The sequence below is a fragment of the Homalodisca vitripennis genome, chromosome 7, assembly GCF_021130785.1.
Source record: "Homalodisca vitripennis isolate AUS2020 chromosome 7, UT_GWSS_2.1, whole genome shotgun sequence".
In the NCBI taxonomy this organism is placed as follows: domain Eukaryota; kingdom Metazoa; phylum Arthropoda; class Insecta; order Hemiptera; family Cicadellidae; genus Homalodisca; species Homalodisca vitripennis.
This window is the reverse complement of record NC_060213.1, coordinates 107042995-107331352: the sequence shown is the minus strand read 5'-3', so window position 1 is coordinate 107331352 and position 288358 is coordinate 107042995. Positions and strand designations below refer to the sequence as shown.

Genomic DNA, 288358 nt, shown 5'->3' with positions numbered 1-288358 from the left:
TGGTCAAACCGGGAAATTCCCGGGGGGGGGGGGTTAATAGTACCGGGTGTTAATGACACACTTGGGCCTATTGTAGAGGGTGTTTTTTCTGTGAATATAATAAAAATTCACTCTATCCCTATCTACTATTGACGCTTAACTAACGCTCAGCCAATTTCTAATGTGGGATTGTAATCACTCGTTAAACTAGCAAAGCAAGTGCAATCTTTTCCTGTTGGTTATGCGGCAAAAGGTACCTGCGTGGAAAATTTCAAGTTTCTAGCACTTCTAGAAGTAGGTTAAAATTTGTATACATATATCAGTCAGTCAGTCAGTTTCACATGCGACTGTATAGTATATTAGATGCCACAATGAGCCTGTCTTTTCGAAAAAATTAAAGTCATATCACTCAAAATCTGTTATAAACAGTATTTTGGACTTAAACTTGTACGAGGTTAGTAACTAATTTCCTAATCTTCTCCTTACACCCAAAGTAGATTACAATCCACGGAGGTAGATTCTTTTGGCCAAAGTAGGTTTCCGAGATCTATATATACATGATCTTGAATGGGGCGACAAAGAAAACTCAACGTACAACGGAAATATGATTCCTTCGATCCGGAAGTGTTCCAAAATTCGCAAAACCCCATGTATACTAGTTATTTACAGGTTATATAATTTTGAAAAACGTTATGGCAGCTAAAGTGGTCCACGCAGATTAGTGGTTTTGTTGACTCTACATTTTATACACATATTTCAATTTGAGAGTAGATTTGTTATTATACGTACTGCATTCATTGTTAACACATGAACATAATTTTAACCATGCAGTAAAAGTTTTAAGTTGCTTTTACAATTTTGCTTTTCTACACAAGGAACATTTTATCGAAGCGTAGTATCAGGATTTCCTAGAAATAATTGAGATTCGTGTCAATATGCTTATCTGTAAAATACGTGAAACCCATACTCATCAAGCCTTATCTAAAACAATTGACAAAGCATTAGCTGAGTGGTCGCATTAAGGTATAAGATGGAAATAATGCAGAAATCTATTTCGGATAACACGGCAGAGATTTCAATGTGTCTCTAATATATACTGACACTAACTACTTCACTTTATAGTAGAGTATCGTTGGCGTTTGCAAATATATTATTAATTGGAGACTTTCAAATTTTAATTCTTTGGTATATGAGGTGACGTCTGAAGCTAAACCTTTTTTTTTTGTATTCCATTACAATGAAATATAATTATTCTGGGAGTATATTATTCAAATTCAAACGTACACTCGTAATCAGTAAATGCAGTTCATTAAATTTACTTAATCTAGCACTGAATAAACTTATGAGACTTTTTATTTCACCATCTGCAAAAAGCAAATCACGTCATATCACGAGATATCATCTCGAAAACAATGTGACCTACAGGCTTGTGGATGAAGCTTTATATCAGATCACGTCATATCAGATAATGATGAATCTTATTATCGTAAAACCCATACAACTTTGCAGTGGATATTTCTTTAGAGTAAGCTACACTTGTTAAACGTTCAACTTGATTGGCTGAGGTTTAGCAAAGCTAATAACAAACTATACTGCGCTGAAAAAAATGTCATTTCTCCTTGTAAGTCTGTCTGTATATCTATATACAGATATCATCTCGAAAACAAAGTGACCTACAGGCTTGTGGATGAAGCTTCATATCAGATCACGTCATATCAGATAATGATGAATCTTATTATCGTAAAACCCATACAACTTTGCAGTGGATATTTCTTTAGAGTAAGCTACACTTGTTAAAAGTTCAACTTGATTGGCTGAGGTTTAGCAAAGCCAATAACAAACTATACTGCGCTGAAAAAAATGTCATTTCTCCTTGTATGTCTGTCTGTGTATCTATATAGTACAGATATCATCTCGAAAACAAAGTGACCTACAGGCTTGTGGATGAAGCTTTATATCAGATCACGTCATATCAGATAATGATGAATCTTATTATCGTAAAACCCATACAACTTTGCAGTGGATATTTCTTTAGAGTAAGCTACACTTGTTAAAAGTTCAACTTGATTGGCTGAGGTTTAGCAAAGCCAATAAAAACTATACTGCGCTGGAAAAAATGTCATTTCTCCTTGTAAGTCTGTCTGTATATCTATATACAGATATCATCTCGAAAACAAAGTGACCTACAGGCTTGTGGATGAAGCTTCATATCAGATTACTTCATATCAGATAATGATGAATCTTATTTATCGTAAAACCCATACAACTTTGCAGTGGATATTTCTTTAGAGTAAGCTACACTTGTTAAAAGTTCAACTTGATTGGCTGAGGTTTAGCAAAGCCAATAACAAACTATACTGCGCTGGAAAAAATGTCATTTCTCCTTGTAAGTCTGTCTGTATATCTATATACAGATATCATCTCGAAAACAAAGTGACCTACAGGCTTGTGGATGAAGCTTCATATCAGATTACTTCATATCAGATAATGATGAATCTTTTTATCGTAAAACCCATACAACTTTGCAGTGGATATTTCTTTAGAGTAAGCTACACTTGTTAAAAGTTCAACTTGATTGGCTGAGGTTTAGCAAAGCCAATAACAAACTATACTGCGCTGGAAAAAATGTCATTTCTCCTTGTATGTCTGTCTGTATATCTATATACAGATATCATCTCGAAAACAAAGTGACCTACAGGCTTGTGGATGAAGCTTTATATCAGATTACTTCATATCAGATAATGATGAATCTTTTTATCGTAAAACCCATACAACTTTGCAGTGGATATTTCTTTAGAGTAAGCTACACTTGTTAAAAGTTCAACTTGATTGGCTGAGGTTTAGCAAAGCCATTCACAAACTATACTGCGCTGGAAAAAACGTCATTTCTCCTTGTATGTCTGTCTGTGTATCTATATACAGATATCATCTCGAAAACAAAGTGACCTACAGGCTTGTGGATGAAGCTTCATACGAGCTTCATGTGAATGAAGCTTCATATGAGCTTCATGTGGATGAGCTTCATTTGTATATGAGTAACACTAAGCTCGATTATGGCATTTGGCTGAGGGTTAGCGAACATTTTTACAAAGGTCTTATAAATTTGTAAGCAAACCCATACATCCATATGATATTCAAACATGTAGCCTAAATATCCCAACACATACGTCATTTAAAAATTACTTGGTTTTTAGACTTTTATTGTTTAAATCTAACATGAAACCCAATTTAATGAACAAAAACTTGTATACATTATCTGAAAAGATATGTTTAGAAAGGTTTCATAAGTAGGCTTTAAATGTTTCATGAAACTTACTTTCCACAAGAATAAGTTCTGTGGTGCTTAGATTTGAAACCTTGTATGAAATCCTAGCGATATCGGTTACAAGTGGTGTGACGTGATTCTATCTTGCCATGGCTAATGTATATTTCAATATATTTTAAAGTTAGGGCGGTAAACAAGATTAAAAATAATTACAAACTCATGCAATAGGTAAAAAGTATAGAACTGAAACAAAGTATGTCAATCTGTATGCATGTTTTATATTATTCTGTAATGTATGAATATCTTATGTTGATCTGGTTTTTTTTTCATAAAAAATTATTTATTTCTTTATGGCAAAAATAAAGATATCTCTACATAATAAACACCGACTTGTTGTAACTATATGATACTACGTGATTTTAACTACTTCAGTATTCTTTAACATATGCCTGTAGTTATTGCATTTGTTGCACCCTGTCACCAGCACGGCCCAGACTTAGCCAGTTTCTCCATGTTTACTACACTTGAGAGAGATATACGGATGACATATTTGTTTAAAGTACGGATTTTCCTACCTAATTAACCTATTTCCACCTTTTTTGTTCTCTTAGGACAAGTAGCTTAGAAAATTGCAACTAGCCCTATAAGAACCTTTGCTTTGCTTCCGGAGTGACAGGATATTTTGGATGGGTAAGGTTGGTAGTTGGCCGCCTCCTGTCGATCTTCAGGTTACAGGTAGCTTAAGTCATATCCCCTCGGGAGAAGAAGCCAGCTCTGAACCAACCTCTCCAGTCAAAGCAGTAGGAGGTGGCACACCCTTATCTAGGCTGGCAAGCACCTTTGACTCTTAGGGAACAAACCCCACCAACTCCAACAGTCATCTCCCGCAGTAGACTAGACCTATCGAATTACTCTTGCGCCCCGGAATATTTGCGGTTATTGATATGCCGCTCCTGGATATCGCTAAGGTTGTCCAGATTTCAGTGACACATCGGTACCCAGTGTGGGTTTAACTGTGAGGTATACACCAGCCAGAAGTGAACCCTCCTGGGGGTATTTTCACCAATTATCACTGCTGCAGTGATTTTGAATTTATAATCACTGCCCAGTGCCCAGTGCCCATCACCCCTGTAATCTCGTAATACTCAGCAAAGGAAATTTCAGCATTTCTTAAAAATTATTGTTTCTCAAACTTCTCTCTCATCACAATGAACACCTAACAAACTTATAGACCTGTGTAATTCTGCATGAAGTCTATTTCTATATAGGCAGCACTGAGTTCGATCATGGGACAATATCACTCCATGGGATATGGCTAATTGTTGTTATTAATTATTTTATATTTTCATTTGTCTAGTGATTAATAGTCTTGCGTTGTTTACCTGCCAATTATACAGGAACTTTTGTTGCCTGGGCACTGCTATGAACCTTTAATGAGAAAAAGTGTCAATTTATGATGTGACAAGATATATTAAGAAATATTTAACTGTAGACTACTGTAAAATTACTTTTTTACATAGGCAAAAGTGAAGCCTATCTTTCAGTAGGTTGTCACATTTCTCTTATGCCTGACAGAGGAGCGTAAATGTGTCTTTTCTGTCCGAAGAACGTCTCGATAATGTAATCTATGTCATTCTATGTGCTGATGGAATTGAAAGTTTTGCATGCCACCTCAGCGAAAGTGAGGCAAAATCCCAACCTTGTATATACTACACTAGGATTCTGATATTCTAATTGCCAATGGCGCAGTGTAGCGGGTATGGCGGTTATCGCAAGATAACCAGATCAAGCAACGTCGAGCGTGGCCGCTGCTTGGACAGGTGACCGCTGAGCGATCCTGTCCTTGCAAGCGGCCCGCCTGCCCGGCCATTGGTGGTGGTTCGGAAGTCACCTTTAAGCCGTTGGTCCCCAGGTTAAGTGTTAGAGAGGGCTTCTTAGCCCTAACTTCGCCTGGTAAAATATGACATTCTTTACTTTCTTCTTTTACAACACTCACCACCTGGAGGTGACACAAAAACTACCATATCCACCCCAAATTGAAAAAGGGATTTCAAGGGTCATGTAGAATATTGTAGAAGAGCATCCTCACTATGACTGGTGAAGTATAAACGGTGGAACATACAAAATGCTTTGGTAAAAATTATCAATGATTTTAAAATGCACTATGAATGTGCATACATCTCTAAGCCGCGATAAACCAATCTTTATATCTTATCTGTAATAAGAATATGAGTTAGGAATATTATTTTGAAATTCTCAGTATATTTGTAATTCTTTTTTATATACTTGTATGTACATATATTCATTATACTAGCGTGGGTTACCAAAAGGCCACTCTGTACGCTTGGAGTGAATGTGAGCCAAATTTGCCCGAGCAATCTTAGACACCTCTAAGTAGAACAATTAAAAAAATATACTAGACACTGCCCTACAATTATTTGTTCATGTTTAGTCCTTCTTCAACCCTCAAGCCGGTCTGCTACTATGACCACTCATTTCTCCTTTAAAACAGTTCATGTAAACCCCCTTTTTTTAATATTCATTATAATTGATATAAAAAAGTCACAATGATGGCCCCCGTAAAGCAGTTAGTGTAAGTTGAGGATATCCAGCCCAAGGATATGTACGGGCTTCCAGAGCTGTACAGATAGGTTCTGGAAATGGTAATGCTTCTAGACATCTTTAGGGAACCCTTGCACAATACAGTATCTATTCCTTGTTGTGTTTAAAAACCTGTGGTATCCCAAAATAAATGTATTTTACATACGATCCTTTTAAGTAACTACTTTTCTTTTACAACTTGCATAATCCTCATTTTGATGTTCCTTCTGGGACAAGTGTTTTGTTTACTTAAAATTCATGCAATATGAAATACAAGGGCCGGGTTTTTTCCAACCTCTGATCTCTTGACCAGACACGTGACAAGTTCGCGGTGTGCCAAGTAGTTGACTGCGCATCTTCTTACAACATTTGTCACTGCCGAGTTCAAGCTGTTAGTTTGCGCTGAGTTGCAGTCGCATGAACGTAGCCGCCTGTATTGATTCTGCCACCAAATGTGAATTGAGAAGTGTTATTCCTTCCTGCAAGCAGAAGGGAAGAGCAAAACAGAAATACATCTGAGAATGTGCAGTGTTTACGAAGAAAACATCATGAGTGATGGTGCTGTACGTGAATGGTGTAGAAAGTTTATAGATAGCGGAACTGACGTGCACGATGAAGGAGGTCAAGGACCCAAGTCTGCAATAACAGACGACCTTGTTGAACAAATTGACAAAGTGCTTAGAGAAAAGCGTAGATCAAAATAAGTGCTTTGCCTTTGGAATTTTTAAAAGTGTCTTATCTTTACTATCTCATTACACAAAATTTAGTCAAGAAAAAGATTTTTGTTTGCTGAGTGCCAAAGATTTTGACTGACTTCGCCGATAGCTTCAGCTTTTACATGCCTTGAACTTGATATTCGGCCGTCTTTGAACTTTTGACGCGATTCACCAACACCACGATGCTTTCTCCGTAAACACGACATATACTCCGATGGATTTATTGCATAAAACATATAATGCATAGCATTGAAATCGTCAACAGTTGTTGTCAGTAAATGTATAAAAAATAATTATAAAAAGAAAATTAATTCAGAACCAAACCTTAAAATTGGTTTTCTCTTCCTCGTATTGGTCACACTTGACACCAGAACCAATGTTTTGTGCCAAATTAGTTATTCATTAATTCATTTTCCCAACGGATATCCGCAAACTCGTCAACTGAGTAATAATGCTTGGCACACCAACATGAGGTCTTTTATGACCTAAAGGAGAACATGGATCACCCGAAGACATAGAGGCAGGAATCCTAGATCCCTGGCGGCATATTTACACAACTCTCGAGGTTTCGGTTTTGAGATGATTCGAACAGCTCATTTTTATAGCCTCTCAAGATTTGTATTTAACACACTTATTATTTAGCATATGTAGCAGCTGCCCAAAGTTTTATCCCGTAAGCCGTATGTGGGCAAATCATTCTAAAGTATGCAATTCTCAAGACTTGCAGAAACAAGATTTTGCCAAGTTACGTAAGGCATAGATGCCTGAAGTGCCTTTAGAACAAACACTGTGTATATGGTCGTTCCAGGTCAAACCGCGATCTAGGTATATCCTCAGGAACTTTGTGGAATCTTCATCCTCCTGGAGGACTTCATCCACCATGAAAGTAGGAGAATTTCGTTGTTAGCGAAGAAAGGTATAAATAACATTAGACTATTAGTTTTAAAACTGATCTCAGAAATATATTAAATGCATGAATATGAGATCAATAAATTATTTTACTTAAAAGACTTCTTTTGAGAAAGATTTGACGCATAGAGTATTAACAATCGCGTACTGAACCACCTTTCTCCATCTTGGATTAATGAGTTCAACTTATTTACGTCTATAACAAAAAGTATTGGACCCAAAATCGATCTATGCGGGACTCCGTCATTTTGACTGTAACTGACGCGACTTGCGATATTGAACACACTACTCTCTATCTCTGAGATAAGACGAGATCCATGCGTGTGGCAGACATCAAATCCCACATGCCTCTAACTGATGCAGGAGTGCCTCATGCACCATACTGTAAATATTGTTGTTGAGATCTATAAATGACAGCTTTGGAGAGATTTATAAATATGCTAACCACATGTTCTCTTGTTTCAAAACCATCAACTGTTTCAAAAAGGTTTTGACCACATCAATTTTTGATTAAATTTACCTAAATCAAAATTGACTAGAGCACAGTACTTCAAATCGTTCCGAGAAACCTTCAACTCTTTTTGAGACCGCTTTTCAAAAAGCTTACTGATGATCGGTAGTATGGAAATGGGACGATAGTTGCCGACTTTAGCAAGGAATTGTCCATTTTGAAGAATGGCGTTATTTCGGAAGTTTTCAAAAGTGGTTTAAAATTCCTATGATCAAAGGAGAGATTGATTAGACGCGTGATGGGAGACAATATATATCTGGAGCACCTTTGGAGTAACCAGACATCCCATCGATGTCACAATAATTTTGGATTCAGTTTCTGAACAATGCGTTCCACAACAAATTTCAGAGCCATGGTTCCGACGGTTCTCTTAAATTCATAATTTGGTTGTGATGTTCTTTAAATGATGGATTGACAATGCAACAGACGAAAATTAATTGATGAACGCATTAGAAATTTCTAGTGGGCCTTTTGTTAATTTGTCTCCAGTTCTGGTCTTTGGAAATTGGCTCTTATTTTTTCTGTACATTCTTTTATAATTTCGAGAAAGGTATTTAAATTGTTCACTGTTCATCCGCACAAAAGAGATCGGTAGTTGAATAAAAGCACTCGTACAGTTATATCTTGTTTATACATAATTACCAGCAGAGCCGGCAGCTCAGCAAAAATACCGCGTGAACTATACGACCTTGAACTGCGCAATTCCAACGCAGGAACATTAACGTCCGCGCTACCTAGAAATTATGACCAGTCGCGCCATACCTGTAACTTCCAATGAAGATGTGTTGACCATCGTGAAGGACGTCGGCAGGGCACTGGACTTAACTATATCTGACACTATGATGGACGCGTGCCATAGACTTGGTGCCAAGCAGAGTGGAAACAACTCGCCAGGGATTATTGTGAAGTTCGTTCGTCGACTGGACAAGTTGGATAAGCTAGACATAAAAAAATTATAAACCTGATAACTTTGACATATGTTGTTATAAGAGATTTTTAAAATTATATAATTCAAGCAATTCCATGTTTTTAGCTCCAGTAGTGGTAGATGATTTAGTATCTGTTATAAGAGATTTGAAAAATAACTCGCCTGGAATTAGTAACATTAGCTCATCTCTAATTAAATTGATGTATCCAAAAATAGTGAATGTCTTACCGTACTTAATTAAGTTTTGAAAAGGGCATGTTTCCGGATATTTTTAAAACCGCTGTGGTAATTCCTTTGCATAAGCGTGGACCGAATAATGATTGCTACAATTTCAGACCGATATCTTTACTCTCATTGTTTGCAAAGATTTTTGAAAAAATATGAAAAAAAGATTAGTTAAATTTCTTGAGCAAACACATTTCTTTAGTAAAAACCAGTTCGGTTTCAGAGAGGGCTTGAGTACTGAAACTGCGTTAAAAAACTTTATGGATGTCGTACTTGAAGCGATAAATTCAGGATGCAATGTTAGTGGATTATTTTTGGACATAAAGAAAGCTTTCGACACTGTAGATCATGACATTCTTTTAAATAAATTATATTGTTGCGGTATCAGAGGAAACGTTATTTCCTGGTTTTTAGTTAGTTATAATAGGAGACAATGTGTAAAAATTAGCAATACTTTCAGTGACTTTGGTATAATAAAAAGTGGAGTACCCCAAGGGTCAGTATTAGGTGCAATATTGTTTATAGTATATATCAATGATCTCTGTAATTCAAATTTATATGGTAAAATAACATCATTTGCTGACGACACTGCATTAACTTACATAAAAGATGACTGGAATGATATAGAAGAAGCAATGAGTATAGATTTAAAAGCCCTTCAATGGTGGTTCTCAAAGAACAATATGTTATTAAGTCCGGAAAAAACAAAGTACTTAAATTTTAGCCTGGAAAAAGATCCACAAAAATTTTACCAATCAAATTTTATACAATTGTGTGAGTTGTTTGTGTACAAACAAAGAGTGTCCTGAGTGTGCAATTTTGTCTCAGCCTGACAATTTGAAATACCTGGGAATCTTGCTGGTTAGGGCCGATTTCATATTGGTTTTTAAAATGTTTTGTCGAAAAGTTTTTAGAGATTTTGAGCTCCACAGGTATCCCACTACATGAATTGCAACCACTTTTTGGTTTTATATAGGATTTCTGGACGATTATATATGCTTAATTGAACAAAGATCGTTTTTCAAATGTTTCAAATTTCTCACTTTAAGCTTTGTACAAAAGAAAACTTCTGCCACTCAAAAAAAATATATATATACTTTTGGTTGTATTATACTTTCTATTTCTAAACGTAATAAAAAGAAAACCAAAGTAAATTAAATTAAATCAGCTGGGTTTTGCTGGGGTGTCTGCGTGCAATATTTGTATAATCTATAAACATAATAACAAAAGAAAACATAAACATGTAGAATAAAAGAAACTTCACAATCACAAAAATCTTCGTGCGGATGTATTCAATGTCCGTAGACCTAAATTGGTTCATAGTTCTGTATTTTTGTGCTAGACTTTGGGCATCGTAAGACAAAAACAGGTTCAGACAGTAAATCAGCACGTAAAGCAGAATGAAGAATAGTGTCAACAGCAGTGTCAGCCAAAGTATCCAATCCATTGAAACTATAAATGTGTAGTAATACGTCAAGACTGTTCTTCCTATACGTAATAACATGATCAAACGGGCAATTGCTAGACAAAATAACAGTGTATATGATATTTTTAACTCCATTAAGTAATATGTGAAGTAATCAAAATCAAAATAAGTATTGACAACGCCTTCCTTCTCAAACTCTTCTATATAATTTTTTAGAGTATTATAGTATAAAGTGTATGTTATTAAACTAACCAAACCCACGCCAACGATTAATAACTTCATCCTATTTCCAATGCCGGAAATGTATTCAATAAGACCTTCTTGATTGATTTCGTATAGACAATTATAAAGGTGATAGCAGATGTAAAGAACAACTAAAACGATCCAAACATTGAATTTCCAATAGTGTTCCACAGTGAGAACCATCGCTCTGAGAAGGATGTTGCCACTTTCGACGTTTTCAACAATAAGCGTGATTTGACTGATTACGTCCAAGTTGATGTTGTACAGAGTCAACTCTACAAAGACAACACGGGTCAACTTGTCTTGCCATTTGTGTTCTCTCAGCTCCACGATGACCGCGTCTGCATCACTCCTTGCCGGTCCCAGGGTCACAGAATACCCTCCTCGCTCGTACAATTTACCGGATTCACGGTATAACCTGAACAAGAGAAATTGAGAATTGTAGTCATCTTCTGTAAAAATCCAAGGTGAATTCTTTCTCTCCGATTCAGACCAAGGCGCAAGCTTCCAACCGATCTCGTAAGTAGCGGTGTCTCGATACTTTTCTGTCAATCCGGGAATGCACTTGTCGTGTTCGTCGCCAATGAGTGTACAGTCTATGGGTATTTCGCGGAATTGCCTCAATTGTGGAAGACCTAGAACTTTGTTGCTGAGATCTGCTGTCCAGTACGATTGGTCCATTTCGTGACCTCCTCTAGTATCGTTCGTAGTTCCCTCTTTTACAATTTCAAAGTCGTTATACCATCTGTTATTGTACAAAGCGGATTCCAATGAATATTCCAAATAGCTCTCCACCTCGTTGTCACTGGTTATTTTATAGAAGTCGACAGCTCCTATGTAAGGAAGATGTGAAAATGTGAGTAATTTCACTTGACTGTTGATGTCGTAGTAAGAGACCCATAGTCGAGAGATGACTATACGTATTGCCAAAACAAAACAAGCCGTGGTTATAAAGTCCAGTAGATTGAACCAATGACCCTTGTAAAACACCTTGACACTTTCTTCATAAACATTGTTAGCCTCGTGTCGTAAGAAGGAGGGATGTACATGGCTTGTTGTCTTTTGGTTATTAGGTCTATCAAGTATATTTTATCTCTTGGAATACGTACACGACGTGCTTTTTTGTAGTCGACAGTGTGAGTATCCAAGTCGTACAATCTCTGGGAAGCCGATGCCAGTACAATGGCAGCTAAGGTTGTTTTAATGGGATCGAATATAAATGCTTCCCTTACTGAAGAGGCCAGAAATGTAGACATCCACTCTTGTCCACAACGATTAACTTTAATCCATAAAGAATAATAGCAAGATGTAAGGCATAAATTTATAAGTCTCCAAGTGATAGCAAACCAATTCCACTTTAACTTTAACTGCATTACGGGCGGAGAAAGTTGAACAGGGAATAGTGTCTGTGTTCTCAGTTTCCTTACAACTAATTTATAAATCTTTTGATACGCAGGAAGTTTTCCAATTTCTTGCTAAGCAAGTGTGAATACATCACTTGGTCTGGAAGGAGAATCTTGAATTTATATGGACTATTGACTAGAACTGCTAGTTTAGACTGGTGCCTCGACCCGAAAAGTGAATCACCTAGAGGGGTTGTTCAAATACGTCGCCTAATGAAAAAAGCCATCCTGATTATACGTCATCTCCTACGTCAGTGTTTCCGAACCTCAGGTACGCGTACGATAATGTCACGGACTGGTTGGGGTTCTTCAAAATAAAGTAATGGCATATGCTATGCTCATAAGTTAGGCCTACAAGGATTTTGTAAGTACTGACGCAGGCATAGGTAGCAGGATACAAGAACAGGAGCAAGTTTTCTACTTTACCCTGTCACTCGTCCACGTCAAAATCATGTCAATGCCCTTCTCATCACCAGTCACTGTCATCGCTGCACCGCTATTGTCTTGATTTATCTACTTTTGCCAAACGTGTCAGTGCCTGTTGGTAGCTATCAGTCGAGCTTCCCTGGGACAAACTTTCTACTGTGTGACGGTGTCCTTTGTTGGTCTGAGCGTGTGTCAATACTGAAGCGACTACTGCTGGTCGGTTATTGTACGTATATGGCGTGTTCTTTACCTACTGAACTCAACAGCAAATGGTAGTACTGTAATGGTCAAAGAGTGTTTGTTTGAGCGAGTTCTACAGTACACAAATATAGTGCATTCTGGGTAAGTGTTTGAAAACTGCATCAGTAAAAAACAAGCACCATGCACCAAGTAAGGTACATAACAATTCCTAGATCATCCTTAGGTATGAGAGCTGTTTATACTCCCGTGAGTAACAATTATTATATAGTGTCAGGTAAAATTAAAATGTTAAGGCAATTCTTACATAATTGGTTACCACTTTGTTAAGTGCGTTAAAACTCACACAATTCTTGAGGATTTGATAACTCCTTATAATAAAAAGATATTGTACAGTGTATGTTTGGTAAAGACTGTTAGTTAAATAAGCAACATCCCATTATCGTGCAATACCGCTTCACGACGAATCACACCATACTGAAGAAAGGGCAATTCAACAATTAAACGAAACAATAATCAGTAACACTAGGTTTCGTGAACGATGGCAAATGTCCGGAAAAATCCTGTTTCCTTCACAATCCTTCCGTCGTCAAAAATAAACTTCAAACGAAGAATTAAAAGAAAGCCCACTTATCCAGGATAAGACATATTCAATGTAATTTATGGTTGCTTTTTTTGAAAAAGATACAGATTTAGCCAAATTGTGTGACAAATGTACAGATGGAGGAAACCATGTCTGGCTGGTACGTCGGCCTTCGTGGGTTGGTAAGAAGTTGCTCCCTATACAGCATCGACCTTTCTTCTTCCACAGGCAGAGCCTAGCATCCAGAAGCTCATTAAAACAAAATGGTAGCTGTAGAAGCAAACTCAACAAACTATAGATTATTTAAAGTCCGTTGTGGTGGGTAATATACACCCCACACTACCTTTACACTCGAAAGTGTCACACACTCGTTACTTAATGGAAAAGTCATGTTTTTTAAGAAAACCCTTTTCACCTGGCTTCAAAGTGTGACAGTGACCGGTTTTAAAAGCTTACTAACGTGGAGGAAATGTTTCAAAAATAAATTAACTCAACTAGGAACATCAGAACAGCTCAATTACCATATTTGAAGTTGCAAATAAAATTGAGTCCATCTTATAAAAAACTGATTGATGGAAATTTTGTATTGAAAAATACAAACTGAGATTTTTGAAACACTGCATAGTTTCATAATAGTAAATAATACGATCTTATCTGATGAGGTTATCATGAAATAGATTCACACTTAACAAACCTTAAGGAGTCTTTCGAGAATTATTTTAAACCAGTGGATGAAGAAAACTCGATTGCAGATCCTGTCAGTGAAGAACACGTATAGACTGCTGCACTGTCCATTTTAAAAAAGGAAAGACTTAGTGAAATTTCGATAGATTCTACGTTAGAATCGAATTTCAAGTTAGTTTTATTTTATAAAAACTGAAGAAGATGATGCGAAAATAAAAACCAGAAAGATATGACAGTTAATGTAAAGTAACAATTAACGATTATTTTTGTTACAGTTCCAATAGATTATAAAAGGACGAGTAAAATTCGATTGAATGGTGAATTTTCAGAAAGTCAAAATGTTATGTTTAATTTTCTGTGTTGGCAGTGTATTAAAGAAAAAGGAATTTCTGGAAAACGTATTTATTCTATATTATAATTATTTACAGAAATATATTCAATCCTAAGTTTGTTATAGCTAGTGTTCAACATAAAGAAAAGATAATCAAGAACAATTCAATAGTTTGAATGCAATAAATATTGCAATACAATTGAATGGTTCTTATTATTCAGATGAATTACAAAATTTAAACATTTCCTAGGTCTTTTTACAGTTATGTATCAAATGTATCAAGACTTAAAGAAAGTTTACAGAAAAATTGGAAATGTATTACAATCCTCAAGAATTTATGGAAAATAAACCAATTTATGTTATTGATATAACGAAACTGATTACAAATATTTCTGTTTCAATGAATCAAATAATTTAATATGGATTTTCAAACAATTAACAATTTTAAACTATTTTTGCCTATCTATCTTGTTTCAGAGAAACTGTTAGCATTAATTCTTGTAATTAAGAATGATATTAAAGAAATTCAATCCAATTTTTATAATATTTTATAAGCTGTTTATTTAAAGTGTTTAAATAATTAAATAATTTTTTAAAAATTATAAAGCAATTCATGTTTAATTTTTTTAGTATCTAAAAATATGGATGATACTAAGAAAAATAAATATAAAATCAGTTACTGGAAGTTATGATTAAAGAAAATTCTTTAATATTTATTAACGCTAAATATCAATTTTCAAAATTCTATATAGTTCACGAAATGTGAGCTTTGGGAAAAGGTATGATTAGGATATATTAAAAAACTGTTATTTCCATAAAATTTTAAATACAACACGCTTTGTTTTTGAAGTTCAATTTTTCAATAAAATGTTTTATTTTTCTATGAATATTAAGGAATAGGGGATGATTTCACTCTCATACATAAGTTAAGTATTTGTATACATATAGATGTGTATGAATTTCTTTTCAAAATTGGTTAAGTAGTTTTTGAGTTTCGAATTTTGAAGAAAATACTGATAAACGTCACATTTTACGACAATAGGAGGGAAATCAGTAATTTGATTTTAAAATGGTAGCACTGCTTGTAATACGCGTAACTGTGTAGAGTAAAAAACCTTTGGCTTTCTCGACAGATAATATTTTGAAGAAAATTGCATATTTTGTAATAGTTGTTCGTTTGTAAAAACATGCAAAAAGAAGAAATGAGCATAAAAAAGCAAGAAAATTGTGTTAAAAGTGAAATTAAGCTGTGTTTAATAAGTGAAATGAATTTTTCAAAGGGAGAAAGAATGAGAAGTACATGTTAACAGTAAATAACATATTTATAAGTTTTCTGGAACATTTCTCCACTCTATATTATTTGCAATATACATTTATAAATAATTATCATCAAATATTCTTCATGTTCTTACAAAAAGATTATTATTACGTTTTCCCCCCATACAAAACATCAACTTGGTCACTTCAAAAATAATAATTAAAAATAATGAATTAGCAAAGCTTCTTTTAGGGTTTGAATGACACGTATAACAGTTCAGCGGCGGCAAGGAACTAGCCGTGTGGTGTCTGTTGAGGTGATGAAAATGTCCAAACTGTTTTTAATAAAAGATTTAAAGAACATATAAAAGATTTGAAAACAAATAACTTATCTACAATAAAATCAAATTTCGCTGAACATTCCATAGAAACTGACCAAAGCTACACAAATGTTGAAAATAACTTGGAAATTTGGATATCGAAAGGTAATGAAAAAAATAAATACGAAAGAAGAATTACCTATCTAAATTATAACAAAGATCCTTACAAAGTCTTAAATAGCAATCTAGAAAATTACACAAACCCAATCTTTGAAAAAATTAAAGTATTAATACAGAATATTAAACCAAATTACAACTGTGTCATATAAATTTTAACATCTGCTTTAAAGCCGCGTTTACATTGGAAACAAAACATGTTTATAAAAATTGTTTCTGGAACTTTGTTTATATTTTGCTACTATCATGAAATATTTTGCACACAATGTTCCTAAACATTTTAGGACAGCCACTCTTGAAGATGTCGTCTGACGAGGAGGATGTTATTCTTCTAGCTGCCGCTACATGTGTTTTGTTATGTGACAGAGAACCCAGGAGGTTCTAGGTAAGGCCTTCACTTGCGTCACGAGGTGTTTATAGTGGAAGTGACCTATTGAAAGACCTTTTGTCGAATGACAAGTGAAGATTTTGAGTTTCTCATGACTAGTATTGGCCACAAAATAGGAAGGAAAAACAGTAATTTTAGGAAACCAATACCCGTCCAAGGAAGACTTACTATTACCTTGAGGTTTTTGGCTACACGCGATTCCTATGCTAGTTTGCAGTACTTATTTAAAGTTTCTAAAAGTACAATTTCAATAATAGTTCCTGAAATGTGTGACGCTTTAATAGAGTGCTTGAAAGAAAACATTAAGGTAAGTGCTGGATAAATTAAGCTTGACAAATCAATTTGAGTTTAGTTTAATTTTTATTAATGATCCATTAGAACAGGTTAATCGATAAGCTAAGGAAAGTTATAAAACACAGGTTCTTCTTCATGATTTTCATTTTGATGTAGCATTACATCAAGAGAGTTGGAATTGTCCTCGTTTGAGACAGATTTTGTAGTGCAACCACTTTGTTGGCCTGTTCTCTTTTAGTTTGTAACTGTCGTAGCACTGATGCTACGTGTTCTCCATATATGTCAAACTGATCCTTAATAGGCTTAGGCTTATTCAAATTGATGTAACAACAAAGTAGGCATTTCCCGCCATTTTAGTTTTACTCATTTTCTTTGCGCTGCTTACTGGCATCGCAGAAGCTGGCTTTTGCAAAACTCTTTTCTGTACTACTGCAACGGATTTTTCCTTGGGAGTACCTTCTGTTGTTTTTGTGGTAGATGCTATATCGTTATCAAGGCCGTAATTTGAAATATTGGTATTTTCTTCTCCTCCTTCCTGAAAAGAAACCCATCACTCAGACATGTATATTATAATAGGGTCTACGTGTTGTAAATACATAGAAACATGTATAATTAATAATGTTCAATTTTCAGATGCCGAAAACTAAAGAAGAATGGCGAGCTACAGCCAATGAGTGGAATTACCAATGGGAGTTACCGCACTGCTTGGGTAGTATGGATGGGAAGCATGTGACCATCCAGGCTCCCGTGAGTAGTGGAAGTGAATATTACAACCACAAACGATTTTTTAGTATTGTGTTTATGGCAAACTACAATTTTATATATGTAAAGACTCGTACAAGATGTCAAGGGCGTTTGTCAGATGGTGGTTTGTTCGCTGCAACTGAATTGGCTGCAAGACTTGAGGAAAAATGTTTGGATTTACCAGAAAGTATAGTATTACCAAATCGAGAAGATTTCAACTGGCCAGTGCCTTACATGTTTTTAGCAGAAGACGCCTTTCCGTTGAAGCTAAATATAATGAAAAGATTCGCCGGTACATTCACCAATACGCCGGTACAAGAGAGAGAATTTTTAATGGGCGCCACTCCAGGGGAAGGCGTGTTGTGGAAAACTTATTTGGTATTTTATCAGTTGTTTTTCGAGTACTGCGTAAGCCAATGCTATTGCAACCCGTAACAGCAGAAAAGGTAGTTACGGCCTGCGCCCATCTACACAACTTTCTGAGAAGAAATGCATGCACCACGTCGAGGTAGTCTCCTCCCGGGACTTTTGACTCAGAGGATGAAGTAAGTGGTGAACTTCCTGGGGAGTGGAGACTCTTAGGATCTCGTACCGACACGTTGTTGAAATTGAAAAGAGTACCGAGGAAACCTTGTGAAATAGCAAGGTCAGTACGCAATGAACTCAGTTTCCTTTTTGTAACTAAAGAGGGTAGTGTTCTTTGGCAGCACAAATAGTAAAGACAGAAAAATGAGGATCTAGACAAATATTTAAATATTTGTACCCTATTAAGATTGGCCCCAAGTTTGTACGAGTGAATACTGAAAGGGTCGTGCAACAACGGTAGTACTATTGTAAATAGAAATTAACATTGACTCAGGTTGACCTGTATATATGTAGTAATATATTGCACGCGCACACCCCGAGTGCGCGTGCAAAAAAAAAACACACAACAAGTAATTAAAAGGTAACAGTATGAGCTTAAAATGGTAACAATTTAAAGTAATGCTAATATTCAGTCAATTTTAGTAATGTTAATATTTTAAAGTAATTTTAAGTAATAAGTAATGTTAAAATTAACAGTAGGCCTATTAGCTCAACGTTTAGCAATAAATGAAAAGCTTAATATATGTATGTTTAGTGACCTTGTGTGTGTTTTATTAAAATAATGTTACACCAAATATTGTGTATTTAAAAAAGTTACCTGTACATGTTCCTCTTTTAGAGTGTCTAATCTGACAAGCCGCATTCTTGAGAACGGACTGGAACATTTTTGTCTTTTAAAAACAATAACAGTTTGTGGCAAACGCACCAGTTCCAGACTTTGGCTACTTATCCTCTCTATTGAATTGGAAAATTAAATTTTTAATTTTCTTTTCGACAGCCTCCTGACTGGTGTCGAGCGTGTTTGCTATCTCCAGCCAAGCGTCGCTTCCGGTTTCTATTTTTATAGTGTTCGTACGAAGGATCCCACAGTTCCCTTTCTCTCTATACATATCAATAAGTAAAGTCACTTGCTCCCTGTTCCACTCCATAGCACTAGAATAATATTACTGGACTACAGAACTCACAACAACACTGTACACCGTACTGGGCAGACTGCAAAACAAACTGACAAATTGTTCTACCAACAGAACACATAAAAAATTAATTATTGTTAGACCTGATGATTTATGTTTCTCAACAATGTTCTTATATCTAAACGTCTTGTGTTTCCGAAATATTCCACAATGTTTATAAACACCCTTTGATCTTACCGCTTTCTACGGGAAACAAGAAAAATGTGGAGAAACACCGAATTTCTGTTCCGAAACATTGTTTATAAACATTGTTCCAAGCAGTTATCTTCGATTTGAGGAACATTGTTCCGAAACACTGTTTATAAACATGTTTTGTTTCCGGTGTAAACGCGGCTTAATGTTCACACTGATCATAGTTCAACACCAAAACACGAATCTAGAAATAAAATAACTTTTAAAACGGTTCTAGTTGACTATTCATTATTCTAATAGGTGAATATTATATCAATATCCATAATTAAAAAGTTCAAAAGATAAATAAAATGATGAGCGGATCCATCGTAGGTTTTGTTGTGTGAAAAAATATATACTTACTAGAATTTCCCGGCGGCTCCCCACGCAATTTCCTGTTGAGAATCAGAATACTATATTCACGTATTCTTCACGTATTCTATATATATTATTTTTCTATCACATTCTACGCAATCCTGAGATAATCGATAGTCATTCCTTCGTGAGCCTCTAGAACGCAACATGAAGGTATGTACCATATTTCCTAATTCTATCTTTCGTCGTTTGTGGTAGGACGTTAATAAGATATTCAGGACACTACCTATAGCTATATATATATTTAACTAATTTGGTTATAAAAAATCAAATTCCGTTTGTTTAAATTCATTTTTTTTCTAAGATATTTACAGTATTGTTGTTGAGCTTACCTTGTACCCCGATTAAGAAAATGTATACCAACGAAAACCAACTTCGATCATAAAGCGTCTTCTTTAGGATTTTTTTATTTACTTTCGGTGTAATCAGGTTCAATTACCTTATGTGCAAACATACATAGCTTTTTACACTAAGGTAGTTTTTATAACAGCGTTTAAATATTACTCTCAGTGTATTAGATCATTGGTGCATTCTAAATTAAAATTCGATAACATCGTCGTTGCAATCTGCATTACGCAACTGATCAAGCACTTTAAGATAGTGTAATATTTTCTCAAATTTAAATGTAAGCAAATGTTTCTGCCTCTTTGACGAAATTCAGCTATAAGTATTAACAGCTGTTAAGTATCAGTTCCTTTTATATTACGTGTCTTAGCGCAGTCTGCCGGATCCAATGTAAAAAATTCAAAAATCAGTAACTACTAAAAATTAAAATGTAATTAAAAACATTTTCCAGTGGACCAAATTGTGAATCTAAACCATTCTCAAATCCCTTTCAACACACACACACACACACACACACAAAATTTCGTCAAATTTGGTCCATTCGTCTAATAGGAGTTCAGTCACATACACACGAAAACAAGAAATATTTATATATAATTCAAATAGGTCTAACAGTTTTCGACATCAGCGCTTAGAAACACATCTCGCGATTCATGTTTATTTATAAAATACACCTACTTTATAATAAGACACATTTATTAATGTCCCGCTTTAATTATTATTAAATAATAAGTTAGTTCCAGAATAAACACTGTAACAGAAAATACTCATCTATACTTTAGGTACCTCAATAATTGTCATTCTTCTTCTAAACTTATTAAAAAGAAAACCAAAGAAAATAAACTTATCAGCAGGATTTTGCTTGTATAAGCGTGCAATCTTTGTATAATTCATAAACAGAATAACAAAAGAAAACATAAACATGTAGAATAACACAAACTTCACAATCACGAATATCTTAGTACGGATGTATTCAAGGTCTATAGATCTAAATTGATTCATAGTTCTGTATTTTTGTGCTAGACCTTGGGCATCGTAAATCAAAAACAGGTTTAAGCAATAAATCAGTACATAAAGTAAAATGAAGAATAGTGTCAACAGCAGTGTCAGCCAAAATATCCAATTCATTGAAACTATAAATGTGTAGTAGTACGTTAATACCGTTCTTCCTAAACGTAATAACATGATCAAACGGGCAATTGCTAGACAAAATAACAGTGTAAATGATATTTTTAACTCCATTAAGTAATATGTGAAGTGATCAAAATCAAAATAAGTATTGACAATTCCTCCCTTCTCAAACTCTTCCAAATAATTTTTTAGATTATTATAGTATAAAATGTATGTTATTAAACTAACCAAACCCACGCCAACGATTAATAACTTCATGCTATTTCCAATGCCGGAAATGTATTCAATAAGACCTTCTTGATTGATTTCATCCAGGCAATTATAAAGGTGATAGAAGATGTAAAGAAAAACTAAAACGATCCAAACATTGAATTTCCAATAGTGTTCCACAGTGAGAACCATCGCTCTGAGAAGGATGTTGCCAGTTTCGACGTGTTCGACAATAAGCGTGATTTGACTGATTACGTCCAAGTTGGTGTTGTACAGAGTCAACTCTACAACGACAACACGGGTCAACTTGTCTTGCCAAAGGCGCAAGCTTCCAACCGACCTCGTAAGTAGCGGTGTCTCGATACTTTTCTGTCAAGCCGGGAATGCACTTGTCGTGTTCGTCGCCAATGGGTAATACGCGGAATTGCCTCAATTGTGGAATACCCAGAACTTTGATGCTGAGATATGCTGTCCAGTACGATTGGTCCATTTCGTGACCTCCTCTAGTATCGTTCGTAGTTCCCTCTTTTACAATTTACGAGTATGTAAAATATTGACTAGTCACACTAGTAGTAGACGGGCGGCGCGATCCATAACGAGAACCACCTCTCAAGTAAAGTAAACTGTCATGTCTTCTGTGTATATACTCATTGCTCCTTCTAAAACAGGCTAACAGTATGTTAGAAACAATGATAATTACTAAAGCTGATAGCAGAATAGCGTAACACTCTCTTGTTCCAAGTGTGTATTGAAATTCATCTGTATTCAACAATCTGTCTTCAGGCAAATAGTACAAAAGGGTACATAACATGACAGAAAAAATACAACACCAAAGCACAGTCAATCTTTGGACTCTGCTTATTGGGTTTCTCGGGTGCCTCAATAAGACTGCTAAAAATATATGTCCTTCTCTTAATCCGAGGAAACAGTTATCGGCTAATATTTGTCTCGTACCTAATAGTTCTTCTTCATTTGTGGGATTGTACATTGCTTCTGGGTAATACTTCAGACTAAGAGCCATTCACTGTGCGACTATAAAAATTGTTTCAATCCCAACTTTTAAATCAAAAACGTGTATCTTGTCACAATACCACTCAGGGCTAGATCCGTGGTTGTCGTGCCATATGTGAATGCTGTCAAGAAGTCCCAGTGGTTCAGCGCAATACAGCAGGAACCAATCATCGCTATTCCTTCTTAATACTTTAATGTTTTCTTTTGTTAATATATGGATATGACTACTTCCTAATGTTCCAATAAGTTTCAGCCCCACGTGAGCGGTAGTGCCCGCATTGAGTCGAGAACTCGTGTATACCGCCAACAGGTAAGGATAACGGTTCCCTGGCATATTGTCATCCAACACGATGACAGTTGTAAATTTCTTGTCTGTTCGGTCCAGATACCCTAGTAGAACACCAAGCAATAAATACAGCAAGATCAAAAATATGATTGTACAGAGAACAAGTGGATTGTTTTGAACGGTAAGAAACAAGTCAATGTCAGCGAAGTGTAATTGCCTTAAGAGGTGGCAATTATAACGCCACCTGTTATAATTGATATGTGTTCACATTGACAGTGGATTCCGTCATCTTCACTGTGAGCTTTGGCGGTACAACCGTAAGAGTTCCACTGATTCTTTCTCCAAAACTTGCAAACTACAGAAGTAACTTGAAACGAGTACGTGATGCTTTGATTGACGTCAACTTCGAGGCCTGGAAGTACTCTCATGAGGAAAATTTTGTAATCATCATCATCATCATCTAGATAATACTTAGGGGATTGTTGAGATATATTTACAGCATATTGCATCATCATTTTATAATCAGGCCTGAAATTTAAATTTAATGAGAACTCGTAAAGTATCACTTGCAGTAGGTAAAGTGAAAGAGAAAGTTGTATGGCTCCTAGGAGCACAATCTATTCTATGGATTTTTATACTTAAATCAAGCTCCATTTCACTGACATTGGAGTGTGGCTGAACTGTCGTGTCATTAAATGTTATTATATTAGAAGTGTTTATTAGTTTCGCATAAATGTTAATTGGCCATGGCAATTCTGATATAAGGTAATAATATCCTTTAGTTTCGCCATGATATAGAGATACTGAAACTAGATTTGATGGTATGTCGGAGGTACACCACCAGAATATGTTTCTACTTATTTCAACCACCTGAAGTCCTATATTGGTGTTTGCTACGTCTCCTTTGGTTGTTGGTGCCAGTTGTCTATGTACTTTTTTCGTATAAATTATTTGAAATATTAAATAGAATATTTACATATTTTTGTAATTGCACATTCATAGGATAATCATCGTCATTTTTAATAACCCACAAAATAAATGCATTATTCACGGACGAAACCTTGGTCGGCGATTGTCCCTGAACTTGTAAGTAGCTCAATCCCTCACTGTTGAATTGTATTACGTTCTCGGTGAGTACAGAAATTCGTTTCAACTGATTTAGGATTATTAACTTATAGTCATCCGTTGGTTTATTTTGAAAATTCGGATCCCTACACATCAAGATAACATCTAGACATGTTAACATATATGAAGACAATTGTCTCCCGTCTTTGGGAGACATCCACAATGAAGATTCCCTTTTTAATAAATTTGTCTTGAAAATAAATGCTTGATGTTTCAGAAAAGCTAAGACATCCACCATCATGTCTAGGTCGACTGATAGTTGGATGGGTTTGTTAAGAGTCATTAACACGTTGTACAAGGTTGAAATAGACAATTTTACAAGGGGAAGAGTATCAATATGAATCTGAGTTATATAATGAAGCGGTTTCCTAATAACTAAACTTTTAGGCGAATCAGGCAGTAAAATATCCGGGATAACTGATATTATCTGCAAAGCACTTTGAATGTTCCCCGATACAATTTCTTCCTCTATATACAAATACCTTTCCTCCAAAAGTGTATCATTAATATTCCAATCTGATAGTTTTACAGCAATTGTTTTGCTGACTGCTAGACCATGATAGTTTAATATGTAAACAAACACATTTCCTCTTGATAACATAACATTCTCCAACTCTCCGTCGTACGAAGTTCCTAACATTCTACCACTAAACATGACATCCTTAGCAGCAGCTTCATCTGAGTTTTTATCATAAAACTCATATATGAATGTTGATAGTGAATCGTATGTGCAGTTAATATGGAACTCTGTTTTTCCTTTAACACCAGAATCTGGAACTACAGAACAAGAACCTTGATAATCATTATTTTCAGTTTCGATTACATATGTATTAAATGAATTTCTTAAGTAACTTGTCCTTATTTCATACGTAACTGTGTATTTAGTTCCAGGTGTTAAACTGTCTTCTTTGACGATGAGCATGGTATGCGGAAGTCCGTCCTCTGCGATAGCATCTACTGGTTGCTCGGGTCCTCCGAGTTTATTAAATAACCACACAAACACATTTTCTTGGTTTGTAAAACCTTCAGTCTAACTTTTAATAACATTACATTATTTGTTAAAACCTTTTCTCTGCAGTTTTTAAAACAAGAAAATATTATACCGTAGGGATCATCTGTATCATTTTTTACATTTATCTTTACCTGTGCAAGTTTAGGAGTGGTGACTTCTGAACAGTCCTTGCAATTGAGATACATATCCGCGTGGACTTCCAAAGTGAACAAATATATCGCCCCATAATTCAAACGGATCGCAGGGATGTAGTATTCGTCAAAAGGTTTCATTCGTTTAGGAAGACAAAATCCATCTCTCTGTGTTTTTGTTATTAAATTCTCACACCTCCATACAATATACACATGACTTTGGTCCCATGGAGGCATATTGGGATCGTGTGATCTACGAGCGATCAATTTTATACCGCGCTTTCTCCGAATTGTTCTTTCACTACCTCCGTCAATGACAGCAACTAACGGTGAACCTTTTAAGTTAAAGTAACATCTGTCAACACTTCTTAATAACTGGTTTGAAATGACATAACTTGTATCAACAGTAACTCTGTACTTCCCCAATTCACGATAAACGGTTTAAAATTTAACGATTTCATGCCAGTGAAGGATTCAGGAACTATGAAATTACCTTTTCTGTCCACATCGTTATCGACGATGTCACCGCGTATTTTTTGAATATACCAAGATATCGTAGCATATTTTGCACAATCTGGTTTCTTGACAGAAGAAGATATATAGGATCCATCCTCTAAAAATTCTAGGTTACTGTCAATCATAATGTTTGCTGTACTGTAATATGTTACTGGGTTTTCTGCACTTCGACCACAGTTTTTCAGATCAATTACCGGGACACATTGTGTAATCTGTTTTCCATACGGTACAAAAACGGTGAAGTTGTTTTGATAAAAAAAATGTAATTTACAGTGCCAACTGTACTTTTGAATTTGCCTATATACCCCAATACATTTTTCCTAAATATAAATACGTCTGTATTTGTGTGAACTTTGTACGGAAAATAAATTGGAAGGTCGTATACAATGTAAGAGAACCAATCAGATATCTGCCACACCTGTTCTACTCTATGACACCATTGATCTTCAGTCTCTAATGTTACATAATGGCTTGCTGGAACACGAATATGGGTGTCCCTTGTATTCGTTTGAAGCGTTATGAAACTAAAAGCATTTACGGGACTTTCTCTAAGGAATTTGTAATAAACTGAGAAAACTACATCTCTTTCATCACCGTCGTATTTCTTATCACAAGTTACGTCATGATAAGGCGAATTACACGAACAAGCTGGGACCCACGCCACTACTGATGAACACTTGCCGCGGCCACTGCAGTTGTTTTTGCAACTTTTATTTAATTTGCATTTTCTCTTTGAGTAATACCTGAAAGGAAACAAATCATGGCAGGTACCTCCTCCTGTACCCGAAGTTCTTTCCTCTGCACATATGGCACAAGTTGTATCACAAGGACCGTCTCCAGGACAGTCTTCTATTACACCATTTGATCTTTTTACAGCATAAAGTAACAAGATTATTACAAATAGTAAACAGGAATTGAATTTTTCTTCAAACATAAACATTGCAAACTTGTTTAGGTAATAATTGATCAGTCTGATGAAACATACTTGATATCAGTTTTTGATACTTTATATCAACCTACACGCAAATATTTACAATCATATTGTTACGTTATTGATTTTCCTTCACACAGCTGTTTAAATGAGAAAGCAGGATGACGTATATTACTATTCAACTGCCGATAATGCTGACGATAAATTTTGCAATATGTATCCACTAAACGAATAGAAGTTAAATTATTTATTGTCAGACGTGTCTGAAGTTTCGTAAAACTTTATGTGGAACGTTAGTGTCTTGCCGTTTTTAATTCACGATGGAATGGAGTATACTAGGGACTGTGAGTATTCTACTCCCCGTGCAGCATCTGCCATGAGATCAAATATTCAGTTGAACTCGATGATCTGGGAGCGTCTGCACTGTCGGATAAATCCGAGCTTCGTCCACCACCACACACACACTCATGCATAAAACCATTATACCCTTAGGAGTCAGCGTGATCATGATGTTCAATACTTCAGTATTATACAAGACCAAAGGAGACCTCCAGGCCCACTTCCTACACAGTGAGTTCCTAGTTAAAACTATACGAATCAAAACCCTCGAGCTCATTCAAAGATACAAATTTATCCGACATAGTTACATTAATACACTGAAGTCTTCCGGTAGTCTCGCTTCGTGTCTAAGGTATCACCCATCGCCCTTATAGTTTGCTGTGGGTGATTAAGTCAAGCGGATTGTGGAGCGACTGTAACGGTGTTCGGACAAAGAGCCCAAATCGTAAAGCTTTAAAAATATTTGGGCTCTAAATCCGACCCACCGAATTTTATTTACCCACCCTGCGTGAACTAAAATCGCCCAGTGTCTTTTTGTAAGCGTTGTACCTATATAAATTTCAGCTTCTAAAATCGTTCAATATACGCTGAAATGACTATGCATTATGTTTTAAATTGAATACTGATATTTTAAGCAATGGAAAGTTCCAGTAAAAAAGCTGCTCAGTCAGTTGTTTAACCTAAATTTATCAAGTCAGTAAACTTAGCCGCACGGCATATATCTATCTAAACATATGAATCCTTCCACTAGCTATATCAGAATTTGCAATACAGCTACCGGCGTGGCGGCGAATTTAACATGGAACGTGCCGCGTGTCAAGTTACTGCTAAATAAACCAGAATAAGAATATTTATTTTCTCTTACACACCAAAATACATTTTTTCAAACAATCGTATGAAAAATAAGGTATTAACGTGTATACACAGATAATTATTATTTACAGAAGATACAATAAAAAATACTCAGTACCATGAGCGACTATCGTAAAGTCAAACAGTATTGCCTGTTTCACGTAGCATACATTACATTAATATAACATAATTAAAAGTCACTTTATAACTGTCAGAGTTATAAAGTGTCAGAGTTGTTATCAGGCCGCCGAGCTGGAAGGTACTATAGATAAGCCGCTCCGCTAGTGTACCTTGCCCGCCCTGCCTGCCTTGCCAGTTCGCTCGTGTTGTGAGTTTCAGTGCTTGGCAGTAATTTAATATTTCCTTGTGTGTTCTGCAAACACTTTTCATTACATATATATATTTTTTCCTAGTAGTGTTACATATATTGTTGTGTGTTAACCATCACAATGGTTTGTTATAAGTGCAAGCAAAGTATCTCTACTCCGACTGAGATAGTCAAGTGTGTTCAATGTTGCGCAGAATTCCACCCCGCATGTTGCCGAGTGCGTACTGTTGCTAAGTTGAGTGCTATGATTGCGAGTGGGACTGCGTGGCGATGCGAAATATGTTCTAAGGACTCTGGCTCTGGAGGTTCCAAATCTGAGCAAGAAGAGGTCACTGTTATGGAGCTACTGAGGAGCATCCAGCACCAAATGACCGTGTGAGTAACAAGGACAACTCAGCTAGCTTCACAGCTCTGCAACTTTCTATGACTACGTTGCAGACTTCCTTGGACGGAGTTCGAGCTAAATTAGTTGCCGTAGAAGAAGAGAATGTTAAGATAAAAGAAGAGTGGTCATTAAGCTGATGGGAGCCAACGAGAAGTTATCAAGACGAGTGTCGGGGATGCAGTGGGAGGTCATGGAGATGGAGCAACATGCGAAGCTCCAGAACCTCGAGATCCGGGGCATTCCTGTCAGCCGGAGAAGATGTCTACATGGTGCTGAGGGAGGTTTGCTCGGGCTCTCAAGGTTGAGGTATGAACAACGAGACATCTCATCGCACATCGTCTGCCACAGCCCGAGAAACAAGAAGTTCCCGCCAACCATCATCGTTCAATTCGTCAATAGAACTACGAAAGCTGAGTGGCTGGCTGCTGTGAAGACAAATAGGTTACAGACGACCGACGTGTTGGCAAACATTCGCCCCGGCGCCTGTGTTCATCAACGAACATCTCACCAAACACAAACAGGGAGCTTCTGAGACAGGCAAAGAGTCTGGTGCGAAGTGGAAGTCTTGCCTACGCCTGGGTTAAGGAGGGAAAGGTGTTTGTGAGGAAGACTCAAGACTCCTACGCCATCAGGGATCTTCTGGTCGCTGGATGAGATCGACGTCAGGATGCCGCCGATGAGTGAGATGACGAACATGCCTGTGGTTGCCGTCCCGTGGACAATTTACCATAGTGAGGGATGCGCCACCTCCAGAACAGTTGTGCTCCTCTAAAAGTATGTAGCAAGTATGGTACTGCAATGCCTTATTATTTAATTATATTATATTTACTTTAAAACACTTACGTTTCATTTAGTATTTTCATAAATTTTAAGTACTTAATTTAAAACCGAATTTCTTAGATAGTTTTAAATAAATAATCGTTGATATTAAATTAACAAAAACTTTTACAAGTTTTAATGAATTTTTCTAAATATAATGATTAATCAAAGTTATGTAAAAGTTAAAACAGTAATATTTATGTAAACAGTTTTAAAAGGTGTTTTGTTTTGCATTTTATGTAGGCTTTATATGATGGCTTAACGTACATCCAATTTTAATATTTATCTACTTGTATAATAAATCTTATATGAATTAATAAGAGATTTTGAAAGTTATTATAGGTTTTAAACTATGCTAATTAATTAAATAAAAAATATACGTTAAGTAATAATATTTATTTAATTAAGTTTTTAAAGGTCTTTCCTTGTTTTGTATTTTACATAAAACCTATGTTGGTGATCTACTTTGATATTTACCGATTTGGATATAATTTTTTATATTATTTAAATAATAACTTTACAAGTTATCATGAGTTTAAAAAAAAAAAAAAAATTTTACTGATTAATTAATTATAGCAAAATAGGGCCCTATTAGTTAAGATAGGATGTTGATAGTTTTGTATCAAGTTTATAAAATGGTTTTGTTTTGTATTTTATGCATATTAGTGCTCAAATCGATATTTTATTTTTTATTTCTTTCTAACACTTATTGTGTGTCTCTCTTGAGTATGTAACTAATAATTATTGCATTAAATTGGATATTTTTGAACTCCTATTATTCGGAATTGTTTTATAAACATAGGCTTAATGAGAAGGAATGGTTGAACGTTGCGTGTGTGAATTTTGAATGTTTAAGTTATATATGCACTTATGGTAAAAATTGCATTAAACTTAAATAACCAAGAAGTGTTTATAATATAAATTTAAAAAGTATTATTTTAGGGGTTCTTAATTTCTTTATTTACATACTGAAGGCTATATAAGGATTTTATCTTTAACTATGTTTATGTTGTTTGGTAACGCTATTTTTTATGTATTTAGGATTTTTCAAAAACATTGGCTAGTTTTATTTGCATTACAATGTAGTGCGATACGGTTATGTAGGATATAAATAGGATTTCAATGACAGGTAGGGCAGGCGGAGCGAATGAGGCACGTGTGTATTATAAGATGAGTGATTCGTTAAATGTTTTAATGAGTTTAGGAATGTGGAATGTCTGGAGTGTGAGAGTGTAAGTGTGATTGATAGTATTTTTTCAAATAAGTTTTGTTTTGGTAATTTTTTAAAAATGTTTCATTTAAATATAAGGAGCTATAACAAAAAATTTCGAAGATTTGTTGGTAGTTTTAAGTACAATCAAAACTGAGTTTGATATTATAGTTTTAACAGAAACGTGGTTATGTTCAGAGGATCGTGATTTGGTAGAGCTTCAGGGGTTTGATACTTTTTGTAATAAAAATAAAAGGAATCAGAATGACGGGGTTATCTGCTATGTTAGTTCTAAGTTAAATGTATCTATGTCAGAAGTTGGTTTGCATAGTGCTACTAGTTTGTGTTTAGACATGTCGCTTGGTAGAGAGAAGTTTTCTGTGCTTGCTGTCTATCGCAGTCCTTCTACAGATAGGGACCTTGAACTCTTTATCAGTGACCTTGAACAATACTATGAAGGCCGGTCAAGGGACTGTGTGCACTGGTTGATAGGAGATATCAACTGTTGTATTTTGGAAGATAACAGAACACTTGTATCAGAGCACTATTTAGACGTTCTGTTATGGGGCTGGGTTTACTCCTTGTATAACAAAAGCAACTCGGGTCACGCCACAGACAAATACATGTATAGATCATATTTTTTGTTAATTTAAAAGTAACCGACAATGTTTCTTCACTGGTTGTTGACACCGGGGTAACTGATCACTATGCTACAGCTGTGGAATGGAAGGTTTCGGTTGGTAAAAATAAATCTAAAAATAATTTTTAAAAATATAAAATTTATTAATAAATTTGAAGTAAAACATCTCCTTTTAAAACAAAACTGGGAAACTGTTCTCAATTCAACTAATGCAAATGACATGCTCTTCTACGTTCGTCAAAAAAATCAAAAATATAATAGGACTCTGCCACTCAAGTTAAAAAGTACAGTAATAAGCTTGTTAAAAATTAAGCCGTGGATAACTCTGGGCTTGATTAAGTCAATTAGGCACAGAGATAAAATTAGTAAAAACAATTAAGAAGCAACCTTTCAACGGAAAATCTGATCAACTATTACAAAAATTATAGAAATCTATTGAGTAATTTGTTAAAAATTTCAAAAGATAATTACTATAAAAATAAAATAAATGAATCAGTAGGCAATCCAAAAAAAACTTTGGGAACATATAGGGGAATTTGTAGGCAAAAAAGTAAAAAATGGGGAATTTCCAATTGAACATTTTTCTAGTCATGCTAATAGTAGTGGGGAGGGGTTTTAGCAGTGGAAGTTGCAAACAAATTAAATAATTATTTTGTTAAAGTAGGAGAAGAGTTAGCCAATAAGATCCCGACGGTAGGACTGTGTAGTTGATGATGAGAGGTATCAGGTACAAACAGAGTTCCAGCTAGAGCCTGTCACTGAGGAACAGTTGGCAAATTGTGTAAGGGAGTTGCGGGGAGGTTCAGCACCTGGTATAGATGAAATAGCTGCAGACATGATTAAAACTAAACTTTGAATGTATTAAAAAAGCTTTGTTGGAAGTAGTCAACTCTAGTTTACTAGAAGGTGTTTTTCCTGACTGTTTTAAATTTGCTAAAGTAATCCCTCTTTTTAAAGGAGGTTTGAAGGGGAATTGCTGTCAATATAGGCCTATATCATTGCTAAGTGTTGTGTCAAAGGTCATCGAAAAATGTGTAAGGAAACAACTTTCTAAATATTTGTTCAAAAATAAAATTATATCTGAAAACCAATTTGGCTTCAGAGCGTGATCTGACCGTCAATGACGTATTTCTCAGACTGACCCATAAGCTGCATGATAATCTTAACATAAACAAGCGCTCTCTAATGGTATTTATTGATTTAGCTAAGGCTTTTGATTCTTTAGACAGGGACATTTTAATTAAAAAAACTAGAGTTTGTTGGTATTAAAGGTAAGAGCCTAAGTTGGTTTTAAAAGCTATCTTTCTAACAGACAGCAGGTGGTATCTATAAAACGGGGCAGAAAGTGATCTAAAGAATATTGATTTCGGAGTTATTCAAGGAAGTACCTTAGGACCTCTTTTGTTTTTAATTTATATAAATAATTTAAGCAAAGGTTGAACTAGATAACTGTAGTATTTACTTATATGCTGATGATACTGCGCTAGTTTTTGAAGGGAATAATTGGGATGAAACTTACCTAAATGCAGAGAGAGGACTCCGTGTTGTTAAAACAGTGGTTTGACCAAAAACCGTCTGACGGTTAATGTATCAAAAAAACTAAAACACATGGCTGTTTCACTTCGGGCTATCAGTGACCCAGTGGATATGGTTTTAACATTACATACATGTGTTCAGGGCACTGGAGTTCCATGTAGATGCAAGCCCTTAGAAGAGGTGAGGGAATATAAATATTTAGGGGTTATTTTTGACAATAGGCTAAGTTGGAGGAGACATGTTCAATATATTAATAGCAGGTTGCGCAAGTGTGTATTTTTATGTTTTCTAACTTATCTCGTATTCTAAATTTTTCCCAAATTAAAACTGTTTATTATGCTTACGTTCAATCAATTATACAATACGGAATAATTTCTTGGGGAGGGGCCTTTCTTTCAAAAATTCAACCAATTCAAAATAACTCAAAAATCTATAATTAAAGCCGCGTTAAAGAAACCAATCCGATATCCTTCAGATTTGTTGTTACTCTGAGTTTTAAAGTGCTTGATGTCAGACAACTTTATGTAAAACAACTAATGTTATTACGCTTTTTTTAAAAACAAATTTTAGTTTTTAGAATCAGCAAACCATAGGTATTCTACACGTTTTCAAAGTAGTATAGGTATATACACACCAAAAAATCTACAAAACAATCAACACAACAAACTCATATTATATAGCTCACGTACTCTTCCAAAAATATTCCTGATGAGCTAAGAAATACTGAAAATATTAGTTTTCAACTGTATAAAAAACAAAGTATGCAAATGGTTAGTAGAAACAGGAAGGGAAAATATACTAGTGCCATAACTACGTCTGTATACAATTTTTAACAATAGCTGAGTCGTTTTCCTTTTCTTTAAAAGACCTTGAATGTTTAAACAAGTTTTGATTGATTTAACTAACAAAACACCGTTAAAAAAAGAAAATTGTTGGTTTGTGTGGATATGCGTGAGTGTGCTAGCATGTGTGGGGTTTTATACAAAGGATAAATAAAAAAAGGAAGGAATTTAGTTAGTATTGCACGAGTGGTGTGTGTGTGTGTGTGTGTGTGTGTGTGTGTGTGTGTGTGTGTGTGTGTGTGTGTGTGTGTGTGTGTGTGGTGTGTGTGTGTGTGTGTGTGTGTGTGTGCGTGTGTGTGTGTGTGTGTGTGTACGTGCGTGTGTATTTGAATGAGTGTTTTGCAAGGGGGAGGGGTATTAGGAGAATAAATGAAGTGTGTGAGTCAATCCAATATTGCTTAGAGTATGTACAATTAGTCTATATTGATCAATTTCAATATTTCTTTTTCCTTGATTGTATTAAATACTATATTCGGTTGAGACACACTCTATATCTATAGTAATGAATTATTAATTTTAATTTATTTTGTATTCAATTTCAGTAACTTTTGTTTATTTGTATTTTATATATACTATTGTTTTATTGATTTCAACTCAGCCCTCACACACAGGCTTAGCCCATGTGAGGGCTCTCTCTCTCTTCACATAACTTAGAAAATATTTGTGTTATTATTTTAAGTTCATTTATTTTACATATTCACAAAATGTAATTAGTGATGTTTTGAGAGAAATAAAGCTATTCTATTCTAAACTAACGACGAGAAGTTTTAGACTCTCAAAAGGATAAGTTAGGAGTTGCATAACATTTAACATTTATGATTAGGTAACAGAAACTGGCCACACGCTCATATAAAAAAACGACCTATTAAAAATGTAAACAAACCATTGCATAAAGTAATGAAATGAAAATTATTATCACTCAACATCAATATAGCATTTGAATAAATTATATAAAACTAAAACTAAACAAAATGGGCTGTTCTTAAAAAAGAAAAAGCAAAGATCTAATTTGTGCTTAAATGTTCACAAGAGTTTGAATATTTTTAAAGATAACACGATTTTTTAAATGTGTACTACTTGAATTATTTATTATATCAGGAATGTTGTTATAATATAATCTAGATGCAACAATATTGCAGATATTAATAAAAATCCACATTGATTGGCCCAGATTTCTAAGTGTGTTTATATAGATTAAAGTCCTGCAGAGAATTTCCACTTTAATTGTGAAAAATTCTCAATACTTTGTAAATTATGTGTGTTAAATGTTTCATTGTCCTGATGAAAATTTGTTTCATGTCCACAAGGGACCGTCTTGGGTCAAGCGCTCGAGGCATATCGGTTACCCGACATCTCTAAATCCTGACCACCATCACCATCGACCCTTGACGCTGGCAGTGTATGCTGTTTGTTTATTTTACTTGCTCGTGATCATTTTAGCGTGTATTCAGTTTGTAGATACTAACTCGTGATTATCTGTAACATAAAACTGATATTTTCACAGGGAGATGACGTCGTGGTAGAGGCGGTTATGACCTTGGATGACCTCAATCAAGAGATCGGGGTTAAACCACCCCCAACTCCAACATAATTGAGACCACCACATATGGGGGAGAGGACGTGTTCTCCTTCCCACCACGGCCGTGGTATGCCGTAAGCCCGAAATGCAGAGGAGCAGTAGCCGTTGCAGGTTCCAGTGGTTCGACCAGGCCGACTCTTACTTAATTCATAATTTCGAACGAGATAACGACGTTCCACCATGTTGTTTCTCATTTGGACGCACGTATTGCTGTAGAAATCTAAGATATTACAACAAATCCTCCAGCACAAAATTCACACACGTTTTTGCGTTCAAAATTTATTACACCGGTAAAACCGGTGAAATTTATCACCGGTGTTGCATCTGAAGAACAACATGCGCTATTCTCACATCGCAATTGGCATTTATACTCAAAAAACTTGCTGAAAGGTTTCGACTTCTTGAAAGTCCAGTTCCTACACGAAAAGCTGAATTTGCGGATCGGGTTTGCCGGTATAATTCACTGTATTTGCGTATGACTGGTTTTCATCTAAACACCCCATCTCATTGAAATGGGTCTTGAAGAGCGGACGATTCCTACTTCCAGCCACTGCTCAACACTACTCCGATAGGAAAGTTTCTGGGCCTCCAGATCGCAGAGCAGTGTTACCTGGGTAGCTCACGTGAGAAGACTTTCAAACACCTTAAATAGAGCCCCACTATGCTATTCTCACATTATCAAAACTCGTAGACCTGGACGACTAATTTTGATGGTTTATCATACCTATGTAAATTGTCATCTTCTCTATGGTATTATATTTTGGAGATCTTCACACCATAGTCAGACCATTTTTTAAAATTCAAAAAATAATAATTCGTGTAATTGTTAATCCCATAAATAGATTGTCATGCTAACCTCCTTTTCAAAATTAAACATACTTCCGCTCACATGCATATATATCTATCAAACACTATCATTTGTAAAGCAGAACCCTCTCAGTTTCCCCCAAAGCTGTTACACTCAATCATCCTACCTTATAAGACATAGAAATAATATGATCCTTCCACTTCATAACACATGTTATTACGAAAAGACACCTGGCTGCATGGGAAGAAAACTGTATAATAAACTCCCAATATTCCTTAAAAACGAACCATCAATAACAATCTTCAGAAAGAGGCTCCGTGAGCTCCTCAGGGATGGCATGAAGACTCAGTAGACCAATTTCTTCTATGACGCTGGTGGTGCTTTCCGGTACATCAAATTCCATACCTGGTATGTAAAATTTTGGAAAATACGTACAAGTTGTTGAGTTTAATGTTAAATTAATTATTATTTTTATTTTGTATCACTAATAATAATATAATTTTAATAAATTTATTAGTTTTAATATAAACTTAAAGTAAATAATATTATATGTATTGTTAATAAATAAATAATATATTATGTATTGTAACTGATATGATGTTCCTATGATTGGTTATGATTTTCTTGCTCATTATCAACTTTATCCGATTGTTGTACAAAATCCATTATAGATGGAACCACTGACCTTCGTGCTTCAGGATTAGGTTTATGCTTTGCCTCTTGTTCTCGGCTTTCGAACTGCTTTTAAATATGACATCAAAGTTACTGCAGCTGAGCTTGCTTATGGAGAAATTTTACATATACCTAGTTAACTCTTTTTCTCGAATCTCAATAATCACAATCTTTATGATTTCAGGCAGCTTTACGAGAGTTCAAGTTTCCTTTACGACTTTCTCCAGCATCAAGACAATGTCAAACTGCGGTTTTTATCTTAAAAGAACAGGCAAATTGAAGTCACATTTTTTTAGTGAAGGACCAATGTTAAAAGCGTTGCAACTACAATAAACTGGACCTCACAAAATTCTTGATCGAGATTACAAAACTGTAACTCTCAAAATTTGTAACAAGCCTACCCAAGTGTCTATCGATTGTGTGAAGCCAGCTTTCATTCTGCAACAAGTACCTGTATCTGTTCCTGGCGCCCCGCATGTACCCACTGCTACACCTTTATCTATATCTACTTCGCCGTTCCGGTTTCATGGATGTTTTGAACCAATAGCCAACGTTACTGTCCAGGGGGTAGCGTGGCAAGGACAATAGTGCCACATGGTTCGGTGCCTAGGAATAACCACCATATGTTATTGATTATTATTATTATTAAGACAGTTGTTTGTTTACTTTGGTAATATTTAAGAACAGTCGATTATTGCACTCAATATAAACACACATTTTATTTATTTTAATAGGGATCAACCCAAGCTTTTCCTATAACTCTACTTTGGAATCCCTTTGAGGATTCACTTTATCTGGTAATTGGCTGCTTTTTTGTCCAGAAAATGACTTTAATCGCTGTGGAGTTAATAAGCATCCTGCTTCAGACGTCCTCCTCAGGGTCGGGTTGGAGGAGCTTGTCAACTCAATGGAGTTTAGAGTACTCGCCTTCAAGGAGGTGATCACCGAGTACAAGAGGAGTGTTGCGCGCGCAGGTAGAGATCCCGACCATCGTCAGCGAACGTTTCATCCCATAAATATTTAAACCAGCTCACACAAACGAATACAGTTTACAGTATTGACGAATTTTACGAAACGTTTTTGAAATAGCACAAATTAGAAATAAAACGTGATGTTCTGAGACTTTTTCTCTCTCTCTTTGTGTTCCCATTACTAGTAAGGCTCAGCATAATATTAGTATGTTGAATAAAGGTGTGCTTAAAAAGAAGAACTATATATATTCTAACTATATATTCTACTACTAGACTCTACACAGTACACTGCTGAATCCCACACCCTCTTAAACATTATTGCAGTTAACGATCTTAATGATATCGTTCACGAAGGACAACTTAAAATTCATTCAGTTTCAAAACACGATCTTATTTTCTGTGTGCTTTCCTATAAAAAACCTAAGTGTACTGAAAATTTATATATATATATATATATATATATATATTATATATATATATATATAAGGAATTTAGGTATTTGGATGACGATTTCTTTCCTAGAAGATGTACTTCAAACACGGTGGCACTGTTGCAACTCAGACGACCATTAATGAAATGGGCAGACGAGTATTAAGTTCACTGATTCTGTAACATTTCAACAAACCTGTTTTTAATTGATAAAAGGGGAGGGTATAAAATGTGCCCAGTGCATTGGTTCACTCAAGATATTTTTAGTTTGATGGCTCAACGAGACGCAGTCTATCTGACTGGCGATGCGGTGGCCATGGATCGGTATGCCGACTCCGAAACAGTTACTCATAGTTATAGGTGGAGATACGTCAAACCGTTATTCGTCAACAGGAAACAGAATTCATCAGTCATGTGGCGTAATGTGAAAAAGTTGGACTTTGCCAAGCAGCCCTCACCAGTCCCAGACAAAGTTATCTTGAGTGTTTTAAATGTTTATTTTCTCTTATTTCTCGACCAAAAAATAATGTTCCTCTGCAAAATTATATCCATTAACTGCAAAGTCTAGCCCCCACAGAGCATGCATATTCTCTGTTCTGAAATGTTTCTGTTTGATTTTTAAGATTAATGTTTGGTACATTATATATATTTCATTCATTTTGCTGACGTCTCCCAACAAGTTGAAGGATGATTTATAATGATTTTATGGATGAGTTAACGGAATTTTAGACATTATTTACATTTAAAGTCTGAATGACTCCGAACTCCGAAAGTGCTCTAGGAGTGGCAGTAAACTGTCTATTTATATATAATAGATAGTTGTGGTTGATATCAGTCGTTTTCACCTGCTACAACGCACAACACAGTATAGATGAGATATCCCGTACTCCCAAAAGACAGCCACTTGTTCGATACACTCTCTATATGTACACTTACGCAATTACTTTACGCTACACATCTAATACGATCACAGTGAGTTATCAGTGAAGTGTGCCTCCCCCCCCCCCAAAAAAAAATCAACGAGATCGAGAACCCCTTTGCAATCCCTGATTCACATTAAAGGAAACCGGCAGAGGGAGCGACACGATGCCACACGACAGCTCACGTAATGTCATTAACAGCTAGAGGGATCGGTCGAATATGTTGCCTTATACAAAGAGCAGTCCCATTGCACATCATCGTCTACGACTGTGAAGACAGCCCAATGAGTGTTACTGATAAAACACACAAATATAAATCAAATCATTGTAACAAATCAATTATATTTTATACTACAAAGAAACAGTGTTTGTAAATAGTATATATCGGCGCCCTTAAGCTCATGTAGGAGTTAAACAAAACAAACTCAAACACACTTAAAGCCACTTTACAATACTTTAAGAAAGGACGAGCGCAGTGCCCAGGATATTCAGCAAGCATAGAACCAGTACTATGATAAACCTTGACTGTAGATCCAGCAAGGGTACCACCAGGACTGTGGTAAACCTTGACTGCAGATCCAGCAAGGGTACCACCAGGACTGTGGTAAACCTTGACTGCAGATCCAGCAAGGGTACCACCAGGACTGTGGTAAACCTTGACTGCAGATCCAGCTAGGGTACCACCAGGACTGTGGTAAACCTTGACTGCAGATCCAGCTAGGGTACCACCAGGACTGTAGTAAACCTTGACTGCAGATCCAGCAAGGGTACCACCAGGACTGTGGTAAACCTTGACTGCAGATCCAGCAAGGGTACCACCAGGACTGTGGTAAACCTTGACTGCAGATCCAGCAAGGGTACCACCAGGACTGTGGTAAACCTTGACTGCAGATCCAGCAAGGGTACCACCAGGACTGTGGTAAACCTTGACTGCAGATCCAGCAAGGGTACCACCAGGACTGTGGTAAACCTTGACTGCAGATCCAGCAAGGGTACCACCAGGACTGTGGTAAACCTTGACTGCAGATCCAGCAAGGGTACCACCAGGACTGTGGTAAACCTTGACTGCAGATCCAGCAAGGGTACCACCAGGACTGTGGTAAACCTTGACTGCAGATCCAGCAAGGGTACCACCAGGACTGTGGTAAACCTTGACTGCAGATCCAGCAAGGGTACCACCAGGACTGTGGTAAACCTTGACTGCAGATCCAGCAAGGGTACCACCAGGACTGTGGTAAACCTTGACTGCAGATCCAGCAAGGGTACCACCAGGACTGTGGTAAACCTTGACTGCAGATCCAGCAAGGGTACCACCAGGACTGTGGTAAACCTTGACTGCAGATCCAGCAAGGGTACCACCAGGACTGTGGTAAACCTTGACTGCAGATCCAGCAAGGGTACCACCAGGACTGTGGTAAACCTTGACTGCAGATCCAGCAAGGGTACCACCAGGACTGTGGTAAACCTTGACTGCAGATCCAGCAAGGGTACCACCAGGACTGTGGTAAACCTTGACTGCAGATCCAGCAAGGGTACCACCAGGACTGTGGTAAACCTTGACTGCAGATCCAGCAAGGGTACCACCAGGACTGTGGTAAACCTTGACTGCAGATCCAGCAAGGGTACCACCAGGACTGTGGTAAACCTTGACTGCAGATCCAGCAAGGGTACCACCAGGACTGTGGTAAACCTTGACTGCAGATCCAGCAAGGGTACCACCAGGACTGTGGTAAACCTTGACTGCAGATCCAGCAAGGGTACCACCAGGACTGTGGTAAACCTTGACTGCAGATCCAGCAAGGGTACCACCAGGACTGTGGTAAACCTTGACTGCAGATCCAGCAAGGGTACCACCAGGACTGTGGTAAACCTTGACTGCAGATCCAGCAAGGGTACCACCAGGACTGTGGTAAACCTTGACTGCAGATCCAGCAAGGGTACCACCAGGACTGTGGTAAACCTTGACTGCAGATCCAGCAAGGGTACCACCAGGACTGTGGTAAACCTTGACTGCAGATCCAGCAAGGGTACCACCAGGACTGTGGTAAACCTTGACTGCAGATCCAGCAAGGGTACCACCAGGACTGTGGTAAACCTTGACTGCAGATCCAGCAAGGGTACCACCAGGACTGTGGTAAACCTTGACTGCAGATCCAGCAAGGGTACCACCAGGACTGTGGTAAACCTTGACTGCAGATCCAGCAAGGGTACCACCAGGACTGTGGTAAACCTTGACTGCAGATCCAGCAAGGGTACCACCAGGACTGTGGTAAACCTTGACTGCAGATCCAGCAAGGGTACCACCAGGACTGTGGTAAACCTTGACTGCAGATCCAGCAAGGGTACCACCAGGACTGTGGTAAACCTTGACTGCAGATCCAGCAAGGGTACCACCAGTACTATGATAAACCTTGACTGCAGATCCAGCAAGGGTACCACCAGGACTGTGGTAAACCTTGACTGCAGATCCAGCAAGGGTACCACCAGGACTGTGGTAAACCTTGACTGCAGATCCAGCAAGGGTACCACCAGGACTGTGGTAAACCTTGACTGCAGATCCAGCAAGGGTACCACCAGGACTGTGGTAAACCTTGACTGCAGATCCAGCAAGGGTACCACCAGGACTGTGGTAAACCTTGACTGCAGATCCAGCAAGGGTACCACCAGGACTGTGGTAAACCTTGACTGCAGATCCAGCAAGGGTACCACCAGGACTGTGGTAAACCTTGACTGCAGATCCAGCAAGGGTACCACCAGGACTGTGATAAACCTTGACTGCAGATCCAGCAAGGGTACCACCAGGACTGTGGTAAACCTTGACTGCAGATCCAGCAAGGGTACCACCAGGACTGTGGTAAACCTTGACTGCAGATCCAGCAAGGGTACCACCAGGACTGTGGTAAACCTTGACTGCAGATCCAGCAAGGGTACCACCAGGACTGTGGTAAACCTTGACTGCAGATCCAGCAAGGGTACCACCAGGACTGTGGTAAACCTTGACTGCAGATCCAGCAAGGGTACCACCAGGACTGTGGTAAACCTTGACTGCAGATCCAGCAAGGGTACCACCAGGACTGTGGTAAACCTTGACTGCAGATCCAGCAAGGGTACCACCAGGACTGTGGTAAACCTTGACTGCAGATCCAGCAAGGGTACCACCAGGACTGTGGTAAACCTTGACTGCAGATCCAGCAAGGGTACCACCAGGACTGTGGTAAACCTTGACTGCAGATCCAGCAAGGGTACCACCAGGACTGTGGTAAACCTTGACTGCAGATCCAGCAAGGGTACCACCAGGACTGTGGTAAACCTTGACTGCAGATCCAGCAAGGGTACCACCAGGACTGTGGTAAACCTTGACTGCAGATCCAGCAAGGGTACCACCAGGACTGTGGTAAACCTTGACTGCAGATCCAGCAAGCAGCAAGGGTACCACCAGGACTGTGGTAAACCTTGACTGCTGCAGATCCAGCAAGGGTACCACCAGGACTGTGGTAAACCTTGACTGCAGATCCAGCAAGGGTACCACCAGGACTGTGATAAACCTTGACTGCAGATCCAGCAAGGGTACCACCAGGACTGTGGTAAACCTTGACTGCAGATCCAGCAAGGGTACCACCAGGACTGTGGTAAACCTTGACTGCAGATCCAGCAAGGGTACCACCAGGACTGTGGTAAACCTTGACTGCAGATCCAGCAAGGGTACCACCAGGACTGTGGTAAACCTTGACTGCAGATCCAGCAAGGGTACCACCAGGACTGTGGTAAACCTTGACTGCAGATCCAGCAAGGGTACCACCAGGACTGTGGTAAACCTTGACTGCAGATCCAGCAAGGGTACCACCAGGACTGTGGTAAACCTTGACTGCAGATCCAGCAAGGGTACCACCAGGACTGTGGTAAACCTTGACTGCAGATCCAGCAAGGGTACCACCAGGACTGTGGTAAACCTTGACTGCAGATCCAGCAAGGGTACCACCAGGACTGTGGTAAACCTTGACTGCAGATCCAGCAAGGGTACCACCAGGACTGTGGTAAACCTTGACTGCAGATCCAGCAAGGGTACCACCAGGACTGTGGTAAACCTTGACTGCAGATCCAGCAAGGGTACCACCAGGACTGTGGTAAACCTTGACTGCAGATCCAGCAAGGGTACCACCAGGACTGTGGTAAACCTTGACTGCAGATCCAGCAAGGGTACCACCAGGACTGTGGTAAACCTTGACTGCAGATCCAGCAAGGGTACCACCAGGACTGTGGTAAACCTTGACTGCAGATCCAGCAAGGGTACCACCAGGACTGTGGTAAACCTTGACTGCAGATCCAGCAAGGGTACCACCAGGACTGTGGTAAACCTTGACTGCAGATCCAGCAAGGGTACCACCAGGACTGTGGTAAACCTTGACTGCAGATCCAGCAAGGGTACCACCAGGACTGTGGTAAACCTTGACTGCAGATCCAGCAAGGGTACCACCAGGACTGTGGTAAACCTTGACTGCAGATCCAGCAAGGGTACCACCAGGACTGTGGTAAACCTTGACTGCAGATCCAGCAAGGGTACCACCAGGACTGTGGTAAACCTTGACTGCAGATCCAGCAAGGGTACCACCAGGACTGTGGTAAACCTTGACTGCAGATCCAGCAAGGGTACCACCAGGACTGTGGTAAACCTTGACTGCAGATCCAGCAAGGGTACCACCAGGACTGTGGTAAACCTTGACTGCAGATCCAGCAAGGGTACCACCAGGACTGTGGTAAACCTTGACTGCAGATCCAGCAAGGGTACCACCAGTACTATGATAAACCTTGACTGCAGATCCAGCAAGGGTACCACCAGGACTGTGGTAAACCTTGACTGCAGATCCAGCAAGGGTACCACCAGGACTGTGGTAAACCTTGACTGCAGATCCAGCAAGGGTACCACCAGGACTGTGGTAAACCTTGACTGCAGATCCAGCAAGGGTACCACCAGGACTGTGGTAAACCTTGACTGCAGATCCAGCAAGGGTACCACCAGGACTGTGGTAAACCTTGACTGCAGATCCAGCAAGGGTACCACCAGGACTGTGGTAAACCTTGACTGCAGATCCAGCAAGGGTACCACCAGGACTGTGGTAAACCTTGACTGCAGATCCAGCAAGGGTACCACCAGGACTGTGGTAAACCTTGACTGCAGATCCAGCAAGGGTACCACCAGGACTGTGGTAAACCTTGACTGCAGATCCAGCAAGGGTACCACCAGGACTGTGGTAAACCTTGACTGCAGATCCAGCAAGGGTACCACCAGGACTGTGGTAAACCTTGACTGCAGATCCAGCAAGGGTACCACCAGGACTGTGGTAAACCTTGACTGCAGATCCAGCAAGGGTACCACCAGGACTGTGGTAAACCTTGACTGCAGATCCAGCAAGGGTACCACCAGGACTGTGGTAAACCTTGACTGCAGATCCAGCAAGGGTACCACCAGGACTGTGGTAAACCTTGACTGCAGATCCAGCAAGGGTACCACCAGGACTGTGGTAAACCTTGACTGCAGATATCCAGCAAGGGTACCACCAGGACTGTGGTAAACCTTGACTGCAGATCCAGCAAGGGTACCACCAGGACTGTGGTAAACCTTGACTGCAGATCCAGCAAGGGTACCACCAGGACTGTGGTAAACCTTGACTGCAGATCCAGCAAGGGTACCACCAGGACTGTGGTAAACCTTGACTGCAGATCCAGCAAGGGTACCACCAGGACTGTGGTAAACCTTGACTGCAGATCCAGCAAGGGTACCACCAGGACTGTGGTAAACCTTGACTGCAGATCCAGCAAGGGTACCACCAGGACTGTGGTAAACCTTGACTGCAGATCCAGCAAGGGTACCACCAGGACTGTGGTAAACCTTGACTGCAGATCCAGCAAGGGTACCACCAGGACTGTGGTAAACCTTGACTGCAGATCCAGCAAGGGTACCACCAGGACTGTGGTAAACCTTGACTGCAGATCCAGCAAGGGTACCACCAGGACTGTGGTAAACCTTGACTGCAGATCCAGCAAGGGTACCACCAGGACTGTGGTAAACCTTGACTGCAGATCCAGCAAGGGTACCACCAGGACTGTGGTAAACCTTGACTGCAGATCCAGCAAGGGTACCACCAGGACTGTGGTAAACCTTGACTGCAGATCCAGCAAGGGTACCACCAGGACTGTGGTAAACCTTGACTGCAGATCCAGCAAGGGTACCACCAGGACTGTGGTAAACCTTGACTGCAGATCCAGCAAGGGTACCACCAGTACTATGATAAACCTTGACTGCAGATCCAGCAAGGGTACCACCAGGACTGTGGTAAACCTTGACTGCAGATCCAGCAAGGGTACCACCAGGACTGTGGTAAACCTTGACTGCAGATCCAGCAAGGGTACCACCAGGACTGTGGTAAACCTTGACTGCAGATCCAGCAAGGGTACCACCAGGACTGTGGTAAACCTTGACTGCAGATCCAGCAAGGGTACCACCAGGACTGTGGTAAACCTTGACTGCAGATCCAGCAAGGGTACCACCAGGACTGTGGTAAACCTTGACTGCAGATCCAGCAAGGGTACCACCAGGACTGTGGTAAACCTTGACTGCAGATCCAGCAAGGGTACCACCAGGACTGTGGTAAACCTTGACTGCAGATCCAGCAAGGGTACCACCAGGACTGTGGTAAACCTTGACTGCAGATCCAGCAAGGGTACCACCAGGACTGTGGTAAACCTTGACTGCAGATCCAGCAAGGGTACCACCAGGACTGTGGTAAACCTTGACTGCAGATCCAGCAAGGGTACCACCAGGACTGTGGTAAACCTTGACTGCAGATCCAGCAAGGGTACCACCAGGACTGTGGTAAACCTTGACTGCAGATCCAGCAAGGGTACCACCAGGACTGTGGTAAACCTTGACTGCAGATCCAGCAAGGGTACCACCAGTACTATGATAAACCTTGACTGCAGATCCAGCAAGGGTACCACCAGGACTGTGGTAAACCTTGACTGCAGATCCAGCAAGGGTACCACCAGGACTGTGGTAAACCTTGACTGCAGTCCAGCAAGGGTACCACCAGTACTATGATAAACCTTGACTGCAGATCCAGCAAGGGTACCACCAGGACTGTGGTAAACCTTGACTGCAGATCCAGCAAGGGTACCATCAGGACTGTGGTAAACCTTGACTGCAGATCCAGCAAGGGTACCACCGGGACTAAGGTAAACCTTGACTGCAGATCCAGCAAGGGTACCACCAGGACTGTGGTAAACCTTGACTGCAGATCCAGCAAGGGTACCACCAGGACTGTGGTAAACCTTGACTGCAGTCCAGCAAGGGTACCACCAGTACTATGATAAACCTTGACTGCAGATCCAGCAAGGGTACCACCAGGACTGTGGTAAACCTTGACTGCAGATCCAGCAAGGGTACCACCAGGACTGTGGTAAACCTTGACTGCAGATCCAGCAAGGGTACCACCAGGACTGTGGTAAACCTTGACTGCAGATCCAGCAAGGGTACCACCAGTACTATGATAAACCTTGACTGCAGTCCAGCAAGGGTACCACCAGTACTATGATAAACCTTGACTGCAAATCCAGCAAGGGTACCACCAGGACTGTGGTAAACCTTGACTGCAGATCCAGCAAGGGTACCACCAGGACTGTGGTAAACCTTGACTGCAGATCCAGCAAGGGTACCACCAGGACTGTGGTAAACCTTGACTGCAGATCCAGCAAGGGTACCACCAGTACTATGATAAACCTTGACTGCAGTCCAGCAAGGGTACCACCAGTATTATGATAAACCTTGACTGCAAATCCAGCAAGGGTACCACCAGGACTGTGGTAAACGTTGACTGCAGATCCAGCAAGGGTACCATCAGGACTGTGGTAAACCTTGACTGCAGATCCAGCAAGGGTACCACCAGGACTGTGGTAAACCTTGACTGCAGATCCAGCAAGGGTACCACCAGTACTATGATAAACCTTGACTGCAGATCCAGCAAGGGTACCACCAGGACTGAGGTAAACCTTGACTGTAGATCCAGCAAGGGTACCACCAGGACTGTGGTAAACCTTGAATGCAGGTACAAGCATGAGTACCACCAGGAATATGTAAACCTGACTGCAGGTCCAACAAGGGTACCACCACTACTATGGTAAACCTGACTGCAGCTCCAGTAAGGGTACCACCAGGACTATGATAAACCTTGACTGCAGGTCCAGAAAGGGTACCACCAGGACTATGGTATACCTGTTCAAGGAGAATGTTTACGAGTCGGAAATTTGACGAGCGTAGTGTTCAGGACTGCAGACGCATGGTGGCCATTTTTATAAAGAAAAGGTATCTCTTTACATTAAGAGGTATACGTCACTATGAGGATTTGGTCTGTGCAATCGTAGGTCTTGTTACCTGAGAGGGATACCTTTAATCTTGAGGATCATTAGCTCTGGAATGAAGTAGAGTTCGATATTTTTGAGCCATGTGACACGAGAGGTGTTGGAAATTTCATTGAAGGAGAATGTGAGTGCCTAGACATGAAGTGTAACAGTTATTAGCCTTGACTATGCACCATGCTTCCTGAACACCAAAAAGGTGTGCTCACCGTGACCTAGTTGCTTAAGGTAAATGCAGGACATGCTACAAAGGACTTATTGTAATATAAAATACCAAAAAGGTAAGTAAATGTCTAATAAAGTAAGTAAGTAAAGGTTAGTAGGCTAATAAATTGTAAGAATTATTTTCAACTTGATTATGGTAATTAAAAACAGCAAAAAGTATTCCTCAGTAGCTTGCGTGAAAATACGATGGAACTGTTACAATTAAACATAATATAGTAGTTAATTAGCCTTGTAATAAGCTATAAGAGTCCAATTAAAATATTGATATCTTACGTAATTAGGTGGGCTTTATATAATGTTTTAGAATAAAAGAGTGTAAACTTTTGTTATACTGAATGATACAAATTATAAAAGGAAGTACAACTTAAATATATACTTTGTAAATTTCATGCGGTCTGATTAGACAGAGTTAATTGTGAATACTATTAAGAGAAATAAAACGTGTACAAAGTCATTGTACTAAACCTTTACACGCAGCAGTAATTTTAAACAATACAATGTATCTAGTAGTAAGTAAAATCAGCTGTATAAAGTAACAATATCCCCTAGGATAGGCAGGATATTATAAAATTAATAAGCACATTTCTTGGTTAGTATTTATGAGCAATTATAACAAAATGTATCAAAGCCACTTTCGTATTTATATTATTATTAGGATGAATAAATATTCAATTCGTTTCCTTTGGAAACGCCACCGAAAAGAGACACTGATAAAACTTAACAAGCATTAAGTATTTAGTGCCGAATGGAATAAAATACAAAATTATTAACAATTACTACCTTATAATCAGGCCCGGATTAACACTTGTTGTGCCCTATGCCACACTTTTAATTACGCCCCCTTTAAGTCAACTTCTATCGCGCCCCTCCCTATAGATCACTGAGAACCACGCTAAAAATAAAACCTCGTCTTCTCCTTTGAGCTTTAAAACGTATATTGCTGATAATATTTTACATTGGGAGAAAAAAAATAGTTACTAATTATTCTTGAATACTAAGTTATTATTAACCCTCACTGCACCAACTTTCGGCCTTCAGATGCCATAGGAATGTTACAGTAATGTACTACTACTACTGGCAGTGAAAGCGTTAAAAAATACGCGAGACGCGAAGGTTATAATAACGATACAATACACTGTAAAGCATATTGTATTATTCACAGTAAATAATGTTTTACATGATAATAATTACACTTTACAATAATACAAAGACAATTACAAACTCAAACCACGTTGTGTGGAGTTTTTAAATTTCTTCTTCCGTGCTTTGGCCCACGCAAATAAGTCAACAGTTTTGATTGAAGTCAACACTTTTTGTAACATCGGCACCGATGTACAGGAAAGCAGAGAATTAAGTAGCGTCTGTTGCGTCGTTGATCTGTGCTTTAATGACTGCAGATCATTCTTCTTGTAAAACCCTCACTGCGTCATATCCAGCAGACCACTTTGTCGTAGAAAGGCTTTTTGTTATTAATTTAGTGTCTTTGTACTTATCTAATATTGTCCATCTATAAGTTGAGCTACAAACATAGTTATGTAACTCATGAAGGAGGTTAACCACTTCAGTCAGGAATCTACTGCGTGAGTAAGTATAAATAATGGGCTGCACAAAGGACATATGATGGAAGAGGACTGACTTTCAAGCATTCTTGCTTGTAGACCAGAATAAATCTCAGACATGTTTGAAGCGTTGTAAGATTGCCGACGGAACTTTAATATGTATAATCCAACATTTTACATAGCCTCGGTTACGCCTGTAAACATATCAAAAGCCTTGTCCAACTGGCAAGAGCCTAAGGACTCTCTCGACTGGCTCTCCACTTTGGTGAGCATAGCTTACTACGAATGACACCTGATTCACTTGCGAAATGTCCGGAGTAGAATTCAAACAGCGGAAAAGTATTGAGAGCTAGCCTAATTTAAATAATTGTAGGTTAGTACTTTTTTTCCAAGTAAGTCAATGAATACATCGAACACAGTAGTTTAAAGGTGTTTCTCTCCCAGGATTTCCATATTTACTAATATGGTCCGCCACAAAGGGTCAAACCTAGCAAAACCTTCAAACATCATCATGTAGTGCCCATTTGAATTGGAAGCAAATACTTACTCTGACTCCCAAAACGACAACCCACGAGAAGCGAAAGCCTTTACCATAACTACCACTCTTTGCAGTATCATTTTCCAGTAACTAATTTCTTGATCAATAGTTACAAGGGGGAAGAGGGTTCATCGGTATAATACTTATATAATAATTAATACTTGCACAGATTAATCATCTGTTTTAGGTTTGTCCTCTCGTAGTGATAAAAACTTTTCAAAATTCCACTGCTCTTTTTGACCTTATCATATTTAATTTTAGCTCTCCTCCTAAATCCCAGACGGAGGCTTTTTTAATGCAATAATGATAATATTATCATCTTACCTCAAATTCATTCAGGTAGCCCAATACACCTCATTTGATCAGCAATATCCAAATAAATCATCAACGTGCTAGCAGGAAATTTCAACGATTCACCGACGCAAACAATAACAGTGAGACTTCAAGGTAAAAACTATCTGCGACCTTAGGAGAGCTGACAGATAGACTAATCGTTTGTGTATCCGGCGAGTCATTGCCTAACGCCTGCCGCAAACCAGCTACCCCCCCCCCCCCAAAAGGATGGCTAAAATGTGCCCCGGGGTGGGGAGGGGGCGAGTCAATAATTCTTCCATACTACAACCGACACTATCTCTTATGGTAAAATTACCTACGACCGCAATGAGGTCCACACATCATTATAGAATGTAAAATCTTAGCCTATCTTACCAACTGAGATATGTAATTCTAAAATATGAAACGACGTTTTCTTGGATTACAGTTTTCCTTGCTTGATACACTTAGAATTGGAGCGTAAGAAAAAATTATAAAAAGTTAAATAGGCGTCGGCTAACCACATCTTTATATTGGCGTCTTACAGTCTCTGTATCTACTCCATTATTTGTCAGTAAAATATTTATTATTTCAATTCTAGTAATGTCAATTACTTAGTAATGTTTGGGCCAACTGGAAGTAGAATTGAATTAACCACACCTATACATGTAATACGAGTTACATTTTGTAATAAAAGTTTATGTACGCTATTGTACACTCTATATACGGACAGCGGACATAGTTTATTTTATTATATGGTAGATATGCTTTATTATCTCCAATTCAACCAATAAATACAACATGTTTAATCTCTCAGTCAAATTATTATTGAAAAATAAGCTAATAACAGGGTTAAGCAGAATAACTTAAAAAGGAACACTGCGCTATTGTTTAGGTACTCTATTATCGGTCCAGCCGTTCTCCATATCAGCGCTTAGCAACATATCTAACGGTGCATGTTATAATATCCATGTATAATAAGACACATTTATTAATGTCCCACTTTAATTATTATTAAATAATGAGCTAGTACCAGAATAAATTCTGTAACAAAATTGCTCATCTATTGTTTAGGTTCTTCTATAATTGTCTTCTTTCTTCTAAACTTATTGAAGAGAAATCCAAAGAATATAAACTTGTCAGCGGGGTTTTGCTTGTATGTTCGTGCAATCTTTGTATAATCCATAAACAGAATAACAAAAGAAAATGTAAACATGTAGAATAACACAAACTTCAGGATTATAAAAATCTTCGTGCGGATATATTCAAGGTCAGTAGTTCTAAATAGGTTCATCGTTCTGTATTCTTGTGCTAGACCTTGGGCATCGTAAATCAAAAACAGGTTTAAGCAATAAATCAGTACATAAAGTAAAATGAAGAATAAAGTCAACACCAGTGTCAGCCAAAATATCCAATTCATTGAAACTATAAATGTGTAGTAGTACGTTAATACCGTTCTTCCTAAACGTAATAACATGATCAAACGGGCAATTGCTAGACAAAATAACAGTGTAAATGATATTTTTAACTCCATTAAGTAATATGTGAAGTGATCAAAATCAAAATAAGTATTGATAACGCCTTCTTTCTCGAACTCTTCCAAATAATTTTTTAGATTATAATAGTATAAAATGTATGTTATTAAAGTAACTAAGCCCATGCCAACGATTAATAACTTAATGATATTTCCAATGCCGGAAATGTATTCAATAAGACCTTCTTGATTGATTTCATATAGACAATTATAAAAGTGGTAGCAGATGTAAAGGACAACTAAAACGATCCAAACATTGAATTTCCAATAGTGTTCCACAGTGAGAACCATCGCCCTGAGAAGGATGTTGCCAGTTTCGACGTGTTCGACAATAAGCGTGATTTGACTGATTACGTCTAAGTTGATGTTGTACAGAGTCAACTCTACAACGACAACACGGGTCAGCTTGTCTTGCCATTTGTGTTCTCTCAGCTCCACGATGACCGCGTCTGCATCACTCCTTGCCGGTCCCAGGGTCACAGAATACCCTCCTCGCTCGTACAATTTACCGGATTCACCATATAGCCTGAACAAGAGGAATTGAGAATTGTAGTCATCTTCTGTAAAAATCCAAGGTGAATTCTTTCTCTCCGATTCAGACCAAGACGCAAGCTTCCAACCGACCTCGTAAGTAGCGGTGTCTCGATACTTTTCTGTCAATCCGGGAATGCACTTGTCGTGTCCGTCGCCAATGAGTGTACAGTCTATGGGTATTACGCGGAATTGCCTCAATTGTGGAAGACCCAGAACTTTGTTGCTGAGATCTGCTGTCCAGTACGATCGGTCCATTTCGTGACCTCCTCTACTATCGTTCGTAGTTCCCTCTTTTACAATTTCAAAGTCGTTGTACCATCTGTTATTGTACAACGCGGATTCCAATGAATATTCCAAATAGTTCTCCATCTCGTTGACACTGGTTATTTTAAAGAAGTCGACAGCTCCCATGAAAGGAAGATGAGATAATGTGAGTAACTTCTGCACTTGACTGTTGATGTCATAGTAAGACACCCATAACCGAGATATGACTAAACTTATTGCCAAAACAAAACAAGCCGTGGTTATAAAGTCCAGTAGATTGCACCAATTGTGTCTTGACACTTTCTTCATAAACATTGTTAGCCTCATTTCGTAAGAAAGTGGAGTGTACATGGGTTGTTGTCTTTTGGTTATTAGGTCTATCAGGTACTTTTCATCGTTTGGAATACGTACACGACGTGCTTTTTTGTAGTCGACCGTGTGGGTATCCAAGTCGTACAATCTCTGACAAGCCGATGCCAGTATAATGGCGACTAGGGCTATTTTGATAGGTCCGAATATAAATGCTTCCCCTAGTAACGAGGCCAGAAATGTAGACAGCCACTCTTTACTGTCCACCATGCCTAGCTTTGACCCATAAAGTATGCAGAAATAGCAAGATATAATAAATAAAATTATAGAAAGTCCCCAAGCGATAGCAAACCAATTCCACTTCAACTTTGTCTGTATTACGGGCGGAGAAAGTTGAACAGGGAGTAGTGGCTGTGTTCTCAGTTTCCTTACAACTAATTTATAAATCTTTTGATACGGAGGAAGTTTTCTACTTTCATCTAAGGTAAATCTAAGTACATCACTTCTCATAGATAGTGTAGATGGAGAATCTTGTATGTACGAGTGTGTAGAATATTGACTAGTCACACTAGATGTAGACGGGCGGCGCGATCCATAACGAGAACCACCTCTCAAGTAAAGCAAAGTGTCATGTCTTCTGTGTATATACTCATTGCTCCTTCTAAAACAGGCTAACAGTATGTTAGAAACTATGATAATTACTAAAGCTGATAGCAGAATAGCGTAACACTCTCTTGTTCCAAATGTATATTGAAATTCGTCTGTATTCAACAATCTGTCTTCAGGCAAATAGTACAAAAGGGTACATAACATGACAGAAAAAATACAACACCAAAGCACAGTCAATCTTTGGACTCTGCTTATTGGGTTTCTCGGGTGCCTCAATAAGACAGCTAAAAATATATGTCCTTCTCTTAATCCGAGGAAACAGTTATCGGCCAATATTTGTCTCTTACCTAATAGTTCTTCTTCATTTGTGGGATTGTACATTGCTTCTGGGTAATACTTCAGACTAAGAGCCATCCACTGTGCGACTATAAAAATTGTTTCAATCCCAACTTTTAAATCAAAAACGTGTATCTTGTCACAATACCACTCAGGGCTAGATCCGTGGTTGTCGTGCCAAATGTGAATGCTGTCAAGAAGTCCCAGTGGTTCAGCGCAGTACAGCAGGAACCAATCATCGCTATTCCTTCTTAATACTTTAATGTTTTCTTTTGTTAATATATGGATATGACTACTTCCTAATGTTCCAATAAGTTTCAGCCCCACGTGAGCGGTAGTGCCCGCATTGAGTCGAGAACTCGTGTATACCGCCAACAGGTAAGGATAACGGTTCCCTGGCATATTGTCATCCAACACGATGACAGTTGTAAATTTCTTGTCTCTTCGGTCCAGATACCATAGTAGAACACCAAGCAATAAATACAGTATGATCAAAAATATGATTATACAGAGAACAAGTGGATTGTTTTGAACGGTAAGAAACAAGTCAATGTCAGCGAAGTGGTCCACCTTAAGAGGTGGCACTGAGAACGCTGCAGCGAATGTTGATATGTGTTCACATTGACAGTGGATTCCGTCATCTTCACTGTGAGCTTTGGCGGTACAACCGTAAGAATTCCACTGATTCTTTCTCCAAAACTTGCAAACTACAGAACTAACTTGAAACGAGTACGTGATGCTTTGATTGACGTCAACTTCGAGGCCTGGAAGTACTCCCATGAGGAAAATTTTGTAATCGTCATCATCATTATCTAGATAATACTTAGGGGATTGTTGAGATATATTTACAGCATATTGCATCATCATTTTATAATCAGGCCTGAACTTTTTTTTGATAAGAACTCGTAAAGTATCACTTGCAGTAGGTAAAGTGAAAGTGAAAGTTGTATGGCTCCTAGGAGCACAATCTATTCTATGGATTTTTATACTTAAATCAAGCTCCAGTTCACTGACATTGGAGTGTGGCTGAACTGTCGTGTCATTAAAAGTTATTATATTAGAAGTGTTTATTAATTTCGCATAAATGTCAATTGGCCATGGCAATTCTGATATAAGGCAATAATATCCTTTAGTTTCGCCATGATATAGAGATACTGAAACTAAATTTGACCGTATGTCGGAGGTACACCACCAGAATATGTTCTTACTTATTTCAACCACCTGAAGTTTTATATTGGTGTTTGTTTCGTCTCCTTTGGTTGTTGGTGCCAGTTGTCTATGTAGTTTTTCGTATAAATTATTTGAAATATTGACTGGAATGTTTACATGTTTTTGTAATTGCACATGCAAAGGATAATCATCGTCATTTTTAATAACCCACAAAATAAATGAATTATTCACGGACGAAACCTTGGTCGGCGATTGTCCCTGAACGTGTAAGTAGCTCAATCCCTCACTGATGAATTGTATTACGTTCTCAGAGTGTACTGATATTCGTTTAAACTGATTTAGGATTAATAAATTGTAATCATCCGTTTGTTTATTTTGTAAATTCGGGTCCCTGCACATCAAGATAACATCTAGACATGTTAATATACATGAAGACAATTGTCTCGCGTCACTGGGAGACATCCATAATGAAGATTCCCTTCTCAATAAATTATTCTTGAAAATGAATGCTTGATGTTTCAGAAAAGCTACGACATCCACCATCATATCTAAATCGACCGTTAGTTGGATATCTTTGTTAAGATTCATTAACACATTATAGAGAGTCGAAATAGACAATTTTACAAGGGGAAGAGTTTCAATATGAACCTGAGTTATATAATGAAGCAGTTTCCTAAAAACGATATTTTTAGACGAATCAGGCAGTAAAATATCCGGGATAACTGATATCATCTGCAAAGCACTTGGAATGTTCCCCGATACAATTTCTTCCTCTATATACAAATACCTTTCCTCCAAAAGTGTATCATTAATATTCCAATCTGATAGTTTTACAGCAATTGTTTTGCTGACTGCTAGACCATGATAGTTTAATATGTAAACAAACACATTTCCTCTTGATAACATAACATTCTCCAACTCTCCGTCGTATGAAGTTCCTAACATTCTACCACTAAACATGACATCCTTAGCAGCAGCTTCATCTGAGTCTTTATCATAAAACTCATATATGAATGTTGATAGTGAATCGTGGGTGCAGTTAATATGGAACTCTGTTTTTCCGGATTCTGGAACTACGGAACAAGAACCATGATAATCATTTTTTTCAGTTTCGATTACATACGTATTAAAAAAATATTTTTTGTCATTTGCACTTATTTCATATTTAATTGTGTACTTGGTTCCAGGAGTTAAACTGTTTTCTTTGACGATGAGCATGGTATGCGGAAGTCCGTTCTCTGCGATCGCATCTACTGGTTGCTCGGGTTCTCCGAATTTATTATATAACCACACAAACACATTATCTTGTTTTGTAAAACCCTCGAGTCTAACTTTTAATAACATTACATTATTTGTTAAAACCTTTTCTCTGCAGTTTTTAATACATGAAAATATTATACCGTAGAGATCGTCCGTTTCATTTTTTACATTTATCTTTACCTGTGCAAGTTTAGGAGTGGTGACTTCTGAACAGTCCTTGCAATTGAGATACATATCCGCGTGGACTTCCAAAGTGAACAAATATATCGCCCCATAACTCAAACTGATCGCAGGGATGTAGTACTCATCGGAGGGTCTCATTCGCTTAGGAAGACAAAATTCATCTTTTTGTGTTTTTATAATTAAATTCTCGCACTTCCATACAATATACACGTGACTTTGGGACTCTGGATGCATATTGGGATCGTGTGATCTACGAGCGATCAGATTTATACCGTGCTGTTTCCGAATTGTTCTTTCACTACCTCCGTCAATGATAGCAACTAATGGTAAACCTTTTACGTCAAAGTAACATCTGCTGTCAGTAACTCGGTAATATATTGGTCTAATACCAAGACCGAAATTATATACAATTCTGTACTTCCCTAATTCAAGAGTAAACGGTTGAATATTGAGTGTTTTCTTAAAGGCGACGTCTATGGGAGGTATGAGTTCACCGTATTCGTCATAAAGGTTGTCGTCATAAAAGCCGGTGGGGAATTTTCTAATATACCACCAATTAGCACCATACTTTTCACATACTGAATTCGCCCAGACAGTATGAGTTACGTAGGACCCATCCATCACTTGGGTGACGTAATTTAAAATCACAATGTTTGTTGAACGATGATATGTTACTGGGTGTTCTGGACTTCCACCGCAGTTTTTCAGCCTAAATATTGGAGCACACAGTGTTCTATTATCGTGTTTATACGGTACAAAACCGGTGAATTGGTTTTGATAAAATTTGTAATCCCTCGTACGAACTGTAATTTTGAATTTTTCTATACGCCCCAATACATTATTCTCATATACAAATACATCCTTAGATTTGTAGTATGGTATGTAATGAAAGCGAAGTGGAATTGTATACTTAATGGAAGAGTTCTGTCCTATATGACGAATTCCGTATTCTGCTTTATAAAACCAGTAATCTCCAATCTCTGCTGTTACATAATGTTTTTCTCTAAGCGTAGGATGCAGGTTCCTTGTAAACGTCTCAACGGTAATATAACTGACACGATTCACGTTCATTTCTCCACGGAAAGTATATTGAACTGCGAATACTATATCTTTTTCATCGCCATCGTATCTCTTGTTACAAGTTACGTCATGGTAAGGTGATTTACACGAACAACTTGGAACAATCGCTTCATTGGATTCACAAGTGCCGCGACCACTGCAGTTGTCCTCGCACTTTTCATTTAATTTGCAATCTCTATTTGATACATACTTGAAAGGAAACATGTTATAGCAGATACCTCCTCTTGTATCCTTATTGCCTACACATACGGCACAAGTCAGATCACAAAAACCGTCTCCAAGACAGTATTCTTTTACACCATTTGATCCATTTATAGCATAAAGTAAGAAAATTATTAAAAATAGTAAACTCGAATTAAATGCCTTTTTAAACCTAATCATTTCAATCTTCTGAAGGCAATAACTTATCAAGATGATAAAACGTACTGTTTATTAGTTAAACGTTTTTGAAAGTAAACACTAACATACATGTAATTTACAATCGTATTGTTACGCTCATCAATTTGTTTCACACAGCTGTTTCGTTGAGAAGGCACTTTGGAGTGTTATTAATTCCCCCTAGATTTGGACGAGGTATGGAATTTTATTATTATTAGTATTATATAATCACAAAGAAGTGAAAGCACAACGGCGTATTATTTACCTGTCGACAATACTGACGATAACTTCTAATATTTGTTCTGTTGATGATGAAAATGTAACTATTATTTTATTATGATATGTGACGAAGATTTCTTCGAAGTTTTATGTACAACATTATGGTTTGTAAAGTTTTTAATTGAAGGCATGTAATTATTGAAATGGAGTAATCTGCTCTTTTAGTGACTGTGAGTATGCTACTCCCATGATCGCTATGAAGTGCAAAAATTCAGGTAAACTCGATGATCGCGTCCGGCACAGAAGGATCAATCCGAGGCAATCAATACACTACCACTTGAGGATATGCATTCAACCCGAGGCTTCGTCCACTACCACATGAATATATGCATTCAACCCAAAACTTCGTCCACTATCACATGGAGACATGCATTCAACCCGAGGCTTCGTCCACTATCACATGAAGATATGCATTCACCCCGAGGCTTCGTCCACTACCACATGAAGATATGCATTCAACCCGAGGCTTTGTTCGCTACCACATGAAGATATGCATTCAACCCGAGGCTTCGTCTACTACCACATGAAGATATGCATTCAACCCGAGGCTTCGTCTACTACCACATGAAGATATGCATTCAACCCGAGGCTTCGTCCACTACTACATGAAGATATGCATTCAACACGAGGCTTCGTCTACTACCACATGAAGATATGCATTCAACCCGAGGCTTCGTCTACTACCACATGAAGATGTGCATTCAACCCGAGGCTTCATCTACTACCACATGAAGATATGCATTCAACCCGAGGCTTCGTCTACTACCACATGAAGATATGCATTCAACCCGAGGCTTCGTCTACTACCATATGAAGATATGCATTCAACCCGAGGCTTCGTCTACTACCACATGAAGATATGCATTCAACCCGAGGCTTCGTCTACTACCACATGAAGATATGCATTCAACCCGAGGCTACGTCTACTACTACATGAAGATATGCATTCAACACGAGGCTTCGTCTACTACCACATGAAGATTGCATTCAACCCGAGGCTTAGTCTACTACCACATGAATATATGCATTCAACCCGAGGCTTCGTCTACTACCACATGAAGATATGCATTCAACCCGAGGCTTCATCTACTACCACATGAAGATATGCACTCAACCCGAGGCTTCGTCTACTACCACATGAATATATGCATTCACCCGAGGCTTCGTCTACTACCACATGAAGATAAGGATTCAACCCGAGGCTTCGTCCACTATCACATGAAGAAATGCATTCACCCGAGGCTTCGTCTACTACCACATGAACATTTGCATTCAACCCGAAGCTTCGTCCACTACCACATGAAGATATGCATTCAACCCGAGGCTTCGTCTACTACCACATGAACATATGCATTCAACCCGAGGATTCGTCCACTACCACATGAAGATATGCAATCAACCCGAGGCTTCGTCCACTAGCACAAGAAGATATGGATTCAACCCGAGGCTTCGTCTACTACCACATGAAGATATGCATTCATCCTTCCTCTCTACATTGATGACATTAAGAGTCAACGTGTTTAATACTTTAGTATTAGAAAACATGACCATAAGATACATCCAGTCCCGTTCTCTGAACAGTGAGTTCCTAGTTAAAACGGTACTTTCTGATTAAAAGGAGGCACGATTCTGATAAGAGCAATGCTGTTAGTGACCTTCGACTTGACATACTTTCACTGATTTGACTGTCCGAGCAGATAATTCCTATAAAGTGATAATTGTGTACGGATGATAAATATGTTCCCACTGCCCACCCAAAGTTGCTAAATTCTATTTATTATCGGTGGCCTCCGTTTATTCAGAAAGTACCGTTAGTACTATACTAGTAAAGAATTATATTCAGAACTTTCTAGTCAAAATTATAAAAATCAATACTTTTGAGTTCATCTAAAGATAAGAATGTATCGAATAAAAAGGTTCCTTTAATACAAAAGGGGATTCCCGGGCACAAAACTCAGTAAGTAGTAGCATACACTAGACATTTCTATACAGAGTGTTGGACATTAGTTTCAGCGAGCGCTGTATGGGGCGCTAGGTGTAACTGCTGAAATTTTAGTTCCCGCAACGAGTAAGTAATGGGAAAATTTAATACTAAAAGAATCGAATACGGTGTATTCAAAAGCACCCTTGTATTCGAATGTGTATATATTTATCTGCGTTGAGTATTTCTAACAGACAATTTGTCTTACTTTCTTCCCGTAATCGATTATTTCTTGGTTATTTGGAATTCCGCTGCCGGAATGGTGGGAAATTCTGTATTGAACCACAGCGAAATCCTCCTACCTTACACGTGGTATTAGATATGTTACCAATTACGCTAATCTACCGATTCCACCCCTACCAATAATAATGCGACTGAGGTTCCATTTCATTATTAAGGAAATTCTTCAACTTATTGAATGAAAAACTAGGTTGTGTACCTATCGAACACAAATTCACCCTTGGCTCATGGATAAAACTAAAAAACACCGTGGAAATGTCTTTGGTTTAAAATGCGGAAAAACAAATAAGTAGAATACAACATTTATAAATAGAAAGCAATAACTCCAAATTATTCCTGAAATCGTCAACCACTAGATTTAGAAAAATAGTGAACTGTAGTGGAATTTAACGCGCTCATGGGACTCATGCAATAATATTAATGCATACATCTGAAGTTGCTTCATAGAAATGTTAAATTTATTTAGGAAATTCGTGCTGCATTTCTCTTTGAAGCACAACTATTTCACATGAGCTTGCATGAGTACTTTGTGATTGTTTACCTTTTATCTTAAACTCAACAAGAATTGAAGGGACATACTTTCCTGTCTTGTCAAGGCAGTAAAAATAAAATATTTCCATTACCATTACCATTACTTTGTTACGACTTGCGATATTACTCCAAGATATATAACAGAACGATGAAGAACATTTATTATTATTAGTTATGATTAGTGGTTAGAAATCAAACTGACTTAGTTAACTGAATTTTACACTGAATATTCTAGGTTAACCATCATTAAGTTTAACTTATTAATTCACTACATAAAATCTAATGTTGTATTGTTGCAATTAATGTTGCATTTTCCGTACTAAACATTAGCCTGAATATACAAATGGATTCACTTTGGAAAACTATTTGAATTGCTCTAAGTATCAACCCGAATTCTTTGATATCTTTTGAGGAGTTGAGGATCCCATTGAACCAAGGAAAACTGGGTATTAGGTGAGAGATAGTGTTTGAAATAACATAAACAGCTATCTTGACAGTCTTTAAGTTACCCCCCCCCCCCTAAAGTTGTAGAATAGAAACTAATTTCATACCGGAAATTATTAATTTAGCAATTGGTTCTCCTAATTAAATACCTTTTTGTTTACAAACGCATAATACAACGGAGTTTTTTGAAGGTGAAATGGTGCATGCGAGTATTTCAGCCGATAATTAATAAATTTATAATAATTTATTGTAAATACGCAACCCAGCTAGCAGTGTTCTAAAGAAAAAAAGAGCCTCTCGTACATGAAAAACGTATACTTTTTATAACTCAATTAAAAAGCACAATATAAGGGTACAGGTGACGAATGAGTAGACAAAATATAAATTTTGGTATGTTGATTATTTAATGTCACAACAGTATTAAAACAGAAAAAAACCGATCAAAGTCTCTTAAAATTTAATGAATAAGCTTTATATCAAAGGAGAGAGAGTATAGCCCATGTTTAACCGAGAAAGAACGATCAAATAAACTCAGGGTCGGTTTATTCCTGAGCGTAATCTGGAGATGAGTTTGTGTTGAGTTGTTTTAGGTTCTATCCAATAGGTCAAGTGATTTACAAGTAGATTACAATGTGTCATCCAAGTTGGCCAAGAGGTTAAAACAACATAACAAGTGACTGATGCAAGTAAACGTATCAGAAATCAGTGTTTAGTTACAGGTGAGTCATGCAAAAGATTTGAATGATCCACAATGATTTCTGAAGCTATACAGAATGGCAATCAACTTCCCCATTAGGGGCCATTCATGCGTGGAGCGTGACAAAAACACGGCGCTAATCAACCAAAATATTTCCTCGTGAAGTACCTAATGACTGTACAAATTATAGAGACATTTATTATAGACGTCCGCAGTAGCGACGTAAAACCAATTAGCTTATTCTGAATTTCCTAAATGAACAAAATTATGAATGTTTACATGTAAGGTATTGAATTTGGTTTCCTTAACGCTCGAGCCAAATCTGGACGTTTAGTAATAGGTAATTAACTGTACTGAAGTTATTTACATCTGGTTTAATTACTTAACCTCTTCTTGGGCCAATAATTGTTATTTTTCAACACGTCTTTATGAGAACTTGAATTTGAAAAATAAAACCTTGTGTTTTCCTACAAAGAGACACATATACACGTTATATGCAGTTCAAAAGGAGGAGACGGCAATCGAAGATCTTAAGCAAAGCTGCTGCCACTGCTGTCTCTTAGAGTGAGTGGACTTACCATCTCTACATTATACGGTTACGTATAAGTAATCGGGAAAGTTACTTCTGAGGCCCAGTAGCCCATACATTTCATGAACAAGTACAGACTAAAGGAATAAATAGTAAAGTACACAAATAATAATTACAAATAACAAGGTGAGATTAAGTAAAGTTTTATTTCTTAAACAAAACTTTGTGTTATTAATACTGTATCTTTATTTAGTTGTATTATATATAATTTCGCAACCCCAGTACAAGTTACGGGTTAGTATTATTTTCTTCCGATGTTTTTGGAACTAAATTCTTGGCGTTTGTAATTCGCACGCGTAGTAATCTTTTTCTCTTGGACTTTTTAGCTGACCAATTAGTTGCTGAGGAAGACCTGGCGCGCGTTGTCCGCCAGTTTCAGTCTTACTTCGAATGTACATGCATAAATTAGTCCTGAAGTACTTCTTCGAGTACTTCCAGTAGGCCTATTAATTCAAATTCATGTCTTCTAGACTTACTTTTTGCTACTACCGCTGGGCATATGCCATCAGTATTAATACATAAAGGAATCACGTGCACCAATATTTGTATTTCTATATACTCTCCACATATGTTTTGAAATTCTTGACAGCTGATCCACATCAGCTGTGAAAAAAATCCATTCACGAACATCCAATGTCGCGTTACGCAATGTTTTTTATTTGCATGAATAACAACAGCTGCCATTGTGTGATGTGTATAAGTAAGGACAAATAGTATTATCTAACTTTTATTATTATACAGGGCAGCAGTAGCGAGATGGAACCAATCAGCTTATTCTGCAGTTTACTCAATGAACAAAATTGTGAATGTGTACATGTAAGGTATTGAATTTGGGTTCCATTGTGTGATGTGTATAAGTAAGGACAAATAGTATTATCTAACTTTTATTATACAGGGCAGCAGTAGCGAGATGGAACCAATCAGCTTATTCTGCAGTTTACTCAATGAACAAAATTGTGAATGTGTACATGTAAGGTATTGAATCTGGGTTCCGTTGTGTGATGCGTATAAGTAAGGACAAATAGTATTATCTAACTTTTATTATACAGGGCAGCAGTAGCGAGATGGAACCAATCAGTTTATTCTGCAGTTTACTCAATGAACAAAATTGTGAATGTGTACATGTAAGGTATTGAATCTGGGTTCCGTTGTGTGATGTGTATAAGTAAGGACAAATAGTATTATCTAACTTTTATTATACAGGGCAGCAGTAGCGAGATGGAACCAATCAGCTTATTCTGCAGTTTACTCAATGAACAAAATTGTGAATGTGTACATGTAAGGTATTGAATCTGGGTTCCGTTGTGTGATGTGTATAAGTAAGGACAAATAGTATTATCTAACTTTTATTATTATACAGGGCAGCAGTAGCGAGATGGAACCAATCAGCTTATTCTGCAGTTTACTCAATGAACAAAATTGTGAATGTGTACATGTAAGGTATTGAATCTGGGTTCCGTTGTGTGATGTGTATAAGTAAGGACAAATAGTATTATCTAACTTTTATTATACAGGGCAGCAGTAGCGAGATGGAACCAATCAGCTTATTCTGCAGTTTACTCAATGAACAAAATTGTGAATGTGTACATGTAAGGTATTGAATCTGGGTTCCGTTGTGTGATGTGTATAAGTAAGGACAAATAGTATTATCTAACTTTCATTATTATACAGGGCAGCAGTAGCGAGATGGAACCAATCAGCTTATTCTGCAGTTTACTCAATGAACAAAATTGTGAATGTGTACATGTAAGGTATTGAATCTGGGTTCCATTGTGTGATGTGTATAAGTAAGGACAAATAGTATTATCTAACTTTTATTATTATACAGGGCAGCAGTAGCGAGATGGAACCAATCAGCTTATTCTGCAGTTTACTCAATGAACAAAATTGTGAATGTGTACATGTAAGGTATTGAATCTGGGTTCCGTTGTGTGATGTGTATAAGTAAGGACAAATAGTATTATCTAACTTTTATTATTATACAGGGCAGCAGTAGCGAGATGGAACCAATCAGCTTATTCTGCAGTTTACTCAATGAACAAAATTGTGAAAGTGTACATGTAAGGTATTGAATCTGGGTTCCGTTGTGTGATGTGTATAAGTAAGGACAAATAGTATTATCTAACTTTTATTATTATACAGGGCAGCAGTAGCGAGATGGAACCAATCAGCTTATTCTGCAGTTTACTCAATGAACAAAATTGTGAATGTGTACATGTAAGGTATTGAATCTGGGTTCCGTTGTGTGATGTGTATAAGTAAGGACAAATAGTATTATCTAACTTTTATTATACAGGGCAGCAGTAGCGAGATGGAACCAATCAGTTTATTCTGCAGTTTACTCAATGAACAAAATTGTGAATGTGTACATGTAAGGTATTGAATCTGGGTTCCGTTGTGTGATGTGTATAAGTAAGGACAAATAGTATTATCTAACTTTTATTATTATACAGGGCAGCAGTAGCGAGATGGAACCAATCAGCTTATTCTGCAGTTTACTCAATGAACAAAATTGTGAAAGTGTACATATAAGGTATTGAATCTGGGTTCCATTGTGGGACGGCACATTTACAATAGCTGAAAGAACAAAAACGTAGGGTATTATTGTCTTCAACCATTCGCTACAAGCACAGTGAGACCGTGATTATAGCAAGTGGAATAACAAAGCAATACACTAGACACAAAATTCAATTTTTTTATGACAGAGTATCGTTGAAGGATGAATTAACCTTGCCTTAAAACAGCCCTCGATACAGCAGACGCTGGCTGAGAGGCTGAATCATCTGTTTATATTTTAGTTTTATAAAACACTAGCAGTTACCCGCTGCTCCTCGAGTGATTTCGTAGGCTTTGTACATGTATGGGCAATCCGGTCCGAGTGAATTATATTTCCAATGCCACGGTTTAGTTTATCTTGTTGCCACGATAAAGAAAATATTTCAAAGAATGTACTTTACTACACATTACTGACCAAGCACTGCATACTTAATATTTCCAATGCCAATGTTTAGTTTGTCTTGTTGCCACGATAAAGAAAATATTTCAAAGAATGTACTTTACTACACATTACTGACCAAGCACTGCATACTTAATATTTCCAATGCCAATGTTTAGTTTGTCTTGTTGCCACGATAAAGAAAATATTTCAAAGAATGTACTTTACTACATATTACTGACCAAGCACTGCATACTTAATATTTCCAATGCCAATGTTTAGTTTGTCTTGTTGCCACGATAAAGAAAATATTTCAAAGAATGTACTTTACTACACATTACTGACCAAGCACTGCATACTTAATATTTCCAATGCCAATGTTTAGTTTGTCTTGTTGCCACGATAAAGAAAATATTTCAAAGAATGTACTTTACTACATATTACTGACCAAGCACTGCATACTTAATATTTCCAATGCCAATGTTTAGTTTGTCTTGTTGCCACGATAAAGAAAATATTTCAAAGAATGTACTTTACTACACATTACTGACCAAGCACTGCATACTTAATATTTCCAATGCCAATGTTTAGTTTGTCTTGTTGCCACGATAAAGAAAATATTTCAAAGAATGTACTTTACTACACATTACTGACCAAGCACTGCATACTTAATATTTCCAATGCCAACGTTTAGTTTGTCTTGTTGCCACGATAAAGAACATATTTCAAAGAATGTACTTTACTACACATTACTAACCAAGCACTGCATACTTAATATTTCCAATGCCAATGTTTAGTTTGTCTTGTTGCCACGATAAAGAAAATATTTCAAAGAATGTACTTTACTACACATTACTGACCAAGCACTGCATACTTAATATTTCCAATGCCAACGTTTAGTTTGTCTTGTTGCCACGATAAAGAAAATATTTCAAAGAATGTACTTTACTACACATTCTGACCAAGCACTGCATACTTAATATTTCCTCAAATATACAGCTAATAGTATGTTTTTATTAAAACTTAATTTTCTTATCTGAACATTCTCATACTCTATGCTCAACAGTGGTTACAGATAATGTTTAAATAAGGAGTTTTGTTACTATAAAGCTTACTCCATGTTTTCAAGACTGTAAATGTTAACAAAATGAAAATATTGATTAAAGTAATTAAACATATAGCAGTGTCGTCATAAAACATAAAAACACATGCTTTTTGATAAAAATCATAATAAGTGTTTGCAGTATTGCATCTTCAGACACCAAGATTAGGGGTTTTGAAGGTCAAGGGAACGTAGTCCATTGGTATGTTTGAAATATGAATAAGCCTATATGCTAACTAGAGACCCTAAGTATATTCAAGTAAAATGTTATTACAATCGGTCTAGTAGTTTTTACGTGATCGAGTAACACACACCCACAGCAAAGGAGATAAATTAGAGTTTTATACAATACGATAGATGATCAGTAATATAATGCAGGTAGAAAAGTAGTAAAAGTTAATATCCTCCTTTTACTCCTGATTGAAATAATGGCTAATTTAAACCACTTAGTACATTGAAAACACTATTGCAACACCGCTTAAAAACCCAGCAAACAAAGCTGTGAATGTTTGCACACTAGATACTCGGAACTGCTGTCTGTCTTGAAATTGTGATGTGGCATGATTTCGCTAACGTAACAATAAGACTCGCCTTCGGCTCGCTGAGGGGCTACGCATGATGTACTCTTGCAAATTCGGGGATAAGAGAGATTTGGTGATTGGTAAAATTCGAACATGAGGTCATGCCAGGAAATTCCCTGGGGGGGGGGTTAATGTTACCAGGGGTTAGACATCAGGGGGTTATCTGGTCATACCAGGAACTTCCAAAGGGGGGTTTAAGAGATTTGGTGATTGGTAAAATTCGGACATGAGGTCGTGCCAGGAAATTCCCTGAGGGGGTTAACACATCAGAGGGTTTAATTTCCTCAGCTTAACTAACGCTCAGCCAATTTCTAATGTGGGATTGTATTCACTCGTTAACCTAGCAAAGGAAGTGCAATCTTTTCCTGTTGGTTATGCGGCAAAAGGCACCTGCGTGCAAAATTTCAAGTTTCTAGCACTTCTAGAAGTAGGTTAAAATTTGTATACATATATCAGTCAGTCAGTCAGTTACACATTCGACTGTATAGTATATTAGATGCCACAATGAGCCTGTCTTTTCGAAAAAATTAAAGTCATATCACTCAAAATCTGTTATAAACAGTATTTTGGACTTAAACTTGTACGAGGTTAGTAACTAATTTCCTAATCTTCTCCTTACACCCAAAGTAGATTACAATCCACGGAGGTAGATTCTTTTGGCCAAAGTAGGTTTCCGAGATCTATATATACATGATCTTGAATGGGGCGACAAAGAAAACTCAACGTACAACGGAAATATGATTCCTTCGATCCGGAAGTGATCCAAAATGCGCAAAACCCCATGTATACTAGTTATTTACAGGTTATATAATTTTGAAAAACGTTATGGCAGCTAAAGTGGTCCACGCAGAATAGTGATTTTGTTGACTCTACATTTTATACACATATTTCAATTTGAGAGTAGATTTGTTATTATACGTACTGCATTCATTGTTAACACATGAACATAATTTTAACCATGCAGTAAAAGTTTTAAGTTGCTTTTACAATTTTGCTTTTCTACACAAGGAACATTTTATCGAAGCGTTGTATCAGGATTTCCTAGAAATAATTGAGATTCGTGTCAATATGCTTATCTGTAAAATACGTGAAACCCATACTCATCAAGCCTTATCTAAAACAATTGACACTTTACTGGGCTTGAATTACCAACTTCCTTTAAGCATTAGCTGAGTGGTCGCATTAAGGTATAAGATGGAAATAATGCAGAAATCTATTTCGGATAACACGGCAGACATTTCAATGTGTCTCTAATATATACTGACACTAACTACTTCACTTTATAGTAGAGTATCGTTGGCGTTTGCAAATATATTATTAATTGGAGACTTTCAAATTTTAATTCTTTGGTATATGAGGTGACGTCTGAAGCTAAACCTTTTTTTTGTATTCCATTACAATGAAATATAATTATTCTGGGAGTATATTATTCAAATTCAAACGTACACTCGTAATCAGTAAATGCAGTTCATTAAATTTACTTAATAAAACACTGAATAAACATATGAAACTTTTTATTTCACCATCTGCAAAAAGCAAATCACTTCATATCACGAGATATCATCTCGAAAACAAAGTGACCTACAGGCTTGTGGATAAAGCTTCATATCAGATCACGTCATATCAGATAATGATGAATCTTATTATCGTAAAACCCATACAACTTTGCAGTGGATATACCTTTAGAGTAAGTTACACTTGTTAAAAGTTAAACTTGATTGGTTGAGGTTTAGCAAAGCCAATCACAAACAATACTGCGCTGGAAAAAATGTCATTTCTCCTTGTATGTCTGTCTGTGTATCTATATACAGATATCATCTCGAAAACAAAGTGACCTACAGGCTTGTGGATAAAGCTTCATATCAGATCACGTCATATCAGATAATGATGAATCTTATTATCGTAAAACCCATACAACTTTGCAGTGGATATATCTTTAGAGTAAGTTACACTTGTTAAAAGTTAAACTTGATTGGTTGAGGTTTAGCAAAGCCAATCACAAACAATACTGCGCTGAAAAAAATGTCATTTCTCCTTGTAAGTCTGTCTGTATATCTATATACAGATATCATCTCGAAAACAAAGTGGCCTACAGGCTTGTGGATAAAGCTTCATATCAGATCACGTCATATCAGATAATGATGAATCTTATTATCGTAAAACCCATACAACTTTGCAGTGGATATATCTTTAGAGTAAGTTACACTTGTTAAAAGTTAAACTTGATTGGTTGAGGTTTAGCAAAGCCAATCACAAACAATACTGCGCTGGAAAAAATGTCATTTCTCCTTGTATGTCTGTCTGTGTATCTATATACAGATATCATCTCGAAAACAAACTGACCTACAGGCTTGTGGATGAAGCCTCATTTGTATATGAGTAACACTAAGTTCGATTATGGCATTTGGCTGAGGGTTAGCGAACATTTTTACAAAGGTCTTATACATTTGTAAGCAAACCCATACATCCATATTATATTCAAACATGTAGCCTAAATATCCCAACACATACGTCATTTAAAAATTACTTGGTGTTTAGACTTTTATTGTTTAAATCTAACATGAAACCCAATTTAATGAACAAAAACTTGTATACATTATGTGAACAAAGGTTTCATACGTAGGCTTTAAATGTTTCATGAAACTTACTTTCCACAAGAATAAGTTCTGTGGTGCTTACATTTGAATCCTTGTATGAAATCCTAGCGATGTCGGTTACGACAAGTGGTGTAACGTGATTCTATCTTGCCATGGCTAATGTATATTTCAATATATTTTAAAGTCAGGGCGGTAAACAAGATTACAAATAATTACAAACTCATGCAATGGGTAAAAAGTATAGAACTGAAACAAAGTATGTCAATCTGTATTCATGTTTTATATTTCTGTAATGTATGAATATCTTATGTTGATCTGGATACTGTTTCATAAAAACTTATTTATTTCTTTATGGCAAAAATAAAAATATCTCTACATAATAAACACCGACTTGTTGTAACTATATGATACTAATGTGATTTTAACTACTTCAGTATTCTTTAACATATGCCTGTAGTTATTGAATTTGTTGGACCTTGTCACCAGCACGGTCCAGACTTAGCCAGTTCTCCATGTTTACTACACTTGAGAGAGATATACGGATGACATATTTGTTTAAAGTACGGATTTTCCTACCTAATTAACCTATTTCCACCTTTTTGGTCTCTTAGGACAAGAAGCTTAGAAAATTGCATCTAGCCCTATAAGGACCTTTGCTTTGCTTCCGGAGTGACAGGATATTTTGGATGGGTAAGGTTGGTAGTTGGCCGCCTCCTGTCGATCTTCTGGTTACTAAGCTTAAGTCATATCCCCTCGGGAGAAGAAGCCAGCTCTAAACCAACCTCTCCAGTCAAAGCAGGTAGGGGGTGGCACACCCTTATCTAGGCTGGCAAGTACCTTTGACTCTTAGGGTACAAACCCCACCAACTCCAACAGTCATCTCCCGCAGTAGACTAGACCTATCGAATTACCCTTGCGCCCCGGAATATTTGCGGTTATTGATATGCCGCTCCTGGATATCCCTAAGGTTGTCCAAATTTCAGTGACACATCAGTACCCAGTGGGGGTTTAACTGTGAGGTATACATCAGCCAGAAGTGAACCCTCCTGGGGGTATTTTCACCAATTATCACTGCTGCAGTGATTTTGAATTATAATCACTGCCCAGTGCCCATCACCCCTGTAATCTCGTAATACTCAGTAAAGGCAATTTCAGAATTTCTTAAAAATTATTGTTTCTCAAACTTCTCTCTCATCACAATGAACACCTAACAAACTTATAGACCTGTATAATTCTGCATGAAGTATATTTCTATATAGGCAGCACTGAGTTCGATCATGGGACAATATAACTCCATGGGATATGGCTAATTGTTGTTATTAAATATCTTTTCATTTGTCTAGTGATTAATAGTCTTGCGTTGTTTACCTGCCAATTATACAGGAACTTTTGTTGCCTGGGCGCTGCTATGAACCTTTAATGAGAAAAAGTGTGAATTTATGATGTGACAAGATATATTAAGAAATATTTAACTGTAGACTACTGTAAAATTACTTTTTTACATAGACAAAAGTGAAGCCTATCTTTCAGTAGGCTGTCACATTTCTCTTATGCCTGACAGAGGAGCGTAAATATGTCTTTTCTGTCCGAAGAACGTCTCGATAATGTAATCTATGTCATTCTATGTGCTGATGGACTTGAAAGTTTTGCATGCCACCTCAGCGAAAGTGAGGCAAAATCCCAACCTTGTATATACTACACTAAGATTCTGATATTCCAATTGTACAACACTCACCACCTGGAGTTGACTCAAAAACTACCATATCCACTCCAAATTGAAAAAGGGAATTCAAGGGTCATGTAGAATATTGTAGAAGAGCATCCTCACTATGGCTGGTGAAGTATAAACGGTGGAACATACAAAATGCTTTGGTAAAAATTATCAATGATTTTAAAATGCACTATGAATGTGCATACATCTCTAAGCCGGGATAAACCAATCTTTATATCTTATCTGTAATAAGAATATGAGTTAGGAATATTATTTTGAAATTCTCAGTATATTTGTAATTCTTTTTTATATACTTGTATGTACATATATTCATTATACTAGCGTGGGTTACCAAAAGGCCACTCTGTACGCTTGGAGTGAATGTGAGCCAAATTTGCCCGAGCAATCTTAGACACCTCTAAGTAGAACAATTAAAAAAATATACTAGACACTGCCCTACAAATTTGTTCATGTTTAGTCCCTCTTCAACCCTCAAGCCGGTCTGCTACTATGACCACTCATTTCTCCTTTAAAACAGTTCATGTAAACCCCCCTTTTTTAATATTCATTATAATTGATATAAAAAAAGTCACAATGATGGCCCCCGTAAAGCAGTTAGTATAAGTTGAGGATATCCAGCCCAAGGATATGTACGGGCTTCCAGAGCTGTACAGATAGGTTCTGGAAATGGTAATGCTTCTAGACATCTTTAGGGAACCCTTGCACAATACAGTATCTATTCCTTGTTGTGTTTAAAAACCTGTGGTATCCCAAAATAAATGTATTTTACATACGATCCTTTTAAGTAACTACTTTTCTTTTACAACTTGCATAATCCTCATTTTGATGTTCCTTCTGGGACAAGTGTTTTGTTTACTTAAAATTCATGCAATATGAAATACAAGGGCCGGGTTTTTTCCAACCTCTGATCTCTCGACCAGACACGTGACAAGTTCGCGGTGTGCCAAGTAGTTGACTGCGCATCTTCTTACAACATTTGTCACTGCCGAGTTCAAGCTGTTAGTTTGCGCTGAGTTGCAGTCGCATGAACGTAACCGCCTGTATTGATTCTGCCACCAAATGTGAATTGAGAAGTGTTATTCCTTCCTGCAAGCAGAAGGGAAGAGCAAAACAGAAATACATCTGAGAATGTGCAGTGTTTACGAAGAAAACATCATGAGTGATGGTGCTGTACGTGAATGGTGTAGAAAGTTTATAGATAGCGGAACTGACGTGCACGATGAAGGAGGTCAAGGACCCAAGTCTGCAATAACAGACGACCTTGTTGAACAAATTGACAAAGTGCTTAGAGAAAAGCGTAGATCAAAATAAGTGCTTTGCCTTTGGAATTTTTAAAAGTGTCTTATCTTTACTATCTCATTACACAAAATTTAGTCAAGAAAAAGATTTTTGTTTGCTGAGTGCCAAAGATTTTGACTGACTTCGCCGATAGCTTCAGCTTTTACATGCCTTGAACTTGATATTCGGCCGTCTTTGAACTTTTGACGCGATTCACCAACACCACGATGCTTTCTCCTTAAACACGACATATACTCCGATGGATTTATTGCATAAAACATATAATGCATAGCATTGAAATCGTCAACAGTTGTTGTCAGTAAATGTATAAAAAATAATTATAAAAAGAAAATTAATTCAGAACCAAACCTTAAAATTGGTTTTCTCTTCCTCGTATTGGTCACACTTGACACCAGAACCAATGTTTTGTGCCAAATTAGTTATTCATTAATTCATTTTCCCAACGGATATCCGCAAACTCGTCAACTGAGTAATAATGCTTGGCACACCAACATGAGGTCTTTTATGACCTAAAGGAGAACATGGATCACCCGAAGACATAGAGGCAGGAATCCTAGATCCCTGGCGGCATATTTACACAACTCTCGAGGTTTCGGTTTTGAGATGATTAGAACAGCTCATTTTTATAGCCTCTCAAGATTTGTATTTAACACACTTATTATTTAGCATATGTAGCAGCTGCCCAAAGTTTTATCCCGTAAGCCGTATGTGGGCAAATCATTCTAAAGTATGCAATTCTCAAGACTTGCAGAAACAAGATTTTGCCAAGTTACGTAAGGCATAGATGCCTGAAGTGCCTTTAGAACAAACACTGTGTATATGGTCGTTCCAGGTCAAACCGAGATCTAGGTATATCCTCAGGAACTTTGTGGAATCTTCATCCTCCTGGAGGACTTCATCCACCATGAAAGTAGGAGAATTTCGATGTTAGCGAAGAAAGGTATAAATAACATTAGACTATTAGTTTTAAAACTGATCTCAGAAATATATTAAATGCGTGAATTTGAGATAAATAAATGATTTTACTTAAAAGTCTTCTTTTGAGAAATATTTGATGCATAGAGTATTAGCAATCGCGTATTCAACCACCTCTCTCCATCTTGGATTAATGAGTTCAACTTATTTACGTCTATAAGAAAAAGTATTGGACCCAAAATCGATCTAAGGTCTATTCACACACATCAGTTGCGGCGCGTCACAGGTCAGTCTCATCAGTCACGTCACAGTCAAAAAATGTATTCTATAATGGATTTCCTGTTGCGCTATCTACACTCATCCGGCTCAGTTCCGGCGCGTCACAGGTCAGTCTCATCAGTCACGTCACAGTCAAAAAATGTATTCTATAATGGATTTCCTGTTGCGCTATCTACACTCATCCGGCTCAGTTCCGGCGCGTCACAGGTCAGTCTCATCAGTCACGTCACAGTCAAAAAAATGTATTCTATAATGGATTTCCTGTTGCGCTATCTACACTCATCCGGCTCAGTTCCGGCGCAGGTCCGTCAGTCGCTCTGCCGGCGTCCGTCAGTCATTTTCAGATTTCTTCCCACCGATATTTTTTGGATTGTTCGGACGCCTGACAGTCGCATGACGGATGTGTTTTCTATTAGGATTGCGTTTTTATATAAAGTTGTATTTCTGTGTTGAGTTTATATTTTAAAGACTGTTTTTATGATCATAACGATCATCAAATGGTCATCCTAAAATATTTAAAGAACTTAGTTTCATCGTCCATTAGTCCCTTAAATAACGTGATGAACTCTCCCTGACTTTCCCTCTTCTTCCATAAATCATGAACCCATATCCTTCGCTTTTTTCTCTTGTTTTCAATCTCTTCGTCATCTAAGGCTATCGCTATTGCAGCTAACTCTACTATAGTAAAATCAGCCATTGAGGTAATTATATATTATCCAATTTAATTCACTCATGATAAAATAAGCTTGACTGTAAGATCACTGTATAAAGTGACTGACGACTGACTGAAGCCAACTGACCGACAGTTGACTGACGAATTCCGGACGGAACTGTGACTGAACTGAGACTGAACTGTGACGGAACTGTGACTCAACTGATGTGTGTGAATAGACCTCTATGCGGGACTCCGTCATTTTTACTGTAACTGACGCGACTTGCGATATTGAACACACTGCTCTCTATCTCAGAGATAAGACAAGATCCATGCGTGTGGCAGACACCAAATCCCACATGCCTCTAACTGATGCAGGAGTGCCTCATACACCATACTGTAAATATTGTTGTTGAGATCTATAAATGACAGCTTTGGAGAGATTTATAAATATGCTAACCACATGTTCTCTTGTTTCAAAACCATCAACTGTTTCAAAAAGGTTTATGACCACATCAATTTTTGATTAAATTTACCTAAATCAAAATTGACTAGAGCACAGTACTTCAAATCGTTCCGAGAAACCTTCAACTCTTTTTGAGACCGCTTTTCAAAAAGCTTGCTGATGATTGGTAGTATGGAAATGGGATTGTAGTTGCCGACTTTAGCAAGAATTGTCCATTTTGAAGAATGGCGTTATTTCGGAAGTTTTCAAAAGTGGTTTAAAATTCCTATAATCAAAGGAGAGATTGATTAGACGCGTGATGGGAGACAATATATATCTGGAGCACCTTTGGAGTAACCAGACATCCCATCGATGTCACAATTTTCTGGATTCAGTTTCTGAACAATGCGGGCCACAACAAATTTCAGAGCCATGCTTCCGACGGTTCTCTTAAATTCATAATTTGGTTGTGATGTTCTTTAAATGATGGATTGACAATGCAACAGACGAAAATTAATTGATGAACGCATTAGAAATTTCTAGTGGGCCTTTTGTTAATTTGTCTCCAGTTCTGGTCTTTGGAAATTGGCTCTTATTTTTTCTGTACATTCTTTTATAATTTCGAGAAAGGTATTTAAATTGTTCACTGTTCATCCGCACAAAAGAGATCGGTAGTTGAATAAAAGCACTCGTACAGTTATATCTTGTTTATACATAATTACCAGCAGAGCCGGCAGCTCAGCAAAAATACCGCGTGAACTATACGACCTTGAACTGCGCAATTCTAACGCAGGAACAATAGCGTCCGCGCAACCTAGAAATTGTAACCAGGCGCGCCACATTTTGTATTATTATGTCCTATCCACTTCAGGTAAGTACAATACCAACGCATAGCCTCTATTTCATCACTTATTTACACCTTCTGAGCTTTATAAATATCCTCACAATGTTACCAATTAATATGTAATGTGCTAACTATAATATTGTCTTATTTACTACTATCTTGTCAAATAAATCCACAAAAGTCACTGTCCTTACAGTAGAGTGAATGCAATAGACTTCTCACATATTGCTTTCAATGTAATATTAACAAAATATTATTTTTCCACCTCCCACAAAGGATTCACTTACTCATCTTGAATGGTTTAGAAAGATCTATAAAGTAAAGGTTGTCAAAAATTCATGAATATGTATTATTGGGATTATCTAATAGAGTTCTTATCACCTGCCAAGTACGTATCGTAACAAATGGCCTATTCTTCTTTAACACAAGTACCTGTTGAAGTCGATTACAGCGTTGACTCAGGAAACTCTGAATCTTGGGTTTTATATGAAAGATATTGGTTAGATATCTCGACAGTACACTATTCATTGAGTGTTGGAATTTCCTGTGAAGTGGATATGAACATATATGACTGAAATGCAGTGAGAGAATCACTCAGTCAAGTACCAACATCTATCAACGTAAGTATGCATTTCTAAGGGGATAGGAAATTTTAAGTTGTGCCGCCCATTTTATACTTACCAAGTCCACCATTTTGAAGCCACTTCCATTCACATAGTACGTCTCTGATGAAGTAAATGGTTGAGCTCTTTTTCATAAGTTTAATATTGAATTAAAATGTTAAATATTATAACATAATAGTGTTTTAAATTTGCTTTGCACAATTTTTTCGTGTGAAACCACTGTACTTATAAAGAATGCCCAATAGAAAAATTTCACTAAAATAGTACACAAAATATAAAAAGTGCAATGAGTTTACTCAAATGATTTTATTTCAGTAGATATTCTGAACAATCTAACCATCGGTATACTTTCTAGTATATTATTTGAATGTATTAGTCGACCACAAAAAACTTTCGTGTGGCCAAATAATATTGAAAATCTAGTTAAAATGTCTAAGGCCATTAAGAAATATTTAAAAATGCAAAGCTTAACTAAATGGTTTCGTAAAATAATGTGGATTGAGTAAGAATTCTTCTTAGGCACATGTGTTTCTCCAGGTGATGTTCCGGAGTGTGTTGGTCATCTTTCTCGTGCCCCTCTGCCTGGCTATCCCCCTGGATACCTCGGGTGGTGAAGGCAAGATATGGGCTGTCTTAGTAGCTGGAGCTAAGGAGTACTATAACTACGCCATGCAGGTTAGTCTTTGTCATAGGATGTTAACATACGATCTTCTAGTGTTACGTAATGATAATTTGGGAAATCTTCTATTTGTTACCGAATTATTAAACCAATGTAAAAGAAGGAAAATGGATTTTTTTCGGATATTTGGACATCGTTCAGTGGCACACAAATCAGTAATACCTGTACACGTAATGGTCCTTCAATAACACAAATCCTCCCATCCTCAAAAAGAAGCTTCAAGCAAACAATGTAAAAGGTCATGTATGACGATGACTACATATAGGTTTTCAAAAATAATATATAGACAAAGATATAAAAGTTTTTTGAAACTCGGTTCAATGTAAGGGTTCTATATAACACTCTTAGGTGAAAGGAAATGAAAAACTTTTACGTATTATAAAAAGTATACACATAATAAATAGTATTTTATATAAATAATTTTATGTTATTACTAGGCTAAGTATACTCTGATAGGTGTGATATCCCTTTAATAATTAATTAGTTTAACAAATTTCAGTATAAGTTTTCGAGTTGTTGCCAAATTTAAACACCTGCAATGACATGATGGAAAGTTAATATTGTTTATATGTTTAAGATCTAACCTCCAAATCCCTTCTTCACTTTTGAAACAGCACTTATGTAATTAAAATCATATTTATGTAAGCAAATGATTGTTATAATTTTGTTATCGTCAATTAAATTATAGTTGTTATTTTAATGTGAAGCATAATCTTTCATTGTGTATGGATTGTTTCTAGGCAGATATTTGTCACGCTTACCAAATATTTCACCGTCATGGAATCCCAAACTCCAACATCATAGTCATGATGTATGATGACATAGCTTACAATCCAAAGTGAGTACTAATATCTAGTACTAGTTCATTAAAAATAATGTTTTCCCAGTCATATGTATGATGACATAGCTTACAATCCAAAGTGAGTACTAATATCTAGTACTAGTTCATTAAAAATAATGTTTTCCCAGTCATATGTATGATGACATAGCTTACAATCCAAAGTGAGTACTAATGTCTAGTACTAGTTCATTAAAAATAATGTTTTCCCAGTCATATGTATGATGACATAGCTTACAATCCAAAGTGAGTACTAATATCTAGTACTAGTTCATTAAAAATAATGTTTTCCCAGTCATATGTATGATGACATAGCTTACAATCCAAAGTGAGTACTAATATCTAGTACTAGTTCATTAAAAATAATGTTTTCCCAGTCATGATGTATGATGACATAGCTTACAATCCAAAGTGAGTACTAATATCTAGTACTAGTTCATTAAAAATAATGTTTTCCCAGTCATATGTATGATGACATAGCTTACAATCCAAAGTGAGTACTAATATCTAGTACTAGTTCATTAAAAATAATGTTTTCCCAGTCATATGTATGATGACATAGCTTACAATCCAAAGTGAGTACTAATGTCTAGTACTAGTTCATTAAAAATAATGTTTTCCCAGTCATGATGTATGATGACATAGCTTACAATCCAAAGTGAGTACTAATGTCTAGTACTAGTTCATTAAAAATAATGTTTTCCCAGTCATGATGTATGATGACATAGCTTACAATCCAAAGTGAGTACTAATATCTAGTACTAGTTCATTAAAAATAATGTTTTCCCAGTCATGATGTATGATGACATAGCTTACAACCCAGAGTGAGTACTAATGTCTAGTACTAGTTCATTAAAAATAATGTTTTCCCAGTCATATATATGATGACATAGCTTACAACCCAGAGTGAGTACTAATGTCTAGTACTAGTTCATTAAAAATAATGTTTTCCCAGTCATATGTATGATGACATAGCTTAAAACCCAGAGTGAGTACTAATGTCTAGTACTAGTTTATTAAAAATAATGTTTTCCCAGTCATATGTATTATGACATAGCTTACAATCCAAAGTGAGTACTAATATCTAGTACTAGTTCATTAAAAATAATGTTTTCCCAGTCATGATGTATGATGACATAGCTTACAATCCAAAGTGAGTACTAATATCTAGTACTAGTTCATTAAAAATAATATTTTCCCAGTCATGATGTATGATGACATAGCTTACAACCCAGAGTGAGTACTAATGTCTAGTACTAGTTCATTAAAAATAATGTTTTCCCAGTCATATATATGATGACATAGCTTACAACCCAGAGTGAGTACTAATGTCTAGTACTAGTTCATTAAAAATAATGTTTTCCCAGTCATATATATGATGACATAGCTTACAACCCAGAGTGAGTACTAATGTCTAGTACTAGTTCATTAAAAATAATGTTTTCCCAGTCATATATATGATGACATAGCTTACAACCCAGAGTGAGTACTAATGTCTAGTACTAGTTCATTAAAAAATAATGTTTTCCCAGTCATATGTATGATGACATAGCTTAAAACCCAGAGTGAGTACTAATGTCTAGTACTAGTTCATTAAAAATAATGTTTTCCCAGTCATATGTATTATGACATAGCTTACAATCCAAAGTGAGTACTAATGTCTAGTACTAGTTCATTAAAAATAATGTTTTCCCAGTCATATGTATTATGACATAGCTTACAACCCAGAGTGAGTACTAATGTCTAGTACTAGTTCATTAAAAATAATGTTTTCCCAGTCATATGTATTATGACATAGCTTACAACCCAGAGTGAGTACTAATGTCTAGTACTAGTTCATTAAAAATAATGTTTTCCCAGTCATATGTATTATATGACATAGCTTACAATCCAAAGTGAGTACTAATGTCTAGTACTAGTTCATTAAAAATAATGTTTTCCCAGTCATATGTATTATGACATAGCTTACAATCCAAAGTGAGTACTAATGTCTAGTACTAGTTCATTAAAAATAATGTTTTCCCAGTCATATGTATTATGACATAGCTTACAATCCAAAGTGAGTACTAATGTCTAGTACTAGTTCATTAAAAATAATGTTTTCCCAGTCATATGTATTATGACATAGCTTACAATCCAAAGTGAGTACTAATTTCTAGTACTAGTTCATTAAAAATAATGTTTTCCCAGTCATATGTATTATGACATAGCTTACAATCCAAAGTGAGTACTAATGTCTAGTACTAGTTCATTAAAAATAATGTTTTCCCAGTCATATGTATTATGACATAGCTTACAATCCAAAGTGAGTACTAATATCTAGTACTAGTTCATTAAAAATAATGTTTTCCCAGTCATATGTATTATGACATAGCTTACAATCCAAAGTGAATACTACTGTCTAGTACTAGTTCATTAAAAATAATGTTTTCCCAGTCATATGTATTATGACATAGCTTACAATCCAAAGTGAGTACTAATGTCTAGTACTAGTTCATTAAAAATAATGTTTTCCCAGTCATATGTATTATGACATAGCTTACAACCCAGAGTGAGTACTAATGTCTAGTACTAGTTCATTAAAAATAATGTTTTCCCAGTCATGATGTATGATGACATAGCTTACAATCCAAAGTGAGTACTAATATCTAGTACTAGTTTATTAAAAATAATGTTTTCCCCAGTCATATGTATTATGACATAGTTTTACAATCCAAAGTGAGTACTAATGTCTAGTACTAGTTCATTAAAAATAATGTTTTCCCAGTCATATGTATGATGACATAGCTTACAACCCAGAGTGAGTACTAATGTCTAGTACTAGTTCATTAAAAATAATGTTTTCCCAGTCATATGTATTATGACATAGCTTACAATCCAAAGTGAGTACTAATGTCTAGTACTAGTTCATTAAAAATAATGTTTTCCCAGTCATGATGTATGATGACATAGCTTACAACCCAGTGTGAGTACTAATGTCTAGTACTAGTTCATTAAAAATAATGTTTTCCCAGTCATGATGTATGATGACATAGCTTACAATCCAAAGTGAGTACTAATGTCTAGTACTAGTTCATTAAAAATAATGTTTTCCCAGTCATATGTATGATGACATAGCTTACAACCCAGAGTGAGTACTAATGTCTAGTACTAGTTCATTAAAAATAATGTTTTCCCAGTCATATGTATTATGACATAGCTTACAATCCAAAGTGAGTACTAATATCTAGTACTAGTTCATTAAAAATAATGTTTTCCCAGTCATGATGTATGATGACATAGCTTACAATCCAAAGTGAGTACTAATATCTAGTACTAGTTCATTAAAAATAATGTTTTCCCATTCATATGTATTATGACATAGCTTACAATCCAAAGTGAGTACTAATGTCTAGTACTAGTTCATTAAAAATAATGTTTTCCCAGTCATATGTATGATGACATAGCTTACAACCCAGAGTGAGTACTAATGTCTAGTACTAGTTCATTAAAAATAATGTTTTCCCAGTCATATGTATTATGACATAGCTTACAATCCAAAGTGAGTACTAATGTCTAGTACTAGTTCATTAAAAATAATGTTTTCCCAGTCATGATGTATGATGACATAGCTTACAATCCAAAGTGAGTACTAATGTCTAGTACTAGTTCATTAAAAATAATGTTTTCCCAGTCATATGTATGATGACATAGCTTACAACCCAGAGTGAGTACTAATGTCTAGTACTAGTTCATTAAAAATAATGTTTTCCCAGTCATATGTATTATGACATAGCTTACAATCCAAAGTGAATACTAATGTCTAGTACTAGTTCATTAAAAATAATGTTTTCCCAGTCATATGTATTATGACATAGCTTACAATCCAAAGTGAGTACTAATGTCTAGTACTAGTTCATTAAAAATAATGTTTTCCCAGTCATATGTATTATGACATAGCTTACAACCCAGAGTGAGTACTAATGTCTAGTACTAGTTCATTAAAAATAATGTTTTCCCAGTCATGATGTATGATGACATAGCTTACAATCCAAAGTGAGTACTAATATCTAGTACTAGTTTATTAAAAATAATGTTTTCCCAGTCATATGTATTATGACATAGCTTACAATCCAAAGTGAGTACTAATGTCTAGTACTAGTTCATTAAAAATAATGTTTTCCCAGTCATATGTATGATGACATAGCTTACAACCCAGAGTGAGTACTAATGTCTAGTACTAGTTCATTAAAAATAATGTTTTCCCAGTCATATGTATTATGACATAGCTTACAATCCAAAGTGAGTACTAATGTCTAGTACTAGTTCATTAAAAATAATGTTTTCCCAGTCATGATGTATGATGACATAGCTTACAACCCAGAGTGAGTACTAATGTCTAGTACTAGTTCATTAAAAATAATGTTTTCCCAGTCATGATGTATGATGACATAGCTTACAATCCAAAGTGAGTACTAATGTCTAGTACTAGTTCATTAAAAATAATGTTTTCCCAGTCATATGTATGATGACATAGCTTACAACCCAGAGTGAGTACTAATGTCTAGTACTAGTTCATTAAAAATAATGTTTTCCCAGTCATATGTATTATGACATAGCTTACAATCCAAAGTGAGTACTAATATCTAGTACTAGTTCATTAAAAATAATGTTTTCCCAGTCATGATGTATGATGACATAGCTTACAATCCAAAGTGAGTACTAATATCTAGTACTAGTTCATTAAAAATAATGTTTTCCCATTCATATGTATTATGACATAGCTTACAATCCAAAGTGAGTACTAATGTCTAGTACTAGTTCATTAAAAATAATGTTTTCCCAGTCATATGTATGATGACATAGCTTACAACCCAGAGTGAGTACTAATGTCTAGTACTAGTTCATTAAAAATAATGTTTTCCCAGTCATATGTATTATGACATAGCTTACAATCCAAAGTGAGTACTAATGTCTAGTACTAGTTCATTAAAAATAATGTTTTCCCAGTCATGATGTATGATGACATAGCTTACAATCCAAAGTGAGTACTAATGTCTAGTACTAGTTCATTAAAAATAATGTTTTCCCAGTCATATGTATGATGACATAGCTTACAACCCAGAGTGAGTACTAATGTCTAGTACTAGTTCATTAAAAATAATGTTTTCCCAGTCATATGTATTATGACATAGCTTACAATCCAAAGTGAGTACTAATGTCTAGTACTAGTTCATTAAAAATAATGTTTTCCCAGTCATGATGTATGATGACATAGCTTACAATCCAAAGTGAGTACTAATATCTAGTACTAGTTCATTAAAAATAATGTTTTCCCAGTCATGATGTATGATGACATAGCTTACAATCCAAAGTGAGTACTAATGTCTAGTACTAGTTCATTAAAAATAATGTTTTCCCAGTCATGATGTATGATGACATAGCTTACAATCCAAAGTGAGTACTAATGTCTAGTACTAGTTCATTAAAAATAATGTTTTTCCCAGTCATATGTATGATGACATAGCTTACAATCCAAAGTGAGTACTAATGTCTAGTACTAGTTCATTAAAAATAATGTTTTCCCAGTCATGATGTATGATGACATAGCTTACAATCCAAAGTGAGTACTAATGTCTAGTACTAGTTCATTAAAAATAATGTTTTCCCAGTCATGATGTATGATGACATAGCTTACAATCCAGAGTGAGTACTAATGTCTACTACTAGTTAATTAAAAATAATGTTTTCCCATTAGCTATTAGTATTTATTCATTATTTCTTTATTTGTACATGAATACAAAGTCAAAATTAGGGCCACGTGGCTCTTTCTTATATTTTACCTTAAAAACCAAAAAATACATCACTCCAGTAAAAGAAAGAAACCAACTTTTAAATCTGTCTATAATGTTTTTAATCATTTAAAAAATTAAAATAAAAACGTGAATTAATTTGATTTGTCTAATAACATATATTAAATTACACACAAAATATAATCTTGAAGCCATTCACCCAGTATTTCACTCAACCCGCTTACACCCATGTCCACGCCATCGGTCTCGGCAGCCGTGGTCATCCGATCTAAAAAGAGCTTTTCAAAACTGAATGGGACCGTGCCCGGCTTTCCAGTTCTTTAATACTATCTGGAAGGGAATTCTAAGCTCTTGATGCGGTAACAACGAAGGACTCTTTAAATATTGATATTCGATGACAGAGGATCCGCAGAATATTTTCCTGTGCGGGTATTTCTTGCGCTTCCATTGTTACACGTGAATTTGAAATCTTTGGCAAAATATTGTGGAAACCGCTTTTAAGAATGGAATATGACACATTCAAAATTTGAATGCTTCTCAAATCATTTAATTTTAATATTGATGCAAGAGAATAGTATGAGGTGATTCGGTTATATTTTCGTAAATTGAGCAAAATTCTGATGCAATAATCTTGGACAGTTTGGGACTTTGTTGCTTAAAACCACAGTCATATGATTAATTATGGAGTTTCCTTATTAAAATTATAGTAATACGAGTACATACCATAAGTAACACTTTAATATGGAACGTAAAAAAAGTTGCATTTTCATCAATAAGTGGATCGCGAAAAAGACTTTTTTTACAAGTACCTGCTACATGCTCATCGTAGTCGAGCAGGGAGTAATCATATCATAACGGGATTTTTCAACTAGCTAGTATGGCTGTTTATAATTATCACGAATTATAATAATTATGGTAGGCAAGACATTTTAAATTCATCTGACAAAGCACAACAACAATCTAGTTGACATATTCCTTACTGTTACAGCAGTATCTATTGTTCCATTGATCAGGGTTTTTAGAATCTTGTTTACTACTTAAAACTAAAACACAATGCAATCCAATCTAGACTTCAAGAGCCTTTCAGTACGTTATCCTTATCTTGTTGAAGTATAACGAATCTGTGCTCTGCCACAAGAGTACCTTCGTGATTACCAATCACATTGATTTAATGTTTAGAAGTAACCTCTCCCTACATGATTTATTTTTAATATTTTTACTCAATAGTGATAGTTACTATACTACATACGAAAAACAGCAGTTCATGAAAGTACACTTCACTGTACACGAAAAAACAAACTTTTCTACAGTTGTAGGGTAATTATGTTTTAAGAAACCAACAAGTGTACACATGGTTGTACACCGGACATCAGCTGTAGTTAGTGTCCCTCTCTGGTGGTTCTTGAACTTAGACCAGCTGTTTGTTTTTTGCCAGACGTCATTTGTAACAAAACTTTCTTCTGTTGAACAACCCAGTTTTCTCTGTACTTAAGTAAAACCACTTTAACAAGAACCGATATGATTGCATTAGAATAACTTCATAATACAATTTCGTTTTCTTAAAACCCTTTTCGTCTAGAAAGTTCACTAGAACCACTGTTCACCTCCCACCACCCACTGTTCACACACCCCACACCCCTGTGTGTGGGGTTCACTGTTTATACCTCCCATTTAAACATGCACTTGGTACAGCAGAAGCTGGGTAACAAACAATTATCCGCTAATATAAAAATATCTGGGTAAATAGGTTAACCGTAGTTCTAGTTACTGTGTCCTATGGCTTTTGGAGTGGAAGAAATTCCTTTCGTGTTAAAGATCGTTCCTAGCCTATAAACCTACCCGCTTTGACTGGAGAGGCTTACAAAGATCTGGTTTTTCCTTTTTCCAAGTTGGCAAGACTGACACAGTGTGCATTACCCTCCTCAAGGGATCTTCACATTAGACGGCTCTCACCCAACTTTGTTCTGAGTGAACAGGAACCTAATTTTTTTTCAACTACCTGATTAAAAACAGGGTAATCTTAAATATGTCTCCTATACGTAAGGCCGTCTATTTAGAGTATATCGAATGTTTGACCTAATATATTTTATCTGATTCGATTCTTTAAACCTATGAACAAAGTAATCAGCATTATCAAAACTGTAACATTTATCACCTACCAACCTCCACCTACGCAATGTGGGGGTACAACGGTTATCGCAAGATCAGCAATGTCGATTGTGGCTGCTGCTTGGATGGGTGACCGCTGAGCGATCCTGTCCTTGCAAGCAGCCCGCCTGCCCGGCCATTGGTAGTGTTTCGGTCATTTGACCCCAGGTTAAGTTTTAGAAAGGGCCTCTTAGCCCTAACTTCGCCTGGTAAAATAAGACATCTTTGCTTTACTTTACCTATGCAACTTTTTATATTCATGATCACTTAAGAGTAATCGAAATTGTATTAAACTGTTAAGAATAAACCGATGCCTTAAGAGTCCCCCCTCCCCCATTAACTTTCTTATGAATAGAGATATAGTGATTTACTTTAGGGGATGTTTTATATGACCAACTGGTTTACGTCAAATATGAAATGTTTGACTCCCCCGGTTACTGTGGGAGTGGACTGAATGTATCTCACATACTAACTGGTAAACAATAAGAGACGACATCGTAAAACCATCTATTGGTATTCCCAGTACGTCGAAATGGTCTTCAGTCAGACAAAATAAACTTAATAAATGCTATGTTAATCATGGTTGTTGATTCTTGTAATAGCTTGTTTTATGGTTGTGTGCCATAAGTTCTCAAAATAATTAGTGAGTGAATGTTTTATCAGTCTTACAATAACTTTAAATGTAACTTAAATTGTGGAAGTTTTATAAGAAATTCAAAAATAAATTGCCTACCAAATTTGATAAAGTAACATTAGAGAGCTCTAGTTTGCGCCATTCTTCTTCTTTTTATAATAGCTTTAAAATGAGGTGTCACTTGCTATAGGTTCGTTTTAAAAACTTTAACTTACACCCGTAATACCACCTTTGAGGGGGGAGTCAAAAATTTGTATACTTCAAAAAACTCCTCAGTTGGTCATATGTGAAAACATTCTCCAAAGTAAATCTCTTCATCTCTATTCATAAGAAAGTTAGTAGGGAGGGATGTGGGACTTTTAAAACACCCTGTATATATTTTCTGCGGTAATTCTAGATCGTTACTGAGGTGCTTCATCGGATCTTCTTAAGCAACTCAAAATAAACAAAAAATATATTTTTCCGTTGTTTTGGAAATTTAAAATTTCTTCTGCCTCATTCGGAAAAATTTACTTCGAGGCTACCATCTCTAAATGTCAAATTGAAGATGCATTATTAGTTTATAGGTATGACTCACACAACACTAACAATTTCAAACACTTAGAAAATCCATAATCTTGGAACCCTATTAGTCAAAAATGTGAGTAAGGTTACTGAGTAAGGTTAATCATGTAAATGTATTTTTAAAAACATAACTTGATTTAGTTACGATTAATTCGTATACCAACATAACATTCAATAGTCGGTTATTTAACAGATTGTTTAATTAATTAACTAATTGCTTTTTCCCTTGAAGTCAAGGAAATGAATTTGCAAAAGCGTATTACATAGTTATGGACCATGTTGGTGAAAAATGCTCTTGAATGTACAATTTACCATTTTAATGATCATTATTGATGATTGTTTTAGTAATCCCAGGCAAGGTGTTATCATCAACCAACCCAATGGTCCTAACCTGTACCCCGGAGTTATTAAAGATTATACCAAGGAAGAGGTAAGCAATAATTTTCCCACAAGGATAATCCTTGGAGATATCTCTTTATTTTTTTATATATATCATAATAAATACCAAGCATTTTGTATTTCTTGATATGTTACACGGAAAACGATTCTGGATTTTATATTAATTAATTTAAATCACAATTGGGAGTAACTATACAGTTGTATGTTGTCACAAATATAAAAATGAACATAAATTTAAAATACAATCCGGATCCTGTGAATGAAAGGACACATTAAAACACAAATTCAATACTCTTTAAATTACATTGCATCCAAAGGGGATCCCGTACCACTCAGTCTCACTCATATTAACTTAGGTGGTTTCCTCATAAACTACTTACACATAGAAGTTTTTTATGTTTTTTTTTTTCAAATCACATCGTCATCTATTATTCGACCATATTATAATTATTTTAAAATAATTTAATAGTTGACGTCTTAAAATTAAGAAACATTTCAGGAAGTAACGATCTGTTTTTTTTTTTGTTTTTTTTGTTTTTTTTGTTTTTTTTTTTTTAGGTAACACCCGAAAACTTCATCAACATTTTAACGGGCAACAAGAAAGCGATGGAAGGTAAAGGCTCTGGAAAAGTTCTTGAAAGGTAAGTGATATCATCTGGTAACATTATAATAATTCAAGACAATATAAGTGCAGCTTTAAATTCCTTTTAAATGTGAAATGTATTAATTCTAAATTTTCGAAACAGTGGACCGAACGACCACGTACTTGTGTACTTCTCAGATCATGGGTCTTCTGGGCTCATAGCGTTCCCAGAGTCCGTGTTGTACGCAGACCAGCTTATCAAGGCTCTCAAAACAATGCACAAGAAGAAAATGTACAAAAAGGTAAACTACAATATATGAAACTATCTGAGACACTGTATCTTCTATGTGTTTTATGTAAAAATCACATTATATTTATCATTTCAATATGTGAAAAAGTACAAATGTTGATCATAAAAATTAATGTATACATTTTCTCTTGAATGACTGCAGCAGAAAATGATGAAAAGATTCGTTTTTATTGTATTCGATAATTTGTAATGTGATTAAAATTTAAATTTGACCTTTAAGTACCGGTACTGTAAAACTGCAAAGATTTTAAAATGTACAAATCTACGGTAATACCATGTCACGATATTTTTCAGCTGGTGTTCTACTTGGATACTTGTGAGTCGGGGTCGATGTTTTCAAAAATTCTGCCCAAAAATATCAACAGTAAGTAGAGCCAAACTGTCGTTATCACTTAACAACTTATGAGTCTATTCTGCAGAGACTGCAATTGTTTCTTTTTCTGTTTACCGTCTCTCTCACTATCTGTGTCTTTATTTGAAAATAATATTAAAAAACTAATCATCAACTTTAACCAAAAATTAATACACTTTTGTGTTGACAGGATCCATGAATAAAAAAATTTGGAAGCAAAACCAGGTTATTTTGATAATTTATTTACGTTATTTAATTGTTAATGTTTATATTAATGAGAAGAAAGAAGTGACATGGAAGTTCCTGTCAAACTTGAAATAAGTCAATTCTTTATTATACGATTTTAACATTTAACATTTCATTTTATTTGTTGATAAATGTTCTCCAAAAATATTGTTTTCACTTACTTGTTAAATTAGCATTTCGTTCAAATATTTTAAACAGGCCTCTTTTTTAAACCTAATTATAAAATTCTACCAAAGTGATTGATTAAGCCTTTTACTCAAATTTGGTTGATTAGTTTTTAAAGTATGGTTTTAAAATAAAAATCACAGGTACAAAGACAGACTGTAAAGTGGAAAAGATAGATCATTGATTTGCTTCAGTTTACCTACAGTTTATGTAGTGAGTTTTGTTACGTTCCTTATATAGAATCAATGTAAAAAATAAAAAACAAAAATACAAGTTAAACCAGTTTAAAATGTTTTAACGTTAATGTAACCATTTATGAATGCAATATACATAATAAAGAAAAACTATATTAATTCTGCAATATTGTAGCCACAAGCTAATGAAATATGTGAAATTATAATTATTTTACAATTTTCAGTTTTTGCGACTACATCAGCCGACGCTACACATCTTGCCTACAACACGTACTGTGATGTCCCTGGCATGGACACCTGCCTAGCTGGAGAATACGGAGCTGCTTGGATGGAGGACATTGATCACGTTAGTTTATCACGCTCAAACTGATAGTATAGTTAAACCGGAATACCGGAAAACTCCACAATACTCAAACAATAACAATACTCAAAATGCAATAACACATAGAACATAAGTTGCTATAGTGTCAAATGTTAATAAAACAAAACTCACCATTATGTTTATTTTTTTGGCGAGGCCTTTCGAAACCAAAGGTTTCATCATCAGGCGACTCCACAAATAAATATTTAAAATTTACATTACATTATTTAAATTAAAATTAAATTTACATTATTTTTCTTACAATTAATATTAAAATAGCATATTGTGTAAATATGCAAATACAAACATTTTGGAAATATTTCAGCCAGTATGAAAAATTAGATATGACTACAGTATAATTTTTGAATAAATTGAGAAAAAATAAGACTGCAATTTTCAAGAGGGCCTTCTTCATTGTTTAATAGTTTTTTTCTTTATTTCTGTGTTTTAAGATGACAGAAAATTTTGTTTTATTAAAATTTAATAATATTTAAGGGGAGTGGGAAGGGTAATTTTTTTTTTTTAGATTTTCTATTTTTAATCAGTTTTGTAGAATTTAACTTCTTCTTTAAGTATCTGCTTTTAGAAATTAAATACGATAACTCTAAATATACTTTTTTAATTATAACAACATAGTATGTTTTAAGTTTTTTGCTTTATGGTAGCGCCAGAGTAGGCCTCACTTTGTATAGTACTACTTACACAAAACAGTTAGTGTGTTTTGATTTTGTTATGTTGGTAGTACCAGCCAGTACTGTCTACTGCTAACATCTGTTGTTTTTTCTGAATTGTTTGTTTCTATTACAACTGTTCTAGTCAACATAAACAAAATTAGTGTTTCTGAGTTTGTTTCGTTGTGAGTTCTATTCCTTGTGAGTTCAAGTCATTGTGTTATGTTTGTGTTTTTAACAATGCCTCGTTTAAAGTTTAAATGTATCTTATAAGAAGAAAAGTACTTTGAAAGGGAATAGGTACAACAAAATTGCAATCATTTGATTTAGTGGAATCACATACACCGTGTGTTGCCTCGGAGCCTAGGCCTAGCTCTATCACTACTCCTGAAAGGCCTCAGTATTTTCACAAAGACCAAGTTCTTCTTCAAAAAAACTGAACTTCTCTGTTTATGACAGGTTTGAGCCCAAAGGTAATGGTAACTGTATTTTTAATGTAGATAAACTAAGTGAGGTTATAAAAGGTTTTGTGCGATGTAAACATTGCGGTGGCTATGACTGTGTCGAATTGGGCTGTGTCACAGGAAGAACGACATGGACTGTCTGTAAATGTTGATATTGCATGTTCAAAATGTTCCACTGGAGTTCGTTTCAGGAACTCAGACCTCTGTGAAAACAATAAATATGACATAAACCTACGATTTATTTATGGCATGAGAACTATTGGCCGGGGTCTTAACGCAGGCAATATTCTTTGTTCACTTCTAGATCTACCATCTCCACCTCAAAAGTATTCTGTATACGCACAAAACACTAAATACAGCTGTAGAAACATGTGCTAAAGATAGTATGGCCCTAGCACGATAAGAAGCAAGTCACAGAAAATGGTGGTAATTCTGACTTGGCAGTAGCGTTGGATGGGTCGTGACAGGAGCGCGGCCACACATCTAAAAATGGAATTATGTCTGTTACTAATGTAGACACTACCAAAGTTCTTGACATGCATGTTATGTCTAAGTTTTGCCATACTTGCACTATGGCTGAAAATACTAAGCAAGTTCCTAAGGCTCATGTATGCACAAAAAATTTCCAAGGTTCAAGTGTTACAATGGAGGTTAGTGGTGCGGTAAAGCTGTTTTACGACTCTTTTGATCACGGGGTGTGCGATACGTAAAGTATTTAGGAGACGGTGATAGTAAGGGCTATCAGACAATTGTTTCTGAAACAGCCGTATGATAAATATGTAAAGATAGAAAAGCTTGAGTGTATCGGCCACATACAAAAACGAATGGGGACGAGACTTAGGCAGCTAAAAAAGGGATTATAAAGGCAAAATGTTGGATGACGGTAAAAAGATTTGGAGGTAAAAATAGCCTCACTGATCTAGATATTGACAAGTTGCAGACATATTATGGATTAGCCATTAGACGATCAGTGTCGGATAACACTGGAGTACAAGGCATGAGAAGGAATATATGGGCCATCTATTTCCATAAGCTGTCGACCGACAAAATTCCCCAAGATGGCCTATGCCCAAAGGGAGCTGATTCTTGGTGTGCCTATAATAAATAAAAAGAACTGAAACAGTCTTATAGCCATAATCACAGCATTCCTGAAGCTATCTTACTTGCCATGAAAAAAATGTTTACTTACTTGTCAAAATCCTGACCTTTTAAAAAAGTGCCTTCATGGCCAAACACAAAACAAGAATGAAAGTTTTAATAACATAGTTTGGTCAAAAAATTCCAAAAAAACACATTTGTTAGGTTAGATACTTTGAAGCTTGGTGCCAATGATGCAGTTTTAACCTTCAATGATGGTTATTCCAGTAAGTTGAGGGTGTTTGATAAATTAGGACTAAAAAATGTCTAAAAAGTCGGTCGACGCACTTCGCACCATGGACAGAATAAGATTGAAGAAAGCAGAAAGGCAACAGAATAAATGTCAAAAGCAGCTAGACAGGCCAGGAGAGCTAAGAGGAAGCTGCAAGAAGACAATGAAATGGATGCTGATGATCCAGATTATGGTGCAGGACTCTTCTAAGCAGAACTGTGAGTAGATTTTCTATAACGCTCGTTAACCGAAATTTGATTTTTTTTGTACAAAGGTACATTTTTCTCGGAACTATAAAAGATACAGAGTTGAAATTTTTTTATGCATGTACACCTACATAATAACAAGTAACAGCACTAGAATTATAACATTTAAAATTTGTAGTTGCTGAGAAAAAAAAATTATGTAATAAAAGTTAGTAAAAAATAGCATATTAAAAAAAAAATTTCAACAATTACAAAAGATATTAAAATAATTCTAGTAGTGTAGCTTTTAAAAATACATAGGGGTATACAGATATAAAATTCCAACTCAATATCTCTTATAGTTCCTGAGAAAAGAGTACCTAAAATTCATAAATTTAAACAATGGCGGGTATAGGGGCCTTCCCACTCCCCTTAAATTTTTTCCAATTGCTCTAAGTGTCTTCAATAAGTTACTATGTTTTTCTTTTACACGAATTCTTTACATAGTTAACTACTTGTGTAAACAACAGCAATACGTCGATAGGTTTACGAAAACAAACACAGCACATTCTTCGATGGTTTTCTGCAGCACTATTCCCTTCTGCATGCAGAAAACGAATAACACTTTTCAATTGAAATTTGATAGAAAATTCAATTGAGGCGTTCATGTTTATGCGACTGCAGCCAGCGCTCGGCAGTGATAAATGATGTAGCGGGGAGGATGCGCAATCGACTACTGCGCACCTGCCACGTGCTGACAGTCATGACGTAAGATCGGAGGTTAAAAAGAAACTGACCTCGTGCAATGGACTGCTGTCAAAAAACGATCCCCTAAAAGACATTGCACTTTCAAAACTTATTTGGGTGGTAAAGGCTTGTTTAATACCACCAAAAAACCCTAAATATAGTTGTCAATTGTCAATACTTTTTCACACTCGGTAGTGAAGTATAATTTTTAAGGATAAAATTACTGAATGGGAGAGATTTTGGAATGACTTGGATACATCATACAACAGACCCACTTATGTTTGGCCCTCCGAAAACCCATAAATTACTGAATAGTTTTTTTTTTACATATGCCTGTCATTAAAGATATTTTTACATTACAGGTGTAAGCTTCCATTATGTAAACATCTTGATAATTGTCACTTGTTTATACATTAAAATATGTAGGTATGTGTATGTCTAATATTATTTATTTGTAATATAATCTTTTTAATGAAACCTAAAGATTAATTGGCTGAACGTAAGCGAAGCCTATCCTCTTTTGACTGCCGGTGTGATTAAACGTGTCTTATATACGTGTTTTCCTGTCTCTATTTGTCCGCAAAGTATGTTGAGGTTTAAATGAACTATATAATTGAAATTGTTTATGTGACCTCAGCGAATCCTATTACTCCACGTGTGGTACGGCGTATTCATGCCTTGTATTATATTGGGTCGCAAAGTACTTAGAAATACTATAATGAACCGCTGGTAAAGAAACCTGCGCAGAAGCAAATATCTGGCCACCCACGCTCAGGAGGGGCCCCTCCTCCGGTGGTGGGGAGTGGTAAAGGCACCTCCTCGTGTATGTTTTATCAGCTGTTTGGATCGTGTGTCACACGCGCCATTTTGTTTACACGGCAGCTACCTACTTGCCTATTCTATAAGTATATTGTGTTTTTGTGTTTATTCATATACACGTGTAAAATATTAATTGATCAGACTAATGTAGTCATAGACGTATCCAGAGAGCTTGGGTTTTGGTGTGAGGTTAACCGCTAAGGGGCAGTGGCCAGGTCAGGCGATAGAACAAGCGGGCGAGTGCCGAGCAGTGGTGGGGATACTGGGGGAGGTTGTCATCACAGCGGTGGAGGGATATTTACCCCCACCCTGCGTGAACTAAAGTCGCCAAGTGTCTTTTTGTAAGCGGATTTTTACCATCGAAGAATGTACCGTGTTAGTTGTCTGTATAGAAAACTATGATAACTATTTCAGTATCGTTTGATATAAGCCATAATCGTAATTTCTGTTTTCTGTTTATTAACATCGTGGTTGACACCTGTAGGAAGATCACATCAAGAAGGGCCTGCGCACAGAGACACTGAAGAAGCAGTTTCAGAAAGTCTCCAACAGAATGAAGGAAAGTCGACCTTGCGAGTACGGCGAGCTGAGTCTGGGTGTCGATCACGTGACAGACTTCCTTGGTGGTGCCAAGGGTAGCGGTGACCTGGCAGAGGATACCCCTACAGTGCATTCTACGGTAAACTTGATATTGATAAAGTTGAGCAAACATATATGCGGAATAACAAAAAAGTAATTAGTATTATTATTAACAACACTGTATTATGTCATGCGCAGCCATAGCTATACACTCCGACTATAGAGTCAATTAAATTGAGCATAAATTATTCTAAATACATTATAATTACTCGCTAATATTATAATTGCTTACTTTTTGTAACGTACCTAGGTTTATTTTCAAAATATCGTTATGCTATTTTGTACAGGTATGAAAAATTTAACAGCTATAGTGTATGCGTACACTTCGTGCAGTGTACCGTCCAAAGGGAAATTGAGGGAGTTCCTGTAAACAGTTGCTTAAATCAACGTGTTAAACTAATACTAATATATGTTAATATTGCTAAGATTTTGTTTTTTATAGTTATTCTCTTCCAGGTTTCAATTTCGAAGCGCGACGTTCTTCTGGAGATGTTGAACCGGCAGGTTGATGCAGCTGTAAACAAAGAGGATAAAGAGAGGCTGGAAAAGAAACGATTACACTTGATCAATGTAAGTACTTTATATTGTTATTTTTAATCAGTGTATACGTGGAGGCTGTTGGGACTTTGGTGTTCTGAATATTATATATTTTTACCAAGTAAATTCCTAAATAATTAGGAAATCCATAATTTGTAAAATAACAGGTTAAGCATAACCTCCTAAATGGGACTTTTGCTTAAATTTTTACCAACATTTGAATGTCAACCGATATTTAGAAAATTATTTTATAGGTCTAAAATTAGTGATTTTATTATTTTTATTACTGGAATTATAAATTAACTAATGGAGATATTTTGTATTTTTCAGGGCAGAAAGGAAATTGACAACCTATTCAGTAAAATTCTGACCCAAGCTTCCAGATCTGTTGTTGACGACAAGAACGTCTTAGAGAACACTCACCAGCCTCTTAATCTGGAAATGATGCCTTGCTACAGAACTCTTGTGGACAACTTTAATCAAAACTGTGTGAACATCAATAAGGTAAGTATTCCTGTAGTCTTATCTCTCACACTTGCGCGGCCGATGGTGAAACAAAATTTGCTATTTAAGTTTATGATATTTTGAAGAATTTCTTGCAAAACTAAGTTGTTAATGAGTTATGCCCTTTCAAGAATTTAATTGTTTACCGTGAATTAAAGAGATAACGTAATGTGGTATATAATGATTAGATCATGTTGATACCATCTTATCAGACGTAACCTGCTTCATGTTGCATATGGATATTTCAAATCATGTGAATAAAATGCTTCTGCCAACCTATGTAATGACACTCCTCCCCAATTTTATCGCCTTGTAAACGGCAAGGATTTAAATTTACATTGAACTCTTATGAACCATTTTTTAGAAGTATAATTATTGACATGCGTGAAATTAATTTTTATTAATTGAGTCAATTAGCACAGGAATAGACAGCTGAATTTAATCTTAGTTAGACAAATTTGAGTAATGTACTGAACCGATTCACCTCTTTAGTAACCTTGTAAATTTCCTGGAAGAGATTTCCAGTGTTCGAGGAATATCCTGAGAAGGTTATGGTCATTGAAATTTACTGATATATTTTTGTTCTGCGCAGAACCTCTACACACTGTCACACCTGCACAAGTTGGCCAACCTGTGTGTCCTAGAGTACTCAACATCCGACATGATCCAAGTCTTCTCTAAGGAGTGTAAGGATCAACACAGAGCTCTGGTCAATATTAACTAGAGAAACTCTATTTTTTGTGGAATAAATTGTAATATAAAGAATTTTACACGATGAAGCTAAACTGTTGTCATTTCATAAAACGTTCCTTTTATCCTTACACATATTTTGTTTAATAACGAGTTCGCGCCAAAGCATTTCCAAAGCATTTAAACGATGTTGTTTTAAACGATGGGACCACATGGATCGCGCGCTGTACAATTTGCTTGAAATCGTCAATTTTTCTGGCTTAACAAAGGATTTTAACCCTAACCCTGCAAACTTTCTAAATTTGTGTGTCCACAATTGTGTTTTCAGGCCTTCACAGTAAAATAATAACATTAAATTAACAGTACCTGTTTATTGTTGCATTTTTGTAAATGCTCATTTATGAGTAAGTATCATTAGGATATTTTTCTTCTAGATATATTTTTTCATGTCAAAAATGGAAAGCTTATAAAGATTTTGTTTAAAAGTTATAATTTTGAACACTCAGAAGGAGAGAGAACAGATGTGTAAATAAAAAAAATAACAAAACTGTGTAGAATTGTATTCAAAAATAACATCATAATATTACGCTAAAGGAAGCTTAGCTAGTACCTTTTCCGCAGTGCAGCAATAACAATCTTACGCAGGTCAAGCACCTTTTTCACAGTTCTTGGTGCGAGAATGTGTTTTTCAAAGCACTTTTCTGTGCTTATATTTCTCATAAACTTTTACATGTAGTAGCGTTTTTAAAGCTACATTGGTTGAGTGATTTTGTATTAAAACTTCAATTAAATTAAATTTGTGGAAAGAAATATTGGGATTTAATTTTAATTAGATTGTGAGAAGTTAGGATAAAACGAATATGTAAATCCTTTGGCAAGTTAGTGCTGGTAATCTTAAATTATTAGAGGCGGTGCACTGCCTTGAAATTGATGAAACGGTGTCTGTGTACTGCAGTACGTCAGATCTGAGAGGCTTGTTTTCTTCTTAAGTTGGATACGGCCAATGAGAGAACTCCGCGGATGACCATCAGAGCGGTGGAAGGTGTGAAAGGAAATTAAAAACTTCCAGCTCATAATTTTTCGGCCTTCTATTGGTAATTTATCGTGAATTTATAGTTGATGACGTGCGCGCCGTGTTCTAAAATTTTTTTCCGCGAGGAATTTTGATGAGGTAAGCACCAAAAATTTATTGTACGTTATATTGAAATAGTCTTCCAATCTGATCTGATATTAAATTAATTTTGTTGTCTTTTTTTAAAAATTAAATAAATTATAGAAACTACAGAGCAATCTGCATAAATATTCTTGATGAACAATAAAGCACAATAGAAATCATACAAGATACATTTGGTTCAAATGCAAGAAAGTGAATTAAAATTGAGCTTTGTTAATAACTTTAAATTGAATTTGGAAATTTAGAAATTTAATTAAGATAATTTAGTTTAAATTGATTGAATTATTATTTTGAATTGACCTTTAATAATTGTTTGAGAGAACTTAGAATTGAAAAGAACTTTACAGTTAAATACAACTAGTGAAAGAGAAGTTTTATTTTTTATTTTTTTATTTTGAGTGAACTTAGATAGAAGTGAACATTTTTATTTTAAGTTAATTTTCCAAGTGGTATTTGATTTTTATTTGAAAACCTATAATATTTTATTCAGAAGAGAGCTTCTGATTTTTTAGTTTTGATATATTTGACCGATTTTTTTTCTTGCCAAAGGACCTTTATTTAGAAATATTAATAACCGGTTTGTCAATTTTGTGCTGAAAATAAGTTGATGAAATTCTGAAAAATTGAACTTTTTAATTTATCAGTTTAAAATAAATTTTTATTTATAGACAAACCAGATTATATTTTAATATTTAAAGATTTAGTAATAAATTTTACTGAATATTCACTCGGAGCTTACTAATCAAAAAATATATATATCGTCTTTGATGTCCTGATTGATAATTTAACCATAATACCTACAAACCAATCCTACAATCAAGTCGTTAAAAGAAGGATATCTTCATTGCGCCCAATTTCTAGCAATAACAATTAATGTTTTCTCAGATAAATACCAATAAGCTTTGATGATCAAAGGAAGAGTACTTTTAATGTAAATTATATGTATATATAAAAATACTTAGTGATATAGTACTCATTACATACATTTCACACTGATTTATCACCTTATAGAGAAGAGGCAGTCACGTAAAAGCTTGTATTTTGCATTACTAATATCGGTGAGGGTAGTGATGACCATCAAGCAGACACTAAACAATTCTAACTCGTCAGGTGACAAAATTAACCAAATAATAAATAATATTTGTCTGATAAAATATGAAAAACAGCTTTGTACAATGTCGAAATTAAATGAAGTTTTGTACTAAGAAATAATACCAAGTTATTAAAGTCCTGCTTTAATAACACACAATAATAAATTTGTGCGTAGAATAAAAATCCCTAAACCAATGTAAAAATAAAAGGTTTATTACATACTCTTCCTAGAGGAAGATTTAAAACAATTTTACATCTGAAGCAAGTATTTTCTTAGGGAGTGTAAAAAATCTATTTTGATCTTAATAGAAAACACATTGGTAAATTATTAAAAATACACACGAAATGAATAGTTATTAAAAGTATTATAATTATATTATTAAATTTTTAATAAATATTCAGGACAACCTCATTGAAAAGGAGCACAATGTAGAACGTTAAATCTTAGAACGAGTATTTTTTTCTTTATGATAAGTCAGTATAACACATTTCTAATATGAGAAAGCATCATATTATATTCTAATATGCGAAACTGAAGAAATACTCTTAGAAACCTTCGCACCACCAATCGATTATGACAAGACAGAGTAAAAATAATATTAGTACGAAACTGGGAAAAGACAAACTCCCACGTTTGACAGGTGGCTGTACTGTAGATAACTCATTGATAACACTTAACAGGCGCCATGTGTCCAATGCAACAAACTCTACTACATCCAGGACCTTTCTTGTGCTGAGGCACCACCAGGCGACACCGTTAAATATGGTGCAACGATATTATCAATTTTTCTTGAATTTTTTTCTTAATATACGACTTTTATAATGCTTTCACAGTGATTACCAACTTATACAACAACGCTAAAACTTTTAGAGTTAATCGGTTACAAAAGCTTTTTCTTTCGACACTCCAAATATTACTGTTTTGAAGTTTGTTTACTGATATATTATTGCTTACGATGGTACAGTGGACGAATAAGAATTATTCAATTACTTAAAATTTTAAGTATAGGAATAAGAAGTTTTTTTTAATTTTTATCAGTAAGCTTAACATTTTTATTTTGTGGTATGTGAAAATGTTAATGAAGTAATTTTTTGTCACAATAATAATAATAAAAATGGAACAAATTTACAGGAAAAATATTTTTTTTATTAATGATAATCCAAATACAGGGTGGTGCAGAGAAACGGGAAATTTTGAAATAATCATAATAAAACCAATGAATAGTAAAAACAACTTTTTAATGCTTAAAATGTGTTAGGCAAGAGTGGAAATTACATGAGAAATGTTGGAAAATAACAGTAAAGTTAAACTCACTTTTTAAAAATAACATCAGTTAAGTGCTGTCCATTTCGCATAACACATTCATTCAATCAATTTCGAAAACTGTTTTCTCTGGGATGTTGGAGACGTTTTTCTTCAATCTGAGTCTTGAGCTCAAGAAGTTTTCTTGGCCTAGTCTGGTACACAACGCTCTTTAGATATCCCCATACAAAGAAGTCGCATACTGAGAGGTCTGGAGACCGTGGGGGCCAAGTGACGTTAGCGTTCCTTGAAATTATGCGCTTCCCAAACAAACGCCTCAGTGCTGCCGTTGACAGATTGGTAGTGTGTGAGGTGGCTCCATCCTGTTGAAACCAGGTTTGCTGAATGTCAATATCTGAAAAGAATGAAGCCGTGGAGCAAAAAATATCTCCAGCATATGAATGTAATATTTAGATGTGACAGTTACAGTGGAACCATTACCATCCTCAAAGAAGTAAGGTCCAATTATCCTTCGACAAGACACTGCACATCATAAAGTAACTTTAAAGGTTGTGTAACGGACGTTGACGAAGTTCACAGGGATTTCTGCTGCGAGCCCAGTAACGCAAGTTTCTGCTTATTGACATGCCCATTTAAATGAAAGTGGGCCTCATCAGACATACAAAGATGTGCAAGGAAATTTGCGTCCTCGATAATTTTAGTCAGTAGCTGTATTGTAAGCGTAACTCACCGTCATTTGGTTTCAGAGCTTGAACAATCTGAAGCTTGTAAGGATGAAACGGAAACGGAAGGATTGAAAAGGATGCAGGTCGTGCAATATTCTTTGCACACTCCGACGCTCAAGTCACAATGATGAGGCGATTTTTCGTACAGAACGACGCGGACTCCTTTCCACTGCTACTCGCACTGCATCAACATTTTCTGGGGTTCGAACAGTCACTATACGCCCAGGAGGTTTTTTTTCTTTAATGCCGAACCAGTCTCTTCAAAATTCCGAACCCATGATGATATGGCATATGAAGAAGAACTCGACCGTGGGGAGGATATCATAATGGCGTTGGAACACTCGTTGTGCAGCTTTTACACTGTCGCCATTTTTTGTAATACGCTCTCACCGGCAACGGCATGCTTCGCACCGCTCCACTGCTCCATCTCAACTAAAGAACATTACTACTTGGCGTCATGACTTCCGTCCCCCACTCCTACGAGACTAACAGGTGTACCGACAACAACTTCAAAATTTCCCGTTTCTCTGCGCCACCCTATAATACAAACAGGAAAAGTTATAAACTGGGAAAACACCTCACAATGCGTAGTAGGACGACGTCACCCTCCGAGACAGTCAGAACCGACAATCACGAGTGTTAATTGAGAATATCCCATCCAGTGTATACTGTGACTACGTAATCTCCAATATAAGTCGGATCGACCACCACTACCACTGTTAAAAAGGAATATTCCGTCCATTGTATAGTGGAACTAACATAATCTACAACGTCAGTGGGGTTGACTCACCACCACAGTTAAGTAGGAATAATCCGTCACTGTGAACTGGGACTACGTCAACTCCAACGAAGTCGGATCGATCACAACTACTGTTAGGTTGGGAATTTCCGTCCACTGTATACTGAAACTACGTAATGTCAAAGGAAGTCGATCGACCGCCACCACCACCACCACCACTGTTAAGTAGGAATTATCCGTCCACTGTATAATGAGACTACGTAATCTACAACGTAAATCAGATCGACCACCACTGTTAAGTAGGAATATTCCGTCCACTGTATAGTGGACTACGTAATCTACAAGGTAAGTAGGATCGACCACTACCACCACTGTTAAGTAGGAATATCCTGTCCATTGTATAGTGGGACTACGTAATCTCCAACGTAAGGTGAAATCTACCACCACTAACTCTGTTAAGTAATAATATTCCGTCCACTGTGTAATGGGACTACGTAATCTCCAACGTAAGTTGAATCGACCACCACTAACTCTGTTAAGTAAGAATAATCCGTCCACTGTGTAGTGGGACTACGTAATCTCCAACAAAGTCGGGTCACTTTTATTTTTTTTAATTATAACAAATTGCGAGTTACGCCGCTGTAGCTTATTGCTGACTTATACAGTACAGTATGCCTGGCGCCCTCAGTAAACCTCGAAACACTGATTTCAATGCAGATAAAAACAGTCTCGTAATAAATGTATATTAAGATATGTACTTTTTGTACATTTCAACGTGGTTGGTGTGGTCTACTTGACTCTCATTGAGCGGTTGATCAGATGGACCAGGTGATCCTGGAGTCCTGTGATATGGATGGTGGAGGGAGAGCAAGAAGAAGAGGATTGAAGTGATGCGGACACTAGTGATCCGACTGTACAGTGAAGATACGATGTGAAGTTGACACTCACTATTTTGGTCGCAAAACAGAGTTTTCAAAAGTTAAAAATATTTAACAACGGACAAACGTGTTTTTGATCAGTGAAATAAAAAGTAAAATCTAGTCCAATGAAATACATTTAAAAAACCTAATTATTAATATTGCTAACCGAGAGTTTTCACTAAATCGTCTTACTCGAAACTAACTTGGAAAAATGTTTGCCATGTTAAATGTAACTGACTGTTATATTGTGTAAACACCGTGTTATGACAGCACGATCATATGTTTAATTAAATTAACCACCCTTTTCAATTTGTTTACATTTATAGTCTTGAAAGCATAATAGTAAACTTGAATATAACAACCTTCCATATTCAACCTTTCTGCAACCACTATTGAGCATAGAGTTAGAAAATATTCAGATAAGGAAATTTAAAGTTTTTTGTAGCTAGTTTGTAACCGTACTCTTTAGCGAATATGAATAGTATGCAATGCCTGATAAGTACTCTAATGCAGCTATTAAAGGCAAATTTGCTATCTAACATTTACTATAAATTTATATACTTTTATAAAACCCCATCCTTAGGTGTCTTTTGACAGAAGTAGACTTCTGAGACATGTGTATGTATGTAAATATATATATATATATATATATAATATATATATATATATATTATAAATACAAAATTGTTTACATATTTTCTTTATCATGGCAACAAGGTAATCAATTTAGCGATGCGATGCCAATTTACTGGTAACGGGCAACCACTCTGTGAAGTACATTCCTCCAATATTATACCTCTTCTCCGACTTCAATTTCAAATTAGTTCTCTAGTGTCCATATTTCAGTGGTACTCTGTTTGGACTTAGCAGACTGTCGAGATGTGCAGAGGTGTTTTTCATGTTCTTTTACTCACTGGATCATGTTTTGAATCAGAAAATCCGTCGTCTATAAATTGGCCTGAAGTTTTGCAGAACAATTTACAACGAGCACAGAGATCCACATTTAGGTGAATGTTTTAAATGGCCCCCTCCATGAACAAGTTTCCCTATCAAATGAGGATTTGTTAAATTTTCTGAATATGTTCTTTAAATTGGCCAAATTCACCATCTTTAATTTGATTGAAACCATTTTTAACAAAGTAGTCTAAGATAGAATTGTTGACAATCCAGTATGCTGGATCATTACTTGGCTTAAAATTGTATGTTCCGCCAGAACAGGCGTAGTAGGGGTGACATTTGGAGACATATTTCATTTCTACTTCGGATACAGGCACATCTTCCCTTTTCCTTGCTTACTACCCCCACCACTCTATTAATTGTGTCTTCGCCAACAACTGAAATATCTCTCTCAATCACCAAAATTTCCCACCCTGTGCCTATGTACCCATGCCTACCCCATGCCTAAATCCGGTCTTGTCTATAGTAGTAGTTGTGCATAAAAATAGTTTAGCCTTGGGGCTTCTTCCTCCCTTGTTAAAAAACCTAATTTTGACCTTATTTATCATTTATCATATAGAACATTCGTGTTAAATTTTGCCAGTCAACCAACCACAAGGTTTCTAGGTTAATTATTTATTAAATGGTTTTAACCCTAGGGTTCCACCCCTTGTCCCTCACAATTGTGCTGAAACACCAGTTGGGGTTATTATTTGTAACATAGTAATATCCATAAAGAAAAATTTTTGTCATAATTATCTCGTAAAGAATAATTTCAGTTTCTTCTCATTTAGAGGAATAAATATTTCAAAATAAAAAAGAGCACTTTGGTATATTTGGAAGAGTTTTTCTTAAAGGAGCCCTAAGAAATTAATTATTAGGAAGAACAGACTTTATTTTACTTGCTGTGCATATCACATGACATACAATTACATGATCGGTTCTTGTTTTCTGTGAACCCAAAATTAGAGGCGATATCGGTGAGAAAAAGGCCACTCTGTTCCTATAAACAATTTGTTATTATGCTATACAAGTAGGTAAATACATAAGTACTTATTATAAATATAGAAATTTAAGGCGCTCACGTGATCTGAACTTTTATTTATGTTTTTTTTTTAGCTCGGGGATGTTTTTCTTCCTTCGCCAGAAGTTTGAGGTGTTGCCGACTCGAGTACCAAAATCCGCACTGATGGCTATGGGAATTTCCTATTTATATTATCGGTATTTTTCCCGACCTCAGATCACGTCCCAGATCATCCAAGATCCTCCGAGATAGTACTCAAATTCAACCTCAGATCACGTTAGCGATTGTAAATAGTTATCGTTTTTCTTTGGTACTACTACTGTAGTATCATATTTATGATAACGTAATCTAAACCACTTATATCGCGTAATAGCAAATAAAAGTAGATAGTGACAGTAGGGCCTCCTCGCCGAAATTGTTGTAATTTTTTTTGATACAGAAAACTTGTAAGGCCGATCGAAATAATGACATGTAATTTTTACATCAAGTGAAATAAAGACTGTTCTTTCTAAATAATTTAGTTTTTAGGTCTCCAATGTGAGATACTCTTATCAAAAATAGTGGCTCTTCCCATATAATACCAAAGTCCCCATGTCTTAATTTCATGGGCAATTAATATAACTTCAAGGTGCCTTCTTAGCAAAACAGCTGAGCGAAACAAATTAACTATCTTAATAATACGATTGTAAATATTTACATGTAGGTTAGTGTTTACTCTCAAAAACTTTTAACTGGTAAAGAGTGTGTTTCATCACATTGATCAATTATTTCCGAAACAAATTTGAAATGATTTAAGTTTAAAGAGATATTTTATTCGTCTTTACTATTTTTTTCTGATAATTTTAATATTTTACGTTGTAAAGGGATTAAATGGTGTAATAAAAGACTGTCCTGGAGACGGTCCTTTGTGATTCAACTTGTGCCGTATGTTCTGATAGAGGAACGCCGGGTAGAGGTAACTGTCATGAACTGTTTCCTTTCGTGTATGTCCTCAAAAAGAAATGTTGTTTGCCAAATGGCGCAGGAATAGTCCCAGCTTGCACGTGCAATTTACCTTACCACGACGTAACTTGTAATAAGCGATACAACCGGCGATCAGAAAGACATAATTTCCACAGTTGATTATCAATTCCTTAGAGACAGCCCCGTGAAAGGTGTATTAAACATTTAAATCGTCTACAACTCATGGAAAAAGTAAATATGGACAGAAACATTATATATCACTGGAAGCTGACCATCGTTTGGTTTTATAAAGCAGAACAACAGCTGGAAAGACTAATGTGGTACTCTTACGCTATGTTCGACCCTTACAATTTATTTTCCGTACAAACCCTACACAAATACAGACGAATTTGTATATAAAAAACTGTATTGGGGTATCTGGCCAAATTCAAAATTACTGTCGGCACGAAAGAGTTCAATTTTACCAAAACCATTTCAACGTTTTTGTACCGTATGGAAAACAGAGAACCAACTGTGTTCCGTAATTGACCTGAAAAACTGTGGTAGAAGTGCAGACAACCCCAGTAACATATTACCGTAGAGCAAAACGTCGTGATTGACAGTAACCTAGAATTTTTTAGCGGATGGATCCTACAAATCTTCTTCTGTCGAACCTGATTGTGAAAAATACGCTAGGGTTTCTTGGTATATACCTAAAAATGAGCAGTGACATAATCGATAAAGATGTAGACGCTGAGGGCAATTTCATAGTTCCCGTATCCTTCACTGACATTAAATCATTACATTTTTAAACCTTTTTGGGAAGTACAGAATTACTGTTGATGTAAGTTATGTCATTTCAAACCAGATATTACGAAGTATTGACAGATGTTACTTTGACGTGAAAAGGTTTAGCATTAGTTACTGTCATTGGACGGAGGTAGTGAAAGAACAATTCGGAGAAAGCACGGTATAAATCTGATCGCTCATAGATCACACGATCCAATTTGCCTTCATGGGACCAAAGTCATGTTTATATTGTATGGAGTGTGAGAATTTATGATCAAAAACACAGAGAGATAGAATTTGTCTTCCTAAGCGAATGAAGCCGTCTTACGAGTACTACATTCCTGCAAACGGTTTTAATTATGGGCGATATATTTGTTCACTTTGGAAGTCCACGCGGATATGTATCTCAATTGCAAGGACTGTTTGGGAGTCACCACTCCTAAACTTGCACAGGTAAAAGATAAGTGTAAAAAATGAAACGGACGATCCCTACGGTATAATATTTTTTGTGTATTAAAAACTGCAGAGAAAAGGTTTTAACAAATAATGTAATGTTATTAAAAGTTAGACTCGAGGGTTTTTACAAAACAAGATAAGTCAAAGGAACCAACCAGTTTGGAGTACTTTACGTGCACACATACACAGCTTATTTATTCACACTTTGTTCATAAATGTGGCATTTATAATAAAGTGTAAACAGTATTTCCTATATATTAGATAGTTTAATTAGTCACAGGTGAAATCTGTAGTAAAAATTATATAGTAAATCTGCCTTTGCAATCTGCATAATACTACTATTCAAGAACTGTGCAGTTAGTCTTTTCTAAAATATAAGTGTAAACAAAATTTCTGTCTGTTTGTTAAGCCTCAGCTAAAGGTGTGTACTGTTAGTTAATTTGTGATTGTTTTTTTCATAAATATTATAATTATTATTTCAAATTCTAAAGTTTCCAGAAATCTTTTTCCGATTTTCTCTCCGTAAAAACCTTTATCGGACTCCAACAAACATCTTAAAAAAGAAATTAGCCGAATTGGTCAAGTCTTTTTTCGAGATCAGCGCTTGGAAACACATTTAACGATTAATTTTTATAAGATTAAAAAGATGAAAACAAACGAAAAGTGGTCAAACGCCCTGTTGAATTTTGATTGTAAAAAAAATGTTATTTTTAAATTTAAATATATCCCGATATTCTCCCGCTACGACTCTGTTTGAGAACCACTAAAATAGAAAACTTACAATTTACATCTTTCGATGCATTAAAACTGGTGTTAATACCCCAAAAAACTATATAAACACAAGGTAAAGAGTACGTCACCCCATGTTTTCACATAACATACTTCACTAATGCCGCATAATGCTTTTAATTTATATAGCTCATTATGTCGTCATATGTCCTATGGACTGATAGACATAAATTCATACAGTAAATTTGGGTCCATCCCCCTTCAGAGAAAAGAGAAATCGTAACAGCCTACTGAGAGATAGTCTTCAAAGACGCTCAGCCAAATTCCATGGTTGGACATGCACTGTCATACTTGTCCATTCTTGTGTATGTAGAAATAAAGTGTAATTTCAAATTTTAAAGGATCAAATCTTTCTCGAGATATCTTTCCACATGATGGATTCACATTTATTACTAGTAGGCCTACGATAGACTTTACAGAAGTGTTCAAATAATAACAGTTTGGGTGAACGCAAGAGTGCGTTGAAGTGAAACTCTGTTACCGATTTTTGTTATTACAGTCTATTATATTTTCGTTTTACTCTATGAATACAAATGCCACTTACTAAAATCTCAAATTATTGTACACAGTTATTTTGTAAATGTATTTATTCTGCTATTTTCTCGTTGCCATCATGGTATACGACCATTGTAAAAATAATTTCTAATGCTCAGCCAAAACTCGTGGAGTGACAGACACCATAATCGAACTCAGTGTTGCGAATTTCAAGGGTATAGATCAGTTAGTTTTTAAGACATCTTGCGGACAGATATACAGGCAAATAAAGAGAAATACATATTTTACAGCCCCTCGGGTGAGACTTCACTAACGCTGAGCCATCAAATCACGTTTTCAGTATACAGTAGTCTACAATATATAAATATACATGTGTCCAGGAGAGTTCACTTCTGGTTGGTTTATACTTTCGGTTCAACCCACACTGGGTACAGTAAAACATACCATTTAAATAAGGACAACTCTGTAAATGTCCAGGAGCAGCACATCATTAACCGTAAAAGTCCAGATATTGGAGTGCAAGGGTAGATCTATAGGTCTAGTCTACTGCGGTAGATGACTGTGTTAAATACAGTGATAAGCCGGACTAGACATAAGGGAGTGCTAGCTCTGCTCGCTTTGGCTCCGTTTACATACCTAGTCTGATACCTCCGTTTACATATCCCGAATATCCTGTCACTGCGTAAGCAAGCGTAAACATCCTGTTAGGACTAATTGTAATGAGAGGTTTCTCAGCTTTTTGTGAAGAAAAAAATTTGAATGTTAAATGAAATTTAAAATATGTATATAATTAAGGATAAAAAAATCAAGGAACACAAAGAGTTAAATCCAAATAATAAAATTAATAAATTTTATTATTTAACTACAAATATTTAAAGTTTCCTCAAACATCAACATTTTGGAATTTTGCATTTACATTTACTAGCAACAACTTCTATGAATTTGAAAACAGGAGTATAACTTTTGAAACTTATCTTGACAGGATAGAGAATCAGTGAACTTTAAAAGGGGTTTTTATTGCCCAGGGCGGTGTTGCTGCGGTAGTCTGGCGGTTTGTACCATCAAAACGAACAAGGCGCCGCGCCGGCCGCGGTAAATTAACAAGACCTTAAAAATTAAACGTTTGAAATAGCGCTTTACAACATTACAATCCCAGGATAATAACTTTAAGAGCTCCATTTAACGTGATCAAACGAGACTTTTTGAACCGCTCGGTCAAGAGTACAAGTTAAGATCGTAATTAAATAACAAACGTTTTAATACACGTGTAAAATTACGTACTAAAACAAAACATTTGAATCCATCTTGTATGAAAATCTGGTCTTAATTGGGAGATCTCAAGTTTCTGAGTTACACAATTTTAAAGTAATTTGGTTGGTAACTACAAAAAACTGTTACTGACATAACTGGAATTTGTTATTCGTAAATAATTTGTTTTTTATGTATAAATGCAGAAATTAACAGTCTAATTTTAAATTTATTCCCGAAATTGAAGTTCTGCTAGTTAATTTGTGATTAACGTCCAAACACGGGTATCTGTATTTTTGACCCGACAGTAAACTAACTGATTCGCGCGTAGACTAACTAAATGTGTAAACTTATGCGTAAACATTGCAACGACTCGACTTTCTATAATTTTGCCGCCCGCGCCCCTACAATTTGCCGCCCGGGGCAAACGACCCCCCGCCACTACCACTCCTTAGCTGCGGCTCTGAAAAGAGCTATCACCAAATTTACACCGGCCTTGCCCCAAGTGATCGAAGAGATGAGTCCGAAACTTGTGGATTGTCCAATACACGGTACTATGTGTCAAAGTAGCGCTGAAAAACCACCCTTGGAACACATTTATTACATACAACGTTCTTGCTAATTTTGTTTAAAATTAATCATCCAACCGCAAGGCATCTAGCTTTATTACTAAAATGCTTTAAATCCTATTGCTCCGCTGTTTGTCTCAAAAGTGTGCTGTAACACCAAGTTGGGGTTAAATTTATGACATAGTATAACGGTCAAGAAGTTTTCGTCCTAATTATCTCACAAATAATTGCTTCATTTTCTTCTCAATTAGAGGATAACTATTTTAAATGTATTTTGTTATTGTTATGAACTAATCAACTACGTTCCTGTTCAACGAAACAGCTGAGTGAAACAAATTCAAAATCGCAATAATATAATAATTGTAAGTATTTACGTTTAACGTTTAACCGGTAAAAAGAAAGTTTCATCACATTTTTCAATCATTACTTAACGAAGTTTGAAATGCTCAGGTTTAGAGAGACATTTAATTCGCATTCACTATTTATTCTGATAATTTTAATATTTTACGTTGTAAAGGGATTAAATGGTGTAATAAAAGACTGTCCTGGAGACGGTCTTTGTGATTCAACTTGTGCCGTATGTGCAGAAGGGGGAACTTCAAATTTCTGTGATGAACTGTTTCCTTTCATGTATGTCTCAAAAAGAAATTGCAAAATAAGTAATAAGTGCAAGGACGACTGCAGTGGCCAGGGCACCTGTACGCCGAGTACTTCGGGGTTAGTTCCATTTTGTATGTGCAATCTACCTTATCACGACGTAAGTTGTAATAAGAAATACGTCTACGGCAGTGAAATAGACGTAATTTCCACGGTTAAATATACTTTCCTTAGAGACAGCCCCGTGAATGGCATCAGTGTGGTGAGTATTGACTCGTCCACAAGGAACATCAAACACAAATTTGGACACAAACATTACGTATTACTGGAAGCTGACAGTGGATGGTATTATAAAGAGGAACAGCAGTTGAAAACGATGGTTTGGTACTCCCACGCTACATTCAAGATCCCGATTTATTTTCCGTTCAAACCTCACACAAAGACAGATGTATACATATACTCGTATAAGAACGCCGTATTGGGGTACCTGGCCAAATTCAAAATTACAGTTAGTACGAAAGGTTACAAGTTTTATGAAAACACCTTCAACATTTTTGTGCCGTATAGAACGGTGAGAACAAAGTGTGTTCCAGTGATTGACCTGACGAACTGTGGTAGAAGTGCAGACAACCCAGTGACATATTTCCGCAGAACAAACATCGTGATTGACAGTAACCTGGACTTTATAGCCGATGGATCCAACGTCTTAACTTATGAAAAGAAGCCTGATTGTGCAAAATACGCTAGGATTTCTTGGTATATTCGTAGAATACGCAAAAACATCGTCGATAACGATGTGGACGCTAAAGGGAATTTCATAGTTCGTGAATCCTTCACTGGCATGAAATCGTTAAATTTTAAACCGTTTAATCGTGAATTTGGGAAGTACAGAGTTACTGTTGATGTAAGTTATATCCCTTCAAGTCAGCTATTACGAAGTATTGCAAGATGTTACTTTGACGTAAGAGGTTTACCATTAGTCGCCATCATCGATGGAGGCAATCAAAGAACAGTTCGGAAACATCACGGTATAAAATTGATCGCTCGTAGATCACACGACCCCAATAATCCTCCATGGGACCAAAGTCATGTGTATATTGCATGGAGGTGTGATGATTTAATAATGCCAACACAAACAAATAAGTTTTGCTCTCGTAAGATAATGAGACCGTTCGATGAGCACTACATCCCTGCGTCTGCTTTGAATTATGGCGGGAAATATTTATTCACTTTGGAGGTCCGTACGAATTTCTACGACCAATGCAATGACTGTGCTGGAGTCACCAGATATACATTAGCGCATGTGACGGTAACTGTAAAAAATGAAACGGACGATCCCTACACTATAATATTTTCATGTATTAAAAACTGCGGAGAAAAGGTTTTGCCCAATAACGTTATTTTCTTAAAAGTCAGACTTGAAGGACTGACAAACCAAGAGAACGGTTTTGTGTGGTTATATAATAAATTCGGAGAAACCGAACGACCCGTGGGAGCTATCGCAGAAAAGGGTCTTCCGCATACGATGCTCATTATCAAGGAAGACACTTTGATTCCTGGAACCAAATACACAATTACATATGAAATAAGGACAAACAACTTCAGAAATTCATTTAATACGTATACAATCGATACTGAAAAACATGATTATCAAGGTTCTTGTTCTGTAGTTCCGGAATCTGGTGTAAAAGGAAAAACAGAGTTCCATATTAACTGCACATACGATTCACTATCAACATTCATATATGAGTTTTATGATAAAGACTCAGACGAAGCTGCTGCTAAGGATGTCATGTTTAGTGGTAGAATGTTAGGAACTTCATACGCGGGTAAGTTGGAGAATGTTCTGTTATCAAGAGGAAATGTGTTTGTTTACATCATAAACCAACATGGTCTAGAAGTCAGCAAAACTATTGCTGTCACACTTACTAATTGGAATATTAATGATACACTTTTGGAGGAAAGATATTTGTATATAGAAAATGAAATTGTATCTGAGGACATTACAAGTGCTTTGCAGATGATATCAGTTATCCCGGATATTTTACTGCCTGATTCGCCCAAAAGTTTAGTTTTTAGGAAACTGCTTCATTATATAACTCAGGTTCATATTGACACTCTACCCCTTGTAAAGTTGTCTATTTCAACCTTGTACAACGTGTTAATGACTCTTAACAAACCCATCCAACTATCAGTCGACCTAGACATGATGGTGAATGTCGTAGCTTTTCTGAAACATCAAGCATTTATTTTCAAGAAGAATCTATTGAGAAGGGAATCTTCATTGTGGATGTCTCCCAGTGACGCGAGACAGTTGTCTTCATGTATGTTAACATGTCTAGATGTTATCTTGATGTGCAGGGACCCGAATTTACAAAATAAACCGACGGATGATTACAACTTATTGGTCCTAAATCATTGGAAACGAATATCTGCACACTCCGAGAATGTAATACAATTCATCAGCGATGCAGTAAGCTACGTTCAAAGTCAGGGACAATTCCCGACCAAGGTCTCGTCAGTGAATAATTCGTTTGTTTTATGGGGAATTAAAAATGACGATGACTTTCCATTGCATACGTTATTACAAAAATATGTAAACATTCCAGTAAATGTTTCAAATGATTTATACGAAAGATTACACAGACACCTGGCACCAACAACTAAAGGAGACGTAACGAACACCAATTTAAGCATGCAGGTGGTTGAAATAAGTAAAAACGTATTTTGGTGGTGTACCTCCGACATTCGGTCAAATTTAGTTTCAATTTCCTTACATCATGGCGAAACTATGATATCGGTATTACCATGGCCAATTGACATTTATGTCAAATTCCACAATACTGCTAATATAATAACATTTAATGACACTACTGTTCAGCCACACTCCAATGTCAGTGAACTGGAGCTTGATTTAAGTATAAGAATCCATAGAATAGATTGTGCTCCTAGGAGCCATACAACTTTCACTTTCACTTTACCTACTGCAAGTGATACTTTACGAGTTCTTATCAAAACAAAGTTCAGGCCTGATTATAAAATGATGATGCAATATGCTGTAAATATATCTCAACAATCCCCTAAGTATTATCTAGATAATGATGATGACGATTACAAAATTTTCCTCATGGGAGTACTTCCAGGCCTCGAAGTTGACGTCAATCAAAGCATCACGTACTCGTTTCAAGTAAGTTCTGTAGTTTGCAAGTTTTGGAGAAAGAATCAGTGGAACTCTTACGGTTGTACCGCCAAAGCTCACAGTGAAGATGTCGGAATCCACTGCCAATGTGAACACATATCAACATTCGCTGCAGCGTTCTCAGTGCCACCTCTTAAGGTGGACCACTTCGCTGACATTGACTTGTTTCTTACCGTTCAAAACAATCCACTTGTTCTCTGTATAATCATATTTTTGATCGTACTGTATTTATTGCTTGGTGTTCTACTATGGTATCTGGACCGAAGAGACAAGAAATTTACAACTGTCATCGTGTTGGATGACAATATGCCAGGGAACCGTTATCCTTACCTGTTGGCGGTATACACGAGTTCTCGACTCAATGCGGGCACTACCGCTCACGTGGGGCTGAAACTTATTGGAACATTAGGAAGTAGTCATATCCATATACTAACAAAAGAAAACGCTAAGGTATTAAGAAGGAATAGTGATGATTGGTTCCTGCTGTACTGCGCTGAACCACTGGGACTTCTTGACAGCATTCACATTTGGCACGACAACCACGGATCTAGCCCTGAGTGGTATTGTGATAAGATACACGTTTTTGATTTAAAAGTTGGGATTGAAACAATTTTTATAGTCGCACAGTGGATGGCTCTTAGTCTGAAGTATTACCCAGAAGCAATGTACAATCCCACCTATGAAGAAGAACTATTAGGTAAGAGACAAATATTGGCCGATAACTTTTTTCTCGGATTAAGAGAAGGACATATATTTTTAGCTGTCTTATTGAGGCATCCGAGAAACCCAATAAGCAGAGTCCAAAGATTGACTGTGCTTTGGTGTTGTATTTTTTCTGTCATGGTATGTACCCTCTTGTTCTATTTCCCTGAAGACAGATTGTTGAATACAGACGAATTTCAATACACATTTGGAACAAGAGAGTGTTACGCTATTCTGCTATCAGCTTTAGTAATTATCATTGTTTCTAACATACTGTTAGCCTGTTTTAGAAGGAGCAATGAGTATATACACAGAAGACATGACAGTTTGCTTTACTTGAGAGGTGGTTCTCGTTATGGATCGCGCCGCTCGTCTACATCTAGTGTGACTAGTCAAGGTTCTACATACTCGTACATACAAGATTCTCCATCTAGACTATCTATGAGAAGTGATGTTTTCAGTCTTAACTTGGATGAAAGTAGAAAACTTCCTCCGTATCAAAAGATTTATAAGTTAGTTGTAAGGAAACTGAGAACACAGCCACTACTCCCTGTTCAACTTTCTCCGCCCGTAATACAGACAAAGTTGAAGTGGAATTGGTTTGCTATCGCTTGGGGACTTTCTATAACTTTATGTATTATATCTTGCTTTTTGTGTATACTTTATGGGTTAAAGCTAGGCATGGTGGACAGTAAAGAGTGGCTTTCTGTATTACTGGCCTCTTTACTAGGGGAAGCATTTATATTCGGACCTATCAAAATAGCCCTAGTCGCCATTGTACTGGCATCGGCTTCCCAGAGATTGTACGACTTGGATACTCACACGGTCGACTACAAAAAAGCACGTCGTGTACGTATTCCAAGAGATGAAAAATACCTGATAGACCTAATAACCAAAAGACAACAAGCCATGTACACCCCTCTTTCTTACGAAATGAGGCTAACAATGTTTATGAAGAAAGTGTCAAGACACAATTGGTTCAATCTACTGGACTTTATAACCACGACTTGTTTTGTTTTTGCAATAAGTTTAGTCATATCTCGGTTATGGGTCTCTTACTATGACATCAACAGTCAAGTGCAGAAGTTACTCACATTATCTCATCTTCCTTTCATGGGAGCTGTCGACTTCTTTAAAATAACCAGTGTCAACGAGATGGAGAACTATTTGGAATATTCATTGGAATCCGCTTTGTACAATAACAGGTGGTACAACGATTTTGAAATTGTAAAAGAGGGAACTACGAACGATACTAGAGGAGGTCACGAAATGGACCGATCGTACTGGACAGCAGATCTCAGCAACAAAGTTCTGGGTCTTCCACAATTGAGGCAATTCCGCGTAATACCCATAGACTGTACACTCATTGGCGACGGACACGACAAGTGCATTCCCGGATTGACAGAAAAGTATCGAGACACCGCTACTTACGAGGTCGGTTGGAAGCTTGCGCCTTGGTCTGAATCGGAGAGAAAGAATTCACCTTGGATTTTTACAGAAGATGACTACAATTCTCAATTCCTCTTGTTCAGGCTATACGGTGAATCCGGTAAATTGTACGAGCGAGGAGGGTATTCTGTGACCCTGGGACCGGCAAGGAGTGATGCAGACGCGGTCATCGTGGAGCTGAGAGAACACAAATGGCAAGACAAGTTGACCCGTGTTGTCTTTGTAGAGTTGACTCTGTACAACATCAACTTGGACGTAATCAGTCAAATCACGCTTATTGTCGAGCACGTCGAAACTGGCAACATCCTTCTCAGAGCGATGGTTCTCACTGTGGAACACTATTGGATATTCAATGTTTGGATCGTTTTAGTTTTTCTTTACATCTGCTATCACCTTTATAATTGTCTATACGAAATCAATCAAGAAGGTCTTATTGAATACATTTCCGGCATTGGAAATAGCATTAAGTTATTAATCGTTGGCATGGGTTTGGTTACTTTTATAACTTACATTTTATACTATTATAATCTAAAAAATTATTTGGAAGAGTTCGAGAAAGAAGGCGTTGTCAATACTTATTTTGATTTTGATCACTTCACATATTACTTAATGGAGTTAAAAATATCATTTACACTGTTATTTTGTCTAGCAATTGCCCGTTTGATCATGTTATTACGTTTAGGAAGAACGGTTTTAACGTACTACTACACATTTATAGTTTCAATGAATTGGATATTTTGGCTGACACTGCTGTTGACTTTATTCTTCATTTTACTTTATGTACTGATTTATTGCTTAAACCTGTTTTTGATTTACGATGCCCAAAGTCTAGCACAAGAATACAGAACGATGAACCTATTTAGAACTACTGACCTTGAATACATCCGCACGAAGATTTTTATAATTCTGAAGTTTATGTTATTCTACATGTTTATGTTTTCTTTTGTTATTTTGTTTATGGATTATACAAAGATTGCACGCTTATACAAACAAAACCCCGCTGACAAGTTTATATTCTTTGGATTTCTCTTCAATAAGTTTAGAAGAAGAAAGACAATAATTATAGAAGAGCCTAAAAAACTATAGTTGAGTATTCTTTTTAGTTACTAGTAACTAGTTAGTATTTACTTTGGAAATAATTTATTATGTAATAATATTTAAACTGTGAAATTAAACAATTATCTTATTACAGCATGTGTTTAATTTTTAATACAATTAATTACATCTTTTCAAGTTATAGAGTTTTAAATACAGTTAATTTTGACGCGAATGCAATTCTTTATAATATTTACTCTCAGTTCTTTAAGTGGTTCATTAAAAGTAATGACAAATCTTGGAAAAAACGGAGAAAACACTTATAACGTCTACTCCAGAACATTTTGGTAGTACATTTATTGAACTACCAAAATCGTCCTATTTATACCTGGATCACGATATGTTCTATACACTTTGGGTTTGTATAGTTGAGTGAGTTTTGACGATTGCTAATATGAAGGTCATACCAACCCCTATAATGCTCTCTGTGAATAAAGTAACGCACTCGTTACGTATGTAACCAGTGTGTTAAGCGCAACAGATGACAAAAAACCGCAAATTTATGCAAGTGGGAAAAAGTGGAGAGGACTTAGGTAGTTTTTAAGTTTAAAAGATGCACAATGTTCCACGAATTTGCATCTAAAGATCTGTAGCCTACACAGAAGTCATACTTCGATCCATATCTTGAGAGAGTACTGCAATGTTCGCGTTGTCGTCAGATTGACCCAGTCACTCAAACATAATTTCAAAGTCAGTACAGCTTTTAGAGATCTCCACATTGTAAGTCTTAAGAGTGCAAAGTTGCCCTTGAGTGAGGGAGACGCTTCAATCTTTAACACAAGTTTACTAATTTGAATACCTAAATCACACCTGGATTACGTTATTTAAGTCACGGTGGGGCCAAAGTTTAAGTTCACGAGGCATCATTCTTTAATATAGAAAACCACCACGAAGTAAAATGCAATTAAACAGTGATACACCAAAGTAGTAATAATTGACACACTATATGATGCAGGCCAGTATAACAATAATACAAAATTCCTTTAAACCTTGATTAGACCATTCATGAGCTTTAGATATCCAAAAAATACTAAACGGAGATATGCAGCAAGTTCTGAGGTATAAAATAAAAAGAGTAAATGGCTAATTAGTAGGCTAATGAAGAGTTCAAATGGTTTTCAACCTGAGTATGACCTAATTAGGTGAGCATCAAAACAACAAAGAGTTAATTAAGCCTTAGTAGTGGGCTTGAGCTGCAACAAGGGACAATTGTTACAATGAACAGACTATATTAGCCAATTGGCTACATGTAATGGCTACATAAGACTAGTTAAAGTATTAATATATCTGGCCTAATTAAGTAGGCTTTAATATTTTGGAGTACAAGAGAGTAAACTGTTGTTCTCTCGAATAATAAAATGTTTAAAATAAATATACGTAAAATAAACAATATATTTTTCTGTGTGTGGTCTGATTACATGGAATTGATTAAATTTAACTCGTATTAGAAGACGAAGAACACATGTAATGCCATGTACTACACGATAGATCATTGTAAACCATAGTAATATTTACAAACAATACAAGGTAGCAAAAAATAAGCTGTGTAGACTAGGGTAACTTAATACGTCCAAGAATAGATTGGCTGTTATAAACAACAAAACATAAACACAGTTTTTAATTAGTGTTTTTGAAGGAAGTCACTCTTTACTATAGAGCTAGAACACAGTTATATACTGACTTTAACGACTACTCCGATATTACAAGTATTTATAATCTATTTTATGAATAATTTAATTGAAGTGAAAAATGTTTTTGTTCTAGGCGGGAACGTATTTATCACTGATTTGTTTTCTTTTTGTTTAAATATGGAAAGAAGAAATGTCTAAATACGGGAATAATGACAGTCCCAATAAGGGAAATATGGCCCTTCCAGTGTCTATACCTTTTAAAATACTGCTGGGACCATCAGTAAACATCTGTCCAGATAGTACTTATACTCGTATGTATCAAATGTCATCGCGTTTTATCACCACTGCCTTCAACCAACTGTGTGGTCTGCAGCTGACAACTCTCGAGACAGTATCTAACAGAAAACAGATAAGAAATCAGAGATTTTTTTAAAGTTCTTCGTCATCAGTGCAAGGTGCACCAGTATATGCTGCTAAAAAAGACGTAGTTTGTCAAATTAAATTAAATATGTGGGTAATATGAGCTACTAGTGATGTGCACTTAACATTTGTGTTTTTCTTTATTACAACTTCATAGATGTTGTCAAGAACTTATTTGAGTAAGAACGTGATTGGTTGGAACTTGTATTCATAGTTGTATTTTCCCTCCTTCCACAACATGTAGCCTATTATCGCTAGCCAGGTATTGTATAAAGCCGTGTCCACACTATGCCGCGGCTGGCTTTTGGCAATGCCGCGTTGGCAAAGCCAACGCGGCAAACCTAGATTTTGGCTTGTCGTCTACACGTGAGTTGGCATTCAGTCGCAAAATGTCTGACGAGGAGGATGTACTAGTTGCTTTAGGGCGCGTTTGTAATTATCAATCACGAAAAATTGCGTAAACGACGGTTTTGGGTGCGTCCAAGCCTTCAAAAGTAGAAGAAAATACGGAACTAGTGAGTTGATGAAGGATTTGGTATTGGATGATGAAGACGAATTAAATCTCGAGTACAGATATGGATTTGGTTTCAAAAACTTTTTCGAATGAAAAGTAGTGACTTTGAAGATCTTCTAAATAAGATAGCTCGTAACATCCAGAAACGAGACACGTCCCTTCAGAAGTGCTATTCCTCCACATGAACGCCTTGCAGTTTACTCTGCGGTTTTTGGCAACGGAGACTCTTACCACTCGTTAAGTTACACATTCAAGATTTCAAAGCAAATAATATCAACCATCATCCCGACTGTTTGTGAAGCAATTGTCAGTGTATTACAGGATTACATCAAGGTAAGAAAAAATTGTATATTAGAAAAAACCTTTTATTTGGTAGACATGCGTCTCAAGTTCCGAACAAAACACTCTCCATTACAAATGAAACCCTTATTTACTTAGTTAAAATGAGTATTAAGGTAATTACAATAACAAAAATGAACAAAAGTATTAACTCAAATTTGAATTTTGAAGAGATGAGGTGTAAAATTCTCTTTTATTTAAATTTGTAAAATTATTATTACAGGTGCATCAATATATTGTCGATAGAGTCATTGTCCGTTATGGGTTGATAGCGAGGAGCTTATGACTGAATCTGGAGAGTTTGCCTGTGTGATTCCGTGAAAAGACAGCTGCTCACTACATGGGTTTGGATTGGGACAAGCTGGTGGCATCGGACAGAAATCGTTGTTGTACGTAGTTCGGTGTTTGGGTAGAATGGCTGTGAGTAACTTCCGCCGATTGGGTTGCCATAGTCGTACTTGCCCATTTTCTGCTTCAAACAGAATATTACTAATAAGGTGTTTTTGCAATTTTTCTGAGCATTTTGATGATGGGAGGTCTTTAATACGCAGTCCTCCTTGCTCTCCAAAAGATTTGAACTGATCCATACCTTTATGCCGACCTGGATACTTCTCATAATTGACAGAGCTTCTTCTGTAGCTGTAGTCTTTTTTTTCTTTTGTGGGCCTCCGCCTGGCCGATCAGAGACTGTTCCTTTGGCAAACTTACACGTTTTCGAGGCGTTTCTCCACTTGGTCCAGCAACTTTGGTCCTGGTTGACAGTTTGCGATTGGTTTGCAGTATCTCCATCTTTATTTGTATGCTCGTCCTAAAAAAAAGGAAAAGATTAATGATTGGATAATGAATATTGCTATATTGTTGTCATTTTGTTTCAGATGCCAAAAACAGAAAGCAGAGTGGAAAGTTATTTCAAAAGAGTTCAATGATAAGTGGAATTTCCCAAAACTGTGTGGGGGCCTTTGATGGGAAGGCATATTGAGTTGCAAGCACCTATCCATAGTGGCACAGAATATTTCAACTACAAGGGGTTTTTCAGTATAGTTCTATTTGCGGTGGTAGATGCGCACTACAACTTTTATCTACGCAAGTGTTGGTTGTCAAGGAAGAATATCAGACGGAGGTGTGTTTAGTCACACAACATTCAGAGATTGTCTGAGGAACAACACAATGCATCTTCCTCCTCCTACTTCTCTTCCTGGAAGAACAGATAAAACACCGTATGTTTTTGTGGCCGATGATGCTTTTCCTTTATCGAAGCACATCATGAAACCATATCCAGGTATTCAAAAAAAGGACTCTAAAGAAAGAGTGTTCAACTATCGGTTAAGTAGAGCACGTAGAGTTTCTGAGAATGCATTCGGCATAATATCCTCTGTGTACCGCATACTACAAAGACCTATGCTATTAAAACCAGAATGGGCTACGCTGGTGTGTTGGGCATACTTTATCTGCACAACTACTTGAGGAAAAGTAATTCCAAATCAGTGTACACAACCCCGTGGGAACATTCGACTCTGAGTGCTCAACTACAGGTGAGATCAATCCAGGACATTGGAGACAATCCCCTTCAAATCAAGCTTTGGTCAACATTCCTCGAACTTCAAGAAGAAGCACTGATGAGGCACAAGCCACTAGAAAAGAATTTTGCAGACTTCTTCGCTTCCCCGGCTGGAAAATTATCCTTTCAACAAGACAAATAATTAGCCCTAACTATGTAATATGTGTTTGATATGAACGTAAAATATAATTACTAATACTTACTGTGTCAATATATATTTACCTGCGTGATTGTGTCCGTCGTTTCGTTAGGTGTATTTTCGATCCTGGAGAAATAGCATGTTGTTATAGCAAAACCATTTACTCTTTGTACACATCAGAATTTCCCGCACCAGACTTACTTGAGTCTCTCTCCTTTTTATTTCACGTAAAAAAATGGCACACTAGGTTTTTAATTTTCTTTTCCACTACTGCTTTGTCAACACACCAAAAACATCTGCCTATTTCTTGAAGAGCATCTTGTTTCTTGTTTCTGTCTTTGTACCCTTTCAAGCGACAGTCCCACAGAACAGGTTTATCACGGTAGAGCTCAATAAGTTGACACACTTTATCGTTCGTCCACTCCATGACTGTACTCGGCACTGTCTCAGCCACAGCCCACAACTGAACCACGTGCATGCCGCGTGAAGCCAACGGTTGGCTCGTCCCCACTACCGTCTCTCACCGGCTTCCTTTGATGGAGACCGACACTAGAGCGATTTTCGTTGGCAAACCATTGCTCAGCGGCATATGCCAACGGCCACGTCCTACATTGCATTGGCTTTGCCAAACGCGGCATTGCCAAAAGCCAACCGCGGCATAGTGTGGACACGGCTTAATAGATCACGATTTATTGTTTTCCTTGCATATGAATTTCGTTTATTGAATAGTAGTTCAATAAATAAATCTGTATTTTTTTTCTAAATTTGAATTTTGTCAACACGAGTTGCCTACTTTGATAAGCATTATAGCTAGACATAGCCTATTGAATAGTAGTTCAATCTTTATTGCCTTTTTATAAATATGAAATTTGTCAATACGATTTGCCTATTTTAACATCGTCTATTATAGCCAAATGGGTAGTCTATTTTATATTAGTTACGTTTGTATTGTAATTCTCAAATTGTAATTTTGTCAACACGAGTTGCTTAGTTTAATAACATGTATTATAGCTAGACATAGCCTATTGAATAGTAGCTAAATCTTTATTGTTTTTCTTAAATTTGTATGTTTCTCAACACGAGTTTTTCTTAAATTAGAATTTTGTCAACACGCAGTGAGTAAAGGTTTTTCGCTTGTGCTTGATCAGACAACAACAGTATTATCATTATTGTTACTAATATCAATATTGTTGTTGTTATTATTACTATTATTGTTGTTGATATTATTATTATTACTATTATTAGTATTATTGTTGTTATTATTATTTGTAGTATGTTTTACTATATCAAACAGTAAAAAATATTACTTTATTCTTTCAATACATATTCTACATAACTCTGGTTATTTATTGCGATTTTTATATAAACTAGACCGACTTACGTAAAGCAGACTAACCAAATTTGCTTATTAGTAAAATTTACTCGGAACACAGAAACTTTAATATTTCACTTTTATTAAATATTTATTTGTATTAATTAAATAACGACCTTAAAATAATACGTAGTTTAATGTATCTTCTATATAATATATAGGCGTCCTGCATACTCACTATAAAAAGGACTTGTATTATTCCACATGACTTTTCGTTAAACCAGTTCACCTTGAGCCCATCAAATTTGGCGGGAAAAAGACTATAACGTGCTTTTGAAATTGAAAATGTAATTTTATTGTCATTCGATTATATGTAATGGACTGTTAGTTTTTTCACACATATTAAGCTAGAGTATCCAAACATTTTAAGCCGACAAAAGGGCTGTAAATTTGAGTTGCTTCAATCATAAAAATATATGTATTCTGAAAGAAAAGTAATTCACGTTGGCAAATTCCTGTCTCCAAATATCTCTTTGATTTTCTCTTAAGTTAAGTACTTTTTATAGTAAATATTTAAATCTCGTGTGAAAATAATAATTTGTGCCATTGCATTTGTTAAACTTATCACAAATGCTAATAAATAATACAACCTAAACGATTGCTGTAAGCTACATTTGTTTCAAAAGGGCATAGTTAATTTTATCTGGACACATTCACAGAACGAGTGGCGGCTTCGCAAGATGCAAAGAATGGAACGTCAAGGACCCCGGAGTCTCGGTCCAGGATTCATTTGCGTTGACGTATATACTGTGGTATCTGGGAAAGGAGGCGAGATCAGAGGTCGGAGTCCAATAAGACGCCGAGGAGACCGCAGGAGACTGTGGCGGTGCCGCGCAGTGGAGACGGGAACTGTGGAACTGGTCCGGTTCTCTTATTAGCTAATTTGTTTATCTAGTTGCGCCGCTGGGGGTCAGAGGTCGCTAGTGGAGTGTGAGCGGCGCGTGGAGGGACTGTGAGAACTGCGCCTGCGCGAAGTTCCCAGTGAAGGAGCGTGCCGGTCGTGCCCCGTCAAGGTCACACTGCAGTGCATATCAGCTGATTGACGTAACGGCTGGCGCGGCGCGTCATCACAGCTGTAGCTGACATAACCTCATCGTTATAATCAGCTGACAGGATAATAACGAGTCTATCCAAGTCTCGCATTGTTTTAGCGAAAAGTAAAAATGGCTTGGGAAAGCTAACTTGAGCTCGTTAATTCTTCATGTACGGTCATGAAATTGTCAAATACAACATTGAAAATTTTAAAGTAATCTAATATTAATTTTGAAACGATTTGAAAATTAAAATAGTCCCAAGATTAATTTCACATAATATTAATATATTTATTGTTACAATTTAATTGTACAAGTTTTACATACGAGTAGAATGAATCATAAATATATTGTGCTCAAAGAAACTGGTCAACTTTATCGAATTGTAAATATTTTATTAGCACACGTATAAAAGACTGTATGAATTTATAGTAACACATATAATCTTAATTATCCTTGTTATTAAATTTATTTCTAAAATTGAACATGCTTTCCGTTGCTGGCAGAAAAATCGTCACTTTGGTGATCTAACTCAGGCCACACTCGATGACGCATTTTAAGGACGCTGTAATTCTTAGTATCACTCTTTGAACGTTAATCACTTTAGATTTAGAACCCTGATCTTTTACAAATCCGCAGAAAAGTCACATAGTGTTAAGTCTGGGGACCATGGGGGCCTGGAGGTGGCACCGCTGCGCCCAATCTTCAGAGGGAGAAAACGTTATCAAGTATTGGCAAAGAAACTTGGCCAGAAGATGATTGTCCACTTGATTCAGCAGAATGTGTTACTGACTCAGTCATCTATTTGGCTTCAGTTGGCATAGCTGGTTTTGGAAGAAGGGTTTCATGAATCTCTCGTTCTTGACACACGCAGCTCCATGTTTACCATTCTCCGCTTCATATGGACGATTTCTTCGACTATTGACCACTTTACCTCTTTTCCACGAGTCATCTTCAAGTTTCTTCTTGTACCAAACCTCTTCACCAACAGTTATATTTCTTCTTTGAACCATATTCTTGTTTTATGTTTCTGTTAATCGGATCCTGTTTTTAGCCAAACTTTCTTGAACGTCTCCTGGATCCACAATTTCTTGATTTGCTCTGATGTTTTGCAATTACATCTTAACCAGCGATACATAATTCTTTGTGTTGGACTAAAGTTGGTTTTGTTGGGTGTGTTTCTTTGCGGGAGTAACGTCTTGTAACATCAAGTCAGTCTTTTCTTCTATTGCCTTCTTTGTCATGTTCTTTGCCAGTCATACAGACACTTCAGCCTTGCCATTGCTCTGCGGGTAGTGAGGACTGCTTGTGATATGTTCAAATTCCCAGTCTTGAGCAAATTGTTTGAACTTCCGCGCTGAATAGTTGGTTGCGCTATCTGTGAGCACTGTCACAGGGATTCCATAGCGGCTGAAGTTCCTTTTGCATGCCAAAATGGTTGTTTTTGATATGTGATCATTGAATTCGTCAATTTAATATAAATCCGAGTAGTGGTCAACTGATATCAGAAAGCGACGAAGTCTGTCATAGATCTTGATCTCAAACACATGCATGCTGATTCTTTCAAAAGAGTGAGTAGGCAGCATTTTCAGAGACACCTGAACTCTCCTAGGGGTTTGTTGATTTGGAGCGACTCCATTTATGATTTCAAGTTTAACTTTACCTTTGACTTTTCCATGCCTTTAAGCACATGCTTGTATTTATTCATGATTTGAGTTGTTGAAGATGGAAGGTTTTGTTGAACATTAATATGTTTCCAATATCCGATGAGGTTCAACAGTTCTCATGCTTCTGCTGACAAAAAAGGACAGCGGTCATGTTCCACCTCTTTGAACTCCAAATCATGAACCTTGTTGCGTTGTGTGCGAATACTGGGAGTAGTGTAAGTTCCTAGAACTCTTATTTGAGATCCACCAAATGCTCTAAGTACTGCTCTGGACTCACCAAGATTTAAAAAATTGACACCAACAATTCTCTGCAAAGCTTTGAGACCGACAATGTTACAAGATGCTCCTGTGTCCAGCTGAAACGGATGTCCATCACTCCACTATCTCTTCCGATGACTTTCAGAGTGGCAAATACTCCTTCGCCCTGGAGGTTTTCTATCTTCAGAACAGTTTGGTCGTCTTCCTCGACATCCAGAGACTTGCTTGATTTGTTTTGGACTTGTACAAACGACTTCAAATTGTAATTTTTTACTACAATTTCTGCATATTTATTCTCGAGCAGAATAATCTTTCAATGAATCATGCCGTCCTTCTCCACAACATAACAATTCATGTGAGCATTATTTAAAATCCTATTCTTTTGTTTGTGTTATTGTGTTTTGATCTCGGACTTGGCATGTATCTTATTGATTTCATTGTTCATATCTTACATTTTGCTGCTTCTGCAGATTTAAACAGCATCGCCCAAAGTAACATATTTTTTCAGCCAAAACTTTTCTCGCAGCTTTAGGTCCTTCATTGAACAAACGATTTTATCTAACATGCATCCTCCATCCTCCATTATCCTCCATTTGCATGAAGTCACACAGCTTCACCTAAGTCATGAGTCTCATGAAGTACTCTTGGTACGTCTCTTCCGTCTCCTGCCTGAATTAAACAAGTACGTCTCATACCGAATATTCAACTCTGGAGTTAGCTTCTGTTCCGGCACACGTAGCACCTCACTCATCATTGTCCTCATCGCCAATGATGCTCATTATTAAGCTATTTTAACAGAGTAGTCTTCTTCACAGACCTTGGTTGCTGAGGAATAGTTACTGAACATCTTCCTAAAGTCTTGAACGTTCTTCCTCATGTTGCTATCAATCTTCAGCTTACTGGATACTGGTACTTGTCTTACCACTTGGCTGCCAGCAGCGGAACCTAATGTGTTGTTGAAGGATAAACGTTCACCTTGGTCTGACGTGTTTCTAGGTCTTGACATCTGACTTATCTCTTGTCTCAAACGTACATTTTCTGCTTCAAACTCTTTTCTCAGACAGCATTCTCTTCTTCTACTGCTAAGATACGGTCATTGACAATCTTGTTGAGCAGAGCTTCCACATTAGCACCTTCACTAAGCTTGCAGTAGAACCTGATGTGTTGTTGAAGGACAAACTTGATCTGACAAGTTTCTAGGCCTTGATATCTGACTCGTCTCTTGTCTCAAGCGTACATTACCTTCTTCAACCTCTTTTCTCAGACATTCATTCTCTTCTTCTATTCCTAAGATATGGTAATTAACAATCTGGTTGAGCAGAGCTTCCAAATCAGCACTTCCTTCTCCTGACTCCTTTATGAAAAATCTTCACTAAGCCTATAATCAAACTTTTTTAACACCTGACACCATAATTGGTGTCCTACGCTGCTGTATCGACAGCGTACATTGCCGACTGGGGTGTTTGCGTACACTTTAGGGTCTAATGTTTTAGAAGTGTACCCTTTTAACAAAGGAAATGAGACAACCCTATGTACCCATAAAGACAGTTCACACCATAGGGGTGTCACGAGTGGAGTAGACAGACTAGTAGTAGGACTCATTCACTTTCTACAAACCACTAAAAATCACAAATGGTTATTTGTTTCATAGTACAAGTAAATTATTCTAATACTGCAGTTCTGTATTAAATTAAAGGAGACGTCAAACTTATCAGCTTTTAAAGAGGGTACTTTCTATGTCAATGGTATTAATATGTTCAAGGAAAGGCCGATCTTCTTTTAAGTTATATTCTGCCAAATCTCGTAGGCTACTAGCCTTATTACAAACAGAATAATATATTCTTAGAAAACGGAACATGGGTGGGAGTTGAAACAATACAAGATCTATGGAACTGATAAAAATTGCTAGGTTCGTAGACGGATTTTGAAGTGGCGCTATCTCACAAGATTCAAAATCTGTCGTCTTCGACCGCTCGACTATCGGAACTCCCAAATTGATCATAATACAACTTTTACGTGAAAGTCGGTCCAAAACTCACTTTCAAATTTTCTTTTACTCTTGTTATTCGTGGAACTCTCACGAATTTGCATTTCCCTATTTTACAATTAAAAAATAGTTAATTAAAACTTTAAATAAAGGCAAATCCATAACATAATTTACAATTTTTTTAGTAATTTATCTGAAATCAAGGCTTCACTGAATTTGTAATAAACTACTAAAGCAATTAAATATAATAAAATCAATGTAGGTACTACTAGATCACTATCGTTTTAGTGTCAGACAGTTTTTCTGAGTACTTGCAAAACCTGTTTTTGTAAGGTATGCGCGGATAATTAGTCCAATTTCATCATTTTGCCCAGCAATTGTTATAAAATGTAACAATTTATTGTGTTTTCTTAGGAATTAACAATTGATGTCTTGTATTTTGAATAACAATGCACACGTTTTAGTAACGAACAGATTTTTAACCAACTTGTACATTCTTTATATTTATAGACCTTAAAGGAGATACTTTTTTTGTTTGAATATGTATAACTAATAACGTAGTAAAATCATGAATAAAAATAAACAAAATTGACAAAGACAAAATTGATAATCGCAAAATACAATAAAATGTTAACAGTTTGCTCTGTTAGCTAAATCTGAAGAACAAAAAATCCGCCAAATAATACATTATGACAACGACCCATACAGGAACAACTTTTGTTACTCCTTATGTTGTCTAGATACAGTTATGCAAGGTTTGATCGCATTTAGTTGAAAACTATAATCACACTATAAGAAAAACTCTATGTGCACCCGAAGCACTCGCTGGTACGCTTGACGTAACCAAGGTGTGCACTACCATCACCCTTCTTTACTGTCAAAAAAGCCAAAAAATATTAAACAAGCATTCATAGGTTTGTAACCTAATTAGAGACCTACAATCTTTAATTCGGGGTTTGAATTACCCCAAAACAATTTGTACGGTTTGGCATATTTATATTAATTATCATTTTACAAAAAAGTAAACAAACAAAAAAATTTAACAAACATTAAACCCAAGATTGCAATATGTTTCAAAGTATATTTTGAAGGGTTGCCACCAGCTTCACACGGCTCTTATACACCGTTGGAAAACAAAATATAAACCCCAAAAATATTCAGGTCAGAATCCATCCTTTCATTCCTTCATGGGAAGAAAAGGAACCATTTAAATGGGGCCTTCAGGCGGCCAATTCTATTATCGATTTCCTGTCCGTTTCGAATTGGGGCCGTTTCGCCCGACCGCGAGCACAGGTAGTTCCCCAGTTCCCATCCCAGGAGTCCTGTCTCCCCCCCCCCCCCCCCGACATTATGTGGGAACGAAGAGAGCTGGCCGAGGACACCCTGGGCCTGAGGTCGGTCACACGCCCGAGATAGGTCTCGTCCTGGGGTCCTTTGCCCCTCTGATCTTGTCTCGTCTAGGACTAGTAAAAACTTGTTGGTTGAAAACTAGCTTTCAATAGACAGATAGGGTGAACCCCTTGCGTTTATACAATCGATGTTGGGTTTGGAAAATGTGTCTGTATGTTGAATGCTTAACAAAATAACTTCCCTGATTGTAGAACACGTTTAACTTTTTTATTACTTCATGTGAAATTACAGATTTTTAAAGTAAGGAATTTAGGCAAAACGAAACCATTTTTTTATTCATAAAAGTACGTTACGCCTTAAAACTACAACTCAAATGTATACTGTAAAAGTGTAACATTTATATTCAACCGTTGGTATTTGTGCCCGATTGCTAAATTGCCTAAATATCTTACTTTAAATGTATGTAATATGACGTCACGTGGTTAAAAATATGACATTATACTTTTTCTTTGTCCTGAGAATTCCTCTTAAAAGGCTATGAATTTAACGTAAATATATATTTTCCAAGACAAAATCGATTGCACCACATTAAAAGCACAAAATAAGATGTGACAACTCGATAAGCTATGTGATATTTTAAAGGTATCTTATTACATGAAAAAGTTTTTATAAAATGGTGCCCGTTGTAATATATGGAAAATCCGAAACAACAAACTAAAAGATATTTCGCTCAGATTTTGATTCCAATCGAATGAATGGTAAAGAAATTGTAATAAAATGTAGCAATCACACAGAATGTAGCAGTTTCCACCTTGCAAAAGACGTCTATAAAATGGAGGTTACATTTAAAACAATTTACTTCGATTAAACCCACAATTTTATAAAAGGGGGAAACAAAGACAAATTAATGTCATCACAATTTCTAAGAAAAGAAATAGTATAAGCAGTATTTTATTGTTCTTTCTATATAATAGGGAGAAGAATCAAATATAGGGTTAGTACATAGGGTAGTAGGCCTAGTATATACTACCCTATATACTAACGAAGCAGATTACAGTTTGCTCACTTTTTAGAGAACGGAAAATGTTATTCATTTTTAGATTTTAAGAGGTGAACATTTTGAAAGGGTGATGGTCAAATTTTAATCTTCAAGCAGTATATAACACACAATTCTTACACCGTTGAGATTTACATTTATTACTTTAGAAGCGAAAGAAGTAATTTTTGTGCACAAGGATTATGTGACAAAGGATTTGTGATAATTTTTACTTTAGTTTGTTTCTCAATTTTTTATACATGTGTACTTCTTTGACTTGTATAATATTTTCATACTTCTATAAATAATATAAAATAGTTTATTACAACATGAAATATTTGGAGAAGAGATACCGTTTAGTCTAAGGCTTCATAAAACTTGTGTATTTTGTAAACTTACCTCCCCGCTGAAAAAATGTTTGTCATACATGAATTTACATTTCCATAACAAATAAATTTCGGCGTATTTTTGTTTTTAATGGTTTATTTCTTTAGAGATTAGGTTATAATAATAATCCTTAGTACCGAAATAAAGGTATATTAAATATATTATATTTTTAAGGGCGTTCTCTCTATACCAAAGGCATTTTAATAAATAACAATAAACGTTTTTAAGGTTAAATGGACTAAACACATTACAAAGTTTTATTAACCCAAGGAATCGAACCAATGACCTCTGAGAAAGGAATGCAGCCTTATTTCTCTATGGTGAAGTTCGATTTTGGTACACAGCATTCGATTATTACTTTTTAATTTTCAAGGTTACTAAGGAATGGTAAGAAAATAAAGATGCAATTACTGCGATAATCATAGCATCCACGCGTCCTTTCATATGTTTTTAACAATCGCAATACATTTGTTGAATTACTAACGATAACACGATTACGTTTGTCTATTTTTATTATAAAAGTAAATAAATAAGTGATGATTTTACAAAATATTCTTACAGCAAAATAATATGAATAAGGTCTTGCATTTTACATGTACTGTGCATGTATAGGGAATCTCATACAAGCCCATAAATTATTAATATTTCAGTTCACACAATTCTTCCTATTTTTTAAGGAAATACCAAGCCTCCTTTATGTATTATTCTGGGCGTTTACATGGGCTACTGACCTGTGCGCGGGTCTTATCAAAAAGAATAAGGCGAGGGGCGATACAGTGCTAGGTCGATGGTAGCCTACTGATAAAAAGTGCAAAGGTCACAGACAGGATTTATACCTGCGCTATCTCTAACTCAGACCCATCGTCAGACGTCTTAGACCGCTCGACTATCGGTATTTCCACTTTTACGATTGAGCAGGTCGGTTTATTTTATTTATGACATGCTTCGCTCTTGCAGATAAATCTAAATCGACTATTTAAGTCAATTATGGTTATGTTAACAAGACAACCAATTTAGAGCATATAACGGGAAGTAGTAGGAGATCCATGTTACTCTAATTCCATTGACAGTATTCTCAAAGTAAAAAACTATAAAGAGTGTAAAATTATATCCTGATACGCCAGTAGATATTCCAAACGGATTGAGATATCGACACAATCTTCACCATATTTATTACAATACCTTTTTGGATTTTTTAAAAGATAAAAAAATTTCCGCCCTTTTTCAAGGAGAGGGGTACGGGTGGTAACTTTAAATTTTTAACGTCTCTACGGCGTTTGCTAGTAAATTTATGGGCAAATAACACAAAACATAATAATCTGTAGGGATACTTCCAATGTCTTACGCATTTCAACAGAGTGTGTGCGTGATATGTTTTAGTAACACTTTGAGGTACCCATCCTTTACGTACCGTAATACTAATGTTTCTGGTTTGCATAGTCTTGGTTCTTTGGTTCTTGTATGGTTTGATTTTGGTGTCTTTTTCTAGGTGGCATTACAATGTAAGGAAGAGGTTGTTTGGCCATAACTTTGGCTAGAACCTTCGTAGCGATGTTTTGTTCATGTCACTGTGTTTCTATTAAATAGACCTTTAAAATGACATGTCACAAGAGAGGGGTTGAAATTTGAAATTTAAAGTTACCCCCCCCCGTACCCCGCTTTGAAAAGGTAGGGACATTTTTTATAATTCAAAAAATCCAAACAAGTATTTTGATAAGTATGGTGAAGGTTGTACATCGATATCTCAATCCGTTTGGAATATATCCAGGCGAATCAGGACTTAATTTACACCCTATATATGCTTACGTATATAGGCTAAAGGTTATAAATGCGAAAGTTCGTGAAGTTTTTGAGTGTTTTAAACTTAAGCATACAAAAGCTGGTGGTATTTAGATATTAAAATAAAACAAAGGCATATTTTCATTCTAAAACATCACCAAAAAGTACTTTTAAAAGTAATTTAAAGATCATCATTTTTGTAAATAGTAAATATTTTTGTATAAGCAATATTTTTTACAGCTGACTCGAGTCACAGAACGCAACATGCCACACTGTGTTCCAATTTCTACTTTATATTTTGCATGAATCATCAGCTTTAAATGAAGTATGCTACAAATATTAATTACAAAAAGTATAATCCTTGTTCCGGGTGTATACCTTGCATCCATATAGTGACTGTGTGGCAAATAATTTTCTTCGGTAAAGTTAGTATATAATAAACTCGTTTGGAAAGTGGCTGATGCGGATTCGATTTCCGGCGGAGCAAGTACTTTTTCGAATCAATCCAAATTTAAATTAAATTAGAGTATTGCCAGTCATACGTATCAAATCAAACCGAAATTTAAAGTTATTGTAAATATGACTTTGATCCATGTGTGCCTAAAAATGAAAATGGACTTTAAGGTACTGGACTTACTGTCCATTAGTTCCTGGTGTTTTAGTAGCCTGTCATGCAATAATCGTGTTTGCAGAGTTTGTATTAAACTTTATTGAGCTGTAGCAATCATTATTCCCTGAATCTTAAAATACTCCATATATTTTGATAGATTCAGACTTCTGCTGGTACCATGACCTCAAAATAATCTTGCCGCCTAATTTCTTGGACCGCCTTAGTAGCTCGGTGGTTATTATCTCAGTTTATCACCCGAGAGACCCAGGTTCCAGAGCCGATTTTGATTCGACATTTTCACTCGCTTACAAATCATCATATGATTCTAGGCTGATTCAATATGAGAAACTGTTTGAAGCTAGACTCTTAGACATAAAACGCTTCGATGAATTCTCTTGTCCATTATTTAGAGGTGAATAGACGGAATTTGGAATTTAACACCTCTGTGATGGAAACTAAATGTAAAATTGCGGTATGATTCCCTAGAATCTTAAGGCCAATTACGGTAGTATAGTCGGTCAGTACAACAATAATCGTTTTTTGGTATAGCCACTATAGCCACGTAGCCTATTCACGTTCATTTAGAACTGTCAGTTCCAGCACCTCCTCAGTTTTGATTATCTGTTCCAACTCCTCAGTCAGACAGCCATTTTTATCCAATGCCTCAGTCAAACTGTCAGTTCAATCCAAGTCTTCAGTTCAGATGGTCAATTTCATTCAATTACTCAGTTCAGGTTGTCAGTTCAATCAAACTCTTTAGTTCAGACAGTCAGTTCCATCCAACTCTTCAGTTCAGACAGTCGGGTTTATCCAACTACTCAGTTCAGACAGTTAATTTCATCCAACTACTCAGTTTTGACTCAGTTCAACTGTTTAGTTTAGTCAATTTCCACCTTCAATATAGACTGTCAGTCACACTCTTAACCTTTCATATCCATGCAGTAGTTGGGTATACTATAGGCTCAAGTCTGCCTATGCTTCGTGCGTTCAAGTTCGTGCCCTAATTTAATTGCATCCAATTACTTAGTTTTTTTTTTTTAGTTTAGCAAATGCCAATATAACCCGTCACACTCTTAACCTTTCATATCCATGCGTAGTTGGGTATACTATAGGCTCAAGTCTGCCTATGCTTCGTGCGTTCAAGTTCGTGCCGTTATAACGTGAAACGTAATTTTGTAATGTCTTAATTAATATAAACTATTTTCATTCCAATTTTACATTATCACGAATAGTCGTCCGTTGGCATTAAGAATGAAAATAACATTTGTGTATTTGTATACGGTTAGATCAGATTCTTCATGATCAGGTCGGCTTTCGTGGATCATTTTACTAAGATCCGTCCGACCCTGTGTGCTTCTCGAGAATGGGCATTTTAGTTCAAGCCAAATCATTCGAACCAAAATCCGTGAAAGGTAGACACCATTGTGGGCATTACGGCAATGTGCTTAGACGATTGACTAATTCGTTTTAGATGTGCAATTATTCGGACAGATACCGGACACAATAATCAGAATCGATTAGGTTTTCTGGTCTCTGTTAAATTACAAAATAAGCGATTAGTTTATTTGAATGTTATCATTAGTTGGGTTTTTTCATTTGGTGGATATAAAAAACCCTAATTTATTGTCATTTTATTTTTTTTTTTTAAGGGAGCAAATGCCAATGTATTTTAACAACAATAAGTTTGGATAGAAAACGTTTTCGGACGGCGCGTCAAGTTGAGTATTATACTGTAGAATGTAGATAGCCTTTTTTGTCACAGCTCACTTAAGGGTCCCAATCTTCACACACCCCCTCCCGCTGAAAGTGAAGGTACTACGAGAACTGTACGTTACCCTGGGAACAAGGGCACAGGTGAACGAGCTAACAACCAGCATCCCCTCTCTCACCCCACCGTGAGAACTCCCCCTACCGTCCCCGCATAACTGTACTCTTGTGTAATAGCCGCGCTGGCCGCTCCCGGAAGTGGAGGCACCTAACCGGAAACCACCCCTCCCCTCCCCTCACCACCTGACTGCGTGTCGATACAGCTAGAGCTGATTGTGTTTGTAGATTAGCCAGCAACTGGTGTAGGGGAGTGTGACAATAGTGGGGGGAGGCCCCCCTCTTTACGCCCTCTGGGATCGCATTGCGACACATTTCGATTTCGTTTCGTAATTCCGGCAAGATGCGGAAGTCAAATTTATTAACAAAGACAAACTTTTTATCTCACTTTATTGGTAGGTTGGGCTTGTAATGAAACAGAAAGTGTAGACATTTTTGCTACTCGGACAAATTAGCGTCAATACTTCATTTTGATTTTCTCAAAAATACTATTTTACCAAGGTCACAAACTATTTAAGGCACATTATATTGTCTGTACTTAGATTGGGATTTTGCACCAATGCAAGATATGCTTCGAGAGATTTTGATAACGTTTCTCAAATCCCATGTGATAACCAGACCACGATCGAATTTTATAATAGAACCTCGTAGAACCTAGTTTGTATTATTTTTAAAAGAAGGATTCCATTTATATCCAACAAGGTAAAATGTAGGGGTCCGGCCATGTTGTAATTTCATGAAAAACATGTCACGATTTTGTACTTATTTAGAACTAATTTGTCCAGAAATAACACATTTATACCCAAGAGAGTGAAAGGCTATTAACTAATTCGTAGCTGTCACGTTAGCCACATGCAAGCCCAGTAATATGTTATTTTCGAGCCATGTTAGAATTTTATGAATTATTTTGTACTAGCTCGTACAGCAAAATCCTAATTTGTACCCAACACAATACAAAGTTCTCAACATAAACTTAATGGACTACCCAACGAGATGCCGGCCATGTTGAAATTTCATGAAATGATTACACCATGATTTGTTCATTTGTTCAAAGCACAGAACCTGTAGGCTACCCAACACTGTAAAAGGTCATCTACAAACCGGCTCAGCGACATGCAAGCATGGACATGCATGCATTGGACTTGCGAGCATAGGAATTATTTTTTAAAATAATATACTAAAAAGTAGTTTATTGATTCAAAAATATATAATACCTTAGGCCATTATACAGGGTGGCCCATAAGTCAGTTGTCACTTGCAATTTTTGAAGACAATCTTTGTGTAGAACAACGTAGAAGCCACTTTGATCACCTATTGTAGGTTAGATACTCTTTAAATTAATAATTACAAATAAATAATAATGATTACATTAATAATACAATACTTTGTACAAATAAAGTATTTGTACTTTTCTGGTAACTTTGTATTTTCATTTCTGACAACTGACTTATGGGCCACCCTGTATTATAAAATGAATGCCTAACACTTCCAAAACTGTTTTTGCCTACCAATATTTAATTAAAATATTGTACCAATTCAGCACCCTAGATATTGCATGTAGTATTTGTAATGTGTCATGCTGTGTCAGAATAATTATACGTAAACTTATTTTCACACTAAAATATTACCTATTTTAAAAAACGGAATGGCCACATGTTACACACAGCGTACATGCTAGTCCAACTAACTCATATTCAAATTCAAACCATTTTGGAATTTCATGAAAAATACACTTAGATTTGTACATTAGTGTCAGAAATTGTTTCCTTTAAAACCATTAACAAGTATGTTTCGGTTAGAAACATGCTAGCTTGGTCGTTTATACTAAGAAATTAATTGAAAAGGTACTAAAAAAACAATAATTTCACCTAACTGACAGAGCCTGTTAAGTTAAATATTCTTTGAGCTATCTTAGTTGTTATATTGTTTAGAAAATAGGTGCAATCAAACATAATAAATTAATTCTTGTATTTTGACAAATTTATGAACAACGTTAAATTAACTAGCAACTATCCACATTAACCTACATAAAACAACATGTATACACATTTTTTAGTTCTAGTTACAACTCAATTTCTTAATCATTTATTAGTCACTCGTGCTTATATTTCAAAAGTGAGTTCTTTCCATTAAAATTTCGAACTTATCATAATTAAAACAATTGTCTGTACCTTTAGCTATCAGTATTAAAAAGGTAGTTAAGATTGTTATGTAGACATGTTTTTACTTTATAACATGTTAATACTAGATGTAACATGTAAAATCTTTAGCCTCCTTGAAAAGTTGCCCACAGGAAGAGTACTTTTTGTTTTCCGGAAAACGGTTCTCGATGCTCTATTCTCAAGGTTGTAATGAATCACTGTACTGTATCACTTGTGCTTTCACTGTAAAGAAATCACTACTGCATATGAAAGAAAATGATAAATCAATCCGTAGTAGTAGTCATTTCTCTAGTGAACATCAACTCACGGTCGGTTAACAACGGCCTTAAACTGAATAGGTGAGTGCTCTGTCCTTCATCTTGCCCCACACAATCTCGAGCAGGCCCTTAGTCAGAGAAGGGTGGGAGTTTGACTCAGTGGGAAGAACTCTGACTCATTCAAGACTCACGGAGTTGTACTGGAAGTGAGCTTACCTTTCCGAATCATGTCACTCATACTATCCAGCGTGCCCTTGGAAGGCTGAGGGGTCTGTACAGATTTAGAAGTCTGCTGCCAGAATGTGCCGAGCTCCAGCTCACGCATTCGCTCGTTTTTTTAATGGTATCCTTCCTACGGAAACAGAATCTTTAAAGGAGATATGGGTCGAATCCAAAAATGACAAAACTGTGCAGTTCGATTAATTTTTAATGTGAGGCGCTTCGATCATGTGTCTTCCTTCGGAGATGCTGTCAGTTTGCCCACAATGGAAAATCTATGCAGGATCCTGACATGTGGAATGATCCACAAGGAGCTTGCGCAAGGGGAGCCTTAGTACTTGAACGAGAGGCTCCGTTTTCCAGGAAAAGGTCTCTCAATACAGTATCCGCCATGGTGACCTACTTCTCTTTCCCAAAGTCGATCATGGACGTGTAAGGAGAAACTTCTCCTACGTTACCCCTAAGTTGTATAAAGACCTTCTCCGAAACCTGAAAATTTGTACTGTACCTCTATTTAGGAATAAGTTTCAAACAATGACTGCACAGTACCTAATTTTTTTTCTAAAACTCGTTGTTAAATTTTTATTTAAGCTATAGGTTTTAACTTGTATGTAACTTATATTTGTCTGTGATTTAAATAGTGCAAGATGACGTGAGTTGTTCTAGAAAGCAGGTGTACTATGAAACGCTTGCAGTAAAAGGTATTTTTATTTATTTATATCATTTTAACTAATCAGTGGTTGGCATAACATTTTCTTAGGCCTGTTATACGTTTTTGTTCGTTATTTTATAATATAATGGAATACAATATAAACAATTCCTGAATTGCAACATAACGTAAACTCATTTTTAGTTTATTATTTAAAAATTCATTCATACATTGCCGTCTTTACGACGCTAGCACGTCGACTACGATTTTGCTGATAACCTTTGTAGATAGACCTCCCCCACCTGACGAAGAGCATAGATTGCAATTCTCGAAACATTGTGTTTATCTTATATAACATGTAACGACGGAAAATGTCCGAAATCAAGTTATCCTTTCAAACCTTCCATCGTCAATAACAAACTTTAAACACTGTGGTTTAGGAGGTAGGGGGGAGGCTTGATCCCCTTGGGCTCCAAAGACTTTGCCTCTGTTTCGTACAGACTAATAATTTTGATACTTGTATACAAATAATTGGTATGAAATGGTTACTAAATCGTGGTATAAATGTTTACATCTAATTCCAAAGTGGCCGGACTGACTCGGCCACTGTTTTGTCTATGGCCTAACTGGGTAATAATGGATTACCGGTACATAATAAAATACCGTAAGTAAAAAAAACATGTTTTTAATAGAGAATAAGGAATCGAGGTACTATCTTTGACTGTATTAGTTGGGTAATACAATCAAAATTGTATCTACAGTCCAGGTAAACTCATATGACGACCACTATTCTATTATAATATGTTACTTGGTACGTAATTATTTGTTCCACTCTGCAATTTTCGGGTAAAGGATATTTTGAGCAAACTCACGATGGTTGCAGCTTGTCATACTTACTACTGCTCAAGTTAATTAAGGCAGTGAATTTTGAAAAAGTGGCATGGAAGAATTCCCATATTCCTTGCCTAAAAATGTAACGGGCAAAATGTGTAGTTAATTATTGCCTAATTATTGGTAATTGCATAAATTTTACCAGGACGTTACTTCAGTTTTAACGGTGGATGTAAAAACTAACAGTCCATTGTTATAAGTATTGCGCAGATGTTCTTAATCAAATACTCAGGACATCATAAACCACTCACCATTATTACGACCATACGGGTATAATAATTATGTACCTGAAGAGGTCGCTACGGAAGGTGTCAAAGTGTAGCGCGGGAACAATAGGTTCCCTCCCCCACTACCGCGACCGCGCGGTGGAGCAGTGTGTAGGCATTTACAATGTGGGAAAATACGGGAGCTCGACTGAATGGATACCCTTCCCACCGAACCGATAACCCCACGGGTGCGAGAGAGAGAGGGATATAGTCGCGCGCGGTCGTGCGACAAGGACAGCACGCAGTGTTGAGCTGGAGGGGGGTGAGGAAGCGGAGAGGGGACCGTGGGAGAATTTTAGTTCCTGTGTTGGCATTTTTAAAGTTGAATTCACTTTCAGAAGCAGTTCCGCACCGTTCCGACCTCTACAAGTCTTGGAGGCAGTGGATTTTTACTTTCCTTCTTCTTTATCGCCGATCAGCTGTACACATAACCTCACTTTTTAACTGTGTAACTAGCGCCGGCTATGTGTTTGTTAGTGTTGTGTTTACGTTAGTGAAATGACTTCTCGTAAATAGTTATTTGTGGTTTTATCAGTGTTGTTTTGTAGACTTATTATTCTGCCATGCCTATCAGTGAAGATGAAATCGAATACGGATACGGTTCCCACAACCCCCCGATGCATTCTGGAGGCATGTCGAAAGCGGAACAAAGACGGGTAAATTGTATTTACTTACTGTATTCTTATACTCGATTTAGATACCATCACGATTCAATACCTTTTAATTATGATATTTTAATCTGTGCAGAAAATTTATTATATCTACAAAAAGTATATATAAATAAATATAATAAATGCTATTTTTATACCAGTGACTGAAATAAGTATAAAAAGTTATAAACCAAGCAGGCTACATTTTTTACTTGCGTAGCCAATTTTGATATAAACTCTTTATGAGTAATTTTTATTAAAAATTAGTTACTTTAATTAAGTCTACATTTCAAAGTTCAACCTAAGATTTATAAATTAATCATTATTGTACTTTTATATTACTAGTTTCATTCTTACAAGAAGCCTCTTTAATTTGATAATTATTGTGACTGGAATCCGATAAAGCAGTGCAAACTTGTTTACCAACCTAATTTTTTATAAGGGTTTGCATTATTTTCATAATAAAAAACTATTAGTTTATTTATTCTTCATTGTATATTTTCACGTTGAGTATATTTTATTTAACTGTAGTTTAGCAACTCGATACCTTCAACTCAAACTTTAATAGGATTACAGATTTAAAAACTATAATTTTTATTAGAAAAACGTTTACGAAAAACACTTCTTTTCACTACAAACTGCCTTCTCTCTCTTTCCAAACCAATTATTGGTAAATAAGCTTAGTTCTTATCGTATTAAATTCTGTTAGAGTGAGGAGCAATGCAAGTTTGAAAACATCCGCCCCCACCCCCCACCAAGAGTGTGCACATCAGCTGATTCGTTGTCATCACACTAATATTTTCAAAGTATTGCTTCTCTTGCATTATCTCCCTACCCCATTGCGCCTATGGTATCAGATAGGGGAAACTGTGAAAGCCAAAACCTTCAAATCTATTTCATTGAGCCGGTTTGTAGATTACTAATTCTAATCAGAATTATGTGTGTTAAAACTGACAGCTAGAGAACCGATTCTCTGTTCCACCACATTAAATGTGTAAGTATAACCAGTCTAAGAAATCAAGCCTTTCTTAGATATAAAAAGTTAAATACTATTTCGTATTCAATATTTTAATAATTCAAACAACGATCAATCAGTGTTTTAAATTTAACTAAATATTTATGCTGTCATTAAATGAACTATATTATAATTTAAAATTGAAAAGCTTAAATAACGATGGCTTGCTCTTAAGTCCAAAGCATATATAGTTTTAACATGGCTGATAGACAATAGGAATCATTGAGAATGGCTTTCAACCCTCCCCCTCCCCCCATTCATCTTAAGACGCAGCCTCGCCCGTCTTGGCACGCGCCACCCCCCTCCCTTCGATCTTACCCTCTCAATGGAGAGTGAAGTGTAAGTGATTGTTAATTGTGATGGAGGCATTCCTCCTTAGGTATTTGGAAATAATTTATTGTGCAGCATTGTATTCAATTGAAAGCAACCCCTCCCTCCATGGCTCCTTCTCTGTAGTTTTATGTTATGCTTGCGGACGGTTTTTGACTTGGTCTAATGAAAATGGCATTGTGACAATATAATGATTTATTTGTATGTATACGCAGTACTACACATTTACATGTAGCGCTTTTTATTTCAGTGGTATTTCCTACTCTTTTAGTTAATAGGTCATAATTTTATAATGGGTAAAAAGGAAATGTTTAAAAACCAAATAAGTTAATTAAATTTTAGCAACTTCGATTTTTTTCGTAACCCCTACAAAATGTGTAAAGCATATGGCTAAAACAGAATAGGAACATTTTTTAAATGTTTTCTTCGAAAGGAGTGCCTTTTTGGAGTAAACAATTTTATGACAGTCAGTAATGATAGTTTTGTAAACAGTCGGGTGATATTTTTGGTTGGAAATTTTTTTCTCGATTACCAGTATCTTATATTTTGGAGTATCCGCTTAGTTTAGATTATTATGCATGCACTTCACATTCAGTATGGCGGATCACACAGTAAATAGAAACCGAGGGTCTGATATTTTTATACTGCACTTAATATAATGTTATAACATGTTTTTAAGTGTTATTTTTTTAAATTATTTCCGGAGCTGTGTCCGTGTTTTCGGGAGACATAGGCTACCTTACCCAGCTCTTATTTCACAAATTTAATATTCAGGATGCATTATTGAATGGACCTTTGTAAAAGAAATCTCACCACTGTTGATACGGATAAATATTACTACCCACTCGGTTATTCATTTTATTGTTTAATTTAAACTTCTTAACAAATTTTGTTATCCTTTTTCCCGTTTGTATAATTTTTAGTTCGTAATCTCTGGGATTTATTGCTAGCGAATACCAAACAATTTCACACTGACTTTCTACTCCGCTGTCCCCTCTGTCCCCCTCCACGTATCCTACCCTTGTTCTGTACATATCGAAGTCTTGCTGTCCCTCTGAGAGATTGCATCCGTTCCAGAGCAACAAGCCCATCATGGAGAAGAGGCGCAGGGCTCGTATCAACCACTGCCTGGACGAGCTGAAGTCACTCATCTTGGACGCCATGAACAAGGACGTAAGTTGCTCACTGCTAAAGGAGAGGAAGGATCAGTCTGGTTCTGGAAATAATATTGTAATCTTTAGATTCGTACAAGTTTATAATTCCTGTATGTTACTGATCAAATATTACATTTCAATCTCTTCCATCGTAGTGTCCATAAGTCAGTCCGAGATCGTTTTTGCAAACACACATGATGGATTTTTAAAAACAATGAAAGAAATGCTTTAACATATGTAATAGTATAAGTCATTGAATCTTTTTTAAACATGTATTACGGAATTACGCATCTAGATAGTCTATTCTTAAAACATGTTTATTGTTCTGATCAATAGTATAAAAATTATTTTTCCTTTGCTCCATCCTGCACGCTCTTGGCGTAGCCAGCGAGGGGGTCCAAGGGGTCCGGACCCTCCCCTCCTAATTTTTTAAAATTACTATTTTAATAAACGATTATTATTAATTAAATAATTCACTATTACTGATATGTGCTGATGAAAGATCGTCCTCAACAAAGAAACGGGTCAAGAACGTTTTAAGGGACAAAATGGAGCCTTACTATCTGTCCACTACAGGAAAATATCAGTTGTCAGGATCCCCCTCCCAATATTTGCCTGAACACGTTCTTGCTCCACGTGTTGTTCCTTGATTCGTTATTTTATAATAATTACTAAGCAAGAGAGTTGTAGTTAATTGTGGAGGTTACATAAATGTGTGACAAGTATTACTCCTTGCTACTAAGGAGTATAAAATGAGGTCTAAATAAATAACTCCCTTTTCTCCATTTGAAATCAACGTGTCAATGAAGGAAATGGTTGAGGCGTCAATATTCAATCTGAAGGTAGGGATACTTTACATGAGGCCATTAGGAAAATCATTTTTCACTTTGTATTAACAAAACTGGAATGCATAACTCACTACAGGTGGCAAACGGAAATGGCAAACGTACCGGAATCTGCGATTAAAAAGGCAGAAAGCCACTGTGCCGAATTTCCTACTAAACAGTCGGTTAAATATTATGTCAAAAGTACGGAACTGGTAAAAGTATGAGAATCTAACAATTCCAATTAAAAAGCCACTGTGCCGAATTTCCAACTAAAAATACGGGAAGATACAATGGCAAAAGTACGGAACTGGTAAACGTACGAGAATCTGCCAATTCCAGATATAACAACCACCAAGCCACTGTATTGAATTTCCGACTAAAAGCCGGGAAGATATAATGTCAAAAGTACGGAACTTGTAAACGTACCAGAATCTGCCAGTTCTAATTGAAAAGTCATCAAGCCACTGTGTCGAATTTCCGACTAAAAAGGAAGATACACTGTAAAAGGTATGGAACTGGTAAACGTACCAGAATCTGCCAATTCCAGATTGAACAACCACCAAGCCACTGTATTGAATTTCCGACTAAAAGCCGGAAAGATATAATGTCAAAAGTACGGAACTTGTAAACGTACCAGAATCTGCCAGTTCTAATTGAAAAGTCAGCAAGCCACTGTGTCGAATTTCCGACTAAAAAGGAAGATACACTGTAAAAGGTATGGAACTGGTAAACGTACCAGAATCTGCCAGTTCTAATTGAAAAGTCAGCAAGCCACTGTGTCGAATTTCCGACTAAAAAGGAAGATACACTGTAAAAGGTATGGAACTGGTAAACAAACGTACGTGATTCTGCCAGTTCCAATTAAACATCCGGCAAATCGCTGTTTTAAAAGTCTGGCTAATGTCGGGAAGATACAACGTCAAAAGTACGGAACTGGTAAAAGTACCTACTAGAATCTACTAGTTCCAATACAAAAGCCGGCAAACCGCTGTTTTAAAAGTTCGGCAAATGTCCAAAAATGCCAGTACCTCAAGTGGAGGTTCTTCTGCACAAAATCTGTGAAGCCATCGATCAGCGGGTAGGAAAGGGACTTAATCCCACTTTCCCGAGGAGTGTCGGGCAGCAAAGAAAGGGAGGGCCACACATGGAGGATGTAGGAGAATGGGAGAAACAGACACGGGGCCAGGCGATCGTGGGAAGGCGGCGAAACTGGGCTTCTCGCCGTAGCCGCAGTGGCAGTTGTGTGTGAGAGAGAGAGACAGAGATACGGATACGGTCTGGTGCGAGTGAGAGGGGAGTAGGAGTCTGATAAAGGCGTGAGTGTAATGTGACAGAGAGGTCTTGGATAGATATTTTTGTCATTTGGAACCTCCTGTGCCCTATAAAATGGCAGTATCTTTCTTGTTTTTAAATTTCTCCTTGGATGGTCTTAATCCAAATTCATGGCAAAAGGAAGAGGTTTAATGTTATTTCATTTTATAAAAAAAAATGGTCTACTGAGTATTTGAAGTACATTAAACTTGTACATTCAATATTTCGGATTATCGACACTGCAACGCAATTCTCAATTTACGTGTCTTAACAGTTTAACTTTTAATTCTTTTGTGTGTAAAAAAATGTATTCAAAAATTATTAACGCTTTAGTAATAATTTGTTGTACAATTCAATAGCAAACTGTATACCCTTCTGAATACAACCATTTATTTATTCTATTAATAATCCACGCAATAAATAAACATCAAACACATTAGTTTTCATATAAACTAAAAACAATATTTTTTTAAGTTTAGTTATTTAAAGAACGACTCAGAAATTGGTTCTCGGGTTATCTCTGTATTTTTACAGTGCAGATAATCTGAATGCTTCGTTCGCCCACGTCCTAAAAACATGTAGCTTTATCTGTGGTTTTAATTGAGTGAGCACGAAATTCGAACGAAGTTAAAATGATCTTTCATGGAATATTCAGTCTTTAAAGATAAAATGGAATCCGATGTTTCAAATAAATTGAGCACCATTAAGATTCTTCTGGTAATCTTCTGTAGTAACCATCGAACAATGCACCAACGTACTAAAAATTATAGGTGTTCGGTCAAAAATTCTTTCGTGAAAAAGAAAAACTCCACTATTATGCTACCCAAACCATGGACGTAGCCAGTGAGGGGGTCCAATGGGTCCGGACCCCCCTCCAATTTTAAAAATTAATGTTTAGCAAACGATTAGTCTATTATTATTTAAATAAATAATTCAGTATTACTGACATGTACTGCTGAAAGATTGTTCTCTACATTGAAATGGGTCAAGAACTTTTTTTAATGAACAAAATGGGGAATGAACGGTTGACTGCACTTGCCTTAATTTGTGTCCACTACGAGAAAATATCAGCCGTCTTGACTCCCCTCCTCAAGTTTTTTCCTGGGTTCTTGACCGATATTAATAACGATCCCGAACTCCTCTGGACGTACAGGTACCAACAGTATGGCTACGTTTTATTTTACTGGAATAATACAAAGACGTTTTACTTCAAAATATTTAATCAAAACCTAGTAGAGGTCAGGACGTCGACGACCACGTTTATTAGGCTACGTCCACATTAGTGGCTCTTTGGGGAGGGGGTGAATCTGATTGAAGAGCACACTGACTGAAGAGAACACTACATCTCATTTATTTATATTTATATAAAATAAATAAATTAGATGTACTTAATTTAAAGCAAACCCTTTCACTGCTGTATTTCAAACAAGTTGGATTGTTTTTAAACATATTTATTCAATTTGTTGGGGGGAAGGGGAGTTTACCCCCTCATCCCCCTTCTTAGTTACGTCACTGGTCTATATGTCTACAGGGATGTTCGCCGTTTGATTCTCAGACCGTTGTCAATCTCCACGGTCTTCACTTTCCAGGAATCCCGCCACCCGAGACCCAGCTGGACGAACGGGCAGTCAGGTTAGGATATCGGAGACTCGTACACGGAATTTCACATAGGAATCACCTTTGACAGATCAGGAATAGGTTACATTTTTTCTGGAGTAGACTGGTAATTGCTGTGCTCCCCCACCCCACTCTTCGGTGACCCTCAGGTTAATGAGTTCTGGTTTGGGGTCGTGTGGATGACGACAGTGACCACCAGATTCAAACTAGTAACCCGTGACCTTCCCCCCCCCCTTCCCACGACATCTGTGGGAACCTAGCCGTTTGGTAGGGGCTGTAAAGAAATATACATTTGTTAGATTTTATAAACAATAACTGAGGAAATGCAAAGATACAACGTTTACCAAATGTAATGTCACTGTCCCAGGGACCACTGGCAGTAGGCTATTTTATATTGTTCTTCAATCTGTTTTATAAAAATACAAACAAATATTTTCGGCTACAAACGCTACAATTCATTGCCAAGCTACAAACAAATTAAAAATTGTATTATTAAGTTCAACAATTTTATTAAATGCTATAATTTCAGCACCAACCATTATTTTATTTTATTATGTTATCATACTAACTTTTCCCTGTTGAACATTTAAACGCCTTCAATAAATTGTAGACTATTACAGCCATACACGGCTGTAGTGCTCTTGTAGTCCAATATCTACAGGGTGTTGATCAAATGTTCTGCGTGAAATAAAACGTTTTGTCGAAGGTATATTTGATTTAATTTCAAACTATCTTAAAATTGAAAGTTGATAAACTTTTTAAGTTAATAATAAAAATTAAAGGCATCGAAATAAAAAGTGTTTTACAAATTTTTTTGTTATAAGCGCCAATAATACCTGGTTCTATTTGGGCTTGTTTATACCTAGAAAGGCATATCTATACAGTAAGGAGAGTGTGATATGCCATAGAGGGTAGACACCCTTTCTCCCAAGAATACTAAAAATAAAGAAATGTTTATATAACACTAATCCAATCTGTAACCACTCAAAATTCACACATCCAACATTTCAAACGTTTTGTTCTGTGAGACCTTGTTATACTGGGTGTCTCAGAACTCTTTACTAACCTTTTTAGATATTATTCCTTGAACAAAGATAAATAAAAATATATTCAAACTTTCACAAACTCAAGAATTATTTAAACAGCCACCGTTTTGTATTTCTGACTTACAACAGGCTTATTGTAATGAGTTGTAATTTGGTATACAGCTGTACAGCTGTCTAACCACGTCTAACCACGGAAGTATTATTTTATGTAATATGCAAGGCAAGGCATGATTGCCTTTTACACAGATTGATGTAATATTTTGTCTAATGTTTCGACTATGTTGCAGCCGGCCAGGCACTCTAAGCTGGAGAAGGCTGACATCCTGGAGATGACAGTGAAGCATCTGCAGACGATACAGCGACAACAGCTCACGCTAGCTGTCAGTGCGGATCCTACGGTGGTGCACAAGTTCCGCACAGGGTTTGCAGAATGCTCTGCAGAGGTGGGGCGCTACATCGGACGCATGGAAGGGGTGGAGCCGGGCGTGAAGCAGAGACTAGCCTCGCACCTGAACAACTGTGTCAACGGTCTTCATCAGATCAGCCAGTACCCACTGCCCAACCCCTCGCATCCTCAAGGCAACCCTGGAGAGGACGTCAATAACAACACAGCCTCCGCCAGACTCCAGATGTTGTCCGGACTCCAGCTGATCCCCAGTCGTCTCCCCACTGGAGAACTCGCCCTGCTCCTGCCCAACTCGCAACATCTTCCATTTTTTCCATCTGACAACCAAGTATCTACCACGACCGAATCTCCTAACGCCACGGTGACCAGCAACTCCATAGATCGCAGTCGTCACAGTGCTTTCACTGCCGTCGGAAAAGACAAGTTACCCTCGAAATCCCCACTGCCGAGCCCTACATCTACGACTGCTTCTAGTTTCGGAGAGGAGTCTTGTGATCGTCCCTACCCGAGCCCTACTCATCCTCCCGAAGTTACTTCGACTTCAGAGCATCCGAGAACCCCACTGGATTCTAATCTCATCGATAATCAGAAACTTCAAAAGACCACGGACCATCAAAATCTTTTACGCATCACACCTTCTTATTTTTCAAATTTAAGAGAGGATTCACAAAATCAAAATTTCCCCAGGTTTCCAACAGCAGCAATCAAAGCAATACAGACACCTTTGACTGTAATTACCTCTGACGAAATGTTGAAAGAACGGCCTCAAAGATTCCTTGATTCAAATCCACTGGAGAATACTTATAAAGATCCCCTTGACTTTTCTAAGAAGAAGGATTCATTTCCTGTTCCTTATTCTTCTTCGCTGAAAAGACCCCACCAAGAGATCACTTCTGATAAACTGCTGATAAAATCAACAGAATATCAACCACCTCTAAAAGTGCCGAAAGTGTTCTCGGATAATCATTACCAAACCAATAATGTTATAGAGAGAAGAAGTTTATTTGAAATACAAAATCAGAGTTCAAACTTGCAAGGAGAAAATCCTTTCCATATAGGTCCAAACCCACCGCTGCAAGAAAGAGTGCATACAACGGACAGTCATAACCAACCTTCAACTTCATCAACTGAAGTTTCCAGAGATATGTGGAGACCTTGGTGACCATTTCTTAACACACCATATTTCATATTGTTTTGTAAATATATTTTTGTAAATAGCGTTTACATAAAATTTTATTTATTTTATATTTTATTTGGTTCAAACTCTTCAACAACTCTGTCTTTGTGCCTTAATAATTTAGACATAACGTTTTTAAATATAATATTTTATAGAAATTTGTAACTCAATATTTTGTTCCTACAAATCCTGTTTAAAACTGTTGACTCCTGACTTCTGAAGAGTAATGTATCAAAGAGATGTTACTGACAATTTATAGGACTGAACAATAATCAGGTATATGTTACAATTCTGAAGTATATCTAGAAAAAGTAAACTGGAACGTGGTGGATAATTCTCAATATTAAAATGCTGTACATTATTTATAAAAAAAGTTAGATAAAATTTGGAGTGTGGTTGTAAAGCAATGCTATCATTAAAACAGTATTTCCTGTTAAATTTATTGAAATGTCAGTATTACTTCAGTTTACCTCTTCTTATTAATTTATTTAACATAAAAATAAAGGAAATTTAAATTGATAGAGCAGCTGTAGTCAAGAAATCTATTTGTTAAGGGACAAGAAACAAATTTTTTTCACAAATTAGAGACACATATGTTACAAGTGTTGAATATTGTGAGTGAATAATGTTTTGCTCTATCGCAGATTCCTAAATGAAAGTTAACAGTTTTCCCTCCCATCTTGACACATAAAATGCTCAAAGCCATGAATGTAACCCTTTCCTGATCGTTTCATCAAGTAACAGGTTACACTTATTATTTTATAGTTCAGTCAGAACTGGATAATCGTCACGCTCTTGGGTTCCATAACTAGGTACACTGTCAACTACAGGCAAATATCAGTTGTCTGGACCCCACCAAAATGTTTTTCCAGGCTACGTTCTTGATCAAAAGTGATCTTCATTAAGAAAATATATTAACTTTAATGTAGTTTTAAATCACTGTACTTAAGGTAACCTACTCAAACACTAGAATACCTCGCACACTTCCTGGTAGATCTGTGAACCTTTAATTACTGTACTCTAAAATATAAAAATGTGGAGTCGTGGAAGAACTGTGATTGGTCATTGAACTGGAACTGAGGCAAGAGAGTAAGAGAGACTAATTGTCTTGGTTACTTCCCCACACAGAGGTATAAACATGTGAAATATCCCCCAGATTTTTTTTTATCCTGAGGGAAAAAGACGGTTTGTCTCCGCACTTAGTCCTAAGAAGGACCTTTGCGTCTCCCTTACTTATATTTGTGTCCTCAGAATCTGAGACTTTTATAGAAGCCGATGATATTTGAGTGCTCCTGTTCTCTGATGTCCTTAGGGCTGAGGAAATATGCTCGCAGGAATCTTTTCCAAATTTTTTTATAAGGCAGGACATTTTAACTAAATACGCTCTGCTGATTCCTCCTCTTCTCCGTAGAGTCTACATTCGTCAGTCTGGCTAAGGCCCACACTTATAACATGTCTCCTTAGGGGGTCATGTCCTATCAACATCCCTAATATCAGTCTTATATTCTCCTTACTCTGATCTAGGAGAGCTTTAGCATAAGGAGAGATAAACATTTTAGATTGACTTAATCCTGAAACTCTACTCCAATTACTGTTTCTTACCCTCTTTTCCCAATCTTTTACAAAAGCCTTGCTGTTGGAGAAAGCCATCCCGCAACCTGGCTCAGGCCCCACCATTATAGACTCCATCTCCCCCAGATTATTTAAAATATGAAATGTTATTACATTTTTTATTTTTTTAGATTTGCCAATTGTCTATCATTAGTTTCAATTTTGATAGTTTGACGTTTGCTGTTCATTTTGAATGCACCATCTCCAATTTAAATAATAAGTGATTCTTCTCTCTAATAAATAATGATGCAATTTGTAAAATTTAATATAGAAACTGAAAATAAATAATTTGAAGTTAAACTGAATTTTTACTGTTTAATAATATACATAATCATAAAAATCACAAAACTAGATACACGAGTTAAGTAAAATTCTTTTTTTGCCATAATAACATATAAATAACCTTTGTTAGGTCCTGATTCTTTTGACATGTCTTACTGTTATTTTAGCATTTGATGCTATTACATAACTATTTTTGAATTGCCTCACTTTTAAGCCAGGTACAATATATTCTTATTCTTTTTATCCGACCGGTTTTAGCAAGATAACTATCTGTGTTTGTTTAATTTAATCCACTTAACAATTCCTTTATGGTTCAGTCTACTATAAGTCTATTATACTTGCAGTATTTAAATATTCAGTCAATCTTTTCCTCCCTCTGCGTGAAATATGGAATGATGTCTTCGTCCCCTCATCAAGATAAATCCTGAACTTGCCAGTCTCCTAGTCGTCTTTCATCCCGTTTTCCAGTTCTCTTCCTCTGTTTTCTATTTGGATTTCAGGAAATAATGAGATGTCTGTAGTCAATAGAAACAAACGCATAAACACAATTTTATTATAATGCTTTACCCTAAAGAATGTAGTGGGGATGTAATTTAAACTTATACAATGAAAAATGTCTTTTAACATTTTATGTGTGGCTGTACTGAAATGGCTAAGAGTTTTGAATAACTAACAGGAATATGAGTTTTAAATTACACCCTTTGTAAAACCTAATAATTTACTATAAAGAGCAAAATGGTTTATGTTTACTCTTATAGATTAAAACCCAAAATGACTGCTAATTCCTCAACTGGATCTTAAGTTTGCGATATGTTTCATTAAAAATAACAAAAGCTATATCCATTGAAGGTCATACAAAGGTTCTAGGTTTCTCCGCTGATAACAGGTCAATAAGGGTATCATTGTTTGCTGCAACCTCAGTCATCTCTACAATATGTTAAGTCACTGATTTATTGAGTGGTCGTATTGTATTTTACCTCTTAACACTAATATTTAAACTAACAATAGGTAGGTAGATTTATAGTTCTTTTAAAATATTATTATCAGTGCTGAACTTTCCCTTTATGGTAACTGAGTATAAGTTAATGTGTATCTCCAGACATGAGAATTTTAGTTTACATGGATGTCTTTGATGGAAAAAGTACAATTTGATAAAAATATAAAATAACCTGTTATAAAGTGAATGTAAGAAATTAATCTAAACTCAAAAGAAACAACACAGAATAGAAAGTTTGTTTTAAAACAAAGCTTGGATACAAAACCATCCATCCGTTAAATAAGTTAACAAATGTATTTATTTAGTGTCATCAAAGTCCTAAAATGTGTACAAAACATTACATCAGTGAAAATAACTTGTCCATAAATATGTCAAAACTTTGTTTATAATAAATCTTTCATATATACAGGGTGATTCCGATAATAGTGCGCATTTTTTCAGGGATTTTAAAGGATGTGAATACAAACATTTTTGTGCACTACACATGGGGTCGCAAATAATTTGTTTCCGTGAAAATTGATGACATGCCTCCTTGTAGGCATCACATAGTGTTCCCTTTCAGATTCGACCAAAAAAATGCAAACATGCCTTACAACGCACCCTTCCAAACTGCTTTCATAAACTGCTGTAGAATGTTATAATAAACTTTTAAAGTTCATACAAATAAAACTTTCATGAGCTTTGAAAATAAATGTGTTTTAACCATTGAATTTAGTAACATGATTGGCACAGCTTAGTTTATTTTTATGGTTCTTATAAAACTGTTACCAAGGACATAGCCAGGATTTTATGTTTGGGGCTGTTGAACAGTGATACAACCAGGACTTGGCTCTGGAGGGGACAACTGACAGAAAAATATTAAAAGAAAAAAGAAAAAACCTTTAGTTTTATTATTGCTTGGAAGTGGAATAGCAAGCTTATTACAATACAATTGATCAATGATATACCTGTAGTTATAGTTAAGATCGCTTCCAAGCTAACTACAAGAGAACCAGCTTCCTAGGCACGTTCGCCATTACATCTAGTAATTCTTCTGGTGAAACATTGACATTCCTGTAGTGAACAGACAAGAGTGCAAGATCAGGTAACCTTTTATTATGCGTCCTGTTTCTTAGATAGCTTTGAATTCTTTTCATTGCCGAAAATGATCGTTCAGCTGTGCACGTTCAAATTGATAACAAACTGAATGAGTACCTAATAAAGACAGGCTAGGCTTCTAAAAATTAATATTTTTTAAACAATAAGAGTTTGAGTCTTCCTTCAAGACAATTTAAAGATCCTTGATTTAAAGACGAACGAACAATAAAGGTAACACAAGTTAAAAAACATAACAAATGAAAAATTGATATTTGTGTAATAAATGGTACTAATAGTATCAGTGGGCGGTTAGGTTGGAAGGTTGGTAGTAAATAGGAATCAACTGAGCTTACATGGATGTGTTACCAAGATTTTAAGCAAATGGTGAGTGTGTGAGAAAAATGCCTTGTCACAGTTATCCAGACAATCAGAAATAGTTGGACATTTCTTCTATGTCATCAGCTCTTCTTTTTCTCACTTGTTGCACCATATTAGGTACTCTGGTTTTAATTCTGGTGCAACTGCAGCCCCTTCTTTGATATAAATAGTTGTTTTTTTTTTTTTTTTTTTTTTTTTTTAATTTCATCAACTTCATTCCTAGATTCATATCTTGAAATTATTATAACTTTTAGTTATTTAACATGTCATCCTGGCCATTGCTGAATCTGCTGTTGAGTTGAACAAATAAGTCATCCAGTGATGGGCCCAAAATAGTTCTTCTGAAATATTCCTCAACACTACCATAAGGATAGTTTTCTCTATGATTTTGCCTTCCAACTAGTCACTTTTAATTCAGCGTCTAAATAGAGTTTGAGTCTTAGAAACTGACTCAAACAACTTGTGAAACATCATCAATGTCATATCTCAATAGCTACAATGTCTCAACGACAGAAGCAACATATCTGTATACTGAGCTTAAATCAACATCTGCACTCTGTAAATACTTTGAAAGAGGCAAAGCCAGCCTCAGAAAACTGGAGGCTCCAGCCTCCGACTTTCCGTTTAGGTTTCACGTTGCGTACAGTCCGCGCCAACTGAACTCACTCACTCCGCAGATGAATAAACATTGTACCATATATAAATAAATGCACACGTGTAGTACAAGGCAGCAAAACTGAGGTTTATTAAGTAGATCTAGGTTAAAGAAGCCTCTGTTAGTCATTGTTAAAATCACAAACATAATTTGATGAGAATTTCGGAGGTGCTGGAGCAGTTTCAGCACCCCCCTCCCACGGCTACGTCCTAGCCTGTTAAGTACCATGAAGTCCAATATGCAATTTTACATTTCAGTAAATTTTAGTAAGGAATAGTATTATTTTTATTATCTGAGTGATCTGGAACTTTAGTCCAAAACAGATTACTTCAAACTAATTCGCTAATTCCCAAACCTAGTTTAGAACCCATGACCCTGTTAAGCTGAGATGCTACCACTTAAACATTATCATGAATTTAACATTCCTTAAAGATAAAAATTAAAAAAAATTAATCAGAACTTTAATCAATGCACATAATGTTTTTTCTGACAAACCATTCTTTTTTTAATAACCAGGATTTTGACATGTGTGCTTGGTACCAAATATCTGGCGAATACCAGTTTGAAGATTAAATATTACACTATCTAGATGTATTCTGAACAACATAACGTAAATTGTAATAAGTTCAAAATATTACTTTTATATATATACAGGGTAAACATTTTTATATATATACAGGGTGTCAATTAAGTCTGGAACCTCTTTTTTAATTTTTGAACCATAATAGAAAGAAATACCAAAGTTCACACGTGCTTACTGGTGATAGTAACGCATACATCTGCCCAATTACCGACTGTATAATCCCTTTGGGGGACGGTCCACAAGGAGTCAGACAAAATTCTTAAATAGCAGCATAAGTCAAGTTTGGTATCAAATTAAAGGTCTTAGTTAGCAGAGTACAATGCCGCAAACCGGACTTCAAAAGGTGGATTCATTCAGTAGTTATAGCTACTTGAATTTTAAAACAATTGAACAATGTAAATTATTAAGTATTACAAGTAAACACCAATTTTTAAGTACCTGTGATCAAAGTAAGTGTTCAAAATGTTCCCCTCCCACCATCTGACAATGTAGTAATCGAAGCCAGGAATCAATAATTATTACCAATAACACAACTACTGTTAGAATGTGAAAGTGGCAGATTGAGTCATACAAAGCATCCACAGAAACTTAACGTTTGGGCAGGTATTATAGGAAATCAAATTATGGGCCCATTATTGTTCAATGGTAATTTAAATGGTGACTCGTATCTAGCAATGCTCCAAAATGAGATAATTCCTGCACTACAAGCTGCTCTTGGTCGACAATTTCAAAGAATTTATTTCCAACAAGATGGCGCGCCACCACACTTTGCTCTCCTTGTTAGAAAATACTTGGATACAATATTCCTTCACAGATGGATTGGAAGACGTGGTGCAGTAGAGTGGCCTGCTCGTTCCCCTGATTTATCTCCGCTGGATTTATTTCTTTGGGGATACCTCAAAGATAAAGTTTATCATACTAAGCCTCGAGATTTGGCGCACCTAAGAAATCTCATAGTCCAAGAAGCTCAAGATATTCCTCGTGACTACCTTCAAAATGCAGTGGATGGCTTTTACAACTGCCTAGGACATTACCAGACGATGGTAGGGGAACATTTTGAACACTTACTTTGATCACAGGTACTTAAAAATTGGTGTTTACTTGTAATACTTAATAATTTACATTGTTCAATTGTTTTAAAATTCAAATAGCTATAACTACTGAATGAATCCACCTTTTTAAGTCCGGTTTGCGGCATTGTACTCTGCTAAGTAAGACCTTTAATTTGATACCAAACTTGACCTATGCTGCTATTTAAGAATTTTGTCTGACTCCTTGTGGACCGTCCCCCAAAGAGATTATCTGGTCGGTAATTGGGCAGATGTGTGCGTTACTATTACCAGTAAGCACGTCTGAACTTTGGTATTTCTTTCTATTGTGGTTCAAAAATTAAAAAAGAGGTTCCAGACTTAATTGACACCCTGTATATATATATATATATGTGTGTGTGTGTGTGTGTGTGTGTGTGTGTGTGTGTATAAATCCACTGACAGTATGCTTTGTTTAGTTTTCAAGAAATACTCTGACACCTTATCTATGCAATATCTAGCATCTATTCAACTAGTTCTTCTACAGAATCTCTTCTGGTGGATAGTCATGACCACCTCCTTGGCCATACTGTTGTACTTCTTCGTTGTTACCACTCTTGCAGGTAAGGGTCAAGCCTATTATAGTTGTTAGTGAAACTCCCTAAGTGCCGTGGTTCCAAGAAGCTTAATTAATGCACTGCTTTAAGCTTGACAAAAATTGAATTTTCTGCTAAGAAGCTCAATTTAAGTATACCAATTAATTAACAGTCTCTAAATCTAAATTAAGCATTGCTTTCATCATAACAATTATCACCTGTAGTAACCTTTGGTATGCTATAAGACTACCTTGAGTGTACTGATCCTCCCAATCTATAAGTTATAATATTTGTTTAGAGCTATAAGAATCCATGCCAAGAACCTCAATTTTATACATCGCTTAAGCAAGCTGTTTTCTAAACAAAACCAATAAACAGTCTTCTTACACTTAATTTACAGGCAAGTTGAAATTTATACTACTCATTTGGAACCATAGTCTTTAAATTTTAGTTTAAATTCAGTTGTTCAGAGATAATACAAGTACATATGATCAAATAATTCTACAAAATATTTTGCTTTTTTATTTTAGATATAACAATAACATCACGGAGTCAATGGGGAGCAACTCCTCCGAAAGTATCGCCAACTCATATCTCCGGACCAGTCCCTTGGGTGATCATCCACCACAGTGAGGGAAACACCAATTGCTCTGGGAAACCCTGCAAGGAGATTGTCCGCAACATTCAACACTACCACATGTATGAGAACTACTGGGCAGACATTGGATACAACTTCATGGTGGCACCTACAGGGGAGGTGTTCGAGGGCAGAGGGTGGGGAGTGGTAGGTGCTCACGCGCCCAGGTACAACAGCAAGAGTGTTGGCATCTGTCTCATCGGGAGCTTTCAGAGTGAGTTCAAGTGTACTTATGACGGTAGGCAGAGGGTAGAATGCGGTAGGGGACTCATGCACCCAGGTACAACAGCAAGAGTGTTGGCATCTGTCTCATCGGGAGCTTTCAGAGTGAGTTCAAGTGTACTTATGATGGTAGGCAGAGGGTAGAATGTGGTAAGGGGGCCTAATGAACCAAATAAAACAGTAAGAGTGTAGGCATCTGTCTCATCGGGAGCTTTCAGAGTGAGTTCAAGTATACTTATGACAGTAGGCAGAGGATGGGGAGTAGTAGGTGGTCACACACCAAGGTACAACAGCAAGAGTGTAGGCATCTGTCTCATCGGGAGTTTTCAGAGTGAGTTCAAGTATACTTATGATGGTAGGCAGAGGGTAGAATGTGGTAAGGGGGCCTAATGAACCAAATAAAACAGTAAGAGTGTTGGCATCTGTCTCATTGGGAGCTTTCAGAGTGAGTTCAAGTGTACTTATGATGGTAGGCAGAGGGTGGGGAGTAGTAGGTGGTCACACACCAAGGTACAACAGCAAGAGTGTAGGCATCTGTCTCATCGGGAGTTTTCAGAGTGAGTTCAAGTATACTTATGATGGTAGGCAGAGGGTAGAATGTGGTAAGGGGGCCTAATGAACCAAATAAAACAGTAAGAGTGTTGGCATCTGTCTCATTGGGAGCTTTCAGAGTGAGTTCAAGTGTACTTATGATGGTAGGCAGAGGGTAGAATGTGGTAAGGGGGCCTAATGAACCAAATAAAACAGTAAGAGTGTTGGCATCTGTCTCATTGGGAGCTTTCAGAGTGAGTTCAAGTGTACTTATGATGGTAGGCAGAGGGTAGAATGTGGTAAGGGGGCCTAATGAACCAAATAAAACAGTAAGAGTGTTGGCATCTGTCTCATTGGGAGCTTTCAGAGTGAGTTCAAGTGTACTTATGATGGTAGGCAGAGGGTGGAATGTGGTAGGGGCTCGTACACCCAATTACAACTACAATAATGTTGGTTTCTTCTCATTGTGAGTTATGAGTGTGATCCAAGTATATATGATTCCAATGGGAGCTATCAAATCTCTAGTATTCTTATGATGGGCTCAATTTTTGTACTAAAGACTGTGTCCTTTCTGTAAAATGGCCGGAGATCTGTGTTGTAATATATGCATAAAGAATTGAGATTGTTCCGATTGTACATTGGATTGTCAAAAATTAGTTTTTCACCTTACTATATTTTTCAACAGTCTCATAATATAGTAAAAGCACCTTATTACATGGGGAAAAGTCTATAACTTGTGGAACGTAGTCCTGCAGTTATAAATTTCTAGTAATTCCTTTAACTTTGGTTATTTACTAGGATTGATATTGAAACCCATACTTTGCATTGATTTCTCCTTTTTAATACATTAAAAATGAAGTCACTGAGTAGTGCATAAAATTTACATTTTTTAGCTGCTCCAAAGGTTAATTTTGCTTAGGTTGTAAGTAATTCTCACTTCTGACAGACACTTCGCCATTTTTTTATTAGGTTAAGATAGAGTTTGCGATGTTGCTCCCAAAATCTCCCATTTTTGGTTTGTGAACGAAGGTAGTAATTTTGCCCAAAAGTATTTCATAACATGACATAAATGTGTGCAAAGTTTAGTTGTTCTAGTGTGAGCCGTTACAATATTAACAGAGGGTTCCCAGATTTTTTGTCAACCCTTTATAAAAGTATTGAAATGAGACCTGCAGAATTATACAGATATTGTGTGGTGAAATAAAAATCACAGAATATTCCTGATTTTGATGATATTTCCTTAGGAAAATTGGAAGGAAAAATTAAGATCTGAATATAACCTCATTCTGGTAAATTTGTATTGTAGTAAAACATAAATTAAAATTTGTCTCAAATTGTATCCTCCTCAGTCAAAACTTGTTAAAAGATGGTGACTGTTGTAGACCAGTCTCCCACGGAAGCACAGCTGGCAGCAACGCAAGAACTCATTGCCTCAGGAGTGAATCAGGACAAGATCAGAACATTGTACAAACTGATTGGTCACCGGCAAGTGCGCGCTACTGACTGCCCCGGAGACAAGCTCTACAGCATCATAGAGCAGTGGCCGCACTATACTAGCAAAGTGGAGTGACCACAACAAAACAGATATTTACAATGTATAATATCAATGTTTGCACAAAATTAAATTTAAGTGTCAACTATATTTGTTTACTTTGGAAAAGATAAAAACTTTCCCTGTTTTACTTACAGAATCCTCATACATTTAATAAAAATATAGAGGTTTATATTTTAAATTGTAGAAGTATTTTTTTTAATACAACCTTATTAACTCTTTAAGAATGTGAGATTGTCTTACTATTTCTTGGTATATTTCACTGTCCATTGATTATTAAGACATATCAAATTCACCTTGCTGATAAGTAAATCGGAAGAGAAGATGTAAAGCGTATATGTTTTTATTTAAGGGAGATTTGGTCTCCTTTTTAGTCTTGTAAACCTTTCTTTTTTTGTTCTCTTAGGACAAGAAACTTAGTGAAATTGCACTTAGTCCTTAGAACTGCTTCCAGAATGACAGGATATTCAGGATGGGTAAGGTTAGGGAGTAGGGGGCCGCCTCCTATCGAGATCCATGAGGAAGAATAAGGGCACTAATCTCAAATTAGTCTCCCCAGAAGAAGGTCAGGCCAGCTCTGAACCAGCCTCTCCAGTCAAAGTAGGCAGGGGGGGCACACCCTTGTTGAGGCTAGCAAGAACCTCTGAGGTTAGGGAACAAACCCCACCAACTCAACAGTCATCTCCTGCAGAAGACTAGACCTATCGAATTGTCCTTGAACCCCAGAATCTTGACATTTGCGGTTAGTGATGTGCTGCTCTTGGACATCCATAAGGTTACCCAAATTTAAGTGACACATTGGTTTTTGCTGTGCCCACTGGTATCTTAACTATCCATGAATAACTGTAGAATACCATCATGCAAATAACAAACTATTAAATTAATATATCTATTACAATTTGATTTAGCTATTAGATAACAGTAGTCAATGTGAATGAACTAATAATTATTCACTTTATAATAATTTAAAGTGGTCAGCTTTTTTGTAAATGTTACAATTTTGGCTGAATTATTTCATAGTAATTATATCAATTTCTTATTATTAATTAACTATTTCGATATATAATTTTTTAACTTGGATTAAATAATTAATTATTTGTATTAATCAATTAATGATTCTTATAGTTTTTTTTTATAATGTGAGAGTCTCAACCCATGGATAATACAAGTGATTATGGAAAAATTGGTATTTAATTGGACAGAATTTAAATCAGAACAGGTTATTTAAAATTTTTTTTTGTATATGGGCACCAAAAGCCTATAAGGTTGCCAGGGTGTATTACCAGATTTATAGTTAAGGTCTGAAAGACATACGACATACGCATGCGAGTAAAGCATACGTATACACATTGTATACACAATATATACACACATATACACACTCACAAACGTAAAATAGACATAAACTGGGTATACAAAAACTGATGTCACTTACATTTTAACAAATTAATGGATGTTCAGGAGCTGCATAACTGTAACTGGAAATGATGAAAAAAGAAAAAAAAGGAATACTAAAGGAACTCTAGTTCACTGTGGAGGATTACAGTTGTTCTAGTGAGTCTTACTAGTACGTAAATGTTTCTACCAATAAAACGCGGACAACTAATTTTAATAAATATTTATGATTTCAAAGCATTTTAAAGGTAAGTGCAAAATCAGGTCAAAATTGGGTTTAGCAATTTAAATGAAAACTGCTCTTATTTTTTTATAAATGAACATAAGTAACGTATTTATTCACTTATTTTAGAAAATGCTGCACCTAAACTTTTAGTGCTCAAGGAAATTGTGGAAGTCATGTTCTTCTTTGCCATTTGAAGTAGGTTTGCTAGAGTCCTTTTTTGAGATTTAGCCTCAGAACTTGGTAAATTTACATTTAAATAATGGTTTTATTTTATGTGTGTCCCCTTAATAGGCAAACTATATTGAAAATAGAACAAATTTATATTGTTTTAATATTGTATATGAAGATTTTGTAGACAGAATTTTTACTAAAAAATAAACAAATGCTTAAGTTAATGTAGAAGTTAGTTTTTTCTAACATTTCTAAACCAAAATAGATGTAATAAAACTCAAAATGAAAAAAATAATGTTCATTTTTAATTCTTAAAAAAATAAATGTTTAATTATAATGAACAATTCATTCTTCAGTTTGACTACTCAATTACCTTACTACTTAATTGTTTCACTTTTATATTCAATGTCAATTTTACAGATTTTTTGGACTTCACAAAAAAAGGAAGTGGGTAACAAACAGAATGCCACTCTGAGCGCTAGATACTCTTTTCATGTGGTATTGGCTTTAATCTTCAAAATTGTTCATCTCAGATTTTATGGTCTATTATGAGAACTTGGCAAAGCTTGATACTCAGGAAGGGTTTAAAAATGTATTCGTAAAGCAGGCATCTAACATAGACACCCCACACAGACTGTCTCTGCAAAAAAATTAAGCACAACAATTTATGTACTCAGAAGAATCATGACCTAAGCATTATCATTAAGTATCATTAGTGACCTAAGCACTGCCAAAATAGCCTACCATTCTTTTTTAATCACACCTGTGGTATGGTCTTACATTAGTCTGCGGAAACTTACGTAAGACAAATGTGCAGCGAGTGCTCATTCAGCAGAAGAGAGCTGAAAGGATCCTTGAAGAGCTAACTCCTCAAGAATCCTGTAGGGAGCAATTCAAAGAACTCAACATCCGTATTGTGGTTGGACTTTTCATTCTGAAAGTTGTCACATACGCTCGTACAAAGACCTTACATCCATTGAAGGTATACATATAACACCCAACATGCAACACATTACTGTCTTCACATACGTCGACTAACCAAGGATGAGGAGAAACCAGGCTACATGGGAGCCAAACTCTGGAACCATCTTCCTGAAACAGTAAAGGGAACAGAGGACCAACACCTGTGAGTATGACTTCAGGAAAATCCTTTCTTCTCACTGGATGAATTTCTCTATGCTTGACTTTAAATTATGACTTCACTGTGTTCAATATAGTCATAATTTCTAATTCAAGAACTGAAGATTCTCACTGTGGTTAACCTTTACATCCTAGAAGCTGTGACCTACGTACACCTGAAATCACCCGATGAAGTGATGACTGGAGCACAGCAACATGACTACAACACTCGGCATGCTGCAAACTACCATCTTCCAGCTCACCGCCTAGCGTCCACGGAGAAGAAGCCAACGTATGTCGGAGCAAAGCTGTGGAACTGAACCCTCCCACTAGAACTGAAGAGGAGAGACCGACTGCAGTTTGGACACAAACTAAAACTCTGGCTTCAAGACCATCCATTTTACACAATGAATGAATTTTTAAACAGAACTTTCTAACCTGCTGTAACAAGGACGATTGTACTGTTCTCTAAGAATATGTTCAATAAAGAATAATAATAATAATAATAACCTACCTTATAGTTATTGACTTATGTAACTTGACTCTTACAAATCTTGAAGATACTGTAAAAAAAATTATTTTGATTTGGTTGTTAAACAATATGGGCAGGCAACCCATAAGCAATAAATTAGGAAGGTAGTAACAAATTAACATCTACCTCACCCCGTGTGCCATACTCAAAGGAATGATTTTCATTAAATTGGCACACAAAGCCTACCTTTGGGCATATGGCTGCACCCATAACAAATTAAAATTAATTTCGCTAATTTAAAACATTCTTGTTCCTAGAAACACTGATTTTCCATATTCCTGTAATCAAAGACAACTGATAAAAGTTGTGAAATCCAAACAACAGCAATCAGGTTTTAAAACAGTTTACAATTTGATAAACTGATAAGGAAGAGGTTGGCCCTGATAAGGCACTTTTACAGACTAAGGATCCACAGCAGATGTAAGGTAAGATATTTATACCTCCATTGAATTGTTTTGTCCACATAACAAATTTTATATCACACATCTTTCAGAAACAAGTATGATAAATAAAAGTGCCCCATTTAAAAGAATAATGTTATATATTGATGATAAATTAAAGTTTGTAGTTTTAAATCATTAAAATTAGATTTTATTTTGTATTGAAATATATTTATAATGGATTGATCAATTGTTAATAGACTAAAATTATAGGTACTATTCGCTAATCATTATGGATTCACTAGGAAGTTTACTAGATTAGCAATAAACAAATATCTGAATAAAATAAATTATGAGTTATTATCAATAATTTTATCTTTAAAGTTCTTTTTACTTCCAAAAAGCGTATAATGCAAACATCATATATTTTAAAATAATTAATGAAACAATTAAAGAACAGTAGGAACACCTCATAATTTACTGAAACCCTGTCTCTAAAGGTGGAAGATTCCAATTTGTTAATGTACAAAATTATTGAACTGAAACCAAATCTAAAAGAGCAGATAGGTATTAATAATTGTAGCATGTATCACGGTTCTGTACTGTGGCCTGTTATGTTCTTAATGTTATTAAATATTTGTTTTGGAAACAGTAATTCAATCATTCATTTTTATATGTAGATTACACAATTTTACTTTACAGACACAATAACTTGGATGATTTTGATATATTTAGCATTGTAAAAACTAATACTATGTCTAATAGTTTAACAATAATGTCTTGCCAATAAATGGTAATACCTATGTCAAAACCACCAAATTTCAAATAAATCTTCTGAAAGACAATTATACAATTAGTAATTAATGATTTAGGAAAACTCATTATTTTGAAGAAATCCTTGAATTTGATGATGAGTGTTTGTACAGCCATTGCAACCAAACTTTGTTTCTTAGTCTGGAAAAGGGTCGATAAGATCTACTTCTTTCTTCTTATCTATTGAAATAAGTATATATTTAAAATTAAATATGGTAATTAATTTGGAGATATGTAAGAAAACTGATAAAACTATCAATAGACAATAGACAATTATATCAATAAGCACACATCAAACCAATTTATGAAAAGTATTATCAAGAAACAAATAAACTACAATGCTTAATAGTTTAATAATTATTTTAAAGTTTGAAAAATCCCAACTGCACTTTTACACAATTTTCTGAAGAAAATGATTTTTATTTTTGCAGTCTTTAAAACTTTAGTACTTACAGTAATAAGTTGTATGGTTAAAATATATATCCAGCTTACAGCTTGGGCCAAATTATACTCAGCTTTCTTAGATTACTGGATTTTTGTTTACCGATAACTTCAGCAAAACGTTGTTTCATTTACATTATTTATACTATCTAATGAAATATAAAAAAATTATATCTTTAATTTCTGACAAACTAGACCATTTTGTCTAAATAACAAGGTATAAACTTTGATCAACCTTTTCAGCAGAGACTTATTTTTCAACTTTCAATAGGAAATTTGAGTACCTTCATTTGTGTTCAGTATAAAACATATAAGGACAAGATGAGCTAACGACAAAAATTATATATTTATTTCCCTTGCCAATCTAGTAGGTACAGCAGTTATAGTAAGATAATAGAGTAGAGCAACGATGAGAATGGCTGCTAAGCAGTGGCATAATTAAGAGAGGGATAGAAAGCCACCAAAAGCTTTGAAAATTAAAAAAAAACGCATGTATAAAAGCAATAAAATTTGTTTCAACTACGGCAGTGAAATGTTTTACTTTGAATTAGGCTTACTTAATTTATATAAATTTAGATTTATTCAAATTTATTCCATACCCTCCAGCGCAGTGTGCTTCAACAAGATTTAATCTCACTCCCACCCCCAAAAACCAAGTAATAGCCACACCACTGGTGCTAAGTGATATTATCCTTACAAATGCTCTTCCTTCACTGACTTAACTGGTCATTGGTGATGGTTCAGATACCGCTCCACTGTACCTGCAAAACATTTGTGGATATTTCTCTGAGTCAAGAGAAACTGTCTTTTTACTATGGAGGGGAGGGCTATATAATAATATAAAATATTTAATTTTCATAATTTCATTTTACATATTTCTAGTATTTATATTAGAAGAAAAACATATAACCTCTAATAAAGTTGCTACAAAAACGTTAACAGTTCCAGCTTAGAACCTTCCTCCAATATTTCAGTGCTAATACAGACTTACGAATGTTAAGAATATTTTACTGTGTCAGGGAGCACATGCATATTGTACATGAACAAAGTCATTCATGCACTAACAATATGGGTAAAATTTGCATGGAATTCATTTGCTTGGGCAATTTCATTCATGGACTTCTAACACCAATGAATTTTGGCAGATTGAAAATGAACACAATCACGAGGAGTCAGTGGGGAGCAAAGCCGCCGAAAACACCTCAGAAGAAGATTGTGGGTAGTGTTTCCTATGTCATCATTCACCACACAGGTGGAAGTCTCTGCTGTGCAGGAAAACCTTGCGCAGAGATTGTACGCAATATTCAACACCATCACATGAAGGACAAGGTAAAGAAGGAGATTGTAATTAATTAAGGATAGAGATTGTGTACACCATCACAGAGTAACACAATTGTGGACAATACAGATCACCACCACAGAATAAAAAAAGATTGTAAGTAATACACAACAGCACAACATGGTAAGGAGAGAGATTGTATGCAATATATAATGCACAATATACTCGTATAATAATAACTCACAAGGTAAGGCTCTCCTGAGATTTTATGCAATATAATTTACATTATTACCACAGGATAAGGAAATATTGTAGGTAATACACACTACCACCAGAAGGTAAGAAGATATTGTACATAATATATAATATTTATCACAAGGTAAGGCTCTCCTGAGATTTTATGCAATATAATTTACATTATTACCACAGGATAAGGAGATATTGTAGGTAATACACACTACCACCAGAAGGTAAGAAGATATTGTACGTGAAGGAAACAGGATTTTTTCGGACATTTGCCATCGTTAAGTGAAACAAGAAAACAGTAACACTACGTTTCTTTACCTGAAGAAGAGATCAGATTGCAGATCTCGAAACGTAGTGTTACTGTTTTCTTGTTTCACTTAACGATGGCAAATGTCCGAAAAAATCCTGTTTCCTTCACAATCCTTCCATCGTCAAAAATAACCTTCAAACAAAGAATATTGTACGTAATATATAATATTTATCACAAGGTAAGGCTCTCCTGAGATTTTATGCAATATAATTTACATTATTACCACAGGATAAGGAGATATTGTAGGTAATACACACTACCACCAGAAGGTAAGAAGATATTGTACGTAATATATAATATTTATCACAAGGTAAGGCTCTCCTGAGATTTTATGCAATATAATTTACATTATTACTACAGGATAAGGAGATATTTTAGGTAAAACACACTACCACCAGAAGGTAAGAAGATACTGTATGTAATATATAATAAGGTAAGGCTCTCCTGAGATTTTATGCAATATAAGTTAACATTACCACAGGATAAGGAGATATTTCACTAATACACATCACTACCACCCCCTCCTCCACAAGGTAAGGAGAGATTACATACAATATGAAATATCACCACAAGCTTAGAGGAGGTACACACAACATCAGTTAAAGAGGTAAGGAGAACAAATTGTATCATACAATACAACCCCATTATGTACTTGAGACGATAAGAGACTGAAAATAATATAACCACCAACAAAGAATAGGGAAATTAAGGGAAGAGAATATATAAAAACATTACATTCAACATTTTCAAGACTTATGCGTAAATTATGTTTAAACAAAAAAAGGAGATGAGTGATGATACATTATTAGTATTGCAGAGACGATGTAACATATCACTATACTCCTCTGAGAATTTGGTAGGCACTGTCTTGAAGTATTGCTGCAAGCAATCCTGAGAGATCGCTGTCTGGATCATTAAGCTTTTTGGTATACGAAAATTCTTGTGATGAATACATGTAGATGTAGCTGTCTTTTCCTACGCCAAGAAAATGGAGAAAACCTGTGCTTACATGTGTGCTAACATCAATGCCAGGGTAAGTGGACTAATTATACAGTGGACTACACAATGGCACACAACTGGAAAGAAATAATGATCATGTGAAGATGAAGATGGTATGTCCACAATGTTTATTCCACAATAAGCATTAATATTGTGCATTGTGTTAATCAGGAGATATTTCTACTGATTTCTATGTATGATGTGTTTGTTAATGACATCTTACACACAAACAAGATGTGCAACTAATTCTTCTTGAATGAGATGTTCTTTTAGAATTGATTGATGGAATTTGAGATGAGTTAAACATTTTGAGGCTCTACAATGATTAAATCATCTACTAGTCAGCATAAAATATTATTTTTGCTGTATTCTTAAATCAAATTAAACTAAGGTTTTAAAAATGGTGTTGTTTGTTAGATATTTTAACAGAGTTGGTCTTAATTTAATTTAAAACATTTGCAGGAGAAATGCGGCCAAGTTTGTTTTTGGAATTTATTTAAATAAGTAAATAGTTAGATCATATAAATTATCTAATATTTTTACTTTTGGAAATGTTGCATATGCAAGGGGTATGCAAAAACAAGTGTTCATACTTTATAAAAATTGTTTAAACCAATTTCTTCTTACTTTCTATATCGATAAAAACATTTCTGGTATATCTCAACATTGCACAACATCTGTTTTACCTATAACGTCAAACCAATCCAACACAAAATGCTTCATCCAAGACAATGTTATAGCTCTGGAAATAATTACAAGAATAAGTCAGGCAGACCCTATACATTGCTCCTTATGAGCATTGAACAACAGACAAGGAATCCAACATGCACAAGCTTTTGACTAGTCCAAGTCAGACAACTATTCTGTTGTGAAGTAAAGAACAACTGATTTTCAATGTTTGTTCTGAGTTTAGGAAGGAACAATATAACATAAAGTGTCAGTTATGTTCAGAGTAGAGAGTCTTAGGTTACTGCTGTATTCAACATCACGAACATTTTCCCCTTCTTTCAATACACATTGCCAACAACAAACAGCTTTCAACAATAAACCATCTGAACAGAGCACTTCATTGCCGTAAACATTACATGCTCATAATAATTTTTGCTGCGGTTTTACTTTTTCTGGAAAAAAACAAATAATACTTCTCAAATGGTGGAAACATGAAAAGAAGTCTCCATTATAACTGGCTTGCATCAGAAAGGTTGGCCATTTCAAGAGTATGGTACCATTATTGCCGATTCAGCACATCCTTACTAAAATATTTCCCTGTAGGACAAATCACTTGTACTGCTTGAATTTGGGGGAGGGAGAGGCAGAGAAAATTACCTTTTTGACACCTGTTGTAGAATTTCTTTCAAAATACAAACTAAAAAATGTTAGGATTCCTAGTAATCTGAAGGATTCCCTGCATTGTATACCCACAAACAACAAGAGGATTCTCTGCATAAAAATATGAACAGCATTGTTTTGTATCTGTAATAATTGTATTAAGAAAGATTGACTGTAAAATTGTATATAATTATTAAAAATTCCAAAGGCAGAAGCTTTCAAGACAAATCTTGAGTTTAATTATATAAGCATACATAGATAATACAATGTCAACTTCTTTGATTTGATATTTTAATTAATACATACGCAAAACAATATGGAAACTAAGTCTGATCCTCGAGGAACCCCTGTTTGCAACTATAAATATTTGGAAACTGTGTTAATTATCACATCAAGATGTGTTGTTTGTTAAATAAGATGTAATACAATCACAATGAATGCATTTAAAATATGAATTTTTACATAAGCTTATAATAAAGAGTTACAAAATTAATTAAACACATCATGATTTTGTTAATTTCTTAACAAAACTTTATCATATCTGTGCTGAACCTGTATTAAAGATAATTACTATCAATAATATAATGACTACTAAGTCAATGGTTACTCATTCATATGGTGTAAAACTCCAGAGGAAAATAAAGCTTGTTGCTCTACTTAATGGCCTGAATGATGGACTCATTCATCATGCTGTTGAACTAAAAACATAACATTCTGGAGATAGGTGACCGACTCTTTGACTTTAGAATAACTTAAAACTTCAGTTATATTTATTATTTTAACACCTTTATTCCAACTGTATTCTCGCACGCGCCGTACGTGGTGCATTGGGAATGATTACTGTAAACTGTGTTCTGTATTGTATTACAATGAATAAAGGATTTTTGAACTTGAACTTGAACCTTAAGGCCCGGCAACACTATGGTGGTGCCACCGACTTGCCTTATTTAATCTTCAAAATTGTTTACTTTTTAATCACTGACTAAGTGTTAAGGAAGGAGAGGCTAGACAAATTTCATTTCTGTCGGTCTGTCCGCACTCTGAATATAAGCATATGGAATTTGTATATGTGACTAATGTAGCTCAATACATACAACATTAACTTTTGCTGACATCGTGTGTAGCACAGAGTTAGAAGAAAAATGTGTAGATGTAATCCAACTTATTGAACAAAAATGTGAATGTATCAAGTGAAAAGATATCATCTATAAATACTACACTTTGTATGAAACTTCAATTCTACATTGAAAAGAATGAGTTCTATGACGTTGCATGTCCAACCATAGAATTTGGCTGTGTGCCACTCACTACGATGACACAATTTTTTGTCTGCTGGGCGATGTAAAAATTCCTTTCCTGTATAATTGTCTGTCTCTATCTATAGGACATCTCGAGAATAAAATGAGCTAAGATTTGAAATTGTGCAGGCAACCTCAATGAACCCTTTTATATGACAGTATGATGTCCTCGTACCTTATCTATCTACATTATAAGTTTGAAGGTAACTCGGACACAGGAGTAGCCTACAGGGATACCTACATTCTCAATCTAAATTTAATTTGATTTTTTACATATTTTAAGTACTTGCAGTACTGTTATTTAGCAGTCCTCTAAGAAAAGTATTTTTTAATTTTATTGTCTCAATGTTCATGCTAATCAATAGAACCTAATACGTAAACACTTAATTATTAAAGAAGACATTGTCATTACATGGTTGTGAAATGAAATATTTTCTTTCTTGTTACTGGTATAACTAAAACGATCAGGTTTTGAATTGAAGAATTGGTAAAGGCTTTTATATGTGAAAAATTTGTGGATTTTATTGTTCTTTGGAACAATTTGTTGCACACCTTTTTACTGGTTGCAGAACTATGATGACATTGGGTTCAACTGGCTGGTTGCACAGACTGGTCAGGTCTACGAGGGAAGGGGGTGGGGAGTGGCTGGTGCTGCTGCGGAGGACTTTAATGCCAAGGCTGTCAGCATTAGCCTCATTGGAGACTTCAATTGTGAGTTGCAGTGGTGTACATAGAAAATAATTTTGGGGGAGAGGTTGACACACTGGGTAGTTTAGGAAATTGTTTAGCTTTAAGACCTTGTAAATGTGTTGTAGCATAAAACAAACTATTGGGTGCAATTTTAATGTTTATCTTTCAAAAAGGGAAAAGGAGCTCAAGCCCCCTCCCTTTACCCTTATATACACCCCTGGTGAGTTGTCTCATTGTAATACAGAAAAATTATGTTTAATTTATTGTCTTCATGGTTGAAATGTTGACTGGGAAATTTAACTTTCTCAGAATTGGTTATATTAAAAATATTAAGTTCAACTAAACATTTTTCCATAAACTACCCGTTTGGAAACCCCTAGACTACGAGGAAAATATTTTAATAAATTTTACATTACATATATATTTTTAGCACAAATATTTGGCATTTTGTGTATTATTATGGCAGCATAAAAGCTTATGCATGTAAAAGCCAAATATCTCCTACAAATTTCAATGCATCACAATGGTTCATGTACAGGTATTATAAAACAACAACTTGAAACAAATGAATGCCATTTGAAAGAGGCACATTTTTCTTCATACGGTAATAAATATAAAAGAAGTGAATTTAGTAATAAATATAAAAGAAGTACCGTAAACAAGGGCTACTTTGGCCCTAGGGTTCTTCTTTGGCCCAAAAGCAAAATAAAACGAAACAAGTTTTTTTTGAGCGATTTGTGGCAGTATCTGAATTAGTTTCGGTTGGTTCCGTTAGGTGGTAGTATCAATCAAACTGCCTGATAGTTTAACTGATTCCCCAGTTTGTTGCTGGGCAGCAACACCACAAGTTGTGTGTCTCGTGTAAGCAAGTGAAATAACCTTCAAAACTTCTTCCTGCAGAAGACGCATTTCTTCAGGAACTACTAATGTAAGTATGTTTTTTAGAACACTTTTAAGTTAATAATGTTGTGCTGTAGTTAGACCTTCGTGAAACACAAAGTGACTTCCCATTTTCATGTATTTTTAAATCAGGTCTGGTAACCTACAAAGTACGACCTACTTTGGCCCAGCTTTTTTTTGGGCCAAAGTAGGTCGTACTGTTATAAACCTGTTTTTTAGCGGTAAAGTTCTATAAATAGCTTGAAAAATGGTTGGGTAGTGAATATATTTCTATTGCATGTGTTTGGTTTCAGCTTTTTCAAGATGCCCTACAACTACAAACGTCTCCCCAGGAGCCGAAAATATGCTGACTACAGCAAGGAACATCTTCAAACTTGTCTAGAAACCATCAGATCTGGTGAAATGACAGAGGCAAGCTGCAGAAAATTTCAGGATACCCAGAAGCATTATTAAAAACAAATTGAAGAACTCATTTTCAAGTTCCCCAGGCCATCCTAAAGTATTTTCTCAAGAAGAAGAATTAGCTTTTGCTAGTCATATCGCCAAAATGTGTTAATATGGTTTTCCACTGGATGAACTTGATTTGAGGTACGTCGTAAAGTCCTACCTAACTAGAAAATGAAAGACTGTACAATGTTTTTGTAACAATGTTTCGGGCCGTGACTGGGTTGTCATTTTTAAAGAGACACCCTCAGTCAAGTTTTCGTCTAACATCAAACGAAATCGAGGTCCTAACTACAAATGTTAAAGACCTAAAAGGAAGCAATGAAGACATGAAGGAACTTGCAGTAAAGGACAAATTTGTTGTTGTTCATTGGAATGGACTCCGATTCCCAGGGTTGGTGCTCTCTGTGGCGTAGGAGGAAGCGACAGAGGAGTGCATGGCGCCGACTAAGAAATTTTGGAAGTGGCCCCAAGAAAAGGATACGTTATTTTACAAATGGTGTGACATTTTAAAAGATATTCAGCCACCAAAGCTTGTAAAAAGAGGCCTTTTTAAGGTTGATTTCATTTAAACATAAGACATTCCTTTTTTGAAAGAAATTTAACTTTTTTAAACGGTTTTTTACATTTTTTACCCATTTATGTATTTTTAAATTGGTGTTAAATATTACTATTGTCATTAAATAACATGTGTTTTTAAATACCCAGGTCCTTCTTTGTCCCATGCCTTTATACCACTATTTTTCAATTGAAAAACTACCTTGGGCCAAAGTTACCCTACCCTTAGGGTAACATTGGCCCAAATCTTAAAAATAAATTAAAAATACAAAACAAATTTTTAGGTCAAAAAGTGTGCAGCATATAAAATATAACATGTTATAGTTGTATTAAAAGGTTACCAGGACTTAAATTAAGTAAAATATTATTTTCTTATAAGGTAAATCGTATGAAATTATTCAAAAGTGGGCCAAAGTAGCCCATGTTTACGGTACTGTAAAATTAATTTTTAAATAACAAAGTAAAAATATCCTCATACAATGTTACCATTAGAATAAATATTCTCTTAATTATTGATAGATTGTTTTTAAAGATTTATTTAACAAAGTTTCAGATTTTGGTAAAAAATTCTTGACTTAAGAGTATAATAATTTAACTCATATATACAAAACTTAACACGTCAGGTTCTCATACTGTTTGAAGAATGGTATTTCTTCGCACTTTTAGCTAACTAATAAAAACACTGGTGAGCATCAAAAGGATTATACAGTACTACCTATTCAGAGGAACTTTCTTAAGCATATATAACAATGTTTTATAATATCTCAAATCCTAATGAAAATATATTTTTCAGTTATCATCATTGCCTTTTTTGCAGAGATAATCGTTGGACGAAAGGGAAGTGAGCATGTAATTTCTTACTTGTTTACTTACCATACAGTGCTGCTCTCTGTTGCTTTTGCCGGAACTACAGCCATCAAATAATTAATTATGCTCTTGGCAAGTAATCAGACTAGTTCTGATTGGTAGGCGTGGTAGAGAGATTTTTAAAGTTTTTAACTCTATGTATTCAATAATTCAAAAGCACTGATATTAAAGATGGTATAAAACATGTTCTACCCTCCAATACAATCCCATTAATAACTGAATTATTAAATTCACATTAAGCCCATCAGTTAGTAAATTTAAAAAATAATTAGGTGCCTCACCATTTCTTACATAATTTGCTATTCATGATCCAGATGAGAGCCCACAAAAGGTGCAGTTAGAGGCAGTTCACCGCCTGGTCAGATCAGGAGTGGAGAATGGGAAGATCGACTCATCTTACAAACTTCTAGGTCACAACCAGGTGAAGTCTACGCCCACGGACTGTCCTGGTACCAAACTGAGGGAACTTATTAGAGAGTGGCCTCACTTCAGCCCCAAACCCTGATCACTACGAAGACAAATTGGGAATGGTTTACTTCGGATTGTATAAAACAAATATAAACTAGTTATTTTAACTAAGTAAATCCTATGTTGGTTATTTATTTTCCCGCTTTCTTTATAAGGGAAATGGATAGGGTAGATAATATTAAATAACGTGTGCAAGTGAACTTGTTATTGTATGTACAAGTAGAGCAGCTGGATATTACGATGGTGACTGTTACATTTCAACCATTCTTACCCTACTCTCCGTACCCAACATTGTTGCCAGTTTTACATGTATAAAAAATACTGATTTGTGCCAACATCTGAAACAATAAACAAACATTATTAGTTCTTATTGTATACAAACGATACGTACGTTATTATCTATACGTACATAATGATCTATACATACATTTTGGCAACGATATGGCAACACTGCCTCAAATGTCATCAGACTATCTTAGTGCAGGCTGGTCTAGGAATGATAATTACTTTCTTTTTTTACTGTAGTTTACTGTTTAAAAAAAGGTTGGCAAGTAAAACATAAGCAACTGGACCATAAAAACATTCCTCAGTTGTGGTTGCAAAATTGAAGAGGCCTAATATTGCATTTCAGATCTATGTGGATCTCCAGGTTTGGCTCTCTAGAACTGTCACCTATACCGAAAAATGAAAAGTAGTTTGCCTGAAAGAGATGTTCTAATGAAAGGGTTAAAATATCAAAATATTATTTTCCTTATTCTTGTATTTTACTCGTAGCTTTGTAAACATAACACCAACCACCAGACATGTTAATAAAAGTCAACTGAGCATAAGCCAAGTAAATGAAGACCAAATGCTTTTGCTGATAATTACGACTTTAGTCTCTTTATCTTGTTGCGTGTAATGGTGATGTTAAAGTGTAGGAAAATGAAAAAAATTAATGGCCTGGATAAATCAATGTCCAATATTTTCAACCCCTTTGATGCTCTCAGTGGAGGGTCCAGGAGAAGGGCCATGACCCCCTCCACGATTTTGAATAAGACATTTTTATAGAAAAACTAATCAACTCGTAATTGAACTATAAAAATTACTTAACTTAATGAACTAAACTTTCGATATGCATACATTTCTTTCTAAACATTTGTTATATACATACTTAAAATCTCCTGTTACACTAAAGATAACGGTAAATTAAAAACCAGGATGGTTCCTCCTGAAAATAGGTACTAGATACACCATTAGATGCTCTCCTACTTCGACTGTCTTTTAAACCAGTGTGGCTGATAATGAGTTATGTATTTTTAAGGGCAATTCCTCTATCGAATTCAAGAAACACTAGTTTAGGGGCTTATACAACGCAAATTAGCTGTCAGCACCTAAACTATTTGGGATAGCTTATACAGGGAAAAACTTTAGTAAATCTATGGCGAAATAGTATACCAAGCTGCCTAAATTTACTTTATAGAAATCTCAACCACCTTCACTACTAGCTCTTCTAATAAGGTAGCTGTGTAAACTTTTCAATAATTCAAAACTCTGTTATTTATAGACTTAAAGAAAAATAAATTGTTCTGAATGCATTTCTTAAACTTATTATAATTACCAATTTTGTTGTAACTGTAACAGTTTTCAAGATATCGATTACATGTCAATCCCATAAGAAATAAATTATTAATATTTCAGTTGTTACAAATCTACTACATCTTCCAACTGAACCGGAAGAAATATTTGAATGTTTCCTGTCCTTAGGAATCCTTCTGGGATACTGGAATACTAAACAAAAAAACCATCACCAAAATTAATGTTGAGAGGTGATATCAGTTCCACTTAAAAAGTTTTTTGAGAGTACCGATGGCAGAGCGGTCTAAGACGTCGGACTTTGGATCTGCATTAGGGATAACTCAGGTTCAAATCCTCCTAGACGTAGCACTTTCTATCAGTACCATTGACCTTTTACTGTATCAACTTTTCTCCTTATTGTTTCATAAGATATCCGCACAGATCAGTGGCCCATGAGGGCTGACAGAATAAGGCTTAGAAAGGGATTGGCCTCTCCTTAAAAAAGCAATACTTTACCTCTGGCTCTGGGCAGAAATATAGTGCACATTTGTCTCTCTGGTAGCAGCTCATTATGTTGTTTGTTGTACAATTTTAATTTTCAACCCTTTGGATCCTAGGTGACAATTTTTCTATAAATTTAATGTGATCCTTCATGCCATTTACATCAATATCTGGGCTTCATAATAATTATTGTCAAACATGTACTTTAATAAATTTGGCATTGTCCAAACAAAATAGGAACACTTCAATGGCAAGACATTATATGAATCTTTATTATGGTGCCAATTCGCTCACATCAGCTTCCAGGACATTTCTAGGTAAAATAAGTCAAATACTGAAATTTTTTCAACTGGTTTACTAAACAAAACAAAGTCCTCCCTAAAAGGAGATAGTTTAAAAGTAATAGTGACAAAATCGAGGAGTCTAATGTCTTAATATGTAAATTACAACACACAAACTATACATTTTATATACAATGGAAATTACAAACAGGAAAGATCAAAGTAAACAAAGATACAATGGGCTTTTTATTTAAAATGTTTTGTTAATAAATACATAGACCAGAACAAATTATAGCATTTAAAACTTACTTAAATAAAGTTCAAAAACAGTTACAAACACAAATCACAAAAAATAACATTTTGCCTTTTCCAATAAAACTAATTTCAAGAACAAAGATTTTAAAATTTTGCTGATAAATACTTGGTTAGAATGACTTTAACTCCCCTTCATAAGAACTATTTAAAATATTAGTACTAAATAAAATATATACATGCTTACATTTCAGTCTTTAAGACATACAGTATTAAAAATTTTAATCTTAAATCATTTTCACTTTTCAGAAATAAGTAGATAAAATGTAATAAAAAATATATAATTCTAAAAGTTATCTTTTATCGTTGATTCTAATTTACTGTTACAGAAAAATAATTAACAATAATAAATTAAGAAAGATTTGAAAATGAATTAATTTTTAATTTATCAATGCGTAAAAAACATTAAAGTAGCAAAGACATTTAAAATTTTGATTGACCATAATGCAATTTAATAAAAAAACTAGATGTGTTTATTTTTTTTGACAAAGTTCAATTAAACTACTAATATTGTATTTAATATTTTATTACACTATAAAACGATGTACCATTTTACAACCATCATCTAAGTTCTCCAGTTTGCACCGCATCAAAAAATTGCTTAACAATTAATATATTTAAACACGTTAGCCTTGCTGTGGAAATTCACCTTCAGACAACAGATGGTAAAACGGAGATGATAGTTCGACAATAGCTGTATAACCCTTAAAAACTAAGATAACATTTTATAAATCAATATTAAATTTCCACTTGAATTCATAAATGGCCAAATAATCAGATTCATAATCTAATATTTTGAATAATTTAGAATGGAAAAACTCACAATGTCTCTTAACACTATTTTCAATCCAATGTGTTCTTTTTGGATTATAAAAATGGATTTCACTCAAAATTGTTATTACTTCTATAGCACTAATGCTGACAGCATTAGTAGTACCATTAAATAAATTACAAGCTTACAGCATTACTGTTAAAGTTGTAAGCCATTTGATCAATGAAAATTCAAGTTTGAAATTAAAATTTCCATACATGCATAATCGGATAGCAGCTTGGTCAGAAATGTACGATATTAAATAAAAAGAGTACAAAAATATTTCATACACATAGCTAAAGATGGTAAATAGTTTAAGCCTCCATATTACATGAATGCTAATCAATGTAGAAATTAAATTTGAATTACAATATTAAATTAGTATTGAATAAATGAAGTTTTGACCTATAATTAATTAGTTTTTAATTATAATGACCTGTGGAGGGAGCCAGTGAGGGGATCCAAGGGGTCCGCCCCCCCTCCTAAATTTTCAATTACTTTTTTAGTAAACGATTATTATTTAAATCATTCAGTATTATTGACATGTACTACTGAAAGATCGTTCTCAAGAAAGAAACAGGCCAAAACCTTTTTAAGGAACAAAATGCGGCCTTACTCTCTGTCCACTTCAGGAAAACATCAGTCATCTGGATACCCCCAAAAGTTTTTCCTGGTTACGTTATTGTGTGGAGCAATCCACAATTAGTGTCAGTTATGCTGATTCCTCTTAGATTCTAATTTAATAGTGAAACATTTGTCAAACACCTCTGAAATGCTTAGGTGACAACGATCCGCAAAGATCGGTAATTGAGTTCCCAATGCATACATTCATGGCAGAAATTCCAGTTATACTAGTACTGCAAGCCCTGTCTCCTTAAGGAGTCTTCAAAATACTTGGATGAGGTCAAGACTTACGACTTGGATAGAAATTAAGGCCAGCCTAAAATGTTGCCTCTACATATAACATATTTTTTGCCCATCCTTACAGAATCTGCACATACCATTCACTAAAAACAAGCGTTTTCAAGTGTTCAATGAGTTTGCAACGCACTACAGAAGCCTGTCAAAGCACTGAGTTAGATGTGAATTTGATAAGATTCTCAGCTTCTCTGTGGACAATATCTCCATAATTTCTTGACTTGTCTTTGCCCCTACTCGTTTTTCCAAAGATATTTCCTTGCCTTTGGCTGTCTTCTCTTTTCTGGAGCTTCCCTCTAAAGAATGCGGTAATTTGCCCTAATCCTAGTTCAGCTCCTATTAGACATGTGGAACCCTCCTTTCTGTCTAGTTGACCGGCTTCTCGTTTCCTTCAAGTCCTGGCACCCAGAGGAGGGGAAGTATATTTTTCCATCCCACACCATACCAGAGCTGATGGATTGTTGCTTGACTGTCATACAAAAGAGAAATCTCCCGTGTTCTATAATTTCTTAAATAATTTGATTCTACTGTAATACTTGGTTTATGGCCCAATATTGTATGCTCTTGGTCATTGACCCATATTTATCCCACCTGTCGTAATAGTACAATATGAGTTCTATGTCCATATTTTCTTGCTACTCAATCCCAAATGATAATTTTTCTCAAAATTGTACTTATTTGTCATCTTGTAGCAATTGAGCTTCTCCAACCATACTTCCAATTTACAATGGTCATTGCAAGATAACCAGATCAAGCAACGTCGAGCGTAGCTGCTGCTTGGATGGATGACCGCTGAGCGATCCTGACCTTGCAAACAACCCGCCTGCCCAGCCATTGATGGTGTTTCGGAAGTCACATTTAAGCTGTTGGTCCCCAGGATAAGTGTTAGAGAGGGCTTCTTAGCCCTAAATTCGCCTGGTAAAATATGTCATTTTTACTTTACTTTACTTTACTTTTACCCTCCATTTGCCTTTCTGACAAATGTTTCTCCAGCAACCTTTTTCGCCATTACTGGTAGAGGTAAGAGGTCTACACAACCTCCATGTCTCCTGTCAGACAGAATCGCATTGCTTCTGTAATGGATACGCATGCTTATCTTTGCTAAAAAAATGGTTAAGACTAAAAAAATTTTATCAAAAGAGAATGTAAAAAAATGTACCCAGAGAGGGCCAATTGCACGCCCTAGAAGAAAACAATACTAAATGGTTATAAAGCAACGATACAAAACAAAATTTGACAGGGTGACAGCAAATGTTTGGTTGTTAACAACACTAAATTGTGTAAAATTAAGAAGTATCTAGAGCTACCTAGCACCTACCTTTACCGTGGCCTGTACCTATAGAATGTGTCACTCATATGAGGACTATCCAGAAAGTAGATAACGTTTTGATATAAAAAAAACTAAGTACAAGAAAAAATTATATTATATACATTTGAAACACTAAAAATACTATTTTTTAAAACAGTCACCATACAAATTTAGTCACTTATCATATCGGTGAACTAGTTTTGAAATACTAGCGTTATGACTTCAACCAGGTAGTCACACCCTTCCATAGTTCCACATCATCATCAAAGCACTGCGTTGCAAACCAGGTCTCCATTGCTGGAAACAGGTGGTGGTAGCTGGGTACAATATCTGGACTGTAAGGCGGATATGGAGTACCTCGGTGATGTGGAAAAGCAAAATTTATTGTAACTTCTGTGTAACAATTTTGTGTAATAAACTTCTTGAAATTTGAGTAATCTCAACCTTCAGTAATCACATTGTTCTCATAAATTTCAGAGCTGGCAATAAATCCCAATTGATTTATTGCGCTTAGCCAACAAAAACCGTATTATCGACCGCACTTCAATACTGCAAGGAATTTTCAATTGTGCCACACATTCTAAACTGCTATTGTAAAACAACAAGGAGCAACATCAAGCCCTCACTAGCACAGCTGGATAGCCACTGGAAGAAATATAGTCCTGACATCAAAATGGACTGTGATCGCACCTAATGGCTACAGAGCAAAACATAATCTACTTTCTGGATAGCCGTCGTACGTTTTGTATGTAGTGTAAAATTTTGAATTTTCTTTTCTTGATAAATATAATAAACCAAAGACTTGCAATGAAAAATACTCGCACTCAGAAACTTATCTCTTCAGTGGAATAAATCTCATTATTAAAATAAAGTGCCTTTGGTATAATAGTTTGAATTCTTAGTGTTTTTGGTACTGTGGCTGGCAGAATCTGTGGAACTACTTGTACACAGATTACTTTAAGCAATGAGGTTTATCTGAAACTAATAGCAATTTGGTATAATTTAAGTCATTGAGAACACGTATATACTATATTAATTGAGGTTATAAAACTCTGTTTGATTGTTTATTATACAATACAAAGACAATAAACTATATGTAACACTCAACAACCTACTTAGAGCATACAGTCGTTGTCAGAGTTTTATGAAACAAAACTTAAAATCACCACTAACAGTTCATTCTTTCCCAAGTTTGACACCTCCCATTTTAACATCTTATATACATTTGAGGTTGGAGGTGGTACAAAATAAAATCGAACAATGATCTTTTCACTACTTGTACCCAAGATAGCCTGAAGGAGTACTACTGTAGATAGTGGCTTGTTTAATTAAGTACTCACAGGGAAACTTTTTTTCATTGAAAAGTTACTTATTGCTCTGTTGCTAACCAGTAAAATTATAAATACTACAAAGAAGTACCAATTTTAAAGTACAACAAGAATAATCACACAGTTTTCATGCTCGTCAACCAGCTGTTATTGGTCACATCGTCTGTAATACAAGTTACAATACATGCAAAAACAATTTCAAGTCTAACATTCATTCACTACAGTACATAATGTACTTATTCAGTCATTGTTTTATAAAACTGTTTTACATCTTTAACAACACTCAATAAAAAATAAATTTAATGGGTCTCATTCCAACAAAGTTGCAAATCATAAAACATTTCTCAAAGCTGCAACGAGACTGATATTTGCAACACTGTAAGTTTGAATGTTCAGTTGTCGACTATTTTGAAACTGCCGTGGTTTAGAAACAAAACAACTTTCGTGTTTGTCTTTTTAGCCAAAATAATCTTCCTACATCATACATGAGGCATAAAAGTGCCTACGGATCACATTGAAAACCTAACCTCAAAATTGCTTGATTTTGACGTTTTACTATAAGTAAATACACCAGCTCTAAATAAAGCAGTAATCCTATTAATTGAACTTCTGTAAACCACGGCTCTTTATCGTTTCAATCAAAATCAACTACTTTTCCATTCAGGTGATGTCTAATGCTGAAGTGTTTAGAAATGCTTAACACTAGTTTTTAGGTAATAATGCTCAAGGTCAATATGATGCTAATATGATATGATTCTAAATAAAGGAGGGAAGGAAGGGGACAGCAACACAGAGGGAACAGGAGCCAAACGACAATCATCCTTAGTTAACTCTCATCAGGACATTGCATCTGTTATATCATTCTACACTGATAGGACAATAGTACCTAGCATTACTAAAATTTTGATAAAAGCTCGTATTATATCCTGTTTTGATATTTCAATCTCTGATACAACAATTCACAATGTCGATCTTCGAGAAATTATCAATCCAGTAGTCAAAATGCTCCAATCAGTCTTGAGCATATCCGATACCATTGTTGCCATTTATTTCAGTACTGTTGCACTGTTATATTGTTGGTGCAATAAGTCTCTTAAATCAACACATTTATTTTACTTTACAATATTCATTATTATGAATTTTGTAACGTTGTTGGAGAAACCCATTCCTTCATTATATGGACATATTACAAACTTATTGCACTAAACGAACATTGATTCCTTATCAGGACAGTTCCAACTGAATCCACACTTTCTATAAATAATAAATTTTCCTTGGTACATCTAATAAGAACTATTTGTTATTTTTATACATCACAGAGCATTCTCTATCGTTAAAAGGCAAAAAGCCAGTTCACCAACTGTCAACAGTTAGTTCACTAAAACGTACTAGACACTGCATGGCAGGCTTAAGTGTCGACACACTAACTGTCTATCTGTCTGGCATCATTGTTAACAACCCATCACTAATCCTAGATTAAATTACACTTGTACACCGTGACCTGAACTGTACACACATAACACAAACTAAACCTCATAATGAACACTTTGTAAATTTGTTTTAATACAATACAACAAAAACCTATTTGCATCACTTAACAATACATTTCTTCAACTGGATATTTGAATTGGCTGTAATTCTTGGATTGGATGATGAAACATATCGACTATATTGAACATTCAGTAATAAAATAATAGTTTTGTTGTAACATTTGAATCTGATTATGAATGAGCACAAGCAATACGTAAATTGATCAATATTTTAAACAAACAACAAAATACAGATTCTTAATTTTAACTGAGGATTTATTTTATAATAAAGTCCAATTTTATTTATTCAGAACCCTTTGCCCAGTGTTACGCTGAATTACTAACCCGTTTCTTATTATTTAACCAGACAAACGGATTGTGGACAAGCCAACAATAATTCTATTACGTTTTGTGTTGTTTTGCCATTAGATAGTGTTCATGAGCATTTCCACCTACAGCAGAAATGCTGTGTAAACATCTAATTATAATACTGTTACTTTTACTATCAACTGTCAACAAAAACTTATTTTTGTTTTAAAAAACCATGCTTAACAAAAAAATTAATAAAAAATATAAAAGATATTTTGTTGGGACAGTAAAAATATATACAACTAATAGGCAAGTTGTTAATACAGATCAATAATTTTCTTTTGACAGTGTAAAGTGAAAAAAATCAATACCCAGTCTCGTACGTTGGTGAAAATTACGTTTGTAACAGGTTTGCAGGATCGCACAGCTTAGAAACGTTTCTGATATGTCTCTCGGAAGAAACTGAATCCTTACTTTTTATTACTGCTTATTTCAGTAGAGTAAAATAAATCCTTTTAATGTTAACCATAATTACATTTTCGTCTATCCAGATTACAAGCCATCCAAATCGTCCGAATAAACAAAGTTATAACTTATACATGAGTATTATATTATCTGAAATCTTATTCATATGCATAAAACGAAACACAACAAATTATGTTGTGACTCACATCTTGTTACGGTACAAAATTCAGACAAAATTATACACATAATTCACAATATAAAATCAATAAAATAAAGCAGTCATGAAATTATGGCGAGCGATAAACTAAATAAAATCACATGTAATTGCCTTTCACTCTTGACAAATTGTTCAATAATAAAAATGGTACAAATGAATACAAAAGTTATATACAAGTAGGGACGAGACGCAAAGCAGCTGCTACCGTTGCAGTGTGAACCCTTTCGTTCCGTCAGGGCCACGCGGGTGTCGCAGAATGGTTTCATTGTCTTGAGGTTTAAGAATGTCTATTTTTGGCATTTTCTTAATGGTCACAGTCCTGGAAAAGTTTAAATTAATTTTAAACAGATATGTAGTACATGATTTTTCAGAAAAAATAGAATCTTGTAAGAATATGGATTTGTTTGGGCTTGCAAAAAACTAAGCATTACCCACACCTACAGCCATCCTCCTCAGTAAACTAGAGCTATGGATCTACTGATTTACCCTAATATTACACATAACTTTTTGTCGTACCTAGTTTACGCTCTACAGGCAGGTATAAACAGTAATCAAAACTCTCCTAGGGTTCTGATTTCACATACAGTTATTTATTTTGGGAACCAATAGATTAAATCAACACTGTTATGTCAGTTCATGTACAGGCTCACAACATGATCTGATCTCTAATCCTAAAAGGGCTACGCTTACAGAAAGTTTTAACAAATTCCAACCTTTGTAGAAACAATACATTACTCACTTTTCTTCTACTGCTATCGCTAACTCCTCCTCAGGACTTCGTGCCTCTCCCAGGATTCGTAACCGAGCCTCTGCATATTCCAGCTCTCTCTAAAGATAAAAACAGATTTCTAAACATTAAAATATCTTATTTGTAACAAATATTGCTAAAACTAAGTATCTTAATAAGAAAAATATTATATCGAACAATATTTGGCATTTTTACCAATTATAAAAAAACTTGTATCAGACGGAAAAAGGGACCAACATTTTACAATGTTAACATTGCTGCAGTTCTAAGGTTAGATAAATTGGCCAAAAGCACAACTAAAATAATTATTTTAAGTATTATTTAAAAGTAATATAATTTTGATATTTTATAAAAACTCAATTGATCTTACATTGAGTAACAGAAAATAAAACTGTAAAAAACCCTCTAAATGCAGTACGTAGCATTAGATGTATTTTCAACGGCATCACAATAAACCATTGTATCATCAAAGATAAGAACATTATTTATTACCATCTGTTCAATGTTTGAAATAATGTACATAAAAGGGTTACCTCAATATCAAACTCATTCACAGATAAACATTAGAGTAAACATAAAAATAGATTTACCAGTACTAACAATCTATCTTATCTGCAAGATAACACACCTGTCAGTTCATCTTTTTCAAAATCTAAATTCTAATAAATGATAATGAAATTGTTTGGAAACATAAAAAAATAAATCTAAATATGGACATTTCTGTTACTAATTTTTAAATAAAAACGTCAACTATATATTATCATATTGATTATGTAATAAAAATGTTGATGTGACTCAATATCATAATAAACTAAACATTACTCCTGAGTCAGAGCATAAGCCACTGTATCTTTAAATTAATTATATACAACTAGAAATGAACCATGAAAACAACAAACACACTAACTACAATCTTAAACATTGAAAACAACAATGGCTATTTTATTCCTACTTATGATAAGAGATTAATTTCAATAACATATAGAATAATACTAAGGCAGGGTGCACACTGAAGAAACCTGTTTCAGGAAACCGTTTTCATGAAATTGGTTTCAAGAAAACCATTTAATTTAAATATGAACACAGCAGAAACGGGTTTCCATCAGTTTCATGATGGATTCGGATGATGATGATGATGATGTGGTTATTTTATGTTGGTGGCTAAAGAAAAAGAAAAGAAGAAAGTATTGGGTTCACCCGTTGATCAGGGATTGTCAACACAGTACTTACATTGTAGCTCGTCACTTGTGCAGTGATCCTGTCAAATGTAAGGATTTTTTTAGAATGTCGAAGCCACTTTTTGATCGTTTGGTGGAATTAGTTAGTCCTTTAATAACGAGGAAAGACACCAACTGGAGGTTAGCTTTGAGTGTTGAGGAAAAATTAACAATTACAGTGAGCTGCAATTACCCAAGAGCTGCTTTGACAGATGAACAAAGAATTTGCAATTTACGGTTGACTTTAGGTCGCAAGACAGTAGAGTGTGCTTTTGGAATGCTAAGGTCAAAGTTCCGTATATTTGATGGCCCTATTGGTTGTTCTGAGAAAGTGGTCAAGCCTATACTTGCAAGTGCGTGTGTTTTGCACAATTACATCCGGAAATTAGAAGGTGTTGCATATAAACCTTCTTTGCCAAAATTTAAGGGCAGTGATGAAAATGTATGTCATCGTATTGTTGACAAAAATTTGAAAACAGCAAAGGATATCAGGAATTATCTTGAAACTTATTTCTTGATTCCAGGGATAACAATTCCGCCACAATGGGAGTTGACACATGAAAACAGGGATTAGGTGCAGGCCATATTGTTGTTGTATTGAAGTATGTACAAAGGCATGAGATGTGTCATTAAAAACGTTACATAATTTTAATGAATATAAGTATCAATGGTATTGGTACCGAAAATCGAAAAAATAAGTATCAACACTATGGTATTACTTTTATACTGTGGAAAGCACTTTTAATACTTTATTTAAGTCATACATGGTAGTAAAATCACTTGAAACATGAAACTAAAGCCATTATGAAATCTGTTTTTTGGGTTGCATGTAAACCAGTTTCAAGAAATCAATGAAACTACTGTTTCATGAAACGCAGTGTGCACAGCCCTGCGTTAATCTAACCTATCTGTTGCAAGCAACTAAAGTTTCTCGTTTCATGAAACCGATTTCCTGAAACAGGTTTCTTCAGTGTGCATCCTGCCTAAGGAGTCAAGTACCTGGTACAAATATTTATTTTATGTTAGAAAAATCTAATTCGAGAATTCAAATTCACATAATTATTAATATTTTGAATTATTAGGAGTACACTCATTCTGCCTGTAATAGGCTTCACGAGGTCAAGAGAATTGTCATTGGTGTTTATTTCAGGTTTTACAAGAGTAAGACCACTTCTATCTGATTCGAATGAATTTTTTTATGCCATACTTGAGTTTGCTTTGTTCGCCTTATAAAGAAAATATATAGTCATATATCCGACTAAGAAGTCTACTTCAGTCAAATAGCACCTACTTTCAGCCCTAATAATCTACCTCCAGTATAATTAATTAATTGTACTATTCAACAATATTCCATACCAACACTGTGCAGTAAGTTAATTATGGATAACACTCAAATTATGTTTATCAGTTAAAACCAAAACATGCTGTGCTGTTACTTTTATTATCTTTCCCATAGAGCCAAACAATGTCATATTTGCGTCTATCCAATTCCATAGTTTCCACATTGTTTAAACATGTTGGCCATGGGACAAAAATTTTATTTATGTTTGAATAAGCCTTTGAATGTACACATATAAGGATGCTACACTCAATATAAGTAAGAACTCAATCCTATATTGAAACAACAGAAATGGAATTTCAGCACTTTAAAATTACCTAGAGTGATAATAACAAATATATTAACTCTTTATAAATATTATATTTAAAAAATATTAATCTGTTGTTTCCAGCTCATATTTATTTATTCTTAGTTATGTTTACCGCGATTTTTTTAACAAAACCAAAGAGTAGCTATTTGATCAACTTATTATTTACATGAAATCGTTCATAGAAAATCGGATAACCTATTTTGTTTGCAAGTTTATTCAGATAATACCGCAGTTGACCTGACGGCCTCTATAGAGTTAAGTGTATCTTATAGGTACGATAATAATAGAGCATATCCGGATAATTTACCTGCTGTAAGGTTTTGACAGGTACTTTGGGTATCCGGCTTGAATCTCCATTGACCATGTTTTCCCCACCGTTGGATGGCCTCTTCAGGATCTTGACAGTTGGTTCTGAAGAGTTGTACCTGGTCCGGCCTTCCTCTTCTTGGAATATCACAACTGGTTTGTTCTCTGAGCATCTATAAATAACAAATTTTAAACTGTGGAAGTGCCAAGACGCAATATCATGCTTGATGTAACCCTATTTAATACCATCTACACTTAAAAATCTACAAAAAAGTAATAAACACCTCACTTATTTTTAGTATAGATAGACATGAAATATATTACAATTTGTCTATAAACACTTATTACAACTCTAAAGTAATGAACAAAATTTGATTATACCAATCTTAACATTACCTTCTGTATTAGCTTAAAACTTTTTAGAGTTTTTTTTTACTTTTGTATACATCTTGATACACTATAGTCAGTGTATTTACAATAAAAAGGAAAAGAAGTAATTTTTCATCTCTTGGTGAAAAAACACACCAATCACAAATCCAAACACAAATCTTCGAGGGATATCATGCCAATCTACGCTTGAATAAGACGTATTTTTTATCAGATGTTTAACTTTAATGATAAGTTTGCAATGGAAAATACATGATTACATTATATAACAGTACCGCATGTTTGATTTAATCTTTGTCTAAGATTCCATTCTCCCTAACAAAAATGTTCACTTTTCTAAATCATATATATGAATGCCTGTCAACGGTAGAAGTACCCTGGATATAGGCTGTAATGAAATTCTTAAGCTTAATACTTGTAATGTACATCAACCAGTTGGTTGATTGTCAAAATATTTTAACACTACATATTTTTATGTTATTCAAGAACTGTTAAATTAAATGGAAGAGGGTTCTAAATGAATACACAACACTGTATTTTGTGACTTTTGAACATTTCTAACTGAAATTATAAGTGATAATTTTTTTAAATTATATTTTAGTTCAGGATCTTAGAGAGTATAAATACACAAAGTTTCAACCAAGTCTGAAATGGTCTGATTGAGTGTCTTGTTTGTTTGACAAAGAAAGACCCATTTACAATTAACAGAAGCTTTAAAGACATGAACACAATAAACAACTTAACCTTAACAATTTATCAATACTATTTTATCAAGTGGGAAACAAAAAGCTTGACCATCAGGAGTTATCCAAATAATTATCGCTTACTTCTACTTACCTAGTACTATTTTCTTGATTGGAAGCTATCGTTGCTTGCATCTGGGCAATCTGTTCATCCAAAACCTAGAGGTAAAACTAGTATTAATATTTCTAATATTATTAAAAGTTCCAAATTTTATCAAACTTAATTTACTTCATAGTAAATGTGACCAGCTTCCAGTACGTATTTTATATTGATAAAATTTTTAACCCGTATCAGCCCAGATAATAAAATGAGAAATGAACACTGCATGAGGACTGAATATATATCTATGTTCATATTGCTACACTAGAATTGTTACAGGTTAATTCAGTTTTTCTACTGTAATCTGAATTCCAATTCACTATTTGTTTCTTCCATATATATTAATAATCTAAGACTCAAAAATGCACGGTAATAACAAAAAACCTTAATTATTTATGTACCGTAGTTTTAAAAATAATAAGTCTATATAAATTGTTTTTAATTTATGTTGTACATTAGTGGTGTGTCATCTTATAAATTACTGTACAATAATGGTGAATGATACAAAATTGTGTATTCTTCAGTATTTCTTCTTCACGTATTTTTCTACAGAGTAGAAAGGTTCCTAAAGCAACCAAAGACATTCAATGCTTCAGCTCGTGTGACAGGAGAAGAACATCTGGATTATCCAGGTTGCATACTTGCTCGAGTCTGTACTGGTGTACATGCAGCTTCCACAAGAGACTCAAGTTACAATGCGTGTATTTTGAGTTCCTCTGAATTATAACATCTGGTTGAACGATACTTTGTTCTACATTTGTTTCAACAAAGTTTTTGAGAACAAATACTCTTTAGTCATGGTAAAAGTTCCTCCTGTATTAATTAAAAATGGGTTTTTAGTTTTTTGTGAGTTTTATAACAGTGTCATCTAAATGTACATAACTCTTTGGCATCATCTTGGAGAGACATTGGCTGAGGGGTCCATCTGACTTTAGATCTGAGTTAGAGAAAGCGCAAGTTCAAATCCTGTCTGTGACCTTAGGACTTTTAAGAATATCATACACTTTATGCTGTATTGGCTCTCTTCTATTGCTTGTTGGAGATCTTCGTACAAGAAGATGCCAGTGAGGACGGGCAGAATGAAGCTTAAAAGGAAATAAAAATAAAAAAGAGGTACCTAGTAAGCGCAAGAGTATTTTCATCTGGACTGTTCCAGCAATGATATAGCAGCAGGAAAAAACAAGTTCCCTGTTTAAATTTGGGTTATCCGAAAAATATTCAGCCCCTATTATTTCTGATACTGAGGTTTAACTGTACAAAACTACTTTAAGGTCAAATTACATATATTTTAACCCTTTCAGGGCCAGGACCAAATATGAGATGTTGCAAAATTTTTTCACATATCATATCCCCTTGTGACTAGTCAAAAGTGCCAGGCTAAAATTGGCGATTTTGCAGTCTCTTAGATTAAAATTTATAACTTTTCATAAACATTAGAGAATGACCTAAAAGTTGCACCAAATTACTCGTATAGATATATACTATCAACAAAAAAAATATATAGATGTAGTTTTAAGTAATTTAAAATTTAAAAAAATAATGTTTTAATGGATTACATTAAAAAAATTATTTTTTTATTTTTTTTTGTAAATAACTAAAAAAGGAAAAATAATTTTACTGTAGGAAGCTATATGTTATTATATTGTACATTTATAAAGGAACAACCATACAAAATTTTGTGTTATTTCTCTCATAAATAAATTTTTTATGACACATTTTGTATAAATACGCATAATTGTACTTCGCAACAAGTGATAAAGCAACTGACTCTTACACTGCAAGAAACTTTTGAATGAATGAATATTAATTTATTTCCTCTCTCATAGTTACAAAGATCTCAACATACATGCAAAAACAGGAAATGATCTCCACATGGGCATAGCCTGTGTGTGGAGATCGAGACGCGATCAGCAGCATGAATATGTACTCATCAACATAAAAAGTAATGTAAATCTTCGTATGGAAAAACAACGTAATGACAACATGAAATGCATCTTTTGTATATGCTCGTAATATAAGAAAAAACAAATACTTCATAGCTACAACAAAGCAAGTGTTTGACAATAAGATTACAACCAGATAACAACCGCAGAAATGATAATATGATAATGGATGATTCATAAATGATAACAAGAATATAAACTGAATTTATCCAAAATACGAGATATCGGTTAATTAGGAGGCTTGGAACCTCTCACACACTTAACACTCACGCCACACATAACCATCATAATCTCTCTCTCTCTCTCTCTCTCTCTCTCTCTCTCTCTCTCTCTCCTCTCTCTCTCTCTCTCTCTCACTCTCTCTCCCTCCCCCCTCTCTATCCCCCCCTGCTCCCCTTTACTTTTATCTCCCCCTTCCTGTCCCTATATTTACCACGATCAAAAGACACTCTATCAACACTCAATCCTACACAGTTACAACACCAACCCACTGTCAATGCTAGCGATGAATGAACATAGGTTCAACAATTATGCTAATGTGCATACAAAGATGTTATAAAATATTCTAACTCAACTTTATCTATGTTTAGTAGCCATGAGGTTACTTTCTTTTTTTATAAGTGACGGATTTGTAAACACTTGGTAACTTAAGACAATCTGGTAATTTAGGAAAAATTATATTTGCAATGTAGTGTGAATTTGTGCAATTGATGGACTTCTCTAATTTTGGGGCAATAATCCCAGAGGACACTGCCAATCTGGTCGAGGTAGCTATGGCTTACTTGATTAAAAATATTACTGTGGTTTTTGAACATGTACATTATAATATTTCTAATATATAAATGTCTAACGTTAAAAACCTTAAATTCATCAAATAACAAATCTGAAGGATAAAGACGATTTTTTTTCAAGGCAGCTTTAATAATTGCTTTTTGGACGATTTCTAATGGTACACAGCGAGCTCTTAAATGTCCCACCCCAAGCAATAATTCCGTACTGCAGAGTAGACTGTACGAATGCGTAATAAACCATTTTTAGTAAATCAAATGTTAATATATTACAAAGTTTTTTTAAAAATAAAAATGTGTTTCCTCAACTTACTTCTTATATATTGGATGTGAGCTGTCCATTTCAACCGATTATCAAAAAATACTCCTAAATACTTGTACTCAGATACACGCTCTACACATTCACATGACATACAGCCAGCCACTCCGCCACAAGTGTGAAGCCTCAGGTGTAAATTGTCCGGATCATGACCCGTCCGAAGTGCCACTGCCATGCACTTTGTTTTTTTGACGTTTGATAGTGAGTCCATTTTGGTCAAACCAGCGCTTTACAGTGTTTAGACCACGCTCAGCCGCCCCATACACCTCTGGCCAGCTGGACCCTCGAAACACAGAGCTGTGTCATCCGCGTTTAAAAATATTTTACCATTTGCCATATTTATTTTACTAAATTGTTCATATATATCAAGAATAAATGTAGGACCTAAAGTACTTCCTTGAATTACACTGTACTGTATGGTCTTCCTCGAACTCAGCTCCCCCTGAATTGTGACCACCTGACTTCTGTCTCGGAAGTAGTCTTTAAACCAGTTCAAGGTTGTATCGTGAGCCCCCAAGAAATTTAGTTTCTTAATTAATAAGTTCTGATTAATTGTGTCAAACGCTTTAGCCAAATCAATAAATACCAATAGAGCCTTCCTGTTTTTGCCCACAGCATCATGTAACTCTTTAGTCAACAAATATAAAGCATCATTCAAATTCCTATCGCTCCTAAATCCAAATTGGTTTTGATAAATTATATTGTTGATTTTTAAATAATTCACAAGTTGGTTCTTAACACATTTCTCTAAGATTTTTTGCTAGTACACTAGATAAAGTAATAAGGTCTATAGCTTACACACTGTGTTTCGGACCCCCCTTAAAAATTGGAATAAACTTTACTCACTTTGAAAACATTCGGATAAATCCCTTTTAAAATACTACAGTTAAAAATATGTAACAGTGGTTTTATTAGTTCGGTAATATTGTCTTTGACGATCCTAGCGGGAATCCCGTCAATCCCCGGAGCGGAAGCCCCCCCCTGAGTTCGGTGACACTCCGAAAAATATCATCCTGAGTGAGGGGAACCAGCCCTGAGGGCCGAATCAACTGCGAAGTCACCATCATCAATAACAAGCTCAGTCACTGGAGGGACAGCACTGGCTAGCCCTGCCCCAACACCGACATAATAATCATTGAAAGTGTCTGCAACCTTAATCACGTCACTTTTATCAGGCTCCCTATTCCCTTCCAAAAATGGGTCAATTTTGAAAGCTTCTTTTCGTTTAGTATTACCGGTAATCTCGCTAATACTTTTCCATAGGAATTTCGCGTTATTCTTGTTCACGTTAATATTATTACGAAAAATAGTCTTCTTTCGCCGTTTTAATAAGATTACTAAGTACATTCCGGATAGGATTTAAACTGAGCAATAAGAATAGGATTGAAAGGTTGTTTTTTTAATTGTTTGCTAATCTTATCTCTGTGTCTGATCGACTTAACCAATCCTCTAGTCATCCACGGTTTTATTTTCATTTCTTTCGCGGGAATGTGTTTATCTTCTGTAGAGAGTTTTTCAATATTGTCTGTATCTGATGAACAAATAGCTCGCTAGAAGTGTTGACGTCGTCTGTTTCAACTACAGACTCCCAATTAGTTACGGAAATGAGATGTGCTACTTTTTTGAAATCTATAAAAATGTTGTGATATGTTTTACTAAGTTTAGAATTGGTAATATTGTTATTAATTGCAGCAACTGTAAAATAATGATCCGTCATTTCTGCTTTAATTACACCGCATCTTACATCTTTCGTGGTACGTGAGTCGACAAAAATATGATCAATGCAGCTACTTGTATTTGTGGTGACACGAGTGGGTAAGTAAGTTAATACCACAGACATAGCCCGCGCCGTAGAGCACATCCAGGTAACGTTGCGACGTTGGGTTATGTGTATCCGGCAGAGAATACAGCAGTTCACGTCACCTATCAGCCAGTGTGTCCCTGTCCCGCGGCCTGCTATCACAATACGACTCCAGATTTATCAATAAACAGTTCAAGGTCAAGATCAGGTGATGGGCTGCGGTACACAGCCAGAATACTGTGCCAGCCACTACCAGTTACTAACGTCTATTTTAATGCTAGTTGCCCCGTGTAAACTTACTTCCTCACTACTCACATTCAGATTTTCCCTTACATACACAATCACTCCATCATTCTGATTCCTACGCTTTTTGTTAACTAAAATATCGTACCCATGCATTCGCTCAAACACGCTACTTTCATCCATCCAAGTCTCCGTTTAGAACTATAATATCGAATTTCTGGTTATAACTACTTAAAATTAACATGAGCTCATCAATATGCTTGTTGTAACTACGAATATTACAATGAAATATTGTCATTAAGTTATCAGAGGCACTGTAAACATCATCATTCTTAAAAAAACAAAAGGAATTTATTCCCTCAAATAATTCGGTATTAATCGCAAAAAAGCCAATTTCTGTCGATAAGATTTGGATTCATTAAAAAAGTATATACCCATGGCCGACCCACGCAAAAAAAAAACACACATACAATGCTTAGAGTAATACTTAATACTAAAAGTCCGTTCACTTATATTATAGATGTTAAACGTGATAGTTACAGTACAACCATATGGAAAACTGGATTTAATAATACACTAAGTATGTGCCTTATATTCATTTAACTTATTTTATAATTTAGGTTTCTGAAAATGTAAAAATTACAGATACATTATTGTTATTTCACTGAAGCTTTAAAATTGTATTTACAATGAAATGTATTTGTGTCAAAATTGTGGTCAATTAAAACAAATACTATTAGCAATAAGTACCGGTTTTGATTAATTAAAAAATAAACTATTAACTTATCATTGGAGTAAATTGATTAGACTATGGATAAATGTACAAGATAATCAAGACAAAAAAAACGTGATACCTAGAACCATAAAGCACTTTTAAGAGTAATGAAATGAAACAGATGTATCCTGTACTTAAACTAAAACCACATACAGAACAATGCACAGATAGTACATAAACAATTTATAATTGAAACCAAAAAACTTTTCAATATATTTTATTGTACAAAATAACTAAAAAAGAGATTATTTTGAAACTATTGGCTATCTTTAAAAGCACAATTGTTATAGCCAATAGTAACTAATACATATATAAGTAAAGAATAGTATTAACATGTAATGAAAACTTAAAATAAAAATTGTTTAAGTTAAAATAGTTATACTGCAATGACACATTAAAAAAAATATCTTTCGTGGGCATAAACGAAACCCTTACATACCACACTATCATTTAATAATACGTATGATATCAGCGTATTACTTAGTGAATAATAAACATCCTAATTATATCTTGTACAGTAGTAAAATCTAAATTTGGGTCCATACACATTTATGATTACATGTTTATGTAATTATATTTTAGAAAAATATATTGGCAAACATTATGTTATTCTTCTGTTAGATCAATACACAACTCTTTATTATCTCTAGCAAAAATTGAATACTAAAACAACAAGGTGTCGATACCAACAACATATGCAACTACAGAAAAACCCGCCAATTTGGATTTATGAAATTTGATATAAAAATTGAATAATATGGTGAATACTTACATGGTTAACTACATTTAATAGACATAGACATAGCAACTAAACAGACTAATTTTACAGTTAATAAAAAACAATATTGTTCTTTAAAACGTAATTGTATGACGGAAAAAACTGTATGGTCGATTTATATTGGCCAGATACAATACTAAGTTGTAGGTGACATACTACTTGGTAGGATGAACAGCAGTCTCCCCTAATTCTCACTGCGAGTGCAGTCTATGTCCTGACTGACGTCTCCCATTATCCTGTCCACGTCCCGAGGGCACCACACTCTAGTAGAAGCGGCATTTTCACACTTCCGCACCAGTGATCCTGCCATCCCTGGACCACGCAGCGAGCAGCCTCCCATCCTTGACCGCTGACTTGACGTATCCGAGGAGCTTGCGGTTGTTTGGCGTCAAGTGTTCATTTATATAGACAGGTGCGGGGCTTAGTGACGAAGCCAGGTCCGTGGTCTGCAACCTCCTCTTCTTAGCAGCAAAAAGCCATTGGTTCCTCATCGAGCGAGACAAGAACTGCACTATAATATTTGGTGAGAAGCGGCGATCTTTCGGCGGGTGACAGGCGATGTGCGATAGAAATGCCATCCCTTAAAAAGTCAACTCCAATGGCCCTGGCAATTGACGCCAATATACTATACACATCCTCATTTGTAGTGACAGGAATTCCTCGAATTTCTAAATTGTGGCTCCGGGAATACTGTTTCAAATCCTCCAAACTATTGTTCAAATCGCTGATTTGGCTCTCCAAACACAAATTATTTTCTTTCAGTTGAAGTGCACTCACATTTCAATATATTATTTTCCTGCTCCAAAGTAACCAGTCTAGCCTTGACGTCACCAAGAGAGCTCTCAATGCTCTCCATAGTTTTCTTGAGATCCGCGAAATTTTCACTGTTGGCCTTGCTATTCCTACCCATTTCCAACTGAATATTTTTAAGTAGTTCGACGATAGACAGGTCCTCCGTGTCGGAACGGCTGCTGACAGACACCGCATCGCTAGCGCACGCATCACATCGCCACACAGTCTTGGCTGCGATTAATCTCGCTAATTTTGCCGCGGTTCTGATGCGACAACAACCAGCGTGGGTATTCTAGTTTACATTCTGAACACTTAGCCACTTCGTCTGCACAAGAAAAGTCCTTAAAATAACTATTCACATTATGGATGTACCGGTAAACAGATGATTGTAGGATCCATAAGCAGTTTCAATACAGTTAAAAACACTATTTACCAAGAAATATTTACACAATTTTATTTGAAATTTATTTACACTTTTTCTATTTACAAATATGCTACTTACAACACTACTAATATTTACAACCACAAAATAAAATAATGAAGAAGAATCCAGCATACAATAGTACGATTGCACTAAAGCATAAAGAATTAACAACAATAGATCGAGTCACCTGATAATGCCACGTGACAATTACGAAATAAAAATCCATAGACCTCCAAAATAAAAATTATATTCATATTAACTATCTACAAATATACCAGGTAATAAAAAAACATAAAACTTTAATCATTTGACGTTGTATTTATTTAAGAAAACGACGAATATCAAGGCGTATGTCACCGACAGCAATATATTGCCGCCTGGCACTTTTCAGACACGATCTGGCCCGGAAAGGGTTAATGAAATTTTGAAAATAGCTTGCACTAGTGGAGAAAATCCTTATGTCATTTTATAAAAAATAACCATCAATTGCAGGGTTAGGCTAATTCTTTACACTTGAAGAGTTTTCAGCATGAGGTATCAGGGCTGCAGTACTGCACAGTAAGTGGCCACCACCACAATCAACTCAGGGAAAGAAATTATTGATTAGTAATGCCTAAACTATCAAACACAAAAACATTCGTATTATAGTTATTTACAACTGATTATTGCCACCTCTTTTTAACGTATTAAATAGCAATATTGTTACAAATTAATTGTAAAATCATTTGAATGATATTTTTGTGATGGCCGCAAATACAATGACGATTTTCATGTATTATTTGTGATACAAGCTGTCGGACAAGTTTATCCTTCAGAAAAAGTTACACTGTTTGTTACATTTTAAAAACACACAGTCTAGATAGTTTTTAATTCATCATTAAATTATTACTTTTTTAGATCTAAAAACAGCTCAATTATACTGTAATTTTAAATACCTATAACATAATTTGATTTGACTTTTTCCATTTCAGTATTCATGAATATCGATGATAAGATTGTGGTGGTGGCTGCTTTATAAAACTACTTATAAAAAAGGTTGTAATTAAATTTATTTAATTCAATGTTAGTGACATTTGCTGTAAAAATACTAAAATTTTTGGTTACACTGCCTCCAGCATTCTCGGATAGCACTTGGGTATCATAGATATAATGTCCTTGAATCAAAATTATTGTAATTTATCTTCGGAATTTTTAAACAAATTAAAAGTTTTTGTGAAGTAAAAGATTAACATGAAGCTAATAATTAATAACAAAATAAATATCGAAAATTTGTTACATAAAAAATTGTCTAAAGACTCAGAACAAATGCCTGTCAAGAAATGGAATAAAATGTAAATTTTTTGGCCAATTTAATCTAATCCTCTATTTTTATTTTACAATTATTGGGTTATTTTACCAAGTAGTGTGAGTTGCCTAAAACATAGTACAACACTCAATACTTTCCAATAGTGAATGCCCTTGAAAGTAATGTCAAGTTTTGAAATTATCTAGCCTACATGCACAACCTAATTAACTACTTCACAGAACCTATCATTGCGCACCAAATTTAAATTGCTTAAAACGAGGACTTCACAAAAAAATGTCTCGTAAACTTTTCCTTCACTCAATCAATCAATATCATTTAAATCTTTTGAATACTTGGGTGTAATAAAAACGTACCCCTGTATCAGCCATCTCTTCCCAGCTTCCAAAATAATCAGAATCTTCACTTGCAGCCATATTGACACAATTCACTACTACCAACACCTGTAGCTGCAGACTAAAACTACAACCCTTTGTCATAGAGGAAATAAAAATCAAAACGATAATTTTGATAATATTTACAAATCTCCTAGTTTAATTTTAATGGCATTTTTATCATAGATAAAATAATTAGTACATAATTATACACCAGTAAAAGAAAATGTATAAGGAGCAGTAAAAATTCACATGAATGAGCTCACCCCACTAGAAAAACATTAACAGAATTAATTGTATGACAAAGATTCGTAAGACAAGAAAAACTCATACCGAAACATGTTATTTACAACATTTAATCGACAAGATGTTGAGTACTGTATAGTGTAATAGTTTAATGAATGATGTCACCTTGAATCATTGGTATTTTTCGGAATTTGGAGTTTTCTCTCAACGAAAAGTTTTTAGATTCACACTTTTGATTATTACACGTAAATTTTCATATTGTAAACCAGTCAACTATTTGATCTGTCACGTTGAAGAATGTCAATAATTGCAGTTTATATGTCGCTGTGTTAAGAGATCAGTGTAGTATCGTCAACAAATAAAGAGGCAGAGGATTGAGTAGAGACTGGGAAAACATTCATAAAATTAATATGCCCTTACATTGACTCCTGAGTCATGCCGGCTTGTATTTCAAGAATAATAAATTGGGTGGAATTTATTTTCACTAAAAATGTGTGATTATAAAAAAAAAGAAAATAAAATAAAAAAGGGATATGATAACTTACATATTTTAATATTATATATACAAGATCACGCCCAGAGGACTTTTTAATTATAGTTTATGGAATATATTTTTTATCTCGGATTATGGGGTAGGAAAAGAAAAGCTCTACAGAATAAATAACGCTATTTAGTAAATTATTTTCATCGACTTTATTAGCTACAGAGTGTGAATTGGAAAAATTTATTTTCATAATAGTAAGCAAACTGTACTTTACATTGTTCTGGAACACACAAATGACATGAAAATTTCTAGACCTTGTTGACGTAATGGGATAGTCAAAGATGTTTTTAGGATAATTTTGGTTAGTTGAACTAGAACTACCTTCTGGGTGGATATTCCTGAGACATTATTGATAATAATTAATTTTTTAATCAAGTTCAAGATTTACTCTATAACCAGTTTACCACAGCCTTCATGGCGTAAATTTTTCTTTAGTTACATTTAAACTCCTTTCTGAGGGAAGACTGAAAATGAAAGGAGATTTTCTCGTCCTTTTAATTATTACTTTTCTAACGGCACTGTGAATTAATTAATTTTATGGATTGATCAACACATTTTGAATGTCCTGAGAAAATTTAAAGACTTAGGTAAAATAATACTGTCAATTTCAAAATGAAACACTTCCCAGACAAATTTTCCATTACTTCAATTACTTCATTATAAGGCACTATGGCATTTGGTTTAATCGTGAATGTCACAATTGCAGTAAAACAATCTGGAGTTAGTACACACTAGGTTTGTTTCATTATTATTTCGTTAAAAAACAATGTCTAAAATGTCAGATTGTTGGTTTCTTAATCGCGGGTTGGTTCATCAAGACCAGATATATTTCTGGTTTTTCGCATAAAATGTTATGTAGTAAATTGCCTTTTTGATCCCTTATGGAATCTCACCAAAAATGTTTATGTAGTGGTAAGGAATCTAATATTAAAGAAACAGAAAATTAATTAGTAAAACTCGTTTTTTAAGTTGCTAAAGACCAAGAAGGAGTAGCACATAGTATTTATTATTCGTTTTAACTAATATCCTAACTTCTTATATTGTATGCAGAGCTATTTGATCTTGTCCGTATATTGAACAGTCCTTCATTTTGGAATTAACGTTAATTACGGTAGAAAGTTAGTTTTAGTATTAAATGCTTGATCGAAATTATGTCTAATAAACTATTAAAAAGTTGTTAATTGTTAATACTTTCTCATATACAAGATTGTATATACAGCACCGAGGGTAATGACAGTGCTATACGTTTTCGCATATATAGCATAAGCAATGAAAAACATTATAGTGATCAGATTTGACTTTACTATATAATTGTTGTAAAATATATAATTACATTAAGATATTCCTAAAACTAATACAAGATTAATATGTTCAGAAATTATTGCAAAAGATCATCATAGCAGCTTTTTATTTGGAATTGAAGTATCACGGTTCTCAGCAATTTGAGCCTTCCTTTAACATGTTTATAATGCGGATTGCGTTAACTAACGTACCGTGGTCGCGGCACAAGATGCGACATAGTTAAAAACAATAGCGACTCCACTGCATTGGTTATTGCCGGAGAAAGTTGTCTCGTTTACCGTCTCTTATTCGTCATGTCTCGTTTTAGGATCCAACATAGTTGGTGGGTATGTGACGTTCATTGGGGGACACGTACTACAACCTACATTGGAAGCAACAAATTTTCATAACAAATTCATGACAACGAAATGGTAACTATCAGAAAGAAGAGATAGCAGCTGAAATTTTGGACAAAACCTGTGATGCAATAAAACACTCACATGGGCCAATTAATAGCTTATTACTCTTGTGAGCGGAAAAAATATAAAATGTCATTAACAGATTTTTGTTCATTTTCTGTCTACTTACAAATATTTGTAAATAGAGTTATTCTATAAATTTATATTGCGTTGATACTAGTTAGATGTTGTGTGAACTAACTTATCTACCTCATTGAAAACAGCCCCCATCGAGCGGAAAACACTATTTAATGTATCAGAAATTACGTCACTGATTTTAACCAACATTGTTGCATGGGCTTTTTTAGCAATATTGACGTAATTTTTTATGAATAATCAATAAAAATATGTCCGAATTTTAGGTACGCAACCTTAAGCATTATCGGCACTCATCGTGTTAAGGTTACATCCAAAGCTCAAATGAGTCTGAAAACCAGCTGCTATAAAAACATCTATTTCAGTAAAATAAAACTTGAAATCATCAAACTTTTCTTACTTAAAACAAATGAAACTCATTTATAAAATTGATAGCGAAGTAACATTTTTATGTCAAGCATGAAATACTAAGTATTGAAATTCAATTAATGTATTATTTTTCTACATTCACTGATGACGCAAACTACGATTATGATTACAAAGTTGTGCAAGAACCTTACTGACTAAAAGATTGCACAGTTTATCAACGCTCAGATGTTGTATCAGGATGTAGTCTATGACTTCAATCAAAGATCCTGTCAATGAATCGCAGAAATTAAATTTTTGCAGCACAGCCGCCATTCCTGGTAGAGGTGAGCTAAATTGCTAAATTAGTACGTACGTGTAACCGTTACTTCTGATATCGTTACTTTACGATACTGAGTACAAATAGGTATGTACTAGTTTAGTTCCTTGTAGAAGAACCATACCAATATGGCCGAATTTGCTTCAAACCCCATATACGCTGTTTTGTCCTGTGAACACTCCATCTCAATCTCTCCTTCCTGAGGTACCAGACCCCCATAATTAATTGTAATTAAAACATTGAAAGTTTCATTCTTCTCGCTCATGAGTGGTAAACATCCTTCTTATATTCGGAAGGTCTCATATTTGGAAGGACATTCTATCCACATTTAAACGTCGAAAAACATAATAAATCATACGATTTTCTGAAAACATAAAACCACGTGTTCTTTATAAGTTGTCTACTGTATCAATCAACAGTTTTTCAATCTGAATCACTGACAGATTTACCAATATACCCGATTTACCACTTAGACTACAGAATGCAGGCTCAAAGGGCTGTGAACTTGGAGGTATTTTTATTGTCATTATCGTGTTTCGCTTTAGGATCCAACATAGTTGGTGGGGATATGACGTCCATTGGGGGACGCGTACTACAATCTTCGTTGACAACAGCAAAAACTTTATATTCAATAATAATGTTTGTCATTATTCGGTTGTTACAAAAATTCAAGTATTTTCTTTTTAAAGTGCTTAAAATTCAAAAAAATGTACCTATTTTACAAAAATTTTTGTAATATTTAGGTAGAACTTTTCAGAAAACTCACCAATAATTTTTTTTGGGGAAACTTTCAATGTTTTGAGGTTTATGGGTCCCAAAAGTTAAATCCGCCACTGATCAGTGCGATAGTTGAAAAATTTAAGTTTACCCAGAATACTATTATACTAGTTTATATACTAGTATACTATCACTGCTAATCATTTTAGACTTTTAGTGGTGAAAATAAGAAAGTAACGGAAAGCATAAAATAACACTAGGGCAACCAAAGTAGTGATGGGAGAATCGAATACTTTAAAGAATCGAATACAGTGAATTCGAATTCACCCCTGTATTCGAACACTTTTGCTCAGCTGAGCGTTTCTAACAGACAGGTCTAGACCTGTCTTACTTCTTTCCCGCAATCTATTGTTCCTGGGTTATTTCACTTGTTTGTCACGAATTCACCACTGTATTCGAATACTTTGGCTTTTGGTGCCTCGTATGGTATAAACAAGTCATACCCATGATATACGAACTTCAGAAGAAATATCTTTGTTTACCTGCTACTTCAGTTCCGTCTGAAAGACTATTTTCCACGCAGGTCTTGTCACTAATTACTGTAGAAATAGACTGAAGCCAGAAAACCTCAATAATATTTTGTTTTTAAACAACAATATAAAATAAATATTCATATTTGTCTTTATTGCTTAGAACTGTAACTCTTAAATAATGTGTATTTTTAAATTGAATAATTATACAATTAATTATACATTTTTTCAAGTATTAAAATTTGTAATTATTTTTTCAAATTATGAATCTCCCCTAAATTATTCTTTTCCAAGTCTCCATATATGTATTCATTTTAAACCTCATATGAATACGAATACAGCTCTTGGATATTTTATTTGAATACTATTTGTCAGAATAAACGAATACTCCAGGTTTGAATTCAATTCTTCCAGATAAATTTTATTCATTTGAAAAGTATTCGAATCCATCTTGATGTATTCGAATATGTGAATACTCTGGCTGTATTCGAATACTATTCGATTCTGTATTCGATTCTCCCATCACTAAACCAAAGTGAAACATACCACATCTTGGGCGGCTTGGTATATCCCGAAGCCTGTCAAAGCAAGAGCCGACAATGAGAGAAAAAAGTAAGATTGCTGACGATCGACCAACTCAACTGACAAAAAGTAGACAATACAGAAACAGAATACAATACATTACGGCTCATGACGCTTTTGTAAACGTAGACCGTGAACACATAACCTGTAAACTAACTTTTTAATAGTTTTTATTTCCAAAAGACCTTTTATTCTAGGATGAAATTTGCCGCTGTTAATTGTTTATAATGCAATTCATTTAGAAAAGTAAAATACTGTGTTGTACTATTATAGTTCCATATAGCTCTGATCTGCATCTTACCAAACCCTAGGCTGTGTAGGTATAATTATTGTCAAGTAAAGTATGGTTTACTTTTAATCAGTGAAGGTAAGCAGTGACCAGTCTTTTTTAGTTCATATCAAACATATTCTTATAACACTATATGTATTTTTTGTACTAGAATTTCTGGTAAGTGGATATTTCAATATAACTTGGGGATTTATACAAGAGAACAGATGGTAATGATAGGACTATTGGCTACTTTTTACAGCCAATTAATAACTAGTCGACTACATTCAAACACTGACTAGGTGAAAACTAGTTTTTCTTGTCTTGACTTAAAAAGAAGACTTCTGTTGCCAATGATAATTCTAATTGTCAGTCGTAATTGGTGTTATAAGATTTGGCACTACCTTTACCTGATAGATAAAAAAAAACCCTCCCCCTTGTGAGAAATTAAAAGAATGTACTTTCAGATATTTATTACTTGCAAAAAAGTACGTATGTTTGCTAGCAAATTCAATCCTTCCTAAACGACTTTTTCAATATCCGAATAAGTGGTAAATAATAGAAGGAATAGACTTATCACAAAAAATGTAATAAAATATTGTTTTTACATTCTAATACGAAATAAAAATAATTCAGAACAATGATGTAGCCTACTGTAAGCTGAAAACAAAGGAATTGTGTAATATTGACAAATACAAGTATCGTGTTTCAAGCTGAGTATTTTCATTCAAACACCCAATTTATACCTTTATTATGAGGGTTATAATCATTGGTAGGTAGAAAAACTAACGACTGCATTTATACTGGAATTAAACTGGTCGATAAGATTCCCGTCTACTGGTGTGATATCTGAAGGTTTTTATTACTAGCAAATAAACAAATTTACATCTTTACTTTAATTTATAAATAACTAGTCAATGTTTCACATATAAACTCTAGCAAAATTCTACAGTACATTGAAAACGCAATGTAACTCATATTACGGTAATTCAAAGCAATATATGGGTCAACCTCGATTTTTCTCATATTACAATATAATGTTCCAATAGTCAATTAGAAAAGGAAATGACTAGAATTTCTTGCCGGAAAGCAGTTATAGGGAGCAGGCAACCGCCAGACGGTCATATATTGCTTAGAATTACCTATTAGTGATCAGGGGCACTGACGTGATCTGGGCTTCAAATTTGGAACTACTCGAGTTAATTTTTTTTCTAAAAGAGCAAGCAGCGCGAAGCGCTGCGTAGCTGGTAGGCATCGTGCGTGATCTAGGTATATACTGAATTAATTTCAGTCCGCGCGGCGTTATCAGTCACTGGCGGCCGGTTCTAATCAGTTGCTATCGTGATGTGCAGCCGTTCGGATGTTAATCCTTTTTTGTGTAATTCGTACGAGTTTACGTTAGCGTCATTTATAGTTTGTTCTGAGGATAGTGTAACTTTAAGAAATTTTTTGTACGACCACGGAGTTTTACCACGTAATAAAACATGTCCGAGTTGCAGGGGTCAAATGACCTTAAGTAAATGAAACGGATCACGTGTTTCGATGTTGGAACAGGATAGAAAAGACTGATCGTAACCGGAAGAAAGTGAAAGTCCAGTGCAAAAAGTATGTGTCTCAGTATAAATTAACTTTTTTGAAAACCATAATCTCATAACGCAAACAGTGTGCCGATTTGTGGCTTATTGGGTGTTATTAAAACCACCACGACAAGACCTGTTAAGACATGAACTCGACCTGTCTCATGTTGCTGTAGTAGGTTGGAGTAGCTATCTCAGAGAAGTTTGTGTGATTATTCTAGTTGAAAAATCAGAACCTATTGGAGGGGTGGGCAAAACAGTAGAGATTGATGAGGCAAAAATCGGTAAACGTAAATATAATCGCGGCCGTATTATTGAAGGGAATTGGGTTTTTGCTGGTATTGAGCGTGAAACAAAACGTTGTTTTTTTCGTTCCTGTACCAACACGCGGCCAAGAAACTTTGTTACCTATAATACAAAAGTATGTGTTGCCGGGAACAACAGTAATCAGTGATTGTTGGAAAAGCTATAATTGTTTACAATATAACAATTACCAACATCTTACTGTTAACCACAGTTACAATTTCATTGATCCCGATACCGGTGCACACACCCAAACCATAGAACGTTTGTGGCGGGAAATTAGAGGCAATATCCCAAGGTACGGCAACAGAAAACATCATCTTGTTAGACATTTAGCTGAGTTTATGTTTAAAAGAACATATTCAGATTATAAAACTAGAGTACACAACATCTTTCGGGCAATTTCACATGTCTACAACGGTGTCACAGCGTACGGTGACCGCTGTGAACAACAACTCATTGAACCAGACTCCAACTACGACGTTGACGACTATTAAGGTTAGTTGTTGGTTTTTGGTTGGTTTTACCTTGCTTTCCGGCATGTAATTATGTGTTTAAAATTGTTTTACATACATTACCTACATTATATTGTAATATGTAATAACAATTTATCAGTAATTTTTAATAAAAAAAAAGGATCACGCACGATGCCTGCCCGCTGCGCAGCGCTTCGCGCTGCTTGCTCTTTTAGAGAAAAATTAACTCGAGTAGTTCCAAATTTGAAGCCCAGATCACGTCAGTGCCCCTGATCACTAATAGGTAATTCTAAGCAATATATGATTGTCTGGCGGTTGCCTGCTCCCTATAACTGCTTTCCGGCAAGAAATTCTAATTGACTATTGGAACATTATATTGTAATATGAGAAAAATCGAGGTTGACCCATATATTGCTTAGAATTACCCATATTACTAACAATTAGTGGTTCAACTACGACTGGTCGACCACTTTGGGCACTACTCGAATAAACAGGCAGTCGACTAGTCGTTTAGCCCAACACTAACAGATAGATGTAATTGTTTTATTTAACCATTTAAAAATATTTGTTATTTGGTACATGTTTACTTAGCCACTTCACAATAATTGTGTTTTTTATTCAAAATAGGAAATGGTTTATAATAAAATTGAAAAATTAACAGACAAACAAATTTTAGAAAGACCAACATTTTTTTTATAAAGTAAGAGGCCAACAGTAATGCCTCCGACCACAGTGTGGGCTACAGCAGTACCTTAGGTGCTAACTCGTGCTGATGGTGATGAACGGAAAACATACCTCATGTAGAGTACAATAAGCAGATCCAGTTATATATAGTGATATTGACAAACAATATTAGGTAATTCTGAGCAATTACTAGGTCAACCCCAAACTTTTTTATATTTTATTATGGTCATAAGGATGTTCTCAGAAAGCAAGAAACATATAATTCAAGCTCCCGCAAGGCCGTCCTACAGGTTGCCAAGCAATAAGAAGGTTCAAAGTCCACGCGATAACAATGGCTTGCGGGAGTTCAACGGAAAGCCAGTTGTGACAGTACTGTTATGGCTAGTGGTTCCTCCGATAATCCTTTTGTATGTGACGGGTGTGAGAACACGTTACTTAGTTTCACGGTTTCAAGTGAGAATCAGGAAAAGTTAAAACGTTTTTTGTACGAACACAGCGTTTTGCAACGCACCAAAGTTTGCCCTCTAGAATTTGATATTTTACTGATAGGTACTATCTCGAGGGATGTTTTTCTTTTGTTAACATCAGCGCGGGGCACCAAAGCCCGCGCTGATGGCCGGAGTAACTCGTCTCAACTCGATAACAGCTAATTAATTTGTAGCTAAAAATTTAAGAAAAATATTGTTCATTTGGATCAAAATTCTGCTCATTTCAGTATTATTTTTCATTTACGTTAACTTTCCAGGGCCTAAATTATGTTTTTTTAATTTCACTTACATCTCTAGATTATCGTAGTAAAATATGAAAAAGTTTGGGGTTGACCAAGTAATTGCTCAGAATTACCCAATATTATTTTAGTTATCAGCAGGGTAATGGCAGGAATATCCAATCATAATTTCAACTTTATTAACGTATTCTGCTCATCCTGAAAAAAATATAAATGGTTTTAGGGGATAGAAATCACAAATAACTTTGTTTTTTAATAATTGAAATGTAAATTTGTGGTTATATTTAGTTACTGTTCTTCTTGTTATCTTTGATATTTTCAGCGTTATCCACTCCCAATAGGTTGTCTTAGTGTTCTGTGTGGTCAGATCAGTATAGTTATATACCATCTACCGGTCCGTGCAGCCTCTTCAACAATGGCGTCTACTTGTTTTACACAATCACGGTGGCGCGTAAACTCTAATACAGCCAATTAGTTTTGAAAGTTTTTTATGTGTTTTATTGTGGATTACGTAAGCAGTTAAAATATTTAAAAATTAATTTATTACTTTTTAATTGGTCATCATATTTTTCCAGAGTGACAGTATAAGTTTGTTGTGTAACAGGGTGTTATCAAGAAAATCTTTTTTTATGTGATCGGTAGTTACCACGTGGTATGTAAATACTTATTACCTAGATACAAAGTTATGGTTACATTAGTTTTAATTATTTACTATACTTATGTTTGTTCTTTACACTATTTATTGGTTTGTTGAAAGTTTGATTCAATCTGTACGCATTATTTTAAAATTTATTTTTATCCATACCGGAAACGAGATTTGGGTTATTAACCTACTGATTTTTTACTGATAGGTACTACCTTGAGAGATTTTTTCATATGTTGACATCAGCACAGGTAAAAAATAAAATTCTAAATGGTCTGATCATGAACGCCCCCGGCCATCACTGCTTTATAGGAAACTCAATTTGAAAAAATACAAATATTGTAAACCATAACTTCAAAATATCTTGCAAGAAAAGTAGTTCCACTTTGAATGTTCTAAAATTTATTATTTGTAATTTTTATACCATAAAACCTTATATTGTTTTATTCAGAAGGACGATACCAATTACCTTTGTTAATTATAGCCATTGATATAACCAACTGATAAGAATTTTAACAGTAACTAACTTATATCATTGATCAAGGACTTATTGAAAGCACTTACGTAAATCATTGGTACCCAGGAGAAAATGCATAAATAGTTAAGCAAATTTTTATTTTCTATTCTAATAGTTTCTTATGTTATCATTTCACTATTATGTATGAGTTTTCCCTATTCACCGTTCTAATGGTTTGTTTGATCGTTAGTTCTTTTATTATTATAAGATATTACATATTATATTAAATTAATTATTTCGATTTCAAACATCTTTTTTATTTTGACTCAATACGATGATATCAATTGATAGTCTCATATTCGATGTACGGATATTATGTATCGATGATATATGAACATTATGTTTAGATAATTATACTAATGGATATAAAAAACCGGATCCACTTACTCTACTCTACCCCATCCCTCAAGATAGTACCGTTTAGTAAAATTAAAATGTCACACGACCGATCACGTGCTTCAGAGCTAAAAATATGACACCATTAAATCTAACTAATACACCAGTAAGGTTCACTTTTGGATAGTTTATACCTTCCAGTTGAACCTGCATTTGAGTACAGCAAAAACCTATGTGTCACTTAAATTTGGGAAACCTTATGGATGTCCAGGAGTGGCACATCTCTAATCGCAAATGTCGAGATATTGGAGTGTTAGGATAGATAAATAGGTCTACTGCAGGAGATGACGGCTCGAGTTTGGGGGGCTCCCTAAGTATTACGGGCTGTTGCTAACCTAGACACAATGGAGTGCCACCTTTGACTGGAGAAGCTGGTACAGAACTGGCTTCCCCTTCTTCCACGGAAACAAGACTGAAATTAATGCCCAAAATCCTTCATCATGGATCTTGACAGGAGGCGGCTTCTCTCCTCAACCTTACCCATCCAGAATATGCTGTCACTCTGGAAGTAGCCCAAAATGTCCTTTTGTGACTACGTGCAATTTCTCAGCTTCTTGTCCTAAGAAAAAAAGTCAAACCGAAAAAGCAACATCAGGATGCCCAAAGAAGTTGCACAATAGCTAACAGGACCAAAGTAACAATAGAAAAACAATGAATAATCTTCACCATTGAAGTAGAAACAATGAATAAACTTCTCCATGGAGGTAAAAACGATGACTAAATAAACTATTCCATGGAGGTATAAACTGTTGCCAAAATGACGAAAATTAGGTAGTCTGCTCAAATTTTCATGTGAATGTTGACAACCCAGTTATCCCTTCCTCTCCTATGTCCATTCCTTCTTAGTTTGTTATCCTCCCTTACACAGAAATTCTGATTCCTCCATTACAATCAGGTTTAAACTATTCTCAAATGCGTTAATAATTTTTCTTGCAGTACATGGTTGCGACCACCAAAAACTTCTTTGTAGAAATAAAAATAAGTATAAATTTATAAAAAATTATAATAAAGTAATTTAAAATTGTTTTAGGTAATGTCATTAAAATTCCGAATCCCCAACTTCAGCTCTAAAATGTAGCCGGGGTTAATCATTGGTTTGAGTCAGTAAAGATGACAAAAAACCTCATGAACAAAAATACCTTACAATGTTAATGACCAATTTTAAAGACAGATTTTTACATTGAGAGAAACCTCACAATAAACTACCAAAAAATATTATAGCAATTGTACAAGTACAAAATTGTAAAAAATCCAAAATAACGTGGAATTTCTAACTGACCATCTCATTTTTTAACTTGTTTTTCCGAAACGGTAATGGTTTGAAAAGAAATTAGAAATATTATCTAAATCTATTACGAGATATTCTTGTGATATAACTAGCTGATCCACTCACGTTTTGCTGTGGTTTGGTAATTAAACAACTAATGTAATCAATTGCGACTGATATGTTGTCTTTCTTGGTCTCGTTCTCTATATGTATTTACATGCAGTTACCAGCAGCTTCACCTGCGACTTTATAGGCTTTGCAAGTGTATAAGCGTTTCTGGTTCAAATGAATTATATTTTCGTCCCCAATGTTGAGTTTGACCTGTTGCCACAATCAAGAAAATCTGTCAAAAAGTGTATATTTATCGCCATTTTAATTTACTCTAGTCTTTGTGTTTTTTGTTCTATAGTTCAGTTTTACTTTTTTTCTCAGTCAAGAAACGTGTACACACACACACACACACACACACACACACACACACACAGGATAGAGAAATCTACTTCCGTCAAAAGACAACTAAGAAGGATTTTATAACACTAAGTATCTAAAGGTTGTATAGTAATTTTGTCTTTATGTCAACATTTCAATACCAACAAAGCACAGCATACTTGAAATTTTCTAAAATGTACAATTAATAGTATATTTTTACTAATATTTTTAATTTTCTTATTGTGATATATTCTTACTTTATTCTAAACAGCAATTGTAAGAAAGGTTAATACAAGAAGTGAAGTTACTGCTTACTCTATGCTTTCATGACTACAGATGTTACAATCAAATTGAAAATTCTGGTCAAATTAATGAACCCATTGCGATCACAGATGAGGCCGGGCCTAACGGCACGATGACAAGCTCAGGTCGCAAAAGCGGTCTGCTTTTAAGTTTTCCTTCAAATAGCTCTATTAATGTCTGATAGATTGGGTGATCGTCTTCACTTGTCAACTAAGAGTGTTTAACAACGGTCTACGTCAGAGTTTTCAAAAATATCCTACAGATTGCAGTTGTATGACGAAGTTGAAAAAACATTATGAGTTTACTCTCTGCTTTTTAGCACTTGTGATTGGTTGTTTTCCTCAGCTGTTATTATAATAGTAACTAGTAATGAGCTCCTCACGCAGCAGCAAAATGGGGTGATCGCAACCGGCGGAGAGAAAGAGTGGGGGCAGAGTCAAGCAGTTCCGACAAACCCTGAACATGCGGCTAATAGCGACCTCAATTCGGAACGGTTCTGATTTCTATTATCTATCTAACGAATCAATGAGTCGTTTTATATCCGAACATATCTGCAAAACATAGAAATTATATCGAATTAATTATATTAATATTGAACTTTATTTATAACTCCAAAGACACTATAAAATGTGAGATGGTGCACAATGAATAAAGTGTCATAATTTCATCATATTTTGCATATAGGCTTAAAACGACGGTAAATATATATATTTTTTTGTGCTACTGGAAAGCTATTCAAATTAATAGGGCAAAAGCAACATATTATAACGTGGAGTCCTTAATTGGTAGTAAATAAATTAATAATTACGCTACAAAAGCTGTAATAAGAGTTATGTAATAGCTGTAATAAACTAAGGGGATTAAAAAAGAAACTTGTGAGTAAATATTCAACCAAAAACATAATTGAATATGACAAAATCAATAACAACTACCTGACTTAAATACCTAACATAGCACGTGACATCATTAATAGATACAAAAGTTTCCTAATTATATTATAGTAATGTAACTGACAAATTCAGTTTAAGATCATGTATGAGTATATGTTTGGTTTACAACTTTAAACACTTATATTTATGTATGAAATATTACACTTATATTACAGAAATATTTATGTAAGTCTTAATACACATGATGAAAATAATTTAGTCCTACTGATCTCTAATGCTACTAATATACAGATTTATGATACAATTACAATTACACTCATTTATATAATTTATTGAATGAAGTCTGCTATTGTCACTCAGAAGGCTTAAGTCTAGATAAATTTCTAACTTTTTCTCCTCTGTGAGGCCTCTCTGCGAGAGTTTTTTGTTCTTTTTGGTGGAAAGAAAACGTCTCTGTTTAGTAACATTGGTATTGCCTGGTTGCCTTCTGTTACACTCTTCTTCCTAAAAAATAAAGTCGATAAATTTGACAGAATTTTCCGTGGTATAGTTTTGAGCTGCTATTACTTGTTTTAAATTTAATTCAATTTAAGTTTTACAACTAAACAATAAATAATGGTTTAGTTAAAACTGCTCATTAAGTGATTGGACTTACCTTAACTGGTATCTGCGCAATAGTAGCCATTGCATCTATTGCAGTTAACATTTGTGTGAAATGTTTATCAATATAATCTTTTTGGTCTGAAGTAGTTGTTTTTCTTTATATGTATTCCATCAGGATGTCATTTTTTTCGTAAATTCTCTTTGTGCGAGTCTCAAAGATTATGAGTCGAGCCTAATGACGACATTAGGAGTGTTGTATTTGTCACATGAAATTTCTTTTAGTACTTGCTCTTTTAAGTTCGTCTTGCTCTTTTATTATCAATGTCAATTTTCAAAACCCCAGTCTCATACATTTCCAAAGGTGATTCATCAGTTTGGTACAGAGTAAGCGAGCCACTAAATGGATATGCTTGCACATTTGGTTTGGTATACTATTGTCCATACACAAACATATGTATTCATGAAAACGAATTACAATGTAGGCACAAAAGTACACAACAGTTGCATTCTTTAACTTTTTTTACTGAATAAAATTCTTGTGCTTTAGAAATTTTAAATGTTTGCAAGCATGAATGCTTACAATCACATTTTAGTGACTAAGAAAATTAAAAAAGTACAATTAGATTGAGAATTCACACCTGTAAACAAACAAATTTCTAAATTTTGCGAGTAGGGCTCTTTTTAATCCTCCTGGATGCTTAATCCATCCTCGAATGTGTTCTAGCTACGCCACTGTATGTAACGAGGTTACTTTGTTACATTAGACTTCCTTACATCTTTTTGGGTCTTTCGATACTCCTTTGTATTGGTTTATTTGTATGTAGACAAGATTAATTGCCTTAATTACATTGTAAAATCAAGGTTTAATGAAATAAATTTAATTGTGCTGCATCCAAATTCTGGAGCATCCAGCTTTGAAAATGTAATATATATGTATGTTGTACCAAATTACTGAAAGGTGTTTAACTCAGAGTATAAGCTAAAAACACAGTGGTACATTTTAAGAGGTTTGTCAGATTAATTGCCTCCAATTTAATTGTGCTGCATCCTACAACATCCAGCTTTGAAAGTGTAATTTAAATATATGTATGCTGTACTAAACTACGGAAAGGGGTTTGAAAATACAGTGATACATTTTAATAGGTTTGCCAGGTACTGAACTAAATTAAATTCAGAGGAGTACAGAGCGAGAACGCGCGGGCTGCTCATTCCACTATTCTAATACACGGGCTATCTGTAGTTGGCAGGAGGGGCCCCTCCATCCCCACTCTTTCTCTCCGCCGGTTGCGATTACTCCAATTTGATGCTGCGTGAGGACTGAGGAGCTCGTGTAACTAGTATCGCATTGTATGGTATAATTTGCGTGTCATAATATATGCTGATCGAAATGGAAAACTTACGATCGTCTGAACTTGATCGATATTTATTAGAGAATGTTAGTGAGAGTAGTGGCCTAGACAGTGACAATGAAGATATAGTGCGCTTATGTCCACGTCGGTGCGCGAATGAAGCAAGCGACTTTGAGGTTAGTGACACAGAACTAAACTACGCCGACGTACATGTTGGCGGGTTTAGTCTAAACAATGGCCGGATGTTGTAATCGTTTCGCCCGAGCCGCTTTATTTAGACTCCCAGAAAGAACATCACCTGGACTTATGCCGATAGGATACAACCCACTGGCGAAAAATTGGGCTCACTTTCCTATCCAATTGCCAGCAAAACCAAAAAGGCAATTTGCAACAAAAAAGTGTACAAGTTTGCTATGAACACGGAATCAGATCCGAGACCAGATATCAATGTGACCGTTGTGAAGTGGTATTTGACAAAGAGTGCTTCAAAATCTTCCACACTAAAGTAAAAAACTTCAAGTGTAAATATTTGTAAATAAATAAGACATATTGCCATTCTTATTTTAGTGAATAGTTATTAGATACGTTTGGAATAAACAATTAGTGTTTGGAATATACCTAGCCAGCAACAGTCACAATGACAAGCTGCAAATTGTAAGTTGTTCTTAATTAATTATTGTTCTTATTTTATTGTAAGAAAATATTACAATAGTTCATAAACAATATATTGTATTTAATTATTTTGTTTTTAAAAATATAGATGCAGATATTTTTATAAACCGGAATCCAGTTCAATGTAGATATGAAGTGAGTATACAATAGCGAACGATACAATGTGGTGCACCATTGCAGTTTGTTCGGCCGCTGACCGTAAATTAACTCGTGCCCGCATGCCAAAACAATGCGATCCGCAATGGGTTAAACATATGGTAATAAAAATATGTTTACACATAACAGTTGATAACATTTAACAGGCTGTAGAAGTGAATTCAATCCTTTATCCATTTTCTGATATAGGCTGTCATTGTATCTCATTCAACTCTGAAATTTCTCACCTTCTATTACTATGCCTATATCCTTCACAATCAACCTACAATATCATCTGGTAATTTATGTGCCTACTTAAGCCAATCCTACAATACTGTACTTGGGAATATACCTGAATTTGTTATAGATAACAAATGCTGAACTAAGTGTAGGAGCCTTCATGAATACCAAACAGAATATTCACTTCTGACAGTGTATAAAATAATAGGGATAGAAAATAATAATAATAAAGATTGAATTAAAAAGGTACTTATTCCGCCGGTACTCGATCATGAATCTCTCAGCGGTAGCATACTCGCCCGGCAAATGAGAGATCCGGCTTAGTCCCGGTGGAGCAAATACTTTTGATAATTCAGTGTTTATTGAATTTAATTAGGCTAGTGCCATTCATGCAAATTGCATGTTTATGTGAGACTTTTGGTTTAATTCTTATGAGAACAGCTGACCACATTTACCTATTTATATTTCTCATTTGAATTTCTAAAAGTACAATGTACAAAGAAAACATCTTTTTCAGAACATAAAAATTGTGGAAATTTTTCAATGTGTTAACATTTAATTCAGATTTTATAATTACATGGCTTTGTAAATTAGGCTAATCATTTCTTATTGGATTCCAACAATTTTACAATACTTTCATTTATTTCAGGAAGTTATCTTTTCTACTTCCGGAGTGTAATGTAAAGTATGATGACCTTCTTCAGAAGTTTTCTCCTCCTGTCCTTGATAGGAGTAGCTCTGGGATGGGGTGGCGATGAGCTGGAAGTATTTGATGTTGTTGAAGAAGTGAATCAAAACTTTTATACTTTGTTAGGTGTACCTCAGGTAAGTTTTCTCTATGTCTTATGTGTTCTGAGTTGTGTAAGAAACATTGTATTAAAAATGTTCATAATTTTTTAAGTATATTAATCAAAAAAAGTCCAGTGAATAAAATAAAATTCATCCAGTACAGTCTACTGTCAGGACTTGGCAATTAATACATTTATGAAAAAATAGACCTTGGTAAGTTATATAACTTTTGGAAAAAATATTAGTTAAAAATAATTGCCACCATAATTTTATTTACATAAAAAAAATAAGTTATATAAATTGATAGGAATCGAAAGTAACTGTTACTAATAATAACTACTAGGAGTAGAATTATTTAGAATAAATAGAAATACTAGTTTCTTTTGAACAAGTTATTTTGAATAATCCAAAATCCTTAGAACCACATTTTCTGAAAGATAAAAATTGATCTATGTTACAGCTTTTATGCATTTTTTGTGCAGCTTTTTTTTATTTACCGAATTTATTTATTGGTAGACAGATGTTTTCCTGATTGCTCAATTAGAGGTAACATGTAATCAGTTTTTTTAATTTGGATCCATATGTGTTAAGTTTGTTCATTAGATATCAAGATTACATTATTCCCATTTGAGCGTTGTTTATTTATATAGAACAATGTTGTTTGTATTTTTAACCTCGTTTAGGATCAATCGAAAATTTGAATGATATGTTTGAGATAATCTTTTCACTCCTTTTATACATTAGTGATATACTAGATTTTAAGAACGATAGGCACCATCAGGATATAACTTTCATCAGGGATCCGATTATCATCGACTAACAAAAATGTTACCCATGATACCATTCCATGAAAAATGGCAACATGTACTTCTGTACTAATTAACTAAACCTGGCCTCAGAACTTTTTCTGTTTCCTAACTGAAGATGTCCTTGAAAGAGTGTAGATATAACCCATTTGAACAAATTAAAGAACAACCACTAACCGGAAAAAAATAGCATTACAGCAGATTATTTTGAAGGTCTTGTCAGCCGTAGAAACAGCAAAGGGATACAAAAAAAGGTTTTGATAAAAATGTATTAACTAACAAAATTACATTTTTATACCCCAATTCAGAATTTTATGATGATGATCTGTTCTACAATTTGTTTCAGACTATAATAAATGTAACCAATTCTAAATTTATAGTAAATAAGTTGTGAGTTTCAAGTAATAATTAATATATATATATATATATATATATATATATATATATATATTATATATATATATATATATATACTTATCATAAGTTTATTGATCTTCATTAATTTTAGGATGCTGATGGAGCTGCAATCAAGAAAGCGTTTAGAAAGTTATCACTTGTGCTACATCCAGACAAAAGTGATGCGCCAGATGCAGAAGTTCAATTCCGGAATGTAAGATCATTAAAGGATACAATATATATAATTTTTACATATCAATCAATAGAATGAAATCAACTAATTTTAAACATTCTTATTTTATTTCAACACATTAATGTTTTATTTAGGCAATTTATACTAATTTTAAAGCAGTATTGCATATAATTGCAGCCACGCCTTTTTTCATAATTTATATTTATACATATTATTGAGGCATTTTTATTAATCTTTATATTTTACTGTACTTCACCCAACAAGCTGTGATAAATAGATTGATATTCCAGAATTAATTTTCTAATATGTTTATGTCAGGTCCTCTATATTTAAAAATTTATTGAGTTAAATTCATCTTATAATACAGTTGTGTATTAATTTCAAACATATTATGTGCTTCACTTTATTACTTCTTAGGAAAACAGATAAATGTATCACATTATCTGAAAACCTGTATACCAAAGAAATTTTAATAACATTAGGTGTACAGTTAGACTTATTTAAATCCTTTTATATTCTTAGATATGTACGTTTGATTAGTTTAAACTTTAGATGATAATAATTTTGTTTACGACTGTATTATTTCAAATGTTTAACTCGATTCTGAGAATTTTGTTTATTTCAATTCAAGTTAAATTTGTATATGTTGAAATTTTTATACAAAGTAAAAATACAATGGTATTGAAATGAAACAACATCAATATTTGTATACAGTTGTATTAGTACTGAATATTTTTAGCCAATGTTTGTGTAACCCTTATATATATTAGAATATATATATATATATATATATATATATATATATATATATATATATATATATATATTGTGATTAAAGTTGTGGTAACCTATCCCACAGTTGGTTGCTGTATACGATGTGTTGAAAGACCCGGGCAAGCGCAAGTGTTACGACAATGTGCTGGAGAACGGACTGCCGGACTGGAAGCAAGCGGTGTACTACTACCGGCGTGTGCGCAAGATGGGCTTGCGAGAGATGGCAGTCATATTGTTCGTCATCATTACAATAGGACAGTACCTGGTCGGTTGGGCCAACTATTTCGAGAAGAAACTAACAGTCGTAAGTTGAACATAAGAACATTTTAACCCTTTTACTGCCGACGTCCGACATATCGGACGTCGGCATTTTTGCCGAAAACGCCAACGTCCGATATGTCGGACGTCTGTTTTTTTTATTGTTACTGGCTACTGTTATGTTCAAATGCCGAAATATTCGGTATTTTGGTTGTTTAGGAGGAAAGGATAATGAAAAAAGCCATTTGAAGAACTTTGGATTTCTATTTTCGTCGTCTTTGACTAGAATTGACGAACTACCTAGACAGCTGTCAAAACCAGATGATCGGGTTAGATTACTGAAATTTTCGTTCATTGTTGTTGTTTACAATGTTATCGAAAGTTTTTTGAAGTGTTACTTTTGTTGATCAAGGATAAAATGAGTAAAAGAGTTACATCTAACTCTCCTGTGAGTGAGGGAACAATAATTAACAGTCTAATCGATGGTGGTGTACAAGTGCAAGACGAACTGAGTGACAATTTCCTTCAGAATTTGTCAGATTCAGATGCCGAGAACGATTCTGATATTAGTGTTAGGGCTATTGATGACAATCAAAGTGATGTGGATGACACTGATGACGATCCTGACTTTATCTTACCATCAGATAATGAGGAGTTATTAGATAGTGAGGGGGATGTGGCACAGATAAGTTTACCTTCAACTTCCACTGGTAGGCCTAGAGGAGGCACCAGTTTCAAGGTAGCACCTTCAAATTTGGTATATGTTCTAAGCAATTGCTCTAGTTTATAATGATATCATGCTCAAAATTTTAGTATAATTTTAAAAATAAATTATCAGATGCCAAACACAATTTTTATTTTTTTATTTATTTTTTATTTACATAATTTTTAAAATTAAATAACGAGTTTGTTTCAAATTAAAATTTCTTTTTATTATTTAAAAAACAGCATTTAAATACGAGTAAATAAAGTAAAAATTCATGCAAATCTAATGAAAAATAAAAAAGATACAGCATTTTTTGTAAATGAATGCACAACAGCGATTTTCCCCCTTGGCAATTTTGACTGGTACGATAAAAAAATGGCCGGCAGTAAAAGGGTTAAAACAGGGTACAAAGAAAATGGCATTTATGCAAGTTCAAATCTTGTCTCTGACAGAAGCACTTTTTATCAGTACCTTAGGCCTTGCACTGTATTGACACTACTCTTTATTATTCTTCCATAAGATTCCTTGAGTGTGAGTGCCCACGTGTGCGTGAGTGCATGTGTGAGCGTGCTTGTGTAAGTGTTTTTTTTTTAATCTGAAATATTTGTAATCGTCAATAATTTTCGGTCAAATATTGGAACTAATATTATGTTTTGACATAAATGGAATATGTTTTGAAAACCCATTTTAATCTACTATTTCAATCATATTTAAAAGTGGAAGGTAGAGGTGTTTCCATCTCTATTCAAGAAGATGGAAAAACATGGAATCCCACAAAAACTGATAAGACTGTCAAAAATGTGTATAAGTGACTCAAAGGCCAAAATAAGAATAGATGGAGAAATGTCGGAAAACTTCCTTATCAACACTGGAGTAAGACAGAGAGATGGGATTTCTCCCACTCTCTTCAACCTGGCTGTGGAAGAGGCATTACAAAAAGTTAAAAGACTACAAAGAGGGGTTAAATTAGGAGTGGACCTGAACGTAATGGCATTTGCGGATGATGTAGTGATCTTGTCAGAAAGTTTGGATGACCTCTCCACACTAACAAAAAGTTTTATTAAAGAATGTCAAACAGTAGGCTTAGAGCTAAATGAAGATAAAACTTAAATTATTCATTTTGGAAGACATGCTGGAAATGTGAGAGCAAACTTAAGCATTGACAACTACTCGATTGGCTGTGTAGAAAGTTTTAAATATTTGGGTGTAACAATAAACAGCAAAAACGTGGAGGATATAGAGATACAAAGCAAATTAGCTAATGCAAATAGGTGTCTTGGGGCGTGTACAAAACTCTTTACGTCAAGATTGTTGTCACAATGCTCCAAAATAAGAATTTATAAAACAATCATTCAACCAGTCCTAATGTATGGAAGTGAAACATGGACATTAACGAAGAAAAATGAGGGGCGGTTGATTGTTTTTGAGAATAAAGTTCTCCGAAAAATATTTGGACCAATATGTGATGAAGGGGTGTGGCGAATAAGAAAAAAATAGAGAATTACGCAATGTATACCAAGATCCTGATGTTGTGGCTTTGGTGAAGGCAAAGAGAATTAGCTGGCTAGGACATGTAAATCGGAGACAGGAGGGCACAACGTTAAAAGAGGTCTACCAGGCGGTACCGGCAGGAAGGCGCCCTTTGGGTAGGCCAAAGATAAGATGGTGCGATCAAGTGGTCGAAGATGTGACCCGGTGTGGAGGGTCTGTGGATCTGGCGGAAGACAGGGTGGCGTGGAAGAGGCTCATAGACGAGGCAAAGAATCGACTGAGATTTGTTACGCCCCGGCAGTAAGTAAGTAAGTAAGGTAGAGGGTTGAGGATAAGACGTAATATTAAAAATATATTTGTTTCAATGAACCTCTGGAAATTCCTTTGAAATAGCATGATATATTTATGCTGGTCCTCTCCCCTTCAAAAAGGATAAACAGAGTTAAAAGTAGAGTTCACATTAATGGTTATTTGGTATTTTTTGGTTGTACTGAACCGATGTTGTGTATTGGCAAAATTGTGGCTCATACTGAAAATTCATGCACTGCAGACATTTAACCAACAAAGTTAATTGTTTGTTCTCTTTATTTTTGTGAATTGAATACATAGTCTATATTTTCCAAACATCACAGGAAGGAAAATTATTAGGTGTACACAATGTTTTGAAAGTGTTATGGGAAAAGTATCTTTTGACCAGGTAAATTAAGCTAATTGACGTGGTTTTTAGGACGAGTTTCTGAACTCCAAGAACAAAAAGTCACAAAAGAAACAAAAGAAGGGTAAAGCGGAGGCAGCATTCACTGTGGATGAGTTTGAAGCAGTTCTCGTAAAACCCAGGTAATTAATGATACAAAGTTATAAATTCAGGTTGAATGGTATAACAGAATGAAAGGGTTTTTACAACAGTGCTGCTATCTGATTAAACTTTTATGACTAGTTTTATATGATGACTCTTTGGTACATGGTGATGAGATAGTTGAAAGGATGTTAGTAATGATGTTTAATCATTCTGATATTAGTTAGATTCCTAATGTGTGCTCTCAGTGATAAAGGCTTAAACTATAATTGGTAATTAACCCTTCGCGCGCTGTTGACAAATATAACCGCCAATTTTTACTGTGCTAAAAACGCTGTTGACAAATATATTCGCTTTTAAACATTGTGTTTATTATTGTGAGTAAGTAGTTCCCAGTTTTGCTGGTGGAGTGCAGCAGCTGCTGGAGCATAAATCCCTCAATAGAAAAACACAGTAATAGTTGTCCCCGCCTCCCGGTTGTTCCCCAAGCTGCAAAATGGCGGCGCACTACCCATGCCACTGCCTGTTTTGCCAGACACTAGCGCTACTGACGAACTAACTCGCCGGTTTAATTCGTTCACGGACTGCGAGTGGAACTGTTCTGCGTACATTGTCAAATTGATTTTTGACATATTGAGTAGATGTGTTGTGTGTACACGCAACGGTTTACGCAAGGAGACCATTTACGTGTGCGAGACATGCACCGCCCGCCCGAACCTGCACCTGCATACGTGTTTCAAGACGTACCACACGTGGACGTTACCTTGAACACCGTGATGGCTAATTTTAGATCTTTTTATACCTATTAATGTTTTATTTTAACTATACTATAAATATAATATACTATAATATAATATTATACACGATAGTAAAATGTCGTTCAACATTTCGTTAAATTTTGTGTATTTATATTGTTTTATAAAGTTAAATAAACGTATTAAAAAATATTATACTTTTTTCGTCCCCAAAAGTCTTATTATATGGTAACAAACTCAAAAACAACATTAGTGTTGACTTTATGGAAAAAAAGATTTTGAGGTGTATGTAGCATTTGGGTATGGTGCGTCCCAAATTGCCGTAGCGCGGGAAGGGTTAAGTGATTTATTTTTCGGTTACCAATTGGTTAGTATAGTCATTCCAATACTAAGTGTTCAGAGTCTATAATAAATTTGATCTCAATTACAGATCCTGAGGAAGAAGTTATTCTGATTTCTGAGATCAATTAACTTGTCATTTTACATTTAAATGGCAGGCTGTTTTGGGCTGTCGCTTGAAAAGTATTTTTATTGTGTGTGTGTGTGTGTGTGTGTGTGTGTAAAAAACAGATACTATGGCAATAATAGTGAGTCATATTTTATTTTTTCTGCACTGTATGCAAAACAATAATGTGACAAAACTATGTATTGTATACTAAGTGTAAAAAATTCAATGTAATGTGATTTTACACAAATGGATTAGATAATCTTTTCATTATAGAATTTGAAAATCTAACATAACTAAATATTATGTAGTTTTGGAAAATATACTTTTAGAGCAATATAAGAAAGTAAACTGATTCTACAGCTGAAAATCTATAAATGCGCACAAAATCTAAAGACAAGCCTTTGGGCTTTTATCCCATGATTTAGCATAAAATAATAGTTATTTGTGGTAAGTACGAATATATAGTTCAGGAATTTAACACAATACATTACATTAACATGAAATAAAATACTTAAACACTAATTAATTATTAGGAAACACATATAAGTACGATTATCAACATCTAAGCAACACAGCAACTGTTGCATTGAAATGGCCAGCCCTAAATATATGCAACTTTATAAACAATTGATTGAGTAAGTTTACATTTTGCAAAAATTACGTCAGAAGACAGCTTAGAAACTAACCTTTTGCATTCGCCCCTGAATCACATTGATATGATTTTTTCATACTAAAACAAATGAAACAGTGACGGAGCACCTAGTAGTACTTATTTAATGGGGTATTTTATTTTATATTATTTGAGTAAAAAAAATTCTTTTTTAATTTCAAAATTTCCAAACTTTTAGTTTGTATAGCATTATTATTTTTAAATTATGACCAAATATATCACTATCTATTTATTATTAAAGCCCATTTCATGTTAATCCAAAAAAATATAAAATATAACCAAATAACTTGAAAAATAAATTTTTTATAAACATATAACAAAACTCTTACGTTTTTAGCATTTTTAATAGGATAACTCCAGTTGAGCTGATAGTAAAAATATGTATAAGCCAATGGGTTAAGGTAATATTATATTTTAGTTATTTATTCATATATAACATTTGGATTGTTCTTAAAGCAAAATGTAATCTAACAACATTAAAAATAAAGATAGAATATAAAAAAGAAAGAATATATCAATATCTTTTATCTTTATACAGCCTTTCACATGTTTTTTTGGGAAGGTACTCAACTGAAAAAGCAATGTCACTGCTACAGTCAGGTCATATCTTCAAGATCGCAAATTCGTGTTTACACCTCTGTCGAGGTTCTCCACTACTTCAGATCATGTTGCCCAAAACCTTACGTTGAATTTGGAAAATAATTTCCTTTACTGCAGTTCAAGACAAGTCAATGTTGTGTCACAATATGTGTTCACCAGTATCAAGTGTGTACTGTTGAACATACTGTACTTTCAAAAAATAAAAGTCAGGATCTTCTATACTGTTACAAATAATGAATGTCCAAGGCATATTGTTATAGTAATGTGCTATTTCTACTACACTCTACTGGAAAGAAAGTATCAAAGTTTTTTTACACAAACTTTTCCATCATTCATTGTTACCGATAACGGAAACACTAGGATTTTCGAGTTCTGTTGAAACTTCCGCTTCCAACTTTATATGCCAACTTTGAGTATTCGTTTACCTAAAGAATATAACGGATTGTATGACTCAAATGTAGTGCTTATCTTATGTTACGCTTAACAATAGTAAGTGTTGATAACAATCCTTATCTCCACCATCATTAAAACAAAACTCAAGTTTGTGTGAAGCAATCGCCCATCTTGTATTATTCAAGATTCAAGATTCAAGATTCAAGATGTCTTTATTAGTCATTAAGTAACATAATTAGTTACAATAGACTTCGTCACATTATTGGGCAGTAATACTTAAAAAATTAACAATTTTATAATTGGAGACTTATTTTAAAATTAACAGGAATGTTGCAAGATATAGGAACTTACAAAACTAATAATTGGTATAAATAGAGAGTGGTTGTATAAAATTATTTAAGAAATAAGAAAGCATTGTAGGGTAAATATATATAAAAAACACAGACTGGACAAGAAACACAAATAACACACACAATTAAAACCCAATGAAAAATGTAACAATATAAATATTTAAAATATGTAAGTCAGGTGGTTAAAATATAAAATCTCCAAACTATAAAATAAAGGTTAAAAAACTTAAAACTTGACTAGACAAAATTATAAACTTAAGGAACTAATATCACAGGCCAAATATTCATTCACAGAGTAAAATGCCTTTTCTTTAAGCCATTTGCTTACAACTCGTTTAAACCTATTTATATTTACAATCCATCCTCCTTTTGGTAATTTATTAAATAGTTTTATTTTCATATAGATATGACTACATTTTGTTTTTTCAAGCCTGGTCCTTGGCAGCTCTAACATGTACTTTTTTCTAGTTTTATAAGTATGTATGGTTTCTCTAACAGTATAACTTTGCAGATTTGCTTTCACATCCAGTAAACAATAATATATATACAAACAGGGCAATGTCATGATATTTAAATCCCTAAAAGCTTGCAGGCAAGATTCCCTTTCATTAAGATTTTTTATAATTCTTATTGCTTTTTTTTGCCAGACAAACACTTTATTTGAATGGCAACTATTATTGTTGTTTTGTTGCATAGAAAGGCATTTGTTTTTTTGTAATTTGTACTTTATAAGTTTACACTTTATTGCCTAGGGTTGCCATTATAGTGTTGCTAAAAAGGAGGTTTTAGCTGATTAGTTGCTATCGTGAAAGAGGGGGTTTGAGGGAACTGCATGGAAATATTTTGAAAACTAAGCATTTGAAAACACTTTTTAATATACTGTATTTTAACTATAATATAAAATAATTTTTAGCATTATGCTTATACTTCCCAAATTTTTTAAGAAATATTATTATTATTATTTGTTTGAATATTTAAATATTGTAAATCACACAAAAACTGTATAAAAAGAGTGGAAACTAAAATGTACACAAAAATTGTATAATTTTAATTTAATAGGTTGTAGAAACTATTAGACAAAATAATTGAATCCTATTTACAAATTCTCTTATTGCAGTACAAACTTGACAACAAATACAATAGCAAGTGTGGAAATAAATGTCAAAATCAATAATAATTTTGAATCAGTTATTTTTAATCACCTTATCAGCTAGCAGTTAATATTTTATATTTTAGTAGTAGTACAATTAGCCTTCAAAATAAAATTATCATAACACATTTTGTTTATATGTTCAACTTGTTTAAAAATGCCTAACTTACCTCATTCATTACTTTCATCAGAAAGGGCACACCAATCATTTGTGATGATTGAGCCAGTACTAGAATCAGGATATGATGGACAAAGTACTTATTTGTTTGTGAACCCTATTTTTTCATTAAATCTTTATTTGACGAAAGATATCTGTAGATGTCTCTTGACAAGAATATAATTTCAAGCTATATTTGACACATTGATTGCTTTTAACTGATTACTGTTAGTCTATTCATTTTTATCCATTTTGCAGACAAGGAAATGCTTTCTCAAGATTTAACTAAAAGATAGTTGTATTCTTTTTTACATTTGTTATTGTGGTCCTTTTCTTTGTGTCCTATGTAAATCACAATTAATTCATATTAACAATCATATGCTACATAAGCTAAGCTAAATTAGTTTCTTTAACAACTTTACACCACAACCATGTATTTTACTTTAGTTACAAAACAGATTATTGAATGGGTACCAAAGTACTCCTCTGAGGTCGCTTCCTTTGGTACTTGGTTTGATTTGGTTCACTGTTGTCACTTCAGCCGGCACCATACATTTTTGTATTCTCAGTGATTAATTATCTATTTTGTAACAAATCGTAAATTAATATTGGGTTTTTTTTTAGTAAATCGGAAGTTATGATCAATTTGAAAATTGGTGTACAAATAAACATGATATTTTAAAATATAAAAACTAAAGGTATCTAAAAATACAATAAACTGTGTACTCAGGTTAAAACTACTTCAGATGGGAAAAAGACGGTCACCATATAAAGTAATAGTAACCAAACTAGCCGAGTTTGAGGTTTGGGGAGTCGTGAAAGAGTGTGGAGATGATTATGCAATGGTCAGAAATAAGTTTGTTCGTTCTGAGCCACAAAAATTAAATTCTAAACTACACTTCTTTTTCATTCATTGGATTGTAGCAACTGTAATGAATGAATGAATGAATGAATGAATGTTTATTGTCATATTACATCTTACAAGATCCAGCTATGCTGGTAAGACAGATGACATAGTCAGAAATTTCCCTTTTTTCGGTCTCCCATCGTTAGTACTAATAGATTTAACAAGATTCTAGCTAAAATGATTTGCTAACAAATAAATAAGCTCTATTATAAATAACAGTATTAATATTTTCAGCTATGAATAAATTAACTATAAACTAATTAACAGTATTAAAACCTATGTCAAACATTTATTTTGTAAAGCATTCCTGAGTCAGATAACATTAAAATTGTAGTACACCATAATCTAATAACAATCATTCATTAACCTAATTAACAAATAAAACAATAAAATTAGTTAAATAATTAACAAATAAAACAATAAATTACTAAAACAATTAACAAATAAAACAATAAAATTAGTAAAACAATAAAATTAATAAAACCATGAATAAATCAAACAATAAAATTGGTAACAATATAACAATATTCAAATAACAAAATGGAGATCAATTATTGAATTTTGTATTATATTAAATTAAGTTTCTTAGGAGAAAACACTTAATCTTCATAACTAAATGTTGGTGATAGCTAATAAAGTATCCTGCCGAAAAAAGTCACGTGGAAATTTAAAAAGAGAGTGGGTCCGCTTCATTACACGAAGTAATAAAGTTACAACATTTAATACTTTTTGTTCTCAAATACGATTTCAACACAAAATTTCTGCTGTGTAACGCATTTTTTAAGGAAAACTAAAAACATTAGAAGATTCTTAGTTTTTTTACGTAAGTTCCCTGCTGTAGTTATGTTATTACACTCAAAATCCGGTAATCTCCACAGAGATACAGTGTTATGACAATATTAGATATGCCTTGAGATTTGCAGGTTAGATGATCAGTAGAGAGTAAGCAGTTGTAATGTTGCAGCATCAAGGACACACTGCCATGTCAGATCCCACGGTTCCTGTGGTTCCTGTTCGTGTCAGGTCCACCACTGCTGTACCACTCGGTGTGTGACTACTGGCAACAGCGTCAGCTGAGGAAGCAACAAGAACTACAACAACAGTGAGTTGTCATTCTCATGTAGTAAAAATATAGGGGTTAAAATGAATATAGTAAAACACTGATTGGCCGGCCCACTTTGGGCCTGCGTTACAAATGTTCATTTGGTAATAAATTATAATTAACCCTTCATGGACAATGGAATGTCAGCAAAATAGGTCAATTTAAGTTTGATACCAAAAAAACTGTGGTATTTTTGTATTACCCGGAGACCACTATTTTTGGAAGTCTTTTTTACCTGAGACCTAAAAAACAATATTATTAGAAAGAACAGACCAAAGTACCCACCACTTCGGGCCAGGGGCATTCCCGTTCGGTACTATCCCGATCTAAGATCATAACTCAGATCGTCCCAACGTGATCTATAACGTTTTTCTTCTAAGGGGCGGCCTATTTATTTATTTATTCAATGGTCAACACCTTTAACAATAGTAATTACAATAAAGTATATGGCAAATATACTTTAAACCTATTGCCATGCACTTAGGCCTCAAGGGACTATAGTGCACCCCGGAAGCACACCATGAGGCCGATCAGTCTATGGTTACAGTAATTCTACAAACCACAGAAAACAACCGATCAGATCCTACTGGGGAAATTCACCGCCCTTGTCCAAACTACCAAAGACGGTGTACCACTCCTTTGTTATTGCAGGGCAGTCAAAGAGCAGGTGTTCAGCAGTTTCCTTCTGCTCGTCACACAGTCTACAGAGCGGATCCTCCCGAAGGGTACCAACTCTGTAGTACCAATTAGTAGAATGCTATTTTATTTTTCTAAGTTAAGATTGTAATCTTACAGAATTGACATTTTAGTTGTTTATGGGTGGAATAGTTATTATATCCAAACAAGTTGTCCCTGATTGGCAAAATATTTACCACCAAACAATATTCAATATTTGTATAGCAAACTATGACAGACGCAAATTTCATAACTCACTGAGAACTTAAATACAAATTTTACAACTGACATCGAACCAATTGGTTGAATTAAAACATCAGTAAATACAAGCTTGGAATACATGGATACTATTCTAAACCTTTAGACTTTCTACTTCCAATACCTATTCAGCTTGTTTTGAAACAATTAAAATTTATTTTGTAGTAATCTTTTCATCATAAGCAATAGGTAGTGTATATTGGGAACTTTAAATTCATTATTAAGAATCATTTAGTTAAATTTGTATAACTATAATATGGTATATTTTTGCATTTAAAAAGGCATTATGTGAGCAAGATCTCTCCTTTATTTTTAAAAGCATCATTAATGTGCTAATAAGTGTACAATACATTTTTACATTAAATGTGTGGTCATTATCTTGTGCCAAATTCACGTTCAATTTTACTTGTCATCAGATCAATCTTGGTTTTTGATTACCCATTGTTTACTCGGGATAATTAGAACTTGTAAAGTGTTTTAAAACATAAAATTTTAGTAGCCATATAGATATTTAGAAACTGAAATGATTATGGCAGTTTGTTGTGTGGCTATTCTAATCTTACTTTTTGATTCTTCAAGGGAAGAATCGGAAGAAGAAGTTGAGGTGGTTCAACGAGCGCCGAGGAAACGGAAGACATTTGTTCTCCCAGAACTCAAAGATGATCCTTCTGCAGAAGTAAACCATTCCTTAAATCACACCAAGCCTTCAACACCTACAGTCATATCCGGAGGTCTGTGGACCGATGATGATCTACTGGAGCTGGCCAAACTAGTGAAAAAGTATCCTGTCGGCACAACAGAGCGGTGGGACAAGATAGGGGAGGCGATGAACCGGCCACCGAGCGAGGTCGCCCACATGGCACACAAACTGAAGGATGATGTCCTCAGGAACATGGGACAGCGGGGAGAGAAGGAGGGAGACGGAAGTGGTGATGAGGAGGACAACGAGAGAATGGTGGAGGAACCTAAGAAAGTGAAGACAAGAGGGGGAAAGATTGGAGAAGTCGGGGAGAACAGCGGGGGAAACTGGAGTCAGGTGCAGCAGAAAGCTTTAGAAGCAGCACTTGCTAAATTTCCAAAAGGTGCTGCCAATGATCGATGGGTGAAAATCGCCAAGTGTGTACCGGGAAAGACAAAGGTTGGTAAAATTAATATGTTGCAGTTTATATGAATAGTTTGTATGTATGTGTAGGAGGAAAGAACACTTTGCTTATAATGTTAAATGAAAAAAGCCATTCACATTTATTATATGCCACAAAGAATTTTAAGTTAGTATAAAAGTATGGTTGTCTAATTGATTGGAAACTTGTGTAATTTTTTTAATTGTATGAAATAAAAAAATGGACTCATGTTTTACATTACATCATCACTTTCATGCCGTTTCCTAAAATGCATGAAAATAAAATGCAGGCAGGTTTTGTACTGTTTTTTAATATTATGAATGAATCATACGCAATAAAATTATGAAATCTGCCTTATTTTGAAGTTAACGTTGTCCTAGAGGATATATTATTGTACTTGAAATGTAACTAATTTGTATATATGGTAAGTCTTGCATAACATTTAGGTAAAAATAAAAAAAATTGTTGAAAAGTTTTATAGTACTTAATAATCAGACACATAAAAAAATAGGTCATTGAACAAACATATGTAATACATAAGTAAGTTGGAAGTTTTTAATAACACTTCTTATTTAAAAGAATTTCCTAAGAATACTTGTTCGATTATACTCCTGTAAGTTTATAAAACAATGTGAGATTATGTCCTATACTGTGATCACATTTAATTTGGGAGTCTATCATATAATGTAATCATATTTCATGTGAAAGTCCACCATGTATTTTAATTATATTTCATGTGGGATTACATTCTATACTGTCATTATATTTCCATGTAGCATACCGCATCATACTGTAATCATATACCATGATTTCATATCATAAAAACTAAACTATTTATCATGTTTCAAATTAAAAAATATACATCATAACCGAAGAATTGGATGCTCCTAGAAGTGGTAAACACGTTCGGTGTTTTAAACATTTTAATATTGTATATAAAAATAACTCAGCAAGGGAGTGAGCGCTGTAGGAGTGAAATCGTAAATGAGCGATCTCTACACACAAAACATTAAGTCAGGATACCTGTGTGGTCTAAGGCATTGCTCTCGGATGCGGGAGTTTTTGCGTTTATTTTTTGCTATAAACAGGAAAATTTATAAGAATACCTTACCACAGAACAGATTGGCTGACTCAAATATTTCATTGGGTTGTTGAGTTCACCATATTCAGTTGTTCACAAAAAGATTCTGTTGAGATAGCATTACCATTATCAATATTATTCAGCTTTGTCATAGCAAATTCAACCAACACATTTATATTGGTCAGCTGGCCTATATAATGCTATAATTTAATTATGTGAGTACATCACTATGTGATTGATAAACACTCTTATCAATCACATTTTGAATTCTTGTGTTCAAAGGCACACCAAACTACATCAAGTGATGGACTTCTTTGGGCTATGCAAACTGTCACAAATGGTTTTAGTAAATTTTTCGTTGAAAAAGTTGATACACATCAATTACATACTGTTGACATCAAGGTCAACTCAGAAGCGATATAATATCTCTGAACGAGGGTCACTCTGATACTTTTGAGATAAATAAAGTTTTTGGGCTAAACTTACCTATCGTTAGGCATGTTCAAAGTATTCCCCTCCAGCATCAATGCACTTTTGAAGTTAGACTTTTCACATTGATTCACAATTTTTTGGGTTGGAATCAAAATAATTATGAATCTTATAATAAATTTCAGATTCCAAAAAAGGGATGACCACACGAATGTTTCTTAAGATTGAAAAATAATTAGGTCTTACATAGCGAGATTAGATGAATAGGGGTGGGGAGGGGTGGTTTATTATTTTGCTGCTATTTTTGGCCAAAAGTTTTTACAGGAGGTGTAAAGAGGCATTGTTATGGTGTAAAATTAAACCCCTCAATGTTCCAAGTCATTAAGAACTTCTGGTAAGCATTCTTCAATGGACCAACTTGTGATAGTCCTTTACTCTCCAGCTTAAAAACCTTCTACTAGTTCCATACTCCTGAAGAAAACAGCAAAGGCCTATACTACTTTCTTCATCGATCAATGTTTAATGAGCATTGTGGGGGCTAGCTTGTCTCCAGACACCCATGCAACTCAACTCTCTCCTCAGTTGGAATGCTATGGAAATGGTATATTTGTACCAGTGACAGTTTCGGTAATCCGGTGATCACCATTATTAATCAGTTGGTTGGTCTGCTGGTTAATTCTCACACTCTCAGCTTTTTGCTCGTGTGTAGTAAAATTGTGAAGTACCCACTGTAATAAGTTTTCATGACATTTTCTAAAATGTTATGCATGACTATTCGCACTGCTGCGGATCCCTAGAGAAGCCTCAATTATTAAATAAGTGCAGTCTTCTTGGATCATAGCGTGCATCTGATGTACGTTTTCTTGAGGAACAGTGAAATACAGGCATTCCGAAGGTTCATCGTCTAGACATAAATTATGGCCGCTTCAAAATTCTGAATTGTACTTCAGAATCAAAAGCAATTTTAAGATGTTGTAGGACTCCTCTTGAGACAAACTGACTTCATGAAACTAATCTTTCAAAACAGACAACACAAGTACAATGATAAACGCAATTTGCTGTCAGTGGCTGACTGGCACTCGGACAATCAGATAAGAATGATAAAATTATTGCAGTATGCGCTGTCTGCTAGTATTTCAAAACTTTCAGAATGACCTTATTACTTTTACAATTTTATGAACTGGTTAAGGACACCTTATTTTACAGTTACCCTGTGCTCTTCAATTTTGAATCTATAGCTAAAATAATGATGTATTTACTTTCTTTTTCAGGAGGAATGTATGATTCGCTACAAATACCTGGTTGACATGGTGAAAAAGAAAAAGGAACAAGACGAAGCAGAAATGAACGGGGAGACAGGCCAAAACAATTCAGAAGGGAACACGTCCAGCACGGAAAGCGAAGTAATGACCGAAAACACACAACATAATGGAGACAGTATTACGTAACATTCAACTCGTTATAGTGTATTGAATTTTGATATTAATTAATTTATTATTGTTATTGTGTTGAATATAATCTTTTGTATATGACGGTCTTCCAGAAATACCAAAAGTGTTTTAAAGAACTTGTGTTATATAGCCTGTAAAATGACACTTTAAGGTTTAAGGATCAATAAAATGGACCCTATATATAAAAAATGTCTTGTTTTTAAAACATTGACATTCTTTGCCTTGTATTTTATAATGCTTCATTCAGTAAATATTTATGAAGTTATCAGTATTTTACTCTATTATTAATGTAATTCTAACTTTACATTAAACATTATTTGCATTAAAAGCAAAGCACTATTTCAAAATCCAAATTAATTAAGACAAAATCTATTTGGTTTGCTAAATTTTTGTATCAATCATACGTAATGCATTAAAACACTTTTTGAGACCTCATATTTTCAATATTTTCAAGGAGAGAACTCCCAAATTTCATTATTCTTGGGACGATTCCATACTCCACACATCCATTCAGGAGGTTATAGCCCTGTCTAGTTATTGAGCACTGCAAATAAAAAATTTAATTATAAAAAATAACAAAAATTTGCAACAATATTAGATTTTTATTTAACCAACCTTATTGTAGCAATATAAATTTTTTTACTTTGGTGTGTGTCAATTTTCTTTAAGCAATGGTCATTCGAACATTATTATTAAATCTGTTTAGAAATTACAGTTTTTACGTAAAATATTGTTTTTATTCACATTTAACTTTACCAAGTTCAACTCAAAACGTTATATATCTCCGGTTTGGCAATATGATGTGGTATATTTTGTCACTGAAGGTTTACGTATTGACTGAATTTTTGGATTAGTATGGTTCTGTTTGGTGGTATTCTACTATGTTCAAAAGAGAGGAAATAATATTTTGCTTAGAATTTGTTTTTGAATGTACATTCTTCATTTTTTTGATTTATAAATTCACACCACAATAATTTTTCTTGTAGCACCAAAACCATTCTTTATGTTTTATTTTCACTTACTTCGATCCAGGTTTGAGTCCCGGCAGAGCAAGTACTTTTTGAGATTCAATCTTTATTGAAACTAAATTGGGCTATTATCGTTTCTACAAATTTAATGATCTTAAAATTCATTTGACAGGAATGCGGTTTTCAATAATATGTTAGCTTGGTTATTTAAACATATATGTGGTAGAAGCAACCAAATACAAAGTAATTGAATTGTACGAAGTAAGTGCTCTGTGCTGTATCACAATCACCCCACAAGTGAGAGTCCCGACGGGGCAAGTAATTTTTGTGATTCAATCTTAATTGAAAAAAATAAAATTTATTTATATATACATATATATATACACACACACACACACACACATACAAAATCTGTTTAAGAAGTTGATATATTTTTATTTTTAAAAAGCTTAATATTTGAGCTTTATATTAAATTAAATTAAATTATATTATTTTATTAGTTATTAAATTATATTCAAAATAGTCTCCTTGAATTATAATAACTTATTCCCAGAATGTTCTGCCAATTTTTTATGCAAATCTTACTTTAAAGATCTGTGAAATGGACTTTAATTAAGAGTCAAGTCTACTTATTTTTTGTCAGCATTAATGTTTACTTTCATTGACAGTATTTAAATTTAACCCCCTTAGAGCCAGCGACCCATTTTGAGTTCCTCTAGGTTCACTTTGTTATAGGAAGCAACTCATATTTAGTCGCTGTGTAATCTCCCCTTCTATGGCACATTCAACCATAAAACACAGCTTTAACCCCAAAAAATATGATATCTGTGTGTTTCCAATAAACTAAAATATCCCAAATAGATATCGAAGTTTCGGATAAATCTGATGAATTGAAATAGCCACTTATAAAGTAGTTGATTAATTAAATTAGCACCTGCTGCTAAGTTGCGAGAAGCGTTAAAAAAAACTGTATATTTCCAAATATCATACCACAGGGAATTTTCGTTTTGTATTTATTACATATCGATAAAAAGATTAAATTATAAACTATGTAAAAAAATAGTTTTTACAGACTTTTTTATTTTTGAAGTTCATTTTTTTATGATTTCTTTTTTTAATGACATTTGTTTTGTTTGTATGTAAAGCAATATTTTATATTGGCCTATCAAAACACCATTACATTTTTGGTAAATTTACTTCTTTCTGTATGTATTAGTATATAATAAGTATCTATTGTATACACAGCATTTCATATTTTCCTATTGGATGATAAATTCCTTTGGCACATTTTTTAAGGAAAGATGTATGACCAGGGAACTTGATACTTGTGGATTTGTGTTAAAATTGGTTAGCAACCAATAGCCGACAGGAAATACTAATAGGAAGACTTAAATGCAGATGGTGGGTTAACATGAAGTCAGAATTTATTAAATGGGAGTGAGGACAAGTAGGAGGCAGAGTATAGAAGATCGAGGGTGGCTGTGTATAGGCTGTGTTCCATATGACTTAAGTAGACTGTATTATATACAATAGCACACTATTTTTCTATAGCCTGTAGTGTAGTAACACTAGTTTTTTATAAGTAGCAGCACTGCATTAAAAATATGAGGGACAGTTGTAAAATTTGATTCTCAAAGCTGTAGTGCAGCATGTAAGACAGCATGAAGCCTGTGAGGTAAAATCTGACAATAGGGTCATGCACTTTCTCTCACTATCCCTATCACTCCTGGTCACCACCCAGTAATGGCCAAACAACGATCTGAGATGAAACTTCTGATTGCTATTACAAGTTTTGCACTCTGATACATCTTTTAAACACAAAATAGGTTCACCAATCAACTTTCATCGTCAACCGATCAAAGTTGGAGAAAAGTGAATAGTTTTTCATGTTCATACTAGTGTGGGGATTTCACTGCAGGTTGCATAAAAATTCAGGATGTGGAGCAGAGCAAAAGGCTGTCAGTTTCAGAAAAAGTCAAGAGCTTTCAGTTTGAAAATCAAAGGGATCCCTCTTTGTGAACTCATTCTTTGAGTTTCTGAAATTTTTCGTACTACAATTGGAAAAATTTTAGTTTGACCGTAAAACTGGGTTTTCTGAAGGTGTGCAACTTGTTAAATGGTGTGAATGCTTACAGCAGATCACAAGCAGAAGTGTGTTGAATGTGCTGAGCAGTTTCTTCAACAATGTGAAGTGGACAGGAAGGTTTCTTGGATTCCATGATTACGGGCCACAAAAGCCAAAGAAATTTAAAGTATTTAGAACAGCAGGAAGGAAGAGTGGCCAATGGTGGGTCAACATCTACACAATAATGCTATAACCTGTATCTCTTATCAAACCCAGAAACTAATGACAGAATTTAGCTGGACTGGCATGCCCAACGCCAATCTGCACCTAGTTTCTAAAATTAAAGGATCGCATGAGTTGCCATACTTTGAGGCTTGGCTATGAACAAAATAAGAGTTTAATCAATTCCTGATAGGATTAGTGTCAAATTTTTATGACACAAGATAGTCGGAGCACCAAAATGCACTTGAATAGAATTTGGAATTATTTAGAAAAATAGAAACAGTTTTTGTCTTTAAATTTAAAAATAAAAAGAATCAGACTCATTTGATTTATCAAAATATAATCATCTGTCAGCTATTTCCAACTTGCATGCTTCACTTAGATAAAAGGAATCGTGGAATGTTCAGCCAGTACTACAACTAAAATAGTACTACATTTCTACGTTTCTGTACGAATTCTTTAGTTACTAAGTATAATTTTGCTTCCAGTTTCACCCCTTGATAGATCATTATAACGTAAGTGCTTGTTATTGAAATATGAAAATTTATTATATAACCTTATAAAATAGAAATGTAGTAATATTTTAAATAATAATCTATTACCAATATAATTTCATAAAAAATACAATCAAACAAATTAAAACTAAATTTTTTTCAACTTATTTCTAATTTTCTTCCTGGGGCTGCAACTTTGCCTTGGTGCAGATCTTGTCTGTTTGTATGTTGGACAGTTTTTGAGTTGAAACTGAAGCAGAACAACAATGGAGCACAACCTCGGATAATCTTGAGAATTCATCTTCATCAGCACTGTTGTCACGCAGGTGAACTTCCTCGAGTGACGGATTTGCCTCTTTATTCATCTCTTGAATATGATCATCATCTATGAATGTGTGTATTTCATCTTCAGAGGCTGTCCACTGTCCCCCCCCTTCACCAAGGTTTTCCTCCATTGTCTGGTCCTTTGTTCGTTTGTATGGTCTCTTCCTTTGTTGACGGAGAATTTGAGTTTTGGTTAGCTGATGTTGCTTGCTCAGGTACATTTTTCTGGTGTTTCAGGTACACTCTGATCCCCTGTCCGTTTGTATGGTCTCTTCCTTTGTTGACAAAGAATTTGAGTTGAAACTGAAGCAGAACAGCAATGGAGCACAACCTCCGATAATCTTGAGAATTCATCTTCATCAGCACTGTTGTCAGGCACGTGAACGTCCTCAAGTGATGGAACAACAATGGAGCACAACCTCCGATAATCTTGAGAATTCATCTTCATCAGCACTGTTGTCAGGCAGGTGAACTTCCTCGAGTGACGGATTTGCCCCTTTATTCATCTGTTAAATATGATCATCATCTATGAATGTATGTATTTCATCTTCAGGAACTTATTTAGGGGAACCTCTGTAACTGACAGTGTTGCCACTTCACTAGTACTCTGGTCCCATGTCCGTTTGTATGGTCTCGTTGATGGAGAATTTGAGTTTTGGTTAGCTGATGTTGCTTGCTCAGGTACATTTTTCTGGTGTTTCAGGTACACTCTGGTCCCCTGTCCGTTTGTATGGTCTCTGCCTTTGATGTCAGAGAATTTGAATTTTGGTTAGCTGAGGTTGCTTGCTCGGGTACATTTTTGCTGGTGTTTCAGGTACATTGAATTCTCCAATGTTAAGATGATCTGCTGGTCCAGTCATAAGTTGTCTCATGTGATCGGCTCTAGGACTTCTGTTCATCTTTTGTATAATCTGATTTCTCCTGATTTTCGGTTTCATCACTTTTCTTCAATGTTTGTGATCTCGTGGCATTTTGGTAGGAGCTAGAAATTCTGCTGGCTGTTGTTGTTGTCAATGAAGAATGGATGAAAAGGCTGTCCACTGTCCCCCCCCCCTATACCAAGTTTATCCTCTATTGTCTGGTCCTTTGTTCCTTTGTTTTGTCTCTTCCTTTGTTGACGGAGAATTTGAGTTTTGGTTAGCTGATGTTGATTGCTCAGGTACATTTTTCTGGTGTTTCAGGTGCACTCTAATCCCCTGTCCGTTTGTATGGTCTCTTCCTTTGTTGACAGAGAATTTGAGTTGAAACTGAAGCTTATTCAGAGGAACCTCTTTAACTGACAGTGTTGCCACTTCACTAGTACTCTGGTCCCATGTCCATTTGTATGGTCTCGTTGATGGAGAATTTGAGTTTTGGTTAGCTGAGGCTGCTTACTCGGGTACATTTTTGCTGGTGTTTCAGGTACACTCTGGTCTCCTGTCCATTTGTATGGTCTCTTCCTTTGACGACAGAGAATTTAAGTTTTGGTTAGCTGAGGTTGCTTGCTCGGGTACATATTTGCTGGTGTTTCAGGTACATTGAATCCCCAATGTCGAGATGATCTGCTGGTCCAGTCATTAGTTGTCTCATGTGATCGCCTCTAGGACTTCTGTTCATCCTTCGTATAATCTGATTTCTCCTGATTTTTGGTTTCATCACTTTTCTTCACTGTTTGTGGTCTCGTGGCATTTTGGTAGGAGCTAGTTATTCTGCTGGCTGTCGTGGTTATCAATGAAGAATGAATGAAGAGGCTGCCCTTTGTTCCGCTGTCCACTGTCCCCACCCCTACACCATAGTTGTCCTCCATTGTCTGGTCCTTTGTCCATTAGTAAGGTCTCTTCCTTTGTTTACGGAGAATTTGAGTTTTGGTTAGCTGAGGTCGCTTCCTTGGATACATTTTTCTGGTGTTTCAGGTACACTCTGATCCCCTGTCCGTTTGTATGGTCTCTTCCTTTGTTGACAAAGAATTTGAGTTGAAACTGAAGCAGAACAGCAATGGAGCACAACCTCCGATAATCTTGAGAATTCATCTTCATCAGCACTGTTGTCAGGCACGTGAACGTCCTCGAAGTGATGGAACAACAATGGAGCACAACCTCCGATAATCTTGAGAATTCATCTTCATCAGCACTGTTGTCAGGCAGGTGAACTTCCTCGAGTGACGGATTTGCCCCTTTATTCATCTGTTAAATATGATCATCATCTATGAATGTATGTATTCATCTTCAGGAACTTATTTAGGGGAACCTCTGTAACTGACAGTGTTGCCACTTCACTAGTACTCTGGTCCCATGTCCGTTTGTATGGTCTCGTTGATGGAGAATTTGAGTTTTGGTTAGCTGATGTTGCTTGCTCAGGTACATTTTTCTGGTGTTTCAGGTACACTCTGGTCCCCTGTCCGTTTGTATGGTCTCTGCCTTTGATTGTCAGAGAATTTGAATTTTGGTTAGCTGAGGTTGCTTGCTCGGGTACATTTTTGCTGGTGTTTCAGGTACATTGAATTCTCCAATGTTAAGATGATCTGCTGGTCCAGTCATAAGTTGTCTCATGTGATCGGCTCTAGGACTTCTGTTCATCTTTTGTATAATCTGATTTCTCCTGATTTTCGGTTTCATCACTTTTCTTCAATGTTTGTGATCTCGTGGCATTTTGGTAGGAGCTAGAAAATTCTGCTGGCTGTTGTTGTTGTCAATGAAGAATGGATTAAAAGGCTGTCCACTGTCCACTGTCCCCCCCCCCCTATACCAAGTTTATCCTCTATTGTCTGGTCCTTTGTTCCTTTGTTTTGTCTCTTCCTTTGTTGACGGAGAATTTGAGTTTTGGTTAGCTGATGTTGATTGCCTCAGGTACATTTTTCTGGTGTTTCAGGTGCACTCTAATCCCACTGTCCGTTTGTATGGTCTCTTCCTTTGTTGACAGAGAATTTGAGTTGAAACTGAAGCTTATTCAGAGGAACCTCTTTAACTGACAGTGTTGCCACTTCACTAGTACTCTGTCCCATGTCCATTTGTATGGTCTCTTCCTTGTCAGAGAGTTGACTGAAGCAGAACAACAATGGAGCACAACCTCCGATAATCTTGAGAATTCATCTTCATCAGCACTGTTGTCAAGTACGTGAACTTCCTCAAGTGACGGAACAACAATGGAGCACAACCTCCGATAATCTTGAGAATTCATCTTCATCAGCACTCTTTTCAGGCAGGTGAAATTCCTCGAGTGACGGAACAACAATGGAGCACAACCTCTGATAATCTTGAGAATTCATCTTCATCAGCACTGTTGTCAGGCAGGTGAACTTCCTAGAGTCACGGATTTGCCTATTTATTCATCTGTTGAATATGATCATCATCTATGAATGTGTGCATTTCATCTTCAGGAGCTTATTCAGGGGAACCTCTTCATCAGCACTGTTGTCAAGCACGTGAACGTCCTCAAGTGACGGAACAACAATGGAGCACAACCTCCGATAATCTTGAGAATTCATCTTCATCAGCACTGTTGTCAAGCACGTGAACTTCCTCAAGTGACGGAACAACAATGGAGCACAACCTCCGATAATCTTGAGAATTCATATTCATCAGCACTCTTGTCAGGCAGGTGAACTTCCTCGAGTGACGGAAAAACAATGGAGCACAACCTCTGATAATCTTGAGAATTCATCTTCATCGGCACTGTTGTCAGGCAGGTGAACTTCCTAGAGTGATGGACTTTGCCTATTTATTCATCTGTTGAATATGATCATCATCTATGAATGTGTGTATTTCATATTCAGGAGCTTATTCTTGGGAACCTCTTTTTATCAGCACTGTTGTCAAGCACGTGAACTTCCCCCCCACCCCCCTTCTACAAGTGACGGAACAACAATGGACCACAAACTCCGATATTCTTGAGAATTCATCTTCATCAGCACTCTTGTCAGGCAGGTGAACTTCTCTCGAGTGACGGAACAACAATGGAGCACAACCTACTGATAATCTTGATAATTCATCTTCAGCACTGTTGTCAGGCAGGTGAACTTCCTTGAGTGACGGATTTGCCTATTTATTCATCTGTTAAATATGATCATCATCTATTAATGTGTGTATTTCATCTTCAGGAGCTTATTCATGGGAACCTCTTAATCAAACTCTGTTGTCAAGCACGTGAACTTCCTTAAGTGGCGGAACAACAATGGAGCACAAACCTCTGATAATCTTGAGAATTCATCTTCATCAGCACTGTTGGCAGGCAGGTGAACTTCCTCGAGTGACGGATTTGCCTATTTATTCATCTGTTGAATATTGATCATCATCTATGAATGTGTGCATTTTCATCTTCAGGAGTTTATTCAGGGGAACCTCTTCATCAGCACTGTTGTCAAGCACGTCAAGACGTGAATGTCCTCAAGTGACGGAACAACAATGGAGCATAACCTGCCGATAATCTTGAGAATTCATCATCATCAGCCGTCTTGTCAGGCATCGTGGACTTCCTCAAGTGACGGGAACAACATGGAGCACAACCCCAATCTTGAGAATTCATCTTCATCAGCACTCTTGTCAGGCACGTGAACTTCCTCAAGTGACGGAACAAAAAATGGAGCACAACCTCAATCTCGAGAATTCATCTTCATCAGGCACTGTTGTCAAGTACGGTAAACTTCCTCAAGTGACGGAACAACAATGGACCACAAAACTCCGATAATCTTGAGAATTCATCTTCATCAGCACTCTTGTCAGGCAGGTGACACTTCCTCGAGTGACGGAACAACAATGGAGCACAACCTCTGATAATCTTGATAATTCATCTTCAGCACTGTTGTCTGGCAGGTGAACTTCCTTGAGTGACGGATTTGCCTATTTATTCATCTGTTGAATATGATCATCATCTATTAATGTGTGTATTTCATCTTCAGGAGCTTATTCATGGGAACCTCTTAATCAACTCTGTTGTCAAGCACGTGAACTTCCTTAAGTGGCGGAACAACAATTGGAGCACAACCTCCGATAATCTTGAGAATTCATAATTCATCAGCACTCTTGTCAGGCAGGTGAACTTCCTCGAGTGACGGAAAAAACAATGGAGCACAACCTCTGATAATCTTGAGAATTCATCTTCATCAGCACTGTTGTCAGGCAGGTGAATTTCCTAGAGTCACGGATTTGCCTATTTATTCATTTCTGTAGAATATGATCATCATCTATGAATGTGTTGCATTTCATCTTCAGGAGCTTATTCAGGGGAACCTCTTCATCAGCACTGTTGTCAAGCACGTGAACGTCCTCAAGTGACGGAACAACAATGGAGCACAATCCTCCGATAATCTTGAGAATTCATCTTCATCAGCACTGTTGTCAAGCACGTGAACTTCCTCAAGTGACGGAACAACAATGGAGCACAACCTCCGATAATCTTGAGAATTCATATTTCATCAGCACTCTTGTCAGGCAGGTGAAACTTCCTCGAAGTGACGGAAAAAACATATGGAGCACAACCTCTGATAATCTTGAGAATTCTTTATTCATTTTCATCAGCACTGTTGTCACGCAGGTGAACTTCCCTCGAGAAAGAAAGAAGAGACCAAACAAAGGAACAAAGGACCAGACAATAGAGGACAAACTTGGTATGGGGGGGGACAGTGGACAGCCTTTTCATCCATTCTTCATTGACAACAACAACCAGCCAGCAGAATTTCTAGCTCCTACCAAAATGCCACGAGACCACAAACCTCTTTAACTGACAGTGTTGCACATTCACTCAGTACTCTGGTCCTATGTCCATTTGTATGGTCTCGTTGATGGAGTATTTGAGTTTTGGTTAGCTGAGGCTGCTTACTCGGGTACATTTTTGCTGGTGTTTCAGGTACACTCTGGTCTCCTGTCCATTTGTATGGTCTCTTCCTTTGACGACAGAGAATATAAGTTTTGGTTAGCTGAGGTTTTGCTTGCTCGGGTACATATTTGCTGGTGTTTTCAGGTTTACATTGAATCCCCAATGTCCGAGATGATCTGCTGGTCCAGTCATTAGTTGTCTCATGTGATCGCCTCTAGGACTTCTGTTCATTCCTTCGTTGATAATCTGATTTCTTCCTGATTTTTGGTTTCATCACTTTTCTTCACTGTTTGTGGTCTCGTGGCATTTTGGTAGGAGCTATGCTAGATATTCTGCTGGCTGTCGTGGTTATCAATGAAGAATGAATGAAGAGGCTGCCCTTTGTTCCGCTGTCCACTGTCCCCACCCCTACACCATAGTTGTCCTCCATTGTCTGGTCCTTTGTCCATTAGTAAGGTCTCTTCCTTTGTTTACGGAGAATTTGAGTTTTGGTTAGCTGAGGTCGCTTCCTTGGATACATTTTTTTCTGGTGTTTCAGGTACACTCTGATCCCCTGTCCGTTTGTATGGTCTCTTTCCTTTGATGACAGAGAATTTGAGTTGAAACTGAAGCAGAACAACAATGGAGCACAACCTCCGATAATCATGAGAATTCATCTTCATCAGCACTGTTGTCAAGCACGTGAACTTCCTCAAGTGACGGAACAACAATGGAGCACAAACTCCGATAATCTTGAGAATTCATCTTCATCAGCACTCTTGTCAGGCAGGTGAAATTCCTCGAGTGACGGAACAACAATGGAGCACAACCTCTGATAATCTTGAGAATTCATCTTCATCAGCACTGTTGTCAGGCAGGTGAACTTCCTTGAGTGACGGATTTGCCTATTTATTCATCTGTTGAATATGATCATCATCTATGAATGTGTGCATTTCATCTTCAGGAGCTTATTCAGGGGAACCTCTTCATCAGCACTGTTGTCAAGCACGTGAACGTCCTCAAGTGACGGAACAACAATGGAGCACAACCTCCGATAATCTTGAGAATTCATCTTCATCAGCACTGTTGTCAAGCACGTGAACTTCCTCAAGTGACGGAACAACAATGGAGCACAACCTCCGATAATCTTGAGAATTCATATTCATCAGCACTCTTGTCAGGCAGGTGAACTTCCTCGAGTGACGGAAAAACAATGGAGCACAACCTCTGATAATCTTGAGAATTCATCTTCATCGGCACTGTTGTCAGGCAGGTGAACTTCCTAGAGTGATGGATTTGCCTATTTATTCATCTGTTGAATATGATCATCATCTATGAATGTGTGTATTTCATATTCAGGAGCTTATTCTTGGGAACCTCTTTATCAGCACTGTTGTCAAGCACGTGAACTTCTACAAGTGACGGAACAACAATGGACCACAAACTCCGATAATCTTGAGAATTCATCTTCATCAGCACTCTTGTCAGGCAGGTGAACTTCCTCGAGTGACGGAACAACAATGGAGCACAACCTCTGATAATCTTGATAATTCATCTTCAGCACTGTTGTCAGGCAGGTGAACTTCCTTGAGTGACGGATTTGCCTATTTATTCATCTGTTAAATATGATCATCATCTATTAATGTGTGTATTTCATCTTCAGGAGCTTATTCATGGGAACCTCTTAATCAACTCTGTTGTCAAGCACGTGAACTTCCTTAAGTGGCGGAACAACAATGGAGCACAACCTCTGATAATCTTGAGAATTCATCTTCATCAGCACTGTTGTCAAGCACGTGAACTTCTTCAAGTGACGGAACAACAATGGACCACAAACTCCGATAATCTTGAGAAATTATTTTCATCAGCACTCTTGTCAGGCAGGTGAACTTCCTCGAGTGACGGAACAACAATGGAGCACAACCTCTGATAATCTTGATAATTCATCTTCAGCACTGTTGTCAGGCAGGTGAACTTCCTTGAGTGACGGATTTGCCTATTTATTCATCTGTTGAATATGATCATCATCTATTAATGTGTGTATTTCATCTTCAGGAGCTTATTCATGGGAACCTCTTAATCAACTCTGTTGTCAAGCACGTGAACTTCCTTAAGTGGCGGAACAACAATGAAGCACAACCTCCGATAATCTTGAGAATTCATCATCATCAGCACTCTTGTCAGGCAGGTGAACTTCCTCGAGTGACGGAACAACAATGGAGCACAACCTCTGATAATCTTGAGAATTCATCTTCATCAGCACTGTTGTCAGGCAGGTGAACTTCCTCGAGTGACGGATTTGCCTATTTATTCATCTGTTGAATATGATCATCATCTATGAATGTGTGCATTTCATCTTCAGGAGTTTATTCAGGGGAACCTCTTCATCAGCACTGTTGTCAAGCACGTCAAGAACGTGAATGTCCTCAAGTGACGGAACAACAATGGAGCATAACCTCCGATAATCTTGAGAATTCATCTTCATCAGCCGTCTTGTCAGGCACGTGGACTTCCTCAAGTGACGGAACAACAATGGAGCACAACCTCAATCTTGAGAATTCATCTTCATCAGCACTCTTGTCAGGCACGTGAACTTCCTCAAGTGACGGAACAAAAATGGAGCACAACCTCCGATAATCTTGAGAATTCATCTTCATCAGCACTGTTGTCAAGTACGTAAACTTCCTCAAGTGACGGAACAACAATGGACCACAAACTCCGATAATCTTGAGAATTCATCTTCATCAGCACTCTTGTCAGGCAGGTGAACTTCCTCGAGTGACGGAACAACAATGGAGCACAACCTCTGATAATCTTGATAATTCATCTTCAGCACTGTTGTCAGGCAGGTGAACTTCCTTGAGCGACGGATTTGCCTATTTATTCATCTGTTGAATATGATCATCATCTATTAATGTGTGTATTTCATCTTCAGGAGCTTATTCATGGGAACCTCTTAATCAACTCTGTTGTCAAGCACGTGAACTTCCTTAAGTGGCGGAACAACAATGGAGCACAACCTCCGATAATCTTGAGAATTCATCATCATCAGCACTCTTGTCAGGCAGGTGAACTTCCTCGAGTGACGGAACAACAATGGAGCACAACCTCTGATAATCTTGAGAATTCATCTTCATCAGCACTGTTGTCAGGCAGGTGAACTTCCTCGAGTGACGGATTTGCCTATTTATTCATCTGTTGAATATGATCATCATCTATGAATGTGTGCATTTCATCTTCAGGAGTTTATTCAGGGGAACCTCTTCATCAGCACTGTTGTCAAGCACGTCAAGAACGTGAATGTCCTCAAGTGACGGAACAACAATGGAGCATAACCTCCGAGAATCTTGAGAATTCATCTTCATCAGCCCTCTTGTCAGGCTCGTGGACTTCCTCAAGTGACGGAACAACAATGGAGCACAACCTCCGATAATCTTGAGAATTCATCTTCATCAGCACTCTTGTCAGGCACGTGAACTTCCTCAAGTGACGGAACAAAAATGAGCACAACCTCAATCTTGAGAATTCATCTTCATCAGCACTCTTGTCAGGCACGTGAACGTCCTCAAGTGATGGAACAACAATGGAGCACAACCTCCGATAATCTTGAGAATTCAATTTCATCAGCACTGTTGTCAGGCACGTGAACTTCCTTGAGTGACGGATTTGCCCCTTTATTCATCTGTTGAATATGATCATCATCTATGAATGTGTGTATTTCATCTTCAGGAACTTATTTAGGGGAACCTCTGTAACTGACAGTGTTGCCACTTCACTAGTACTCTGGTCCCATGTCCGTTTGTATGGTCTCTTCGTTGATGGAGAATTTGAGTTTTGGTTAGCTGATGTTGCTTGCTCAGGTACATTTTTCTGGTGTTTCAGGTACACTCTGGTCCCCTGTCTGTTTGTATGGTCTCTGCCTTTGATGTCAGAGAATTTGAATTTTGGTTAGCTGAGGTTGCTTGCTCGGGTACATTTTTGCTGGTGTTTCAGGTACATTGAATTCTCCAATGTTAAGATGATCTGCTGGTCCAGTCATAAGTTGTCTCATGTGATCGGCTCTAGGACTTCTGTTCATCTTTTGTATAATCTGATTTCTCCTGATTTTTGGTTTCATCACTTTTCTTCAATGTTTGTGGTCTCGTGGCATTTTGGTAGGAGCTAGAAATTCTGCTGGCTGTTGTTGTTGTCAATGAAGAATGGATGAAAAGGCTGTCCACTGTCCCCCCCCCATACCAAGTTTGTCCTCTATTGTCTGGTCCTTTGTTCCTTTGTTTGGTCTCTTCTTTTGTTGACGGAGAATTTGAGTTTTGGTTAGCTGATGTTGATTGCTCAGGTACATTTTTCTGGTGTTTCAGGTGCACTCTAATCCCCTGTCCGTTTGTATGGTCTCTTCCTTTGTTGACAGAGAATTTGAGTTGAAACTGAAGCTTATTCAGAGGAACCTCTTTAACTGACAGTGTTGCCACTTCACTAGTACTCTGGTCCCATGTCCATTTGTATGGTCTCGTTGATGGAGAATTTGAGTTTTGGTTAGCTGAGGCTGCTTACTCGGGTACATTTTTGCTGGTGTTTCAGGTACACTCTGGTCTCCTGTCCATTTGTATGGTCTCTTCCTTTGACGACAGAGAATTTAAGTTTTGGTTAGCTGAGGTTGCTTGCTCGGGTACATATTTGCTGGTGTTTCAGGTACATTGAATCCCCAATGTCGAGATGATCTGCTGGTCCAGTCATTAGTTGTCTCATGTGATCGCCTCTAGGACTTCTGTTCATCCTTCGTATAATCTGATTTCTCCTGATTTTTGGTTTCATCACTTTTCTTCACTGTTTGTGGTCTCGTGGCATTTTGGTAGGAGCTAGTTATTCTGCTGGCTGTCGTGGTTATCAATGAAGAATGGATGAAGAGGCTGCCCTTTGTTCCGCTGTCCACTGTCCCCACCCCTACACCATAGTTGTCCTCCATTGTCTGGTCCTTTGTCCATTAGTAAGGTCTCTTCCTTTGTTTACGGAGAATTTGAGTTTTGGTTAGCTGAGGTCGCTTCCTGGGATACATTTTTTCTGGTGTTTCAGGTACACTCTGATCCCCTGTCCGTTTGTATGGTCTCTTCCTTTGATGACAGAGAATTTGAGTTGAAACTGAAGCAGAACAACAATGGAGCACAACCTCCGATAATCATGAGAATTCATCTTCATCAGCACTGTTGTCAGGCAGGTGAACTTCGAGTGACGGAACAACAATGGAACACAACCTCCGATGATCTTGAGAATTCATCTTCATCAGCACTGTTGTCAAGTACGTGAACTTCCTCAAGTGACGGAACAACAATGGAGCACAACCTCCGATAATCTTGAGAATTCATCTTCATCAGCACTCTTTTCAGGCAGGTGAAATTCCTCGAGTGACGGAACAACAATGGAGCACAACCTCTGATAATCTTGAGAATTCATCTTCATCAGCACTGTTGTCAGGCAGGTGAACTTCCTTGAGTGACGGATTTGCCTATTTATTCATCTGTTGAATATGATCTTCATCTATGAATGTGTGCATTTCATCTTCAGGAGCTTATTCAGGGGAACCTCTTCATCAGCACTGTTGTCAAGCACGTGAACGTCCTAAAGTGACGGAACAACAATGGAGCACAACCTCAATCTTGAGAATACATCTTCATCAGCACTCTTGTCAGGCACGTGAACTTCCTCAAGTGACGGAACAACAATGGAGCACAACCTTCAATAATCTTGAGAATTCATCATCATCAGCACTCTTGTCAGGCAGGTGAACTTCCTCGAGTGACGGATCAACAATGGAGCACAACCTCCGATAATCTTGAGAATTCATCTTCATCAGCACTGTTGTCAAGTACGTGAACTTCCTTAAGTGACGGAACAACAATGGAGCACAACCTCCGATAATCTTGAGAAATCATCTTCATCAGCACTCTTGTCAAGCACGTGAACATCCTCAAGTGACGTAACAACAATGGAGCACAACCTCCGATAATCTTGAGAATTCATCTTCATCAGCACTCTTGTCAGGCAGGTGAACTTCCTCGAGTGACGGAACAACAATGGAGCACAACCTCCGATAATCTTGAGAATTCATCTTCATCAGCATTGTTGTCAAGTACGTGAACTTCCTTAAGTGACGGAACAACAATGGAGCACAACCTCCGATAATCTTGAGAAATCATCTTCATCAGCACTCTTGTCAAGCACGTGAACATCCTCAAGTGACGGAACAACAATGGAGCACAACCTCCGATAATCTTGAGAATTCATCATCATCAGCACTCTTGTCAGGCAGATGAACTTCCTCGAGTGACGGAACAACAATGGAGCACAACCTCTGATAATCTTGAGAATTCATCTTCATCAGCACTGTTGTCAGGCAGGTGAACGTCCTCAAGTGATGGAACAACAATGGAGCACAACCTCAATCTTGAGAATTCATCTTCATTAGCACTCTTGTCAGGCACGTGAACTTCCTTGAGTGACGGATTTGCCCCTTTATTCATCTGTTGAATATGATCATCATCTATGAATGTGTGTATTTTATCTTCAGGAGCTTATTCAGGGGAACCTCTTCATCAGCACTGTTGTCAAGCACGTGAACGTCCTCAAGTGACGGAACAACAATGGAGCACAACCTCCGATAATCTTGAGAATTCATCTTCATCAGCACTGTTGTCAAGCACAAGAACTTCCTCAAGTGACGGAACAACAATGGAGCACAAACTCCGATAATCTTGAGAATTCATCTTCATCAGCACTCTTGTCAGGCAGGTGAACATCCTCGAGTGACGGAACAACAATGGAGCACAACCTCTGATAATCTTGATAATTCATCTTCAGCACTGTTGTCAGGCAGGTGAACTTCCTTGAGTGACGGATTTGCCTATTTATTCATCTGTTGAATATGATCATCATCTATGAATGTGTGTATTTCATATTCAGGAGCTTATTCTTGGGAACCTCTTTATCAGCACTGTTGTCAAGCACGTGAACTTCTTCAAGTGACGGAACAACAATGGACCACAAACTCCGATAATCTTGAGAATTCATCTTCATCAGCACTCTTGTCAGGCAGGTGAACTTCCTCGAGTGACGGAACAACAATGGAGCACAACCTCTGATAATCTTGATAATTCATCTTCAGCACTGTTGTCAGGCAGGTGAACTTCCTTGAGTGACGGATTTGCCTATTTATTCATCTGTTGAATATGATCATCATCTATTAATGTGTGTATTTCATCTTCAGGAGCTTATTCATGGGAACCTCTTAATCAACTCTGTTGTCAAGCACGTGAACTTCCTTAAGTGGCGGAACAACAATGAAGCACAACCTCCGATAATCTTGAGAATTCATCATCATCAGCACTCTTGTCAGGCAGGTGAACTTCCTCGAGTGACGGAACAACAATGGAGCACAACCTCTGATAATCTTGAGAATTCATCTTCATCAGCACTGTTGTCAGGCAGGTGAACTTCCTCGAGTGACGGATTTGCCTATTTATTCATCTGTTGAATATGATCATCATCTATGAATGTGTGCATTTCATCTTCAGGAGTTTATTCAGGGGAACCTCTTCATCAGCACTGTTGTCAAGCACGTCAAGAACGTGAATGTCCTCAAGTGACGGAACAACAATGGAGCATAACCTCCGATAATCTTGAGAATTCATCTTCATCAGCCGTCTTGTCAGGCACGTGGACTTCCTCAAGTGACGGAACAACAATGGAGCACAACCTCAATCTTGAGAATTCATCTTCATCAGCACTCTTGTCAGGCACGTGAACTTCCTCAAGTGACGGAACAAAAATGGAGCACAACCTCCGATAATCTTGAGAATTCATCTTCATCAGCACTGTTGTCAAGTACGTGAACTTCCTCAAGTGACGGAACAACAATGGACCACAAACTCCGATAATCTTGAGAATTCATCTTCATCAGCACTCTTGTCAGGCAGGTGAACTTCCTCGAGTGACGGAACAACAATGGAGCACAACCTCTGATAATCTTGATAATTCATCTTCAGCACTGTTGTCAGGCAGGTGAACTTCCTTGAGTGACGGATTTGCCTATTTATTCATCTGTTGAATATGATCATCATCTATTAATGTGTGTATTTCATCTTCAGGAGCTTATTCATGGGAACCTCTTAATCAACTCTGTTGTCAAGCACGTGAACTTCCTTAAGTGGCGGAACAACAATGGAGCACAACCTCCGATAATCTTGAGAATTCATCATCATCAGCACTCTTGTCAGGCAGGTGAACTTCCTCGAGTGACGGAACAACAATGGAGCACAACCTCTGATAATCTTGAGAATTCATCTTCATCAGCACTGTTGTCAGGCAGGTGAACTTCCTCGAGTGACGGATTTGCCTATTTATTCATCTGTTGAATATGATCATCATCTATGAATGTGTGCATTTCATCTTCAGGAGTTTATTCAGGGGAACCTCTTCATCAGCACTGTTGTCAAGCACGTCAAGAACGTGAATGTCCTCAAGTGACGGAACAACAATGGAGCATAACCTCCGATAATCTTGAGAATTCATCTTCATCAGCCGTCTTGTCAGGCACGTGGACTTCCTCAAGTGACGGAACAACAATGGAGCACAACCTCCGATAATCTTGAGAATTCATCTTCATCAGCACTCTTGTCAGGCACGTGAACTTCCTCAAGTGACGGAACAAAAATGGAGCACAACCTCCGATAATCTTGAGAATTCATCTTCATCAGCACTGTTGTCAAGCACGTGAACTTCCTCAAGTGACGGAACAACAATGGAGCACAAACTCCGATAATCTTGAGAATTCATCTTCATCAGCACTCTTGTCAGGCAGGTGAACTTCCTCGAGTGACGGAACAACAATGGAGCACAACCTCTGATAATCTTGATAATTCATCTTCATCAGCACTGTTGTCAGGCAGGTGAACTTCCTTGAGTGACGGATTTGCCTATTTATTCATCTGTTGAATATGATCATCATCTATTAATGTGTGTATTTCATCTTCAGGAGCTTATTCATGGGAACCTCTTAATCAACTCTGTTGTCAAGCACGTGAACTTCCTTAAGTGGCGGAACAACAATGGAGCACAACCTCCGATAATCTTGAGAATTCATCTTCATCAGCACTGTTGTCAGGCAGGTGAACTTCCTTGAGTGACGGATTTGCCTATTTATTCATCTGTTGAATATGATCTTCATCTATGAATGTGTGCATTTCATCTTCAGGAGCTTATTCAGGGGAACCTCTTCATCAGCACTGTTGTCAAGCACGTGAACGTCCTAAAGTGACGGAACAACAATGGAGCACAACCTCCGATAATCTTGAGAATACATCTTCATCAGCACTCTTGTCAGGCACGTGAACTTCCTCAAGTGACGGAACAACAATGGAGCACAACCTTCAATAATCTTGAGAATTCATCTTCATCAGCACTCTTGTCAGGCAGGTGAACTTCCTCGAGTGACGGATCAACAATGGAGCACAACCTCCGATAATCTTGAGAATTCATCTTCATCAGCACTGTTGTCAAGTACGTGAAACTTCCTTAAGTGACGGAACAACAATGGAGCACAACCTCCGATAATCTTGAGAAATCATCTTCATCAGCACTTTTGTCAAGCACGTGAACATCCTCAAGTGACGTAACAACAATGGAGCACAACCTCCGATAATCTTGAGAATTCATCATCATCAGCACTCCTCCGATAATCTTGAGAATTCATCTTCATCAGCTCTCTTGTCAGGCAGGTGAACTTCCTCGAGTGACGGAACAACAATGGAGCACAACCTCCGATAATCTTGAGAATTCATCTTCATCAGCGTTGTCTGCGGACCGAGGAAGCCTGCGCGGCCGCCGCACGTCACTGCTCCGACGGCCGCCGCCCCTCCTGCCATCGTGCCGGCGCCTGTGGCTGCCAACGGGGAGACGGCCGACACCCCTCAGCATCCCCCAAGACACCAGCATGTCACCTATGCCGAAGCGGCGAGGGGACCGTGTACTCCGGACGGTGACGGCCTCAAGGGAGGCTCTCTTTTTTTAGGGACCGCAACCTTCAAGCGACGGGGAGGTGTGACCGCCGGTGTAGAAAAAACAAACAAAAAATTCAAAATTTCACATTCAACAATACGATACGACTGCTTCACCAAAATTCTCAATCGGCAACCAACAAACTTGAGGAAATTCAACTCATGTGTGAAGATTTGAAACAGATGTACTTGTTGTAACCGAAAACGGTTTCAACAACAAAAACATACATCTTTGGCCACATTCCAAATTACAAATTGTCAGACGTTTACTGTCGACACCACTCCAAAGGAGGGGGAGTTGGCTAATTTTTGTGAAAAATAATTTCACCTTTTCCCAATTTTTCAATTCAAGGAAAAGTTGATCGCGACTTTGAAGCAGTTGGTATCAAACTTCAAGGCAGTGACACAACATTGTTGGTCATTGGAATTTACAGGTCTCCCAGTGGAAGTGAAGAAATTTTTTTTTCTAAATTTGAACACTTACTTACAGACTTGACCAATCACAGAAAAGACTTCATCCTCATGGGTGACTTCAATATTAACGCAATGGACAACCAGAATCCAATCACCAAAAGAAATGTGTGGATTTGTTGAGGTCTTTTGGCCTTGAGTTGCTTGTCAAAGTCTCCAACGCGAGTAACGGCAACTACTCAATCAGCTATAGACAACATCATTTCCAACATTCCAGGTGTCGCGGTGTCCGTGGTCAACACAGCAATCTCGGATCACTGTGGCCAAGAGGCTGTAATCAGTGGAAAACACTTCGAAAGGGAGCTCAAAATCACAAAAACAGTAAGAGACATGAGGCCTGGAAACATTGCTCTTCTGAACACTTTCCCTGTCCAAAGAAACGTGGAACTTTTCTAAATTTAACGCAATCAGTAGAACAGCAGTTTCAAACGTTTAACGAGGTCCTAAATTATCATCTAAATTTGTGCTGTCCTACGAAAACAATCAAAGTTTGTCAAAAAAAGACAAACAGCAATTGGATCACAAAAGGTAATATTGGTGTCGAGAGAGAAATTAAAAAATTTTTCTCCGAAATCAATAAAAACACTTCGAACGCTGAATTCAAACTCTTTTTCATCGATACAAAAAAACATATAAGAAAAGTGATCCAAGCAGCGAAAGCTATGGATGTCTCAAAATCAATTATATCTTCAAAAAATGTTTCAAAAAACAATTTGGGGCATCATCAAAAAATAACAAAAGACAGGGTGATCAAAATCAAACTTAAAATTGGAGATGAACTTTTATGTGAGGCTGGGGAGGTGGCGAACGAGTTTAAACAGATTTTTTCGCGTCTGTGGCTTGCGAGCTAAACCCCCGGCCATTGCAGCCTTCAAGTGAATCTTAGGCGAATACATAGTCCAGTAACGTCACTGGCACTGGTACCGGTTTTAGAAGAAGAGCTTGATCGAATCTTTAGACAGCTCCCGTCCAAAAAATCGAACGATATTGAATTGACGTCTATGTGGCTCATAAAAAAATGTTTACAAACATATTCCTGAGCCCACTAACACATTTAATTAATTTGTCTTTTGAACAAGGAGTATTTCCCTCACTCCTACAATCCGCGAAAGTAAGTCCAATTTATAAAAAGGGCGATCCCTGTTTCCACAAATAATTATCGGCCTGTCTCCATTTTTGCCAGTTTTGAGCAAAATTTTTGAAAAATCTTTTTTGATCAGAATGCTGAAGTTTTTAAATCAAAACAACCAATTCTCTGAATACCAATTCGGATTCAGAAAGGAAAATCAACTACCGACGCTGTGGCGAATCTAATTGAAATGGTTTGTTGAGGGTATAGAAAATCGAAATGCCACCTTAGGTGTCTTTCTCGACCTATCTAAGGCATTCGATTGTGTTGACCACGAACATCTGCTCGACATTTTGGAAACACACGGCATCCGAGGCGTGCCCACACTTGTGGCTTAGATCATTTCTAAGCGACAGAACTCAAGTTGTCCAAATCTCAAATCAACTTTCAAACAAAATCCGACTGGACTATGGTTCCTCAGGGATCTATTCTTAGCCCAATTCTGTTTCTGCTATATGTCAATGACATTGAGTCATCACTAATGCACGGAAAGGCCGTGCAGTAATGCTGATGACACGACTCTCTTTTTCAGTGAAAAATCAACATCTCTCTTGGAAGAACGCTCTTTTGTTGATGTCAACAAAATTGCGTTCAACACTTCAACAGCCTCAATCTCCAAACAAAACACAACGAAGACCAATGTCATCAACTTTGCTCTTCGGCCTGTGGATTCTCGGTGTGGTCCTGCCACTATGTTGGCAGACTCCATACTAGAAGAGGTCTATAGTTCGAGATTCCTTGGAATACACCTTGATCGAGGGTTGACATGGAATAATCAAATTGATCACGTTTGCGCCAAAATATCCTCAGGAAATTTTGTTTTGAGGAATCTAGCCAAATATTGCCCCACTCAGGTACTGATGACGGCGTATTATGGCTTGATTTACCCCCACCTTACCTACGGAGTGGCATTGTGGGGTGCTTGTGCAAACAATCAGTTTGATGAGGGTCTTCAGATTGCAAAAGCAAGCGATTCGAATAATCGCACATTTGAAATTCAGAGAGTCATGCAGAGAATCTTTCAAAAGTTTGCAGCTGTTGACCCTGCCGAGTCTCTACATTTTCGAAACAACACAGTATTGTATGTCAAAATGCGTCAAGACAAGTGGCCAAGACATACATTCATATGAGACCAGAGCCAGGGGAAACTACCGAATTGGCCAACACAGAACGGTGATTTATGAACGCCTGCCATCACAAGCAGGAGTTCATTTCATCAACAAGCTGCCACACACCGAATAAAAAATGCCCCAACGCCCAAGGCGTTCAAAATTCGTCTAAAACGCTTTTTTAGCGACACAGGCATTTTATAATGTCGACGAGTAATTTGGCAAAAAAACTGGGAGACCAGCCAATAGGTATGTCGCCCCGTCGCTGGTGGTGGGATGATTGGCGAATAAAAGGAAATGAATGAAGGTGAAATTGTATGTTTGATTGAGGATTTTGATGTAGACCGGATGGAAAAATTTTAGTTAAAATAACGTTATTTGACGCATGCTATACATGTAACCATGTCTTGGCAATAAAGAAATTTGATTTGATTTGATTTGATTTGATTGTTGTCAAGTACGTGAACTTCCTTAAGTGACGGAACAACAATGGAGCACAACCTCCGATAATCTTGAGAAATCATCTTCATCAGCACTCTTGTCAAGCACGTGAACATCCTCAAGTGACGGAACAACAATGGAGCACAACCTCCGATAATCTTGAGAATTCATCATCATCAGCACTCTTGTCAGGCAGATGAACTTCCTCGAGTGACGGAACAACAATGGAGCACAACCTCTGATAATCTTGAGAATTCATCTTCATCAGCACTGTTGTCAGGCAGGTGAACGTCCTCAAGTGATGGAACAACAATGGAGCACAACCTCAATCTTGAGAATTCATCTTCATTAGCACTCTTGTCAGGCACGTGAACTTCCTTGAGTGACGGATTTGCCCCTTTATTCATCTGTTGAATATGATCATCATCTATGAATGTGTGTATTTTATCTTCAGGAGCTTATTCAGGGGAACCTCTTCATCAGCACTGTTGTCAAGCACGTGAACGTCCTCAAGTGACGGAACAACAATGGAGCACAACCTCCGATAATCTTGAGAATTCATCTTCATCAGCACTGTTGTCAAGCACAAGAACTTCCTCAAGTGACGGAACAACAATGGAGCACAAACTCCGATAATCTTGAGAATTCATCTTCATCAGCACTCTTGTCAGGCAGGTGAACATCCTCGAGTGACGGAACAACAATGGAGCACAACCTCTGATAATCTTGATAATTCATCTTCAGCACTGTTGTCAGGCAGGTGAACTTCCTTGAGTGACGGATTTGCCTATTTATTCATCTGTTGAATATGATCATCATCTATGAATGTGTGTATTTCATATTCAGGAGCTTATTCTTGGGAACCTCTTTATCAGCACTGTTGTCAAGCACGTGAACTTCTTCAAGTGACGGAACAACAATGGACCACAAACTCCGATAATCTTGAGAATTCATCTTCATCAGCACTCTTGTCAGGCAGGTGAACTTCCTCGAGTGACGGAACAACAATGGAGCACAACCTCTGATAATCTTGATAATTCATCTTCAGCACTGTTGTCAGGCAGGTGAACTTCCTTGAGTGACGGATTTGCCTATTTATTCATCTGTTGAATATGATCATCATCTATTAATGTGTGTATTTCATCTTCAGGAGCTTATTCATGGGAACCTCTTAATCAACTCTGTTGTCAAGCACGTGAACTTCCTTAAGTGGCGGAACAACAATGGAGCACAACCTCCGATAATCTTGAGAATTCATCATCATCAGCACTCTTGTCAGGCAGGTGAACTTCCTCGAGTGACGGAACAACAATGGAGCACAACCTCTGATAATCTTGAGAATTCATCTTCATCAGCACTGTTGTCAGGCAGGTGAACTTCCTCGAGTGACGGATTTGCCTATTTATTCATCTGTTGAATATGATCATCATCTATGAATGTGTGCATTTTATCTTCAGGAGTTTATTCAGGGGAACCTCTTCATCAGCACTGTTGTCAAGCACGTCAAGCACGTGAATGTCCTCAAGTGACGGAACAACAATGGAGCATAACCTCCGATAATCTTGAGAATTCATCTTCATCATCTGTCTTGTCAGGCACGTGAACTTCCTCAAGTGACGGAACAACAATGGAGCACAACCTCAATCTTGAGAATTCATCTTCATCAGCACTCTTGTCAGGCACGTGAACTTCCTCAAGTGACGGAACAACAATGGAGCACAACCTCCGATAATCTTGAGAATTCATCTTCATCAGCACTCTTGTCAGGCACGTGAACTTCCTCAAGTGACGGAACAACAATGGAGCACAACCTCCGATAATCTTGAGAATTCATCTTCATCAGCACTCTTGTCAGGCAGGTGAACTTCCTCGAGTGACGGAACAACAATGGAGCACAACCTCTGATAATCTTGAGAATTCATCTTCATCAGCACTGTTGTCAGGCAGGTGAACTTCCTTGAGTGACGGATTTGCCTATTTATTCATCTGTTGAATATGATCATCATCTATGAATGTGTGTATTTTATCTTCAGGAGTTTATTCAGGGGAACCTCTTCATCAGCACTGTTGTCAAGCACGTGAATGTCCTAAGTGACGGAACAACAATTCCGATAATCTTGAGAATTCATCTTCATCAGCACTGTTGTCAGGCACGTGAACTTCCTCAAGTGACGGAACAACAATGGAGCACAACCTCCGATAATCTTGAGAATTCATCTTCATCAGCACTCTTGTCAGGCACGTGAACTTCCTCAAGTGACGGAACAACAATGGAGCACAACCTCCGATTCAATCTTGAGAATTCATCTTCATCAGCACTGTTGTCAAGCACGTGAACTTCCTCAAGTGACGGAACAACAATGGAGCACAACCTCCGATAATCTTGAGAATTCATCTTCATCAGCACTCTTGTCAGGCAGGTGAACTTCCTCGAGTGACGGAACAACAATGGAGCACAACCTCCGATAATCTTGAGAATTCATCTTCATCAGCACTGTTGTCAGGCAGGTGAACTTCCTCGAGTGACGGAACAACAATGGAGCACAACCTCTGATAATCTTGAGAATTCATCTTCAGCACTGTTGTCAGGCAGGTGAACTTCCTTGAGTGACGGATTTGCCTATTTATTCATCTGTTGAATATGATCATCATCTATGAATGTGTGTATTTCATATTCAGGAGCTTATTCTTGGGAACCTCTTTATCAGCACTGTTGTCAAGCACGTGAACTTCTTCAAGTGACGGAACAACAATGGAGCACAAACTCCGATAATCTTGAGAATTCATCTTCATCAGCACTCTTGTCAGGCAGGTGAACTTCCTCGAGTGACGGAACAACAATGGAGCACAACCTCTGATAATCTTGATAATTCATCTTCATCAGCACTGTTGTCAGGCAGGTGAACTTCCTTGAGTGACGGATTTGCCTATTTATTCATCTGTTGAATATGATCATCATCTATGAATGTGTGTATTTCATCTTCAGGAGCTTATTCTTGGGAACCTCTTAATCAGCACTGTTGTCAAGCACGTGAACTTCCTCAAGTGACGGAACAACAATGGAGCACAACCTCCGATAATCTTGAGAATTCATCTTCATCAGCACTCTTGTCAGGCAGGTGAACTTCCTCGAGTGACGGAACAACAATGGAGCACAACCTCTGATAATCTTGATAATTCATCTTCATCAGCACTGTTGTCAGGCAGGTGAACTTCCTTGAGTGACGGATTTGCCTATTTATTCATCTGTTGAATATGATCATCATCTATTAATGTGTGTATTTCATCTTCAGGAGCTTATTCATGGGAACCTCTTAATCAACTCTGTTGTCAAGCACGTGAACTTCCTTAAGTGGCGGAACAACAATGGAGCACAACCTCCGATAATCTTGAGAATTCATCATCATCAGCACTCTTGTCAGGCAGGTGAACTTCCTCGAGTGACGGAACAACAATGGAGCACAACCTCTGATAATCTTGAGAATTCATCTTCATCAGCACTGTTGTCAGGCAGGTGAACTTCCTCGAGTGACGGAACAACAATGGAGCACAACCTCTGATAATCTTGATAATTCATCTTCAGCACTGTTGTTAGGCAGGTGAACTTCCTTGAGTGACGGATTTGCCTATTTATTCATCTGTTGAATATGATCATCATCTATGAATGTGTGTATTTCATCTTCAGGAGTTTATTCAGGGGAACCTCTTCATCAGCACTGTTGTCAAGCACGTGAACGTGAATGTCCTCAAGTGACGGAACAACAATGGAGCCTAACCTCCGATAATCTTGAGAATTCATCTTCATCATCTGTCTTGTCAGGCACGTGAACTTCCTCAAGTGACGGAACAACAATGGAGCACAACCTCAATCTTGAGAATTCATCTTCATCAGCATTGTTGTCATACGTGAACTTCCTGTGACGGAACAACAATGGAGCACAACCTCCGATAATCTTGAGAATTCATCATCATCAGCACTCTTGTCAGGCAGTGAACTTCCTCAAGTGACGGAACAACAATGGAGCACAACCTCTGATAATCTTGAGAATTCATCTTCATCAGCACTCTTGTCAGGCAGGTGAACTTCCTCAAGTGACGGAACAACAATGGAGCACAACCTCTGATAATCTTGAGAATTCATCTTCATCAGCACTGTTGTCAAGCAGGTGAACTTCCTCAAGTGACGGAACAACATCTGTTGAATATGATCATCATCTATGAATGTGTCCATTATCTTCAGGAGTTTATTCAGGGGAACCTCTTCATCAGCACTGTTGTCAAGCACGTGAACTTCCTCAAGTGACGGAACAACAATGGAGCACAACCTCCGATAATCTTGAGAATTCATCTTCATCATCTGTCTTGTCAGGCACGTGAACTTCCTCAAGTGACGGAATAACAATGGAGCACAACCTCAATCTTGAGAATTCATCTTCATCAGCACTCTTGTCAGGCACGTGAACTTCCTCAAGTGACGGAACAACAATGGAGCACAACCTCAATCTTGAGAATTCATCTTCATCAGCACTCTTCTCAGGCACGTGAACTTCCTCAAGTGACGGAACAACAATGGAGCACAACCTCCGATAATCTTGAGAATTCATCTTCATCAGCACTGTTGTCAAGCACGTGAACTTCCTCAAGTGACGGAACAACAATGGAGCACAACCTCCGATAATCTTGAGAATTCATATTCATCAGCACTCTTGTCAGGCAGGTGAACTTCCTCGAGTGACGGAAAAACAATGGAGCACAACCTCTGATAATCTTGAGAATTCATCTTCATCAGCACTGTTGTCAGGCAGGTGAACTTCCTCGAGTGACGGATTTGCCCTTTTATTCATCTGTTGAATATGATCATCATCTATGAATGTGTGTATTTCATCTTCAGGAGTTTATTCAGGGGAACCTCTTCATCAGCACTGTTGTCAAGCACGTCAAGAACGTGAATGTCCTCAAGTGACGGAACAACAATGGAGCATAACCTCCGAGAATCTTGAGAATTCATCTTCATCAGCCCTCTTGTCAGGCTCGTGGACTTCCTCAAGTGACGGAACAACAATGGAGCACAACCCCAATCTTGAGAATTCATCTTCATCAGCACTCTTGTCAGGCACGTGAACTTCCTCAAGTGACGGAACAAAAATGAGCACAACCTCAATCTTGAGAATTCATCTTCATCAGCACTCTTGTCAGGCACGTGAACGTCCTCAAGTGATGGAACAACAATGGAGCACAACCTCCGATAATCTTGAGAATTCAATTTCATCAGCACTGTTGTCAGGCAGGTGAACTTCCTTGAGTGACGGATTTGCCCCTTTATTCATCTGTTGAATATGATCATCATCTATGAATGTGTGTATTTCATCTTCAGGAACTTATTTAGGGGAACCTCTGTAACTGACAGTGTTGCCACTTCACTAGTACTCTGGTCCCATGTCCGTTTGTATGGTCTCGTTGATGGAGAATTTGAGTTTTGGTTAGCTGATGTTGCTTGCTCAGGTACATTTTTCTGGTGTTTCAGGTACACTCTGGTCCCCTGTCTGTTTGTATGGTCTCTGCCTTTGATGTCAGAGAATTTGAATTTTGGTTAGCTGAGGTTGCTTGCTCGGGTACATTTTTGCTGGTGTTTCAGGTACATTGAATTCTCCAATGTTAAGATGATCTGCTGGTCCAGTCATAAGTTGTCTCATGTGATCGGCTCTAGGACTTCTGTTCATCTTTTGTATAATCTGATTTCTCCTGATTTTTGGTTTCATCACTTTTCTTCAATGTTTGTGGTCTCGTGGCATTTTGGTAGGAGCTAGAAATTCTGCTGGCTGTTGTTGTTGTCAATGAAGAATGGATGAAAAGGCTGTCCACTGTCCCCCCCATACCAAGTTTGTCCTCTATTGTCTGGTCCTTTGTTCCTTTGTTTGGTCTCTTCTTTTGTTGACGGAGAATTTGAGTTTTGGTTAGCTGATGTTGATTGCTCAGGTACATTTTTCTGGTGTTTCAGGTGCACTCTAATCCCCTGTCCGTTTGTATGGTCTCTTCCTTTGTTGACAGAGAATTTGAGTTGAAACTGAAGCTTATTCAGAGGAACCTCTTTAACTGACAGTGTTGCCACTTCACTAGTACTCTGGTCCTATGTCCATTTGTATGGTCTCGTTGATGGAGAATTTGAGTTTTGGTTAGCTGAGGCTGCTTACTCGGGTACATTTTTGCTGGTGTTTCAGGTACACTCTGGTCTCCTGTCCATTTGTATGGTCTCTTCCTTTGACGACAGAGAATTTAAGTTTTGGTTAGCTGAGGTTGCTTGCTCGGGTACATATTTGCTGGTGTTTCAGGTACATTGAATCCCCAATGTCGAGATGATCTGCTGGTCCAGTCATTAGTTGTCTCATGTGATCGCCTCTAGGACTTCTGTTCATCCTTCGTATAATCTGATTTCTCCTGATTTTTGGTTTCATCACTTTTCTTCACTGTTTGTGGTCTCGTGGCATTTTGGTAGGAGCTAGTTATTCTGCTGGCTGTCGTGGTTATCAATGAAGAATGGATGAAGAGGCTGCCCTTTGTTCCGCTGTCCACTGTCCCCACCCCTACACCATAGTTGTCCTCCATTGTCTGGTCCTTTGTCCATTAGTAAGGTCTCTTCCTTTGTTTACGGAGAATTTGAGTTTTGGTTAGCTGAGGTCGCTTCCTGGGATACAGTTTTTCTGGTGTTTCAGGTACACTCTGATCCCCTGTCCGTTTGTATGGTCTCTTCCTTTGATGACAGAGAATTTGAGTTGAAACTGAAGCAGAACAACAATGGAGCACAACCTCCGATAATCATGAGAATTCATCTTCATCAGCACTGTTGTCAGGCAGGTGAATTTCGAGTGACGGAACAACAATGGAACACAACCTCCGATGATCTTGAGAATTCATCTTCATCAGCACTGTTGTCAAGTACGTGAACTTCCTCAAGTGACGGAACAACAATGGAGCACAACCTCCGATAATCTTGAGAATTCATCTTCATCAGCACTCTTTTCAGGCAGGTGAAATTCCTCGAGTGACGGAACAACAATGGAGCACAACCTCTGATAATCTTGAGAATTCATCTTCATCAGCACTGTTGTCAGGCAGGTGAACTTCCTTGAGTGACGGATTTGCCTATTTATTCATCTGTTGAATATGATCTTCATCTATGAATGTGTGCATTTCATCTTCAGGAGCTTATTCAGGGGAACCTCTTCATCAGCACTGTTGTCAAGCACGTGAACGTCCTAAAGTGACGGAACAACAATGGAGCACAACCTCAATCTTGAGAATACATCTTCATCAGCACTCTTGTCAGGCACGTGAACTTCCTCAAGTGACGGAACAACAATGGAGCACAACCTTCAATAATCTTGAGAATTCATCATCATCAGCACTCTTGTCAGGCAGGTGAACTTCCTCGAGTGACGGATCAACAATGGAGCACAACCTCCGATAATCTTGAGAAATCATCTTCATCAGCACTCTTGTCAAGCACGTGAACATCCTCAAGTGACGTAACAACAATGGAGCACAACCTCCGATAATCTTGAGAATTCATCATCATCAGCACTCTTGTCAGGCAGATGAACTTCCTCGAGTGACGGAACAACAATGGAGCACAACCTCCGATAATCTTGAGAATTCATCTTCATCAGCACTCTTGTCAGGCAGGTGAACTTCCTCGAGTGACGGAACAACAATGGAGCACAACCTCCGATAATCTTGAGAATTCATCTTCATCAGCATTGTTGTCAAGTACGTGAACTTCCTTAAGTGACGGAACAACAATGGAGCACAACCTCCGATAATCTTGAGAAATCATCTTCATCAGCACTCTTGTCAAGCACGTGAACATCCTCAAGTGACGGAACAACAATGGAGCACAACCTCCGATAATCTTGAGAATTCATCATCATCAGCACTCTTGTCAGGCAGATGAACTTCCTCGAGTGACGGAACAACAATGGAGCACAACCTCTGATAATCTTGAGAATTCATCTTCATCAGCACTGTTGTCAGGCAGGTGAACGTCCTCAAGTGATGGAACAACAATGGAGCACAACCTCAATCTTGAGAATTCATCTTCATTAGCACTCTTGTCAGGCACGTGAACTTCCTTGAGTGACGGATTTGCCCCTTTATTCATCTGTTGAATATGATCATCATCTATGAATGTGTGTATTTTATCTTCAGGAGCTTATTCAGGGGAACCTCTTCATCAGCACTGTTGTCAAGCACGTGAACGTCCTCAAGTGACGGAACAACAATGGAGCACAACCTCCGATAATCTTGAGAATTCATCTTCATCAGCACTGTTGTCAAGCACAAGAACTTCCTCAAGTGACGGAACAACAATGGAGCACAAACTCCGATAATCTTGAGAATTCATCTTCATCAGCACTCTTGTCAGGCAGGTGAACATCCTCGAGTGACGGAACAACAATGGAGCACAACCTCTGATAATCTTGATAATTCATCTTCAGCACTGTTGTCAGGCAGGTGAACTTCCTTGAGTGACGGATTTGCCTATTTATTCATCTGTTGAATATGATCATCATCTATGAATGTGTGTATTTCATATTCAGGAGCTTATTCTTGGGAACCTCTTTATCAGCACTGTTGTCAAGCACGTGAACTTCTTCAAGTGACGGAACAACAATGGACCACAAACTCCGATAATCTTGAGAATTCATCTTCATCAGCACTCTTGTCAGGCAGGTGAACTTCCTCGAGTGACGGAACAACAATGGAGCACAACCTCTGATAATCTTGATAATTCATCTTCAGCACTGTTGTCAGGCAGGTGAACTTCCTTGAGTGACGGATTTGCCTATTTATTCATCTGTTGAATATGATCATCATCTATTAATGTGTGTATTTCATCTTCAGGAGCTTATTCATGGGAACCTCTTAATCAACTCTGTTGTCAAGCACGTGAACTTCCTTAAGTGGCGGAACAACAATGGAGCACAACCTCCGATAATCTTGAGAATTCATCATCATCAGCACTCTTGTCAGGCAGGTGAACTTCCTCGAGTGACGGAACAACAATGGAGCACAACCTCTGATAATCTTGAGAATTCATCTTCATCAGCACTGTTGTCAGGCAGGTGAACTTCCTCGAGTGACGGATTTGCCTATTTATTCATCTGTTGAATATGATCATCATCTATGAATGTGTCCATTTTATCTTCAGGAGTTTATTCAGGGGAACCTCTTCATCAGCACTGTTGTCAAGCACGTCAAGCACGTGAATGTCCTCAAGTGACGGAACAACAATGGAGCCTAACCTCCGATAATCTTGAGAATTCATCTTCATCATCTGTCTTGTCAGGCACGTGAACTTCCTCAAGTGACGGAACAACAATGGAGCACACAACCTCAATCTTGAGAATTCATCTTCATCAGCACTCTTGTCAGGCACGTGAACTTCCTCAAGTGACGGAACAACAATGGAGCACAACCTCAATCTTGAGAATTCATCTTCATCAGCACTCTTGTCAGGCACGTGAACTTCCTCAAGTGACGGAACAACAATGGAGCACAACCTCCGATAATCTTGAGAATTCATCTTCATCAGCACTCTTGTCAGGCAGGTGAACTTCCTCGAGTGACGGAACAACAATGGAGCACAACCTCTGATAATCTTGAGAATTCATCTTCATCAGCACTGTTGTCAGGCAGGTGAACTTCCTCGAGTGACGGATTTGCCTATTTATTCATCTGTTGAATATGATCATCATCTATGAATGTGTGTATTTCATCTTCAGGAGCTTATTCAGGGGAACCTCTTCATCAGCACTGTTGTCAAGCACGTGAATGTCCTCAAGTGACGGAACAACAATGGAGCACAACCTCCGATAATCTTGAGAATTCATCTTCATCAGCACTCTTGTCAGGCACGTGAACTTCCTCAAGTGACGGAACAACAATGGAGCACAACCTCCGATAATCTTGAGAATTCATCTTCATCAGCACTGTTGTCAAGCACGTGAACTTCCTCAAGTGACGGAACAACAATGGAGCACAACCTCCGATAATCTTGAGAATTCATCTTCATCAGCACTCTTGTCAGGCAGGTGAACTTCCTCGAGTGACGGAAAAACAATGGAGCACAACCTCCGATAATCTTGAGAATTCATCTTCATCAGCACTGTTGTCAGGCAGGTGAACTTCCTCGAGTGACGGAACAACAATGGAGCACAACCTCCGATAATCTTGAGAATTCATCTTCATCAGCACTCTTGTCAGGCAGGTGAACTTCCTCGAGTGACGGAAAAACAATGGAGCACAACCTCTGATAATCTTGATAATTCATCTTCATCAGCACTGTTGTCAGGCAGGTGAACTTCCTTGAGTGACGGATTTGCCTATTTATTCATCTGTTGAATATGATCATCATCTATGAATGTGTGTATTTCATATTCAGGAGCTTATTCTTGGGAACCTCTTTATCAGCACTGTTGTCAAGCACGTGAACTTCTTCAAGTGACGGAACAACAATGGACCACAAACTCCGATAATCTTGAGAATTCATCTTCATCAGCACTCTTGTCAGGCAGGTGAACTTCCTCGAGTGACGGAACAACAATGGAGCACAACCTCTGATAATCTTGATAATTCATCTTCAGCACTGTTGTCAGGCAGGTGAACTTCCTTGAGTGACGGATTTGCCTATTTATTCATCTGTTGAATATGATCATCATCTATTAATGTGTGTATTTCATCTTCAGGAGCTTATTCATGGGAACCTCTTAATCAACTCTGTTGTCAAGCACGTGAACTTCCTTAAGTGGCGGAACAACAATGGAGCACAACCTCCGATAATCTTGAGAATTCATCATCATCAGCACTCTTGTCAGGCAGGTGAACTTCCTCGAGTGACGGAACAACAATGGAGCACAACCTCTGATAATCTTGAGAATTCATCTTCATCAGCACTGTTGTCAGGCAGGTGAACTTCCTCGAGTGACGGATTTGCCTATTTATTCATCTGTTGAATATGATCATCATCTATGAATGTGTCCATTTTATCTTCAGGAGTTTATTCAGGGGAACCTCTTCATCAGCACTGTTGTCAAGCACGTCAAGCACGTGAATGTCCTCAAGTGACGGAACAACAATGGAGCCTAACCTCCGATAATCTTGAGAATTCATCTTCATCATCTGTCTTGTCAGGCACGTGAACTTCCTCAAGTGACGGAACAACAATGGAGCACAACCTCAATCTTGAGAATTCATCTTCATCAGCACTCTTGTCAGGCACGTGAACTTCCTCAAGTGACGGAACAACAATGGAGCACAACCTCAATCTTGAGAATTCATCTTCATCAGCACTGTTGTCAGGCACGTGAACTTCCTCAAGTGACGGAACAACAATGGAGCACAACCTCCGATAATCTTGAGAATTCATCTTCATCAGCACTGTTGTCAAGCACGTGAACTTCCTCAAGTGACGGAACAACAATGGAGCACAACCTCCGATAATCTTGAGAATTCATCTTCATCAGCACTCTTGTCAGGCAGGTGAACTTCCTCGAGTGACGGAACAACAATGGAGCACAACCTCTGATAATCTTGATAATTCATCTTCATCAGCACTGTTGTCAGGCAGGTGAACTTCCTTGAGTGACGGATTTGCCTATTTATTCATCTGTTGAATATGATCATCATCTATTAATGTGTGTATTTCATCTTCAGGAGCTTATTCATGGGAACCTCTTAATCAACTCTGTTGTCAAGCACGTGAACTTCCTTAAGTGGCGGAACAACAATGGAGCACAACCTCCGATAATCTTGAGAATTCATCATCATCAGCACTCTTGTCAGGCAGGTGAACTTCCTCGAGTGACGGAACAACAATGGAGCACAACCTCTGATAATCTTGAGAATTCATCTTCATCAGCACTGTTGTCAGGCAGGTGAACTTCCTCGAGTGACGGATTTGCCTATTTATTCATCTGTTGAATATGATCATCATCTATGAATGTGTGCATTTCATCTTCAGCACGTCAAGCACGTGAATTCATCAGGGGAGCCTAACCTCCGATAATCTTGATCATCTTCATCATCTGCAGCTGCACTCTTGTCAGGCACGTGAACTGTCCTCAAGTGACGGAACAACAATGGAGCACAACCTCCGATAATCTTGAGAATTCATCTTCATCAGCACTGTCTTGTCAGGCACGTGAACTTCCTCAAGTGACGGAACAACAATGGAGCACAACCTCCGATAATCTTGAGAATTCATCTTCATCAGCACTCTTGTCAGGCAGGTGAACTTCCTCGAGTGACGGAACAACAATGGAGCACAACCTCTGATAATCTTGAGAATTCATCTTCATCAGCACTGTTGTCAAGCACGTGAACTTCATCAAGTGACGGATTTGCCTATTTATTCAATGTTGAGCATCAACCTCTATGAATAATTTCATATTCAGAGAATTCTTGGGATCTTTATCAGCACTGTTGTCAAGCACGTGAACTTCCTCAAGTGACGGAACAACAATGGAGCCACAAACTCCGATAATCTTGAGAATTCATCTTCATCAGCACTCTTGTCAGGCAGGTGAACTTCCTCGAGTGACGGAACAACAATGGAGCACAACCTCTGATAATCTTGAGAATTCATCTTCAGCACTGTTGTCAGGCAGGTGAACTTCCTTGAGTGACGGATTTGCCTATTTATTCATCTGTTGAATATGATCATCATCTATTAATGTGTGTATTTCATCTTCAGGAGCTTATTCATGGGAACCTCTTAATCAACTCTGTTGTCAAGCACGTGAACTTCCTTAAGTGGCGGAACAACAATGGAGCACAACCTCCGATAATCTTGAGAATTCATCATCATCAGCACTCTTGTCAGGCAGGTGAACTTCCTCGAGTGACGGAACAACAATGGAGCACAACCTCTGATAATCTTGAGAATTCATCTTCATCAGCACTGTTGTCAGGCAGGTGAACTTCCTCGAGTGACGGATTTGCCTATTTATTCATCTGTTGAATATGATCATCATCTATGAATGTGTCCATTTTATCTTCAGGAGTTTATTCAGGGGAACCTCTTCATCAGCACTGTTGTCAAGCACGTGAATGTCCTCAAGTGACGGAACAACAATGGAGCCTAACCTCCGATAATCTTGAGAATTCATCTTCATCATCTGTCTTGTCAGGCACGTGAACTTCCTCAAGTGACGGAATAACAATGGAGCACAACCTCAATCTTGAGAATTCATCTTCATCAGCACTCTTGTCAGGCACGTGAACTTCCTCAAGTGACGGAACAACAATGGAGCACAACCTCAATCTTGAGAATTCATCTTCATCAGCACTCTTGTCAGGCACGTGAACTTCCTCAAGTGACGGAACAACAATGGAGCACAACCTCCGATAATCTTGAGAATTCATCTTCATCAGCACTGTTGTCAAGCACGTGAACTTCCTCAAGTGACGGAACAACAATGGAGCACAACCTCCGATAATCTTGAGAATTCATATTCATCAGTACTCTTGTCAGGCAGGTGAACTTCCTCGAGTGACGGAAAAACAATGGAGCACAACCTCTGATAATCTTGAGAATTCATCTTCATCGGCACTGTTGTCAGGCAGGTGAACTTCCTCGAGTGACGGATTTGCCCTTTTATTCATCTGTTGAATATGATCATCATATATGAATGTGTGTATTATATCTTCAGGAGCTCATTCAGGGGAACCTCTTCAACTGACAGTGTTGCCACTTCACTAGTACTCTGGTCCCATGTTCGTTTATATGGTCTCGTTGATGGAGAATTTGAGTTTTGGATAGCTGAGGCTGCTTACAGGATACATTTTTGCTGGTGTTTCAGGTACACTCTGACCCCCTGTCCGTTTGTATGGTCTCTTCCTTTGACGACAGAGAATTTGAGTTTTGGTTAGCTGAGGTTGCTTGCTTGGGTACATTTTTGCTGGTGTGTCAGGTACATTGAATTCCCCAATGTCGAGAGGATCTTCTGGTCCAGTCATTAGTTGTCTCGTGTGATCGGCTCTAGGACTTCTGTTCATCCATCGTATAATCTGATTTCTCCTGATTTTTTGTTTTATCACTTTTTTTCCCTGTTTGTTGTCTCGTGGCATTTTGGTAGGAGCTAGAAATTCCGCCGGCTCTCGTGGTTGTCAATGAAGAATGAATGGATGAAGAGGCTGCTCTTTGATTTATTGTTCACTGTCCTTCCCCCCCCCTACACCACTGTTGGTTATGGTGAGGTAATACCAAACATGGCTGCCTTCTCTTCTTGAAGAGGGCAACGGTTCCAGGACAGGACAACTCAATAGATGTGGTGATAATGACAGCATCGAAAGTCCATGGTAAAATTAATGTAAGAATTTGACTGCTATATACCCTCATGATGTAGTACCTTCTCTAGCTCACTAGAAACAATAGGTTATAATTTCTAGCACAGTTTTTATTTTGATTCTGCTTTAAACTTAACCCTACAAAAACTCCCCAGTTTGCATAGAATATGTGATAGATTTGTCTGAATTTGCAAGTCTTAAGAATAAATTTGTTTAATAATAAGTTTACTTGCATAACTATACAATGTTATACATCAATTTCTTCAGTATTAAATACTAAATAATTATAAAGTTGTATCTAACTGATTTTGAGCTATTTAATGTGTACATAGTAAAAATAAACTAAAAACTAAAAAAGTAAACATGTTGTGTATGCCCCTTGAAGTCAATACTAAAATTGTATTTCCATGGCAACCAACAAATAATTTATATAAATTTTAGTGTTTGGAATCATATCTTTTTTGTTTTTTGAAATGCTTATACTTAGAATTGTCTTACCTGTGTTCAAATATAGTTTTTCTTTACATCTAAGCAATGAAATATTTTAATAATTTATCTGTAGTCTACCATGCTTATTACAAAGTTTTTACTTACTTTTTAGTTTGCTTTGTTTACTTCTTGACATTGACAAAGGCATATAAAGTTATGCCCACAAAATTACACGCACCTTTTTACACCAAAAAATGTTAAAAGCATCTGCTTAATTTTAGTTATTTCCATACAGTATTAAATCGAAGTAAATGTGTTCAGCTACATCGAACGTAAAAAAAACGGATTTTATTCAACAGCTGGTGAAATAAATACGTAAAACGTAGAGGCATGCGCATCAACACCTGATGCATCAACGGTATTCATAGGGTTAATGATTTTGCAGTTTTATATTCTGGTATACATATTGTTTATTGTATTTTATATACATTCCTTGCGATATAAATGATGCAGTTGCAGTATTTGTGTAGCAAATAAAATATAATGTTCAATGTGTAACTTGCAAATCTAATAAACAAAGATGGCAATAAGTATATGTTGTGCTGATAATTGTTCATCAACAAGAAATGTAAAACTTAAATAATAAGTATCCATGGCAACTTATTTATAAAATCCGTTAGTTTGAGATTAGTACAGCTAGTCAGCAACAAGATATCTTGGCTAGAGTAGCCTGCATGAAAGTAGTCCTATTTGAAGCAGTGTTGCCATGTCGCTGCTGACCATCAGCTGTTCCTGCTATGACGTGCCTATTTGTCAATACTGTCTATATGATTGATATATTGTGTGGAAAACAGACGAATGAAATCAAGAATATGTGTATTTTTTATGGTAACATGTAATAAACAGTCATTCTTTTTTGTACGTGTAAAACTGGCAACAGTGTTGGGCGTGGGGTGTAGAGGGGCCACCAATGGACTATTTTGATGCAGGCTGCTCTGGTGTTACTTTCTATATGGTACCCAACTAGCACCCATGGCCTGGGAAGTTTCTCTGGAAAGATCACTAGATTTACTTGTACATGAAATGATGTTAGAAGTTTCATTAAACTTCGTATTGATTTGTGTAAGATGAAAATAATCTTCATGAATATTCTTTATGTCCATCATGTTGTAAAATATCTTGCCTTCGAGTTTAGTAGCAGAAGTATTATGCTAATTGATAGATATTAAAACTTTGTTGATATTGTTGGTTGTGTATATTCTGTATTACATAACATTTTAAGGAAATAAACAAATTTTTAAAATATTAGCCTTTTATTTACTTGCACCATTTACCATTAATTAGGGACAGCAAGCAAAAACAAGGCGTATTTTTCTTCTTTATAAAGATCCCTATAAAAGACTTATTTAAATTTAAATTAAAATCTTATATTTTTAGTATAAGAAATCAGTTTTATAATTTGTCTAAGGGTCATTTAATAAGTAACAAAACAAATTACTACTGCTTAAAAACTATTTATTCAATCAGTACAAAACTTTGGTTACTTTTTAACCTAGTCCCCAGTGCCAATTATAGACTTTTCCCTCATTTTTGCTAATTTGTAAATGGCCACGACATGACATTCTTTAGGTTGTTTTCGAAGCCATTTTTGCACCTGATGTTTGATCTCTTCATTTAATTGAAAATGTGAACCCTCGTAGACCCTCTTTAAAAGGTCCAAACAGTGTGAAGTCTGATGGGGGTTGTGGAAGGATATCCCACCCCTCTTTTTTTTGTCAGCTGTGCTGTATGTGGACAGATGTTGTCATGACGCAAAATCACACCTTCATTTAAGAGCTTGCGGCATTTCGTTTGAATGGCATGTCTCTTGTCTTGATTTCCAGCATGTCACTGAAATACTGTCTGTTGATCGTTCTATGGCCTTCAAGAAAATCAAAATAAATTTGCTCCTGAAAATACCAGAAGTATAATTTACCGGCAGAGTCCTGAATTTTTTGCAAGAGGGGAGAATTTATATGCTTCCACCCAAGGCTCTGTCATCTGACTATGGCTCATAATGGTAGATCCATGTTTCATCACACTTTACAATTCTTTTCAAAAAACCTTTTCCTTTAGTCGAATATCGATTTTTGAACTGTTGACTTATTTGAAACCCGGTTTACAAGTTATCTGGGCACCCATGTTGCACTGACTTTCTTATACTGCAGCTTGTTGTGAATAATTTTATTGACAGTTTAAAAACTCGTGTTTATTTTTACATATTAGTTCAACAGTGATACGCCTATTGTCCCATATCAATTCGAGAGAAGAAGTCCCAACTTCAACTGGTTGTCCATTGCGTTGTTCGAAAAAAAATTTTGTATGGCCACTTTGAAACTGATCTACCCACTTGTAAACGTTTCGTTCGATCGATTCAAACAAGTGTCTCTGTTCACTTATAACATTCTTTCGTGGATTTTACAATCTTTCTCACTATGCGCCACTAAAACTCTGATCACAACATGTTGCTCGTCCACAGTGCAATTCTCGAGCGGACTCGCCATTGTTAACTGAGTAAATTTAAGGCTATGTTAACAATATATGATTGAAAACCTAATCAGATGTCATTTCAAGGTTGCCAACTTTATATTCTGAAAGTTTCATATGAATCAATTCAGCCGTTTTTGAGTAGTAGACATTTGTCCCGTTACTTATTGAATGACCCTACATTTCTTACTTTTCCAATTAAATCATTGTGTTTAATTTATTTCTAGATGAATTAATCCAGGAGCTGTATTTAACAAATTGGGTAGATGATAACTAAATAACATGCATTCATTTCAGCGTTTCAAGTATAGATTTACCACTCGAATGGTTCTCGCAATAAAAAGGTTCCAATTGATTAGACAGACATTCTAAATTACCATTAAATATGAGATGCAATAGGCAGTCACATAACAACTTTAAATCTAACGTAATATCACAATAAAGAACCACTCATTGAAAGTTATATGCCAGAATTGGACATTTCTGAATGTTAGAATATCATGTGAGTAAGAAAACTTAAGCAAGAGCTTATCAATTAAACAACCTTGTGTTAAAATAAAATAAAATAATAGTTAAGAGGTAAGGTTAAAAATTATACTGCATCAATCGCCATGATAGATTGTATCAGAGTGGCAATTCTCACACTTGTGCATTACTACTTTGGTACATGTTCAGAACTTGGTGCTCTGAACTCAGACAAGTTTTAAAAGCCACATCAAGGTCCTTAGTTTTTCTGGATCTGATCATTAATGAGTCCATAATAGACGAGTCGAATGTGGTTAGGTCCTTGGTGTTGTGAGAAGTGATAGAAGTGCAGTTCTTGAGAATCAGAGATACCAACGTACAACAAATTTGATATCCGCTTGCAGAAAAGCATCGTCATGGATGGTAAAAAGCTTTATGTCAACAACAGTGAGCAAATATTTGCATTTGAGGTTGGTACTGCATCACTTATGTAGAAATTAAACAGGACAAAAGCTTAGACCCTGTGGGATGCCCAATAGAACAAAATATTCATATATTAGACTTTATTTATTTATTACAACGGTTTCCTATTACACAGACTTGATACCATCATGTGCAGTATTATACGCATAAACTAAACTAAAACAAAAACAGGTTCAATCTTAACAACAATAAATTAAACGCATTTCCAACAAAGTAAACTATAACAACCATAAAAAAGCTTAAGTGCATATAATATTTAATAAGTTTAAAATAACAAACATGTAGGGATGGTGCTGCTGATGGATAAAAACAGGTTAAAATGAGTGTAATCAATTAATTGTAGATCAGCAGAAGTATTCTAAGAACAAAAATTAACAGCAACAACAGGTAAAAATGCAATTTTGAATGCATATCTCACTCTAACAAAACAGAACGATTTAGCAAATAAAAAATTAGAGAAAGAGAAGTAAAGAAAGTTAAGGCTTCAGGTGGCGTCCGAGACCAACTTCAAGTCCTCGCATGCAACTTGTGATCCAATTGAGAAATTATCCCATAAAACGTGTCAATTTTTCGGATCAGTATGGAATGCTACACCAAGCCAAAAGTAATTGAAAAGTCAAATTTAATTGCTATCTTTGTGCAAAAGTTTGAAATAATATAGGTTTGAAACAGCATACGATTAGTGGTAGTAGTTTTATTTGATAATAAGCTGTGGTAATTTGAGGGCATCATATTTCTGACCTTGAAAGTAATTTTATTCAGTACAATCGTGTCAAATACTCGGGCTAAGATTGACAAAATTGTGATGGGCCTGTAATTTCTGATGTCACTGGTCAAGCTACTCTTATCAATAAGCACTATATGACCAATCTTGGTTTACTCGGAAAACTCTTCTATGATGTATCGTTTTGCGTAAGTAGATGAAGGATTGTGCAAGCAGTTCTGTACAGTAGTTGGTATACACTCAGATGTCCTGCATTTAGGATTTTGTAGTTAGCTTAAAATTACATGCCCTACATGTAGGACATTGGTAGTTTTACATAACTTAAGACAGCATATGTATAGGACGTGGTAACGTTATCTCTGAGTTGATAATGTTTTTAACATACAGAATTACAAGATATTAAAGTTTAAACATTTTAATGTGCGCAATATACTGAAGTTTTGATTAATTAACAATTTTGTGGAGTTTGGATTTTATTCACATCATAATTTTATAAAACAATAACAAACGAACAGAAATGCGGAACTGATATTTGCTAGAGTAGGTTTTGCACGCGCTGTAGAAATAATTTACTGTTTACTTCTTTTTTGTTGAGAAATAGCCTTTATTAATACAGGATCTATCAATAATAAACATTAATAAAACAGAGATTAAGAAAGTATCCACCAAATTAGATAGAGGAGAATAAGGTTATTCCCTCAGAAAATGTGAGGTAGAAAGGACGCTTAGCTGGTGTAAGAGTAGTAGATTACACACAGATCACTACACAACTACCAAAGAGCGTGACCAAATTGGCTAAACATGCGTAACATCCTGGTTGTGAACAATGGGCGCGTGTGCGCAAACAGACCATTCTCTTCTCTCCCCTTCGTGCTGGCAACGTTCCTTGTCGCTGAATGCTAACTTGAATAATGAGAGCCATAACCGGTGCTGCTACGAAATAAGACATTTGCACTGTAGAGCGTAAGTTCAAAAACAATTACATCTATAATTGATTGGTTAAAATGTTGTCCATTTTGTATACCTTCTTGCCAAGACAATCTGATTTAATCTGGAATTTGAATCAGTTCTTGAGACAGTACTCGTGTAGTAACAGTGCCTACTATATTATTTATACTGTTATAACGCAACAGTATACTGTAATATATAATAAACCAATTAGGAATTTTAAAAAAAATTCAATTTCAAAATTTTTTTTTGAAAATTGAATTTTTGTGTTGTTTTTAACTAGTTTCTCATTAAACCTTACAACTCAAAGTCCTAATAGGACGTAAAGCTTTTCAATGAAAATACTAGACCCGTAAGTATAAGATGTTTGAGTTTATACTCAATGCCAACGTCCTAAATGTGCCTAAGAGTCCGAGTTTATGAAAACAACGTCCTATAAAGGGTATTTATTAAAAAAAAATGATATAATTTACCAAGTATTATTTTGTCCAAACTGTCGATCGCAGCACTCTGGTTCGGCTATTGGAGAAACGAATACATAGTTTAGTTTATATAAATAGCCGCTAGATGTCAGTTGTCTTCTGTTTTGCTTTGTCCGTCATACTCGGTAACAGAAATAATTTTGTTCTCGAGTTTGCGAAGTGCAATTCCGTGACTACGCAAAGACATTAAGGTTGAAGTAAAATTTGATATAAAATTGATCAAACTACTTACTAAATTGATCCACCTAATAGGTGTTTATTGACAGTTTGTAGATACAGAATTTGTATGTGAAAGAAACAGGATTTTTCCGGACATTTGCCATCGTTCAGTAAAACAAGAAATCAGAGATTCAGTTTCGAGATCTGCAATCTAATCTCTTCTTCTGGCAAAAATGTACCCGAGTAAGCAACCTCAGCTAACCAATAGTCAAATTCTCCGTCAACAAAGGAAGAAACCATACAGGAATCAACAAAGAATGGACGGACAAGGGACCAGAGTGTACCTGTAACACCAGCAAAAATGTACCCGAGTGAGCAACCACAGCTAACCAAAACTCAAATTCTCCGTCAACAAAGGAAGAAACCTTCCTAACAGACAATGGAGGACAACCTTGGAGTTGGGAGGAGGGGCAGTGACAAGCGGAACAAAGGGCAGCCTCTTCATCCATTCTTCATTGACAACCACGAAATCCAGCAGAATTTCTAGCAACTACCAAAATGCCATGAGACAACAAACAGGGAAGAAAAGTAATGAAACCAAAAAAGAAAGGCGAAATTAGAATATATGAAGGATGAATAGAAGTCCTAGAGCCGATCGGATGAGGCAACTTATGACTGGACCAGCAGATCATCTCAACATTGGGGAATTCAATGTACATAAAACACCAGCAAAAATGTACCTGAGCAAGCAACCTCAGCTAACCAAAACTCAATTCTCAATCAACAAAGGAAGAGACCATAAAAACAGAAAAGGGACATGAAAATGGAGCACAACCTTGGGTGTAGGGGGGGGGAGACAGTGGAAAGCCTTTCATCCTTTCTTCATTGACAACCACGACATCCAGCAGAATTTCTAGCACCTACCAAAGTGCCATGATACAACAAACGGGGAAGAAAAGTAATGAAACCAAAAAAGAAAGAAAAAATCAGAATATATGAAGGATGAACAGAAGTCCTAGAGCCGATCGGATGAGGCAACTTATGACTGGACCAGCAGAACATCTCAACATTGGGGAATTCAATGTACATAAAACACCAGCAAAAATGTACCTGAGCAAGCAACCTCAGCTAACCAAAACTCAAATTCTCAATCAACAAAGGAAGAGACCATAAAAATGGACAAGGGACATGACAATGGAGCACAACCTTGAGTGTAAGGGGGGGACAGTGGAAAGCCTCTTCATCCATTCTTCATTGACAACCACGACAGCCAGCAGAATGTCTAGCTTCTACCAAAATGCCACGAGACAACAAACAGGGAAGAAAAGTGATGCAACCAAAAATGTGGAGAAATCAGATTATACGAAGGATGAACAGAAGTCCTAGTGCCGATCACATGAAACAACTAATGACTGGACCAGAAGATCATCTCAACATTGGGGAATTCAATGTACCTTAAACACCAGCAAAAATGTACCCGAGTAAGCTACCTCAGCTAACAAAAAGTTAAATTCTCCGTCAACAAAGGAAGAAACCATAGAAACGGACAAGGGACCAGAGTGTACCTGAAACACCAGAAAAATGTACCCGAGCAAGCATTCTCAGCTAACCAAAACTCAAATTCTCCATCAACGAGACCATACAAACGGACAATGAACCACAGTACTAGTGAAGTGGCAACACTGTCAGTTGAAGAGGTTCCCCTGAATAAGCTCCTGAAGATGAAATAGACACATTCATAGATGATGAATATATTCAACAGATGAATAAAGGGGCAAATCCATCACTCGAGGAAGTTAACCTGCCTGACAACAGTGCTGATGAAGATGAATTCTCAAGATTATCGGAGGTTGTGCTCCATTGTTGTTCTGCTTCAGTTTCAACTCAAATTCTCCGTCAACAAAGGAAGAGACCATACAAACGAACAAAGGACCAGACAATAGAGGACAACCTTGGTGTAGGGGGGGGACAGTGGACAGCCTCTTCATCCATTCTTCAATGACAACCACGACAGCCAGCAGAATTTCTCGTTCCAACCAAAATGCCACGAGACAACAAACAGGGAAGAAAAGTGATGAAACCAAAAATCAGGAGAAATCAGATTATACGAAGGATGAACAGAAGTCCTAGAGCCGATCACATGAGCCAACCAATGACTGGACCAGCAGATCATCTCAACATTGGGGAATTCAATGTACCTGAAACACCAGCAAAAATGTACCTGAGTAAGCTACCTCAGCTAACAAAAAGTTAAATTCTCCGTCAACAAAGAAAGAAACCATAGAAACGGACAAGGGACCAGAGTGTACCTGAAACACAAGAAAAATGTACCCGAACAAGCATTCTCAGCTAACCAAAACTCAAATTCTCCATTAACGAGACCATACAAACGGACAAGGGACCACAGTACTAGTGAAGTGGCAACACTGTCAGTTGAAGAGGTTCCCCTGAATAAGCTCCTGAAGATGAAATAGACACATTCATAGATGATGAATATATTCAACAGATGAATAAAGGGGCAAATCCATCACTCGAGGAAGTTAACCTGCCTGACAACAGTGCTGATGAAGATGAATTCTCAAGATTATCGGAGGTTGTGCTCCATTGTTGTTCTGCTTCACTTTCAACTCAAATTCTCCGTCAACAAAGGAAGAGACCATACAAACGAACAAAGGACCAGACAATAGAGGACAACCTTTGGTGTAGGGGGGGACAGTGGACAGCCTCTTCATCCATTCTTCAATGACAACCACGACAGGCAGCAGAATTTCTAGCTTCTACCAAAATGCCACGAGACAACAAACAGGGAAGATAAGTGATGAAACAAAAAATCAGGAGAAATCAGATTATACGAAGGATGAACAGAAGTCCTAGAGCCGATCACATGAGACAACTATTATGACTGGACAAGCAGATCATCTCAACATTGGGGAATTCAATGTACATGAAACACCAGCAAAAATGTACCCAAGTAAGCGACCTCAGCTAACCAAAACTCAAATTCTCCGTCAACAAAGGAAGAGACCATACAAACGAACAAAGGACCAGACAATCGAGGACAACCTTGGTGTAGGGGGGGACAGTGGACAGCCTCTTCATCCATTCTTCAATGACAACCACGACAGGCAGCAGAATTTCTAGCTTCTACCAAAATGCCACGAGACAACAAACAGGGAAGAAAAGTGATGAAACCAAAAATCAAGAGAAATCAGATTATACGAAGGATGAACAGAAGTCTTAGAGCCGATCACATGTACAACTAATAGTCATTATTATATAATAGTCTGGAACAGCACATCATCTCAACATTGGGGAATTCAATGTACCTGAAACACCAGCAAAAATGTACCCGAGTAAGCTACCTCAGCTAACAAAAAGTTAAATTCTCCGTCAACAAAGGAAGAAACCATAGAAACGGACAAATGACCAGAGTGAACCTGAAACTCCAGCAAAAATGTACCTGAGCAAGCATACTTAGCTAACCAAAGTTCAAATTCTCCATCAACGAGACTATACAAACGGACAAGGGACCAAAGTACTAGTGAAGTGGCAACACTGTCAGTTGAAGAGGTTCCCCTGAATAAGCTCCTGAATATGAAATACACACATTCATAGATGATGAATATATTCAACAGATGAATAAAGGGGCAAATCCATCACTCGAGGAAGTTAACCTGCCTGACAACAGTGATGATGAAGATGAATTCTCAAGATTATCGGAGGTTGTGCTCCATTGTTGTTCTGCTTCACTTTCAACTCAAATTCTCCTTCAACAAAGCAAGAGACCATACAAATGGACAGGGGATCAGAGTGTACCTGAAACACCAGAAAAATGTACCCGAGCAAGCAACCTTAGCTAACCAAAATTCAATTTCTCCATCAACGAGACCATACAAACGGACAAGGGACCACAGTACTAGTGAAGTGGCAACACTGTCAGTTGAAGAGGTTCCCTTGAATAAGCTCCTGAAGATGAAATGAACACATTCATAGATGATGATCATATTCAACAGATTAATAAAGGGGCAAATCCATCACTCGAGGATGTTAACCTGCCTGACAAGAGTGCTGATGAAGAGGAATTCTCAAGATTATCGGAGTTTGTGCTCCATTGTTGTTCTGGTTCAGTTTCATCTCAAATTCTCTGTCAACAAAGGAAGAGACCATACAAACGAACAAAGGACCAGACAATTGCGGAAAACCTTGGTGTAGGGGCGGGACATTGGACAGCCTCTTTATCCGTTCTTCACTGCCAACCATGAGAGCCAGCAGAATTTCTCGTTCCAACCAAAATACCACGAGACAAAAAACGGGGAAGAAAAGTGATGAAACAAAAAATCAGGAGAAAACAGATTATACGACGGATGAACAGAAGTCCTAGAGCCGATCACATGAGACAACTTATGGCTGGACAAGCAGATCATCTCAACATTGGGGAATACAATGTACATGAAACACCAGCAAAAATGTACCCAAGTAAGCGACCTCAGCTAACCAAAACTCAAATTCTCCGTCAACAAAGGAAGAGACCATACAAACGAACAAAGGACCAGACTATAGAGGACAACCTTTAGTGAAGGGGGGGGGACAGTGGACAGCCTCTTCATCCATTCTTCAATGACAACCACGACAGGCAGCAGAATTTCTAGCTTCTACCAAAATGCCACGAGACAACAAACAGGGAAGAAAAGTGATGAAACCAAAAATCAGGAGAAATCAGATTATACGAAGGATGAACAGAAGTCCTAGAGCCGATCACATGTACAACTAATAGTCATTATTATATAATAGTCTGGACCAGCAGATCATCTCAACATTGGGGAATTCAATGTACCTGAAACACCAGCAAAAATGTACCCGAGTAAGCTACCTCAGCTAACAAAAAGTTAAATTCTCCGTCAACAAAGGAAGAAACCATAGAAACGGACAAATGACCAGAGTGAACCTGAAACTCCAGCAAAAATGTACCTGAGCAAGCATACTCAGCTAACCAAAGTTCAAATTCTCCATCAACGAGACTATACAAACGGACAAGGGACCAAAGTACTAGTAAAGTGGCAACACTGTCAGTTGAAGAGGTTCCCCTGAATAAGCTCCTGAATATGAAATACACACATTCATAGATGATGAATATATTCAACACATGAGTAAAGGGGCAAATCCATCACTCGAGGAAGTTAACCTACCTGACAACAGTGATGATGAAGATGAATTCTCAAGATTATCGGAGGTTGTGCTCCATTGTTGTTCTGCTTCACTTTCAACTCAAATTCTCCTTCAACAAAGCAAGAGACCATACAAATGGACAGGGGATCAGAGTGTACCTGAAACACCAGAAAAATGTACCCGAGCAAGCAACCTTAGCTAACCAAAATTCATTTTCTCCATCGACGAGACCATACAAACGGACAAGGGACCACAGTACTAGTGAAGTGGCAACACTGTCAGTTGAAGAGGTTCCCTTGAATAAGCTCCTGAAGATGAAATAGACATTCATAGATGATGAATATATTCAACAGATGAATAAAGGGGCAAATCTATCACTCGAGGAAGTTAACCTGCCTGACAACAGTGCTGATGAAGATGAATTCTCAAGATTATCGGAGGTTGTTCTCCATTGTTGTTCTGCTTCACTTTCAACTCAAATTCTCCGTCAACAAAGGAAGAGACCATACAAACGAACAAAGGACCAGACCATAGAGGACAACCTTTGGTGAAGGGGGGGGACAGTGGACAGCCTCTTCATCCATTCTTCAATGACAACCACGACAGGCAGCAGAATTTCTAGCTTCTACCAAAATGCCACGAGACAACAAACAGGGAAGATAAGTAATGAAACAAAAAATCAGGAGAAAACAGATTATACGACGAATGAACAGATGTCCTAGAGCCGATCACATGAGACAACTTATAGCTGGACAAGCGTATCCTCTCAACATTGGGGAATGCAATGTACATGAAACACCAGAAAAAATGTACCCAAGTAAGCGACCTCAGCTAACCAAAACTCAAATTCTCCGTCAACGAAGGAAGAGACGATAGAAACGAATAAAGGACTAGACAATCGAGGACAACCTTGGTGTAGAGGGGGACAGTGGACAGCCTTTTCATCCATTTTTCAGTGACAACCACGACAGGCAGCAGAATTTCTAGCTTCTACCAAAATGCCACTTGACAACAAATAGGGAAGAAAAGTGACGAAACCAAAAATCAGGAGAAATCAGATTATACGAAGGATAAACAGAAGTCCTAGAGCCGATCACATGTACAACTAATAGTCATTATTATATAATGACTGGACCAGCAGATCATCTCAACATTGGGGAATTCAATGTACCTGAAACACCAGCAAAAATGTACCCGAGTAAGCTACCTCAGCTAACAAAAAGTTAAATTCTCCGTCAACAAAGGAAGAAACCATAGAAACGGACAAATGACCAGAGTGAACCTGAAACACCAGCAAAAATGTACTTGAGCAAGCATACTCAACTAACCAAAGTTCAAATTCTCCATCAACGAGACCATACAAACGGACAAGGGACCACAGTACTAGTGAAGTGGCAACACTGTCAGTTGAAGAGTTTCCCCAGAATAAGCTCCTGAAGATGAAATAGACACATTCATAGATGATGATCATATTCAACAGATGAATAAAGGGGCAAATCCATCACTCGAGGATGTTAACCTGCCTGACAACAGTGCTGATGAAGAGGAATTCTCAAGATTATCGGAGGTTGTGCTCCATTGTTGTTCTCCTTCAGTTTCAACTCAAATTCTCTGTCAACAAAGGAAGAGACCATACAAACGAACAAAGGACCAGACAATGGCGGAAAACCTTGGTGTAGGGGAGGACATTGGACAGCCTCTTCATCCATTCTTCAATGACAACCACGACAGGCAGCAGAATTTCTAGCTTCTACCAAAATGCCACGAGACAACAAACAGGGAAGAAAAGTGATGAAACCAAAAATCAAGAGAAATCAGATTATACGAAGGATGAACAGAAGTCTTAGAGCCGATCACATGTACAACTAATAGTCATTATTATATAATAGTCTGGAACAGCACATCATCTCAACATTGGGGAATTCAATGTACCTGAAACACCAGCAAAAATGTACCCGAGTAAGCTACCTCAGCTAACAAAAAGTTAAATTCTCCGTCAACAAAGGAAGAAACCATAGAAACGGACAAATGACCAGAGTGAACCTGAAACTCCAGCAAAAATGTACCTGAGCAAGCATACTTAGCTAACCAAAGTTCAAATTCTCCATCAACGAGACTATACAAACGGACAAGGGACCAAAGTACTAGTAAAGTGGCAACACTGTCAGTTGAAGAGGTTCCCCTGAATAAGCTCCTGAATATGAAATACAACACATTTCATAGATGATGAATATATTCAACACATGAGTAAAGGGGCAAATCCATCACTCGAGGAAGTTAACCTACCTGACAACAGTGATGATGAAGATGAATTCTCAAGATTATCGGAGGTTGTGCTCCATTGTTGTTCTGCTTCACTTTCAACTCAAATTCTCCTTCAACAAAGCAAGAGACCATACAAATGGACAGGGGATCAGAGTGTACCTGAAACACCAGAAAAATGTACCCGAGCAAGCAACCTTAGCTAACCAAAATTCAATTTCTCCATCGACGAGACCATACAAACGGACAAGGGACCACAGTACTAGTGAAGTGGCAACACTGTCAGTTGAAGAGGTTCCCTTGAATAAGCTCCTGAAGATGAAATGAACACATTCATAGATGATGATCATATTCAACAGATTAATAAAGTTGCAAATCCATCACTCGAGGATGTTAACCTGCCTGACAAGAGTACTGATGAAGAGGAATTCTCAAGATTATCGGAGTTTGTGCTCCATTGTTGTCCTGGTTCAGTTTCATCTCAAATTCTCTGTCAACAAAGGAAAAGACCATACAAACGAACAAAGGACCAGACAATTGCGGAAAACCTTGGTGTAGGGGCGGGACATTGGACAGCCTCTTTATCCGTTCTTCACTGCCAACCATGAGAGCCAGCAGAATTTCTCGTTCCAACCAAAATACCACGAGACAAAAAACGGGGAAGAAAAGTGATGAAACAAAAAATCAGGAGAAAACAGATTATACGACGGATGAACAGAAGTCCTAGAGCCGATCACATGAGACAACTTATGGCTGGACAAGCAGATCATCTCAACATTGGGGAATACAATGTACATGAAACACCAGCAAAAATGTACCCAAGTAAGCGACCACAGCTAACCAAAACTCAAATTCTCCGTCAACAAAGGAAGAGACCATACAAACGAACAAAGGACCAGACTATAGAGGACAACCTTTAGTGAAGGGGGGACAGTGGACAGCCTCTTCATCCATTCTTCAATGACAACCACGACAGGCAGCAGAATTACTAGCTTCTACCAAAATGCCACGAGACAACAAACAGGGAAGAAAAGTGATGAAACCAAAAATCAGGAGAAATCAGATTATACGAAGGATGAACAGAAGTCCTAGAGCCGATCACATGTACAACTAATAGTCATTATTATATAATAGTCTGGACCAGCAGATCATCTCAACATTGGGGAATTCAATGTACCTGAAACACCAGCAAAAATGTACCCGAGTACATAAGCTACCTCAGCTAACAAAAAGTTAAATTCTCCGTCAACAAAGGAAGAAACCATAGAAACGGACAAATGACCAGAGTGAACCTGAAACACCAGCAAAAATGTACCTGAGCAAGCATACTCAGCTAACCAAAGTTCAAATTCTCCATCAACGAGACCATACAAACGGACAAGGGACCACAGTACTAGTGAAGTGGCAACACTGTCAGTTGAAGAGGTTCCCCTGAATAAGCTCCTGAAGATGAAATACACACATTCATAGATGATGATCATATTCAACAGATTAATAAAGGGGCAAATCCATCACTCGAGGATGTTAACCTGCCTGACAAGAAAGCTGATGAAGAGGAATTCTCAAGATTATCGGAGGTTGTGCTCCATTGTTGTTCTGGTTCAGTTTCATCTCAAATTCTCTGTCAACAAAGGAAGAGACCATACAAACGAACAAAGGACCAGACAATGGCGGAAAACCTTGGTGTAGGAGCGGGACATTGGACAGCCTCTTTATCCGTTCTTCAATGACAACCACGACAGCCAGCAGAATTTCTCGTTCCAACCAAAATGCCACGAGACAACAAACAGGGAAGAAAAGTGATGAAACCAAAAATCAGGAGAAATCAGATTATACGAAGGATGAACAGAAGTCCTAGAGCCGATCACATGTACAACTAATAGTCATTATTATATAATAGTCTGGAACAGCACATCATCTCAACATTGGGAAATTCAATGTACCTGAAACACCAGCAAAAATGTACCCGAGTAAGCTACCTCAGCTAACAAAAAGTTAAATTCTCCGTCAACAAAAGAAAGAAACCATAGAAACGGACAAATGACCAGAGTGAACCTGAAACACCAGCAAAAATGTACGTGAGCAAGCATACCCAGCTAACCAAAGTTCAAATTCTCCATCAACGAGACCATACAAACGGACAAGGGACCACAGTACTAGTGAAGTGGCAACACTGTCAGTTGAAGAGGTTCCCCTGAATAAGCTCCTGAAGATGAAATACACACATTCATAGATGATGATCATATTCAACAGATTAATAAAGGGGCAAATCCATCACTCGAGGATGTTAACCTGCCTGACAAGAGTGCTGATGAAGAGGAATTCTCAAGATTATCGGAGGTTGTGCTCCATTGTTGTTCTGCTTCAGTTTCAACTCAAATTCTCCGTCAACAAAGGAAGAGACCATACAAACGAACAAAGGACCAGACAATGGCGGAAAACCTTGGTGAAGGAGCGGGACAGTGGACAGCCTCTTCATCCATTCTTCAATGACAACCACGACAGGCAGCAGAATTTCTCGCTTCCAACCAAAATGCCACGAGACAACAAACAGGGAAGAAAAGTGATGAAACAAAAAATCAGGAGAAATCAGATTATACGAAGGATGAACAGAAGTCTTAGAGCCGATCACATGTACAACTAATAGTCATTATTATATAATAGTCTGGAACAGCACATCATCTCAACATTGGGGAATTCAATGTACCTGAAACACCAGCAAAAATGTACCCGAGTAAGCTACCTCAGCTAACAAAAAGTTAAATTCTCCGTCAACAAAAAGGAAGAAACCATAGAAACGGACAAATGACCAGAGTATAGAGGACAACCTGAAACAGTGGACAGCCTCTTCATCCATTCTTCAATGACAACCACGACAGGCAGCAGAAATTCTAGCTTCTACCAAAATGCCAACGAGACTATACAAACGGGAAGAAAAGTGATGAAACCAAATATCAGGAGAAATCAGATTATACGAAGGATGAACAGAAGTACTAGAGCCGATCACATGAAATACACACATTATAGTAATTATTATATAATAGTCTGGACCAGCACATCATCTCAACATTGGGAAATTCAATGTACCTGAAACACCAGCAAAAATGTACCCATTGTAAGCTACCTCACTAACAAAAAGTTCAAATTCTCCGTCAACAAAAGAAAGAAACCATAGAAATGGACAAATGACCAGAGTGAACCTGAAACACCAGCAAAAATGTACCTGAGCAAGCATACTCAGCTAACCAAAGTTCAAATTCTCCATCAACGAGACCATACAAACGGACAAGGGACCAAAGTACTAGTGAAGTGGCAACACTGTCAGTTGAAGAGGTTCCCCTGAATAAGCTCCTGAAGATGAAATACACACATTCATAGATGATGAATATATTCAACAGATGAATAAAGGGGCAAATCCATCACTCGAGGATGTTAACCTGCCTGACAAGAAAGCTGATGAAGAGGAATTCTCAAGATTATCGGAGGTTGTGCTCCATTGTTGTTCTGGTTCAGTTTCATCTCAAATTCTCTGTCAACAAAGGAAGAGACCATACAAACGAACAAAGGACCAGACAATGGCGGACAACCTTGGTGTAGGGGCGGGACATTGGACAGCCTCTTTATCCGTTCTTCATTGCCAACCATGACAGCCAGCAGAATTTCTCGCTTCTACCAAAAAGCCACGAGACAAAAAACAGGGAAGAAAAGTGATGAAACAAAAAATCAGGAGAAAACAGATTATACGACGGATGAACAGAAGTCCTAGAGCCGATCACATGAGACAACTAATAGTCATTATTATATAATAGTCTGGACAAGCAGATCATCTCAACATTGGGGAATGCAATGTACATGAAACACCAGCAAAAATGTACCCAAGTAAGCGACCTCAGCTAACCAAAACTCAAATTCTCCGTCAACAAAGGAAGAGACCATACAAACGAACAAAGGACCAGAGTATAGAGGACAACCTTGGTGTAGGGGGGGACAGTGGACAGCCTCTTCATCCATTCTTCAATGACAACCACGACAGGCAGCAGAATTTCTAGCTTCTACCAAAATGCCACGAGACAACAAACAGGGAAGAAAAGTGATGAAACCAAAAATCAGGAGAAATCAGATTATACGAAGGATGAACAGAAGTCCTAGAGCCGATCACATGTACAACTAATAGTAATTATTATATAATAGTCTGGACCAGCAGATCATCTCAACATTGGGGAATTCAATGTACCTGAAACACCAGCAAAAATGTACCCGAGTAAGCTACCTCAGCTAACAAAAAGTTAAATTCTCCGTCAACAAAGGAAGAAAACTATAGAAACGGACAAATGACCAGAGTGAACCTGAAACTCCAGCAAAAATGTACCTGAGCAAGCATACTCAGCTAACCAAAGTTCAAATTCTCCATCAACGAGACCATACAAACGGACAAGGGACCACAGTACTAGTGAAGTGGCAACACTGTCAGTTGAAGAGGTTCCCCTGAATAAGCTCCTGAAGATGAAATAGACATTCATAGATGATGAATATATTCAACAGATGAATAAAGGGGCAAATCCATTATTGGAGGAAGTTAACCTGCCTGACAACAGTGCTGATGAAGATGAATTCTCAAGATTATCGGAGGTTGTGCTCCATTATTGTTCTGCTTCACTTTCAACTCAAATTCTCCGTCAACAAAGCAAGAGACCATACAAATGGACAGGGGATCACAGTGTACCTGAAACACCAGAAAAATGTACCCGAGCAAGCAACCTTAGCTAACCAAAACTCAATTTTTCTATCAACGAGACCATACAAACGAACAAGGGACCACAGTACTAGTGAAGTGGCAACACTGTCAGTTGAAGAGGTTCCCCTGAATAAGCTCCTGAAGATGAAATAAACACATTCATAGATGATGATCATATTCAACAGATTAATAAAGGCGCAAATCCATCACTCGAGGATGTTAACCTGCCTGACAAGAGTGCTGATGAAGAGGAATTCTCAAGATTATCGGAGGTTGTGCTCCATTGTTGTTCTGCTTCACTTTCAACTCAAATTCTCCGTCAACAAAGGAAGAGACCATACAAACGAACAAAGGACCAGACAATAGAGGACAACCTTGGTATAGGGGCGGGACAGTGGACAGCCTCTTCATCCATTCTTCAATGACAACCACGACAGGCAGCAGAATTTCTAGCTTCTACCAAAATGCCACGAGACAACAAACAGGGAAGAAAAGTGATGAAACAAAAAATCAGGAGAAATCAGATTATACGAAGGATGAACAGAAGTCCTAGAGCCGATCACATGTACAACTAATAGTCATTATTATATAATAGTCTGGACCAGCAGATCATCTCAACATTGGGGAATTCAATGTACCTGAAACACCAGCAAAAATGTACCCGAGTAAGCTACCTCAGCTAACAAAAAGTTAAATTCTCCGTCAACAAAGAAGAAACCATAGAAACGGACAAGGGACCAGAGTGAACCTGAAACACCAGCAAAAATGTACCTGAGCAAGCATACTCAGCTAACCAAAGTTCAAATTCTCCATCAACGAGACCATACAAACGGACAAGGGACCACAGTACTAGTGAAGTGGCAACACTGTCAGTTGAAGAGGTTCCCCTGAATAAGCTCCTGAAGATGAAATACACACATTCATAGATGATGATCATATTCAACAGAATTATAAAGGGGCAAATCCATCACTCGAGGGAGTTAACCTGCCTGACAACAGTGCTGATGAAGATGAATTCTTAAGATTATCGGAGGTTGTGCTCCATTGTTGTTCTGGTTCAGTTTCATCTCAAATTCTCTGTCAACAAAGGAAGAGACCATACAAACGAACAAAGGACCAGACTATAGAGGACAACCTTTGATGAAGGGGGGGACAGTGGACAGCCTCTTCATCCATTCTTCAATGACAACCACGACAGGCAGCA

The 288358-nt window shown here is 36.3% G+C and overlaps 8 protein-coding genes and 1 long non-coding RNA gene across 16 annotated transcripts; 8 read left to right on the top strand and 1 right to left on the bottom strand.

The window, feature by feature from the left end:
* Positions 1-75577: 75577 nt before the first annotated feature.
* Positions 75578-96185, top strand: LOC124366165 (legumain-like). 3 transcript variants are annotated; one of them, XM_046822512.1, is made up of 12 exons: positions 75578-75610; positions 76744-76881; positions 77626-77723; positions 87207-87291; positions 87819-87901; positions 88007-88145; positions 88448-88517; positions 89335-89456; positions 94211-94405; positions 94822-94935; positions 95233-95406; positions 95999-96185. In XM_046822512.1, exons 1-12 carry the CDS (start codon positions 75593-75595, stop codon positions 96128-96130), a joined length of 1368 nt encoding a protein of 455 aa, XP_046678468.1. In that variant the 5' UTR covers positions 75578-75592; the 3' UTR covers positions 96131-96185. The 3 variants fall into 3 exon arrangements, with proteins under 3 accessions (XP_046678468.1, XP_046678469.1, XP_046678470.1); XM_046822513.1 differs by lacking the exon at positions 75578-75610 and adding an exon at positions 76055-76203; XM_046822514.1 differs by lacking the exons at positions 75578-75610; positions 76744-76881; positions 77626-77723 and adding an exon at positions 83279-83325.
* Positions 96186-112982: 16797 nt separating this feature from the next.
* On the top strand, positions 112983-123151 carry LOC124366832 (polycystic kidney disease protein 1-like 2). The gene is made up of 3 exons (XM_046823433.1): positions 112983-113751; positions 114487-115559; positions 122933-123151. Exons 1-3 carry the CDS (start codon positions 112983-112985, stop codon positions 123149-123151), a joined length of 2061 nt encoding a protein of 686 aa, XP_046679389.1.
* Positions 123152-138900: 15749 nt separating this feature from the next.
* LOC124366163 (protein hairy-like) lies at positions 138901-148337 on the top strand. The gene is made up of 3 exons (XM_046822506.1): positions 138901-139302; positions 141719-141814; positions 146884-148337. Exons 1-3 carry the CDS (start codon positions 139210-139212, stop codon positions 148162-148164), a joined length of 1470 nt encoding a protein of 489 aa, XP_046678462.1. The 5' UTR covers positions 138901-139209; the 3' UTR covers positions 148165-148337.
* Positions 148338-150958: 2621 nt separating this feature from the next.
* LOC124366164 (peptidoglycan-recognition protein LB-like) lies at positions 150959-158509 on the top strand. 4 transcript variants are annotated; one of them, XM_046822509.1, is made up of 5 exons: positions 150968-151080; positions 152023-152153; positions 155312-155413; positions 155917-156237; positions 158159-158509. In XM_046822509.1, the coding sequence occupies exons 3-5, from the start codon at positions 155359-155361 to the stop codon at positions 158344-158346; spliced, it is 564 nt and encodes a 187-aa protein (XP_046678465.1). In that variant the 5' UTR covers positions 150968-151080; positions 152023-152153; positions 155312-155358; the 3' UTR covers positions 158347-158509. The 4 variants fall into 4 exon arrangements, with proteins under 4 accessions (XP_046678464.1, XP_046678465.1, XP_046678463.1 ...); XM_046822507.1 differs by having other exon boundaries at positions 155270-155413; XM_046822508.1 differs by lacking the exon at positions 152023-152153 and having other exon boundaries at positions 150959-151080; positions 155270-155413.
* A 3561-nt stretch (positions 158510-162070) lies between these two features.
* On the top strand, positions 162071-173119 carry LOC124366584 (peptidoglycan-recognition protein SC2-like). Its single transcript, XM_046823177.1, has 4 exons — positions 162071-162196; positions 164551-164734; positions 169436-169577; positions 172640-173119. Exons 2-4 carry the CDS (start codon positions 164558-164560, stop codon positions 172828-172830), a joined length of 510 nt encoding a protein of 169 aa, XP_046679133.1. The 5' UTR covers positions 162071-162196; positions 164551-164557; the 3' UTR covers positions 172831-173119.
* A 2067-nt stretch (positions 173120-175186) lies between these two features.
* On the bottom strand, positions 175187-197134 carry LOC124366162 (SUZ domain-containing protein 1). Its single transcript, XM_046822505.1, has 5 exons — positions 197003-197134; positions 187475-187539; positions 186252-186423; positions 183070-183158; positions 175187-182649 (listed from the first exon to the last, which is right to left on the bottom strand). Exons 1-5 carry the CDS (start codon positions 197123-197125, stop codon positions 182532-182534), a joined length of 567 nt encoding a protein of 188 aa, XP_046678461.1. The 5' UTR covers positions 197126-197134; the 3' UTR covers positions 175187-182531.
* Positions 197135-202219: 5085 nt separating this feature from the next.
* LOC124366161 (dnaJ homolog subfamily C member 1) lies at positions 202220-231665 on the top strand. Of its 3 annotated transcripts, none has more exons than XM_046822504.1 (8): positions 202220-202475; positions 214288-214463; positions 215742-215843; positions 216682-216900; positions 219779-219888; positions 226242-226379; positions 227892-228450; positions 231215-231665. In XM_046822504.1, the coding sequence occupies exons 2-8, from the start codon at positions 214326-214328 to the stop codon at positions 231389-231391; spliced, it is 1443 nt and encodes a 480-aa protein (XP_046678460.1). In that variant the 5' UTR covers positions 202220-202475; positions 214288-214325; the 3' UTR covers positions 231392-231665. The 3 variants fall into 3 exon arrangements, with proteins under 3 accessions (XP_046678460.1, XP_046678458.1, XP_046678459.1); XM_046822502.1 differs by having other exon boundaries at positions 202220-202526; XM_046822503.1 differs by lacking the exon at positions 202220-202475 and adding an exon at positions 212536-213245.
* A 10142-nt stretch (positions 231666-241807) lies between these two features.
* On the top strand, positions 241808-244414 carry LOC124366160. The gene is made up of 2 exons (XR_006922784.1): positions 241808-242509; positions 242729-244414. It is a non-coding gene; the product is annotated as an uncharacterized LOC124366160 (long non-coding RNA).
* A 4703-nt stretch (positions 244415-249117) lies between these two features.
* Positions 249118-251296, top strand: LOC124366831. Its single transcript, XM_046823432.1, has 2 exons — positions 249118-250394; positions 251004-251296. The coding sequence occupies exons 1-2, from the start codon at positions 250241-250243 to the stop codon at positions 251294-251296; spliced, it is 447 nt and encodes a 148-aa protein (XP_046679388.1). The 5' UTR covers positions 249118-250240.
* The last annotated feature ends 37062 nt before the right edge of the window (positions 251297-288358 follow it).

Coding starts and splice junctions, on each gene's coding strand:
- LOC124366165 (XM_046822512.1), top strand. Junction 87,902..88,006: donor TCTGGAAAAGTTCTTGAAAG/GTAAGTGATATC, acceptor TTTTCGAAACAG/TGGACCGAACGACCACGTAC. Junction 94,936..95,232: donor AACGATTACACTTGATCAAT/GTAAGTACTTTA, acceptor TGTATTTTTCAG/GGCAGAAAGGAAATTGACAA.
- LOC124366832 (XM_046823433.1), top strand. CDS start 112,983: ATGGGAGTACTTCCAGGCCTCGAAGTTGACGTCAATCAAAGCATCACG. Junction 113,752..114,486: donor CTATGAAGAAGAACTATTAG/GTAAGAGACAAA, acceptor CCTCTTTACTAG/GGGAAGCATTTATATTCGGA. Junction 115,560..122,932: donor AACACTATTGGATATTCAAT/GTTTGGATCGTT, acceptor ACACATTCACAG/AACGAGTGGCGGCTTCGCAA.
- LOC124366163 (XM_046822506.1), top strand. CDS start 139,210: ATGCCTATCAGTGAAGATGAAATCGAATACGGATACGGTTCCCACAAC. Junction 139,303..141,718: donor CGAAAGCGGAACAAAGACGG/GTAAATTGTATT, acceptor CATCCGTTCCAG/AGCAACAAGCCCATCATGGA. Junction 141,815..146,883: donor TGGACGCCATGAACAAGGAC/GTAAGTTGCTCA, acceptor ACTATGTTGCAG/CCGGCCAGGCACTCTAAGCT.
- LOC124366164 (XM_046822508.1), top strand. CDS start 155,299: ATGCAATATCTAGCATCTATTCAACTAGTTCTTCTACAGAATCTCTTC. Junction 155,414..155,916: donor CGTTGTTACCACTCTTGCAG/GTAAGGGTCAAG, acceptor TTTTTATTTTAG/ATATAACAATAACATCACGG. Junction 156,238..158,158: donor TCTCATCGGGAGCTTTCAGA/GTGAGTTCAAGT, acceptor TGACTGTTGTAG/ACCAGTCTCCCACGGAAGCA.
- LOC124366584 (XM_046823177.1), top strand. CDS start 164,558: ATGAACACAATCACGAGGAGTCAGTGGGGAGCAAAGCCGCCGAAAACA. Junction 164,735..169,435: donor ACCATCACATGAAGGACAAG/GTAAAGAAGGAG, acceptor TACTGGTTGCAG/AACTATGATGACATTGGGTT. Junction 169,578..172,639: donor CCTCATTGGAGACTTCAATT/GTGAGTTGCAGT, acceptor TTCATGATCCAG/ATGAGAGCCCACAAAAGGTG.
- LOC124366162 (XM_046822505.1), bottom strand. CDS start 197,125: ATGACAAAGGGTTGTAGTTTTAGTCTGCAGCTACAGGTGTTGGTAGTA. Junction 187,540..197,002: donor AAGAGATGGCTGATACAGGG/GTACGTTTTTAT, acceptor TTTTACCTCTAG/GTTTTGGATGAACAGATTGC. Junction 186,424..187,474: donor AATCAAGAAAATAGTACTAG/GTAAGTAGAAGT, acceptor TGTTATTTATAG/ATGCTCAGAGAACAAACCAG.
- LOC124366161 (XM_046822504.1), top strand. CDS start 214,326: ATGATGACCTTCTTCAGAAGTTTTCTCCTCCTGTCCTTGATAGGAGTA. Junction 226,380..227,891: donor CAACAAGAACTACAACAACA/GTGAGTTGTCAT, acceptor TGATTCTTCAAG/GGAAGAATCGGAAGAAGAAG. Junction 228,451..231,214: donor GTGTACCGGGAAAGACAAAG/GTTGGTAAAATT, acceptor TTTCTTTTTCAG/GAGGAATGTATGATTCGCTA.
- LOC124366831 (XM_046823432.1), top strand. CDS start 250,241: ATGTGTGTATTTCATCTTCAGGAGCTTATTCATGGGAACCTCTTAATC. Junction 250,395..251,003: donor TCAGCACTGTTGTCAGGCAG/GTGAACTTCCTT, acceptor CTTGTCAGGCAG/GTGAACTTCCTCGAGTGACG.